This window comes from Paroedura picta, chromosome 4, assembly GCF_049243985.1.
Source record: "Paroedura picta isolate Pp20150507F chromosome 4, Ppicta_v3.0, whole genome shotgun sequence".
Classification (NCBI taxonomy): Eukaryota; Metazoa; Chordata; class Lepidosauria; order Squamata; family Gekkonidae; genus Paroedura; species Paroedura picta.
The window spans coordinates 124,544,601-124,778,891 of NC_135372.1; the positions used below are offsets into that span (position 1 = coordinate 124,544,601).

General features: G+C 43.6%; 1 protein-coding gene across 6 annotated transcripts; it reads left to right on the forward strand.

Annotated features, from left to right (window-relative positions):
- The first annotated feature begins 66,367 nt into the window (after window positions 1-66,367).
- EYA2 (EYA transcriptional coactivator and phosphatase 2) lies at window positions 66,368-218,101 on the forward strand. Of its 6 annotated transcripts, none has more exons than XM_077335534.1 (17): window positions 66,808-67,030; window positions 89,443-89,491; window positions 121,520-121,638; window positions 132,004-132,052; window positions 133,853-133,995; window positions 140,013-140,129; window positions 159,309-159,376; window positions 163,494-163,671; window positions 168,746-168,870; window positions 170,681-170,764; window positions 186,499-186,588; window positions 202,518-202,576; window positions 203,657-203,817; window positions 206,752-206,866; window positions 207,436-207,557; window positions 209,023-209,123; window positions 217,232-218,101. In XM_077335534.1, the coding sequence occupies exons 3-17, from the start codon at window positions 121,530-121,532 to the stop codon at window positions 217,310-217,312; spliced, it is 1,602 nt and encodes a 533-aa protein (XP_077191649.1). In that variant the 5' UTR covers window positions 66,808-67,030; window positions 89,443-89,491; window positions 121,520-121,529; the 3' UTR covers window positions 217,313-218,101. The 6 variants fall into 6 exon arrangements, with proteins under 6 accessions (XP_077191652.1, XP_077191651.1, XP_077191649.1 ...); XM_077335533.1 differs by lacking the exons at window positions 66,808-67,030; window positions 89,443-89,491 and adding exons at window positions 106,216-106,305; window positions 107,559-107,666; XM_077335537.1 differs by lacking the exons at window positions 66,808-67,030; window positions 89,443-89,491 and adding an exon at window positions 66,368-66,501.
- Window positions 218,102-234,291: the final 16,190 nt, after the last annotated feature.

A 234,291-nucleotide genomic window follows, 5' to 3' on the forward strand; every position in this document is an offset into this window, starting at 1 on the left:
ATAATAATAATAATAATCTCTTTGTGGCCATTTGCCTCCTGATGAGGCAGCAGAGAAACAGGAAGTGTGGACAACCTGAAGTTTCCCCCCAGCTCCTCCGGTTTTCAATCAATGAAAGCCACCAATAGTTTGACAGCAGTTATTCTGCGGATTCAAACTTCCTCCCCCCACAAGTCATGAAATTAATGTTTAAAAAATACACTTCCATGTTGCTTTGGCATCATGCCACAACAATAACACATGCCACATCATGCCACAACAATAACACATGGCCGCGAGCCATTTGGGAGTGCCGGGAAATAAATCGAAATAATAATAATAATAATAATAATAATAATAATAATAATAATAATAATAATAATAATAATAATTTCCATAAATTTCCCCAAATCCCAGCCTCTCCAGGCTCTACTTCCAAATCTCCAGGTATTTCCTCACCCAGAGCGGGCAACCATAATATCAGCCATCTAAGGATAACTAAACCTTTGTATTTATTATTTTATTTATATCCTGCCACTCCCATAACATGGTGAGCTTCCTTTCACTGGTGGTCTTGAACCAGCAGCTGGACAGATCCTTCTCCTGGATGCTTTAGGCTGATCCTGCATTGAGCAGGGAGCTGGGTTAGGTGGCATGTATGGTTCCTTTCCAACTCAATTATTCTATGAAATCCCAGGCTACAAATTCCAAAGTAAGGCCAATGATGAATCAGTTTGGTGACATATACCATGGCTTGACTCAGGGATAGTCAAACTGCAGCCCTCCAGATGGCCATGGACTACAATGCTGGCAAGGGCTCCTGGGAATTGTAGTCCATGGACATCTGGAGGGCCGCAGTTTCACTACCCCTGGCTTGACTGAACATCTGCCAGTCAAATCCAGGTCTCACAAACTAACCATAGTTGAAGGAAGCCATGGTTTCATGTAATGTCTGAACTGAGCCACAATTGATGAGATAAAAAGCAACCCAGTGTAAACCCCAACATTCTAGTCTTTCCTTGCCTAGTACACCCAACCCAACAGCAAATAAACATTCCACTTGCAATTACTAGCTTATTTGCTTGGGCTCTAATTATATGATATGAACCTATTTCAAAGGCCCATCCATTCCTCACAGTATTTTGCCATGCAGAGACAACTTGCACTAGATACACATGTCGAGTGTTAGACAGTTGTGAAGACCGTGGACCCCTTGCTGTCTATGGATTATGCTGCGCCAATTGACGCTATGCGGGGTACTGGTTAAATTATGTTCTGGGAGACTCAAGTCTGAATGCCCAGTCTGCAAGAGAAGAATACTTGGGCTAGTCATTGTCTCAGACTAACACAGGATGTTTGTTGTGAAGATAAAATGGAGGAAAAGAATACAATATTGTAAGCTATCCTGTGTCCCCCACCTGGAAAGGAATAATTAAATAATTTAGCCAGTTTCCCCTGGAGGGACACCATGAAAATGTTTGACACAAATAACAAAGCAGCCTTGTTTAGCACACAAATTAATTATATTCGATCAGAGGATGTAGGGTCTAGATTGTTAGTTACCTGGCTCACAGAACGTGGATCTATGGGTGTGATCCTGCATAACTTGCTTAAATCCAGCTTTCAGTTCCTAAGTGTTTTGAGGGAAGTGAATTCCCCCTTTTCTAAAATATTCTGTGTTATAAATTACCTAAATATTAGCTTCCTTTCTGCCCTGTGCGGATGGCTTCTGTTTTTGTACTTTGAAGAATAAACCTCAGTTGGTAATTGGGGGGGATTTACAAAGCTCCCATTTCACCTTCCTGCCTTGGAGCTACAGGGTCTCTTTTGAGATCCCTGGCTACTCTGGTTTTCTTAGCCAAACAGGGAAAAAAAAGATTATATATTCCTATGAAGCAAGCCTGACCACTTGGGGAGGAAACAGGTCCATAAATATTTGTCTAAGACATCAATACACAAGACTCAAATACTCAACAGTCCTATCAGAGACCCTGGAGTGGAACTTCCTGATTTCCTCATTTCTGTTGATAAAGGCCAATGGGAAAGGTCAAGATTATCCCCCTAAAAGGTGCTAAAACTAAAGGCGGAAAGAATAAAACACTTATAAAAGCTAAGCTTCTCAGAGAAATCTGCCTCAGTTGATGTGGCACCAGATGGCAACGGATGTTTTGTGAGTAAAAGTTGGTGCTTTTGTATTAACTCACTTTTGGGAGTCCAGGGCGAGGGGAGGAACATCATAGGTTTACTTGAATGTTGTATTGATTTAGTCACACAACGAAGCCCAGAGAAGACAACTACAGTTAAGAGATCTTAAATACTTCCACCCAGGCTCAGCCTCTATTCTTATCATCTTTAACTTTTAAAAATCCTGCCCTTCTTCCAATGTTCTCCCCACCTCCACTTGATTCTCACAACAACCCTGCAAGGAATGTGAGACTGAGAGAGTAGTGGACTCTACATTACCCAGTGCCTTCCATGGTGAGTGGGGATTTGTCTCCCCTGATATAGCACACCCTTCTAACTAGGACGCCACACTGGTTCTCGGAACCATAAGCAGTACCCAGTTGGGAGGCAAGGGGAAAGGGGGAAATTCCCCTTGCAAGGAACTTCTTGCAGATAGATTCAGGAGGGCAGCTGTGTTGGTCTGAAGCAGCAGAACGCCTTTAAGACCCATGAAGTTTTATTCAAGTTGTGAGTCTGAGGTGTGGGTCTGAGGAAGTGTGTGTCCACACGAAAGCTCACACCTTGTATAAAGCTTTGTGGGTCTTAAAGGTGCCACTGGTCTCAAACTTCATTTCACAGTTTCTGACTTACATGTGCCATGTTTCGTTCTATGTTCCTTTTGGCTCCTGGACTAAGTGTTTGTTTCAGGGAAAGTTATTAAAACAAATCACACACAAAGAGAGACACATTCATGGGAATGTAGGCTCTGTTCCAAGGCATCAGCTACCCATGATCTTGTAGCATGCAAAATAAATTATGCAGGAAAGCCTATAGAAATAGCTACCTCTAGATGCTGAATGCCACAAAGTGTGCAGGTGGAAAGCCACTCACTATGGTGTCCTGTTTTCTCTCAGCCAATGCATGGACACTCTCTGGAGCTATCTACTGGTAAAGGGTGGGCTCGAATCACACAAAGTTTGAGTGTTGATCGCTGCTTTTTTTTTTTTAAAGCTCATCCTTGGAGTGGGTCCTTAAGCAGCTGTGCCATTCACAGCAGTGGTCATTTGTCTGAAGCAGTAGAAAAGAGTCCAGTAGTACTTTAAAGACTAACAAAATTTGTGGCAGGGTACGAGGTTTTGTGAGTCACTGCTCACTTCTTCATCTATCCTATAAGGTGACCAGATTCTCCCACTTTTGGAGGGACATCTGGGGGTACCTGGCAAATTGTACTTATGTTAAAATTAAAATATATATACTATAATACTATTTTTGTGTTCTATGAAACTTTTTGTTGCTCCATATAGACCAATTTTTAAATAAAGAACCCCCCTGGTCAATGGTGTCCCGCTTTAGCAATGTTAAAATCTGGTCACCTTATATATATAGGAATGTGGAGTGACTTCAGATGTCAAATGACATTAGCAGGTGTGATTGGATTTGGTGTGATATGCAGAGCACTAGTAGGCATGGAGAAATCAGCATTGGTAATGAAACAGGAAACCTAGATCTCTGTTCAGTCCAGACGGATTCATTGCCTCAAATTTTGATGGGCTTTCAAGTGCTCCTGGACTCTTGCTCTATTCAAAGCAATGGTTAGTGGGAGACTGGCTTAGTGGTTTGTTAGAAGGCCATAGCTAGCCTTCCTCATCAGGCTTCCATATTTCCAGGCTGGTTTCAAAGAATTTAATAGAGAATCAGTGAGTTCCTCTTTACTTTCTTTAAGCCTCTTCCCAAGTTCAAGTCTTTGCAAACTTTACTGACTAGGAATTATTAACATTAGAAATATGTTCAGATGGATGATGAAGAAGGAAGAGTTGGCTTTTAGACCCTGCTTTTTACTACCTAAAGGAGGCTTAAGGCTACTTGCAACCCCCTTCCCTTCCTCTCCCCTCAACAGACACTCTGTGAGGCAGGTGGGGGTAGGTAGGTCAGGCTGAGAGAGCTCTTATAGACCTGTTCTGTGAGAACAGCTCTAACAGGACTGTGACTAGCCCAAGACCACCCAGCTGGCTTCATGTGGCAGAACAGGAAATCAGATTAGAGGCCACTGCTCTTAATGCTTGTCTCTCTCTCTCTCTCTCTCTCTCTCTCTCTCTCTCTCTCTCTTTTTCATCAAAAGATTATTACGAATCTTTCTGCAATTAAAAAGGAAACAAAATACAAAAAAAGGAGAGGAAAGGGAGGAAAACAGAGCAGAGAGATGTCAACCTCATTGCATTGCTCTTTTAGGCCTCCAGCCAATCACTTCATAATCTACAATCTGTATTTCATACTTATTTTATAACTCTTCTTAAAAATTAAAATTCCACATTTCCTTTCTTTAACCACCAAAGCCACAAGTCATCCAATCATTTCTGTTCTCTTTCCTGCAAGAAGTCAACAAGAGGTTTCCAATTAATCCTAAAGGAAGCTGTTCTTCTCTCTGACCAGTGCCTGAGTTTAGCCATTTCAGCGAGTTCTAGCATCTTCTACGGCTAATCCTCTGTTGTAGGCAAGTTCGTAGTTTTCCAGTTCTGGGCATATAAAAGTCTTGCCGCCGCTGACCTATACAAAAACAAAGTTCCATGACTGTTTTCCAGTTTCTCATCGATCAAGCCTAGAAGAAATGCTTCTGGACTCCTTGGAAAGAACCTTTTGTGTCCCCAGGTACTTAAACACCTTCCTTGCTTAAACAACAACTCCCTAAAAATACACCCTGTGTGTGTATTCATTGTTCAGAATCACTTAAACAAAAGGAGAATAGAGGGCAGATCAGGCAAACGGTGTGTTGTGGGCAATGGCCACTGGCAGCCCCGGACTATCAAAACCAGAAATGTTGGTTTTCAAAAAAAAAGAGGCTTTTTTGTTCTTGAAACAAAGGGATAACCTGTTTCTTGAAAGTTTTAAAGCACAAGTGAACCAAGGGGAGGTTGTGCCAGCTCCATGCTGCTATAACCCCCTTCTCTCCAACACTAAAGGTAAAGTAAAGGTATCCCCTGTGCAAACACCGAGTCATGTCTGACCCTTGGGGTGACGCCCTCTAGCATTTTCATGGCAGACTCAATACAGGGTGGTTTGCCAGTGCCTTCCCCAGTCATTACCGTTTACCCCCCAGCAAGCTGGGTACTCATTTTACCAACCTCGTAAGGATGGAAGGCTGAGTCAACCTTGAGCCAGCTGCTGGGATCAAACTCCCAGCCTCATGGGCAGAGCTTCAGACAGCATGTCGGCTGCCTTACCACCTTGCTCCACAAGAGACCCTTACCCTCTCCAACACTACAGGTCATCTAATTCCTAGGATCTGAGATTGTCTAAGGTTGCCAATTCCTGGAGACTTAAGAGGTGGAACCCGGGAAGGGGAGAGAACTCAGCAAAGATGTGATGCTATAAAGTCCACCCACCAAAACAGCCGTTTGCTCCGGGTCCAGGGGAACTGATCCTTGTAGTTTCAAGATCAGTTGTAATTACAGGAGATCTCCAGATGAAATCAACAGACACCATTAGACATGGGAGGGTGCCGCCAAAGACGATAGGGAGAGCAGGGATCAAAGGTTGATTTTGCAGAAGCTTCTCCTGCCGGAGAAGGCCTCTTCTGTGTCACGCTGTTGAGTACCAGTAAAAGAGCCTGGAAATGAGACAAAGCATTGTTTGACACCTTAATTACAGAGACGAAAGCAAATGTAAAAGGAAATTCGCCCTTCCCCCATCACATGCTCTCTCTTTCTCACTTCCCCCACCCCCACCCCCCCAGCATTCCCAGGTCACTGTCTAGACAGAAATCTCTCGGGGCAAACTAAGAAGGGAATACGCAAGAAAAATAGAAAAATTATGAAACTCAAGCCAGCAATGGTCAGATATGTGATAATGCTAAATACTATAATGACAATCCAGGCTATTCAGGAAACCGTTTCATACTGGCTGATCTTGGCAGATGTCTGGGGACGGGGGAGCAAGCTGCAGTTTTATTAAAGCAACTAACATTTCCAGGTTTGCTGGAGCGGTGATTTCCTCTCTTGATGTTCCATGGAGTTTTGCTGTGATTGTTTAAGCAAAATAGCTTTTGTTCCTTCCCCAGCAGGTGCCCTTCTCGTTGCTCGGTCCTTATAATTACAGAGCAAGAAAGGGTACTCAAGGGCAGGCCCAGCTTCGTAACTCTGTCTTTTGAAGGGGTCTGTTAAACTAAGCGGTGTTTTCAGGTGTTGTGTGACAAAGGAGCAACAAAAGCTCTGCTTGGTGTTGCGATGATCTCATGCATTCATCAGTAGGAACCGTTCAGCATTCTGTTAGGCATGGCATGATGGAAGCTCAGTGGCGTTTGCGGGACTAAAGCTCAAAGATGCCACTGTGCCTGTTCTGCTGCCCTCACTAAGCCTCCAGGCAAACTGACCTATAGCTTTTGAAAAAAATGCATGTACAATGCTATCGATGTACACAGATAGGTCCCTGACCTCAAGGAATTTACAACCTGAAACAGACGTAAAGCCCTTTCCGATATTACATCCATGGATTCTGAGACCATGGCAACTGCATGAATCAGGAGCACACTTACCAACAAATTTTAGGACCGCCGGTAGGGTCGTTAACCTCCAGGTGGAATCTGGAGATTTCCTGCTATTACCACTGATCTACAGAATATCAAGATCAGTTTCCCTGGAGAAAATGGCTCCTCTGTGGTTTTATAGCCGGCTGATGTTCCGTCCTCACCAAGCCCCACCCTTCCCAGGCACCACCCCCAAAATCTCCAGGCATTTCCCAACCCAACGCTGACAGCCCTAGTGTCAGCAAGGCCTCAGCGAATACTGGGAAATTTTGAAGGCCGTGCATGAGGAGGGTGGAGTCTGGGAAGGATGTGATGCAGGGAGAACTTCCACAGAAATGATACTAACTGCAAAAGTATTTGACCTGGCCTGAACATCACAGAGGCACCTAAAAGCAAACCCAAAGCAAACACTGGTAAAAGGGGAAATTATAGCCCCAGTGAGGATTGAAAGGACTGGAATAAATACATAACGTACGCCAGTTCTACTTCAGTCCAGACAATGTGACATAATTATTGAAGAATGTCATCCTTGATATTTACTAATGGAAGTGTTGTATAAAGAGGCAGCAAACTACTGGATATTAGAACTGGGAGGCCTTGGAATTCATACCCTCTTTGTCCGGGGCAACTGAGTAGCTGCTGTGTGTAACATTACACAGCACTAGATGGACCACCAGTCTGCTCCAGCAAGCTGTTATATTCCTATCCCGTATGAGTCTTTTTTCAAAAATGTATAGCCTGTTTTCCCCCTGAGCAACGGGACTCAAAACAACTTGGATCCTTAAAACTACAGCACAAATAATGAGAACAAGCCATTTACCTCAGGGGGCAGAGGGACCTGTCCTCCGCAACCCCTTGGTGGCAGGGGGAATGGATCAGGTCAGTGATCCCTTGGCTGGGGTTCCTTGGGCACAACCAGGTGCTTTGCCAGTCACCGATGGGGAAGTGGCCCTGGCTGACACCAGACTCACAGATGACGGAGCAGTTCCCTGAAAGTCTCTACCTGGATAAGTTGGGGAGAGGCACCATGTGTTGTGGTGGGACTTCCTGCACCTGCCAACAGTGCTAACAACCCATACCCTGGCACAGCTGAGGGGACTGAGCATCTTGCCTTTCATCTCTACTTAGCAGGGGATCTTGTTAGGGGCTGGGGCTGTGGTTGTGGACTACTGCTCACTCCCGCCTCTCCACCCCTTAGCAGCCCAGGTGCCATTCAGGGGGTGGAACTCCTGCAAGTGCAGCAGCTGTCACTGCCACAGCTCCAGCCTCTGCCCCCTCAACCACCTTGATCACCTCCAGTCCCAGCACTGTCACCTCAATCCAGTCCCTCCCCAGCCAGTTCCAGCCCCCTCTACAGTCATTAAGCCTGGAGATCCCCAGGACTCAACAAGAATATTGGTTTCTTATCTCACTACGTATGCTAACCTCATTGAACTCTTATATCCACATTCCTGACAATCCTCTCTTCTTGGGAAAGAGTCTGCCATTAATCACCAGCTTTTCCATTTTTATTTTCCCAGTGTTTTTGTGAACGACAATTGAACCCACAGGCTTTTGGCATTTCTAGCAAAGAATTATCATACTGCATATTTGGAATTATGATACTGCTTACTAATTTGCTACTAATTTAATTTCTCCTTATATCTGTACACTTATGATCCCTGTTCTATTGTCTGAGGAAGTGTGCACGCACACAAAAGCTCACGCCTATTTGTTGGTCTTACAGGTGCCATTGGATTTTAATTTTGTAGTATAGATCAGTGGTCCCCAACCTTTTTATCACCGGGGACCGGTCAGCGTTTGAAAATTTTACTGAGGCCCGGGGGGGGGGGAGTCTTTTGCCAAAGGACGTTGCCGCTGCCACCTGAGCCCCTGCTCCACTTGCTTTCCCACTGATGCCCCTGACTTCCCGCCACTCGCTGGGGGGTGCTGCCAGCAGCAGCTGCGCAGTGCCACACTGAGGGAGAGCCCCAGCCATGGTGGCCACTGGAGAGCACCAAAGGTGAGCTGGCGGCAGAGTGGCAGGGCAGCTCCTGAGGCAGCAGCCAGGGAGGAGGACGAAGAGGAGCCACAGCCGGGGGTTGGACTGGGGGTTGGGGACCACTGGTATAGACCACTGGTATAGACCACAGTCCCTAATAATTTATCAAGGTAACTTTGTGGATCATTTAGTACAGTGCAACATCTATTGTCTGCATAGGCAAGCCCCTTTGAATGCAAAGAAGCACAGGTGAATCCTGATTTTCATCACACCTTTTTTCTCAAACTTACCCCCATCTCCCAGCAATCTCGGCCCATTTGTGAAAATTCAAACATACCTTGAGCTACAATGTACCATCAGCCATTCTTCCCATCACACCTCACTTTTCATCCACTGGTGTAGAGTGAGCCATTTTTATCTGTTGATGTTTTTTTACTTTCAGAGCTCTGAGTTCTTGTGTAATTGATGGGCGACCCTCTACCTAGGGGTCAGCGGAGACCTTCTTTGTGTTTCCTTTTGCTCAGAAGAGGTTGCAGCAGCAGGCCTGACTTAAAGGCTGACTTTGATTGGAAAATAAACAACTATAAAGTACAATAAATCCCATTGAAGAGTCCCAGTCAAAACATCCCAAAGAACGGCTAATGCCCTCCTAATCAAGTCCAGATGTCACTAACTTGTCTGGCACTAATTGGTTAACTTGCCGAATAAGAAACAGTTTAACCTAAAGGAGAGCCCTGAATTTTGCAGAGGAACTTTGAGATGCCAAGGGGGTGCCAACAGAAAAACAAACAGAATTGCTTTTCTAGTTCCCTGCTGCACGAGTAAGGTTGTGATCCAATGTTTTGCTCAAAGGAATAGAGGATGAATGAGATGTAATTTTTGGAGAAGAGAAAACATCCATGAGTTAAGATGCTATTGTATCTGTGCTGCTGTATTGTTATTACTGTTATATTGTTACTATACTGTCATTACACTGTTATTACTGTTGTTTTATTCAATGTTATTACCAAATTTTACTGTATTTATTCCTTTCCTCCTATGTTCTATGTAAATTGCCCTGAGCTGCAAGGGAGGGTGGTATATCAAAGGAAGGAAGGAAGGAAGGAAGGAAGGAAGGAAGGAAGGAAGGAAGGAAGGAAGGAAGGAAGGAAGGAAGGAAGGAAGGAAATTGTTCCTAGTGTGCCAGGATCATCCTGTTGGCTTCCATGACTGCACACCTGCCACGTGTAACATTTTGTTGGTATGTGAATGCTTGTATGACACAACTAATTTTCTATCACACCATATATTTCTGGGGAAGGAGGGGAGAATACCGAGTTCAATTTAGCAAATGGGTTTTCACTGAGACATATGGAATTTAAAAAAATCATTGATTTACCAGACACTGGATGACCTGGCATCCTTTTAAAGAACCCATGCAGAAGGACACAGAGTGGTATTGTTTATTGCATATGTAGTGTATATTGAATTGTATATTATATACTACTGTATTGTATATCATTGTGGATCTGCAATATATGGCCCCATCAATGGCTTTTATAGATTGTTGTGTAAAGAGAGGTTTGCCCCATGCCCAAATGAGACTGTCATGATGGCTGTCCCTCTTGATTTAAAGTTTACTATTGTTAAGAACCTGAGCCTCTTGTGGTGCAGAGTGGTAAGGCAGCGACATGCTGTCTGAAGCTGTCTGCCCATGAGGTTGGGAGTTCGACCCCAGCAGCCAGCTCAAGGTCGACTCAGCCTTCTATCCTTCCGAGGTCGGTAAAATGAGTACCCAGCTTGCTGGGGGGTTAAACGGTAATGACTGGGGAAGGCACTGGCAAGGCCAGCCTGTATTGAGTCTGCCATGAAAACGCTGGAGGGCGTCACCCCAAGGGTCAGACATAACCCGGTGCTTGCACAGGGGATACCTTTACCTTTTATTGTTAAGAAGTGCCAGCATGAAACTGTGGTTCTTTGGACAAAGTACTCCTCGAATGCCATTTCACCCATCTTCTTCATCACCAAATCCCCTCCCCCCTTTACGTGTTCATTGTCGAAGGAGACTAGCATGGCCTTATGCCGCACATCTTAATACACGTGCTTTTCTTTCTTGCTAAGGTTTGCATACTCCTAGTGATGTGCTTGGCTTCGAGGTTAGGTGGCATCTTAACCTCTGATATTATAGGATGGCCAATGAGCAGTTACCTTGGTCTCCCCACTGACTCCTATGGGTGTGTCTCCACTTACAACAGCTGTCAGAACTTCAGAGAAAATGAGGCTGATCCATGAAGCAGGATAGAATTCCAGCTAAACTGGACACTCCTTCAGTCTTCGCCCAGGATTCCATCTCTGCCCCCTTTTTCTCCTTACACCATGGCATTGACAGTGGTATAGCACAGAACAGGAAAAGTCCACTAAATTCTACAATTTAAATCCTAACATGGCTAATAAACCTGTTATGATAGCCTAACTTGGAGTTGCACGGGTCTAGCAATTTTATCCTCTTCCAGCTGGAGTAACTCAAGAGTAGGACTACATCATTAGTTGCCTTTTACTCCCTACCACTTCAGGACACTAAATACGTTAAAAAATAAACTGAGTTTGACAGAAAAGTGGACTGTTAAAGGAAACAGTTAGGACTGAAATAAGTGGCATTCAGGAGAAACTGGAAAAGTAAACTCAAGGGTTAATGAAAGTAAATGAGAAAATCCCTTCTGATCCCCTATAATCCTCATGGCCTGACTGCATCTGTCAATCACTACTAGAAACCCCCTTTTTAAAAAAAGTATTCCCTAATGGGTAGATTATTTCAAACACATATATGTTTTCCAGCAAAAAATATCTTGGCAGGAAAATTTCCAATCTGAAGGGCGGAATATATGACTGCAAATGTGGTACATAAATTTGAAAAAAGATCAAGTTTCTTTGGGTAGTTAAAATCTATTTAATGTGTCTGTTTAAACTCATTTTCTTCTTTTCAAGTAGGCATAAGCAAGTCATATACATACATTGTAAAGGTAGAAAGGCCATTCCCATAAAATTTAAGACCATACAGTATAACACAGCTCACGAAATAAAGAGTGGGAGCTAATACACACACACCCTTTTCAGAAAGTTATCACTATACAAAATTCTTGTAATCAAGTAGGATTGGATGTGAGGCAGACAGGTATGGGCTTTAACCTAGAAATTCCATAAGTACAACGATAAAGAGTCTCTTGTGGCGCAGAGTGGTAAGGCAGCTGTCTGAAAGCTTTGCCCATGAGGCTGGGAGTTCGATCCCAGCAGCCGGCTCAAGGTTGACTCAGCCTTCCATCCTTCCGAGGTCGGTAAAATGAGTACCCAGCTTGCTGGGGGGTAAACGGTAATGACTGGGGAAGGCACTGGCAAACCACCCCGTATTGAGTCTGCCATGAAAACGCTAGAGGGCGTCACCCCAAGGGTCAGACATGACTCGGTGCTTGCACAGGGGATACCTTTACCTTACAACGATATAGGTTAGATATCAGGAAAAAAAATTTCACAGTCAGAGTAGTTCAGCAGTGGAATAGGCTGCCTAAGGAGGTGGTGAACTCCCCCTCACTGGCAGTCTTCAAGCAAAGGTTGGATGCACACTTTTCTTGGATGCTTTAGGACGCTTAGGGCTGATCCTGTGTAGAGCAGGGGGGTGGACTAGATGGCCTGTATGGCCCCTTCCAACTCTATGATTCTATGATTCTATAATGGGGCAGCCCTAAACCAAACCCTGAACTGAGCTGGAATTTCCACAAACTGAACCTGCCAGTTTGGATCCCCCTGCCTCCTGGCCATGGTTTGTCACCTGGGAAGCCATTTAACCCATCCATTTTGCCTCCTCCCACTTCAAAGAGAAACAGACGTGTTTAATGGCTGGCAGTCATTTCAACCTAAGAGTGGGGCAAGTGTACCTGTCAAGCTATTGGGCTGAAATGGCTGTGAGCCATTTCACTAGTCCTTTCTGGTCCTTTGGTAGCGAAATGAATGGGTTAAATAGCTCATAGGCACTTAAACCTAATAGCTGATATGCAGACCTGTCGAACGGCTGAACTGAACCAGACGAAAGTCCGGTAAAAGGTGCTTCCCCGAACATCAGTTTGGTGGCTACGAACTGGGCCACATTTGTGCCGAATTTTGGCTTGTGAACTGGTTTGCACCCATCTCTAAAGCAGACTAGAACTCCAGAAATACCAGTAATAATATGAGGAAGGACTTTGTCTGCCCAGTAATTCCTGCACTATGCATGGCCAGGCCAGGGTGAGAGATGATTGGTGACATCCTAAGCAGAATTACACCCTTGACTTAACTGAGTATAACGGTACATAGGATGTCATTGAGTATCAGGCCAGTTATTCATACTCTGGTCACATCTATGCTGGACAACTGGGCTGCCTTTGAAGTCTTCTGGAAACATCAGCTGGTTCAAAATCCAGTAGCAGATATTAATTAATCATATCCCATCAGGGGTTTTTGTTTTTTTAAAGAGCCCATTTATTTACACACATGATTCAAAGTGCTGACCATGACTTTGAAAACTGAAAAGTTCAGAACCAGAATACTTTTAAAAAACCACTTGCTTCCATATGACCCAATCCTAAAGAAGAAAAATGCATTGCCCCTGCTGTGTCTGACATTTGAAGGGGAAGATAACTATGGGAGACAGTCTACTAAACTACCAAAACAAAGTTTGAGTCCAGTGGCGCCCTTAAAACCAACAAAAGCTTTATTCAAGACATAAGCTTATGCGTGCAAGCACTCTTCTTCAGATATAATGGAACAGAATTTCTTCAGCCAAACATCTGGGTAGGAAAAGGGCAGGGTGGTATTGGTTTAGCAATTGCCAGGAAGGTTTAGCTAGAGTTTAGCTAGAGGTTTAGCTAGCATAATTAACTGGTTAAGATGCATAATTAACTGGTTATAGTTAAGATAGGACTGAGGCATCAGAATCTTGCAAATTATCATAAATTTTCCTCACTCCATTTTCCCGCTAGAAAATAATACCCCTACTAGCTGTTTTTACCCTTACTGGGGCAACCCTACTTGAACCCATTGGCTTCCACAGCAAGATCAAAGGAACCAGGCGGGGGGGGGGGAGAGAGAGAGAGAGAGAGAGAGAGAGAGAGAGCAATTTTCCACTGGAGAGGCAAGGGTTATTGATTGCTGCATTCTAGAAATTAAAAAGAAGAGTTGAAAAGATCCCCAAACCACACATATTGTGTTGTTCCAGCCTGAAATTAAGCAGATAAACTCTTGTACCATCGGGCCAGGAAAAGCTTCATATTTCTGTGTTATCAGGTACCACAGAAACATTTGTTTTTAGGTTCTCAAATCACAGCTAATTTATGGTAATCTTGTACAGTTTTCAAGGCATAAGATATTTAGGTTTGCCATTGCCTGCCTCCATGGCACAACCCTGGTATTCCTTGGTGGGCTCTCTTCCAAATACTGACCCAGACCAACCCTGCTTAGCTTCCAAGATCAGACAAAAACCAGGCTAGGCAATCCCATCTATCTAGGGTGATACAGCCAAAGACTTCTGCTAGCTGTTTTCAGTGTGTCTAAAAGACCAGCTAATATCATTACTATGATATCTATCACCACCTCCTGCTCTGCCACTGCATCTAGTGCAAGAAGAACTACATGGGCACCTGGGAAGAGGCTGTGCCATTTTCTCCCCTCTGGGGAACCTAAGCAAAATGAAAGCAGCCTATCTATTGGATGCACATTTCTCCTTTCTCTATGGAACTTAGTTTATGACTCTCCATTTTATCTCTACAGGACCCATGTATGGTAAGCTAGTCTGCGAGAAAAAGAGTGGTCCAAGGTAAACTGTGGAGAAAAGTAGGGATTTGAACCTTGGTCCCCAGAAGTCCTAATCTGACACTCTAAACATTACATAATTGGATATGATGAAGAGGAGTCCCTCCTCAATTTATAGCCCCCTCAATCTTAATCTGAGGCAGGACTACTCCTGTCTCTGTACTCATGGATATTCAGGTATTATTTTATGCTTGATTTTAGACTAGTTTGTTCAACAGACCCCTGGAGAGCCAGTTTGGTGTAGTGGTTAGGAGTGTGGTCTTCAAATCTGGCATGCCGGGTTCAATTCTGCACTCTCCCACATGCAACCAGCTGGGTGACCTTGGGCTCGCCACGGCACTGATAAAACTGTTCTGACCGGGCAGTGATATCAGGGCTCTCTCAGCCTCACCCACCCCACAGGGTGTCTGTTGTGGGGAGAGGAATGGGAAGGCGACTGTAAGCCGCTTTGAGCCTACTTCGGGTAGGGAAAAGTGGCATATAAGAACCAACTCTTCTTCTTCTTCTTATGCTTTTTTGTGTCAGGCTGCTATGAAAGACCATCCTTCCATATATAACTTCTAAAATTCACCTCATGAAACAGAGAGAGAGGTTTGATTTCCTCATTTTCACACACAAGTTGCCAGCACTAGTACTTTCTTACACTGATAAATATTTTAATTTTTTTACTCAAAAAATATAAGATTTCCATATCACCACCCCTAAATCTTTCCCATTCTTATAGAATTCCTGTATACATCAGGTGGAATCCATTTTTTGTCCCAGGCTCTTCTCTTCTCTGTGGCGTAGTAGCGTAGTGTCTTCTAGGTTCTAATCTGTAAGAACCAAATTTGAATCATGATCTGCCGTGAAGATTTGCTGGGTGACCTTCATCCAGTCTCTCTCTCCCAAAACTACCTCACAGGGTGGTGGTTGTGGCTATAAAATTGATGGGATGATAATGATATTGTCAATTGTTTTGGGGCCCCATTAAGGAGACAAGCAGGGTATAAATATCTAATTATTCATATTGGCCACCTAGAGGATTTGGTTTGCCATTCCCTAACTAGCAGAAGGACAGGTTTTTCATGCTATCATGAAGCTACAATCTTGGTAAACCCCCAACAATCTGTAAACATGCAATGCTGAATTTGTTCTCCCTTCAGCCTTCCCTTCTTACTGACTTTGGAAACAAATGCCTTGCTCTAGGCTTGAAAAGAGAAGCTGTTTGCCCACCCCTTGGCCTGCAGGCAAGATTAGCTTTGTGTCTATCAATCTGTCACTTAAACATTTACTAAACTACTGACCACTTCCATTCAAAGTCCATTAAACAGGGATTAGGCTTTTCCAGGGTTAAAATGCCAGGAATGTCACACCCAAGCCATTTCAGTTTATGTGCAGGAGGATAAAAAGTTCTGTGTTTATTGACTCCTCAGCTCTATCACTGTGTTTGCATTGTCAACTTTCAAACTTCCCAAAGTGAGATCCAATTACTTCTTATTCTTCATAGCTCCAGGCCAGGCCTACACAACTTGTGATCCAACAGGCTGAACACCATCTGCAAACTACATACTGTCGCCTGCCAGAGATCTGGTAAGCCTTTTGTTTGACAGTCCTTATTTACTTCCTCAAATATTTATTTCCCACTTTCCTCCCCAAAGGGAACTAAAGCAGCTTATAACTGCAGAAAGGAATATGATTAAATATAATAAAGACCTGATTCTGTTGGCTCCCAGGTGCAATGCTAGTGTAGGAAATAACCATGGGATCTACCTATCATGTAGTCTCTCTCTCTCTCTCTGTAAATGTTCCTATCTATCTATCTATCTATCTATCTATCTATCTATCTATCTATCTATCTATCTATCTATCTATCTATCTATCTATCTATTTATTTATTGATTTATATACCGCCCTCTCCAAAGGCTCAGGGCGGTTTACATAGGAACAAAGAACAATACATAAAACAGTCTATAAAAAAGTGAATACCTTACGATAATAATACTAATAGTTGTGACCATATAACAATATAGCGGTATAAACAATATAAACAATACAACAGTGCAACAATGCAAACAGGTCCAGAGCATTGGTGGAATTCTGAGGGGGGGCAGGGGGGGAGCAGGGGCCCTTCAATCGTTGTTGATTACGTCTGGTTTCGACCAATGCCTGGCGGAAGAGCTCATTTTTGCAGGCCCTGCGGAACTGTTTAAGCTCCTAGTGTTGCATGGCATATAACCAAAAGGTATACTAAAGGGGTGGGGATAAGCTACAAAATTTAGGGAGACATTAGAACCAGTTAGGCCATGTGATTTTTCCCCCCACCCACCAGAGATGCTTTTTTCATCTTGACAAAATAGATGTGTCTTTAACTATCCCTGAAAGAAGACCAGGAGTTTCAACTCTTTCTCCCCGCCCCCCCTTCTGCCAACACTCTTCACTTTGCTCTGAGGAGGGATATGGAAGACAGCCTGTAACAATTAGATCCATATCTGGATAGGACTACATGGAAAGATGCAGTTTTCTTAAGAGTATTAAGTCCATGGTTTTAGCAGACACAGACTTCTTTGAAAACACAGCTCTTTATTATCACCAACTTCAAGAAAATACTGAACAATAAACAGAAGAACTCATGGTACATACATACACTTGATCTGGTCCACCAAGGTACCTGATTGGCCCTTAAGGGAGCTAACTGATTGGTTCATAAACAAGTTCTGAGACAAGACTTTCATTGGCTTAATTTGCATCCTTCATTTGCATGCAGCTCTTCTGAGCAGAATGTCGACATACACAATAGGAAGTGAAGGGGCTTCAGCCTAGGAGTACATGCACGGTTCCCCAGCATGGCAAATAACATCCTGGGGCCATTGGGGGTCAGGGAAATTGCATGGGAGGGGGAAGTTCTTGTTCCAAATCATGAAGAAAAATTCCGACTTAGAGGACTGTCTTACTAGAATTTCTGCAGGGTCCTACAGCTACCCTTTTCACTTCCTGGTAGCTCTAGGAAACACCGTGAAGAGTATATTAAGAACTTCCAGGAGGCAGATGAGGACTTGTTTTTCTTTCAGTAATAGAAGCTAGGAGTGAAATATCCCCCTGCCACACAGATGCTAATCTTGCATCTGCCTGTTTCAGTCAAAATCAGGTCAGAGGAACCAAAGATACTCCATAGGGATGCCAGGCCCTCTGGCCACCAGCAGAGGTGGAGGGCAGGGTTGCCAGAACCAGGTTGGGAAACTCCTGGAGATTTGGGGATGGAGCCTGGGAAGGACTGGGAGTTCAGTGGGGTGTGTTGCCATAGGGTACGCCCTCCAGCGCAGCCATTTTCATAAGGGGAACTTATCTTTGTAGTCTGGAGATGAGCAGGGTTTGGGGAGGGGAGGAGCTTCAATGGGGTATAATGCCCTACAGCAGGGGTAGTCAACCTGTGGTCCTCTAGATGTCCATGGACTACAATTCCCATGAGCCCCTGCCAGCAATCACTGGCAGGGGCTCATGGGAATTGTAGTCCATGGACATCTGGAGGACCACAGGTTGAGTACCCCTGCCCTGCAGTCTACCTACTAAGCGGGCATTTTCTCCCGGGAAACTGATCTATGTTGCCTGAAGATTAGCTGTCATTCCAGGGGATCCCCATGCCTCAGTAGGAGGCTTGCATCATTGATACTCCAGGTTACAAAATATTTAACCCCAAGCCTAGCATACTATACCAGCTGCCTAACCCCCCATGCAAAATTCCAGCCTACAATTGGAAACATTCCCCATGCAGCATTTGCTGATCCAGACTGAATCTGGTGCACAGGAAAATACCAGATAATGGGGAGTGCTGTCTAAGTAGTACCAAAGAATGAATTACATGCATAAGCAAGTATAACTAATTTATACTCTTCTCCCATCTCTATTTCTATTATCGCCATGAAAATACAATTTTACTTCTAAGATGAGGAGGATTTCCAGTATTTATGGATATCAGAAAAGAGAGTCCAGTTTCATTTGATACTTTAAAGACCCTTTTTATTCTAAAATAAAATTGAAATGAGTCTTTGGCCTGATGAGTATTGGATTTGCTTTGATTTTGCAATCAATTTCTGAGATTAAATTTCAGGGAGGGGAACTATCATAGTTGCTCATGTTAAAAGGATGCTCAGCTTTGCCGTGTAGCTTCTGATGAGGCAATTGGAGGAAACTGTGCCCCTTGGCCTTACCATGCAGGATAGCTTGAACATGCCATGCCGGATACCAGAAAACAGTCGTTTAGACCTTGTAGCACAAGGACAGCCAGTCACTTAAGGAATTGCAGATGCTTTGAGCCGACAAGCCGGGACCTTTGGGTAGAACCACTTGGCAAGGAAGTCAGGTGATCAGGAGGAGCCAACCATTGGTTTCTTCATCGTATATAAGCCCAACAGCCTGCCATTGTTCTTCAGTATGACCAACTGGTTGCCCAGGATGGCTGCTTGGTTATACCTGCTAGGTTGCTCTCCTCTCCACTACCTCAGGGGCAACATCTGCATACCTGGAAAAATGGGGTGGGGGAAAGAGGCAGAAGCCCTTCTTCCTCCATACTGTAGTCGCAAACTGAATCAGGCTCCAGCAGGCTTTAAAAATGCCATCCCCCCCAATTGTTGTACAGCTGCAGGGAACATCTCCAAGTTAAAATGTATCACATAGTTTGGCCCTGAGGATGACAACTTGCCTGGTGTTGTAATGATGGGTTTCAGAGGAGGCAAAAATATTTAAAAAAAAAAACCTCTTATTTGGTTCTAATGAACAGTTAAGGTAATTTCGACAGAAACCTATTTGATTTTCTTATGGCTGGCTGGCTGGCTGATCAATAGTCTTGAAGATCCATCTGGATGCAATACATGCATCCATGCTCTGGCCTGTAAGTCACAGTGGGATTTTAACATTACCTTTTAAAGCAGAATTGCCCCCTTCTAAATCCATTGAAGTCAATGGGATCAAGAGGCTATAACTCTTTTTGGAATTGCTCTGCAAATGTGCTCTATATAATACAGAAGTAGATTTAAACTTGGGCAATGGATTGCCCGAGAGCCTCTTGTGGCACAGAGTGGTAAGCGGCAGAAATGCTGTCTGAAGCTGTCTGTCCATGAGGTTGGGAGTTCAATCCCAGCAGCTGGCTCAAGGTTGACTCAGCCTTCCACCCTTCCGAGGTCAGTAAAATGAGTACCCAGTTTGCTGCTGGGGGGTAAAACAGTAATGATTGGGGAAGGCACTGGCAAGGCCACCCTGTATTGAGTCTGCCATGAAAATGCTGGAGGGCATCACCCCAAGGGTCAGACATGACCCGGTGCTTGCACACCTTTACACACCTATGGATTCCCCAGGCTCAAACTTGTAACCTGTTTGGAAAGCTCATTCCAGGGACAATTGAACTTTATTAAGTGCTGTACATTTCCTGCACCACTGGGCAATCACAGGCTTCTTCAGTTAAGAGGCAGAGCTTCCAGAGATCAGGGGAAGGTAGAAGATACAACTTCTGTACAATCCATATATAGAAAGGAAGAAGTGCAGAGACCTACATCTCTATGTAGAAGTTCCTCTTTGTTTTAATGTGCTCTAGTGACCATGATACTGGGTTATGCAGAGGAAGATTGAGAAACTGAAGCCACTCAGGAGCAAACCGTGCGGAGCAGCATTGGAATTGCTCACCTGTCACTTCTCCCTGCTGACACAGGAGAAGGCACTGTGCAAGCCCCACCCCTGATGATGATGCTGGTTAGAACCATGTAGAGAAGTCTGTGGTTTGCAATGCTTGGTTCAGCTTGCTGTTAACTCTCTACAACCCAACTCTCAGTTACTAAAAAGCAAAATCTGAACCATATGTAAAGGCGAGGGGATGCCTGTTAACCCCAGGTACTTTGTTAACACCTCCATCAAATCTCACTCATGCTTAGCCATGACCCACTAGACCTGGAAGAAAAATTATTGCGTTCTGGGAAAGGAGAACCCCTGAGCCAATTTTAGCACCTAGATTATGCCCCTTGGCTCTGAATGACCATGATTTTGAACCCAACACCTCCTGTACATGCAAAGCAGGGACCATATTTTATTTAAGGCATTATATACAACCATTTCAGAAGTTAAATAGGGAGCTGGCAGGGACTTTGCCTATAAAGGAGGTAAGAAAATAATATCAAAAGCCAAAGTGCTATGCTTTGGTCTAAAGACTTTCTACCCACCTTAGCTTTCATTTTTTCTTTCACAGCCTGACCTGTAAAACTGTGAGGTAATTTCGAGTGAGACTATCATCATTATGAAAACATTGCTAGTTAACAATGCTGCCACACATTACAAAGAAAATCTGTTCTCAGATGTAGGGCTGGACTCTTTGAGAAGGTCACAATTCTGGTGTTTCAGAAGTGATTTCGCTCTGGAGGACAAACAGAGCCTGAGAAACTCTCTCACCTGGTGGCTCATCCATTCTCTCCCTTATAAGAACTTTAGAAGATCCCTGCTGATCGATCTAGTCCAGCATGCTGTCTCACACAGTGGCCAACCAGCTACTTTGAGGGGCCACCAACAGGGCATGGAGGCCAAAGCCTTTCCTGTTGTTGCTTCCTAGCAGTAGTATTCAGAGTTGTAGTGCAGGGCCCTCCAGATGTCCATGGACTACAATTCACCTTCATTCCCATCTTGAGCTAAATTCACTCCCATCTGACTGGATGAGGACACAACAGCCTGGGTGGTGTCTTAAGAGGCTAGCCTGCTAGTCCTGGTATACGAAGTCTTGGCTTTGCTTGTGTAGCCGAACGGAGGAGACTGATATACTGCTCATAAGCCCAGTGGAAGGCAAATAGAGGCAGAAGGCCTTTCTACCCAAGCTGGGCAGCCAGCTATCCGACTCACCTTGCAGGGGACAGAGACCAAGACTTGGTTTGCACACGCTAATCAATAGGCACAGCTGCAGAGCAGAATAGAGTGGAAGATGCTGGTTTTCAGTAGATGGTGAGGGAAAGAGGCTTTCTGATACTGATGCTGTTATGGACTGCACAGCTTAGAAGTGCTGGGTAAACAGATAAAGGATTATGAAGGGTTAGTTCTTCACAGAGCCAGAGAACCTTGAGTGACAGGCTGTTCCAAGAGATCTGATTGGCTAGCATCAGTTGAGTAAAACTGAATGTTGAGGAGGAGATTTTCATTCAGAATCCAGCTCTGACTGAAAGTAGTATAAGATAAGAGAACTGGTGAAAATTGGCAAGGATGAGTGGGCAGTTAGATGGAGACTCTCATTTAGGTCAAGGAATGGGGATATATCTTCTAGAGTGTGAAGAAAATTCCCTACCCAAACAGCTCTGAAGAGTGCAGAAATCCTGGTCTGGTGTGGTTAGGAGCTGCCGGTAGAAACCTTAAGAGTCAGCTAAAATCTCAGAAGGTGTTGTGTACTGGAAAGAGTATACCAGCTAACTGGAAACCAAAAGAGTCAGTAAATGCTAAATATAGTATGCTGGAGTGTTTGGACGACACTGGAACAAAAACCTCTCAACATAAACAAATAGCTTAAGAAACTCTTATTAGCCTGAAATATAAGAACTAAAGTCTGCATGTACTGGTTTTATCTAAGAGTTTATATTGAATTACCTCAGGAATTTTACCCCTGATTGCACCTGACTTTCCCCTTCTATGTTGAAGAAAATATTTTGTTAATTTGGAATATAAAAACTTCTTGAGTGCCATTTAATTTGTGTAGGTTAAAGGGGACTCCCATTCTTTCCCTCAGGATCCTGGGCTGAGCAAACATCCAAAATATTATACAGGATGGTGCAGCCAGAATTCTTCAAGAAAGGAGAAAACAGATCACTAGGGTGGCTCAGTCACAGAAGTGAAGGAAAAACGGAGGGAAAATCTTGCCTCTGAGGGAGGGAAGTGCATGGAGGCCATCATAGCTACTTTAACTGTAAGAGCTGCCAAGATGAAACCAAGCAGTACTGCAAATCTTTGTGGGAATACGGAAGGGCCAGATTACTAACAATATAATACTAGAGTGTAGGCAGGAACCAATACCTCTAAAAAGAGCTTTTGCACTAACTGTAACCGAGTGAGCTAAAGACAGATATATATTGTGGCCTGGCAATCAGTTGACAACCCTACCGTATTGGCGACCCCGGAGAGAAACTACAAGAGGGGAGGGAGTAACATGAATTACCATACAGAGGTAGAATTCTTCCATCTGCCATCTAAAGTAGCACATTTAGGTACTACAAGATCTGTATCACATGATTCTGAGGATTTTGTAGCCTGCCTTTCAGTCTGATTTCATACATAATGTGCATTGTTAGGAAATAGTAAAGCACAACAGTGCAGCTATTTAACAAAAGGAAACAGACATTACCTGAATAATTGACTGCAAGCAAGGTGCTGTGGCCCACTGGCAGAGCATCTGCTTGGCGTACAGAAGGTCCCAGGTTCAGTCCCCAGAATATCTAGTTACAAGGATGAGGTAAGAGGTGATGTGAAAGACCTCAGTCTGAGAGCCTGGTGAGCCACTGCCCGTCTGAGTGGACAATACTGATGACAATACTGATGAATAAAAAGGCACTTCTGCATTGCTATGCGGTCATGCCACAACACAGATGCATTTTTAATAAAAATCAATACTGCCACATTGCTGTGGAGAAATGCCAGAACGATACATCATCCCCCCCTTTTTTGGGGGGGCCAGGATTCGTGTTCTTTTGGACTTTACTTATGTCTGGATGGATTTCTGAGATCATGGTCCTTTTGTGTAAATGGTTGGCTTAAAAACAAAGGTCTCAGACCCCTCTAGGATTGGGAGAAGAATGCTTGATCAGCCCTGCCCCCCTTTCCCCAACTCATTTCCTACCTCCAGAAAACAACCAGGACTGTTTTTGCTTGCCTGAGTTGTGAGAAGGCTGGACATGGTCCCTGGAGGCTATAAAGACATTTTATGTCAATGGTTGGCTTAAAAACAAAGCTCTCAGACCCCTGTATGATCAGGAGAAGGCTGCTCGATCACTCCCCCCCCCCTTTCCCACCTCATTCCCCACCTCCAGAAAACGTAAAAAGGGCTATGTCTTGCCTTCCAGATCCCAAAAAGACTGTGGACACTTTACAGAAGACAATGTAGCTTTGCAAGGCACTACAATGTAGACCACGCCATTTTAAAAAAACAACTTGGAGCAGGAAATGGAGAGGGGAGGGCGGGTGTGAGGGCGAGACAATGCTACAGACACTATCACGCTTTCCCCCCTCCATACAGGCTTGCCCCTAGTTGCTCACCAATGGGACACGCGATTGAGGGTGGTAAATCCAGTTTTGCTAATTTCCCTTGTTGCAAGTTTAAAGAGGCCAGAGCTCGACCCAGCTCCTTGACAGCCTTGGGATGCAGGCGACGTCATATGGAGGGGGCTCTAAAAGCTACCAACATTTGAAGGCTCTCCAGGGGCAGATTCTTCGTGCAGAAATAGTTTTACTGTATAACCATAAACAGTGTTACACCCTTCAAAATCCATTGAGTGGTTCTTAAGGATGATACTCTGTTTAGGATTGCATTATTACTTGTTTAGATTTTGAGGCTAACTCAGGACTGTCAGCTACTCTACAAACTCAATGGCTTCTTCTAAGATATCCATTCTAGCTTGTGAAAACCATTATACATGTAAATTGGAATGGGGGGTAATAATCTAGCCGTAATTCAGCTATACTGTGTGCTTTAGATTCTGTGTTCTACATTGTTCATGCCGTGCCTTTTTTATTTTTGTGTCTGAAAAATCTCTTCATAGTTACACGACTGTGACTTCTTGTCATCATCAATACCATATTGTTCAATTTGTAGCAGTTTGTGCTTGTCCTCCCATTAATGCTGCTAAACAACGTGGTTCAGAAAGCTCAAGATTTATAATGATGGGGACCTGGCAACCTTATGCAGACTTTATTATACACCCTTGAGATTCTCCTAAAATTGAATGACTACAAATATTATACAGCTGCATGCATCTTTCTGCACAGAAATAAAAAAGACACTTAATGTATTCGCTTTAGAAATTAGGATTTTCTGGTCTTGCTATGCTTGTCATTTTAAGTGTTCCTTTCCTAATATTTTACAATTTGCATGCATCTGACCCTGTCTATTTTACCTTTAAAAATACTTAATGTGGGTGAACAGCTGGTCACTGACCCAGGAAATTCACAGTCAAACCTATAATTTCAAAATGCAGAGTTCTGTTCGTATGTGTTTGATCAAGCTATTATATCACCTAAAACTCTAAGAAAGATCCTGCTGAGAACCTTTGTCATCCAACAGCATAAAGCACCAACAGGAAAGGAACTCTTGTAATGAATTATCAACAGTTTGCCAAACTATTTCCAGTAATTACTGTTTCTGGGGGAAGAAACCCATAATTGTTCTGAAGTAGCAGATGACAAACGAAAATTTCTTTCACCTGTTATAAACTGGGATTGAGCCAAAATTCAGGAAGCATCCTTCCTGAAACACACAAACCCTATTTCAGCCCGAAAAAAATAGAGTGAAAATGTTTACTGATTGCTGTCACTCTGACTGGCTTGGTGTCATTATTACATAGGCAGAGTTGATTGAATTGGCTTCCTGATGACACCATGTAGCCTATTAGATTTGTGGCTCCATGAAAATATCAGGAGATCAAATCAAAACGAGGGCAATGCTTCCTGCCCTCACAGTGTTTTGCCTTTAGGATGTCATAAGGGAGTGAGATTTAATTGGCTGTGTGATCGTATGATGTCATTTCATTGTCTCTGTAAACCCTGAATGGCTAGAATCACCCCAAGGAATAACATCTTGTTTGTTTTTTAAATAGTGTTGACGTTACAGATGGAAGAGGAGAATCAGCTGAAAATAGGCAGGAAACGAAACAAAATTTTGCAAGGAAAGATTGGTGTATGTACCCACCACTGTCAAAATGTTCCTGTAAAAATGTTTGCTGATGAAAATTCAGTACAACCTTGCCATGCGCAAGAGAGGTCATCAGTGTTTATAAGCTGTGTTACAGTTTTAGCTCTCTTTGCTATCTTAGATGTGGTTTTATGCTTAGGATTATTCTTTAGCTACTAGCTTTGGTCCAAAAGATTTCTCAGGGGTTTTGCTTGTTTGTTTGTTTTGATGAAAGATGATACAAGGACAAATAAACCAAGTGTGTGCAATAGATAATGGGCAAATGAGAAGAAAGCTAGAATCCAGAAGAAAATAATTTAATAATGCATGCTAGGGTCACAATTCACACACATGCGAAAGAGCTTTATTGTGAACATACCATGTTTCTTTATTTACTTGACTGACAGTCCATCTTTCTCATTGATATTCAGGAATGATTACATAATTGAAACAATGTGTAATAACCTCCTACAAATACATTGATTTTATACCAATATGCATGCACCAAATCAGTATAATTTAGAACCAGGCTACACATTTGGGTTAACAAGAAGAAGAGTATGTTCTTATATGCCACTTTTCTCTACCCAAAGAAGTATCAAAATGGCTTACAATCACCTTCCCTTTCCTCTCCCCACAGCAGATACCCCATTAAGTAGGTGAGGCTGATAGAGCCCTGATATTACTGCTTGGTCAGAACAGCTTTATAAGTACTGTGGTGAGCAAATGATCACCCAGCTGGCTGCGTGTGGAGGAGGAGTGGGGAATCAAACCCAGCTTGCCATTTTAGAAGTCCATACTCCTAAGCAATACAGCAAGCTGGATTTCCCACAGTCACTCAGCAGGAGAGGAGAGAGGCTTTTAAAAATTAAAGGAGATTCCAAACATGGAATGCCATGGGGAGGGGGAGGGGTGCTCTTAACTTCCCTTCCAATCAACACACTGAGACAGAAAGTGAAACCACAAGCCTCAGCCAATCACCTCTGAGGCAGTTTGTGAGACCAAAAGTCTCAGCCAATAAGCACTGAGACAGGAAGTGAGACCACACCCCTCAGCCAATCAACACTGAGACAGGAAGTGAGACCACAAGCATCAGCCAATCAACTGAGACAGGAAGTGAGACCACAAGCATCAGCCAATGAACAGAGGAATCCTTTACCCCTTTACTGCAATGTTTCAATCCAATCCCAACTGGGTTTTCCTTTAATTTTTAAGAGCCAATTCCTGCAGTTGCTGCAGGGAACCCAACTTGGCTCTAGGAAATTCCAGTCATCAAAAACTCACATGGGTTGTTTGGCCCTCAGTTGCATGATTATGATGTAGTATTTTTGTTCCATTAGATTGATTTATTCATAAGAGATTTAATAGATTTTTTTAACTTTGTAATAGTTTAGTTGGCTTGCTTTTCTTGCTGGGACTTGAGGTGGATTGCAAAACTCCAGACAACTAATGCAATAAATGCAGTATAATGCATACAACAAGCTGTGCAATGAGTATGCCTGACTTTTCAGTAAGTTGCTCTTTTAAATTATTTGAATGGACAGATATGCCTTGTCCATTCTCTGTGAAAAACAGCCGCCTCGTTCCCTAATGCAATTCTCCCTCTCTTTCTCTTCAAATCATCAGCAGAAGGGCTTGCTACCTTACAGTTTCTTCTTCTTCTTTTTGTCCATCATTTAATTAAATAAGCCCATAATGAAATCTTTCCCTAATGAGTCAGCTCTGAATAATTTATTAGATATTGAAGCCATGCTTAGAGCCTCATCCATTATGCATGGCTACCGCACCAGGAATTCTCCATCTCTCTTTCCCTTCCACTTACCACCCGTTTCATTCAAAGCAACTTCTGAGGTTATAGTTTATTGTCCAGGGCTGGATGAGGAATGCAAAAAGACAAGAGCCTGCGGACAGACTCGGGATGTGTGCCTGTTTATAATGGGCAAGCTAAAATTATACAAGTTGTTTTATATGCAGCGGTCTGCGTTCAGGTAAGGGTAGCAATCAGTGTATGTCTGTGGTGCATCTTTGGGCCACTCCTGGGTGCACAAGTAGGCATTTATTTTTGTGGCGACAAAGATGGCTTGTGTGAATTACTCTCAGTCAGCAATCTGGCCAGTTTAAAACACTTCCAGTTGATATGTTCCTTTTTGCCAACACAGAGCGTTTTAAAAAATAACTGTTAGGGCCGTAGAACAGATACCCAAAATACTTTGAAAATGTTAGTCTGGTGCCTATTTTCAGCTTTGGCCAATAAGGTGGATCCTCTGTTGGTGGGCGGCAGGCCACCCACTGTCAGATACGGTCATCATGTTTTCCCTTCATAACAGTGTCTTCTTCAACTATACTACTTCAAGAAAGTAAAAGGTACTCTTTGGGGACAGTGTAACCAAGGTGGCCTGCTTTTGGTATCTCCTGTGTCCAAAGTAAGCATTAGTTCTTGCCTCATTTTCTGTTTTGGTCTCTGGTTGCATGGCCCATTTACTATGGTCTTTAGAACCACAGTAGAAGCCATTCAGAACCAGGCTCGGCCCATCTGCATCACCTTAACCTTCAAATTTTTCATGATCGTCATTGTCGTCATGAGTGTTGGGGGGGGGTCATATTTTTAAGCTGAACCATGATTCTCCTGGTTGATTTGGGCGCCGGACTGCTAAACTATTTGGCTTTCGATTTGGCAAGACTTGGGATACCCAAGTATTTATTTGGTTCTCCAGCAACCCATTTCTAGGCCTCTTGGACCCTCTTATCTGTTCACCATCTTGACTACTATTTAGCCCACCTGTCTGTTTTGCTCTTCCTCTGCCAGATCGCCAGCCCTGACTTTAACTTCCTTTAAGTGTTCGTCAGTGTAGAAGCCTAGTCGCCTGTCTTCATTGTCCTTTTGAGAGTGACGCTATTTTCAGTCACATCATGATGCCTTGCCATGCACCATGTGTTAAGGCTGTGATAGCATGCACAGAACACAGCATGGATCAGCCTTTCACAGACTGTTGGATGAGTACATTTTGAAGCAAAAAAAACCCCGTTCTGTATATACACATGACTACCTTGGCCAAAGAGCCTCTTGTGGCGCAGAGTGGTAAGGCAGCCGTCTGAAAGCTCTGCCCATGAGGCTGGGAGTTCGATCCCAGCAGCCGGCTCAAGATTGACTCAGCCTTCCATCCTTCCGAGGTCGGTAAAATGAGCACCCAGCTTGCTTGCTGGGGGGTAAACGGTAATGACTGGGGAAGGCACTGGCAAACCACCCCGTATTGAGTCTGCCATGAAAACGCTGGAGGGCGTCACCCCAAGGGTCAGACATGACTCGGTGCTTGCACAGGGGATACCTTTACCTTTACCTTACCTTGGCCAAGGACAGCAAAGTTAGAAATCAATATTGACTGCCTGGAAACGGCAGCTGCAGTTGTCACATACTAAAGCGGTCATGACAATAGAGTCTTAACTAATTTGCCGGAAGCGCTAAAGAAATCTCCTTGCTATTTTCACTAACTACAGTTAAGCACATATTGGGAATTTTAATATGTTAGGACATGGGTCATTTTAATGGCTATTTTGTATCTGTTGAAATGGAGATTCAATTCTATAAATAGTAAGATTCGAATGTAGCAGAGAGAGAGAGATCAGCCCTTAAAGTATTAATACACTACCCACAATTTGGTATGTCTGTGTGTTTTTAGCTTAGGAAGATGGCGATCAATCCGTCTGAAAGAGGACGCGACTGTCGGAAATGACCCCATCCATATGGGTGTTACCGGAGACTTTACATTGCTCATCAATATCTAACCCATGTCAATAAACTATTAACTATTCATTGAAAACTGGCCATCTGAGAACTTTACATCAACACTCTTGTTATTTTACACATTGCTCTTCGTCTTATTAAGTGACTTGCACATGTGGACAAGAGGAAAATCTTGCAAGTGATCCTGCATCAATAAAGGGAAAATATTCCACAGTATTAGTGGAATAGAGGACTGAGGGCGCCCCAAGAACATGTAGCAATTTAGGAAAATTTATTTACACTGAGAAGAAAGATAATCTGACATAGTCTAAAAGAATTTGATTATCTAAGAAAATGCATTGCACTATCTATGTCCTAGTGTTTTTGAAGTTGGATATCCATATATTCCTACTCTGAGAGGCACCAAATATATAAAGGCATGGGGACTGATTGCACATGAGTCTCAGGAACAGATATGTAAATAACAATGATAAATTACACATAATTAAAGCTGTGGCAGACAGGCCCTGTCCGACTCTGCCCTCTAAGTGTTTCTTGTTGATGTTGCCCATTTTCAGGATGGAGGCAGAGGGGAGAGAGCCATAGCCAATAAAATTCCTATATATGTCACCTTGAGCTTTGCAGGCAGGACAGAATTTAACAAAGACACATTAGAGATGTTTTGCTGTGTGCTAATCCAATTCTTTGTATGATGGATAGCTTGTTAAAACTGTGTTCCTACCGTGTTATCTTAAACAGCGTTAACTATTCCAACCCCATGATTGTCAGTGAAAAAGGCTGCAGTTCTACTTTGGATTATTCTGTTCCTGGCCTTGATAATAACAATGATCAGGAAACAGGTTCTGGGTAGGTGGAACTTTGAGGTTCAAAAACCGTGCCCTGAATTGTATCATGCATTGAACTGTACTGAAAGCCAATGCAAACCAGGGAGCACCCTATACTCCATTAAAAACACACACACACACAAGACACATTCTAGTGACAGCCGTACAGCAGCCATGTTTCCCCAGCAAACCGGAGAGAATAATGTTAAGTTGTTTTATGGCCGGTTGGGCTGATTCCCAGGAGGGAATATCTCATTAGCTCTAGTCTGAGACAGGTTAGCACCTGCTAATATCTATGTCTAATAAATTAGCTTATGTCAGCTGCTACTCAAAGTCAAGAGGCTGTCCCTTTGCGACTGTAGCTGCCCCTCCTTGCACAGCAATATGCAGATGGCTGCCTCGCAGCAGCTGTCCCCTGAATTAGTGGCCTGCCTGCAGAACAATGCCTGCTGTGTGCTAAGTCTATCAGGTTGTAGGGGGGGCTTATGCAGAGCCCTACACCTGTGCTGTGCAGATGGCTCAAGTGCTTTTAGCTCTCAGGGGCTATGAGCGTCTGGCAGTGGAGAGACGAGAGAGGGACTCCCTGGTAGATGGTGTTTATCAGAAGCATCCACATAAGAGCCTGTGAAGATCTAGGAGTTGAAAACAGTGACATGCCAGTGGCCCAAGGGGGATCTGCCAGCCCTAAAGGAGTCTCTTTGCCACCCACCTAATCTAAGTAGGGTTGCCAGGGCCACCCTGGTCACTGCCCCGGGGGTAAGGCTGCTAAATCCAGGTTGGGAAATTCCTGGAAATTTGGGGATGGAGCCTTGGGAGGACAGGGACCACAGTGGGGTACAATGCCGTAGAGTTCACCCTTCCAAGTTGTCATTGTCTTCACATAAACTTGGAGATGAGCTATAAATCCAGGAATCCCCAGGTCCCACCTGGAGACTGGCATCCCTTAAAAGAACTAGGGGCACTTATAGCAAGGCTTCTAAAGATGAGTGTAGTGGTAGGGTGGGTTCATAAGGGAGCAGGCAGACCTTCATGTATGTTGGTATATAGGGCATTAAAGGACACTCAAAATCATCACCTTGAATTCTACACAGAAACAAACTGGGAACTAGTATAGATGGGCCCAGATGGGAGTGATATTGGTCCCTAAAACCCACTCCAGAAAACATCTTGGCTACAGCATTCGGCACCAACTAAAGTTTCCAAACACTTCTCAAGAACATCCCCACGCTGAATGCATTTGCAGTTATTTAATCTAGATTCATGCACTACATAGATTCATGCACTACAGCGGCTGGATCTTTACGATCAGGGAAATTGGTAGAGAATACAGCATGGGAATTAGTATCAAATGTGGCGCAGCATGCAGGGAAAGCACAGAAATAATACCAAAATCTCCAATATTGCATTTTATATATGTTCCATTGTTTCACAAGGATTTGAGGATCAGTAATTATTTGTAAGACTGCAGCCTGCCCAATGACAAAAAAAAAAAAACATGCTAATTTTGCAGGCTGATTCATAAACCCAGACCTCAGAGTGGATGTCTCCTGCCTTATCTGACTCACCACAAAGAAGGAAAGATGGAACATTTTTTTCTTGACATAGGAAGACTCTGTCTACTGCACTTTAAGTGCTTTGAATCAATAAGGCATTTCACTGGAGTCTCCGAAAGTCATGGGATTAGAAGGAAATCTGATCTGTCATCTCAATGTGTTGCAACAAGCCTTTCACTGCACGGCAAACAAGGACAGAAGAGAGGACAGCTTATTGGGAAGAAAGAGCTAGGAGGCTGACGGTTATACAGACATTCACATCTGTGCTACAGAACATGCGTAGGAAAGGGGACACAGTTCCATTTATGGGGGCGTTGAAGGGAGCATCACATATGCATCACATATGCTTTAATAGCATTAAGTGGATTCTCTCAATTAGATCAGCAATGTTAATTTACTGTCTTAATTATTAGGATTTCTTAATTTTAAAAGCTTGCCCTTGTAGACGTTTCCAAGTGCGATCCTAAGCAGTTATACAATAGATGTATCAGGCTTAAAAATCTGTTTAAGATTACAAGTTCACATGATGTGTGACAATATTAATAAAAGAAGAGGAGACCTGCTGGATCCAACCTGATGGGTTGCCAGCTCCTGGTTGGGAAATACCTGGAGATTTGGGGGGGGGGATCCTCAGGAAGGTGAGGTTTGAGGCATGATGCCATGAGTCCAACTTCAGAAGTGGCCATTTCCCCAGGTGAATGGATCTTGGTCACCTGTGGATCAGCTGTAATGACAGGAGAGCTCTAGCCATCACCCCCTGAAGGTTGGCAATAGAATAAAACAGGAATCTAATATCTTCTTAAAGATGGATTTTTTTCAATATATTCCTGCACAACTTCTACTGCAACAAAGAGCTGCGTTACTTGTGGAAGCTTATGCTGGAATAAACTATGTTAGTTTTAAAGGTTTCACTGGACTCCTGTTTTGTTTTCCTGAAACAGGATAATACAGCTGCCCATCTGGAATTGACACACAAAAGAAACATTGACCATAAACCTTTTTTGTTGTTGCTGCTCATTAGTCACAGAGCAGGCATGAAGAACATTTTACCGCAGCAGTATAACCTTAAAATGAATGAAATTTCACCGACAATATGAAGATGTCAATGCCAAACACTAGAGTTAAAATAAGATGTTTAAACAGGAGAGTTGGTTGCTCCAAATCCGAACTGGTTGCTTCTTTGCAACGTGCCTTTCTCCCTGGGTGCACAGCCCTATCTTGTGGCCTTACAAATCTGTGATAATTTCCTTCAACTTTTACTTTTATAGCTGTGTCATTAAATTCACATTGGGTTCTTACAGCAAAAAATGTTTAAAACAGATGTGGCTGTTAAAGTTACATTATGAATTTTACAACCTGAGGTTTTATGATGCTGAAGCAAAACTTCCAAGCCACAAAGGCAAGACAGGGGGTGAAAGTAGAATATATTCTTGAGACCGATGTATTATCGTACTATCAGAAACATAAAAACATACTATATGAGATCATTCAAACTTATCTAGTAAACGTCCATAGATGGCCATAATCCAGACACTTACGAAGCAGTCCTATGCAGAGTTACTCCAGTCTAGTCCTATTGATTTCAGAGGGTTTAGTCTGAAGTAACGCTACATAGGACTGCTCTACTATGAGCCACCGAGGCAACATGAGACCCACTAAAGCTATATTTGGGGCCTTTGGGGGCAAACTAACACATTTATAATATTTGTAGCCCTGTCTGTTGTTACTTATGGATTGAATTTGTCTGGAGAGAGTTCCTAACTAGAGCCATATAATATAATTTAGATAATGATGTCACCATGGAGGTGTTATCATGTGGGGCAGAAAATGGATCCGCCATGTTTGTGATGGACACATTCATTACTTTCCCTTGGTCTCATTCCATTGACTGTCCTTCAGTGAAGAACCTAAAGAAAGGAAAATGTTACCTCATGCTAAAAGTAACTCTCGACTTAAGACTCTGTTTTCTTCAAGAGTGCCATGTTTTCAATGAACACAGACACATTTGGGAAAGAAGGGGAGTTCATCTGACTTCACTATAAATCAAATTCCATTCTTTCTAATTTCCTTTAATGAAATGTTCCATTAGAGCAAGTTTGATAGAAATATCTTGGCAGTGCCTTTCAAGTTAATAAAGAGCAGAGAAGGCATTGTTCCATTTTATCATGTACAACATGTTTCTTAAATTTCCTTTGCCTTAAAAATCCATACTCCAGCCTTTAGCTGGAGCTTAGTATACTTAGTTAATTTTATTTTATAGGCAGGTACATTCATAATAATATTATTTTATGGACCGATTGCTGAACACCCAAGATAATATTTTAGTTTCCATACAGTTCTGTACCATACTTGACACTCCCTTAAGGTCAATGTCATAAGACTTCCATTAGTTAACCAGCTTAGTGTCGTGTTTAGGAGTATGGACTTCTAATCTGGCAAGCCGGGTTTGATTCCCTGCTCCCCCACATGCAGCCACCTGGGTGACCTTGGGCTCGCTATAGCCCTGATAAAGCTGCTCTAACTGAGCAGTAATATCAGGGCTTTCTCAGCCTCACCCAGCTCACAGGATGTCTGATGTGGGGAAAGGAAAGGGAAGGCGACTGTAAGCTGCTTTGAGTCTCCTTCGGGTAGAGAAAAGTAGCACATAAGAACCAACTCTTCTTCTTCTAGTTAACATCCATAATTAGAATGATTAATACAGTATATTTTTGTACATGGCACCTTACAAAGTAGTTAAGCAAAGAAGTGGTCCCTGTAGTGCCAATAGATCTCTGTTATACAGTGAATTGTTTAAAGAAGTAAACGGATGCCATAATTACATGTTCTAAAGTAGTATACAAGCAAGGTATCCCAAATTAATATATCTGGAACTTTGGCTGGTAGGAAACTGGAGGTGGTTGGTTTCAGAGGGATGGTGGCAAACAGAAAAAGGATAAACACATCTTTGCTCTCCTTTGTATCTCATCTCTTCTTGACACTGCTTTGCTAGAAGAAACAGCAGCCAAGGTTTCCAAGTGGTTGAAGAAATGTAGTTCCATGCTGGCTATGCAATTAACATAAATCACATGGTCCAATTCTTACCAGATATTATTGCTTCAGTTCAAATGAAGAGGCTGGCATCTTGAACTGTTTAAAGGTAAAGGTAAAGGTATTCCCTGTGCAAGCACCGAGTCATGTCTGACCCTAGGGGTGACGCCCTCTAGCGTTTTCATGGCAGACTCAATACGGGGTGGTTTGCCAGTGCCTTCCCCAGTCATTACCGTTTACCCCCCAGCAAGCTGGGTGCTCATTTTACTGATCTCAGAAGATTGGAAGGCTGAGTCAACCTTGAGCCAGCTGCTGGGATTGAACTCCCAGCCTCATGGACAGAGCTTTCAGACTGCATGTCTGCTGCCTTACCACTCTGCGCCACAAGAGGCTCACAGATTTTAAAAATCTAAAACAAGATAAAAGACTGTAACCTTGCTTTGTCCCTCACATACTAGCCTCTTTTTAAAAAAATTATATGTAATCCCCCAATTTACAGTCTACATTATACATTATAGCAAAAAGTCTATCATTCAGTTCTGCTGATTCTGCGGCTTTGCACTATAAACTACATTTTGTGGCAAATAATTCATTCCCATAGTTTATTCTTTCCATCTTATTTTTCTGTATACACGGAAAGATGCTTTTATTGGCTGGTGTACAGTAGCTGAGGATTAAACTTAATACACAGGATTTTAACCTTGCAACCATTTTTTTAAAGTCTTTCATATGGAATAGATTTGTAGAGGTTACTTTTATGTGTTTAATTATCCAAAAATTTCTGTGACCAGCCTTGAGCCCTAGGATTAAAGAAGGTGAGAAATTCAAGGGAAAATTAAATAGATTGAACCATTTTGGCACAAACACATCGATTGGGCTAGGTTTTATGTATTAACTAACAAAGCACTGGAGTTTTCACACACAGAACGGACAGCTAAATTACATCTAACTAAAGTAATAAGAAAATGTCAACCAAACTTCTGATAAGTGCTAATAGCTACAAGAATCTGTGAAGTAATACCAGCAATATTGCCCACCACTGGGACAAATGCATACTCTTTGTTTTGACATTTTATCTTCTGGCTGCTTAGCCCCCTCTTCTCAAGATCAAGTCCAAAGAGTTGTTTTGCTTTCCTGTCCCGATAGCCTTATCTGTTAATTCTGGTTTACAAAATTCCTTGTAATCCAATCTATCATGTTTCCTCATTCATTCCGCTTCCTTTATTTCCATCTTTTCAATTTAGTTATGACCCGGATTCATATCACAGTTTTAACAAGCAGCTGCACAAAATATAGTTTACACCTCATGGACTTTTAATATTTGGATTTAGAACATGTCTAAAACTTTGGGATATCAGAGTGCTAAATCTCTAGGATAGTAGAGTTTTCTGAATGTGTTTCCTAATTTTATATATATATATATATATATATATCATTTAAAATGTTTTTTTTAATTATACCTAACATGCAATCCACTTCCTTTAAAAGATCTGGCAAAATAAATTAATCCAGTTTTATTTAATATGATGACTCACACATATTCTCTGCTCTCGGGCCTTTATGGAACCTATTTCATGTTTTTAATTGCCATTTTCCTTACTTCTCCCCAGAAGATAAAATTGAAAGGGTACAGAGGAGAGCGACGAAGATGATCTGGGGCCAAGGGACCAAGCCCTATGAAGATAGGTTGAGGGGCTTGGGAATGTTCAGCCTGGAGAAAAGGAGGTTGAGAGGGGACATGATAGCCCTCTTTAAGTATTTGAAAGGTTGTCACTTGGAGGAGGGCAGGATGCTGTTTCTGTTGGCTCCAGAGGAAAGGACCTGCAGTAATGGGTTTAAACTTCAAGTACAACGATATAGGCTAGATATCAGGAAAAAAAATTTCACAGTCAGAGTAGTTCAGCAGTGGAACAGGCTGCCTAAGGAGGTGGTGAGCTCCCCCTCACTGGCAGTCTTCAAGCAAAGGTTGGATACACACTTTTCTTGGATGCTTTAGGATGCTTTAGGCTGATCCTGCGTTGAGCAGGGGGTTGGACTAGATGGCCTGTATGGCCCCTTCCAACTCTATGATTCTATGAAGATAAAAGGTTCCTTTTGATATTAGCTCCATATTTGCTGACATTCTATACAGCAGAAGTGGCCAAACTGTGGCTCTCCAGATGTCCATGGACTACAATTATCATGAGTCCCTGCCAGCATGTTCTTGCAGTAATCTAGTCTGGAGAAGACTGTTGCGTGGATCATAGTGGCTAGGTTGGGTGTCAATAGAATACCCACTGACACTCCTGGTGTAGAAAACCTTGGCATGCCACATTTGTCACCTGGCATCCAAAGTCACATCCAGACTCTTGATGGGTTGCCAGAGTTGTTCATTGGATTCTATCAAGAGCCGGGAGTTTTAGCAACTCATCTAAGACATGCCAGCTCAACCAGAGGACTTCTGTCGTAGCTGGATTTAACTTCAGCCAGCTCTGCTTGAGCCAGTCAGCCACAACCTCCAAATATCTGGCCAAAGAGTCTGGGGGGATAGACAAATGGCTATCAATCAACAGATATATCTAGGTATCATGAACACATTGATAACACCCCCCAGCCCAAAATTCTGGATCATCCCACAAACTAGGATACACCTTGGGAGTTTCTCTTTCCTAGCATCATCCTCTATCCCTGACATTGGAGGAAATGTTGCAGCCATTTAAAAGCAACATCTTGAACCCCTACATCAGCTAGATGATAGACTAGAAGTCTATGTTGGACTGTGTTGAACACTATTATTAGTTCTATTAATAACAAACAACAAAAGGAGGGAACACAATCTGGAATAGAGATGGGAACCTTAAAAGGCTGAGAAAGCTGCACCTTTATATAATATAAATATATTTAATTTGAAAGCTTTTTCAACTTTTTTAGGTTCTCGGGTCTAATAATAACACCTGGCCGTTGGCTGATCTTATCAAAGATCCTATATTGTTTTACCTTAATGTCTCTTTCCTGGTGAAATAATCCTTCTGGCAGCTTCCTCCCATCCTTTAATCATTTACATATCAAAATCCCATTAGCAGAGAGTCCACCACACCTGGACTCCCCTTTCAGCTAAAATCCGAGATCAACACCCAGGACTCACCCAGAACATTTAACTAGCTCTGGAGGTTCCCTAATAAGCCCATTAAAATTTCTTTATCAAAGTCTGGTTCATTCATTAACAAACCCTTCATTCCTTTGACATTGCTCAATCAATCCAGTCAGACATTGTCTCAGGACATCCATGCTCTGCTTCTAGCTCCCAAGGTACAAAACTTGAGAGAGCAGAAAAGCCATCTACATTTTCATGTTTGGCTGTTCCTTACAAGAAACACAGCTTGCAGGCGGGCTGCTGCTCTTGGACCTTCTCTTCTTGTCGGATGATAATTATAAATTTTCTTTAACCCAAACTCAACCTCTGTCACACCCAATAATCTCTTTACTTTCATCTGTATGATTGTGTTTTGTTTAAATTGAATGTATGTTGTTGGTAGGAACCCTTTTTATTTGTTTTAATAGGAATCCTTTTGATTAATTTTAAGTACTGCCTCTGCCTAAACCTTTTGACCAGATGATCTCTTTGTATACACTGGTGGAGTATCTCACTTGTTGCCCCTTTTGCATTGCTTATTTATCTCCTGGAATTACTGTTCTCCAAATCATAGATACAGGAAACAGGTCTACTTCAGGTAGCAGTTTAGTGGTGGAGGATGTGACTAACATCACCTGATGAAGAGTTTCACAGTAGTTGCCCATTGTTTTATGTTATTTGGGGTAATTCTAATAAAAAACAGTGTTGTGCTTGGGGGGGGGGATATGGCGTGTGGGTGTCTTTTGCATCATATTAACACAGCTACCTGGAACCTCAGATTTCAAAGCAGACCTCAGTTTCCAGACGTGCAGCATCCTCATGTTTTATTTAGATGCATTATATATATTGTTAGATTGGATTATGAATTTGTCTTCCCCTCGAAACAGACTGATTCTTTGACCCTCTCCATTCATAGCGCTGGTCATTGTTGGTTCCCTGTTGGACTTTATTTGGATTCTACAATTTATTAGCTCACGAAAGGTTTGAAAAACAGTCTAAGTCCTCTTAACTGTGGTAGTTTTTTTTTTTAATGTCAGACCACCTATCTCATTATTTGCTTTGTTGTTATTTGTGTTTAAATCTGCCACAAAAATATCAATCAATAAATATATCTATGTGTAAATCCCTTCTTTGGGAGCTGTTTGCCCATTTATTTCACTAAGTGGTGCCTCTTTTACTGTATAATAGAAGACCCTTGGTTGTCACACAATAGGTTGGTGGTGTTCACAACCTCCCCTCCCTACCATGTCACCCAGCAGCACTGGTGGTTGTTGCCATGTACCCCATGAGGGCTGAGGCACCAGTCACTAGGCCTCACCTAGCACATGAGTCAGACTTGCTTCTCCCCTGCACACAGACACTGCTCACATAAAAACTCAGACATTTTAGCCAACGTAGAACAGCCATCTGGACGTTTCATGATATATGCCTTTGGCTACAGAGACTCCAGTCCCCCCTTCGTCCTCCAGCACTATTAACTCCTCCGGCTTTCATCAGTGGTTACATTACCTCACAACCTGAGGTGATCTCCCCCCTCCATCTCCTCTCCTCCCTCATGGGTGATCTAAAAACCTGGCCAGGTAAATTTCCATATTAGCAGTTAATCTTTTTGTTTCCTTCCAGTTGGGGTCAGTCATCATTTCCATGACTTATTCCCTCGAATATCCTTGGTAACGAAGGAGGGCTTTGGCATAAAGTTTTCAGACGTTTTATCCTTGTGGTTCTCTTATGTAATATTGTTCCTCAGCATGGAGGTCCATCACCATGGAAGCAGAGCGAGAGAGAGAGAGAGAGAGCAATTCCGAATGCTTGTTGCCCTTCCCAATAAAACTGTTATTATGTTTTTGTCCTCGCAGGAGAGTAAAGTCTCTCCTACCCCAATGCAAGGGACAAAATGAAAGTGATCTGTGTTTGCCAGCGAGGGAAGAAGAAGGACAAGGTTGAAGTTCAGAGTTGAGAAGTTCAATCAATTGCAATTCATACATGTTTCTAAACCCAAACAGAAACTTGAGAGGCTGTTTGTATCAGTAATGACTTAACTTTTGGCAGATGCAAACCCCTGCCCCCCTCTCTTTTCCTGTTCTTAGTGTCCTATTAAAGAACAGAAACTATTCAAAAGTCCTTTCTTTTGCTGCTGTATCCAGTTGCAGACATCTACTATTCTTTGCGCTCCCTTCAAGGTTTAACAAAAGCATCATCTATAGCAGTGGTTTTCAACCTTCCTAATTCCGCAACCCTTTAATATAGTTCCTCATGTTGTGGTGACCCCCAACCATAAAATTATGCAAGTGTTCTTTCACAGAAATTAAACCGAAACTGACCAGTAGCGTGAAGATCCATTGCTCATGATTGTATATACATAGTTTTTTCCCCCAGGGTTTCTCAGTTTCTCAGTTTCTCTACCTCTTGTCCCACCATGCCGATCTCGCTCTTTTCCCCTGCTCCAAACAGCCGAATGCTCTATCTCGATCTATCCCCCAAGGCTGTTGTGTAGATGGCGCCCCCGCCCAGCCGTCTGCCGCATCCCCCGTGAAAGGGTCGTTCGATCCCCAAAGGGGTCCCGACCCCCAGGTTGAGAACTGCTGATCTATACGATCAGACGTCTGAGAGGCTGCCGTGAATTGCATTTACACATCTCTAAATATTGCATATTCTCTAAATATTGCAATTATTATTATTATTATTATTATTATTATTATTATTATTATTATTATTATTATTATTATTTTCAATTTATTCTCCGCCACTCCCTGACCGGCTCGTGGCGGGTTACAGTGTCTCATAAAATCCCCATTAAAACACCCATTAAAAGACATCAAAGAAACCCAACATGGCGGCAAACCCAATCCTACCCCCCCACACACTACTAGAGGGGTGGAGAAGGAGGTCTAACGATGTACTACTCAGGCCAGGGGGAGGGGGGCGTTGATTTACCTTGCCAACCCCAGCCTCAACCATAGACCTGGCAGAAGAGCTCCGTCTTACAGGCCCTGCGGAACGGCAAATGAATGTTCTTGTGTGGAAAAGGCATTCTGATTGCAAATGACTGTGATAGCCTAATGACCGTACAATATAACGATGTCCAGATGCATCCCTGGTTATTAAATGCTCTTCTTCTTCTGAAATTTGTGCTGCTTGAGCCTTCCCCAAAGCAGAAGTATTTGGCAAATTCTTCCATTAAAAACACATGAAGCTGCCGTATACTGAATCAGATCCTTGATCCATGAAGGTCAGTATTGTCTACACAGACTGGCAGCAGCTCTCCAGGATCTTCAGCTGATATCTTTCACATCTGATTCTTTCAACTTGAGATGTCAGAGATTGAACCTGGGACCTTTTTGTATGCCAAGCAGATGCTCTGCCACTGAGCCACTGCCCTTCCCTCTTTGGAATGACTTAGAAATGCAACTAAGATCCTTCATGCAACTTTAGCTGGGGTGCTAGAAGCCAAACTGACACCTTAAGCAAGTTTAGGATGCCAGTCCCCAGGTGGGACCTGGGGGTCCCCTGGAATTATAACCTGCTGGTTTAAAGTCAGGCAACAGAGATCAGTTCCCCTGGAGAAAATGGCTGCTTGGGAGAGTGGACTCCATAGAATTATATGCCACTGAGGTGACTCCCCATCCCAAATCCCGCCGACTCCTGGCTCCACCTCCAAAGTCTCCAGGTATTTCCCAACCCAGAGCTGGCAACCCTAACCAGTGCTATTCCTTTTGGAAGTTTCCATCGCACTATAATTTGCTTGATTTTCAGTAGAAGGCAGTTATATTAGTGGAGTGGTGTGGGGATTGCTCTTTGCTGTGTTGCACAATAGCTGGCGCTGAGTCTTCCAGCAGCAAGCAGAAACACCCTAAGAAAAACATATCCTCAGCCATCATTTCCTGCCTTTCTTTCTGTTTCTTCTCCGTGGAGAAATGCATAACATTTCTTAAGACTTAGCAGTTTTCTTGACAGATATTAACAGAAGAGAGGCAGGAGGGAGGACGGGTTTGCCTGCAGTTTGTACCAGGATCCTTTATTTACCTTTTGTCTTTAAAAATTCTCTGAATATTTGATGGTCCTCGGAAGGGAGGAAAGTGTGTCTGTATACAAAAACGGGCAACCTCACAAAAGCCGCCTGCCACAAGCTCTGATGTGAAGAGGGCCACGGAGCAGAGCAGCCGCTGTCTGTCTTCGTGGGAGCTTCAGACGGATAAACACCCGGACAAGCAACACTTTCCTGGACGGTTGTCAACCTCGCAAGGAAGAACTGGGGAAGAGGGAAGGAATGGTGGTGCAGTGGCAAAGTTTCCCCAGCCAACCTCCAAAGAGCGCTGACAGCATCAAGCATCTCTAGTAGTGAGGCCGACAAGAATTCTCTGCCAGGAATGCTCACACTCACACACGTGCAGCAAGCTTTAGCTCTCTCTTTTTAAATGTACATCCACAGAAAGGCCCCTGGCTATGATTAACAGAGGGGTATCACTCCAGTCAGCTTAAGGCTGGGAGCGGCTTATAACCATTTCTATGAGGGCAAACAACATGGAATACTGAATAACCTGAGATCACTTTAAAAAAAATACTAGTGGGGCAGAATCCTAGAATCCCAGAGTTGGAAGGGGCCATACAGGCCATCCAGTTCAACCCCCTGCTCAGTGCAGGATCAGCTTAAAGCAGCCAGGATAAGTATCTGTCCAGTCGCTGCTAAAAGACCACCAGTGAGGGGGAGCTCACCTCCTCCTTAGGCAGCCTATCCCCCTGCTGGACTGCTCTTGGGCTGAGAGATAGTGATTGCCCAAAGGGAACAAGGCTTCTGTGACAGGCTGGGGATTCGAACTTGGGTCTCCCTGACCCTGCTGGTTTAAAGTCATTAATAATATAAGCATAGATGTGCACCAAAGGGTGTGCACTAGGAGCCAGTATCTTCTTGCTGTATACACTGCCTTCCATTTCCTTTAGGTTGGGAAAGGGGAGCCATCTGCCTGAGAACTGCCTAGTTCAGCAGTGGAATAGGCTGCCTAAGGAGGTGGTGAGCTCCCCCTCACTGGCAGTCTTCAAGCAAAGGTTGGATACACACTTTTCTTGGGTGCTTTAGGATGCTTTGGGCTGATCCTGCGTTGAGCAGGGGGTTGGACTAGATGGCCTGTATGGCCCCTTCCAACTCTATGATTCTAAGATTCTATGATTCTAACTAGATCATAGAATCATAGAGTAATATGTAGATATCTTCTCATCCTTTGCAGACAGGGTCTAAGAATTCAGGTTTGCTAACAAGCTCGGCTGACAGTTAAGTCTGTTTTCGGTGAACACGCATGGGGGCCAGGCATTACCCACGCTGCAAAATTTCTGAAAAGCAAACAGAACCGTGCTCATTGCAAGACAAAAACGGAACATTGTCGTGGCTAAATCAGACTGTTTTCAGCGCTTTCTCCTGCATGACTGGAGGTGTGGATTTTATGGGCAACCTCATAAAGAAAGCTTTCCAACTTCTCGAGCTGAAATGTACAAGCAGGTGATGGGTCACAGCAGGAGAAAAGGTGGAAATGTTTGTCGAAGGCATTAAACCGGGTGTGCGTATGAGAATTCCCCATCTGTTTCACACGGGGACTGTACATTCTCTGACAGCTTTAGTGAGCTCAGTACAATCTTTAAAGCATTCCTTGGAAGCGCAGTTTTCATATCCCAGCAGGACTTTTTCAGACCTTGGAAGGGATAAAATGTTTGAGAACATCTTGCACAGAATTAGCAATGTCTCCTGTTCTGTTCTTTTCCTTTATTGTTCTGGAATGGTGGTTGGTGTTGAGTTTCACTCCTCTCGGATTCTGGTTAACTAGCGGAATTATTAATGCTGGGGTGAATCCAGCCGTTTTCTAGGTAGCCTTAGAATCAAAGAATCATAGAATAATAGAGTTGGAAGGGACCTCATGGGTCATCTAGTCCAACCCCCTGCACTATGCAGGACACTCACATCCCAATCGCTCATCTTCAGGCTTTCCGTCAGATGCCTATCCAGCCCCACCACCTCCCGAGGAAGCCTGTTCCACTCAGGAACTTCTTCCGGATGTTTAGGTGAAATTTCTTTTGAATTAATTTCATCCCATTCGTTCTGGTCTGTCCCTCTGGGGCAAGAGAGAACAATTCTGCTCCATCCTCCATATAAAAGGTAAAGGTATCCCCTGTGCAAGCACTGGATCATGTCTGACCCTTGGGGTGATGCCCTCTAGCGTTCTCATGGCAGACTCGGGGTGGTTTGCCAGTGCCTTCCCCAGTCATTACCATTTACCCCCCCAGCAAGCTGGGTACTCATTTTACCGACCTCGGAAGGATGGAAGGCTCAGTCAACCTTGAGCCGGCTGCTGGGATTGAACTCCCAGCCTCCATATGGCACCCTTTTAAATACTTGAAGATGGTTATCAGATCCCCTCTCAGTTGTCTCCTCTCTAGGCTAAACAGACCAAGCTCCCCGAACCTTTCTTTATATTTCTTCCAACCTTAAGCTGGAGGAAGTCTCCTTAGACCAGAGGAAGATTTCACATTGAAGCCAAAAGGAAAGGTGGGATGTAAATAGGGTTGCCAACCTCCAGGTTGCAGCTGAAGATCTCCAGCTATTACAACTGATCTTCAGGAAACAGAGATCAGTTTACTTGGAAGAAATGGCTGCTTGGGAAGTTGGACTCTGTGGCAGTGTGCCCCATTGAAGTCCCTCCCCAAACCCTACTTTCCCCAAACCCCACCAGCATATTGTAGTGTGTAAGAGCAGCAGGCTCTAACCTGAATAATAGGGGCTCTTCCGCACATTCGGCATTGCAGCGTGAAGCCTGCTGTATTGCAAAGTGCAAGAATTAATTGCGACTCATCGGCATTCGATACATCTTGAGCTGTCTCGCATGTTTCTGGCCACTTTTCCTGCTTTAGTCTTGTTGTGCTTGGCCTGTCTACCAGTGTCAATCACGAAAATGCCATCATGCCTGGATTAAATTTGTTTGCTAGCTTTTCTTGGGCTGCAGAGAGGGAGTTGCATACCTATGCCTCCTTATTTTAAAAACATTTCTGCATGTGGAAAGCTAGCATCTTGTTGGGAGAAGCGTATCATAGTTTCCAGGTCTTGGTACAGAACTCCAGCTGATGTGTCTATATACACATGGCCACAACTGCATGTTTGCTTGTGTATCTATCTGCATGTATGTATATCAGTAAAGGTAGAAAGTATGGATGCATGCCCATAGGATTATCTCCAAGGGATGTGCACAGGAATCTTAAAATTCGCTATCTGCCTAAGCAAAAGGAAAATTTGAAACTGTACCACAGTACATAATTGCACAGTACATAATTGTAATTCCATGCACATCACATGCATCTCTATAACACACCTGTGTGAGTCCTTGTGGACTCAGAAGAAGAAGAAGTAGGGTTCTTATATGCCGCTTTTCCCTACCCGAAGGTGGTTCAAAGCGGCTTACAGTCGCCTTCCCATTCGTCTTCCAACAACAGACACTGTTGGGGTGGGTGAGGCCGAGAGAGCCCTGATATCACTGCCCGGTCAGAACAGTTTTATCAGTGCCGTGGCGAGCCCAAGGTCACCCAGCTGGTTGCATGTGGAGGAGTGCAGAATTGAACCCGGCATGCCAGATTAGAAGTCCACACTCCTAACCACTACACCAAACTGGCTCTCATACCCTTCTTTTGCTGGTGGCCTGCTGGTTGTCTGCTGGGGAAAAACACTTTTTAGGAGGGTAAATCCACTTTATGCAATTCCCCAACTAGTGCTTTAAAATGGCGGATGTAGCGAGCAGTTTGCTGACTAGATGCGGGAGGTTGGCGACATCATGCGGAGTGGCCGGAATATAGCATCTTTACAAGGTAAGCATTTCGCTATATTTATTGCGTGCAGAAAAGCCCTAGGATGCTTTGTTACTTAGAGTTAAATTCTATTATATTGACAGGGCAATCCTTCTAAGGCCATGGAAGTCACAAATAGGAGGAGAAAATCCTTTGGAAAGAGAATTTGACAGCACCACTTCAGAATGTTATATTCAAGCTAACATAACTTTTGCATGATTCAGATTTTTGAACCGTACAAATGTTCTTTGGAAGGGTACATTTTTTCCGGGAACTGCATATTTTGCGTGGCTGCACGTTTTTAAAATCCTAGGCTTTACCCTAAACATTGAGAGTTTTCTTCCCAGACTTCTGGAATTTAGAATACCTTGTAAATCATTGAGTAGAATGCCATTTACCTGGCGAGTTTTTAAAGACTTGCACAGGGCCTCCATGAAGATAGTTTCAGTAGGTGAGCTGTGTTAGTCTGCAATAGAAGAGTTAGGTCGGGGGTAGTCAAACTGCGGCCCTCCAGATGTCCATGGACTACAATTCCCAGGATCCCTTGCCAGCATTCGCTGGCGAATGCTGGCAAGGGCTCCTGGGAATTGTAGTCCATGGACATCTGGAGGGCTGCAGTTTGACTACCCCTGAGTTAGGTTGTTGGCCTGTAAGGTACTACTAGACTTACATTTGCACTTCCACCATCTATATAATGACTTTGTGTGTTTTGATGATAATGTTTCTTAGTTAATAATGATAAGTATTAAGCTGTACACTTGGAAAAGAGCTGTATTTGTGGAAATTTGTAGAAAATTCATGTATAATTAATTCATGTATCCCTGATAAGCTATTTTCCTGCGAGAGGAGAAAAAGAAGAGTTGTTTTTTTGTGCCCTGTTTTTCACTACCTGAAGGGAGTCCCAAAGTGGTTTACAAACACTTTCCCTTCTTCTCCCCACAACTGGCACCCTGTGAGGTAGGTGAGACTGAGAGAGCTTTGAGAGAACTGCTCTATAAGAACATTTCTAAGAGAAATGTGACTAGCCATGTGTATAGAGGCAGGCCCATTCCGCACAAGGACCTATGTTGCCAATTGGTTTCACAAAGCAATAACGCTATTTTAAATAGTGGAATCTCGGCATTCCGCATACCTTCATTTGTAGTGGAATCCAGTAGCGTTTCATTCGTTCTCCACAGGTTTCCAGTCTCATAGAATCATAGAATCATAGAGTTGGAAGGGGCCATACAGGCCATCTAGTCCAACCCCCTGCTCAACGCAGGATCAGCCCAAAGCATCCTAAAGCATCCAAGAAAAGTGTGCATCCAACCTTTGCTTGAAGACTGCCAGGAATCGCTAGAAAGGAAGCGATTTTTTTCTGTGCTTGTTCCTGCCCCTGGCCATCAATCAAACAAACGGCCAATGGGCGGTTGTTATCATGCTCCCGAAAAAACCCTTTCTCTTTAAGGTTTTTAAAAAAACACACACACATAAGTTTCAACGAATATGCCTTGATTCTTCCTAACGTAGAGACCCATCTAGCTGGCGTGTGAGCTGGCGAGTCATCGTTACCACTCTCCCCCGAGTGGAAAAAAAAATCCCCCCCCTCCCGCATGGACGTGATTTTTGGCCGAAATTAAAGGGAACTGGCAAACAGGGGGCTGTGTTGTGCTTGGGGACTTAGGGGAGCTTTAAAGCACTTCTGTGGAGGGACTGTAGCCGGAGAAGCCTCGCTGGGTGAATCAAGCCTCGCTGGTTCGTTGCTTTCCCCGCTCGCTCTGAGGAAATAAAAATGGTGATCGCTTCATTGGAAGTTCGGAGGAGAGAGCCAGGGGGAGGGACTTTGTTGAAACCGCTACATTGAGAACGCACAGATCTTTTTCGCAAGTGTTGCAGGTTGTTGGCAGGAGTGTAGCGATTTTCTGAGGGTGAATCCACTTTTCTGGATTCCCCGGAAATTGCTACAACTAAGCGATTTTCGCGCTAGTGTTGCAGGAGTGTTGCAGATTGCTCACGACATCATGCGGAACATAGTTTAATGGCGAAAACAAAATGCAAGACTAGTGCTATATTAAAGTCATGCGGAATGGACCGCAGTTTCAAACTTGAGATCTTCACAATGGTATAATGAAACAGTGCAGTACAGAAATGCTACTACCCAGCTTTGCTGAACATATAAAATGACTTAACCCAGTAAGAATTATAAATAGATTATAATGACACTTAAATTCTTGAGGTTCAGATACAATAGGCCACTGTGCACAAATATTTCTTTTAGGCTTCGGCTTGGACTTATGCAAATAGTTTTTTGCAAATCAAACACAAAGAGCTGGAATTCTCCCAGAATTATAACTGATTTTCAAAATACAGAGATCATTTCCCAAGGGGGAGCAAGTTGGAGCTCAGTGGTAAAACAACTGCTTGATATACAGAAGATCCCAGGTTCAAATCCCCATTCTGCCATGGGGTTTGCTTCGGTCAATGCTTCTTTCCCAATGTGACTAGTCTCACATGGTTGTTATTATGGAATAGAGGACAATAATGCTGTAGGCTGCTTTCGGTTTTCATAAGAGAGAAACAAAAGGATTAACCAAAACAGATTCTGGGACTAGTAAGAATCCCAAGGCTCCCAAAGAACTGTGTAAATACTCAAATCCTCTCATATAATGCAAGATGAAGTTCAGTATTTGGAAAAGTACAATAAATTATTTTACAAATTTATACCACACTTTTGCAGGTAACTTTGCTTTGGAATTATCCACAATTAAGATGATTTGGAATCCTTTGTTTGTTTACCCATACAATCATAGTCAAGTGGTTAGCTGGCTCAAAGTGGGGCTTATGCATGCTTTTTCTACTCCCTCCTGTGGCACATCCAGGAGTCTGTGTAAGGAGGCTCTCTATTGTGTCAAACACTCCGAAAAGTTCCTTACAGAATAAAATGAAAGTTTTCCCTAGGAGCAAAGGACGTACAGAAACTGGCTCATATATGACATGAAGAGCTTTCAAAATTTGTCCCTTAATCATTATGTCTTCATCATTCAGAAATCTGAAATAAATTCTGAGATAGAAACAGTAGCTTTCTAAATATTATGTCCAGCACTTGCGTAAGGAGGATGTATCTATGAAATTGAGTTCGAGATACTATGTAGTGATACAGAAAAAATAAAGGAAGAAGGAAAGCCACATAGAAACCTAAATGCTGCTCCTCAAAATAAAAATCTTTGCAATCTTCGCACTAACAAAGATGGTATTGTTTGGAGGATAGAATGTGCTTCCATTAACGTTCCAACATGGCCTCATTAAAACTGGATTTGTGCAGCCCACAAGAATTCCACAATAAGGTTAGCGCCTTCCCTTCATTTTTAAAGTTATTCTGTTTGTTATCAGTTCTGCCAAAAAGCACATTATTTATTGACTCGTGTGCTATACAGGCAGCATTTCTACAGAATCTCTCACAGAAACACCTTGAGAAACCTTTTTCACCTCTTCCAGAACAGGTTGTTAGCTAACTTTATCCCTTTTAATCAAATTGTTCTTGATTTAGATGTTAATTGTTTATAATGACAGACAGGGAGAAGAAAATAATAGCACTGCCTTCGTTATCAGCAGTGAGTGAATGAGATTAGCCACAACACTATTGTCTGCCTGCCTCATAGATCCAACATATGTTCCCTCTCAGCCTAGCCCTGGATTCCCACCTTGTAATTTTTAATAAAGACACAGACAGCCTGAGGGGATAAATTACTTGTCTGTATTCAACATGCTTTGGTGCTTTCAGATGACTAGACCGGAGGGGAGAAAATACACACACTGACAAGAACAGGGGGGAGGGGGGGGAGCTTTTCGAAAACAAAAGACAAAAGGTACCACAATGAGACCAAAGTAAATCATAAAAGCTATGGGAAAAAAGCATCTGAGGAAGTGGATTGTCTGGGGGGAAAGATCAGACTGACTTTGGGAATAGTGTTACGCAAAGAATCCCCCCTCCTTAAAAATCTTCAAATGCTGTAGCCTTTCAAAAAGGCAAAAACATCATAACAGCACCACCAGAAAGTGGTTTCTGCCCTGTGCATGAGTTTTCTGGTTAACTTACAGTCAGATGTGATGTTTATTCAGAAAAAAAGTTACACTGAATTCTGTGGACCTGACTCCCAAGGAAGTGTGCATAAAATTAAGCAAGTATTTGTGAATAAAAACAGGTAGGATAGGGTTTCCTGAAACACTGGGGTTTCTTGACAGCCCTGGGAGGGTTTCCCAAATAGGTGGCAGTAACTTATTTTTAATGTAGTTTTTAAATGTGTTAAACATTTTTTGGGTGATATGACCATACATCATATGTGTATGTCACATCAACCCACCCACCCCTCCCAAACTGGCCAATGCTGCTTTTCTTTTTTTTAAGCCCACAGCTTGCCATCTGCTTGATGTTCTCTTGCTCAAGGTGGCCCCTCTGGTGCTAATCAAAGCCTTGAGCTTTCTCTGTGGTTGCTCCCACTAGATCCTGTCTGCCAGGATCAGTTTAAAGTGAAACTGACCAATAGCGCACATTGGCAGGAAGATCTATTGTGTGGCTTTTCTTATACAAGATGGGCTTGGTTGTGGGTTTATTCAGTTCAGTTTTTGCCTCTTTGCACCATCATACTGGGGCCACAATGAGGAGCTGAAATGAACTCCCATTGTCCTGATCTATGAACCCATGGATCTATCACCTGATGGAAGAGAGCTACCTCAACAGAGTAAAGGTAAAGGTAAAGGTATCCCCTGTGCAAGCACCGAGTCATGTCTGACCCTTGGGGTGACGCCCTCTAGCGTTTTCATGGCAGACTCAATACGGGGTGGTTTGCCAGTGCCTTCCCCAGTCATGACCGTTTACCCAAGCTGGGTACTCATTTTACCGACCTCGGAAGGATGGAAGGCTGAGTCAACCTTGAGCCAGCTGCTGGGATTGAGCTCCCAGCCTCATGGGCAGATAGCTTCAGACAGCATTTCTGCTGCCTTACCACCCTGCGCCACAAGAGGCTCTTCCTCAACAGAATACAATGCCATAAAGCAGCCATTTCCTCCGGGGGAACTGGTTCCTGTTATCTGAAGATCAATTGTAATACTGGAATATCTCCAGGCCCTGCCTGGAGGTTGGCAGCCCCAGTTGTGCTGGAGAAATGGCTGGTTTAACAATTATTTAAATCAGATAGCCCAGAACTGGTAGTCAGCTTTCCTAAAACAATGGAAGTTTAATGAGAAACAGCATTCCACGAAAACTGCTTCTAGGATGCCTTCCCATTTACTGAAAAATACCGTGATCCGGTATTAAAGCTGCTGTAATATGAGCAGGAACAATGTCCAGCTGTTCAAAATCTATATTGTTTCCGAGGCAGAAGTTTCTAAAGCCTCTTCAGTCTCTTAGAATAATAAAAATGATGAATTGTCCTGAGGTCTCTGATCCAAAGGTTTTGAAGTGTAACCTGCTACTTGTAATGTACTCAATGGTTGTGACCTGTATTACACTAATTCTGGGCCACTGTCACCCCAGTGGAAAAGAAGGGGAGGGGGCAGTCATAAAAACAGCGGAAGACGCAATTGCCAAGGTGGCATATTTTCTCCCCCCAAATGCTCAGCCGGTAATAGCTTTTCCAGATCACTTTGTAAAGCACTTATTGAGTTATTGTGGTAGAATGGTTAAGAGCATCGGACTCATATCTGGGAGACCCAAGGTTTGAATCCCCACTCATGTTGTGGAAGCTTGCCGGATGATCTTTGGCCAGTCAGGCTATCTCAGCCTAACCTACCTCACAGGGTTGTTGTGTGGATAAAATGGAGGACAAGAGAATGATGTAAGCTGCTTTGAGTTCCCAATGGGGAGAGGTATGAGATGGCTGTGCTGAGAGAGGCAGTCCTATAAATCTAATAAATCAAAACAAACAAATGAACGTTAGGGTGATCTTACCATAGTCAAATATGGCTCAATGGCCATCCATTCGCTATTATAAGGGTGATTCCAGATGATATTGGTAACAATCTTCTGTTTTCTGGTTCTTTCCAGGAGGCGATGCTGATCACCACTTTGGGGTTGGGAGGCAAATTTCTTCCAGGCTCATGGTAATTGTTGTCCATGGACATCTGGACAGCTACAGTGTAGCCACCCCCCAGACTAGAATGTGGAAATAAAAGATATATAAGATGATCCACGTGAAATTACCTTGTTTCCCCTCCAGTATCCCCTTCCCAACAATATTTGTTCTTTCATTCCTCAGGCAGCCTCAATTGCCCTTTTCCCCTTTCTTCTCTCCCTGTCATCCACCAACTAACCTTTATCTGCCTCCCCCAATTTCAGCTTTTCTTCTTTCCTTCCCTAAGCAGTATATCCCCCTTTACTGCAACAACCCACTCACTGTCCAGGTGTTTCTTGTCCTTTAAAAGGAGCCACCGTTTCTCCAGGTATGAGAACTTACTACCACATTCACTTCTGCCTTTGCATCAAAGATGAAAAGATTCCCTGGAGAGGAGACAACTGAGAGGGGATTTGATAACCATCTTCAAGTATTTAAAAGGGTGCCATATGGAGGATGGAGCAGAGTTGTTATCTCTTGCCCCGGAGGGATGGACCAGAACCAATGGGACGAAATTAATTCAAAAGAAATTCCGTCTCAACATCTGGAAGAAGTTCCTGACAGAGCGGTTTCTCAGTGGAACAGGCTTCTTCGGGAGGTGGTGGGTTCTCCATCTTTGGAAAATTCTAAAGAGAGGCTGGATAGCCATCTGACAGAGCAGCTGATTCTGTGAAGGCTTAAGGGGGTGGTAGGTCACAGTGGATGAGCGATAGGGTTGTGAGCGTCCTGCATAGTGCAACGGGTTGAACTAGATGACCCATGGGGTCCCTTCCAACTCTATTATTCTATGATTCTTTGATTCCTCAGATCGTAATTCCTGCTTGCCTGTGGTTCCAGCTGTAAATCTTGAGTGACTGTACTTGTTGACAGCTCTGGTTGCAAACTTGGGGGAGGGTCTGCATCTGCTGACAATCCAGGCATTTCCTCAGTGAAGGTTGAGGCATTCCTCACCTGTTTCTGAGTTATCATCACAGTCACCCTTGGCTTGACCCGGCTGAGGCACTGGGGAGGCTGACCGAGCCATGACACTCTCTGACAAAGCTGCTCTATAGTTTCCTGAAGAACAGTGCCCTCTGACTTCCTTAAATATGTCATTCTATGCCATCATGGCTACAACTAAGGCTTTGGTGTTGGATGAAAATCTCCCTATTCTTGGACTAAGCTGGCTTTCTGACTAAGTGGTCCACATAGTCATTTAGAGCAGTGGTCCCCAACCTTTTTATCATCAGGGACCACTCAATGCCGGGGACCACTCACCGGGGACCACTCAACGCCTTTTACTGAGGCCCGGTGGGGGGGGTAGTTTACTCCTCTACTCTCAACCACTGTCCTAGCGCTCTCTGATCGCTATGGTAATGTTTAAACATCCCTTCAAAATAAGATACAGACACTCCACAACAATGAAGTGTGTTGTAAAGGGCCGGGGGGATGAAGTAAAGGGCCAAGGGGGGGGGGAGAAGGCGTCCTTTGGGGCCCACCTCCAATTAGTTGAAGGACCACATGTGGTCCGCGGCCCACAGGTTGGGGATCGCTAATTTAGACTATCAAATCAGCAAGGGAGGCACATGGCAATCCCATGGTACACCCACTGCCACGATCCCTGATCCTGCACCGCCTCCCTCAGCTATACAGTGTCCACTCTGATCGCATCCAAGCACCACACGCTTTGTCGACCTGGTTTTCTTTTTCAACTGACCAATCCTAACATAATTGCTTTCTCCATTGAGCCAGAGTCTCATGATTTTGCCTACCAGTGATAAATCAGACTTTATGTGCTGTATTGACTGCTCCTTAGAAAGCCAGATCCTGAAGATGAAACTCAAATACTTTGGCCACCTCATGAGAAGGAAGGACTCCCTGGAGAAGAGCCTAATGCTGGGAGCGATCGAGGGCAAAAGAAGAAGGGGACGACAGAGAATGAGGTGGCTGGATGGAGTCACTGAAGCAGTTGGTGCAAACTTAAATGGACTTTGAGGAATGGTAGAGGACAGGAAGGCCTGGAGGATCATTGCCCATGGGGTCGCAACATGACTTCGCACCTAACAACAACAAGTATTTGTTTGTGACTTTTGTGTCCATGAAACCCGCAGAAGCCTTCTCCAACAACAGAGTTCAGACAGATCGATTCTTGTCTAACTTTCACAGCCATAAATGGATATTGGAAATATAATAGATCGAACTAATTTACATTTGGTAATCTCACTTATGTCCTTGTTTTTCCATGTTCAGTTCAAACTTGTCATTGCTAAGTGACCCAGAGCAATTCAGTGTTTTATTTCCATACTGCAATTGCCACTCACATCAATTTGTGATTCAAAAAATGAATTCTTGTTCGAATTCAATCTCTTCACCATCAATTATTATTGTGATGTGTCTGTTTTTTGGAGTGATCATTATTTTGTCTTTTTAGTGTTTAAGAAACGGCCAAATATCTTACTTACTTCTTGACCTTTGGAGTCAGCTGTTCTAGGCCTTCCTTAGTTTTTGACAGGAGGGTAGTGTCATCAGCATACTGAAGATTATTTAAATCCCTTCCTCCAGTTTTAATTCCAGAGTTTGATTCTTTGAGTTCATTATCTCTCATAATGATCTCATCATGCATGCAAGTTAAACAGGAAGGGGGGAGGAATACAACCTTGGCGTAATCTTTTCTCTATTTTGGACCAGCCAGTGTCACCAAATGGTGTACGTACAATGGCTTCTTGGTTTGCATTGAGCAACTGCATCAATTTGATCAAATGCACTGGCACCCCCAAATTTTCCAGGGCTTCCCACAATATATTGTGATCTACACAATCAAAAGTTTTCTTGTAGTCAATAAAGCAGATGTAGACTTCCTTCTGATATTCCTGTGACTTTTCCAAAATCCAGTACAGGTTTGCTATGTGTTCGTGAGTGCCATGCCCCCTTCGAAAGCCAGCTTGAATATCTGGTAACTCTCTTTCAATGGTTGTTGCTATGCAATGTTATCATCTGCTATATAGCTGAGGCCAATGAATCTGTGATCCATGGAATTGCAGCTTGGTCTGGCCACACAATGGGTGTAGCTCTGAGGTGGTAATATGCATAGTCCCGATTCAGACTGCAAGAGAGGGATCCGATTTTTGAATACTTCCCTATGGAAAAGAATTTCTGCAAAGAAAAAAAAAAGTAGCACCATAGGAAAAGGGTCAGGCTAGAACCTCTCTCTTTCTGATAAGCTAATTTTTACTTGCAGGGAGCTATTTTTATGAAAAGGCCTTACAAAGTTGTATTCTTCACCAGCTGTGGAAGCAGTGCAGTATACTGAAACATATCAAGCTTCTACTCTCTGGATGGAGTGACACCCCTCTAAGCCCCTTGATAACAACGAAGTTACGTGGGTATAACTCTGCTTAAGACTGCACTGTTATTCACTAGCATTACTTGCTCATTGAATGCATTTTGTTATGTAAACCCCTGGAAAAATGATAATCAGATGGTAAAATTCCCTTTAGATTGTGTAGAACAATTGCCTACATCTGACTGCTACCTAATAACCACCATGCCACATACACACACCAACATGAAATTGGTCCTGGCCTGGTTTCATTTTGAGCTGACCCAGGGGCAATTGTGGCTGTGTGAAAGTACCCCCCAAAAAGAGACAGCATGTTTGATCTGTTAGCGATAAAAAAAAATGCAGACGTCCATCGGATGCAGGGTCTTATTTTTGTGCATTGTGTTAATGATTGGGAGCCATATGGTTTACGAACAGCATCAATAGTATCAGTAGCTACAGTTCTCCTCTCAGATTACGTTTTACTGCCTGCCTAATTTTGAGCTTTAATGGCTAACATGCATTTTGTTTATGAGTTACAAATGTTCCACATTGGACAACAGTAGAGCGGCAAAGCAACACAATATTTAGACTCTCCTCCTCGGCACTGAGGAATTGCTTTCCCGCCTGTGTGTAGGATTATATCGTTCTAATAACTAGCTCATGTTTTAGCTCACATAAATAACAAGTGTGGGACCTCCCAAAATTCATGGTAAAAATCCCAATCTAGATGGGAAATAGAAAAGAAATAAAATCTTAACCCACAGTGGCTAGCCACTTTAGGGCTGGAAGATGAGTGAGCCAATTGGGAGGGGGTTACACCAAAGAGTATACACCAGAGAGGAAACAAGGAGTCCAGTTTCAGTTTGTACCACAAGCCATTCTAGAAGGCAGGGCTGGGAACTTCACCTTATCATTTAAAAAAAAATAGAGGCTTACAGACTCTGCTAACAGCCAGCCTCCACCACAGTCCCCCACTCAAGGGTTGAGTTCTACGCTATCCTCTGCAGTTGGGTTTATTATGCACCAATTGCTGCCTGGAGCAGGTCAGGAGGAATGAGGCAAGAGAGTACTCTGGCCCCTTCCCATTTTTTCATAAAAGGGAAGAAGAATTCTTTGACCAACCTCCGCATTTGGGCTCCCATCAGGTCTGCACACTGGAGAAGAAACTTTAGAAGAATATATAATTAAAATAAGAAAAAAAAACCCAGTTATAATTTGTACAATGTTTTGAAGTGTTCAGCGCAAATAACAATTCTTACAAAAATATTGTACGATAGGTTGGCATAATTGCTATTTATTTACAACCAGCAGGTTAGATCCAGACTCAGCTGGCAGCTTCCACCACTTCCCTGTTATCATTGCAAACCCCCTTTGTGTTGTTCTTGGGGGGATCCCCAGTCCCCCATTAACAGGATTTCATGGAGGTCAGCTGACTGCATTGGAAATGGCGAAGTGGGAAAGTTCCATTCTGCTGATTAAAAAAATTTCCCATCTCCGCACAGTAAAGGACAAGGTGCGGGGGGGGGGGGGCAGGCAGTTGCTTTCCTATTCTTGCACTGATTGGCCACAATCCTTGGGCCAGGTCTAGTTAATAATGTCTCACTGCTTGAGTGCTAAAAAGGCCGTCACACCTGTAGGGTTACCATCTCCATCTTGGGAGCCTGGGAGGATAGCATTTGTGGAAGAGAAGCAGATTGGCAGGGATATGCTCTCCAAATTGGCCATTTTCTCCTGAGGAACAGGAGTCCGGAGATCACTTGTAATTTAGAAAGAATGTAAGTCCCCATAGGAAGATAGTCAACCTGACATTTCACACATCCCATGAGCTCCTGCCAGCAAACGCTGGCAGGAGCTCATGGGAATTGTAGTCCATGGACATATGGAGGACCACAGGTCGACTAACCCTGATCTAGATAAAGGGGGCTGAGCAGGCGTCTTGCGTGAAGTCACCTACTGAATTCATTGAACTAATGAGGTTTGATAGAAACAATGCTGCTAGTTTTGCTTGAACACAATAAACAACATACAGTGTATCTCACAGGCACTATGCTACATTCAATGAAAAAAGTTTCTCTTGCTATGTAATGTCAACGTGTTTTATTCTTGAACACCATTATTTGACTCCAATGGTACGAGACCATTTTGAAACCATAATAAGCACAATGCCATTATTTTTACTTTCTTTTAAAAGAAGAGAATAGCTTCATACTCTAGAAAATGAAAGAGTCTTGTTAACTGAATGTCGTGAACATCGAATCAAGTGGGTAGCTGTGTTGGTCTGAAGCAGCAGAACAAATTTAGAGAACAGGGGCATCTTTAAGACCAATACATTTTTATTCAATCAGTATTGAATAAAAATAATATTGAATAATAATTATTCAAACATAAATATTGAATAAAAATTATTGGTCTTAAAGGTGCCACTAGAATCTAAATTTGTTGTCATGAACATTGTGAGAAATAATAAATTGTCATCCCTGTCCAGTCATTTTGTATTTTGTACAGAATCGTCAGAATCCAGCCATGTGTACAGTGGTACATTGGAATAATCTGGTTTTCTACGTGGTTCGCACAACAAATATTTTAATAGAACTGTACATTTAATGTATTTGTCTCTTGAGAAACCTATATGCAAGTCAAGAAGCAACTGTGAGAACCGGGCATGGAATCACTGATTGGTTCAAAATTGAGAAAGGAGTTCGGCAAGGCTGTATACTGTCACCTTGCCTATTTAACTTGTATGCGGAGCACATCATGAGAAAGGCAGGGTTAGATGAGTCACAAATTGGGATCAAGATTGCAGGGAGAAATATCAACAACCAGATATGCAGATGATACCACTCTAATTGCAGAAAGTGAAGAGGAACTAAAGAGCCTGTTGATGCGGGTGAAGGAGGAGAGTGCAAAAGTTGGCTTGAAACTCAACATCAAGAAAACGAAGATCATGGCATCCGGCCCTCTCAATTCCTGGCAGATGGGGAAGAAATGGAGGTAGTGACAGATTTTATTTTCCTGGGCTCCAAGATCACTGCAGATGGGGACTGCAGCAAAGAAATTAAAAGACGCTTGCTCCTGGGGAGGAAAGCTATGGCAAATCTAGACACCATCCTAAAAAGCAGAGACATCGCCCTGCCAGCAAAAGTGCGTTTAGTCAAGACTATGATATTCCCTGTTGCAATGTATGGCTGTGAAAGTTGGACCATAAGGAAGGCCGAGTGTCAAAGGATTGAGGCTTTTGAACTCTGGTGCTGGAGAAGACTCTTGAGAGTCCCTTGGACTGCAAGGCGAACAAACTGGTCAGTCCTAGAGGAGATCAGCCCTGACTGCTCCTTAGAAGGCCAGATCTTGAAGATGAAACTCAAATACTTTGGCCACCTCATGAGAAGGAAGGACTCCCTGGAGAAAAGCCTAATGCTGGGAGCGATTGAGGGCAAAAGAAGAAGGGGACGACAGAGAATGAGGTGGCTGGATGGAGTCACTGAAGCAGTAGGTATAAACTTAAATGGACTCGAAGGAATGGTAGAGGACAAGAAGGCCTGGAGGATCATTGTCCATGGGGTCACAATGGGTTGGACATGACTTCGCACCTAACAACAACAACAACAATGAATGTGTGGTTGCTACATGATGCACCATCAGTTCCGTATCCTCATTGATATTGTAGGACTTTGGGAACCTAATCCATGTGAATTTCTCTACCTGGCATCTAGAATGTCCTTTAGAGTATTCTTCAGAATGGAGAGCAAACTTCCACCAGGGACTTTTTCTCAGGGAGTGAATAATACAGCACAGTGGATGTATGACTGATCCCGGATATTGTTATAGCAGTATATAGATCTGGCTGGTTTTGAATGCTTTCACACATGTATACCTTGCGCACATCTTACATTTGATGTTTAATAGGAGGCAGCAGAGTCTACGGAAATGAGCATAGCAGGGTCGGAAGGCTGAGGAATGCAAATCTAATTCTGATGCTTTGTCGTCTTTCTTCAGTTCTCTTTCTCCCTGTGTTTTGATTTCCACTCACAGCATGGGACAGACTTCAGGGAGGAAGGAAAAGAAAGAAAACCTCCATTATGACCTTTGCAGTATGCCTCGGTTCGGGGCCCAGCCGCACATGATGCTGCAGTTTTGTAACTGGAACGACGAATGTGTAATTTGGACCTACAAACACCTTAGAGCCGGGTTAGTCAACCTGTGGTCCTCCAGATGTTCATGGACTACAATTCCCATGAGCCCCTGCCCCTGACTAACCCTGCCTTAGAGGAGACAGGTAGATCTGGGTTAGGACGGCAGTGCTGGGTAAGCAAGGGCTAATGTTCTTTTCCCCTACATTTTCCTCAATTGATGATAGGCACCTTGGGTATCAGGGTGGGATGGGAGAAGACAGGCAGCCTATTATAAGATTTCTATGTGGTTTTCCCTATCAAAGCAGCCAGGTATTGGCATCTTCAATTGAGGGAAGCAGCACAGTAGTGAAGAGTCAACTCTCCCCTTCCCAAGCACTGTTGCCACAATCCACCTCTCTTTCCAGTGGCTAGTTTGGTGTAGTGGTTAGGAATGTGGACTTCTAATATGGCATGCTGGGTTTGATTCTGCACTCCCCTACATTCAGCCAGCTGGGTGACCTTGGGCTCCCCACAGCACTGATAAAGCTGTTCTGACCGAGCAGTGATAACAGTGTTCTCTCAGCCTCACCCACCCCACAGGGTGTCTGTTGTGGGGAGAGGAAAGGAAAAAGGACTGTAAGCCGCTTTGAGACTCCTTCAGATAGAGAAAAGCGGCATATAAGAACCAACTCCTTCTACTTCTTCTAGTTTTTAATTCCGTATTAAACATCTGCAGCATCACATAGTTTGATCGGAAGATGCCCAGCAGTGGTGAGGGGGAAGAACCCCCCCATTTCTTTCCAGAAGCTCTTCAAATTGTCCAAACAATATCAAGATAAAATCAGACTAGTAGAAAAGCAAGCAGCCAATGCTGTTCTCCACCTGTACGTTTAGCATGGATTTGTAATTTCTTCATGCACTTCAGTCACCTTTAATGAAGGTGGTTCATGACGGCCATATCAGGCTCTTTTAAAATTCATCCAAATGTTTGTCAAAGTATTGCCACTTCACAAGTGTTAGCAAGGTGAAAAGGCAGAACAAACAATTCTGTGACTGATATGACTGCCAACTTCCAGGTGATGGCTAGAGATCTCCTGGGATTACAACTGATCTCCAAGCAACAGAGATCACTTCACCTGGAGCAAATGGCTCCTTTGGTGGATGGGCTCTATGGCATTAAACCACATTGAAGTTCTCCTCTTCCTAAATCCTCAGGTTCCACCCTCAAAATCTCCAGGTATATCCCAACCTGGAGCTGGCAACCCTTCTGACTGAAGATACAAGCAATACTGTATGTCAGGGGTGGCCAGACTGGCTCTCCAGATGTCCATGGATTACAATTCCCATAAGCCCCTGCCAGCTGGCAGGGGCTCATGGGAACTAGTCCATGGACATCTGGAGAACCACAGTCTGGCCACTGCTGCTGTGTGGTGATTATTGTAATCCTACCCCTTTGCTGTGGCCTGCTGGATCAGGAAGAACTCCATCCCATTTCGACCACTTCCTCTGAGGCATCCTCTAAGGGTGGAAGTGCCTCAAAGGAGGTCTCATGTCCACTTTTCCTGTTTTGCAGGCTTTGCTCCCCAGGCCCCACTCTTTCCACTGAGCATCACTCACATCTGCCTTACTCATGTCATTTTGATAGGAAAATAAGAGACCCAGAGTAGCTTCCCTGTATCCTCCCACCCAGGAAAAGCCAGTCCAAGACCTATTATGCACGGGGGTTTTAGCGCACATTCGGGGTGGAATGGCGGCGACTAAAATCACTGATAACGCACTGTGCCGGCCGCAACTGGCTGCAGATTCGATGCACGCCGCCGAAAAAGGCACGTTAGCGGAACACGGAAGAAAGCGCAGCTTCCGGGTGACCGGGGCGCAACCAGAAGCGGCGCCGGGATCGCCGCGTGCATAATCGGTTACTCTGGGTTTTGCCGCCATTGCATCCCGTCCCGGGCATAACTGGTTTGCTTCGCTTCTTCCCCCTCCACGTTTTCCATGTGACCCGAAATCGCCGTTTCGGCGGCCGTGCATAATGGGCCCAAGGAAGAAAAGGGGACCATTCTTGCATTGCAGTAAAATAAACGTAACATTAACCTATAAAATTAATCTAGCCCAAATGCCTGAAAGAATGAAACTACAGTTACCATTTTCTAAAAGACTGAACCTGGCAGGCTTCCTGTGGGAGGCAGTTCCACAAGAGCCGAGTCACCACAGAAATGGGTTTGTTAGGCATCATCATTATGCCTACAGGTAAACAAAGTAAGCCGTAGCATGGAATTGCCCAAACCATTAAGATGATGGAGCTAAACCTGACTTTCTCCCAGTCATGCTGAACCCAAGTCAGACGATAATGCAGAATTAAAACAATGAAAATACAATTGAAATCCTTGAAACAGAAGTTAACGATGGAGTTTGAGCCCAGCCTATAAATTGAAAAATAAAAATAACATAAATAGTATAATTTGCCATCTAAAAATCCATGCTTTTGCTACTGCATAAGGCTCAGCTTTATACTGTCTTCTGAAAGCCATCAGCAGGAGGAATTTCTGATATGTTCCATAAAAAGTTTAATAAAATGGGCTGTTTCCACTGTTCCATAAAACGGGCTACAACCCCAAACGCCCATGACTTAGCCCTACCGACTGCACTGCATCCCAGAGACACCACTGAGGGGATGGCTGACAGAGATATAACGTCTTCTTAAACAGCCATTAATTTTTGCCTGTGCCAACCTATTGAAATGCGTGCAAATTTAAAATTAGCCATCGCTTGGAATTAAAGCTGAACATCCATACAAGTGGCCTATTTTGACTGAGATTTCGGGTGAGATTGTGGTTGCTATGTCTTCTTTGGCCACTGTTCATTTGTATATGCTAATCGTTTAAACATATAGTGTTTTTAATTTGCCTACTGCCCAGAATTAAAGCTGAGCTTTTGAAAATCTTAAAGCAGCCAAGTGTCAAGAAAATAGAAGCAGATGTCTGAAATCCAGCTGCAAATCAACCCAAGATTGAGTGGATTAGTACTAAAATACTAAAAAAAAAAAATCTCTTAGGAAAACAGTAATGGACGGTGGGTTTGGCATTAACAGTCAGCAACCAAACTGATCTCCATATTTGGTATTGGAAAGAAACTTTTCCATCAGGTGATCTAATATGAGAACCCCCAAGACTTTCTGCTTATTTTTTGTAGTCCTATAGTCTATGTACCTCTGACCCTTGTACCTCGGAGCCCTCCTTTTAGTCTAAAATTGTTATGGGCCACAGCCTTGCTCTTCTGTTGAACAATGGAGTCCTTCCATCTGGACTGTTCTTGTCAACCATGAGGGACCAACTCATGAAGGATCATGAACAGTTACCGCATCTTTATTGACCACTACTGGTACACTGTACAATATATTTACAAATCTTCTATGTCTCTTCCTCATAGACCAACTCAAGATGCCACTCAAAGTAAAAAACAAACAAACAATCCAGTCATAAGTATTGTCAATATTAACAAAGACATGTAAAACAAGCCCAGGAATTAAAATGATATAGAATCATAGAACTGGAAGGTCCTCCAAGGTCATCTTGTCCAACCCCCTGCACAATACAGGAAACAGGTGTGCAGCACTACATTACTTCTGGCAAAAAAATCAAACAGAAGTGACATAGGGTAACTCTAGGAATCACTAGAAAGTCTATGGTTCTATCATTTCCCCCTGAAGATTCCTAGAGCTACCTATGCCGCTTCCTGTTTTTCCACTGCAGCTAACGTCACAGTTCTTCCCTATATCTCTGCCCACAAGGCTCCTGCCCATTGCCAGTGCCTGGCAATCCTATATCCAGAAGACTTCAGGGGAATGTTGATGGTAAAAGGAATCTTATTTCTGTGCCTGGTTCTACAGTAAGGCTGAAGAGATTAACTTCTCTTTGGACAGACTTAAGCCAGCTGATTTAACTCCATATCCCCATAGCAGAACAAGGTGCTTGTGGGGCCCATTTTGTTGTGCAAACTACCTAAAAATTAAGCTATTGAGTGTATAAGAAGGGCAACTGAGCTATATAGAATTTCCCTCTGGGAAAATCATGACCTTGATGTAGTGGTTAAGAGCTGTGGTCTCTATTCTGGACAACTGGGTAGGATTCCCCACTCTTTCGCATGCAGCCAGGTAGGTGACCTTAAGCTGGTCACAGTTCTTTCTCAGCCTCACCTACTTCACAGGGTGTCTGTTATGGGGAGAGGAAGGGTAGGTGATTGTAGGCTGCTTTGAGAATCCTTCGGATAGTAAAACGCAAGGTACAAAACCCCAATTCCTCTTCTTCTCTTCTTGACCAGGACTGTGTCAGGAAATATTTCTTTAAAACTGTTGGCCAACTCTTAACTGACACTGGTTGCTTTGTCTTCTGTTGGACACACTTGGCATTCAAATTGTTCTGAAAAATACAAAATTGATAGTAAAACCAGCTGTCCACTTACACTATACTTTGGACTTTATTGTTGGTGGTTGGAAGAAAACTCTTGAATTCTAATACTTTGCTCCCTTCCTCAAGACAGCTTTTTATACCATTCCATAGGACGAATATATCCTAAAGAAAAAGGTATTTTGTTCTCTTATTAATAAATCCTGGTATGGTTCACTGTAACAAATTGTGAAGCATACCTATCACTGAACCTCACATAATCCAAACAACAGTATAGCAAAAGATAGCAACATATATAGGACTAAATGATGGGATACTGTTTAATGTTGGGGTCCTGAACAGGCCAATGTCCTCTCTGACTCAATTTTTATTGCCATCTTCTTTAACTGAAGGTCAACTGCCCACAACAGCCCATGTTGAAGGCAATGAGCATGCCCAGTCCCAATCAGCCATTTTGCATGGTGGATTTTGCTCCATCATCTTAATTTACAAATGAATGTCTTTATGTATAGCTGAACAGCCCAAGTATATAGTAAAGTTCTTGAAATCAAGGCCTGAGGGAGGTACACTGAGACTTGCCCTCGACCAGGGCCTTTTCAGTCCTAGCCGCGACCTGGTAGAATGAGCTCCTGGGAGAACTGAGGGCCCTGTTGGAACTTTCTGAGTTCCGCAGGACCTACAAGATGGAGCTCTTCTGCCAGGTTTTTGGTTGAGGCCAGGGCAATTAAGATCTGGGGCCCCTCCTGAAAGGGCTAGAACAACTGTTCCCCCAAGGCTGTATGTGGTTATCAGTTATCAGTAGTCCATCGAGCGTGGGGTGGTGGTGGAGTTTTTTGCCACCAGGGAGGGATAACTGTTTTATGTGTTCTATTGTGGGTTTTTTTACGATGTTGCCCACCATAAGCCAGAGTTCTGGGAGTAGTGGGCTATAAATTAAATAAATAAATAAATCATCCGCAGACAGCTTTTTTGTTTACTGCCGTGATAAGCATTGGACTACTAAGTTGGAAGGAGAGGTAAAGACTCACATGACCAACACCAAGGCAGAAGAGGCAATAGCTGAGCATCGTTCCATTATATTTAAATGAAGACCTCACAGACTGTCTCTTCCCTGAGCATCTTTTTAAAGTTATATCTTAATTTATATTCATTTTCCATTTTTTTGTTTTACAAGCCAACGTTTGCTTTAAAAGTGGGGAACATACAAATAAGCAAATAAACCCATGCATGCAAATAAAATCTTGGAAGTTAAAATTTATTGCTTATCTCTAGAGAATACTTTCATTTCCCAGCTGAGAATACACAAACTGATAGCATAAATGATTGATAGTCTATGCTGCAAAGAAAAGAAAGTCCATAATATAACCAGAGTTCTCACCCCCTTTTTAACCTACTTACAGATCCATAGGGCTTTTAAACAAAACTTGCCCCATTTATTTATTTGAGGGCTGCTGCATCCATTAACAGCATAGAATACGTGATTAAAATGTTTTGATTAGTTAAAGTTACTCCTGATTAATTATGAAGACTTCTAAAAATGGATTGTTTTTATGACAAGTACGGCAGGTGTGCAGTCTCAGATGAGGCATCTCCCGTGTTTGTATGCACATATAGGAAGGAATACGTTTTCAAAGAGGGTGGGTCATGTAAAATAAAAGCAAAGATACTTAAAAAAATTAACTTTATTCAGTTGCAAAAGTGTGAATTCATTGATGGACAGTAGAACTTTATGCACATTTTTCTTCAGTCTAAGCCTAGTTTCAAATCCAATTTCAATGGATTTAGATAGGAACAAATCTGTATAGAATTTAGGCTTGCCAGCTGGTCTGGGGAAAGCGTCTTGTCCCTGTAACAGAGGCTTGCTATGTGGAAATAGACAGGTGAAGTTTTCCTAGCTTAACATCCCCCTGATTAATAACATCCCATTAAACGTTCATAACAGAGCAGGGTACATTTTCTCCAAGCCAGTTGGTAAATCTAATATATTGCAATCTAAAATCCATACAAAGGATTCTTTAAATAGTTAAACACCCCTCCCCGCTTATCCATTTGTTTAAAATCTCTGTGCTCAGTAGAATAGTAAAAACACAATAATTAAAATTCGTTGAATTGAAAATCACACACATACAGTTACAATACCTGAACTACTTCACCCACGGTGAATATCCTGCCTCCTACAGCAAAATAAATCACAGCGTAATGAAAAGGGTTAGTTAACAAGCGTCACTGGGAAGATAGGTCAGTGTCCTGTTTTTATGTCAAGAATTGCCTTTTTATAAAGGAGATATAAAGGAGACTTTTTAAAATATCGCCTACTGGAGAAAGAAAGATTAAACCGCTGTTGGGAGAAGAATAAACTTATAACTGCAAATCAAGACCCATCTTTTCTATTATGGGATGTGGACCCATCTGCTACTAGGTCACTGGCGTGCTCTCTCTTGGTAACCCAACTTAACATTGAAATTAATAAACTTTTATGACTTCCCCATGTGATAAGATGTAACAGCTTAAGGCTTTAAAAAAACCCAAAGAGCATTAAAAGGAAAGGAAAGGAATATGTCCTCCCAAACGCTCCTCCAAAAACAAGCTTCATCCTGTACGAATAAATGAAGACACAGCGAAAGGACTGATTCTATGAACCTAAAATCTGTCCCAGGCTACAGAAGAAAACCCCCTCGCACCGAGTGGAAGATGTTAAGGAAGTCCATACGTCGAGGAGGTCGCGTCGCGCTGCTAGGGAGAATTCAAGTTCCGCAGAAGTACATGGGGTAGGGGGTCCAATCCACGGGGCAAATTAAGGAGGGGGGGGGACCGGAAAGTGACTTGAGTGTGTCCGCCCCCCCTCCTCCTTCCCCCTTTTTTGCAATCCTCGAGGGTTTCGCGCCGCTCGCTCCATGCCGCGGGCTCGCTGGGCTCCCTCGTGCATCCTTAGGTAGGGCTGCCGTATTACGAGAAGGACTGCATCCCCGACGGGCGCCTTCAAAAGCAGCGACCGCTCTGGCAAATCTCATTTCAAACACCCCCACCCACCCACCCACCCTTGCAATTTAAACCGTGCTAACCGCGACTAAAGGAGGAAGACCCCTAACCGCCCAAAGAGAACGCGCTCCTCGGCCCCAAAGGGGACGGGCACCCAGAAGAGGCGACGCGTCCTCCAGAAAGAGGACATCTGGTAAAACCTCACTAAGGTAACCAGAGATGCTCTGTTGGCCAGCAACTTCCTCCAGGGTCGCCCTGATCTTCAAACAGCAGAAACAAAACACAGCCTCCCTCCTCCTCCTCCTCCTCCTCCTCCTCCTCCTGCCCCCAAATCCCTGATTAGAATATTACTAATGACTAATGTCCCCAACCTCTCCCCCCTTCCCCTCCCTGTCCGCGCCGCGTCTCCCCCCCTCCTCCTCCTCCCCCCCCAAGGCTGCCAGGCGCGCGCGCCTTCCTCGCGGGCTGTGCTTCCCTGCAAAGCGGCTGAACTTTAGGTAAAGGGCAAGGTAAGGGCACCGCGGCAGCATCCTCGCCGTGAATGGGCATGTGCAGAGCTGGCGCGCACATGCTCACTGGCGGCGCGCGAGGAGTTTCGGAGGACGCGCTGCTGCGGGAGAGCGGCTCGTGCGCTTAGCGGACGCGGACTTTCCCAGGCGGAGCGGCAGCTGCCGTCGTGCGCAGGCGGCTGCGGGGACAGGGAGCCCGGCGGCGCCAGAGCCTCTGCAGGAGCCCGCGGTGAGTGGACGGGGCTCTCCGTCGCCGCCGCCTCCCATCCCGCCCGCCTGCATTGGGCAAAGGGGGCGCCGGGGGCGGGGGAGCGGGCGATGCTCTGCGCACTTGTCCCAGTGGCCGCGGCTTCCGTGGGCACTGGCCGTCCCAGTGGGGCGCTTCTGGAGGCAGCCTGGGCAACAGGGGGAGAGGCGGAGGCTGTGCCCGTTGCTGGAAGCGCCCTCTGCCCCCAAAGCGATTGCGGGGACCCTTCCCCCGTTTGGAGGGTCCGCGGAGAAGTGGAAGGCGCCCTTTTTCATCCATCTCCCCCAGCAGTTTTCAACCTCCCAAGTATTTCCCCTTCGGTTGGAGGGCTGCTGCTCCCCCCACTCCCCACCGGGGTCCTGTGCGTGAGAGTTTGTCTCTTGATATGCTTGCCCTGTCAGCAATAGCAGTCTAGAGATCGGAGTGAATGGGACATTGCCCTCCCCCCCCCCCAGACTTTTAGTACTTAACAATTGGGCACTGTTAATTTTCATGCATATTCAGTTCGGATGTTAAGGGATGAGTAGCATCCAGCGTTGGTTTTGGGAATATTTTGCAAAGTCAAATCGTTTTCTGGATAATTTTTCAGTGGAAACTCTCCCCACCCCCTCCCCCGTTGCATTGTTTGGTGAAGATTGGCTAAATCTTGCATATTACCTTGAGTAGGTACCTATTGAATCTTTTCCCCAATTAATGGTCGTATTAATACCTGTAGTTGTCGTTCCTGAAGTATAGTCTTGAAAGGAAAAAAGTTTCAGTGGCATGCAGTAATTGTGTATAGGTACAGCATTTAACTCAGGAAAGGAATATACTGGTGAAGGGGGGGGGAATAATCTGTTTATCATTAATTTCTCTTCCTATCTCTAGAAATATCAACATCTATAATATGTTCATTATTTATTGTTGCCCGCTACTTTCTGTTTTCTGGGTGATGTGCTTTGCGCGCTCAGGATTGCATCTATAAACTGAGGCTTTAGTAATACATTTTTAATATTAAAAGACTGTATTATTAAATTTGTGTAATGCAATATCTAGAACAGTTTAATATCTGTTTCAAGTTTGCCAGTGTGTGCAGGATTTGACACTGATTACACAGGGCGCACCAGACAAGGATGGGGTCTCTAATTAAAGAGGGGGCGGGACGCCACCTGAAAAACAAACAAAATAAATCACATGAAATTATTTTTAAAAAACATAATCTTTGATGGAATCTTTCATTCTGGGCTCCAAAATCGTAATCTGTTCTAATGGAGCAGCAAGTTTTGCTCAATGCGTTTATCAGGTTTTCTGTATTCTGTCATCATTTTAATTTCACTGTGCAAGGTGCGTGTAAGAGTGCCCGTAAAAAAGATTTTTAGTGAAACTTTATTACAAAACTTCCTAGTGATTTAATATCAAAAAGAGAAAAAGTTAGGATGATTTATTTAATGAATACTATGCATGCTTTTGGGTATGAAATTAAATACTTGAGCTCAGAAAAGTGACCCTGAAGGAAATTGTTATGGGTTTATAGCTTGCTGTGTTTCTCAACTAATCTCTATTTAGATTGATATACTCTTCTTGGATGAAATGTTAAACTTTTACATGATGAACCATTTAACTGTTTTACTGTTCTGTGTTATTTTTGTCTGAGGCAGTATCAAGGGTACAATAATTTTAAAGCAACAGAGCACATCGCGGTTGTGGTGGGTGTAGAGTTTACAGAGAACTAGGAATATTTTGAAAACTAGGAATATTTTGAAATAGAGTAACTTCTAGTTGCAGCTTTCCCAAATGTTTTCACCTGGTAGTGGTACAAGTTTGGGATGAGTATGAATCCAGAAAATAATACATTTTTTAAAAATTGGGGTATAGTTTTAGGGGGCTGAGCGCTTCCCGATATTGTTTTACCCTACCAAACTCCTTGCCATTAAGGTGGGCTGCAAGGGTGTGCGTTCCATCTATGTGTTAAATATATAAGCTCTTTCTCTTGTATAGCTAGCTATAGCTATAAAACAGGACACATAGTCCTCAAGGACAAGCTGTACTTGAAAGAGATTACCTATAGCCCAACAGTGGTTTTTGACATCACCTTGATGTTCACTTGATGTGAGATTTTTGAAACGAGTAACAAACAGTGGCATTAGAGGTATTGCTGCAGACCATCCAAAGCAGAGTGCCGTGAAACACTGGAAGTTGTCTTAAATCAACACTGCACGAACCAAAGGGGAAAGGTAACATTTTTCTTTCATTTTTAGCATTTCCCTGCTCTAGTTTGGAGCTCTGAAGGGTGGGCCTGATTGTACAAATGTAATGTCACAGCTGAATGAAATCCCAAAGATCCCTTGCTATAGCAAAGACCAGGGCCATTTTACTGAAAGCTGAGAAGTTGATAAGTATCCAGTAAGCAAGTATTTATGTGGAAATTTACATTAAGATGTCACATTTCCATCTGAGCACAGAGTACTTGCCACATGGCTCTTTTAAGGGAATGACTAGCCAAAGTGGAAGTTGTTCGTTTAGTATGGGCAGAGCTATTAGTCAGGTATTTTTACCTTTTTGCAATTAAATACCTCAGAATGATTTAAAATTAATGGATATTACAGAATATAACTAGTTGGGTTAGTAATCTTTTACCTACATTAAGGTTTTACTACTTAGTTGATAAATTGGCCATCCAGCTTACTTTCATTAAGGGATAGTTATTTGGTAATAAAGAATTTTTCTCATGTACTATCATTCCCCCTCACCCCAAAAAAGACTTTCAAACAATATTGATAAATGTTTCCTCATGCAGGTAACGCTCATTTCTAAAAATGGAACTGAAATTTGGGCATTGACGTGAGGAAAAAAACTCTAGGAATATTATGTTTAATAACCATACCCTTCCCCAGTGCTCACCCTGAGAAACTACGTACTGTAATTAAGGATAAATAATTACATGAAGTTGCAAAGATAAAAATTCTGGACGAAGTCCAGCCAATGTAATTCACTTGCATGTTTCGTTCAATTAAATGGGACAGTTAGCACATTCTTAACCTCCAGTCGGTTCAAATTGATGGGACGTGAAAGTGTTCAGCTTTGCTTGAATCATGCCTTTTATGTTAATGTATATGCACTATGAAGTTTAATTAGGTATAAATCTTTCTTAGAACCCAAACAGAGCTTTACCCTTGAGGTAATTTAGTGGGTTGCAAAGAATGCTGTAAATTCCACTTTCCACTACATTATGTGGATATACCACAAAACAAAAAGGAAAAAAAATCTAACCCACAACAACCCAGGGTGGCTCTTTTTTTCGTTTGTTTGATCATTTCACAACTTTTAACAAAGATATTTGCTTTGGTGTGAGAAAGAAAACAGTACAGATCTTGACTTGTACATTCCCTCCCCAAAGCCACACAAAAAATCCTAGCATGTGTAAACTCTTTGAATTGTTCCTGCTCTTCCATTTAGCAGCTGAAGCTGTTGTGATACTGTTCTGGAGGTATCGCAGATGGTTCTACCAAAACTTGGTTGGACGAATAACCATTTGTTATTGTCTACACAACAATTTGGTCTTTAAAAATACATGTTATGGCTCTCACTTACCACTCATTGAATAAATTACCGCTCAACTCTTCTCATAGCACCCACCTTATCAAGGATGAAGCTTAAAGCTAAACAAGCATGAAAAGAGATTGTCTTTTCAGTGTCTTCCCTTCTCTCTTTTGTAAGTGTTGTATAAAAATTGTCCCAAGTGAGTCTGAAGGGGTTTTTAGTTTGTTTGTTTGGTGCATTTATTAGCTCAAAAGGTCCTTTAGGGAAAAATGATAGGAAAGTGGCCACGAAATTGGAGGGGACAATATTTTGTTTTTATTTATAAATGATGATGATGTTTAACAAACACTGTGCCTTAAATCAGGGGTAGTCAACCTGTGGTCCTCCAGATGTCCATGGATTACAATTCCCATGAGCCCCTGCCAGCAAAAGCTGGCAGGGGCTCATGGGAATTGTAATCCATGGACATCTGGAGGACCACAGGTTGACTACCCCTGCCTTAAATCATGCGAAGTCCAGCCTCACAATTAAGAGACAACCACAGTTTCATCTCAAGGACGGTACCTTGGATCTGATTAGAAAGGTTGGGTGGTGTTCCTCTGATTGGGAATGTGGGGAAAAACTCTGCATGGAATTATTCTGGCTTTTTTTTTAAAGGTGATTGTTCATATATTGACAGAGAATGTATAAGATATAGGAAAAATTAACTTCTGCCAGTAGAGTAGAAGTATGTAGCTTTTTTCCTACCACAGTATGTTGTCATGATGTTATCGAAACTTCACTTGTAATGCTACACAGTGCAATCCTAAAATCATTTTCCTATGAGTAAACCCCATTGAATAGACTTGAGTAGGATGATGAGTAGGCCTGCTTAAGGTTACTTCCCGAAATATCTAGTGAAGTGTAATAAGGGAGAAAATGGCCCTTGAAATTTGTAATGGGTTTGGGGCAAAGGATCCCACCTGGTATCATATGAATATGTCATGTGATGGTCGAACAAACTCTTTTGCCACCCACCAAAATTACAAAGAGTTGTAGTTTTTGTCCCCTGCTGAACCCCCACTGTCTTTTTGTCCCCCATTGTCCTTATCTGTTGCTTTACCAGCTTGCAAGAATGGAACCTATTTTTTAGAATTACTGCAGAAGATCCCCCCTGTAATTTTAGAAATATTCAAAGCCACCTTGAGCAAGTTCCCAAAGAGATGGTCTATAAATCTTCTAAATAAATTGAACTGAGTTGATCTGCTGTAGAAGAGCAAAGTTTGAGTCCAGGAGCACCTTAAAGACAAACTAGATTTCCAGGGCACAAGCCTTTGACAGTCAAAACTCCAGGGATATTTGACTCTCAAAAGCTTATACAGTAGACACCTTGATGATCTTTAAGGTGCTCCTGAATCTGAAGGTTGGTATCCTAAATAGATAAATATCTGAAACCTTAAAGGTAACCTTGAAAGGAAAAGTCAATGTTTTGCCTGTTTTTATCCACTTAACACAAGCCAACCGCAGTTAAGGACTTACAAGTTTCATTGTGTCTGACAAAGTATGCCGTGCACACGAAAGCTTACTTACACCGTGAATAAAACTTGGTTGGTCTTAAAAGTTCATTGGACTCCCAACTTTGTTTTGCAACTTCAGGCCAACACGGCTACTCACTTGAGAGTTTCTTTGATTGACAGCATAGGAGGCAAAAGCACTCGCTCAATAGTTCCAGTTCAACCAACTCTCCCAGTATGTGTCTATTGATGGCACCGATCCTCTGATCATGGCCGATCCCTCTTTGCAAGATGGTGAAATGTGCCACAACTCTGTGTTTATCCTTTTCAGTAGTGACCCTGCACCTTGAGGTACAGCCTCCCTGAGTGTGTCTGGGAGGCACAGACTTAAGTTTTAGGAAACAGTTTAAAGCAGAACTACTAAAGAGAATGTATAGTTACTAGCTCTGTTGTATATGTTATGGCACTTCTGAGTGCTCTGTTTATTAAACTGGTGTGTATTTGTATGCTGTGTGAGCTGTCAACAGCCCCCCTCGAGTCCCGTGGAGGCTAAATATCTTTTAAAATGCTTAATTTGGAACCAGTATGTGCAGATTATCTCATGCCCTGTATGGTATATATACTTGAAATGTTTTAAGCTTGTGGGTCTTGGATGTGTTTAACTGTGCACTGGATTGTAGCCTGTTTTGTCCTTTTTAAGCTTCTGCTCAAGAGGAGGCTTATTGGTATAGAGAGGCCAGGTATTGACAAGCCAGGTGAGTCCAGAGTGCTTCCTATGTGCTTTATTTGTGAGAGGGTAATCTATTGAATTGCCCCTTTGGATAAAATTGTTACCTGTGGTTTGCAGTTATAACTCTTTGCACATATGAATATGTTTAATATCAGTGAGTTCTACTGTTTCATACTGTACATGTTTGGCCTGGGGGCACATAATTGGCCAGCTTGATTTAGCAGTATGTACAGAGTGCCAGGGGCTATAAGACCAGCCTCTGTTTACTGCTTCTGGCGCATTAACTTTACAAGTAGGTTGAGCTAAATGAGATCCTCTCCTATGTTTGTGCTCTGCGAAAACACTTAAAGGATGGATTTTGGTTTTTGCTAGGGAGGGGACCCCGTACCCCCCTACTCTCAGTGTGTTTACCCTTGCCAATCAAATGCAGCTAAAACAGTTCAACATGTGCTGTTGTATTGCTAATTTTATAAAGACATTCTTGTTAGTCTCACCAGTTCTATCCAATTTTCCAGGCAGATATGAAAAGTTTTATATATCCCTTTTGCTTTCAGATCACTTCAATGAAATCACCTTTAAGGTGGCCAGATTTTGTACTTTGCCTTGTTTAATAAAGAAGCATGTGGTTAAATCTTTTTATGAACTACGCACATAATGCAGAAATTAGTTTATAACAAGGTTTGGGGTTGTTTGGGTTTTTTTTTACTGCATATAGGTTCCTTTATGTGCTGTTGATCTGATTATGTTATTTCTGGCTGATCTATGATCATAATAAAATTAGTAAGAAAGTGAAGGGGCCCAATCCTTCCAGAAAGATGACTTCCAGTTAGTTAGCTGTGTCTTGTTTGGGGGAAGATCCAGATGGCTATATTTGCTAGTCTGTCTGTAGCAGTAGAAAAGAGCAAGAGCCCAGGAGCACTTTAAAAACTATCACAATTTGAGGCAGGACATGAGCTTTTGTGAGTCCCTATTCTTCAGATGGAAGTATGTGGTTAAATCTTTTTATGAACTATGCACATATTATGGAAATTAGTTTCTAACAATGTTTGGGGCTGTTGTTTTTTAACTGAAGAAGTTAAGCAGTGACTCACAAAAGCTCATACCCCACCATGCATTTTGTTAGTCTTTAATGTGCTACTGGACTTTTACCCTTTTCTAGTGTAAGAGAAAGTTCCATGGTGGATTGAGTCCTCTGGGAAAACACTTTTTTTTAAAGAGTTCTTATCCCAGGAGGCTTGGGGTCATAGGCAGCACTTTAAAACCTGAAAAGGTGAACCCATCTCTTAAATTAATATTTGATTATCTGTACAATGCAAAGTAACATCCAGTCCTAATGACATGTGTTTCTTAAAATCTGAGCCATCAGGTGAAGCCGTATTGGGCAGATCTGCATAAGCCTTGCATAAACATTGCTGCATCCTTTAAAATTATTACTTGGCAGTGGGAATGTTGAGACCGAGGCCTGTTAAGGTGTGTATTTTCATGTTTCTCAGGTAGTTCATAATGCCTGAATGGGTTCAGGAAAGGTGATTCAATAAGGAAATGAAATGACACAGGATGACTCAGGTAACAAGCCAGTAAATCAAAGCATGTCTTGCTGTGAAGTCATAGTATAAGGCAGAAAAATAAGGCAGGTATAAATATTTGTAAGTGTAGCTGGATATTCAGCATAGACTAGCACAGATTCCACTTGCACGTTTTCTCTCCCTTCTCCTTCTTCCGTTTTTTATAGTGTAGTTTGATGATTTCTGCAGAACTGTTTACAAATGAGGTACCTGTAAAAGAAAAAAAAAACTCCTTACCTTAAAAAAGAAAATCCTTAATGAATTCTTTTTAAAATTTATTTTATGGTCATTTAGACCAAAATTGCGAATTTTTTAGAAATGAAAGTTTTCTTTAAAAATCCAGCTACAGTATAAAACACAGAAACTTGTGACCCACAATGCAGTACAGCATGCATCTGAGTCTCAATGCAGCCTTGAAACATATACATTTGAAGTTCTGCTTCCCCCACATGCACGCTACCATGGCCTAGTGGGGTAATGAAGCATAATTTTATTTATTAAATAAATAAAGTCATAAACATTTTAAAAACAGAAACATTTTCTATTTTTTTTAAACAATGTCTTCAATATAGATAGAAGGGGGGGGTGTCATGATTTCCAGTGAGGCCTTTTGAAATAGTTTTCTTGTCTCCGGTAATTTAATTAGACTTTTTTTCTCTTTTCTCTCTTGATTCTTTCAAAGAGAAAAGGAGCTTTTATTCATTTCTATTCTTTCATTTTTCCCTTCCTAAAGGTAGTAAAATTGTGTACATTGCTGAACTAAAGCATATGTGAACTAGAAATCACAACCATGAGGATTTTTATAAAACCAATATTATGTTACATGCTGTACAATGCGTGGATTTTAAAATCTTCAGAATAACAACATACCCCATGCTTGTAGAATCTTCCCCTTGGCAACCTAAAGATATTAATGCACAGAAACTGCATTAACTCTGCTCCTATTTTCCTTTTTGCTTGATTTAACTGAAAGGTATAAATATTAAGAGATAAACACCTGAAATCAATTTTATAGTGAAATGTACCAAAGCTCAACTTCAGAAAAAGGAGGGAAGGTCTTGTGGAGGATGTTTAATTTGGAATAGAAGAATTTTTGAGATGTGGATTGTGAATTGGTATTTTTATGATGAGGTTATTTTTGTAGTTCTTTGATAAAAAATAAAGCTGCATATATTTTTAAGCAAGTTCAGGGCTTATTCCTGGAGCTGGAGAATTTTGTGTTAATCTTGTGCTCTTGAAATTTGTTCTTCTATTGAATGGGACAGGATCTGATATGAGCAGTTACATGGTAAATGAAAAAATAATGTAACTGGATAAATCCTTCCTAAGGAATGAGGGGCTTTTAAATGTCAGTGAACACTGCCTTTACCTGAGCAAAAATCTTAAAAGTAAAACTGGCTGTAATAATATAAAGGACTAATTTATTAAAAGACTGTAAATCATAGCAATATTTAAGTGCGTGTTTTCTTGAAAATTCATCCTACAAACTGAAGTTTCAAATGACATTATTGCTAGTTTGTAGCACAACAGGAACAATTTACAACTGGAAAATCAAGACCCTAGAAGGAATCAAAGTATATCGCTGGAAAATTATTGGGAGTTTAAAAGAACATTTTAAAATTAAACATGACATGAACTGTCTTAGTTTAAAAAAAAAAAACATTGAAGGATGAACTGGTAATTCAAAGAATATTGGGTTGTATATATATAGAATGATAGGGAAAATAGGGGCTAAAACCACTAGGCAATACTTTCCCATGCTTCAGTTGCCTACGCAGAATGACCTCAGGCACTGTGAAATCCAGGACTATTTGGCTTTGTGCGTATTTGCAAAAGTTAGGCTGAATTAAACCAGGGGCAAACGGAATGATTACAAACCAGGAAGAGAAAATGATGTAATTAAATTACTGAAGGTTCAGTGGCCCAAACCTAATAATGAGCACTATGCTATCAGATTCAATGACAGAAGCAGACTATGGGTGCTTCCATGCCCACTGAATAGTGTACTTTGCAGCTGGTTTTTACTCTGTGAAATGCCAAAACCCACCTGCAAACAATTGAAGAAGAATAAGAAGAGTTGGTTTTTATATGCCACTTTTCCCTACCCGAAGGAGTCTCAAAGCGGCTTACAGTCGCCTTCCCATTCCTCTCCCCACAACAGACACCCTGTGAGGTGGGTGAGGCCAAGAGAGCCCTGATATCACTGCTCGGTCAGAGCAGTTTTATCAGTGCTGTGACTAGCCCAAGGTCACCCAGCTGGCTGCATGTGGGGGAGGGCAGAATCGAACCCAGCATGCCAGATTAGAAATCCACACTCCTGACCACTACACCAAACTGGCTCTAAAGAGGATTGCACCAAATTGCTAAAAAGGATTGTATGAAAGTACTCTTTAAGTCTATCTAGTCCCAACAGTGTCCGGTTGCTGTGTTGCCCTCTTTCCTGCTTGACCAGAGGTACTGGTCTCCAGACTGATGATGGAGCCTCTTATGCGACTGCAACAGGCATCAGGATTGCATGGGCAGGCCCAGTACCCGTGTTGCTCAATAACACCATGAGAGAGTTCCTTACAGCAGGCCATACTCACTTGGTTCCTGTTCACTTACATGCCCATTACTTTTCTCCAATCTGTGGGAAAACAGCTACATGTGGTTTTTTTGCATGCCATTGTAGACAGAAAATGTGGTGGAAGCAGAACTGTTTCCACCCCACATCTGGTACTCCCATCAGGTGGAAGGAGATTAGTGCTTTGGGGGGGAGGGATGAGCATGTTGGTTTCTTGGAATTAGGGCAGAAGTCATTAGATTTCCTGCATTTGTTAGTCACATGAAGTTGGTGGAGCTGCGGCACAGTAAAGTTACTCTATATGTGTGTGTCACTGTATCTGTGGTAAACACAGGGTATACATGTAGGGTTGCCATCTTTTGAAGTGTGGACAATCGTTGTTTGATTGAGAGAATCTTCAAATGATTTATCTACCACAATGAAACATGGAGCTCCGTCCTTTTGTGGCTGAGCGTTAGCACCCACCTACCCATATATGCCTTTTGGTACTGTCCATGACCGTTTATGCACTGGGAACTTTACTGCCCTACCCACCTATCAGGAGGACAGATAGGGGGTGGATGAGGTGCACCAGGCCAAATGCTCCCCCATGTGGGTGCAGGAAGAGGTGAGGCAACCTGCCACGACTAAAACTCCAGCCTGCAGCCCAGCATGAAACCTCCAGTGCATAAACGGTCCATAAAAAGCAGAGACATCACTCTGCCAACAAAAGTCAAGTCTAGTCAAGGCTATGGTCTTCCCAGTTGCAATGTATGGGTGCGAAAGTTGGACCATAAGGAAGGCCGAGCGTCAAAGAATTGAGGCTTTTGAACTCTGGAGCTGGAGAAGACTCTTGCGAATCCCTTGGACTGCAAGGTGAACAAACCGGTCAGTCCTAGAGGAGATCAGCTCTGACTGCTCCTTAGAAGGCCAGATCCTGAAGATGAAACTCTAATACTTTGGCAACCTCATGAGAAGGAAGGACTCCCTGGAGAAGAGCCTAATGCTGGGAGCGATTGAGGGCAAAAGAAAAAGGGGACGACAGAGAATGAGGTGGCTGGATGGAGTCACTGAAGAATCGGTGCAAGCTTAAATGGACTCCGGGGAATGATAGAGGACAGGAAGGCCTGGAGGATCATTGTCCATGGGGTCGCGATGGGTCGGACACGACTTGGCAGCTAACAACAACACCCATTTATGCAGAATGCTGTAGTCTTTGTAGTTAGCTGGTGGCTGCAAAGAACAGTGTTTTCTTGCTGCTAGCCTCTGTGCTTGGAAGGTTTTCCCTAACAGAGGCCCATTGATGGCTTTTAGAAAGGTGATCACAATGGTAGTGGAAAGTGCCATCATATCACAGCCAATATGGTGAGATTGTTGGGTTTTCAAGGCAAGAGACATTCAGAGGTGGACTCCCATTCAAATACTAACCAGGATCGACCCTGCTTAGTTTCTGAGAATTGACAAGATAAAAATTAAAAAAAGAATCTTTGTGTGAGCTGAGGTTGCAGGGCAGCTTTATTGTTGCTAGTGTACACATTTTATGATTTGGGGAGGGCTTATGTAAGAACTCCTGCTTTGCATCCAGACAGTCCCAAAGTCAATCCTTGCCGTTACCAGCAAAAAGTATATTTGGTAGCACAGCTGAGAAAACACCTTTACCTGTATCCTTCTCCTAGCCATAATAAATACTGAGCTGGATAGAATAAAAGAGTCAGCCCCAAGCACCTTTGCTTTGTCTTCACTGTTCACATCTATATTTTGATCCTCTTTTGGCTTTGATTTGTGATGTGCCTTGAAGCCCTGGTATAGCAAGCTGTACATATATCAGGCAGACCTTTCATTAGGCAGAAGAGCATGGCTAGACAGCTGCCAGTTTGGATGTATGAAACTGCCCTGCAAAGCATTTGCTGAGAAGCATTGCAAGTCGGTGTTCAAATATAATAAGGTAAGAAGTTTGCATATCCAGCAAAGCACTGCAGAAAATTAAGGGAAAGACTCCTGTTTCTTGTGCACCATAAGAACTGGAGCCAGTGAGGAATACATGGTTGGATACTTTGGGTAGGTTGGAGAATGGAGCTTCTTATTTCTAATGTTGGTTTGGAACAATAAAAATGTTTTTGCAAAGCTTTGGACACTCATGCCTGCATTTTGGTCAGTTACGTTTTTATGGTTTATGTTTCCACTTGGAGAATGACAACCTTGCCTGGTTGAAGCATCTTTGAAACTTGCTTGCATCTGATAGAATTTAGATTAAATCAGGATGAATTGCTAACAAAGAGATGCATATGTATAAACATGCATCCTTTCTTTGTTTTTGCATCGTTCAGTTTCATTGTAGGAGACTGCAGGTGACTTTTACCATCATGATGGTACACTTCTGCATACATCAAAAAGACATGGTATTTAGAGGTCATGGTACTTAGAATTTCCTAAATATATACTGAAGTGATGAGAAGTGAAAGAGAGCCCCTGCAACCTCAGAAGATTATTGTTGTGCGGAGAGATAGGTAATGTGATTGTAAGCTGGTTTGAGACCCGTTAAAAGAGAGTAAAACAGGGTATAAAAACCAACTCTTCTTCAACAACAACAGCATGCAGAAGGTTCCAAGTTCAGTCCCCGTCATCTCTAGCTCAGGTGGCAGACAATGTTAAAACACTTTCATCTGAAATCTGGGAGACTGGTGCCAGTCAGAATATTGACATTGATAAACCAGTGGCTTGAATCAGAAAGGTAACTTCACTGGGCAGAACATTGCATGGCTGAGGGAGGCAGTGTGGGATCGGGGATCATGGCGACAGCTGTGCCATGCGATTGCCAAGAGTCGGGCACAACTGAATGGCTGACAGCAACAACAACAACTTTATGACTGCTGTGTGGGAGTGGGGGAGCATTATAGGGTTGGAGAAAGAACAAAACATGCCGTATGTGGAAAGCAATAACAAAGATGTGCAGGAGAGTTGCAGTCCATAAACTTGGGTGATAGATGAGCCCACACCAATACTTCTTGGAACTCTGGGAATCCAAGCTTTAATTTTCAGAGGACATTTTTGGCCCTCGTGGTGTCAAAGTTCATTGGAAAACATGATAGCAAAGTTGTCGAAAGGTCAAAAGAGAAGGTGGTATGCAAAAGGAAGCCCCAGTTTAGTATGGCTGATGACTTCTAAATCAAGAGTGCCATCTCATGTTCTTCTGGAGGTGGATACTGCGTGCTAATCTAACCTGGGCACCAACTGCAGATTGGCGCCTACCACATTCATGAAAACAATATTCAAGTTAATTACAAGCGCTTAAGATGCAGCTCTTTGGTTCATGGTACATATCTAATGTATTCTGTGCAAAATCCTCCCCCCAGTTTAAGGCAAACTGCATAAATATGGTTCCCTATTAAACAAAGTTCTTTGCTATTTCGGCAGAACGTCCCATGCCTGCAAGTACTTCAGGCGCTGATGCCTTGTGAAAGCAATCGTCTCCCTATATGGTGATCAGCTGGTCTCTCTGTTGGTATTGGTGCCTCATCAGTCTTCCACCCACATTGGGGTGACATTGACACCTGCTCCTTCATGACAGAAATGTGTTCTTCCTTCCTTCGCTTGACATCTCCTGTTGCAAAAATTGGTCCAAAGCCCAGTCGAGGGTTCCCAGCCGTCTAGGCAAGAGAGTCCTGTTAAAACGCCATATATCCACTGCAGTCTACGGTTGCACAACCTTTAGTCGCTGAGCTGGTTTTCAAAGAAGGGGTAGTGACAGGGGGTTATGCAAAAATACCTATGACAGAATATAATAAACTAGGGGAGGGTAACGTTTGTACAAAATCTGCCTCATGTCTCTTTTCAAAATTGACATTCAAGGTCTTGAGTGTAGGCAGATGTTTTAGTTACAGGTTTTTTTCTCTGGACAGGTGCTCTTAACCCTCTTCTGGGATTTGAATTGTGATAATAAAAGTTGCCTGCCCTCACTCTCCACTGCTGCAGTGCAAGACTCTCCTCTAACCCCCCCCCCACCCTTTTCACTTATGAAGGAAAAGCATCGCGCAGGCAAAATTTGACTTTTGGTATTGGATCAGGAAAATCGTAAAAAAGGAAAAATGTAAAGTCTTGGTAGTCCGAAAGTGCCCTCAACAGATTGGTTATGTCGTTAACATAATAAGTTACTGGGGATGTTTGTTTTTCAGTGATATAACATTGATATATTGTAAGCCAGGAATTGGGAGGGAAGACAGCATGGTGTAGCCTGATCTTGTGAAATCTCGGAAAGTAAGCAGGGCTGGTCCTTGGAAAGGAGACTGCCAAGGAGGACCATTCAGAGGAAGGCAACGGCAAACCACCTCTGCTTAATGTCTTGCCTTGAAAGCCCCTTGCTGGGTCGCCATAAGTTGGCTGCAACTTGATGTCCTTTTCACATCCATAGATGAACCATTCACTCTTCAGTTGGAGACTTGTAATCGCTAGGTTCTTTATTTGCCAGCTCTAGTATGACAGATGTTTCTCAGGCACACCTTTGACAGTCCAATATGGATCAAACCCACTGCATATATGGGACATAAACTGCTCCAGTTGTTACATCTCCTCTCCAACCAAATGCCAGAGTTTCATGGCAGAAAAATGTATGACACAATATTGTGTCATTCCCCCCCTTCCCCCATGATACATAGGTTGAAAAATAAGCATGCATATATTGACTTCCCTCATCTACAGATCTACTGGAAAAAATAACACCACCTTGGCCAGCATGGTATAGCTTTTCTGGTTTAACTGCCTGTTAAAACCCGCTGGCAGGGAATCGTGGTAATTGTAGCCCATGGACATCTGGAGAGCCACAGTTTGGTTACCTTGGTATAGACTCTAAGACCAAGATGAGATGGTATAACTTTTAGAGTGTTGGACTAAGATCTGGAAGATAATGGCTCAAATTCCCCATCTGCTATGGAAGCTTGTTGCATGATCTTGAGCCAGTTACTCTTTCTGTCAATGTAATCTACTTTACAAGGTTGTTGTGAAGATAAAGTGGAGGAATGAATACTGTGAACCATTTTACTGCCTCAACTGCTGTTAGAAAACTGTTTTAAATGATTTTCCAACACCCATTTGTCTGTCACATACAAAAATGAAGAGAAGGGGAATGAAATTCCCAATTCACTGTGTCATATTTCTAGATCATTGGATAGCCAGATTATTTATATATTTATTTCTTTTTATTTGATTTCTATACCGCCCTTCTATATGGCTCAGGGCGGTTTACATACAACATCATAGGGGGATACATGGAACGAGTCAACATACAACATTGTCAATATACAACAGTAACAATCCAACAGTGGTTTTAAACAAAACAACTTCAGTGATCCCAACAATAACAACATAACAAGCTAAACCCCCTAGGGAGGTCAGGCTGCTTCAGGCCATGGAGGGGATGTCCGAGGGGGGACCTGTGATCGGTCTCAGGCAAATGCCTGGTGGAGGAGCTGCTGTTTGCAGGCCCAGCAGAACTGTGGGAGTTCGGGCAGGGCCCTGATCTCTTCAGGGAGCTCGTTCCACCAGAGGTCTGGTTTCAAGGTGACATGGAAAAGACATGGCTGGTATTCTGTTTAAATTGGGTGTTGTCTTCTATGCATGCTGCATCAGGAATTTATACAAGACGTGCAGGTCTTGCTACATCTCATCCTAGCATTCCTAGATTGCCATCCTAAGGAGGGTTACTGCAGTCTAAGCCCATTTATTTCAATGGAATCACACTGCTCTTGTGCTAATACTACAAGTGTGGGTGCCAGCAAACCCCTGTATCACTGAGTTCCCTGCGGCCAATAAAATGACACCAGCTGCATGTAACCCTGCATGGTCAAGGATTCTGTTGACCTAAAATTGCTGTTGACCTCAAATTATGTCTGATTCAATGGCTATATTCCGATATTACAAACTTCAATTTAGTTGTTATGAGAAAAAGGGAGGGAATGTTTGAGCTTGTGCACAGAGCAGAAATGGAAAATATTGTGATCGGAAAGAAATCAGGATGCTTTTGTTATGGCAGCCAATCACTTTGACAACAGTATGGTTGTTTCTTGTGTCAAAGCCATTGTTTGGAGGCAAGGAACAAACTGCAAACTTGTTTGAGGGCCCCACTATAGATAGGGTTGCCAGCACCAGGTACCTAGAGATCTGGGGAGTGGAGACTGATGAGGGCAGGGGAAACTGATATCTGTTGCCTGAAGATCAATTGTAATCTGATCTCAAGTCCTCACCTGGAAGTTGGCAGCCCTAAATACAGATGTTGCAGCAAGCTGCAGAGTTGCCCTCCCCCTTTTCTAAATCAGGAACTCTTCAAAGGTATTCTGATAACAAAGGGAAGGTTGAGGAGAACCATGAACACAAGGTGTTCCTGGCATGTTCCCCTCAAGTATTCACATTTTGTGAAATGAATACAGTTGGTAGGATTGGATTTTTTTTAAGGAGAGGTAATATGTGTGTCAGATTTCCAAAATAAGGTATCATCAGAGGGTTCAGAGTTGGGTTCCTTGTTGAAGACCAGCATTTTGGTCCCTCTGAGCACCAGTATTGTCCATCCTTTGTTGGATCCTTCTCTTAAAACTGTAGGTTCACGATATGAAAGGGGGGGTCTTTCAAAATCTGGAGAGTTTATTTAGTAGAGTTTACTGTTAGCATATTGCTACAAGAAACACTCTCTCTCCAATGTTGCATTTTGGCTTTTGCTTACAAAACCCTCCCTCGGTCTTCATAGTTTGCTGCCAACTGCCCTAGAAAGGCTGAATAATCGTGATAAATGAAACTTGTGTGGCAAGAAAGATGGAATAAACTTGTTTCGGCTGAACTGTGCAAAGAGTTGGAATAGATCGAGCTGGCTGTTGAAGGAGCACTTCAGCGAAACACTTTCTCTCTCATTGACAATTTGTCGACAATAAGCTAAAATAGGAAAGGAGAATATCACCTTTTGGGAAATCCAGACTTTCAGCAATTGTTTAGATGTCTTATCAAGCTATAGTTATGCAGGAAGCCTATTTGCAATTAAGGCAATGCTTCCTACCTTTACTCTGACTTGGCTTCAAGAGTTTTGTTGTTGTTCTTAGGTGCGAAGTCATGTCCGACCCATCGCGACCCCATGAACAATGATCCTCCAGGCCTTCCTGTCCTCTACCATTCCCCGGAGTCCATTTAAATTTGCACCTACTGCTTCAGTGACTCCATCCAGCCACCTCATTCTCTGTCGTCCCCTTCTTCTTTTGCCCTCGATTGCTCCCAGCATTAGGCTCTTCTCCAGGGAGTCCTTCCTTCTGATGAGGTGGCCAAAGTATTAGAGTTTCATCTTCAGGATCTGGCCTTCTAAGGAGCAGTCAGGGCTGATCTCCTTTAGGACTGACCAGTTTGTTCGCCTTGCAGTCCAAGGGACTCGCAAGTGTCTTCTGCAGCACCAGAGTTCAAAAGCCTCAATTCTTTGACGCTCGGCCTTCCTTATGGTCCAACTTTCACAACCATACATTGCAACTGGGAAGTCTAGCCTTGACTAGACGCACTACTGTTCGCAGGGTGATGTCTCTGCTTTTTAGGATGCTGTCTAGATTTGACATAGCTTTCCTCCCCAAGAGCAAGCGTCTTTTAATTTCTTTGCTGCAGTCCCCATCTGCAGTGATCTTGGAGTCCAGAAAAATAAAATCTGTCAGTACCTCCATTTCTTCCCCATCTATTTGCCAGGACTCTCATCATTATGAAGGGGTAAAAAATTGCTTTTAGTACCTGGCAGCTAAAACGTTCTGGAGGTTCAGGTCTGGCTCTTCGGCTTGCTGAGGTTGACATTGTTAGGGTTCCTATCAAATATACCCTTCCCCCTTGAGCTCTATTAGCTAACTTAGACTGGCCTGTGTTCCTTGCTTTGTTTGAGAATTGATCTAATATGTCAATGCAGACATGCCGTTCAGACATCTAAGCACTCTGCATTCCTTCAACATGAGTTTATGCAGCCTGATTAGACCGATGATGCCCTTCTGAGAGCCAGTGCGGTATAGTAATTATGAGGGGCAGGCTACCTTTTTGACCTATGCCTTCATGGATAGCAAGGCATCCAAGGTCACTCCCAAGTTCCTGGCCTGGGGGGCGGTGACCAGTTGCGTCCCAGCCAGGATGGGCAAGCACATTTCTTGATCTGCCCCCTCCTACCCAGCCATAGGACCTCCGTCTTGGGGGGGATTGAGTTTCAGGCGACTCTGCTCAAGCCATCCAGCAATGGCTTCCAAACATCTGGCAAATGGATCCAGGGGGGGAGTCCGGGCAGCGGTCCATGAGGAGATAGAGCTGGGTGTCATCGCCATATTGATGACATCAGCATACTGATGACACCCCAGCCCAAAGCTCCAGATCAGCTCGGCCAGAGGGCGCATGAAGATGTTAAAGAGTGTGGGGGAGAGCACCGTACCCAGAGGGAGCTGAAAGGGACGTGATAGCTCTTCCCCCACTGCCACCCTCTTGGGCCGATTATGGAGGAAGGAACATAACCAGCTCAAAGCTGTATCCCCATCACGGTGAGGCAGTTGGCAGCCATTTCAGCTTAACAGTGGGGTGGGGCCCCTCATGAGCAGTTGGGTTGAAATGTCTGGTAGCCATTTCACTGGTCAGTTTCATGTCTGGTCACTTAGAAGTGGGGGGGAGGGGGAGTAAAACTGACCAGTGAAATGATTAGCAGCCATTTAACCCTAACAGTGTTCTCATCTGCTGTTAGGCTGAGATGACTGAGAGCCATTTCACAGGTTTGTTTTGCTTCCCCTCACTTGGAAGTGACGGGAGGGGGCCAGAACTGATGTGTTTAATTGCTTGTAGCCATTTAAACCTAACAGCTGACCCACCCTTCTGTTAAGTTTAAATGACTGGCAGCCATTTCACTGGATAGTTTTCATTTCGCCGCTTCACAGCCATTTAAACCCAACAGGTCAGATGCAGACCCACAGCTGTTTAAATGACCCAAACAGCCAAGCCAAACTGGACAAAGTCTGGTAGTTTGTGGGCTGCAAACCAGGTCAAATTTGTGCTGAATTTTAGCCCATGGACTGGAGTGAAAAGAATCTTTGTGTGTGTGTGTGTTTTAATTAAGAGCCAAACAATTATTTGTTTCTTTAAAAACATCTCTTTTTTTGCCCAATGTGCAGCACATATATGAGTTGGAGAGATGGAAAAAGCATGAGTCAAGGTAATAGGGAAAAGGAGCTATAGAGTTGAGACAGGAAATTTCATTCCTCTAGCGATCAAAAGTCAGTCCCGTTTTCTCTGTTTTCTGAAATTTCATTAGATTTTGCTTTCCCACATCCATACTTCTCCCCAAGACCATTTTCCTTTGCCAAGACATCTCTGCTGAAAGCAGTGTTAAACTACTTGCTGGATTATATATGTCCATGTGGCTTGCACCCAGCCCTTCTCTTTTAAAATAATTGCTTTCTACCCATGCCGATAGGCTAACATGAAAGACTAAACTGTGAATAGGTACAAATAGCTTCAGGCAAGAGGGTGATTTTTCAGAAGAGATAAGGGTAGACTAAATGACAGCTGAATAAATGGCCTTTCTCTGTTCTGAACCGGAAGGGTAATTATTGGCCATATTACTAATTAATACTATTGAAATAGTGCCCAGAGACTTTGCCTCAGTGTCATAATGAAGACAGTAATTGCTCCTGAAGGTAGTAATCAATGGAGGGTCTTGGAGACAATAGTGGATGCCAACAGACAGGAGAGCATTATATAACTTTGTGAGGAAGATAATGGGGTAAGTGTCTCTGAGTTTGTCTTGCAGGCAGACTTGAATGCAAAGTTCATTGGCCTTACAGAGGAAATATTGGCTTAGGATTCTAGTTCTGTTTCAGTTCTGTTTCAGGGGCCTGCAGATCTGCATATGGTGATCCCTTTTAGTACAGCTAGACTGGTACTAGAGCAGCTTTGTGTACACGCATAAGATGTACAGCACAGATGTACATCCCTAAAATGCACAACTGATGGGGTTCCTTTAATGGGGTTTGATGGGGTTCACATGTACCAAACAGGCTCCTGCCTTTTGCATTTAATAAATATAATAACGTGCCCTGAAGAATCCCTTTGGAAACTAGGCCTAGTGGGGCTTTACCATAGCACACATTCTTTCTTATATTATTTTTGGAATGCTTTTGCATTCATGAGTCCTTTTGGTTCCCATCCATGTCTAACTGTTTTAGTCTCCTAGTCTGCCTCTGCCAGTACTAAGGAGCATGACTGTTATTTATTAATTACATTTTTATACCACCCTTCCCAAGGACCCAAGACAGTTTTCATCGTACGGAACAATCGTACGAATTACAATAATATGTGTATAGTCTTCAAAGTGGAGAAAGCAAGCAAAATATGTTCATGAAAGTTTGTCGAGCCTTTTTTTTTTGTCTTGCCAAGAATATTCTAAGAAGGGAATTCCTTTAAGCGGAGGAATTATCAAAAGAAGGCAGCAGACGTCTTTGGGAAGAAGTGGCTGTGATGTGACTGTATAGAATATAATTTGGCTGGAAACCTGCAGAGAGAATGAATTGCAAATGAGTGAGTAAAAATAAATTCCCAGTCATATAATATTTACTCACAGTGAGAGTGGAAAGATCCCTTTCCTGATACTTGAGCTGCACTGTCCATAGTGGTTTTGTTTTTTATATGCACAATGGGAATTACAGACTTTTTAATCAAGCTGCTGTAGAAAAATGTTGTCTTTCTATTCACTGGGGAGCCCCATAATAAATTAAAACAGCTTCCATTAGCCCCCTCAGTACTTAGCTCAGCCACTTAAAATTACTTTGGACTCTGCCCTTGTGTGACCTCCATTTCAGCTCAGATGTTCCTCCTTCCCAAAACACAGCAGCCACTGGTCAGGGTTTGAAGAGTGGGGTTTGTTTTGCGAATGAAGTCACAATTCAGCTCAGGGAATCAGGGAAGGGTAGCTTGGGTGCATTGTCATTGAGAAAATAGAGCAACTTCTGAGTGCAAAAGTAGGAGTCCTATGTAGAAAGGCTGTGTGACAAAACCATGTCATCGGGCAGCTCCACCCATGAGGTACCTGGAACCTTTTGTTAAGGCCTTTCCTTCCCACCAGACTTTTGATTTGACTGAGGCTGGCTCCATTTAGGAGTCTGATTTGACAACTTTTAACCAGTTCTGCTTTTTCTGTTTAGACTTGGTTTTGCTGCTTCCCCATCTGCTGAACAGTTCCCCCCTCCGCTTTCTTAGTTTTTTGTTGTTGATTGTATGTTGTGCTTCAGTTGCTGTATGTCAAAGGGTAAGGTATGCAGAATTTGAATTTGTAAAGAGGAGCAATGCATCAGGCTGCTTAATTGAGTTAATTTAGAAGAGAAACAACTTTGTACTTAAGGGGAGAGAGAAAGAGAGAGAGATTCCTGTCGACTGCCTTGTTCTGTTTTTCATTCTGTCTGCTGTTCAGGAGGCAAACTGGGAGAAAGTGTGCTCAACAGAGCAGGACGTCTCCATTTGAGCCAATCAGGATACTGAAGGAGATTACTTGAAAATAGACAGAAGTTCCCAGTCTATATTAAATATGCATCTCCTCTGATGTCCCCAGCAGGACATCCTTATTCTCCATATTCTGTTCAATCATCTTCAGGTCTTGCATATTCCAACAGGGTGGGGCATTGATCACCCATAGGGTTGTCCATACATTCAGGGGAATTTGGTTTTGAGTCAGCTCTTGGCCTGCTTTTTAATCCAAGAGGGAACTGAGGTTTACAAATCTTGGCCTGCCCTTGGTAGACAGCTGCTATGTGTCATAGCCCTCTCTCCCTCCCCCCAGTATTTTAATAGACTTATGGAGGACTTGCAAAGATTAAAGCTCAGCCTCTTTGTCTAAGCTGGAATATCCCCATTTCAGAGATTCTCTGTTCTAAAGAACACTGTGACATGATTGACTGGCCCTCCTGTTTCCCCAGTTTGAGCTGCATCATTTTGTGATGAGGAAAAAACATGTCCTATGCAGGCCTAGATTCATCCTTCCCAGCCACTCACTGGTACAGAAGGAGTTGTAATTGCATAGTGTATTTTGTACATCCTCCAAAGTCCTGTTTTATTGCTACTACATGCATTTCTCTAACGTGCCCTCATATTAAGCACTAATTTGGGGCAATTCTCTGTTTTACGGTTCTCCCAAAGTGTAAGACGGGAACCATGACATGACCTGCAGGGGTTGGTAACAAAACAAGATTGTAAACCACTTTGTACACAATTAACGCCGAGGCTGTGAAAAGTGAGCTTTCTCAGTGGCTTACTTTTAGGAGTTGTGGCCAGGTAGAAGCGAAAGAAAAACAGCTTGGACACTGGCATGCAGTCGGTGAAAGCGATGCGAATTTGAGTTTTGCATCCTGCAAGCGACAAAGAACATAAGATGGTTCAGAGGGTCTGTTGTAGAACTGGTGCTGCTTTGGCGACAAGCACAGTGTGAGTCCCTGCCTGCTTCTCCAGGCTTCATTTTACTTAGGTTGAGTAATAAGAGGATGTAAGAAATGCCTTGAGTATTTGATATTCTGTCTTTACAGGGAACTGGCATCAAGCTGCTTCTGGAACTTCCAGCTGCTTAGGCTAGAGGTGAGTGAGAGAGCAAGACGTTATTAATCAGTTGTATAGCTCTTTAACTATTGCTCTGATGGGGACTTTGCAGAAAATCCTTTATTGCTAACTTCTGCCCAGGTGGGCTGAAGGTCTGTGGAGAGTTGCAGAGTACTGGCAGGACTGCTTATATGAATGGTCGGGTTCTGTGCCATTAATAGTCTGAGCCCGTTTAAAATATGCTAGCCCCCTGGAACTATGGGGGAAGCTTGGGGTTTGGGCAGAGAACACGGCCTCTATTGTTCCGAGTTTCCCTCTAAGATGTTCAGTCTCGCTCTCTCACACTTGTTTTAAATATATTAGGACAACATGCCAAACTGAGCAGTTGCCCCAATTTTTGTAGATATTCCAAGACAAACTCTCTGGATTGTATACATAAGTCTAAAAGAGTTCAGAACCCCCCCCCTTTTTGTGTGTGTTTAACCTGCAGTTCATTAAGTAAGACTGAACTGGCTATAAAATTTGGGGAGGGGGCTGTTGAGTCCCCCCACCCCGTCCCGGCCTGGTTTTCTAACCAGGAACAGTGCAACAACCAGAGCATGCTGTTCCTTACGGTCGCTCATAGAACAAGTGCCAAAAAAGCTTACAAAGTTGAGGCCTGGTGAAAGAGCTATAACTGACATTTCATAAATCATGACACAAGTAGTAACATGCTGTTACAGACAAACATCTTTAGTCTGGTAATTGTTTTCCAGATTCTACTCCTGTAATTACTTCACTGTGTTTTGGCTCATGAGCCAGATATTTCCTTGGCTGTCATGCTCCATGCATTCGTGGCAGGGGAGAGCTAGGAGCAAGGACGAAACCTTCTTTCCCAGTTATCTTCAGCATCGGGGCCCCGATGACAGCCTTTTTAATCACGAGGATCACCGTAGCTATAATTGGAGCCACTTTTCAAAAGAGCGTTTGGAGAGAATGTTACAGAAAACATTTTACAGGCTTCTCTGACTGTTGGCTGTCTGCAGCCATGGATGGAAACTCAGCAGCTCACAACCTCGCTCACACGCTTGCACCGAGAAACAATACAGTGCTTTGGAAATAGAGGGAGTGCGAGATATCAGCTGGAGTTTTTTAGACCCAATCCCCAAAGGGCAGACAAAACAACAACATGCTGTTTTAGAAGAAAGAGCAGCCACGGCATGCTTGCATGATAATGTTGGAGCGTTTTCAGCACTACTTCGGTCTTCATGGCAAACAATAGCCATGTATGCCTATTAAATCTGCCTTTGATCTCATCATAGAATCATAGAGTGGGAAGGGGCCAGAACGGCCATCTAGTCCAACCCCCTGCTCAACGCAGGATCAGCCCAAAGCATCCTAAAGCATCCAAGAAAAGTGTGTATCCAACCTTTGCTTGAAGACTGCCAGTGAGGGGGAGCTCACCACCTCCTTAGGCAGCCTATTCCACTGGTTTTGTACCACCTTGTCAGCCTCCCTTCCCTTTGCCCACGTGGAATTTGATTTCAGCTTCAGTTCAAGAAACCACTTTTATAGATGCTTTCATGGGCCTGCCTCTCCTGGAAGTGGGAGATGAGTGCTTCCATTGGATCCTGCTTTTCCTTTACCAACTGTGCTTTCCGGTAGACTATACTAGCGGTCCCCAACCTTCTTGTAGTCGGGGACCGCCTCCGAGGGTGGAAGAGAGCCGGTGGCCCGGCCGCCGTAGCTGCACGTAAACGCGCATGCGCAGTTGTCGCGCATGTGCGTTTTCGCCACTAGGTGGCGATAACGCGCATGCGCGGCAGCTCTGTGCGTGCGCGTTTGCGTCGCTGGCGTGCCGGCGGCCGTGCCTGCCTCTTCCCCCCCTCTCACTGCGGGGGGGGGGAGGCAGGCGCGGCCGCTGGCCCGGTACCATGGCCTTTGCGGCCTGGTACCAGGCCGCAGACCGGGGGTTGAGGACCCCTGGACTATACAACAGTAAGGTTGCCAACCTTCAGGTGATGGCTGGAGATCATCTGCTATTACAACTTCTCTCCAGGCAAAAGAGATCAGTTCACCTGGAACAAATTACCTTTTTGGAAGTTGGACTTTATGGCTATATGCCCCAAGCTCCATCCCTTGAGGCTTCACCCCCAAAGTATCCAGATATTTCCCAACCTGGAGCTGGAAACCCCATACATCAGCCTTCACCCTGTTGGTCTATTCAGCCTATATTGGGAATATAAGAGATTCACTGGAGAAGATTGGGTCCTAGTTCCATCATAACTATATTGTACTTTGGGCTGACATTTATTGCAAAAAGTATATTTCAGCACTTAACTAAGCAGTCTTTTAACCTGTTACTTTAAGCTTCTGAAGTGTTTACTTCCTTAATACATTAAATCTATTTCTACATGAGAATTTCACTGTCATTTCTTTTCCCATACATTTGCCTTTCTTGTTATTAGACCAGTAATAAAAGAACAAAGCTCTTTAGAAAGGCTTATGCATCTTTTGGTATATGAGGGAAACGTTGGTAGATTAGGTTTTCCAAATTTAAGTGCCACAGTAGTTACCCCTTCAGTCTTCTTCTGTCTTTCACAAGTTTATTCACCATCTCCGGCAAGGGAACCTTGCACTACGTAGCTGCTCTTGGAGGACAGGTAGACCCCAGGAACAGGAAGTAGAAGAAGAGTTGGGTTTTATATGCAGCTTTTCTCTACCAGGAGGGGTCTCAAAGCGGCTTACAATCAGCTATCCTTTTCTCTCCCCACAACAGACACCCTGTGAGGGAGGTGAAGCTGAGAGAGCCCTGATATTATCATTCAGTCAGAACAGATTTATCAGTGCTTTGTTGAGACCAAGGTCACCCAGCTGGCTGCATGTGGGGGAGGGCAGAATCAAACCCGGCTCTCCATATTAGAAGTCCGCACCCCTAACCACTACATCAAGCTGGCTCTTGAGAGATTGTTAAAGGGGGGAGGAAATCAGCAGCCCCCATTAACTACTTTATTTTTGTTGTTGTTGGCTTTAATCAATTAGCTGCATAACTTAGAACTGAATAAATTCATAATTGCAGAGTAAGCTCATGAAAGACTCCAGTTGATTAGGAAATTTCATCCCCAAATTGAAATCTGAGCTGAGCAGAATGGGGTTACAACAAAGCAGTTTTAAGCATTGCTAATGTGGCTTCTCTCCTGTAATCTAACATACTTGACACTTGGACAACAGCCAGGAACAGAGTTTAGATTGGGGGGGGGGGAGAGACCAAAGAAAGGGAAACTGATTAAGACAACTTCTGGGGATGAGGATTTTTTTAATCCATTAAAATGCACTCTCCCTTCCCCCAATTTTCATCTTGGACCTCAACATATCATCCTAGGATTCCCATATGGGTACCAGCACTGACCAGGCACCCGTCCACTGAATTCAGCAAACTAGCTGAGCTTTGTGCCTCTAGAGCAGGGGTGGGCAAACTGTGGCCCTCTAGATGTCCGTGGACTACAATTCCCATAAGCCACTGCCAATGCTGACAGTGGCTCAGGGAATTGTAGTCTATGGACATCTGGAGGGCCACACTTTGCCCACCCCTGCTCTAGTGGAAGAGAAATTAGCTCAGGAGTATGAAAAACGAACATGTGCCAATGTGATTTTTTTTTCAAAAAAGGAAATTGGAGTGTGGGAAATCTTGGAAATGGCTTTTAGCTTGGAGATTATTAGTGAAACACTGGATGCCGCTGGTCAGGTCTGGAGCAATGACAACGTGAATTCATTCTTGATGGACAGCATCCCTTTCTAGTGGTTAGCCGTGTTGGTTTGAAGCAGCAGAACAAATTTAGAGAACAGGGGCACCTTTGGTCTTAAACGTGCCAATTTGTTCAGCATACCTTTCTGTCTTCACCCTGCCCCCCCTCCAAAGGATACTGTGTTTAACTTCCTGTGTTTTAATAGAGAAGTTTTTCTGTGCTATATGTTAAGTCATTGCTGCTTCGCTGTAGAAATCAGCTGATTTAAAACACAGAAAACTTAATACTAGTTACCTGGCACAGTGGGAGAATGCACCTGATTCACTGGCTTGTGTATATGAGAGAAAGAACAGTTACTACTTATTAATCCATGATCCACAGAAGTGGCAGAGGAAGAAGAGGAGAATGGCATTGGTGTGAAAGGTGCTGTTGAGTTGCATCTGACTCAGGGCAAGCCCATAAAGTTCAACTCATGGGGTTTTCATGGCAAGAGATGAGCAGAGGTGGTTGGCTGTTTCCTTTCCCTTGGTGATCTCCATCTAAATACTGATCCTGCTTAGCTTCTGGGCTCTGAGGAGATCTGGCTAGACCGGGCTATTAGGGCAGCTGATGCTGGGTGTACCTCTTTTAAATTGCCAGCTTTGGGTTGGGAAAATTCCTGGAATATGTAGGTGGAGAAGGTCAAGTTTGAGGAGGACTTCAGTAGGATGTATTGCAGAGTCTACCTTCCAAAGCAACCATTTTCTCTGTAGCCTGGAGATTAGTTTTAATTCTGGGAAGTTTCCAGGCCACACCAGCCAAGAAGTTTGGAGTATTTGGAAAAAAAAGAAGAGTTGGTTATTATATGTTGCTTTTCTCTACCCGAAGGAGTCACAAAGTGGCTTACCATTGCCTTCCCTTTCCTCTCCCCACAACAGACACCCTGTGAGGTGGTCTAGGTGGAGAGAGCCCTGATATCACTGAAGAAGAAGAAGAGTTGGTTCTTATACGCTGCTTTTCTCTACCAGAAGGGGTCTCAAAGTGGCTTACAGTCGCCTTCCCTTTCCTCTCCCTACAACAGACACCCTGTGAGGCAGGTGAGGCGGAGAGAGCCCTGATATCACTGAAGAAGAAGAAGAGTTGGTTCTTATACGCTGCTTTTCTCTACCCGAAGGAGTCTCAAAGTGGTTTACAGTCACCTTCCCTTTCCTCTCCCCACAACAGACACCCTGTAAGGTGGGTGGGGCTGAGAGAGCCCTGATATTACTGCTTAGTCAGAACAGCTTGATCAGTGCTGTAGCGAACCCAAGGTCACCCAGCTGGCTGCATGTGGGGGAGGAGTAGGGAATCAAACCTAGAAGTCCATGCTCCTGACCACTACACCAAGCTGGCTCTCATTTAGGCACATATTTAAACCATGAAGCTGGGTAGTCAGAGCATTCTTTTTTTCAAGGTCAGGATTGTCTTCTTTGACTGGTAGCAGCTTTCCAGGGCCGGAGGCCTTTCACATCACCTCCTTCCTGTTCCTTTTAACTGTGAATAACAGGGATTGAACATGGGACCTTCTGCATATAATGCAGATGCTCTTCTTCCAAAGTTTAGAAGCTGTGATTTAATCAGAACCTTTGAGTACTTGATATGACTGATGGTTGGTCCCTTTGTGGAAGGGCATGCTTAGCATTGTAGAGAGATCCGGTCTAGAATACTTAAAATTCTTTTTATGAAGGCCAACCCAAATAATATAAACAGTGTTCAAACTTTTGAGTTCCCTGGAAACTTTCATCCCTCTTGAGCTTGAAGAATTTGAAAGCTTGCCTGCTGTTTTGTGTTATTTTGGTTGGTCGTAATCTAAGGGACTAGATGGCTTTCATTTTTTAAATTTTGCTTTGGGCCAACAAGTCTACCTGGAACTTTGAATATTTTGGCGATAGACACCATGGGAAGGCTTCTTCCCCCTAAACAAAACATTATTTTGTGGTACCTTACATTAATTTTCTCATTATATTTTTCACTGTGTTTCAACACAGTAATTTTAATGTTTTATTTTCAGATTGACACACTAGAATTGTTGAGCCTATAATCGATGAGAGCAGAAAGGGGGAGCAAGATTCATGGAAATTTTTCTGTGTTTATGGCGGCACCAAGACTGGGAAAAACCTCATTCCAAGGCAAGGGCATAGTTTCACAGCCAGGAGTGAAAACATGGGATCTCTTTGATATGCTAGTGCCTCATTATTGGCTGAGAAGGTTCTGGCCGGCTGTTGCTGCCAGAACCAGAGAATCTGGTTATGCACATGCAGGGGAGAGAGACCTGAAAAGGAGCTGTCCCTTCTGCACGTCTGTGTGGCGGGGTGTGTATGTGTGTGACAGCACAATCCTTATGCATATACTTGTTAGACTTTTCCAATGGGGATAGGAGATCAAATGCTCAGAATCTGTAAGGTCCAAGTAAATTAGCAATCTTTTCACTCTTTCATTTCTTACACTAGTCTGTGCTGTGGTCCTGTAAACCAGTGGTCCCCAACCTTTCCGAGGCTGGGGACCGGCAGGGTAACTGCCCCGGCCACGCATCGCGCATGCGCCGCCGGGCCGAAATTGCGCATGCGCGGCACTTTCGCGCATGTGCAAAAGCGCCACGCATGTGCGATGCGCGGGCGCGGCCCTGATTCCCTCTCCCCGCCCTCCCTCAGTAAGAAGCTTCCCGGGCCGCAAGCTTGCGGCCTGGGAAGTTTTTTACTGCGGGGGGGGCGGGGTGAGGGAGCCGCGGCCCGACACCATGGCCTTCGTGGCCCAGCACTGGGCCGCAGCCCGCAGGTTGGGGACCACTGCTGTAAACCATTTGCTCTACCAGTAGAATAATACTCTAGAGCAGTGGCTCTTTTTATCACCGGGGACCACTCAATGCCTTTTACTGAGGGGGGGGGGTAGTTTACTCCTCTACTCTCAACCACTGCCCTAACGCTCTCTGATCGCTATGGTAATGTTTAAACATCCCTTCAAAATAAGATACAGACACGCCACAACAATGAAGTGTGTTGTAAAGGGCTGGGGAGGATGAAGTAAAGGGCCGGGGGGGGGGGGAGAAGGCATCCTTCGGGGCCCACTTCCAATTAGTCGAAGGACCACATGTGGTCCGCGGCCCACAGGTTGGGGATCGCTACTCTAGAGAGAAAGATTGCCTTGATTCCTAACTGTGTGTCTCCTGTTGCGAAAGCAGCCTCTTCCCCTGATGTGTAAGGGGGCAGGAATCAGGTGGTGATGATTGTCTACCGAAAAAGACAGTTTAAAGCGGGGAAGTGGCGAGGAATTTGAGTGGGTTCCATCACCAAAATGGCTTTTTCTCCATCTCCAGCGGCAGAGTGGCAGGGCAGCCCCCGAGGCAGCAGCCAGGGAGGAGGACGAGGAGGAGCCACGGCCCGGTACTGATTAATCCACGGACCGGGACCAGTCCCCGGACCGGGGGTTGGGGACCACTGGCCTAACGTATCTGCTCACTGACCTTGATGGTCTAGGCTAGTTGGCTCTTATAAGTTCTCGACAGCAAAGCAAGGTGGGTCCTGGTTAGGTGGGAGACCACCAAGGAAGTCCAGGGTAGTTATGCAGAGGCAGGCAATGGCAAACCGTCTCAGAAGTCTCTTGCCTTTAAAACCTGATGTGACTTGTCTACATTTTCCACCTGTATGAGCATTCTGAGCACTCCATGTGTATCACTTCATATCTTACTAGAACCAAGTAAAAACAAATTATCCTCATTCTCATGTCACTGGTGAGATTCCATGGCAAAGAGATTGGTCTAAGAATGGCTGCCTACTTAATTCTCTGCTGACATGAGATTTGTACCAGAAGGCACCCTAGTTCTCAACTCCACAACCACATTCTTAGCTGCTCTGCTACTGGTTGCTGAGGAAGAAGAACCAGTCAAAGTCTGGTTCTTTTTTTAAGTTCCCGGCCCAGTTCACCAGCCCAGATGGGCTGGTTTAAACTCGTGGAAATCAAATTATTTTGAGTAGCTTTCTTAAACCAAATTGCTTTTCTGATTTGACAGCCAAAAACAGATCAGAAACTAGGGAGTATTTCAGAGCTGCTTTGTATTTCTTTCAGACCACCAGGGTTCATTTTATGTTCTGGCAAAAAGTTGGATAACTCTATAAACCCATGGTATAAATCCACCCTGCTTGAAGCCAGCTGTTAAATTTTTTAGTCTAATTCCTTTTTTCTATATGCCAATGAATGCCAGTGACTTCTACACCTAATGTTTTATGTACCACTGGCCAGGTTTTTGTAGAGGAGAGTTGGAAATCAGTGCTAGTCATGCGTCATATACTTAAACATCTTTTTTTTTTTAAATGACTCAGCTTCTCTTTATCCTGGAAAAGTTTTATTTTTCCACACCCTCAGTATTCAAGATATTTGTAGATAAATGGTTGGTTTGAATTCCTGCCATCTCCAAAATTCCAGCTGCAGATTAAATTATATGCATTTTAAATTATATGGGGATGGCAGAAAAGAGTAAAATGTGGCAGGGAGAAGGAGCTGGTATTATGTTCTTCTGCCTTTTGGAAAAAATTCAATTGAAGATATGTGTTAAGACTACATGATGGGCTTGAGTTTCATAAAATAATAATTCCTACTACCTCAGGTCTTTCCAAAACTGAAAGTCTGATTTTTGTATTATTTGTCACCCTCGCCACCAGAAAAATAAGGTCCAAACTGCATGATTAGGTTGGAGATTTAACTATTATGATTTGCTATAATGCAGGGGTAGTCAAACTGCAGCCCTCCAGATGTCCATGGACTACAATTCCCAGGAGCCCCCTGCCAGCGAATGCTGGCAGGGGGCTCCTGGGAATTGTAGTTCATGGACATCTGGAGGGCCGCAGTTTGACTACCCCTGCTATAATGTATTTATGTTATCATGGAGGAATGTATTCAATAAAGTTTACACCTTTTCCCTCCCTATGATTCCATGTGTTTTACTTGTGTGCATTTTATATTTGATTGAAATGGCCTGTGGCCTATCAATAAACTGAATATTTAATACTAAAATGAGCAAAAAGAAAATGTGTGTGTGTGTGGGGGGGTTGCATTTGGTATGTAGTTGTCTCCTTGTCGGGGACTATAGGTCCCGCTTCTCTAGAGGAAAGGGAGAAACCCGAAGACCGTTGTGGGATCCGGGAAAAACCCCTCGATACTAACTGGGTGAAGAGATTGGGCTAGGTGACTATCAGCCCGAGCAAAGAGACGCGCCGTGGCCCGCAGGGGACAGAGCCACAGGCCTGGAGAGCCGACATGAGTCGGGGAAAGACGTGGGTGTAGTCTTTGGTGCGGCGTCTGGAAGTGGGCATCGAGCCCAGCTGCACACCAACCAGGCATTTGGGCTCAGGGGTGGGCACTGGGAACAGGGAAGAGTAATTTAGGAGGACAGCGTGCGTGAAGGAGGAGGCGGGGCCTGCACGGAAGTGATAGTAACTAAGGTGGGGCTAGGGTAATGGGGCACGATAGAGCTACCAAACAGCCATTCTGAAACCCTGATTACTCCAAGGAAGTTCCTTGGAGACAAATCCATGCTGACTTCCTTGGATCACCAAATTATCCTCCAGATGTTTGCAGATCGCTCCCTTTAATATCTGCTCCATTATATTCCCCACAACAGAGGTCAGACTCACTGGTCTGTAGTTTCCCGGGTCATCCTTCCTCCCTTTTTTGAAGATCGGAATAACGTTTGCTCTCTTCCAGTCCTCCGGGACATCTCCAGTCCTTAAAGAGGTTCCGAAAATGATGGACAAGGGTTGTGCAAGTTCTCCGGAAAGTTCTTTGAGCACTCTCGGGTGCATTTAATCCAGCCCAGGGGATTTGAACTCATCCAGTGCAGCTAAATGCCTCTCGACAACCTCTCTGTCCATGTCAACCTGACACCCAGACACTATCCCTTGGCTACTGCCATCTCTAGATGTGCCTAATCCCTTTGACCTGTGGGGAAAAACAGATGTAAAATAGGCGCTGAGCCTTTCTGCTTTCTCTGCATCCTCCGTTAGAGTTTGTGTGGGCCAACAGTGGGCCTATTGCCTCCTTTACTTTACGTTTGCTCCTCACATAACTGAAAAATCTTTTCTTGTTACAGTGGGCTTCCCTGGCCAATCTTAGCTCACTGAAGTTCTCTGTTTATCCAAATAGGCTTCTTAGAGCTCCTGCAGTGTTTTTGTCTTTCTGGCATAGTCATGGATGGAGCGAGCATGCAATAGCTCTTGTTTGAGTAGCACCCACCCTTCACATGCTCCCTTCCCTTCCAGCATTCTCGTCCATGGTATGACACTCATCATGTCTCTGAGTTTATTAAAGTTTGCCCTACGAAAATCCAACATCCGCGTCTGGCTACAAGCTTCCTTGGCTCCCCATCTCAAAAGGAATTCTATGAGGAAATGGTCACTTCCCCCTAGGGTCCCCACCTCCTTCACCTCATCCACCAACTCTTGCCTGTTGGTCAGTATTAAGTCCAGTATGGCTGAACCTCTTGTGGGTTCATCTACCATTTGATAAATGAAATTGTCAGCCAGGCAGGTCAGAAACTTGCATGACTGAGGACGCTTCGCAGAGTTTGTTTCCCAGCACACATCTGGGAAATTGAAGTCACCCATGATGACAAGGTCCTGCCGTTTGGATATTTTCTCAAGCTTGTATTCACATTCTTCACAATCCTCTCTTCTCTTTAATTCATTTTATTTGGGACAATGCAACTGTAATGTAATGTTAGTAATATGTAACGTAATTTGGAATTTAACTCTCTCGTCTCAGGACAAGATAGTTGCCAGCACAGCTTGTCACTTGCAGGGATACTTCCACGCTTGGGTGGAGATGGTTGGGGCCAGCAACTAATCTCTTTTAATTATTTCTTTTTACACCTGGGAAAGTATCTGCCATTAATTACTGACATATACAGTTTTATTTCTCCAATGTTTTTGTGAACTACAACTGAATTCAAAAGGACTCATTAGCTACAAAGAATCATCATATGGCATCATATGGTTTAATTTGGATATTATGACACAGTTTCCTAATTTGCCGTTTTGCTTTTACCTATATCTACAAAGTTATGGAGCCTCTTGTGGCGCAGACTGGTAAGGCAGCTGTCTGAAAGCTTTGCCCATGAGGCTGGGAGTTCAATCCCAGCAGCCGGCTCAAGGTTGACTCAGCCTTCCATCCTTCCGAGGTCGGTAAAATGAGTACCCAGCTTGCTGGGGGGTAAACGGTAATGACTGGGGAAGGCACTGGCAAACCACCCCGTATTGAGTCTGCCATGAAAACGCTGGAGGGCGTCACCCCAAGGGTCAGACATGACTCGGTGCTTGCACAGGGGATACCTTTACCTTTACCTTTTACAAAGTTATGATTGTAGTTCATTAATCTAAGGAAGAGTGCATGCACTCGAAAGCTCACGTCTTAAATACATTTTTGTTGGTCTTAAAGGTGCTATTGGACTCTTATTTTGTTGTGCTATTCAGACCAGCACAGCTACCCACTTGAATATGATGATGATGACGATGATGATGATGATTCTTTTTAATGTAACAGATTATTTGGATTGTTGCATGGGAGGAACTAGCAGAAATCACAAAACTCCTTGAACACACCTGAGCACAGTTTTATTTTGAAAACAGCATGTTGAATACAAACTAAAGAATGACTCCCCTCAACCTGATTTTGTGCATAAGAAAAATTATATAAATTTAATTGCTAATATTAATCATTTAAACTTTCCTTAATTGGATAACCTTACTTTTCTGATAGAGCCTCTTGTGGCACAGAGTGGTAAGGCAGCAGACATGCAGTCTGAAAACTCTGCCCATGAGGTTGGGAGTTTGATCCCAGCAGCCGGCTCAAGGTTGACTCAGCCTTCCATCCTTCCGAGGTCGGTAAAATGAGTACCCATCCTTCTGCTGGGGGGTAAACAGTAATGACTGGGGAAGGCACTGGCAAACCACCCCGCATTGAGTCTGCCATGAAAACGCTAGAGGGCGGCACCCCAAGTGTCACCCCCTGTGCTTACACAGGGGATACCTTTACCTTTACCTTACTTTTCTGATGTCATTCTATACCAGGAATAGAGAAACTTTTAGAAAAATTCCCTGGGAGTCTCCTTCCAGGACATGTGGCTGCCTGAGACCTAACCAAAGGAATTCGTTCCCAACATGGAACAAGCTTATCCCCCAGGAGAATCCATCACTCTGCATGTTGTTCTATCTTCAGGCTACGGAAAAAGCTTCAGATTCCACTGCAGCCATAAATATGCTCCATTGGCAGTTAACGGTGTGCATAGAAACCAAGCAGTTTGGTTTAGGAAAGCTTTAAAACAAACCCGCAGAAAGAGAATCCCTTAAGAAGGATGAAACTATTAATAGATGATGATGATGAGTAATCAGCAAAGCCAGGAGCTTGCAGCCTCTGCCGCTTGATTCCTCCTGCACTTAATGGACTCCCACAGATTTTTCACATTAAGATTTGATGGATGATTGCATACATTTCAGACTCTCAAGCTGAGTAAATACTGGATAGTGACTGGAGGCATAATGTTGTAACCTCCAGAGGTCCTGCAGAAGAACGTAGCTGCATCTTGTCTCCATATTCCAGATATTCTGTTACCCTGTTGCAAAATACTTCATTGCTGGATCCAAGTCTTAGTCTTGCCTTGTGCAACAAAGGTTTGGCTTGGTTTCTTCTACACAGGAAGTACCTTGGGTAGTTTGATCATATGGCTAAAGCAGGCTTTCTCAACCAGTGTTTTGTGAAACCCGGGGTTTCTTGATGGCCCTGGAAGGGCTTCCTGAATGGGTGGGAGTTAATTATTTTTAAAACAATTTTAAATTTTTAAAACTTTCATTTGTATTATGACCATATATGGTAATGTCAACCTGCCCTCCCTCCCAAGATGGTCCTAGGGGGTGGGTGGGAAGGGGAGGGGCTCAGGTGACCATGTACACAGCTGTGCTCCCCAACCATATTTTGCATGATCGTGCCACTTCTAGGGTTTCTCGAAGCCTGAAAAATGTTTCAGGGGTTTCTCAGTACTAAAAAAGTTGAGAAAGGCTGGGCTAGAGATAAGAAGATCGGGAACAGTTAAGTGATGAATGACAGACCTACTATACAAATGTCACTTTATACCAGGATTAGATAAACTTATTTTTAAAGAAACAAAGAGTCTCCTTCCAGGACATATGACTGAGGGAGCAACTAAGGGAGGGCAACTAAGGGGGAGCAACATGAGTGTTTTCCAAAGGTGATATATAACACCCTACTGCCCTCTCTCAAAGGCAATATTTTCCCTCAATTTCTCTTTCCTTTTACTGATTGAGCTGCCCTAGTAATGTGATTTCTTCTTTGCTTAAGAACAGTGGCTGTCCCACCCTGTCACATTACGATATTTTGACACAGCTGAGTTGGCACAGCTGAGGAACCCCAGGGAAGGATCAAGAGTCCCCTTTAATTTAAACTAAGGTGACCAAATTGTCCCACTTTTGGAGGGACATCTGGGGGCACCTGGCAAATTGTACTTATGTTGAAATTAAAAATATATATATATTACAATATTTTTGTGTTCTGTGAAAATTTTTGTTGCTCCATATAGACCAAATTTTAAATCAAGGACCCCCCCCCCCCCGGTCAGTGGTGTCCCGCTTTAGCAATGCTAAAATCTGGTCACCTTAATTTAACCAAATGACACTCAAGGCATTTTGAAATTAATATAGAATAATTTGTTATTTAACATAAAGGGAATAGATCAGGTGAAATCGGGGGTTGCAAACTTCTCACATTAATATAGATAATTCTGAGATAAAATCAGTACATGAACTTTAGTTCTTATGTTTCAGGCTAATGATTTTTCAGCTATTCACAGTTACTTAAATCTTTACATTGAGTGGGGATTTTCTTCTTCTTTCTCTCAAATACCTATCTCTTTTCCTTGGCCTGAATGGGAGTCTTTGCCTACTTCCCAAACTTCCTTGCCAACTTTCCCACAGTTCTCCATCTGTGTTAAACTGCTTTTAGCTAAGGATGAAATCACACACTACACATTCAAGGCAGAAATCTAACCGGCTCCCTCCAGTGTGGTGTAGTGGTTAAGAGCGGCAGCCTCTTATCCAAAGAGCTGGATTTGATTCTCTGTTCCTCCACATGCAGCCAACTGGGTGACCTTGGGGCTAGTCACAGTCCTGTTAAAGCTGTTCTCACATAGCAGTTTCTCCCAGAGCTCTCTTAGCCTCACCTACCTCACAGAATGTCTTTTGTGGAGAGAGGAAGGGAAGGTGATTGTAAGCTGTTTTGAGACTTCTTTGGGTAGGGAAATGTCAGGTATAAAAACCAACTCTTCTTCCTCAGTATCCAGTTCAACTGATCTCTGCTCAACTGATACTAAGCAATTAGTTTTCTTGGAGCAACTTGTCTCTGTTTCTGTGAAGAATTATCCCTTCATAGTCCTTTATCTGCAGACCATCATCTATGATGTTTTAACAGGGGACGGGTGGACAAGGGATCTGGTAAAATTTTCTTTTGAAATGCATTAAAAACATTTTAAGACAAGGCTTTATTCACTTAAAATGTACAGCATGAATATCTTTATATAAGATGTTCTACAGTATTAGATAATATACTAATATTCTATCGACATATACAACACATTGCATTTTCAAATATAATTGTTTTAAATGTTAATAATTCTGGCTACAGTATACTGTAATACATTATTAAAGAGCTTGGTGTTTTCACTGTTTTAGAGAACAATCTTATGGAGGTCTATTCAATGGATCATTCTCCCAGAAAATTGTCTTTAGGATTGCATCATTAGAGTTTTAACTTGGTATGCATGTATGCTGGTAGTCCCACCATGACTGAAATGGAACCTGTCCAAATAATACCACTTTGTTCATTGCATTGTTGTTTTTATATAACATCAAGTTTTATTTTTATTTTTTCCTGATGATCTGTCAGATGACAAAAATTAAGGCATGTGCTAAACTAGCATAGGGTACTGCAGTTCAAAATTATTTGTCAAACATTGGGTATATTTGCGGTTTTGCTTCTAGAAAACGAAGGGATTTATACTCATAATTTCATAAATATGCCAAATGGTACAATTTTATATGCTAAGTTATAAACTCTGCATTTTGTGGTGTTAAAGCTATAAATTAAGCTTAGGTATGATAAGAAAGTAACTACTGCATATATTTTCATTTCCCCGCAATTTCTATTTTTTTCACAAAATAACTGCAAGGGAAATGCGTTTTTCCATGGTTTAAAAAGTTCCAGACATTTTATATTTCTCTTTGTGGCTAGAGAAAGAATAAATACTAGTATTTTCCTCCCAGTAATTTTGTTGTTGTTGATTATGACAATGTGTTTTGTGTTGACTGCCAGTAGAATCTGCAACAAAACTGTTGGGAAACTTTGGGGAATTTAATAAAAAGGTGTCTTTACAGCAGTTCATGCACAGGACTTCATGGAACCCTGTTCCTAGGCAACTTCCATTGACCCGAAAGTCAATGACCCAGTGGAGAAAAGGGTATTGGGAGGAAGGCGCATGGTATAGCCTGATCTCATCAGATCTTGGAAGGCAAGGAGAGTCAGTACTTGAAAGGGAGCCCACCAAGGAGGACTCTGCAGAGGATGGCAATGGCAAATCACCTCTGCTTCTCAGTGGCTTTGAAAGCCCTTTCCTAGGGTTGCCATAAGTCAGCAGTGCCTTGAAATCACTTTCTGCACACAATTGCTAGCCCTTTTCACGTTTTTATGTTGATGCAGAAGAAGCAAACAATTTCCCTATCTTGAAAAGTTGGGGGATGTTTGGTCAGTACTTGCTGTGTTCCGTTAAACATTCATTGTGATTTTGTAGAATGCCCTGCACAAAATATTGGATATCTGTGAGAATATAGCTTGGAGCATCAATACAGAATTGCTACGTTTTATTATGAAACCCCAAGTAATGGGAAATTACTCTTGCTAATGCTGACCTAAGATTTAAAAATGTTCCCTTTAAACAAAAGGTAACCTAATGAATCTGCAACTGTGATATAACTCACGCAAATTTTGGAGAATTAGATTGAGTTCTGACCTTCCTGCCCAATCGTAGAGCCCTTTCTGCACTTACTTGAAAAACAGGAAACTGAATGAATAGTTAAGCATGCAAATATTAAAGCAGCCCTTCAACATTATTTGTTTTAAAAGGAAAGAAATGAAAGACCTGGGCCTATTCTGCACACAATAGATAATGCACTTTCAATGCACTTTAGAAGAATCATTTCTGTTCCGCACAGGAAAATCCAGTTGCCAAAGCACATTGAAAGTGCATTCTCCTACGTGTGCGGAATGGGCCCTAGCCTCCCTATTTTGTGGTGTCCATCACGAGAAGTGTGCAGAAACAGCCCAGTGTGCCTTGTGAGCTGACAGTTGTTACTCAGGCAATGGCTGGCATCATGTTTTATTGGAAACTACATATGTTCAAACCCACAACAATCATAAGTAATTTATCTGAAGAGGTCAGCATCATTCCCCACAACCAGACCTCCCTCCCCAGAGTAAAAATATTTCAGCATCAAGCTTCCTGGAAAATGTTTTACTTTGGCATTTGTTCTGGCTAATGGGCCTAATTCACTGAGTTACGCATTCTTCTTTTCTCTTGGTGCTAAGAAACCTTCCAGTCCCCCTCCTCCTGTAGAGGAATGCTAAAAGGAATAAATAGAGACCCACTGCTGTTGCTGAGTTTACAAGCATTCAGTCCGAAACACCTGGATGGAATACACAGCTGGAAAGAGATGATATTGGCATGACCTGTAATATATATAGTTAATAAAATTGTACTTAAACACTTTTATAAAATGTTTTTTTTATAAAAACATTTATAACTGCTTGGACTTTCTACAGCCTACCTCTAAGGTCTTTTGTGGCTAGTTAGTTGTTTGTTTACCCACCCTACCTTCGGTCATCAGAAATCCCTACTTGCAAAGTGCTGGACTCCAGGAAAAAGAACATAAAGTATATCCTTTTATTTTGTGTCTCTGCAGCAGCGTAGATACAAGGAGAGAGATCAGAAGAATGGAAGGATACAGGAATTAAACTTTTGGAGGTAGCTCAATGGTAACTGAGTGGGTACAGAATATTATTGTGAGTATAGTCAAGCCCCGGGTGGAACATGGTTTTCATTGAGAATGTGAACTTTCTGACATTCAGTTTCTGTAATGCGGTAGCCGTCTCTGAATTTATTTAGAATTAATGGGATATATGCTAAACCTACCCTACCCTGCATAGCACAGGCTAGGCTGATATCAGAAGCTATACAGGGTCAGCCCTGGCTAGTATTTGGATGGGAGACCTCCAAGGAATAAAAGGGATACAATGACAAACCACCTCAGAACAACTCCTATCTCGAAAACCCTATGGGTTCATCATAAGTTAGTTGTGATTTGATAGCAACTCTCCCCAGACCTAAATATGAAACCCCCAAGCCATCTGAAAGTAGGACGTGAATAGCTGATCCAAATAACGATCCTTTGTATAACTGAGTCACACATTGCCTTGTTCTAGTTACACATTTTGTAGGAAGCTTAGCTAAGTCCCATGCATGATTCCTTGAAGAGGTCTCATCTTCATTGAAGTCCCTGGATTAGACTGGTTCCCTAATGCAGTGGTCCCCAACCTTTCTGAGGCTGGGGACCAGCAGGGCAGCGGGCCGCGCATGCGCAAATGCGCAATGCGTGGCCAAAATTGCGCATGTGTGGCACTTTCTCACATGTGCACATGTGCAAAGTGCCGCGCACGCGCGATTTTGGCCGTGCATGCACGGCCCGCAGCGCGGCCCTGATTCCCTCTCCCCGCCCTCCCGCAGTAAGAAGCTTCCCGGGCCGCAAGCTTGCGGCCTGGGAATTTTTTTACTGCGGGGGGGGGCGGGGAGAGGGAGCCGCGGCCCGGCGCCATGGCCTTCGCGGCCTGGCACCGGGCCACGGCCCGCAGGTTGGGGACCACGGCCCTAATGCTAGCAGAGAGGGAGGGGAAGGAAGTGGAGAAAAAAGGAAGACTGATTCTGCAGGCATTTGTCTGGTTCTTGTACATATGGAGCTGTTGCATGTTAAAATACAAGGGGCCTTGCGTTCTAAAGTCGCCATGTGCCAGCTTGTCTAAGAGTGGTGGAGTAAAAATCTAATGAATGAATGAATGAATGAATGAATGAATGAAAGTGGACCAGAAAGTGAGTGCTCATATAGTCTCTTTGGTTGTTGGCAGAGTTTGAATATGCAAAGAAGACTGTGTAACACCAAGTTGCTTTTAAAAAATAAAATAATTTTATTAAGAAGAGAAACAAACCTTATCTAGAAAGAGGTGAGAGAGTCATGACTAAGTGTTTAATTGTTGTTCTGTAGTCATTCAGTCTGTTGTGGAGGCAAGCAGGGAGGAAGTGTGCTCAAAGAAGCAGGAAGTCTCCAAATGAACCAATCAGGACACAGGAGGAGATTGTTTGAAAAATACCGGTAAGTTCTTGAACTACTTATCTCCCTCAATGCGCCCTGTAAGATATTCTTCATATCTATTTGAATCATGCACGCTACAGATTTTGCATATGCCATGTTGTTCTTAATATATACATTAAGGAATTCTTGTGGTTGTTTGTTTCTATACCACCCTCGCTTTCGACTCAGGGCAGTTTACATAGAACATAGGAATAAGTAGAGCATAATTCACAATATCGAGTTAAAACAATAGTAACAGTGGTTTCAACACAAAATGTGCTCTTAAAAAAAGAGGCTCAGACAAGTTTTCAGGATTCTGTCTTGATAACAAACCTGGCATTTGTACAGTGTAATGGAAGCAGTGAATAAACAGGAACTTTTGTGTCTAATTCCAAAGTTATTTGCTAGTCTTGGAGTGCTGGGGTGTGGGGTTAATGCACAAGTTTAGGGCTGCTTATTTGGCTTTGAGTTCCAGTGAGAAGGATGCGTAATATGTTTTTGGAAAATGTATTCTGCACATTGGTTGCTTTGAGAGTTCAGTTCTGGATCAAAAAACAAGATATAGAAATGTTCATTATTTATGTTGTAAAAAGTGTCAGCATGAAATTCCAAAAGGAGGCCTCAGTGAAGAATGTGTGGTTGCCATAGCAAAAATTTGAAAGCTGTGGCTTTGGTGGTAGAAATTTTTGTTCATTTTCTTGCAAAAACAAGTCTAGTGTGTTTTGGACAGCGTTGTGATTTTACCCTTTAAAAGGGAGGGGGGAGGCATCAGCTCCCTTCCGGAATGGTGAATTGTATTCAGACATTGCTGAAAATGGTTCTCTCAAATGATAACCATCCTAGAAGAATTAATGGCACAATTACTTGGATGAACTTCCATTACAAAGAGATTTGGGTACTGGGGTCAAATTAAATCATTCTTGATATTATAGTCATCATGCATATTTTTGTCTCTAACTCCAAAATCAGCCTGATTACAACCATGCAGACCTGTCTTAAAGACGTCATGTTGTTGTTAGGTGCGAAGTCGTGTCCGACCCATCGCGACCCCATGGACAATGATCCTCCAGGCCTTCCTGTCCTCTACCATTCCCCGGAGTCCATTTAAGTTTGCACCTACTGCTTCAGTGACTCCATCCAGCCACCTCATTCTCTGTCGTCCCCTTCTTCTTTCATAGAGCTCTTTAATTCAAAAGTGGAAATGGAGATAGGACCAAGCGGGGAGAGGGGAAAGGAAGTGTCCATGAGGAACACGACTGCCTTCTATTCTGATTTCCTGTAAAGCTACAGGATTGCTATATGTCTTCCAGAATGATGTTGCAGCACTGAACAGCATGAAGGTGGGAAGGTGGAAATATTTCATTTGGAATAAGGTTTAGGCCTAAGGTTGCCCAGCTTTGGCTTGGGCAAAGCCCTGGAGATTTGCAGGCGGTGCCTAGGAAGGGTGGAGAGGAAAGGGAAGGCAATTGTAAGCCGCTTTGAGACTCCTTCTGGTAGACAAAAGTAGCATATAAGAACCAACTCTTCTTCTTCTGGAGTTTGGGGAGGAAGTTCCACAGGGATGTGATGCCATAGTTTCCACCCTCTGAAACTGCCGTTTCCTCCACGAAAATGGATCTCGGCAGTATTGGAGAGTATGAAGGAGCGTTGCGATTCTAAGAGAACACCAGCTTTGCAACCCTAGTTCTGGCATGAATGGGAGCCTGCTCATATCAGGAACAGGACACGTTTGGAAACTGGAATTAGGGGGAACAAATCTACTTGCAAATTGAATTAAGGGAGGAGGTTGCACCTATCCTGTGTATGCCAGTGGATGGAGATAATTGGCCATTTAACATGGTTTATGTGTTTCTTGTGGCTGTCTCTTTCTTGCCCACCTCCACTAAGAAAACTAGCTGAATAATTTGATTTGCTCCTTGGAACCAAGTGAAGGATATAAAACCTCGTGTCTGGGCCAGTTTGGCATTCCGTTTTGTTGCTTAGCAAATTCACAAGTAGCTGCATGGTGCAGGAGTTAAGAGTGACGGACTCTAATCTGGAGAACTGGGTTGGATTCCTCAGTCCTCCTCCTCATGAAGCCTGCTAGGGTGTCTTTGGGCTAGTCACGGTTCTTCCAGAACCTTCTCAGCCCCACCTGCCTCAGAATGTGACTGTCCTGGGGAGAGGTAGGTAATGTGATTGTAAGCTGCTTTGAGTCTCCTTAAGGTAGGAAAACGTGAGGATGTCTAAGAACCTCACGTCATCTTTGTCTCCTATGTATAGTGCAGAATGTTTAGGTCACAGTTTGCTCTGAGTAACAGAGTTGTGATTTCACTTTGGGTGTCTGTTTTCCCTCTCTCTTGAACATGATAACTGGTAGAAAATTCACCCAGACGTTCAGCATGCCGTTTCTTGTAGAGTCTGAACTGAAGACAATGCTGGGACCGAAGAATGGGGAGGGGGGGGGCGTCACCAGCCAAATGTTCTGTTTGCCATTGAATTTGTATCTTACTTATCAAGCTTAAAAAGAAAAAAAAGTAAAAGGCCAGATTTTAAATAAACATATAGAAGAAAAAAAAGGTTGTTTGTCCTATGCCTTAGTTACTAATTGCAGTTTTTTTTTTTTTAAAGAAACTATCACATTTTCTTCTTGTAGTGGTCGGATCTTTTAGAATTGTCAAAGACGTATCATTTATCTCTTTCCTAGCAATATAGTGAAAATTTATTCCATCTGGAATGGACTTTCGAGCACTATAATTAGCAGTAATGTAAGAATATTTTATTTCCTCTCTGTCTTCCAACATCATTTATTCTTTCTTCTCAATTCAGTTGCTGTTGCAGGAGCAATAATAAAGATGATCTCTTTTATGGTTGTTGCAGTTATTGCCTTATCTGTATTTAAGTATTATACCCCAATTTTTGCTTGCTAGGCTTGAGAGAGAGTGACTCACCTAAGGTCGCCCAGTGAGCTTCCATGGTAGAATGGGTCTCCCAGATCTAGCCCCACACTGTAGCCCAGGGGTTCCCAATTGGATCCCCCAAGGTGTGCTATTGCATGGGGGTGGGGATTTATTTTTATTATTATTTTAATTTTTTAAATTAAGACTTCCCCCTTATATGGGCAGGTTGACCCACCTTCTCTCAGAGTGGCCAATGTTATGCTTGAAGAGGGTGGGTAGGGGATGGGACCTGGCCATTCATACCTTTGCTGGCTGAGGTTCCTCTCACTGCCAGGGCCATTCCGCACCGGGATCCATGTAGCAAATTGTTTGCTGAACGAAAAATCGCCATTTTAAATAGTGGAATTCATCGTTATGCATACCTGCCTTTGTAGTGGAATCCAGTTGCGTTTCTATCGTTTCCCACAGGGTTCCGGTCTCGGCAAAAATCGCTAGAAAGGAAGCGCTATTGCTGAGCTGTGTCCCGCCCCTGGCCGTCAACCAGCCAATGGGCGGCCGTTATCATGCTCCCAAACAGCCCCTTTCCCTTTAAGGAAGGTTAAAAAAAAAAAAAGAAACACCCGTTGCAACGAATGTGTTGATTCGTTGCAACGGAGAGACCCATCCAGCTAGCAGGTGATGTTTGAGCTGCCGTTTCATCGTTCTCATGCTCCCCCCCCGAGTGAAAAAAAAAATCCCTCCCCCTCACGGGCGCGATTTTCAGCCGAAAACTGTGTGAAAAATAAAGTGAAAATAAACCAGCAAACGGGCCTCTGTGTTGCTTGTGCTTGGTGACTTTAAACAGAGGGACTGCAGACGGGGAAGCCTCACTGGGTAAACGAAGGCTTGCCGGTGCGTTGATCTCCGCTCGCTTGGAGAAAAAAAATGGCGATCGCTTCGCCGGAAGATCAGAGGAGAGAGCCAGGGGGAGGGACTTTGCAGAAACCGCAACAATGGTAACGCACAGAACTTTCCCGCTAGTGTTGCAGATTGGTTGCAGGAGTGTAGCGCTTTCTGGAGGGTGAATCCACTTTTTGGGATTTCCCTGAAAGTGCTACAACGAAGCGCTTTTTGCGGATCGGTTTCAGGAGTGTTGCAGATTGTAAACGACGTTGTGCATATCGGCAAAACTGTAGTGAATTCAATTAGTAACCATTGTGCTGTTTTGGACGAATGCGGAACGGCCCCCAGTCTTCACTGGCAGTCTTCAAGCAAAGGTTGGATACACACTTTTCTTGGTTGCTTTAGGATGCTTTGGGCTGATCCTGCGTTGAGCAGGGGGGTTGGACTTGATGGCCTGTATGGCCCCTTCCAACTCTATGATTCTATGATTCTTTGACTTCGGAATACGGTGCAACTCAAGTTAACTATGCATGTGTGAGTTTCTACATATCAGGTTGTTCCTGATTGGTCTCTGATCTCTCATGTTCCTTCTCTTTGGGAGGCTTTTAGAACTTTATACATAACAGTTCTATATATATAACAATATAACATAGTGTAACATATCAACCAGAATAATTTATTAACAGGAACAGTAACATTGACAAAATCTTTGGGTAGGTCAGATTGTACAGACATGGAAGGGGGTGTCTGAGGGGGGACCAGCAGGTGTTTTGGGGTCAGTCAGCCTCAATCCCTGTATTCATAGTCCCTGGATAGATCCAGTGATTAGTCTAATCTTGACTGACCCAGTGCTATAATCTAAAATAGTCAGATTTCCCTATCACTCCTTTTTACCATGGTTATCTGCCTTGGATCATTTTCAAGTCTTAAGTAACATTCAGTAGTATATTTTGTGGGTGGAAACACTGCACAAGAATTCCATGCTGAGCTGGCACAGTCTTATGTTTTGTTTTCTTCTTGCTTATTGAGTGGCCACTTCAAAGGATAACAGCCATGGAAGAACAGAGCTGGCTTTGTGTGTTTGATCTTTCTGGATCACTTCAGACCAAATGTTGCAACTGCTTAGAATAAGAACTTCTTTGGTATGAAGCAATTAATTTTCACCATGCAACCCCTTCCAGTTTGTGAGCGTAGGGAGACAGAACTCAAGAGATGTGTAATTGAAAACAGGTTTATGCTTAAAACAGCAAGGCAAAAACAAAACAGTTTTTAAACAATCGGTCTATGAACTCTGCCTCTAAATTGCCCTGGCTGAACCAAAGAATAGAAATTGGCAGACAGGTGGTGAATCGGCTTGAACTAGGTTTAGGCGTTTCGGCTGCTTTGGCGGCCATTAAAGCCCAAGGCAGCACTGGCCATCTTGGGCTTGAATGGCCGTCGAAGTGCGCTGAAGTGCACAAGTCAAACTTGAACACTGTTTGGCCTCATATTTCTCAGCCCAGTTACCCTGCAAAGGCAAAATGGCTTCAGAAAGCATGGAAATTTGCCTCCAACCAGCAATCACCTAAGACTTTAAATCAGGGGTAGTCAAACTGCGGCCCTCCAGATGTCCATGGACTACAATTCCCAGAAGCTTCTGGGAATTGTAGTTCATGGACATCTGGAGGGCCGCAGTTTGACTACCCCTGCTTTAGATGGTTCAGTCAGTAGATCAAGCATTCAAATCTAGTATTTGGGCCTGCAGCCTGTGAAATGTCTCTGAAGTATGCAGTTTTTGATTGGCATTGATTTGGGTTTTCCAGAAAGAATTGAACTGGCAATTTTTTTGCTGGAAGTGTTTTTTTTTTGTTGCTACCCTGAGTATGATTTGATTTAACATGTTTATTTAGACTTGTATTTAAATGAGCAGAAATGTTAAAGTACTGCATGTTAATTTTATGTCTCAGTGGCAACAAACGCAGACTGAAAAATCGATTAGGCAAAAATGGGCAATCAAATGCAAACCTTTACGTGGATCCTTTTATTGAAATGATGCCTGGTAAAAGGTCACAACAATATGACAGGTGGTGTCCCTTATGTTGGTTAAGGAAAACCCAAGGTACTGAAAAATGTTGACACGCTAATCTTAGCACATCTAAAGAATGGTGCATGATATTCAATGGGTATGGTTGTGTACTCTGTTTCAATGGAATTCATAACATGACTTTAAAATTTATTTTATTATAGGTATTTGTGGCTTTATTACTCACCCCCTTTACAAAACAATGAGGCATACATGTATTCTCTCACACAATTCCTAGGAGGATATTGTACTGGCCATGACTTCCACTCATGGTTTAATTTTATGAAACAACTAACCTTTAGGAATGGATAATTTTCCACAGAAAAATAAAACAACGGCAAAAGTTTCCATTTTGGAAAGTATTCTGCCCCAGATCCTGGCAAAGAAACTAATATACAGGAAAGACTGAGAATTGAGGTTTTAAAAAATGCTTAAATTGGTTGCTTTTACATCAGAATGACTAAAAATATGTTTAGAAAGGAACCCTGTTCCTAGTTTGAGGTGCCCTGGTCTCCCACTGGTATTGGAACATCTATGTCAACATAGAAGCTTGAATGGAAAAAGTGGTCCAGAATTTGTTTATTGACTTTTTATTGGCTTGAGGTTTTTAATAGCAAAAGCTTTCCACATTGTCAATCAAATAATTGGGTTAGTCTTAATAACTGAAGCGTCCAACAGTATTTTACTATTGTGTGCTGTTCAACAGAAAATCTCAGTGCTTACGGCTTTAATCTTTTAGTGTTTAGCCTAGGCGTAGACCACAGATTTAAACATGGCTGACGATACCCCGAGAGAAGCATTCTTTCCCATGGTGCTCATGGATACATCTTCGGTCCCACTGGTGTATTTTTGTCAAGACTTTTTTCGATTTAGGAGCAGAACACAGTCCAGCAAATACCAGAAGCACCATTGATATCCATGTATGGCAGCAACCTTCCCTTTGGAAAGCCTTCAGCTCCCCTTATCCTGCACAGTGGGGCTAAATGTTACCCACCCTGATCCTCACAGGAAGGGCGGGACACAAGAATAATATTATCATTATCATAAACTAAACAAGGCAGAGCCTAGGGGCCAAACTGAATGAGATGTCATTCCCAGGTTCACCTGGACATCTGTTTTGTAGGGTGCGTTATTGCTGGAGAAGTCCTTTCAATAACACCATGGGGCCTAATTCTGGTTGGGATCACCGTAGTATGAGGGGAGAAGTTGCTTCTGCCTCCTCATGCACACTGTTTTTTCAACCCAAAACACAGCTCAAGCAAATTCTGGCAAAAAACAGTGCCATTCTGGGTTGAAAAATGGCACAGGGGAAGGCAGGAGCCCTCCCTCTCTCCATGTTTTGGAGGACCTGACCAGAACTGAACCCTGCTGGACTATTGAAAGTCTTTCCCCAGCATCAGCTCACTCTACAAAATGGATAAACTCGAGAATGCAATCTGATCTAGCTTGGCCCTAGAATACAGGATGTTGTGGGCATTGAGGTTAACTGCACAGACCCTTCTCCTGTTTGTGTGATGCTGTAGCCCACCAAATGGAGCTAATGCCTTTCCCTATATGACAATGGTCCTTGGGCTCACTTTTTAATCTCATGTGGTGGAACAAAGTAAATCACATTGTAGGAATAGGAAGAGCCATTTTCAAAGCTCCACTGCATTGTTAGTTCCCTGTAAGTAGAAAACGAGCACAGAACTTTCTCCTGCAATATGTTGTTATGTACTGGCAGAGAACTTTTAGATTATGGCCTAATAAAGATGTGGTATTCCTTTAACCACCACCATATGTACCTTCTGTCTGAAACAGTACAACCCATTCTTTTCACCTCAACACTGTACCACCTCTTTTTGATGTGGACTAGGCGTGTTACAATGCCATGTGCCAAAGTTAAGGTGGTGTATGTGTGGTGGGAAGTGCCATCAAGTTGCAACTGGTGGAAAGTGGTGGAAAGTCTCATCAAGTTGCATCTGATTTTGTGGTGACCCCATAGGGTTTTTAAGGCAAGAGATGCCTGCTTCTGTGTAGCAACCTTGGTCTTCCTTGGTGGTCTCCCATCCAAGAACTAACCAGAGTGAACTCTGCTTAAAATCCAAGATTTGATGAGATTGGGCTAGGGAGTGATAAATGAGTAACACCCCATACGTTAGATCTGGTTGCTGCATATCAAAGAACTTTGAGTGAATGGAATGCACCTCCAGTTTACTGTTATATGACCTCCGATGAAACAATGGTATGGCCTGTATCCTACCACATAGCTGAGCAAAGTTTGAAGCCACCTTCAGCTTGAACAGCTCTTCTGCTGGTGGAAGAGCCACTTAAATTGGAGAAGGTCTGCTGAGGTTGGAGGACAGTCTCAAGTTTTGCTGAATGGAATGGTACGATGCAGGCCAGTAGTTTTTATTAGCCCTTCAAAGTTTGCTATTATGCCATATTGAATGAAAAATGTTTGTACGAGGGGACATGAAGTTGGGGCTCTAGGGTTTAATTTTCCAGCTCTGCTCTTAACATGCTATGTGACCTGGGACCAGTTACCTCAATACATAATTCTAGAGCCAGAGGCTAATGACTTTGTACTTGCATATAAATTATATAGCTTTGTGAATCTAAATGAAACTAGATATCAGAGTGCATCTGAATTCAATTAGTTGCAGACATATAATTGTTTGCAATGGGATGTGCTCTTACCTACCCCTTTAAGTTTATATACCTGTTCTCTGCTCCATGTTAACAAATCTCTGAAGTTCATTCCCGGTCTGACTTTCCCAGTCACAGCATTTAATGGGTGTTTCTGTTTTGGCCTTCTGCTAATGGATCTCTGATTTCACGTTGCAATCTATCATTTCAGAGCACTCAACAGCCACCTCCGTTTCTTTCTCTTTTCCTTCCTTATGTTTCCTGCTGTGACCACATGCAGCCGTATGCCTAGGGCTTTGAAGGAAATCCCCAAGAAATTTACCTGGAGGCTGAGGCCTTGATCCTACCAACTTTTCTGCTGTCAAAAGAGAGGGGGCTGGCCCCGTTTGACCCCAGAAGAGGTATTTCTGTGGGATCACTGGACAAAAAGCGTGCTTAACAGAGCAAAGATGGGAATATCATACAAAATGAGCAGAAAAGTGTTTGGGGTTTTTCACTAGTGCTTCATTTACTTATTCCAAATATCTATAAATTGCTTCACAAACCAAGTTTTACAATGGAGGCTCATAATAAAATATTGCATAGTATGTTAAGTTGTTTGAAAAACATCAGCAGTGTTCCTTAAAGTGATAACCAGACACTAAAGCAGGAGTAGTCAAACTGCGGCCCTCCAGATGTCCATTGACTACAATTCCCATGAGCCCCTGCCAGTGTTCACTCATGGGAATTGTAGTCCATGGACATCTGGAGGGCCGCAGTTTGACTACCCCTGGCTTAGCTGAAAGCAGTGAGATGCCTTCATTCCAGCAAGCCTCACTCTCATCAGGATATGAAAATCGGGGGTCTGTGGAGTGAGCTGTTGTGGGATGTTGATGGTGTTGCCTTCAAGAAGCAGTAGACAATTCCTAGCTTCCATCACCTTTTCCTGTGCCCATCTGTGGTGAAGCACTATAGCTTTCCAGAACCTTTCCCAGGAAACAGGAAGGTCGGGAACGGGTTCAGTCAAGTGGCTTTCATATGGCACATCATCTTAAGAATCAGTTCTCCCCCCCCCCCCAAAATCTTATCAAGGAAGCAAACCCACAAGCTTCCAATATATCTAGTCAAAATATCCCTCAATATATTTGGGGGGGGGGTATCTGGACATGGCATTGGGAATCACTGTGGGTGGGGAGGTAGTTGTGAATTTCCCGCAATCTGCAAGGGGTTGGACTAGATGACCCTGGAGGTCCCTTCCAACTCTATGATTCTAAGTCCATTTCAGTACAGTGCAGTTCTCTTCCATGTACCTATATAAAGTACCCTTGTCTAGGAATGCTTTTGGCTTCAGTGATTATTTATTTATTTTATCTGTACTTCTATTTCGAGGCTGCCCCTGCCCACAAGTGGTCTCAGGGGGGCTCACACCATACGTTCATTTTGAAACATCATTAAACAATTTAACATTTCCACTGTTTTGCGGTCCCCATTGTCTCTCAAGTCATTATGTCTTATACCATGATGGGGTGGACTCCACAGATGTGTGGGGAAACTGGAGGGGGGGGGGAAGGCATGAGGAGAAGAGGAAGTGGGAGGTCCATAATTGTACCTCAGTTACCCTGACCTCAATCATAGGTAGAAGAGTGCTGTTTTACAGGACCTGTGAAACTTTGTTAGTTCCATCAGGACCTGGATCTGTATTGGCAACTTGCTCCACCAGGTGGGGGACAAAGCTGAGAAGGCCCTGGCTCTAGGTGAGGCCAGATGGATTTCTCTGGGGCCAGGGATCACCAACAGGTTAGTATTCACTGAGTGTAAAGCTCTTCCGGGAACATAATGGGAGAGGCGGTCCTGTAGATATGTAATTTAATGGTTTTTGTGTTTGTGCTGACATTCTAAGGGGAGAGGTTCTTTATGCTACTCATACAAGTTTTGGAGGGGACTAATTAAGTATCTTAGAAACAGAGACAAAATTTCTGGATTTTGTTTTAGTATATATTTTTATTTTTATATATACAGGAATGAACAGAACAGGAAAAGAATAAACATACTTGCATGGTTAAATACATAATTTCCCCTGTAGCCCCAATCTCCCCCCCCCCCCGATCCATTTTCACTCCATATCTAGGTTCTGTTTAGCGAGATAATCTGTATAAAAATGCCATTGTTCTTGTTCTGATGGTAAGTTTGGCCATTTTTGAAAGTTCAACCATTTTATCAAACCAAAGCGATAGAGGTGGAATATCCAGTAGTTTCTAGCTTTTGGCTAACACCAATCTCACTGCCGTCGTTGCATGAAAAAAGAAGTTTCTTGCAATTTCTGGAAATTTTGAAGCCACGGTGTGTGTGTGTGCATGCTTGGGAGCGAATCACACAGCCCCAAGGGAAATGTTGGCAAAAACTGAAATAACTCCCCAAGTCCTTCACAAAGGCTAAACTTCTTTTGCTGCTTAACAGTACAGTGCACATAATATTTCTTTATTTGACAGAGGACTGTATTGTCAAGCTCCCTAAATTTTCCAGTTTTTCGATCAAGAGAAACTGGCGGGAACGTCTTCAAGGATTTCCCCCCTCCCCTTTTCTTTTTCCTGGGCCTACTAGAGGGTTTTTGGACGAGAGTCTAAATAGCAAGCATGAAGACATAGTGGACTTTCGGAACTGCAAAATATGAGTTGTCCTCTCCCCTCCCTTACAAACATAATCCTGAGAACTGGCGTGCGGGAAGGGTCTCCCCATCCTCTGTGCCATCTGTTAACTTTTTGGCTCCCAAATGCCAGATCTTTATCTCTGAGGAGGTAGTTGTCTGCAGCCTAGGTAGCTGAACAAAAGCATGTCGGGGTAAACAGAAAGGTGAGCTGGTTCAAGCCCTGACTTGGAACCTTCCATATGCTTTTAATCCGTCTGGCAGCGGTGGGGGCCTTTTGAAGTCTCTCTCCTCCCCACTCCAGCTTCCCCTGTTGCCCAGCTGTCATCTCCTAAGATCTGCTCCCTGACACTGCTGCAGAGCACTCCTCTAAAAGCACAGTCATGTTTTGCCTTAATGTTTGTAGCCTCCGGGGACGCGGAGTGACGACAGGAGTAACAAATGGTGCAATCTGCTCTATACAGCTGTGAGGAGGGGCGAGGGGGTGGTGTAGGATGGGGAGACTGATGATACACGTAGATTTTTTTTGCCTTCTTGTATAGCTTGCATTGGGTCCAGCTCTATCGCTGTATAGCAGAGGTAGTCGAACTGCGGCCCTCCAGATGTCCATGGACTACAATTCCCATGAGCCCCTGCCAGCGACTCATGGGTATTGTAGTCCATGGACATCTGGAGGGCCGCAGTTTGACTACCCCTGCTGTATAGGATATTTGACAATTCAGGAGTATTTAGTATGTCTGTTGGTAGTTGTGTAGACACTACTCTTTGGTGTGCTAGGTTTCAGCCATTCAGTCTACTACCAGTAGTAGACCTGTGCCTGGAGAAGGTAGAGTAATAACCAAACAGAACAATTGCTGTTCACCGCAATTAACCGCAACCCTGAGGTATACGTTAAAGATCAGGGGTAGAATATCTAGGTTGGAGAACATGCCCTTGAGGCAACTCTGCTCCCTTATTAATGCACATTGGTTGCTAAATATTAGTTCACCCTCCTGTTTCCGTGAACATACATTCAGCCTGCATGTACATGAGTCAACCGGTGAGTAAGGAGAGGCCAATGCATATTCTCTTTATGAATGAAACTGGGTTTGGATAATATGCTCTTACAATCACACGTTGGCTTGTCCATTTCTTCAGTGTAACAGGAGAATCACTCAGCATATGTCTAAAGAAAAGGCAAGTATAGGCTGTATATGGATTGTATGTGGATTCACTGTGTCTTGTGAACAAGGCTACCATTTCTATTTAAAAAATACTCTTGGACACCCTAGCAGCCAATGCTTGTGAAGTCACTACATTTAGCAGGCTGGCAGTCTTTCTCATGCAGTAGAGGAATAGGCTTGTACCTGTCCCAACCCTACAGTGGAGCATGAACAGGTGTTCAGTGGTACATAACACCAACAAAACAGTACAGATAGCAAACTATGGAGGGCCACAGAATGCTAAGGAAATCAGGAATTCACCTACAGCTATTGGTGTTCGGAGGTTTGTTCCAGCCAGGTTAAAGAACAAGGGTGGTGTAATAGGGAAAGCATTGGATGGGAAAGGCATGATGGGAGAAGCAACGGATTGGTAGAGCTACAGATACAATTAAATGCATGATTCTATCAGAGTTCACTGAATGAGTTGATGTTGCAGTTAATTTCAAGACATTTATGTGGCCATATTTATTTTATCCAGTTTCTGAATTTGGCTAGAGTATTCTTGCAGGGACTTTGTTTGATGCTTCTGGCATCTGTGTGCATCAGATCCTAATCCTTTCTCTTGTATTAAAAAAACTGAATGCTGTTTCTTACAGCAGCCGGATTCCCAGTTCTCATCTTCAGTGAAAACAATCAGTGGCCACCATAACCTGTTGTACTCTCAAAACATAGAGCAATGAATAGTAAGGGTAGCTTTTAGAACTGGTGTGATCATGGGGAAGTTACTAACACTGACTGCTAAAGGGCTGGGAAGGTTATGATTAGCAAAGAGTAGGTAACTTGAGAAGTGTCTTCGGTGTAGCCTGATCACAGAAAAGTGGGTCTTCAGACATAGCCCATAATGTGTTCAGCGGCAATCCTGAAATTAAGAGCAGAATTGCAGCCATGAGGAATAAGTTAAAAATAATACAAGCCTTGACCTGACGAGTCCAGACTAGCCCTGTCTCATCAGATCCCGGAAGCTAAGCAGGGTCATCCCTGGTTAATACTTAGATGGAAGACCACCAAAGAGGTCCAGGGTTGCTAAGCAACAACGGGCAATGGTAAACCACCTCTGAACGTCTTTTGCTTTGAAAACCCAATAGTGGTTAGAAATTGGCTGTGACTTGATATACCCTCCCCCCAAAAAAAATCTATGTAAAGGTTTTTAATGTACCACCATTCAGTGTCACCTAGAACCTTTGACTTCCATTTATGTTCCAAGCGTTTCGGTAACACTGGCTTTTTTAATGCCCTCATGCACATTGGAGGAATGCAATCCTAATTTGTGGTGCTTGCTATTGATGGCATTTAAGAGATACATAAATATAATCTTCTAGTGGCAAAATCCAGGGAGGGGGGGGGGATTTAATCAGGAGGGTATAATCTCCAAGGAAAGTGAAGTACTTGATTTTTAATTCTGTATTTTCCCTTTGACAAAAAACTTTTACCGCAAATGTTGTTTATGTGGAATTTATATGAAGCCTGGGTTTAGGTAATCAGCTTTAATATTTATACTCCTAGGGAGAAAAAAGTGGAATCATTAGCGAGGGTGCATAATTAATGAATAAATTAACTGGGTTTCTTTCTTTTTTTTCCTTTCTTTCTTTTTCCTCCAGGTAAAAGGAAATGCTAGATCTCGTGACGTCACCCAGCGTGACTGTAAATAGAGAACAACCTGATAGTCTGAAGCTTAACCTTTCCAATACTTATGCCGCAGTTCCAGATGACATAGAAGGTAAGCTTGGCGGCTTTTGATCAGAGCCGGTTAACTTCAGGTGCCTTTCTGGGGGCGGGTGTTTGTGTGTCTAGTTTGGAAAGGAAGGCAAGGCCCAAGTTAGTAAGAATTGGATTGTTGAGGTGTGTGTTTGTTTTCTTAACACATCCAGTAAATCTAATCATTTCCTGGTGATTGTTTTCCTAGTGATTGTTTTCAGTGATTTTGGGGGGGATTTTTTTTTTTGGGGGGTTGCTATAGGTTACTGATTAAAATGCATACTTTGAAGGTAAGACTCCCTGGGTATACTTCTCTTTCCCGTGGTTTACTCCCCCCCCCCATCCTGATAGCATTTCCTTTTGAAAGGAATATCTGATAGTAAATTGAGGGGATGGAGGATTCTGCCCAAATTAGGTTGCTGGATTTCCTCTGGATCCAACATTTCTTGTAAAAGTAGCCAAGGTTTTGTCGGTTATTTTGAGTGGCAACTTATCTTTTATGGAAACTGCAATTGACTCTTTGTCTGTTGATTCGGTTGATGCCAATAAAGGTTCTTTGAATTCTGAATTCTACTTGCATTGGCTCTTAGGTTCCTTGATATCTTATATCTAAACATAGAAAGGAAATGCATACCTCAAATGCTTCTTGTTCACTTGTGTCCTTATAGAGCCCAAGGGTTCACTAATATATGTGATCCAGTTGACTCATTTGCCTTGGGGCAATACTTATTCTTATGGAACATGCCCCTGGTGATTTATGTATTCATTTATACTCCCAAGTTTTCTCCCCAATCAGCTTGTGTCATCTCCTAATTTTATCCTCGCAATCTTGTGAGCTAAATTAGGCTGAGAGAGAGTGCCTGTCCCAAGATCAACCAGCAAGATTCTCTGTCAGAGTAAGTACTCAAACCAAGGTCTCCCAGATCTTAGTCTGATGCTTTAACCTAGACTTTTTCAACCTTTTGACCATGGAGGAACCCCTGAAATAAATGTTCAGGCTTTGAGGACCCCCTAGCATGACCTGGAAGTGACATAACCACCTGCACCTTTTACCCTCCTTTCACTTCCTTCCCCTGCCTTTATTACTACTATGGTGGCTCTGCCTCATGTAGGCCAGAAAGAAGGACAGGTGCTGGGAAGACAGCCCAGACCCCCCTACCATGCCACAGCCAACTTCCCTGCCTTTGATTTTTGTCCCCATGGTCGATCCTTTGAGCCCTCTGGGCAGAGGCAACCAGTTCTCTAGCTTGTGGTCAAGTCCATTAAGGCAGGAGGGGAAAGGTCAAGGACTCTCTTTGGAGTTCTCACGAACCCCCCGGGTCCACGGACCCTTGGTTGATTCCTGCTCTAACTCCTATCCCACACTGTCCTCAATTTACTTTTGGAGAAAATGGTAACAATACATTTAAAAACCTGGTAGCATGTATACACACTAAGTGTACTTTCTTCCAGTAAAAATTAAAGAGTCTGAGTTGGGGCTGGATGCATCCATGTGTCATTAAAGCCATGCATGTAATCATAAAATGCTGTTGCTGCCGCCGTCGCCATCCATATCCGCCTTTCTGGGTTTTAAAGATTGCTGAATGTGTTGGAATTGTAATAAAGACAGGCTGGTCCAGTGTGAGTCTAACATTCCATTCCTGTTCTTACATTTTGCGAAAAAAGAAAAGTAACAATCAGTAGAAGACCCTGAGTTTAATGCCTAGGATAGTGAACTGAGGACAGAGTATTAAGGACATTTCTGTTTGCATCTGTTAAATATTGCATGATTGTGCTGCTAATGCAACTACTTATTTACGAGTTCTTCCACACACCCATTAAACAACACACTTTCGATCCACTTTGCAACTGGATTTTACTGTGCGGAATGGCAGGATCCACTTGCAAGCTGTCACTGAAGTGGATGGAAGCGGCCTCGTTTAGCATGTTAGCGCCCTGATAGCGTTTAGCATGATAGCGCCCTGTGTGTTGGGAGTGGGATTCTGTGCCTTTAAAAAAGCACGCACCAGAAAACAGATGCTGAGGCTGTTGCAGTCATTGCTGAACATTTGTTTCACACACTCACTCTCGCTCTTCTGAGGTCTGAAGTTTCATACTTGGCAGGTACTAAGGACGCATTCTTTTGGCGGTTGAGGTTAGGGGATGGAAACTTATCTGCCTTTCCCCCCATTCCCATCTTCTCTCTCCCACCCCCAGTCTTTTTTCATACAGTCCAAATGAAAAGGGAACGTTTTGAATCTGTTTTTAAAATTATTGGCAAATAATGCAGCTTAACTCGTTTTTTGCTAGTGCAGTTCCAGTTACTCTCTGCTGAGGTTAGGAACCCACAACCTCCATGTTGGAGAAGAAGCAGCACCAACTTATTAACTAAACAGCAATCTCTTTGGCACCTTTAATGCCAACAAAGTATGTTTCTGGGTATACATGTTCGTTGCATGCACACTTCTTTGGATATGCACATTGGTGTCTTTATGAGGCATTTACAGTGTACAGTACAGGCATGACCTGTTCTGGGGCTTTTAAAACTCAACAGTATTGAGCCTGCAGGATGGGAAATGCATCTTTCCATTAGTAAGTAGGTGGGAAGGCTGTAAAGGTAAAGGTAAAGGTATCCCCTGTGCAAGCACCGAGTCATGTCTGACCCTTGGGGTGACGCCCTCTAGCGTTTTCATGGCAGACTCAATACGGGGTGGTTTGCCAGTGCCTTCCCCAGTCATTACCGTTTACCCCCCAGCAAGCTGGGTACTCATTTTACCGACCTCGGAAGGATGGAAGGCTGAGTCGACCTTGAGCCGGCTGCTGGGATCGAACTCCCAGCCTCATGGGCAAAGCTGTCAGACGGCTGCCTTACCACTCTGCGCCACAAGAGGCTCATGGGAAGGCTGTACGCACTAGTAAATTAGGGTTCTGAAATAATCTGTTGTTGTATCTGTCCTGTTCTATATCCCTCTTTCATGTTACTGTGAGCCGTACATTGGTGGCACTGGGTTATGGAAATGATTGTGGAATAGTTTATTCATCACATGCATGAAAGGATAGAGACTGTTGCTGGAAAACCAGTTCCCTTTTGTCTTGGCTTTCCCGTGCATGGGTAGTCAAATCTCACAGAGCAAGTTAGTCTACAGCTCTCAGAAGCGATATACCAAGGTTAGTCTAAACTGATCCCTTAGCACAGCTATATCCTTAGTGGTGACTTAGTGGAGCTTCCATGTTGAGTTAACTGGTTGATTATTCATAGGGCAACCATTTCATACCGTTTTTGTACAATATTTTATTGTTAGTATTTGGATGTCTTTAAGTCCACAAATACAAGGAATAAATAAAATGAGAGAATCCTGTGTGTAGGCTGTTTCACAACAAACAATGATTCTTCAAGGTATCAAGCCAAGGTCTTTCCTGGTCTTGCAGGATGGTACCCTCTTCTTCACTTTAGAGATGCTGGCATTTGAACCTGGGTTCTTGTGCTTGTCAGGAATGTACATAGTTCAATCCTGAGCACATCTGCTTTAAGGACTTCTGAACCACCACCAATTAGACTAGATACTGTTGGACTGGAAGAATCCATATTCTGGCTACATACAAGATTAAAGTGTCATTTTCATTTGTTGATAATACCTTGGATTCCTTGAAGAGAGAGTGGGATACAAATGTGGTAATTAAATTGTGTGTTTTCTCCAGTTCTACCTTACTGAAATAAAACTGATCTTGCTAGCAATGAGCCTTTAATCCTACCTGTGTGCCAGGGGGGGGGGTGTAGTGGTTCGAGTGTCAGGCTAGGATCTGAGAGTCCCAAGTTCAAATCCCTTTTCTGCCATGAAAACTCACTGGGTGACCTTGGGCCTGTAACACATTCTCAGCCTAATCTCCCTCACAGGGTTGTTGTGAGGATTAAATGTAGGAGAGGAGAATGATGTAAACTGCTTTGTGTCCTCACTGGGGAGAAAGGCGATATATAAATTAATAAATGCACAAGAAAGGTGGGTGCCTTCAGCATAGTGCAACTGAACTTCAAGATTTCCTGTTGCATTTATATATGCCAGGGGTGGCCTGACTGTGGCTCCCCAGATGTCCATGCAATCTATCTTACCTTTTGTTATAATATTTGTACACTGCCTTCCCTTCACCCCAGAGCAGCTATTGGAGAGAAGCTTGGGCTTGTTGTTTTGGCCATAGGCTCACTTTTGGTGTTTCCTGAGCGTTTCCAGACCGCTGCTACAGGCCTCCTAAACAGTCTTTAAAAATCACTCATCTCAAAGAAGCATCGACACCATAATATTCAGGTGTTGGTGATCTCGTGAAAACATGGACTCCAGCAGTCTAAACAATTAGTCATGGGTTGCAACTAATGTGTCTCGTTTACTTAAGCATCCATGATTTTTGTCTGCTCTGGCCAAGATCTTCAGTTTCATCCAGTCAAGGCCCATTATTTTCAATGGGAGAGATTTAAGCACATGCCAAGATCTTCCATGGAAATTGAAGTCTGTTGTATTATGACTGGATTGTGCCCTTCTGTTTAAAAAAGAAAAACCCTGAAGTTTGACAGTGTCCTTTTTATAAGAACTCCATAGTCATAAATAAGTGTCTTTTGAAATACCTAGTATACATTATTCTACAAATTTAAGGTGGCACCAGGAAGGTACGTATGCAATTGCCAGGATTTTGCTGAGAGATCTGTTTGTAGAACAACCGCAAGCTGTAGTGATAGAAAGAAGATTCTTTCTAAAGGTATCTAGGGAGACTGTGCCATCATAACAGTTCTTTCCTCCAAAAGACGTAAAGCTTCAACGTTTAAAAAATTCTCCAAGGACATTACAGTAAATTTGATTGTAACAAAATTGCATTTGGATCAGGTAGGTCCCTTGTGTGGTTTTCAGGAGTCTGTTTCCCACTTTGCAGCAGTTGTTACCAGAGATTCATAACACGGAAAGTAGATAGTAGAAATTTGGATCCTGACAGCATGAGTGTGTGTGCATGGGTGGGTGACACACACACATGCACACACAGAGGAAACTAACCAGAAGGTGGTACCTCTAAATTTTTAACTTCCCCAGTAGTTTTCCGCTACCTGATTCTAAATGTATTTACTTACAAGTTAAAGGTAAAGGTACCCCCCTGTGCAAGCACCGAGTCATGTCTGACCCTCGGGGTGACGCCCTCTAGCGTTTTCTTGGCAGACTCAATACAGGGTGGTTTGCCAGTGCCTTCCCCAGTCATTACTGTTTACCCTCTCCCCCCAAGCAAGCTGGGTACTCATTTTACCAACCTCGGAAGGATGGAAGGCTGAGTCAACCTTGACCCGGCTGCTGGGATCAAACTCCCAGCCTCGTGGTCAGTGTTTGAGACAGCATCTCGGCTGCCTTACCACCCTGCGCCACAAGAGGCTCTTCACTTACAAGTTATGTAGACTAAAAGGTATTCTGCTTCCTAACAAATAGGCTGAGATTTTTCAGGCATAATAATGGTGTCTGATGAAGAGAGTGACTCAAGGATATAACCTGGAAACCTTTTTAGTCTTTAAACTGCTGTTGGACTCAAATCTATCTCTCAGGCATGATCGTGGTATCTAATGTTTGCGTCTTGAGAAAATATAGGGTTTGACTGCCAGGGGAGGGGCCATTACATAGTGGGTAGAGCAGCTCCTTGGCACACCAAGGGTCCCAAGTTCAATCCCTGGCATCTCCAGTTAAAATATCTGGCGGTAGGTGATGTGAAAGACCCCTGCCTGAAACCCTGGCAAGCTAATGCCAGCCTGAAGAGACAACACCGACTTGATGGACATTTAAATATTTGATAGACTGTCAGCTTAACCAAATCCCCTGTCTTAATCAAACAATTTATTTTCTTTAGCTGGCTTTTTCAGTACTTCACAAACATGAACCTATCTGCAGATATCAGATTTCACTTCCTGAAGTTCCTTTGGGTTCATTGCAACATAATTTGGCAGAAAACTTACTGATTTCTAAGGAAGACTACTGTTTAACATTTTCCAGTACAGTATTCATTACCATCTTCCAGAACTTCTGTGCTTTAGTTCACTTCCTCTCAAACAACTTCTGCTAGAAGAATATTTTAATAAATCTATATATATATCTAATTTCCAAGTATGCACCTTCATCTTTGGATACTAATATCCATGGATTAAGGCCGCACTTTTACAGAGCAGATGTTTCTGCAAACTTGGGGAAACACTAAGTTTGCAGAAAAATCTGTCTGCACCCTAAACGGGGAAGTGAGAAGTGGGGTATAAAAGCCAACTCTTCTTCAATAGCTTGTATTCTAAGCCTTGGTTCTGTTTGAAACCCCTCTTGGTCCATCGCTGTGCAGCAATTCTCCCCAATGTTAGATGTTTTTCAACCCATTGAAATATGTTGGTTTTTTGTGACTGGAAACTGCTAGTAATCAAAGCTTTTTATCACCTCTTTTTGTGCCTTCTTAGCTGGCCATTCGAAAAAGCTCAAAATACAGACTATCTTCACTTAGCACACAAATTTCATCAAAGAAAGTTATTACGGTTCCCTCTAACATTCTAATCCAGATTTCTTCCTGTCCATGAAAGCTACCTAATTTTTTCCTCTCTAGCCTTCACTCCAGTCGAAATAGCATTGACCTGCCAGAAACCTAGTTTCATTGCCTTGCAGAAAAAAAGAGAAAAGTATGAAGAAATATGAAAAAGTACTCCTGACATTCAGAGAGATCAGGATTGTAAAGGCTGGTATAGCTCTGGGAAAGAGAGCCCCTGTTCATATATATTAATTTCTTTCAGGCAGAATCTTTCAGGCAGAACTACATGATTGATACAGGACTCAGATCACAGGTGCATTACCAAACTCACTGTCAGATGTATATTAGGGGAGCTCACCTTATAAAGTGCATGTTCACTGAGCACTGTAAGGGGGGGGGAGAAGGAGTTTCTGGTTTCCCTCCCATCCCACTTTCACCACCAGAAAGAGCTGCAGGTGGACTTTTAAAGTGAGCAACTTCATTTTGAATGGAAGAAATAAATGTTTTTAGTGTTGTCGTTTTTTATTTAAGCCTTGCAAATTGCAGCAGTGGCAGGTACTTTGAGGTTGGTGAAGAGGCTATGAATTGGATTTGAACTTGCATGTTTCGTTATAGAACACATTGATTAGAACAATCATGTTGAAAAACCAATCGGTTGGATCCAGGCTAAAAGGGGCAGAGTAGTTTCCGCTAATTCCCTCTTCCTGCTGCACATTTCAACCCACTATTCTTGAACTAGGAAACAAAAAATTAAAATGGTGCATGTCATAACCATATTGGAACAAGTGGGTTGAGGAGGAGGAGGAGGAGCTGTTTTTTTATATGCCACTTTTCTCTACCAGGAGTCTCAAATCAGCTTATAATCACTTTTCCTCTCCCCACAACAGACACCCTGTGGGGTGGGTGAGGCTGAGAGAGCCCTGATATCACTGCTTGGTCAGAACAGCCTTATCAGTGCTGAGGCGCAAGCCCAAGATCACCCAGCTGGCTGCGTGTGGGGGAGCAGGGAATCAAACCCAGCTCACCAGATTAGAGGCCACCACTCTTAACCACTACACCAAGCTGGCTGAGGGTGGGATCCTGTTTTCCCTCACACACAGTGGCTGCACTTTTCAAAGGTGGGGGCCTATGTAGCTCAGTGCCTACTTGCATAGAGCAAGTATGATAAAGACCAGTGAATTTAAAGCATATGTGGGATCTTGAGAAGTGGCAGTTCCAGGCAGGGGAGAAGCAGAGATGGCAACAGGAGGGTGGATCTTTGCAGCTTGTCTTCACATCCAGGTGTGAGATAGGTAGCTTCCAAGAGAGACCCAGCAGTAAATACAGAAATCTTCTGTAGTGATATGCATTGGATATTTTTAAAAATATTCTCACAGGGCTGTATACAATACCAGTATTTAATGAGCCCATAGGACCGTTCCCTTTATATTTAGGTTTTCTGTGCATTTGCATATTTCATTAAATAAAAACATGTTGGAGATGTTTAATTCACTACCTTATGAATAGCTGAATAAAAGGAAGCGGTCTCATTTTCAGTGACTTTCTAATGAGGATGAACTTCTTGCTCTGATGCGATGCATCCTTACAGAAAATAGGGATCACCCCCCATGAACGTTTCCTGCTCAGGAGCTGTAGAATGAAAAGCAAATAAAAGTTAGCAGCAACAGGGGGTTGTTTCTCCCTGTACAGGCTGGAGCTCTCATCTTTTCTGTTTGGACAAGTGTTAAATTGAATACCACAGAGCAAGAGTCTGAGATGCCCCTTCTGAATATAAATACGGGTGCTTTGGCCCTTGCACAACCCTAGAATTGGCTCTCTGGTAATAGAAACATCACTTTAAGTGGCCTTAGAATCATAGAATTGGAAGGGTCCATACAGGCCATCTAGTCCAACCCCCTGCTCAACACAGGATCAGCCCTAAGCATCCAAGAAAAGTGTGTATCCAACCTTTGCTTGAAGACTGCCAATGAGGGGGAGCTCACCACCTCCTTAGCAGCCTATTCCACTGCTGAACTACTCTGGCCTTTGGTATGACTTTATATGAATGCTATATCTGGAATGGTAACCTAAGCTGCTATTACTTTGGTGTATCATATGATGGTCAAGGTGGAAGTATCTGTTTGCGCCCCTGAGGCTTTTATAGTAAAACAAGCTCTGCCTTCCAGTTACCAGTGTTTACACACTTGATCTTAGCCAAAAGGCCAAACTGCAGGTGGGGCCTGGAGATCTCCTGGAATTACAACTAACCTCCAGATGACTGGAGATCATTTCCCCTGGAGAAAATGGCTGCTTTGGAGGGTGGACTCTATAGCATTATAACTGCTGGGGTCCCTCCTCTCTCCAAACCTAGCTCTCCCCAGACTCCACCCCCCTCCTCAAAAAGACTCCATTAGTTTCTAAAACTAGAGTTAGCAACCCTTCAAGTGCCTGCGGAATTTGGTGTACCACAATGACTGAGATGTGAGAAGTTACTGTTTCCCCTCTCATCTCTACTTCAAACTGGCTAATTAGCCTCAGGTGCCCATTCCGCACTCACAGGATAATGCACTTTCAGTGTGCTTTGGCAGCTGAATTTTCCTGTGCAGAACAGGAAAATCTACTTCTAAACTGCACTGAAAGTGCATTATCTATTGTGTGCAGAATAGGCCCTGGTCTCTGCTTCTGCTCCCTTTCTGCAAGGTGTATCCAGTAACGTGCAAGCAGAGACATAAATGGGTTTCCACTCATGCAGCACCTGGTGCTTTCCTCCCTATATTCCAGAAATTAATTTCCGATATTTATACATTCCAAGTTTATCCAGCCCCTCTGCTGAGCGAAGTTTAAAGCCTTCCTCTGGTTGAAGGAGCCTTTTTACCTTTCAAGTGACTCTTCTTCCCACAGAAGAGCCACTTAAGTTAGCGGAAGAGCCAGCGTGGTATAGCAGTTAAGAACAGTAAGAATTAAAGGAAACCACAGCAGTAAATCATAAATCAGAATAGCCTTAGTAAATTTTTGTAAAGCTATATCATGGAATGGGGAAAAGAACCATAATAAACTGTTTATCAAACAAGTGTCCAATACAGTGTATTGACAAAAGGGAAAAGATAAAGATATTACTTTTGTAATAAGTATTACAAAAAACTTTCATCACGCTATCCAAGCAAACTGCTCTGTTCCAAAGTGCACATCTTTGCATCTTACATATCCAAGATAGTTATATCTCTACACTTCTGCCTTCGAACTTACAAGACAGCAAGATCCAGAGTCTTGAAAGAGTTCCTTCAAGGACTTTCCATGTATTCTACTCAGGCTTTTCACTTTTGTCAATACAGCGTTTTGGACACTTGTTAAATAAACATTGTTTGATGTTTGTTCTTTCCCCCCCACTCCATTATATAGCTTTACAGCAATTCTGGTAGCAGTTAAGAGCAGCAGATTCTAATCTTGAGAGCAGGGGTTGTGATTCCACACCCCTTCCCATGAAGCCAGCTGGGTGTCCTTGAGCCAGTTACAATTCTCTCAGAGATGTATTAGCCTCACCTCCCTCACAAGGTTCCTGCTGTCGGGGGAGGAAGGGAAGGCAATTGTAATCCACTTTGAGACTTCTTATCTGAAGGCAAAGAAAAGTGTGGCCTAAAAACCAACTCTTCTTATTCTGCAGATCTTGCCGACTGGCTGAATACATCCCAGTCTAAGTTCCTTTGTTCCATTGACTCACATTGCATTCAGTCAATGATCCACTGAAATCACAAGACTTCAAGATAACCCATGCCATTATAAGACCTGCTTGAGCTGTCAAGTTTAGGGTTGATGCCCAAATTAGCAATGATCTTGGTGAACAGTTAACAGATAGCGAGCACGTTTACTGCAGCTGGTGTTAGTTAAGCGTGCTTCTTTTGTTTTGTAGGGAATACCAAGACTGTACCCCAGTGTCCTCTCCATCTCTGCTCTACAAAGTAAGTATGCGTGACTGAGTCTTCATTTGTGGAAAGCATTAAATATTTTTTGGCAATGTCATGGCTGAAGAATTCAATCTAAGAAGTGGCATCAATTTGCATATAAATACTTCCAAAGAATAAGCAAACTTTTTGAGAACAGTTAAAGAGTCAATTTTTTTGCTAATGCCTGAGTGTATCCCAGCAGGTACTTCTTGTGGCTTCTTTTTTTCCCATCAGGAGAGGGAATGCCTGCAAAATTATACTTGCCATCCACTGTTTGTGGAAATAGCTTATACATTTTCCCCCTAAATCTGCTACAAATTAACGAGTCACATCTTTTGAAAGGATTTAATTGACCTTGACCTATTGATGCAAACGTTGTCCAAACTATGAGTGCTTGAAGTCCTGCTTTGGATGGAAAGCAATCTGATTTGGACTGCATTCTGATATGTGCAAAACAAACCCTCAGCTGAAATGTAGACACGAGCTCATGGGCTAGGGCCTCTTAGAGTGGTCTTGGAATTTGCAAATGGTGGTTTGCCATCAGCTGGCAAGTTTCAGGCAGAAACAATGGCTGCATCCAGGCTTCACAAATAAATTTTCAGTTTGTTTCTGAATGAGCCAAGGTCATCAAACTCACATGCTCCCTCCGTTGGACTGACATCCAACACAGAACTTGCAAGCTAAGAAGAGTTCAACAAACCACAATTTTTTGTGATGTCCAATTGGAAGCTTTAACAAATTCGTTTTGTGATAGCATGTCAGGATGATGACAGTCAGATACACTGATGTAGTAGTCTTTTAGCTATCTACCTTTGTTTTCAGGGGGCCCATGAGTTGCAGAAATCAATTTAACTGAATCTTTGTCTGACATTTTTTTAAAGTTGAAAGACTGGGGGAAGAAGGTGATTGCACAGATCCTACCCAAGCAGAGCTATGCACAGAATGTGCTGCAAAGTGGCAGAAATTGTATTCCCTCCATAGTTCTTTGATAAGCAATTCCGCCAGGTTTATGGTTGAGGCCGGGGCTGATAATAGATCTATGCCCCCCCGGGGGACTCGGGTTCCGGACCCGAAGCAAAACATCATCAGGACCTCCTCTCCACCCGCTAGTAGTGAGAGGGAGGGAGGGAGGGAGGGGAAGTTGAGCTGCCGTTCTTACCATGCAATGTTATTATTGTTTTTATGGGGTTTTAATGGGGATTTGTGATATTGTTACCCGCCACGAGCCGCAAGGGAGTGGCGGGATATAAATATAATAATAATAATAATAATAATAATAATAATAATAATAATAATTTGTGTGAGCAAACCACAGTGAGTGCACTTCTATAGTTCATACAACATGCATTTCTCTGAATTCATATATGAGGAAGCATGTTGTGATTTTTTACTGTTTCTTTTTCTCACTATAGGTATTGCCAGAAGTCTTCCTAATGTGTTTATTGTGTGTTTAGCAAATATGCATCGCATGACCTTGTTGCTGTACTAAATCAGTCTAGGGGAAATTACGACTGGGTCGAACTCTGGCTAATTTACAGCGCTTCAATGCCACAGCTGGGATGCTTTCACAATTCCTTTGAATGTTTAAGAGTAGTAATTTAGAACAATGGTTTCAAAGCGTGACTTGGCAGAATACTAGACATGGTAGCTTGAGTCAAATGGAAATTGTTAAAATCATCTGTTTATCTTAGACTTCTCTGTGTGTTTCTTAAGTCCCCCGAGAAGCTGGGGAGCAGGACTAGATCGCCCTTTGTGGTCGCTTTCTGCTTGGTGTGATTCCGATTCAAGATGGTTTTCTTTCCTTTTTCTTTTTAGACACTATCCCCATATAGTAACAGTTCCATCCTTCCCAACGATGGCCGCATACGGACAAACTCAATATAGTGCGGGAATCCAACAAGCTGCTACTTACACAGCATATCCGCCACCTGCACAGCCTTACGGGCTACCTTCCTACAGTGAGTAATGTGCTAGTTACATGACTTTGAACATTTTATTATATATTATTATATATGCTTCTCAAAGTGTACAATTGCGCACATTGTTCATCCATTCTAAAATGCTGGCAAACAATACTGATGGTGTTCAGTTTTTGTTGCTGGGTGGTATGCAGAGAGCCAAGAACTCTCCCTGCTGCAAAACTCTGGGTAGACGGTACCACTTACATTTTACATGTATACTCAGGAAGCCTTTTTTTCAGGCATCCATGGGAGCAAAGTTAATACAGAGCAGATGTTTGTTTTGAGACTCAGCAATACTATTCTCAGCAGCCGAAATCCCTGTAAGCGTTCAACATAGAGCAGTCATGTTTTGTCCGGTATAAGTAGATATTGTGTTAGACATATTTGGAAGCGGGGCAGCTTCCCTTCTCAGTAGAAGCTTCTAGTTCATGGACGTGTGATGTGGATGTTTTCTTGGCATGTAGAGAACAGGGGCATTCATGTGCAACAGAAGGAATGGATCCAAAAGGTAGAACATTCAGCACCTTCCACACTACTGGAAGCATTCCATCCTTGCAATAGTGATGGGAAACAGCACCAAGGAATGGTGAAAGGGCAACCTCCAACTTTATCCTGCTTTTCTCTCCAATGGGGACTCAAAGTGGCTTATGTCATTCACATAATGTTTCCTCCATTTTTATCTTAACAACCAGCATGTGAGTTAGTTTACAGTCCAAGGGTGGCCAAACTGGCTCGCCAGATGTTCATAAACTACAATTCCCATGAGCCCCAGCCAGCATGGGGCCTTGTGGGAATTGTAGTCCATGAACATCTGGAGAGCCACAGTTTGGCCACCCCTGGCTTATACTGAGGCTGTATGATTGGCCCAATTATCATCCATGACAGAGTGGGAATTTGAACCTGGGTCTTCTAGATCCTAGTCCAACACTCTAAACACTACACCACACTGGCTCTCAATGTCACTTTAAAATGCCTAACTTCAAAAACTTCTGGAGCATGCCCATCTGATTAATTGACCGTTGCTTGATTAGGTCAACAAATACATCTATTTAGTGGCTTTCCATAAAATCATTTTATGAATCTTTCTCTATGCTCAGTCTCTGGCAAAGGCCTACTTTTCCAGCACTAATCTCTATCAGCACAAGAAGAGAAATGTTTAAATTTTGGGGTTTTGGAGGAATTTTGTGTGCGCAAACAGCTGGCCCTTTGCCAAGAAAAACGCTGAACAGTTGTCTTCGTTAGCGGTAGGGAAGAGCCCGACTATCGGCTACTGGCTGGAGTCTTTTAGGGCTTGGACAAGCCAGGCCCATGTGCTGCTTATAAATCCTGTGGATTTACCTATTTCCTTTTTGAAAAAATGGTCTCCCTCACCCCCTCAGTAATGCGCGTGATACTGCCCATTCTGAAAAATCTCACCTGGCAGGCAACCAAGACAAATGAAGTATTTTTCCCCCTCTGGCACAAACAGATAAAACTATCCTCAATTCCTAGACAAAACGGAGAGCTGTGTGGAAATTGATTTGGTGCCAAGTTATTTCGCTGTCTGACAACGGGCTTCTAGAAAGAGCTTGTCGCTGAAGATTAATCGTGGTCAAGGCTGCAACGGTTGGAGCGTTTGCATGCGTGTTGCCGATCGTAATCAAAACACCAGTGTCATGTTAGGAAAAGCAGCTTCTCTTAGTCATGCGCCCACAGAAGTCCAACCCCAAGGGGCGACAAGGGATTCTGGCGTAAGAGCCCATAAACACTCATTGTTGTCTAAACAAACTGGTTTGCCAGTGGAATGGGACCTTATCCTTTGGGTAATCTGCCCTTGAGCATTTTGGCTCGCTTCTCTTTCTGCTTTTTAAATGGTTGTGAAAAGCCAAACTCTTCTCTGCTCCCATCACTCCTGTGGAAAGCCAGCTTTGGGGGCAATCCCCAGTGGAATCCATCTATCCTGTATCTAAGCCGAAAAAGAGGCCTGCGTTCGGTGTGCATATTGCAATAACACCTGGGGAGGTCTGGTGCTCTGGGCAAATGTCCAGTTCACACAGTCTTTCCTAGGCAGGAAGAGGAGGTGAACCTGCTTGCACAATTAGCTCCCCTCTCAAGTTTGGAGGGTGTGTTTATCCTGGCCAGTTCCTTGCAAGTTCTCCTCTTGACAACTAAACTGTGGTGGGAGAAAACAGTACCATAAAACTGCTAGAAAACAAACACTCTAAAATTGCCAGAAATTTGTTTTTAGACCTTCCTATCACTACCTCTAAATCCCAATCATAACTATTTTTGATCGGGTGTATCCCATTGATTCCAGTGATATTTACTTCCCATTGAGTGTGCAGTTACCACAGCCAAGTAAGCCCCCCCAAAAAGTGTATGGAACTGATGAAATCAAGCTGGTTAACTGAATTTCATGAATAACTTTGATGCTGTTTTGCTTGGCCTCAGTGAAGTCTAAAGATGTCTGTCTCACTGTGGTTATTGTAACTGTTGTTCAGTTTTCATGCTGTATTAAGAGCCAGCTTGGTGTAGTGGTTAGGAGTGCGGACTTGTAATCTGGCGAGCCTGGTTTGAATCTGCATTCCCCCACATGCAACCAGCTGGGTGACCTTGGGCTCGCCACAGCACTGATAAAGCTGTTCTGACCAAGCAGTGATAATCGGGGCTCTCTCAGCCTCACCCACCTCACAGGGTGTCTGTTGTGGGGAGAGGAAAGGGAAGGCGACTGTAAGCCTCCTTTGGGTAGAGAAAAGCGGCATATAAGAACCAACTCTTCTTCTATTTCTATCATCTGTACACTGAGCATTGTCTGCTGTGTCTGGACAGGCCTGACTGATATCCACAGAGCTAGTGCGTTTCACTATGGTGGGATATTGTGCTGTTGTAATCTTTCACCTCCTGGGTTTTTTAGTTCAGGTATGAAAAATCCAGGAAGTGAATGATTACAATGGAGCAGTATCCCATGAGCATTGGATCCAGGCTGTTTCTCCTTTTTTGTTTTTGTTTCTGGAGCATGGGGTCTCTCAGTTCTCTGCTCTCACTAAAGAATTCCTGCAGTTCATCCCATTCTGGGTTCATTCCCTCTCTGCTCATGGGATTTGGCTGAACATCTTCTGTTGAAGTTCACAAAGTTCAACAGAACAGAGCTAAGACACAGTGATCTTGTCTTGCCTCCCTCTCTCTTTCCTACCCATTCATTTCCCATAAACCACAATTAAGGCTTAAGACTCTGGAGGGGGGGATACTCCAATCAAGGCGCTTCAGATCAGGGGTCCCCAACCTGAGGCACATGGGCCTCATGCGGCCCCTGACCACTTTCTGTGCAGCCCTCCAACCTGCTTGCCTGCTGCTATTACCCTCAGGCATTTTCCTTCAGACCCATACTGTTCTTCCTGTCTCAAGAGGCACCATCTACTGCTGTTCATCCTGTCCTTTTCTTGCAAAAGAGATAATAGCAACATTGTTTGTTTTGGTCTCCATGGTTCCTTCCATCAGCCCCCTCTTGTTCTTATCCTCCATAATAGCATTTTGGCCATTCTAGGTGTTTTGCTAGCCAGCAAAGCTCAGGCACCCATACCACTCAGCTTTTTTAACTCCCTCTCTCCATGAATTACCATCTTGAAGCTATGTATGTATATAAGGAAGGCAAAGTCACTGTGTGAATAGGATCAGGAGATGTCAGGTCTGCTTTTGCAAAGAAAGGCAGAAAAAGGACAGTATTTTTGCAAAAAAGAGCAAATAAAGTGTTTTGCATTCTAAACATTTTTAGAGGATCCACCATCAGAGCAAGTGGCTTCCAAAGTTACCGGTGAGGTTGCTGCTGCAAGCAAAAGCATTCTTCCTTCCACAACAAGAGCTTGTTGCTCTGATTTCTGGCTTTGCTTGCTTCTGCTCTCCTTCATTCCACACTCCAGCTAGGAGTCTTCTTATAGATCTGTGATTGCAGAAGCCAGTGAGTGGCCCCTTGAGTACTCTCTTAGCAGGGAAGTCTATGACATTCCCCTTCTCACATCTTCTTCCAGCTAAGTTCCCATCCCTCTGGGTGCCATGTTACTTCTCATGATTGAGGCTTGGCTGGCAAGCAGTGATGTATATGTGCACCCTGCACATAATTTGAAGCCCGCTTAATGGCATACCCTCTGTTCCAGGGGGAAGGCTACCTTCGTTCACTCTTTCTGTCTACTTGCCCTTTTTTGGAGGGCCCCCAATTTTTAATGCCTTAAAATTAAAAGGTATTACCAGGTGTATATTTAAACTTCAAGGGACTGTATTTATTAAGAAATAAATCTCATAGTATTCAATATACTTAGGATTGCAACTCTTACCATCTGCTAGGCCAGCTTCACAATCCATTTGTAAAACTGTTCCTAGCCTGCGTATATAGCTCAGTGCTTCTGAGGACTGTAGTGGATGGAGGGTGGCAGGAGTCTCTTCTCTTCTTTACCATGGTTGAATTGAATGTTTACTTTTGATCAAAATAAGTAGGATAACAATTTTGTTACATTTTGGTTTAAGATGGGGCCCTTTTTAGGCACTGGGCATGCTAACGCAGCCCCCATGTGCCAAAAGGCTGGGGACCCCTGTTCTAGATCAGGGGTAGTCAACCTGTGGTCCTCCAGATGTCCATGGACTACAATTCCCATGAGCCAAAAGGTTAGGGACCCCTGTTCTAGATCAGGGGTAGTCAACCTGTGGTCCTCCAGATGTCCATGGACTACAATTCCCATGAGCCCCTGCCAGCTGCTGGCAGGGGCTCATGGGAATTGTAGTCCATGGACATCTGGAGGACCACAGGTTGACTACCCCTGTTCTAGATGACTGGATCAAGTACGCAAAGCCCAAAGTATGCATCCGTAAGTTCTTGCGAACGACACAGTCCCTTAAAGAGCTATTCCAAATGCCTGGCTTTTAACTTGGTCACACCACTGTTCAAATATTTCTTGGAGAGAGATTTGATCCAGTGAGCAGATCAAGGAAGTGAGGAAGCTGTTTTGATTGTGACAACACACATTAGACTGGATTTCATAATCGCCCTTCAGCAGAGGGAAGTTCCAACACAAAGCTGAAACTCATGCACAGATTTGACCCAAACAATTTGATCTCAATAGAGACTCGGAGCAATTTTCTCAGGGAAGGAAGTACTTGTATTCTGTTTATTTTACTTTGTCATCACCAGTTAGTAGTGTTCTATACATTTCGTGGAAATATGCATGCAAGTGGATAGAGAATCACACCCTCAACGTTTGTGCCCATGTAATGTCGTGCAGAGGGTCTGGCTTCAAATTACCACGCATCCATGAAACCCAATGGGGCCTCCCCCCCCCACTTTCATCCCTAACCTACCTCACAAAGTTGTAAGTCTACAGTGGATGTGCTGGGATTGCTTCCTAAATGACCAGTCCAGTAACAAAGAATTCTAAAACACCAAAAAATGATGTAGTCTAAAATGTTTACACATAAATGGAGTCCTGATTTCCTTTAAGAAAGGACAGGATACTTGAACGGAACTTGAACAGTTCCGCAGGGCCTGCAAAAGGGAGCTCTTCCGCCAGGCATTTGGTTGAGGTCGACCTGAACCAATCACCTTCCATTGCCCCCCCCCAAGCCTCCCTCCCAAGAAAACCACCGCCGATTCGTCCGACCCATGGGGCCGTCAGTATGCTGTTGTTGAATTAATGTTCTCACCATTGTTCTACTGTTCTATTATATTGTTTTATCTGTTATCACTGTATTGTTATTGTTTATAACTACTGAGTTATCTGTATTGTTCCCTGTTTTATATAAACTGCCCTGAGCCATGGGAGAATGAATGAATGAATGAATGAATGAATGAATGAATGAATGAATGAATGAATGAATGAATGAATGAATGAATGAATGAATGAATGAATGAATGAATGAATGGGCAAGCATGGTTTTCTTTCAACAATACAGACCAACGTGTATAGAAAAATGGCATTAATAGGTATACTATACATTATTAGCAATTTCTCCTGACAACGTATGTGTGTTTTTCTCACTTTTCTCCAAAGGCATTAAAACAGAAGACAGCCTGAATCATTCACCAGGGCAAAGTGGGTTCCTTAGCTACGGATCTAGTTTCAGCACAGCAACGTCCGCGCAGGCGCCGTACACCTATCAAATGCATGGTAAGTACTATTGCCTATCACTATGAATGTTTTTTTCTGAAATTCCATCATTACGGTTTTGGTTATTTGCATGGAAAAATATAGATGCACCTGCCATATCATGTATGTTTCCAGGGAGAGTTTGCTAAAACTGTTTTCCAAGTTGTTTTCTGGCATTAGAATTCAATGCACTGTTCTATCTTCATAGTTGGAAAAATAACCCCCCCTACCCAAGTTGGACTTTTGCCATAATGTTCAGAACTCCTATTTGCAGCTCTGGTTTATAGGCCTGGGGACTTCTTGACTTTTGAAGCCTTCGCTGAAGGTGCCATAACGAATCATATCTTTAACCATTAGCTGCATCTAATATTTCAGTAATGCCCTCCTGGGCGGGGCCTCCTGGCCACGCCGTGATTGGCCCGCCCCAATTGAGCTCGCCCCCAATGAGCCCGGCCATAACCATTCTGTCGCCCTCAGCGCCCGTATGCCTCCGGGCACTGAAGGGAACACAAGTCAGTGGGGCTAATGACAGCAGAGGACAATGGCCTTCCCTCAGAGTCCTCCTCCCTCCGCATCTCACCCTGCCACCCCGACCAGGCTTGCACAGCCCTGCTGTGCCCTCCACAAGCCTTTGTGCTATGGCGGGGAGAGCCGCAGACTGACCGCTGCCTCTCCCTCTGCAAGCCCTGACATACCCTACACCCCCTCCCTGACCCTTTCCTCTGCACCATGCCATGCCCCGGAGTGTCTGCCGCTGCTCCACCTCACCCTGAGCCTTGTGCGTGACCTTGGGCTAGTCACAGTTCTCTTAGAGCTCTCTCAGCCTCACCTAATAAACAGGGTGTCTGTTGTGGGAGAGGAAGCGATTGATTGTAATTTGCCTTGAGACTCCTTCAGGTGGTGAAAAGTAAGGTATAAACCCCAAATCTTCTTTTTCTTCTTCCTCTAAAAGTACCCTTGTTTTTAGCTATAGCCAACTTTTTATAGACTTTTATACACAGCCTCCGTTTGACTCAAGCAGTGTCTGGATTTCCAATCATTTTGAAAAGCTGCACCCATCCATACATTTTGTTTACACATTGCTGCCTTCTCTAACCTTGATTGTAAATCCCGCCCCCCTGAGAGTTTGGGGATGAGGTATATGCTTTTGTGTATTTTAAACAATTTAGGCATGCCCTTGAACAAAGTTTGAGTCCAGTGAGTATTTTAAGACCAACAAAGTTTTATTCAAGTGAACGGATATGGAGAAGGGAAATTCTTTGAACAATGGAAGTGGTTCCTAGATTACCAAGCCAAGTAATAAGGTACAAATAATGACAATTAAGATATAAGACTTTGACAATCACAGATACACACATTCAGCATGTTTGTGTAAGTCTATAATATATTTTGCAAAACTTAGTTACTTTGATCAAAGTCAGGGTTAGAAGGAAGAGTGGTTGTAAACAAGAATTTTTATTGTAGCTTATTTAGATTCAGGTGAAATAGTAAGCAATTTATATTGAAAGTAGAGATAAGTAATTTTATGTTGAATGTAATACACGAGGAGGACCTTTATGAATATTGGTTTGGACTTGTTTTCACAATTTATACAAATAAATACTTTACAAATGAAAAAAAAAATTTATTCAAGACATAAGTTTGAGTTTCATTGTCTCTGAGGAAGTGTGCACGCACACGAAAGTAGGGTTGTGCGCGGCGGCTTCCGAACCAGCCTGGAACGGCCACACACAACCCTACACGAAAGCTTATGCCTTGAATAAAAGTTTGTTGGTCTTAAAGGTTCCACGGGACTCAAAACTCTGTCTTCTTGTTTCAGACCAACACCTGAATCTGCTGCTACTGTTAGCAATCCGAAAAGGATTGCTCAGCAATACCTTAAAACAGCCCAAGTTTTGTGTGAGATGTATTTGAAAGAGCTGTCCATCTACAAGTAGCTTTTCATGTCGGTTTTGTTTCTCCCAAAGAGATTATGACCCCTTGTTGAATGTTGTTTCACTGGTCCTTACGGCTGAGGCAGCCTCTTTTAAGCTGAGAACACTACTTAGAGATGCACAGCTCTTTGTCCGATCAAAAACAAGTTTCCTTTATCCATTGAAGAAAGAAAAGGGGGGGAGGGGATTCTTTAAAAAAAAAAAAAACAGCCCTTCATCTGTGGGGTTTATTTACCTTTCCAAAGTGCTGGTGAAAGCTCTGGACAGGATGATCTGGCCCTTCCTCCCTTAGTTGCCTCTGAGGAATGCACTCGGAACTTTCCCACACTTAGCGCACCTGAGAGGGTAGGCAGGGATTCTTTTTTTAAAGAGCAAAGTTGGCTTAGGCTTTAATAACCCACTTGAAAGAAATACCTTTTCCCACGTAGGGCTTCAGCAGTGCTTTGTAAGGCAGGGTTGCCCTATCCCAATCAGTATTTTTGACCACCCAGCCAAAAATTTGGATGTGACAGACCAGAGCATCTGTGTAAACTGAAGCATTTTGCCATGACCACCAATTCCCACAATCCATTTGGCATGTACTTCAACCTTTTGTGTTCGCTTGCCTGAGCCGCCGATAAAAAATGCACATAGCCTTGGTTTTTGTGACTTGCCCTGTAGCTTGGGGTATGACTTGCTTACTTGAGTCACCTGGGCTCATTTGATGCGTTGACATCTTACTGGTTTCCTGGTTACATCCTGCTGTGCTGAAGATTGTCTGGTGATTTGGGTTGAGGCTATGTCTGAAAGTGGGATTATGTTTTGTGGTTTCTTTCAGCATCATGACTTTACAATTGTTCCCTTTGAAAGGGGAATTTTCAGGGAGGTGACACACAAAATTGAATAGTGGATACTAGAAGGTTGGGAGAGACTAGAATGCCAGTCTCCAGGTGAGACTTGGGGATCGCTCAGAATTACAATTCATCTCCAAACTACAGGGATTAGTTCCCCTGGAGAAAATGGATGCTTTGGAGGATAGACTATATAGTATTGTACACCAATGAAGCCCCTGGCTCCACCCCCAAAATTCCAGGTGTTCCCCAACCTTGAGCTGGCAACCCCATCACCACCCCACCCCCTGCCATCAGCTAGGGAGGCCACCTGGCAACCCTAAATGAGATTCATGTTCGTCCTTTCTCAGCCATGAAACCTACTTGGGTAACCATGAACTAGTCTCCCCCGCCCATCCTAATTTACCTCACAGAATTGTTGTGGTGAAAAATGGAATGGGAGAGAATGAAGGGCAGTACCTATGATTCTTGGATTAAAAAATGATTTTAAAAAAATGTGCCAGCAGGTCTAAAATTGTGCCCCTGCTAATTTCATTGACAATCAGGCGATAACCTATGTCAGGCGTAGTCAACCTGTGGTCCTCCAGATTTTCATGGACTACAATTCCCATGAGCCCCTGCCAGCGTTTGCTGGCAGGGGCTCATGGGAATTGTAGTCCATGAACATCTGGAGGACCACAGGTTGACTACGCCTGACCTATGTAACTTACCATACTTGGGGCGTTATCTGGTCAAGGCAGTCTTGAAAAGGTCTTTGCTAACTTCGAAGTGAAGGCCTCTTTCAGTTTTTCTCGCAAGTTTAACAGACATGATGTCAGGTGGGTGCCTAGAGGTTTGGCATTGGTCCGAGCAAACGAAATAACAACCTAGGAATACCCATCCGCCAAAATGGGTGTCGTATGACCAGTGTGCCCTGCTTTGACAAATTGACTTGTACATGCTGAACAATGTACAGCTATAATACATGAGTGACACATTAGCGAGGATGACTGGATGGTTCTCCGGCATATATTTAGCGTACTTGCATGTATCCCCTTGAGAGTTTTGCCTCTGAAACTTGTTTTATGTGCTTTGGTGGCATGATTTCAACTCTTTCTCAAGTAACGTACACATGATGCCGTGCATTATAAACATTCATATGTCTAATGCCTTGGGAAGTGAGGGAGAGTCTGTGTTTGGCAAATTGTCACTCAGAGACGCTTTGGCGTCAGAAAACTAAAAACCCCATAGAAAATTTAGTTGTCCCCCTTTTCCCGGAGCTTCTCCTACACAGCTGGTTTGCATTAGTCGCAGTCTTAGGTTGTGGCGACAGAGCACAGTGAATTTCGGGGCAGGAGAGGCCTCCCCTCAGGACGGATCAGGCCGTAGTTTTTAGCAATATAAATAACAATTCCTCTTAAATGGCAGCAAGGTTCTCCTTTCCTCCCCCCTTACCTTCAAGGACACTGAAGGCGACATGTAATTTTGTTTCAAAATCCATTTATATGAACAATTGAGGGGAGAGGGTAATATTAAATATCAAGAGAAAAGTAAGTCCACAAGATCTTCATATGATGTTCAAGGAAGAAGAAGAGGCACTTAGGCCTAGTTAATGTGTACGGAAGCAGGACAGGACAGAGATCTGAGGTGCTAGAATTGACTGTAATTTCAGACTTCTAATGGAGGTTTGCTTTTTGAAGATCTTCTCTGTTAAAAAAACTCCCTATGAATAAAATAGAAAAATTTAAGCAAAGAAAAGGGAGTAGACTCTTATGGGCATGGGTTTCTCGAAAGGCGTGGGAATCTACCACCAGCAGGTCGAAGAAGTACAGTCCATTATATCACCTCAGTTCAATTCCACATCATTCTAGTGCGTGTGTGAACCAGTCCTTGGATATTGTTCAAAGCTGTAGTAATAGTTTGGGTACTGCTGTGAAACTTCCTTCATCATAAGAGGGTATTGCATGAGTGTACACACTGGAATATATGTGTTAGGATGTTGGACTAGAATCTGGAATTCTTACTTGGCTGGTGACCGTGGGCCAGTCACACACTGATCTACCTGACAGGGTTGCTGTGAGGATAAAACAAAAAGGGGAACAATATAAACCATCAAGGAGAAAGGCAGAAACTTAATGAAATAGGTAAAATCATATTCGAATATACGTTGGGGATCATTCTGAGGCTGACTAGGCATTAACTAGGAAGTTCACACCAACCCAGACTAACAGCAACCTGGATCCTACCACTCCTATAAATGGTTTGAAACTTTCCAGCAACCTATAGATCAGGGATTCCCAATCAGGGTCCATGACCTTTCCCCTCCTGCCTTAATGAACTTGGCCACAAGTTCGGGAACTGGCCATTTCTGTTGCTTCCCCCCCCCCCTCGCGGGAATGAGTGAGTTCTCTCCTGATTTCTGTACTGGGGAGATAATGGAGCTGACATCTCCATGGCTCCTTCAAGCCTGAAAAATTATTTCAGGGGCTTCTCCGTGGTCACAAGTTTGGAAAAGGCTGTTATAGAGCATTCTTCCACTTTCAGGGACTCTTCTGCTGGAGGAAGAAGTTGAGAAACAGATTAAGGTTTCTTAGGCTGAACTTTCTCCTGGATAAAGTAGCATGTTTAAAATTTGTCTTAAGATGTGAACAAAATATAAACCTGCTTCAGAGACCAACATTTTGGTCATTGTTGTTGTTATTAGATTTTAATGCTGCCTTTTCCCCCATAAAACAGTTTAATTTGTTTAAGATTAAAATTAAGATTTTTAAAAGCAGCCTAACTAAAAACTGAACTGTTGTTAGTTCCCCCCATCCATCATTTGTCTTTCTTGCCCGTTGACTATGGCAAGGTTGCATCTGTCAGTGGCACAGAAAAAGAGGAAGGAAGGAACCTGAGAGGGGCAGAGGGAGGCCCTTATTCATTAAATTGCTCTGGTTTGGTTGAAGAGTGCTGTCTTACAGGCCCTGTGGAACTGTGATTGCTCCGTCAGGGCCCTGGTCTCATCTGGCATTCTGTTCCACCTGGCTCTGGTCAAGGCCAGGTGGATGTTTTGGGGGCCAGGGACTGCCAACAAATGTGTACCAGATGAACAAAGTGCTCTACAGGGAACATATTGTTAACTGTGTTTGCTTTTAAAGTTGTCATTGGTTTAAGAGCTAGGTTCCTATTGTCAAAGAGATGACTGGATCTTTCAAAGGAAGCTGTGAACTTAAACCCATTTCCCACTTTCTTACTATGTCTGCTTTATTTCTCGTACCTGACTGCCTCCCCTTATGATCAGTAGCGTGCTTTATCTTCCTATGAGACCTGTGAGTTTTCTTCTGTATATTCCTCTTGTGTTCTTTTCCATCTCTCTCTTGCTGAGCCAATGCTGGCTTCCTTCCTGTATGGGCTCTTCTTTTTGGACCCAGTTCAGCATCCTGGTCCTCATGCTGTCTTCTCATTGCAACTACTTCAGTACCTTCTTCTTTGCATCAGCACACAGGCCTCAGGTGTTTTCCCGGGGAGACAGGGGATCCTCAGGAAACCTACGAGTTGGAAGGGGAGTTCGTTAGCTGGACTTTAAACATTTCTGGTTGTAAGCAAAAGCTTTCATCGCACCCACGTACACTTTCATCTTGGTGAATTGACTTGTTACACTACAACAAGAGAACTACAACAAGCAGTAGCTGTAGTGCCTTCCATTTGTGGTTCAGGAATCCTCATATTTTTGGCTGTAGCAAGCAGCTGTCTCTTGTTCGCACATATGGCCATACTAAAGTGAGCTGGAAACCTGATAGTCCAGAGAAAGATACATGCATGAAACTTCTCACACGTGAAATTCATATTTTGCTTTAAACAAGAACTTTGAGTCAATCCATTATGGGAAACTAATTTCCATTAGCAGAATTGAATTACCCAGAAGGGCTCCCAAATGGGCAGCTGCAGCCAGAAACATAACGACTTGAATATATAAATATCACTAAAATAGACATTTCATTTTTTTAAAGCTTTTTTGGATACATTGCTTTTCACTACCTGCAGGAGTCCCAAACGGCTTACAAACACCTTTCCCTTCCGCTCCCCATAACAGACACCCTGTGAGGTAGGTGAGATTAAGAGAATTCTGTGAGAACAGTTCTAAGAGAATTGTGACTCACCCAAAGTTACCCCGTTACCTGCATTTGGAAGAGTGGGGAATCAAACCTGGTTCTTTAGATTAGAGTCCACCAGTACACCAGTGGTTCTCAACCTGGGAGTTGTGACTCCTTTGGGGGGGTCAAACGACCCTTTCACAGGGGTTGCGGCAGGGCAAGCAGCTTGGCTAGGGGGGCTCCATCTACACAATAGCCTTGAGGGGTAGATCGAGATAGAACGTTTGTCTGTCTGGAGCAGCGGAAAAGAGTGAGATCAGCACGGTGGGACAAGAGGCAGAACTGAAATGAGAAACACCGGGAAAGAACCAATTTATATACAATCCTGAACAATGGAACTTCACACCATTGGTCAGTTTCGGTTTAATTTCTGTGAAAGAACACTTGCATAATTTTATGGTTGGGGGTCACCACAACATGAGGAACTCTATTAAAGGGTCGCGGCATTAGGAAGGTTGAGAACAACTGCTTTACACCATGCCGGCTCTCAATTCTTAATTCAATGCTTGTGTTGTTGTTGTTGTTTAACAGTAGCATTTATTTAGAAAGGATGCCAAGTTTCCACTCAGGAACCTTCAGTTGTAAATTATGGCTGCAGTGCATTAGAACTGGTCCTGAGGTTACCTACAGGAAGTGTCCTATGCAGAATGTTTTATGGTGAAAAAGATCACTGTCGTTGCAAACAGCTCTGGCTTAAGAGCAATGCCCTGGTTCTTATTCACATGAGATACAGTCAGGGCAGGTGGACATGTGCGTTTGTATGCAGGATCATGGCATCACACTTATAATGGATCCTGCACTGAAGCTTTGAAAGAGCTGACTCTGTTAACACAAAGCATGAAGAAAACAGTATCAATGCAATCGTTCCCGGCCCCAGAGAAGCACACCTGGCCTCGACCAGGGCCAGGGCCTTCTTGGTCCTGGCCCCGACCTGGTGGAATGAGCTCCCGGAGGAGCTGAGAGCCCTGCAGGAGCTTTCAGTTTTCTGCAGGGCCTGCAAAACGGAGCTGTTCCGCCGGGGTGTTCCGCCAGGATGAGGCTGGGCCACAAGGAACATCTGTCCCCCCTTTTCAGCAGCAGTAACGAAAACCAACCTCTGTCTCCCCCCCTACAGTCCAGGATGGATTATTGAGGTGTAGCATAGATAAGGCTTAAGGGTTTTTTTGCCACATCTTGTTTTATTGTGTTTATTAATCGTATTTTATGGGTCTTATTGTATGCTTTTATTGAGGGTTTTATATGTTGTAACTCGCCTCGAGCCTCTGGGGAGAGGCGAGTAACAAATGTTAATAATAATAATAATAATAATAATAATAATAATAATAATAATAAATTTCCCTCCCCACCCACCCCCGTTCTACTAACGTGTCTTAACTGCTATATGCAATAAGCACCTCTTGAGGATTAACAGAAGAAGGGCTACATGATTTTTGCGGAGGATTTTTCAAGTTAGTAATTATAATATATCGTGGCTTTTTGATATATGCTGGCAAAAAAAAATGAGAAATGAACTTCTTTTTACAATGGTGTCAATTTTTCTCCATTCTTCTAAACTTTCTACGAGAATAAAAAGGAACAGTGCAACTCAGTAGGAAGCCGTTTCTTAAATAAGACATTGAGCAGGTAAATAGGCTGAACTCAGAAGTATGCCAGGTAACCTAATAGCTGCATTAGCAAGACTCAGTTTGGTTTGATGTTGCCTCTTGGCCGTGTGTTGCCTGCCTTGACAGAGGTTAATAGCCCACACAACTAATTCCATTAAGGAAAGTACAGCCGTGTTATGGGCTTCTCTTTGCAACTCTGTTTGAGTTGCCTTTTCAGATTTGCAGCAGATCCTGCAGAACTGACAAAACTGTCCCTGTGGATACACACATCAGGCTTAAATTTAAAAAAATGAGACAACAAATTAAAAGAAACAAAAAAATGTTTCAGCTCGTGCCTAAAGAGTTGTAGGGGAGAAATTACCAAGCAATGGAGGAGAAACTCAGTAGTTTAATTGTAACTGAGCACACAAGGAACCAGAAATTTTAAAATAAGAAAAAACAACTCTGGAGAGGTATTTACTCAACAGCGCTATTACATTTTCAGTGGTGAAAATTCTGCTTAATGGAGGGCAAGTTTTTTAAATGCAGGTTTCAATAGACATTAATGCACACTAATTTTGTACAAGTGTTGTTCCTTTGTGTTATAGCTCTGTGCCGCTGCAAGCATATTGATACCTTCTAGGATTCTTTTTAAAATCAGATGCTCTTTACAGCAGTTTTCAAACACTTCCAGGCAAGAATACATGCCAAGCTTGTTGGAAAGGAACTTTATGCCAAAGGGCAGACAGTTAAGCAGTATGACAGGGTCTGCATATGGATTCAGTTATCTTCTGGTTTTGCAGGTCTGTTACTCAATTTGAAGTATGCCCCAATGACAACCATGTAACATTTTATGTTCTTCCTTGTTTGATATATGCAGGGTCAATGCTGCAAGCTTTTGAACATGACAAAGCCACTGGAGTACTGTGGGTGGGAGATAATTCTGCAGAGCCCTTAACCTCTTGCTTTCAAAGTAGCAGCTTGGAGAAGACAGTGAAGGCCAACAGCAGTTGTTTGTCAGGCATTTAGATGCCACGAAGACCCTTTAGAATTTGCACCTGTATTGATGATTGTATTATGGTGTTCAATTACAAGAGTCTGGACACTTCTGGATGCTGTTCTTTAAAAAGAAAAAAGCTGGAAGAGACCTCAAGGGTGATCCTCTGAAACCCCTGCATGATACAGAAAATTTGCAACTACCTCCCCCTCCACTCCCCCGGTGACCCCTGCCTTGTGCCCAGCAGAAGGCAAGAGCCCCCCAGTTCTCTAAGCTGGAGGAAAGTTCCTGTAGAGATCAGCATTACCCTGGGCATATAAGAAAGTGTGAACCCAAGAAGCATACTTTAGAGCATGACTTGTTGGCAGAATACATGCTTTGCTTGGAGAAAGGTTCCAGGCTCTGTCTTTGACACCTCCCATTAAAGGGATCTCTGGTAGAAAAGCAGGGAGAGACCTCTGAAGAGCCTCATTGGTGGGCCAGTGGTTTCTTTGCCTTAAATATCTTCATGTACTTAACTTTCAGGAAAGCATAGTGTGAGGCTCTTCCATCAAGGGGAAGCAGTTCCCAGATTCATGTTCCCCATTCATTGGCTATAGCATCAAGTGACTTTTTCCATAGCTGCTGGGGCCAACTGGAAACACTAGTGCTTTTCATTGCTCACACACTCAGCTGCGTGTGATCATGTAACAAGAAACATGTTGTGTACGAGCGCATGTTTGAACTTCCTCCGTTGCGTATAGAAAAGACTTGTTGTAGTCAGTGAGGTTTGCAGGTGAGTGCTACAAAGTAAGACTGTTTTAAGCAATCACATGAGATTGTGTAGGAGTTCAAAACTTTCCATGGAGAAGAAGCAGACTACTTGCGGGCAGAAGGCAATGGGCAAATGGGGCTTTGTTGCAGATCACAAGGCTCCAGGTCCTGTAGCTTTATGAAGGAAATGAGATGTGAGATCTCCTCATCAGCTCACACCAGACAGCGGGAAGCAAAGGATCTGTCAACGATCATGGGAACAAGGGGTGAGACCCCCTCTTCTCTCTCGTAAAGGTAAAGGTATCCCCTGTGCAAGCACTGGGTCATTTCTGACCCTCGGGGTGATGCCCTCTAGCGTTTTCATGGCAGACTCAATACGGGGTGGTTTGCCAGTGCCTTCCCCAGCCATTACCGTTTACCCCCCAGCAAGCTGGGTACTCATTTTACTGACCTTGGAAGGATGGGAGTCTACCTTGAGCCGGCTGCTGAGATTGAACTCCCAGCCTCATGGGCAGAGCTTTCAGACAACATTTCTGCTGCCTTACCACTCTGTACCACAAGACGGTCTCGTACCCACAGCCAAGACTATCCAGGCAATCTTGTCAGAATAACTCTAGCTCATTAAATTTGATGCACTTGTGTGTGTGTGTCTGTGCGTATGTAAGATGCTGTCAAGCTGCAGCCGATTTACGGCAATCCCAAAGGGCTTTTGAGGCAAGTGAGAAGCAGAGGTGGTTTGCCATCGCCTTCCTCTGCGGAGTCTTCCTTGGGGGTCCCCGATCTAAGTGCCAACCTGGTTTAGTTTCTCAGATCTGATGAGATTGGGCTATATCATGCCACTTTCCCACCCAATCAATGCAGCTAGACCAGTGGTTCTCAACCTGGGGGTTGGGACCCCTTTGGGGGTCGAATTACCCTTTCACAGGGGCAAGCAGCTTGGCCGGGGGATGCCATCCACACAATAGCCTTGTGGGGTAGATTGTGAGAGAGTGTTCGTCTGTCTGGAACAGCGGAAAAGAGCAAGATCAGCATGGTGGGACAAGAGGCAGAACTTAACTGAGAAACCTCAGGAAAAAAAACAATTTATATACAATCATGAACAATGGATCTTCACGCCATTAGTCAGTTTCGGTTTAATTTCTGTGAAAGAACACTTGCCTAATTTTATGGTTGGGAGTCACCACAACACGAGGAACTGTATTAAAGGGTCGCGGCATTAGGAAGGTTGAGAACCACTGAGCTTGACTGTAGCAACTTTTTAAGGGTTGTCCGCCATGTATATTCTGTCAATTTCTTCACATCCAAAATGTTGCTGCTGAATTTAGCATACACTATTTGGTCAACTCTGGTTTCTGAATCGAATTCGTTGCCTTTACGCATGCAATGGTAGGTGGGCAGACGGAGCCTGGATTTCTCCCAGAATTACATCTGATCTTCAGATCAGTTTGCCTGGAGAAAATGGCCACTTTGGAAGGTAGTCTCTATTTCTTTATACCCGCCAAAGGTCCTCCCCTCCCCAAGCCCTGTTTTCGCCAGGTTTCACTCCCAAATCCTCAGGAATTCTCCAACCGGGAGTTGGCATTCCAATGTACGGAAATGCCTGTATTATCGCCAGTCATCAAAGAGAGATGGGACTCTAGGTGACACATGGGCACTGGGTCCATGCCTTCTGGCCTGGCCACATGACTGCCTACAGACAGCCCTGACCCTTATGCATAAGCCTGCATCCAGTCCATGCCATTGGAAAAGCAGTTCCTGATTACCTGGATGAAGCCTACATATTTATACTCATGCTGGCCTTGTGGTAGAATCATAGAATCATAGAGTTGGAAGGGGCCATACAGGCCATCTAGTCCAACCCCCTGCTCTACGCAGGATCAGCCCAAAGCATTCTAAAGGTGCAGTGAGACCGAATACATGGAGTTAGTGGATGTGATCCTGTTCTCTGTATATACACACCAAGTCCCCGTGAGCCGAGCGGAAAGGTGGGGTATAAATGTTTCAATTAATAAATGCACAGAGGGTTTCTATTTTTCCCTTGTGACTCGCAGAAGTTTAATCTGTGGTCTATTGTAAATTGAAGTGGAAACCTTCCTACATTGTGCAGTGCATAGGCCACATTTCTTTGACACAGGATTTGAATTTCAGTTTTTATTGTAATGTATACAATCCCAATCTATTTGCCTGGGCAAAAAGTTGTTATGTGATTTAGCCACCATAAATTGCTCAGACTTCTAAATAGCTGTCACCAAGTATTTTAAGAGAGTGATAACTATGACAAACGCTCTTATATTGTTTCAGGCTTAGTCAATAAAAGGCCCTACACATTTTGCAAATACTTGCTTATTCCACTGTATGCTGGTCCTGAAAAGTAAAGCATTGACTTTGGAACAGCCTCCGGTGGGTTGTGTATCCAGCAGTTTGCCTGTGTAGCAACCAGACTTGCTAGTTGGAAAAATGTTTTCATTATTGGCAATTGCTCAAACTCTACTGGCACCCATATAATTTTTTAGCTTGTAACATACACACAAAATACTGAGACAAATTTTTTAAAAATTAAACTTGCCTCAGCATGCTCGGTTTTCCAAGGTCTAATTCTCCAACTGCAGCTTTGGCACAGTTACTCTTTCACAAGGTGACTTTGCTACTTTATTTTTATGCTCTCAGCAATACGGGCTTTCTTGAAAAGGAGTGATACTGCCAGCGTTTTCTTTTTCTTTTCTTTTTTAAATTGAACTTGGCTTTATTGAGTTGAAAATTCCTTTCCAGTGGGATTTCATGGGAATGAAGCCTGAATTAGGGCAGAGAGGAAATCCAGCCCAATGATTTATGGACATCGCCCATGATGTAGTCAAAAAGAAAATTGATTGAAATCTTAATTTGTTCTTAACATTCCTAGTACTCACATGTGTAGAAGCATGTCAACCAGGGTTTCATGACACCTTGGGGTTTCTTGATGGCCCTGGAAGGGTTCCTGATGGCTTAATTAAGTTTTTATAATTTGTTAACATTGGTTGGATGATATGACTACATGTGGTCATGTGAACCCACCCACCCCTTCCCAAATGGCCACTGTTGGGCCTGGAGGTGGTGGGAAGGGGAGGGTCCTCAGGTGGGTGTGTGCACAGCTAAGCTTCCCAACCATATTCTGCACAATCACACAAGCTGCCGCGCATGTGCGTTTTCACCACCAGGGGGCGCTAACTCGCATGCGCAGCAGGTCCGCGCATGCGCTTTTGTGTCCACCAGCATGCCGGCGGCCGAGCTTACCTCTTCCCCACCCTCTCGCAGCAAAAAGCTAGCCGGACCGCGAGTGAAGCGGCCTGGTGAGCTTCTCACTACGGGGGGGGGGGGAGAGGCAGCCGCAGACCGTGGGTTGACGGTCCCCACTTTAGAGCATCTGAACCCTACAAGCAAAAAGACTAAGAGATGTCAGACTCAGTAGTGCAAGGTGATGTGGTTTACAACATGCATGTCACCAAATCCAGCTGTTCCCTTCAACATTCTTTTTCAGGTTGGAAAATTCCTGGAGATTTGGGGGTGGAGCCTGGTCTCAGTGGGATGTCATGCCATAGGGCCCACCCCGCAAAGCAGCCATTTCTTCCAGGGGAAGAAATCTATAGATCTCCTGATCTGTGCAATCAGGAGATTGGTGGTGATTCTGGGAGATAACCAGGCCCTACCTGGAAGCTGGCAACCCTGGGCCAGCCCTGCTCAGCAGACAAAATACAGTGGATTTCCCCAATCGGAGTAAGAACCATGAGCCACGTGTTGTTACCTTGTTCCCCATCCTCATACTTTGCATCCGTGCCCTATCTTGAATCTTAAAGCCTGTGAGAATACTGGAACCTACTCCTTAGGAGTTCTGATCCAGATAGCCCAGGCAAGCCCGATCCTGTCGGATCTCAGATGCTAAGCCATATTTGGATGGGAGACCTCTGAGGATTTGTATGGAGTTGCTTAAAGGAACAGTAGTAGTTATGACACAGAAGTGGAAAGTGGCAACCCACCTCTGAACATCCCTTCCCTGGCTGCCAGCCAAGCCTCAGATCTCCTGGCTACACGACATATGTCATAGCTTTGTGATCCTTGGGGTTCTGAGCAGCAATTAAGCAGAAAGTCTTGATGTATCTGCAACTTAAGTGGTCACCTTAACTTTGGCTTTCAAAGAGATATTATGACATGGGTGGAATACAGTGGGGGTAATGGGTCTATAGAAAGTATTTGGGGGAAAGATATGAATCTTTTGGCTCGTGATTTTAAAAAATGATTTATGTTAGGTTACATAGAACTGTAATAGACGTTTAGATAGCTAAAGATTTGCGGAGAGCTAATAACGGTGCTTGATAATTGTTAAATTGCTTGTTCATCATAGACGTGTCTTAATTAAATGGGTTTTCTTAACTCTGTGATTTTTTTAAAGGAAAAAAAATGCCCCCTAGAAGCTTACCAATATAGAACTCTATGGCTGACAAGAGAACTTCATTTTTATGTGCTGCTGTTACTGATTTTTGTAACCTTTATTCATCCATGTGTGAGTATCGCAAGCTGATGAATATTAAAGGTCAGCCAAGCCTGCGGACCACCAAGGTTGAGGCATGCCACATCTATGGCTCAGACATATGCAAGTGCACTAAAGTGTGTCTCATTTTTTTAAAAGGAACATTAAAGGAATGGCAAGTGGAATCAGTTTGTCATGAAAAGGACAGGCTGTCGAATTCACTAATGGCTTCATTTTGGGCATTGCCCTTATATGCTCAAATATCTCATTTCACAATCCATCACTGGAAAAGCCCATGGCATGAGGTCAATTTAGACTCCCCCCCCCCCCCCAACCAAGTACTTTCCAATACTCTGTATCTGACGGGCTGTTCTCTAATACCCAGGTTGTTTTATTACTGGCTAAATGTTCTCTGTGTTACCTGTGAATGAAGGCATTGTGACATTTTCAGCCGCAGACTTGATTGAACACAGATGTGAACTCTGCTCCACGTGGAGAAGATCCAAAAGGAAAAGATCTTGCGTTGCCTTCCTGCTTTGAAAGGAGTGCACTTGATTGGGCGAAAGCTCCATGATGCAAACCCTCCGCTGGCTTAGGTGAATAGCCATGCGATTGGTGGCAGAGTTATACCTTTCAAAGTGCATTGAAGTCGACAGATTTAGTACGATAAAGCTCTGATTAGTAAGGCACCGTGAGTGTGTTTTTTGTTCATGTACCTGTCTAGTAGCCAACGGCAGACACTTTGAACATTAAAAAGAAAAGATTGGGAAGAGTTTCATGCATTACTTACTGGCTAAACTTCACCATTCAGAACCTTGAACTACTGGCATGAGTAGTTCAAGGCTGATTACCTTCTTCGTGGATAATGCACTCTTCAGTGCGCTATTGCACTCACCTTGGAGGTCCCTTCCAATTCTCTGTTTCTGTGATTTGCAACTGGAAGAAGAAAATCCGGTTGCAAATGATCAATGTAGTGATTTGAAAGTGCATTATTCAAGGTGTTCCAAAGCAACAGAGATACGGCCTGTACATAGAATCATAGAATCACAGAGTTGGAAGGGACCTCCTGCGTCATCTAGTAGTCCAACCCCCTGCACTATGCAGGACACTCACAACCCTATTGTTCATCCACTGTATCCTGCCACTCCCTTGAGCCTTCACAGAATCTTCTCCAGCACCAGAGTTCAGAAGCCTCAATTCTTTGACGCTCGGCCTTCCTTATGGTCCAACTTTCACAGCCATACATTGCAACTGGGAATACCATAGCCTTGACTAAACGCACTTTGGTTGGCAGGGTGATGTCTCTGCTTTTTAGGATACTGTCTAGATTTGCCATAGCATTCCTCCCCAGGAGCAAGCGTCTTTTAATTTCTTTTCTGCAGTCCCCATCTGCAGTGATCTTGGAGCCCAGGAAAATAAAATCTGTCACTATCTCCATTTCTTCCCCATCTATTTGCCAAGAATTGAGAGGGCTGGATGCCATGATCTTCATTTTCTTGATGTTGAGTTTCAAGCCAACTTTTGCACTCTCCTCCTTCACCCGCATCAACAGGCTCTTTAGTTCCTCTTCACTTTCTGCCATTAGAGTGGTATTAGATAATGATATCTCTATATGCACTAGTTTAATTTCTCTCTCTTTGCCCCTATATTACAGCAATACCTCTCTGAAGTGAGTGAGACTATGTGACTGTCTCAAAGTCATCCGATCACTTTCTGTAACAGAGTAGGAATTTGAGCTTGGGCTTCCCAGACCCTAGTGCAAAACTCAGCTGTCCGTCATGCTGTCTGTAGCCTCTTGGCAAGACTAAGGGCAAAGTGAAAATCTGCATAATGCTAAGTGAAAGGAAATCATTTTGGAGAGAACCAAGAAGAAGGCTTTGGCACATGATAAGTTCACATCAGATGGATCTATCATGGTTTATTAGGATTGCTAAAGTTGCATGGACATTGATACTACTTTTCTGGAGTAAAGCCTGTCAAGAGAAAGAGGTGGTACTCAAATGGCAGAATGGGCTGCATTCCTTGAGTCCGTAGATTCCAGCTCTGAATTTCCCTTGTCATAAAAATATTCCATCCAGTAGAAAATTAGGAAAACTTCAAATCCCTCTTCTGCTGGATCTCTTAAGTGTACAGAATATTTTCAACATGAGGAAACAAGTCTACAGTCTGAAGTACTCCAGATCCAAAGATGGTTTTATTTCCCCCAGTGCCAGGTGAACCACTGCCTTCTTCAGATTGCAGAATAGATGGACCACTGGTCTCATCTAGCCGGACTCTTCTCCGCAGCACCATATGGGCTGCATCAGATACACGGGCATATTTCCGGAGGGGTACTTCTTGCAATTCTGATGTTTTGGCCTTGACATCTTTGAGCCTTGGTCTGCAGACACATTTGGGTTTTAAGTGCTGAATTCCTGCCTTGAGAGGCAATTGGTGGGGCAGGGGGCTTGGAAATGCAAAGCTGTTGACATGTAGGTAGGTACTTTTTAAGATTTACCTCCTGTGGGGTGGAATCTATGCAACTAATGCAGTGGCCAAGGTTGGCATCTCAAGGCAGGCTCCATGGTGGGAGATAATAAGCCCTTGACCTCTCTGCACTTCAATGTTTCCCCCCTCCTCTTTCTAAAATGCTTTTCAAGGCCAGATGTGGTGGCAAATTAGTTCTGGAAACAGATTCTCCTTCTAGGGTGGTTCCCTCCTCTCTCTCCCCCCCCCTCACACTTTTGGCATGAGATTTATTTCTCCCTGCATGTGCTTTTGTGACTGACTGCACTTGGCAGGCTGCAGTTTGTTCAGCTGTCCGTTCCCCTGCTTAATCTTGGGTCTTAAAATGAAAACAAACAAGCGGATATTCAGAGAAGGGACACAGCATGGAGACACTGAGAAGCATTTGTTCCTGGGCTCTGGCTGAATCTGCTCCCCGCTTGGTCCCATGCACTGGCTCTCCAGCACAGTTGAAGAATCTGGCAATTCAGAGGAGGCGAACCTGATATTGCAGCTTTATGCAGAGTTGCTCCAACCTAAGCCCAATTGAAATTAATTATTTCAGGCTGGAGTAACTCAGCATAGAATTGCGCTGTGAGTCTGGCGTTCGATTCTTCGGGTACTTTTTTTTTTCCAAGAAAGGGGGAGGGGGTCTTAAGCAAATTCCTGCTCCATGCCGGGTCATTTCAGCAGCTTGGCAGGGGCACGAATAACACATTAGCAGATGGTAGGTACATTTGCCTTTACGTGAAATCCAGGAGTGGTTGCTGTGACCTCTTCTGTCTGCATGATTTCTTCAGGTTTGTGCACAGCGTGCTACTTTTCAAGAGGATCACAGGTGACACACGCTCCCCAACACACACATGGTCACAGTGCCTAAAGAGTACTTTGTCTAAAATGCAGGCTGGCAAATAGGCTTCACAAGCCTTGGACACAATAATGAGGTTACAGAATTGAAGTCTACAGCTGTATAGTATCAAACCTTACTAAAATATTTTGGTCGTACGAAGGAAAATACACTACAGTCTTTGTAGTTCCATTGTTAATTCGTTCTTGCTTGGCTTGGGGGACAAAAGGAAGTTGCTGAGGTATGTTGGTACTCTTAATGGGGTTATTACTGACTACAGGAAGGGTTGCCCTGACCTGGATAGTCCGGGCTAGGCTGATCTCATCAGATTGGGGAAGGTAAGGAGGGTCTACTCTGTCTAGGACCGTTTACGCACTGGAGGTTTCATGCTGGGCTGCAGGCTGGAGTTTTAGTCATGGCAGGTTGCCCCAACTCTTCCTGCACCCACATGGGGGAGCATTTGGCCTGGTGCACCTCATCTGCCCCCAATTTCTGCTCCTGCACGGGAGCTGGGGCACTGAAGTTCCCAGTGCATAAATGGTCTAGTTCTTGGATGGGAACCTTCTAAAGAAGTCCAGGGTTGCTATGCAGAGGCAGCCAGTGTCACCATAAGCTCAAGCGCCAGTTCATCCTGTGGCTGCACATTTTACTACCCAATGTATCCACATTGTGAACATATGAAGGTATCTGTTTACTCAGAGCAGCAGGAGCTCCCCAGGCAGGGAGAGATCGTTCCCATATCCCAACACCAATTATAACAAAAACTTTAACTGGAGATGCTGGGGTGAAGGGGGGGGGGACCTGGGACCACCTATCTATCAAGCATGTGGTCTTTCACTGAGCAGCAGTGCCTACTGTAATTGCAAATCTTTTTTCCCCCACTTTGGTAGAGTGATATATAAGACCAAACTGTACCTGGGTAATATAGGGCAGGGGTAGTCAACCTGTGGTCCTCGAGATGTTCATGGACTACAATTCCCATGAGCCCCTGCCAGCATTTGCTGGCAGGGGTTCATGGGAATTGTAGTCCATGAACATCTCGAGGACCACAGGTTGACTACCCCTGATATAGGGGTTCTTGGCTTATATGTATGGCTTACTTGTTTTGTGAATTCGGTTATGTCTATTTTCTCTTTGTTTTTTTCTCTTTTCTTAGGTACCTCAGGGATATACCAGGGACCCAATGGTCTGACAGGTTCTGCTGGGTTCAGCACAGTGCATCAGGTACAACTTGAACCTTCTGCATAGATGCCAGCTAACTTCATTGATACTTGTCCCTGATGGTCATACATTGCTATGGAGGGGGGGTGTCTTTTATACTAAATTGTGAAGTGGGTAATCAGTTCCCCAGCTATATATTTTCTTCTGATGGAAGGCCAAGTTTTCACCTGTAAAGGCCAAAGAGCCAAATCACTATGTCAACAAATTAGAAGATATGGCCCACACGCCTCTGATCCATAGCTGGGAATATTAAGTGGTTTTTGGTGGGAAATGGAGAATATAAGCCTTCAGTTCTCATTGCCTCAAACAAGGGGGGGGGGTTCTTCCTTTGGCAGCCCCAGAAATAGCAATACCCAACCGCTTTTGTTCCGTCTTGGAAGCTGATACAGACCTGTCTCTCAGGTCACAAGGAGGAGGGATGATCAGAATATGAGTTAACTCACACTAGCATTATTTTAACTCTAACCAGACTTTCTATGCTTCTCTTGCTGTAAAATATTTCCTACCTATCTGTGCGTTCTGTTTAAATTAGACTCATCCAAACCAAAGGGCTTAAATTCTAGGAATGTGGGACTGCTTTGCAAAAAATACTCAAACCCGGGGTCCCTGGGGTGGTGTCTGTGGGTTTATAGCATCCACCAATACCTCTCCAGGTCCCCCCCTCCAAGTGCTTTAAGAAAGTGGGTAAGCCTTTTGCCCAACAAAGCTTCTGATTGGCCAATGGAGATTTCATTGGCTGTGCAGATTTTCAAAAATGTTGCTTTGGCAGCAGCTGTATCACAAAGTGCCATTTTGTGACAGCCATTTAGTGGCTGCACCATCCACACTGTGTCAGAATTCCAAAGGTTAAGGACCCCTGCTCTAACCTCCCGTTAGCCCAAGGATCAGTTCAAAAACATGCAAAGGCATTGACGCTTTTGAGGATTAGTTCTGTCTCTAGTTGAGAGGGAGAAAAGCCCAGAAAAGAGGGGCAATGAGAAACGGGGAAGACTTAGCTCAGCTCCTCTTCCTCATGCTCTCCTACCATAGGTGCACCGAAGATCAACTTATACAGGGAAATTAACCCTAGGAATTTCTCAGGTGTTGGTGGTGCTACTAGGGTGCTGATCTAGCTGGTGTACAAGGAGAATCCAGCATGAATCCTGTCCTTCTAGGGCACAACTAGATATGGGGTCCCTGGAGACAGCTTTGTCACCCAAAGAGTAATTAACACATGGCATTCACTGCAGCAGGAAGTGAAGGCAGCTGCAAGAATAGACATCTCCAGGAGGGGTTTAAGTAAACATATGGAGCAGGGGTCTATCAGTGGCATTAGCAACAACGTATCGATGGAACGCTTTGTCTGGGGCATTGGTACTTTGTATTCTTGATGCTTGTGGGGGGCAACAGTGGGAGGGTTTCTGGAGTTCTGGCCTCACTGGTGGACCTCCTGATGGAACCTGGGTTTAGGCCACTTTGTGACACAGTGTTGGACTGGATGGGCCCTTGGCCTGATCCAACATGGCTTCTCTTATGTTCTTATGCTACAGGGGCCCATTCCTGCTGAGGACCACCACACAGGGGGAGGAGACATCTCCGTGGTCACAAGTAGGATTGCCCCCCTGAAGCATTTTTAAAGGAAGATAGTTCCTGCTGTAATATGGGTGCGGTGTCCGCTGGAACGCCAAATCGTCTAGTTGTGCCCTTCACGCCTTAGTTCAAGTGCCAAATTCAACAGCAGCAGGTGAAAAAGAATGAGCTGCATGCCTGAGGGGGCAAGATCCAGAAAATGCTTAACATCTGATTTTTTAAAATTACCTTTATCTAAAGCCATTCACAGAGCTTAGCAGCTTGGCAGGGGGGATTAGCAGCCAAATACTTTCAAAAATGATTTTGCTTCCCCCCCCCCCCCACGAACTTAGCCCTGGCTCAGATCTTGGGTTGTATCTCTGAAAACATTTCAGATTCCCTATGGGGACCTCACTGTATCACATGAGTGGCTTTATATTCCCCCCCCCAAAAAAAAAACTCTAGCTGTTGACATTATCTTGCAGAGAACTCCCTCTTCCAGTCTTAACTTTAGCTAAGAAATATTGAATATACCGTCTGAAATGTCACATGGGGACCCGGAACTGAATATGGAACTGTCAGAGTGTGCTTGTTCTCTTCCTTCTTTGCATGTATAAGTGTTTGTGAACATCATGTTTCGCTTATATGAGCACCATATATGTTTGTGGATACATAACATGCAGAAATACTATATGAGAATGTTTGCCGGTAAAAGTTGCTGTTGACCAACTATGAAGGGGGTCTCTCCATTTTTTCCCCCAAATAGAAATACTGAAACGGACCCTCAGACCAATATGATTCTAGGGGACATAAGAAGCTACAAAAATGCTCCCTGAATTCTGTTTCCAATAGGTTTAGGTGGCCACTTTTCATCTGGGTGTTAGAATGGGGAATGGCTATAGCTTAGTGATGTTCTTTGCCAATTGCCATGCATCCAGCGAAAGGATCGAAGATCTGGAAAAGTAGTGGAAAAGAGCAAGAGCCCAGAAGCACCTTAAAGAAAAACAAAATTTGTGCCAGGGCACGGGCTGTGACTTGTGAAAGCTCATAGCCTACCACAAATCTTGTTCTTTTCTGCTGCTACAGATAGGCTAACACAGCTACCCATCTTGATCCAGTCCTGGAAAATGTATGTAGACTTTAAGCAGGCTGCTGTTAAATGCAAATTATAGTTTGAAGTGGGTTTGCAAAACAGTGACTCTGTTCAGATGTCCGCAGACAGTGTTGCAATGCTCTATGTCCCTCTAAGTTGCAGTGAATTATGTAGTACTAGGGGCCAAGCCCATTGCATTCAAGAATACAACGGGTGCTAGATTAGGGGGGTGGAGTGGAAGAACTCAGCAGATGGCCTCCCATCAGGACCTGGAAAGGCTGCAGGCAGCTCTTACGAAACTCACTGGCAGGGGCAGCTCTCACACAGGGATCTGCAGCCTCTAAGCCTCAGAGGGAAGTGGAAGGAGGAGGGGAGGTCAGGGGTTAAGGACGGAAGGTGATTGGCTGGCCACTGGACAGACAGGCAAGCCGGTTGGAGGAGGAGGCACTCCAGGGCGGGACAGCCACTCTGAGTGGGTGTTAAGTGCTGATTGGCGCTTAAGCCATGAGACGTGCTCCTCCTCCAAGGCCTTACCAGAAATAAAGTGGAACAGATTTTGTGACTTTTGTAAACCATTCTACACAAGGGCCCAATTCAGTAGAAAAGTGCAAGAGTCCAATAGCACCTTAAAGACTAAAAACATTTTTTGGGAGAATATGAGCTTTCATGAGTCACCGCTCACTTCTTCAGAATCCCGATTGTGTGTCTAGACAAGCCGTTAGACATAGGATCTGAGTGGGAAGGATGAAATTGCTGGTGACTTCTTATCGGAGCGTATTGCAGCTTTAATGCACTTAATATGTACACACCATTTCTACAGTGGTACAGCAGGGCAGTGCTTTAGGACAGCGGTAGTCAACCTGTGGTCCTCCAGATGTCCATGGACTACAATTCCCATGAGCCCCTGCCAGCAAATACTGGCAGGGGCTCATGGGAATTGTAGTCCATGGACATTTGGAGGACTACAGGTTGACTGCCCCTGCTTTAGGAGAAACAAATGCAGGGTGCTTTGCATATGGCCCTTGAGTTCACCAAATGGGTCTCACTAGATCACTGAACCAATTCTTGTTTTGCTCTTCCATTTTCCAGTCCTTGGCCTCGTAAGCAGAATGAACCCCACAGTCGTGAAAGACCTAGGATTGGGTCCTAGGAATGACTTCCTTGTGCTCTCGACAGTGTGCTTCCCCTTCTGCTAAATTTCCATTTGCACACCGGTCCACTGAAAACCATTGATCTCGCAGAAGAGGAGGTGCACTTTGCAGCAGAACCTATATCCCGTGCATGGGACTCGTTCATAGGATCCCAGCCATTAGTTGGAGCGTGGAATCTGAGCACAGTAGTACAAAATATTAATAAGCCAGGCACGTGCCAATAACGCCTTGTTGCATTGCTGTCTGTTATACTTTCTGCTTAAGTGTTGGGTATGGCAAGGCCTTGGCTTCTTCGGAGCAATGAGAGTTGCTGTCTCTTCTTTCGAAGGAATACTCTTCGTATCCGGGCTTCACCCAGAGCCAGTATTCGCAGTATTACAGCTCCTCCTACAACTCTTCGTACATGTCTGCAAACAGCATCAGTCCGTCAGCCGTCCCGACATCTGCTTATTCACTCCAAGAGTCGCCACACAACATCAACAGTCAGAGCACTGAATCGCTTTCTGGTAGGTGACTCAAGTGATTTGCTAGATTCAGGTGGGTAGCCCTGTTGGCCTGAAGCAGCACGGCAAAAGTAGCGTCCAAGAGCACGTTGAAGACCAACCAAGATTTATTCAAGGCGTGAGCTTTCGAGTGCATGCACTCGAAAGCTCACACCTTGAATAAATCTTGGTTGCTCTTCAACGTGCTCTTGGACGCTACTTTTGTCAAGTAATTGCTGACATTCCTTTTCTCCATGTGGCAACTGCAGTTCTGGGCAAGGGTTTGATTCAGTTGCCCATCATATTTTCAGTGCCAGTCTGGAACTAGTAAAACATTAACCTAGAACCTGGTATACAGTATGTTGGTCTTATTGCTCACTGCCTCCAGCCAGATCCTGCATATTTAGGATAATGTGGTAGATATTCCAGGTCAGAGCCCCCAATTTTCAGTAGATTTCAGCTGTGGCTCCTTCCCCCTGTCCCCTAGGAACTAGTCACTGGCATTACAGATTTAAATAAGACAACACTGTTGTCTGCCTCTTGTATGCATAATGTATCCTGTCACTAGGATAATATCTAAGTCTCACATATCACCTTGAGCTTTGCATCTTCTGGATGTACCCTCACTGAAGCTGAGCCACCTGCTGGTGTCAAGAGCCTGTGTCTTCTTTGGGGTAACTTCAAATGTATGGATCAGGCTCCCTGTGTAGATGATTTTAATGTAATATAGAATGTAATGTAATTTGGTCCAGTAGTCTGGAATGTATTTTTCTGGTCTGGGCACAGAGGAGATGTAATACTACACAACCACTCACTCCACCTTAAAGAAGAAGATACTGTTAGTTACCTCCATGTTTGAGAGGAGACAGATGTAACAACAGGGTCTCTGTTAATTACTCTCAGCATTCCACAATTTAAAAAAAATTCACTTCATCAGTCTCCAATTTTAATAATTTATTTGCTTCACTGTATTTCCCCCTCAAATTAAACCCAAACAAACAGTGGCCATAAAAACTAAGCTTGTTATTTCAGTTTGGTCTTTGTGTCTGTTAAACTCCTGTTATGATGCTTAATAATGCTAATTGGCTGCTCTACTTACATGTATAGACTGGTAACTTCAATTTCAGTGTGTCTGAAGAAGTTTGTATGTGACTGGATTGAAATTTTGCTCTATTGGTTCATACCCACCTGAATCTGTTCTGGTTTTGTTCTGAAATCAGGGTACCTCTGTGCCTCAAAACACCTCATCTCAGTGAAAATAATAAAAGCTATAGCCCCACTAATACTTAACCACAGAGATATTTTTAACTTATGCCTGTCTAAGTTTAAGGGCACAAAATATAAACTTGACTACAGATGAAGTAACTCGCTTACCATTATCAGCCTAAAGATATGACAGATGAAAGTCATGTGAAGGGATGGGTCTAAGGTTGCTAAGCAGAGACAGGTAATGGCAAATCACCTCTGAATGTCTCTTGCCTTGAAAACTTTACAGGGTTACTTGTGGAGAGGGGCAGTATAAAATATAATCCTAACCCCGCCCGCGGCACCGAGGGGGCCGCGGACTAAATAAAGCCGTAAGGGCTTGGGGGGAGGAGTTAGAGCGGGCTCTGTCCGGGATGAGGAAGGGTGCCAATTGGCTCCTTCCTCCGGAAGGACCATTGGCCTCTCTGATTCCCGCCCTGCCAACAAGGGAGCAACGCGCGGCTCGCAGTTGCTCCCTTGCCGGCGGCCTGACGCGGCGAGAGGCGCAACACGCCTCTTGGCATGTCAGGCCATTGGGCAGGGAGCCCCCGCCAGGGAGGGCTGGCCCACATGGAGGCTTTTGTGACCCACTTTTGGAGCAGAGGAAGAGGAAGAAGATGAAGATGACGACAACAGACACCCAGTGAGGGTGAGAGAGCCCTGATATCACTGCTCGGTCAGAACAGCTTTATCAGTTTCCTGGCAAGGCCAAGGTCACCCAGCTGGCTGCATGTGGGGGGAGTGCAGAATCGAACCTGGCATGCCAGATTAGAAGTCTGCACTCCTACTCTAAGGATAGGCAGGCACTTGCTTTTCTCCTAGAATCATAGAACCATAAAATAATGGAAGGGACCTCATGAGTCATCTAGTCCAACCCCCTGCACTATGTAGGATACTCCCATCTCTATTGCACTGGAACCTGCCACCCCTTTGTGCCTTGTCCATCTCTACTTAATATCTGTGACAGAGGTGAACCAAACAGCATTGTAACACCAAGTTGTATATAGCTGAGGGTTTGCTCCCTGATGACAACTTTCCCATGCAACATGAGAGACAGTGTTGCATATGTTAGCCCCTCCCTGCTTTCAGCATGTGAAAGCTGGGTCATTATGAATACCTGTTTTGGGCTTCATACCCTAAGGGTGTGCTCCATTTTGTAGGGGCCCACTGCTGCCCCCTTTGTGTGCACATGAGCTACCAGTGTTGCTGATGTGGAAACTGGGAAGCAATTAGAGCTTTCAGACACAAGATCATGAGGCGAGAAGCCAGTACTAAGTGCAGAGGTGAGAGAAATTACGCCAATCTCAGTCTTAGAAGAATTGGAGGAGGAAAATCAAATCTAGCATAAGGAGCAGGAGGCCTAGGCAAAACTGAAGTTGCAGAATTAAAAACACAAATGTTGAGTTAAAGAGCAAAACAAGCTGAGAGTTAGCACTGGTATTGAATTCTCCCACTTTTGTTTTAGAGATGACAGCTATTTACAAAAATCTAGTCCTAGGATTACAAACCGGTCAGTCCTAGAGGAGATCAGCCCCGACTGCTCCTTAGAGGGCCAGATCCTGAAGATGAAACTCAAATACTTTGGCCACCTCATGAGAAGGAAGGACTCCCTAGAGAAGAGCCTAATGCTGGGAGTGATCGATGGCAAAAGAAGAAGGAGATGACAGAGAATGAGGTGGCTGGATGGAGTCACTGAAGCAGTCAGTGCGAACTTAAATGGACTCCGGGGAATGGTAGAGGACAGGAAGGCCTGGAGGATCATTGTCCATGGGGTCGCGATGGGTCAGACACGACTTTGCACCTAACAACAACAACAAGACCTAGGATAAATTTAAGAAGAATTCAAACAAATTGAGAAATTTTGCTAAAGCCACTGAATTAATCACTGAAAACAAGCTCCCTTTTTAAAAAAGAGAAACTATCAATACTTTTCCAGTGCGATTTGGGATTTCTTAGAGTGCATTGCTTTTAAACTCGGGGATATCAAGTAACGTTATCTTTGTATATCCTGTTGGAATACAGTCCTTTGTATCACTTCCCCAGCGATGTTCATTGGCAGCCACTGTCATTTATGTAAAATACCATCTCTTTTGCGGATGATCACTGTATGTAGCGCCACAGTGGGGTCTGCTTTCTTATGGAAGAAACCTGGCCATCTGCTGTTACTCAAAAAGAAAAATAAACTAATATTGTCTTTTGAAAAGGGGGGGAAAAGGCTCAGAGGATTTTCTGCCTTCGATGTTATCTCAGTCTGAGATTTTGAACAGTTTTTCCCATGAAGGAACAGGGCAGATTTCTCTTTAACCCGCTGAGCTACTGGAGAGGTTGGGAGGGCACTTACAAAATTGAGGTCAATGGCTAGCTAAAGAGATTTATGAAAATGAATCCTGCCCTTGTTAGTCTTATCCACAACTTGCTATTTGTGATTTCCCTCCCCCAATCTCATATTTCACTGTCCACTCTCCCAACAGGGACCCGAAGCAGGTAGCAAATGTTTCGCATGCTTCCAAAAGTTTCAAAATGGTTAAACCTTCTCTCTGTTCAACGGTTCAGCTAAATTGCAACCTCAGTTCTAAGCATTTGGAAATGAGCACTGTTGATTTCAGTGGGAACTGAATGCTAAGTGAAAGTACTTAAGGCAATAACGTACATTTTCTAGGGACTATGTTATAGGTTGTTAAAATTCCATATGATTTTTTAATTAAATTTCCGAGATCAAAATGTCATCCAATATTTAAAACATCTCAGTTTTCATTGGTTGAAGGGGGGGAGGGGGTAGAAGAGCAACAAGCCTTTTAATGTTTCTGGGGCAAAATTTAAAAGGGAATACGACAGAATGTTAAAAGAGCTAGATAAACTATGCCCTGAGGGTGTTGTAAACACACAATAATAATCTGTGTGCGCACATGCACATGCATGTGTGTTTTAAGCAGCTCTGAATATAATTCTACTGAAAGATTTAAAAACCATTTGGTTTTTAAAAAGTTACTTTTAAATGTAATTAGAACACTTTCATTTAGGGTTGGATCCAGTGATCCACTTGCAGGATTGCAGCTCTTCTGTGCTTTCTCCACCTGCCAGCAGGCCCTTCCAGTCCTGGTAAAATTAATTCCTGGGGTAGTGGGATTGATGTGAGTTGGTGGACTGCGCTGAGAGGGAAGGTGCAGAAACCAGTCCTTCATCCCTTTCCCATTACTATTGTTCTGCTGATAAAAGAGGCAGGGGTAGTGATCCCCCCCCCATTTTTTCACTGCAGTCGGCTGACCCATTTGGGAATTGCAATCCCAGGAATCAATTTTCAAGAGTTAAAAGGGACTGCTGCAGGTAGGGGAAAGCCAGCGAGGTCTATAGCTATCAGCATCTTCTGCTTACAGATTGCCGAACTCAACCCATAGTATCCTAGATTAGCCTTGTGGTTATTCATCCTTTTCCACTGACTCAGTTGGGAGCCTTGTCATACACTACTGATTGGGTCTAGCAAGCAGTGGCCTTGGATGAGTGTTGTCATTCCATCTGTAACGAAAGGCATAACTAACCCATTCAACAGGGCCCAGATGGGCATCATGCCATAGATGCCCATAGATATTCATTGGCTACATCTCATCTTAGTGGAGTCAACACTTAGCGGACACTTCCAAAGTAATGAACACAGAATTAGTTTAACTCTTATCAACAGGCGTTCAGGTGAAGGGGGAACTGGGAACTATAATAAAGGGTGCTGTAGTTATCGTTCCTCCCAAATGAGGCAAAGCTGCTTTGATAACACGAACAACCCAACATTGTTTTTGAGTGAGCTTGAGATCCATAAGGAAGGGCCTAAGTTCCCAACAGGATTCATTTTCTCCCATCATAGGCGAATACACGACACCCGTAAAAGACGCAGAAGCAGACAGACAGCACAAAGGGAGTGATGGGAAGCTACGAGGACGCTCAAAAAGAAGTAATGAGCCCTCCCCAACAGCTGACACTGAAATCGAGGTAAGAGACCAAGAGTGTATGTGCTTTTCCCTCTTTTATGCTTTGTGTTGGAATAAATCCAAGGCAAGAATGCCTTTAGGAGGTGTGGGAAATTGCTCCCGTAGCAGAAGGGAAGCATCGGAACCAACCTAATATATATACCAACCTAACAGGTCATCTGTTTCCTTTCCAGTTCAAGATCTGTCTTTCCAATCCAACTTTTTCCTTAACTTGTGATTAGAATGTGTGAGCCAGGGGGATGTAGTGGTCAAGAGTGCTGGACTAGTATCCGGGACAACTAGGGTCCAAGGCCTAGTTCACAGAAATTCACCAGGCCCGTCATAGTCCCTCAGCCTCACCTCCTGACAAACCACTTTGGATCTCCATTGGGGAGAAAAGCAGGACATAAAATGCATAAATAAAATCTTTTTTACTTTTGTTGATTTTCTGAATATTGGAAGCTGCCTTATACTGAATCAAGCTCTTTGGTCCATCAAGATCAGTATTGTCTACTCAGGCTGGCAGTGGCTCTCCAGTTTCACAATCTAGAGGCCTGTCACATGCCCTGAGCCTTAACTTGGAATTTAACCTTGAAGTTTTGCATGCCAAGAAGACATTCTGCCACTGAGCCACAGCGCCCCCTGGATTTGTTTGCTTTGTTTTCCCTTTGTATGATGTGTCCCTAGGAGCTTTATGAATGATAACAACTTCTTTATATTGTTCTCTTTGCATAATACGTGAGCCTTCCTTGCACCAACTATAGTTGTCCAATCAAGCATTCCACTTGATTGCATTGTAACTAATCCAGTTACAGAAATTTATTAATTGATTCTTCTGAGAGTTGCTCATGGAGTAAAGCAGCATAAAACCATTAAAATTAGCACACCACTATAATCCCAGGCAGACCACAGAAAAGCCATACAATATTTAAATTTCTGTTTGCTATGTATGGTTGTGAAAGTCGGACAATGGAGAAAGCTCACAGGGGGGAAAAAAGTTGATTTGTGTGAAATATGTTATTGGAGGAGGGTTTGACGGATGCTGTGGACCACCAAAAATCAAAGAAGTGGGTTCTAAATCAAATCAAGCCTGAACTCTCCCTAGAAGCCAAAATGACTAAACTGAGGCTATTGTACTTTCATCAAATTGTGAGAAAACTAGAGTCACAGGAAAAGACAATAATGCGAGGAAAAGTTGAAGGCAGCAGGGAAAGACGGAGAGCCAAGATGAGATGGATTGACTCGGTCAAAGAAGCCACAGGCCTCAGTTTGCAAGACCTGAGCAAGGCTGTTAACAATAGGATGCTTGGGAGGTCACTAATTCATCGAGTTGCCTGAAGTCAGAACCGACTTGACAGCACTTACCACACACATACACATCCTCACAACCCAGGCCTCAGACTAGAAGCAAACATCAAACCCATTAGCTAAAAGTTGGCGTAAAAGGATACATGAAAGAGAGTAGGGTGTAGATGCCTGGTAAGTCTCTCAAGGGGAGGGCATTCCACAGGTGAGTTGTCACTGCTGAAATACCCCATCCTTGTCTGTAATCTGCCTCACCTCTGCAAACAGGGCAAGGGAGAATAGGGTGTATGCGGTGTATAGGCTGGACATTATGGGAGGAGGCAGTCCTTCAAGGGGGGAAAGGAGTCATTTTAACTGTGCCTGGACTTGTTTGTTTGTTCATTTGTTTGCTCTATTGCAGTTTTTATACCGCCCCTCTCAGCCATTTAAATTTTTTAAATTTAAGAATGTATTCAGTTCTATATTCCCAAAAGAATAAATCTTTGCAAGCAATGGTTGTGATTTGTCTCTTCTTTCCTCCTCTACAGCGTGTGTTTGTGTGGGACTTGGACGAGACGATAATTATTTTTCACTCCTTACTCACAGGCACCTTTGCCTCTAGATACGGGAAGGTAGGTCAAATTTGTTTGGGTTTTTCTTCCTCCACAATAATGTTCATCCACCCAGAATGCATCGGGGATTGTACAGGCAGCTGATACAGCTAATGCAGCAGATTTTCACACAGATGTTGCTCATTTCTCAAGAATATGTTTAATATAGTCCAGTGGCACTTCACTCAGACATGTGAAAATCTAATTACCATCTCATCATTGCCTGTAGCCGAAGTTCCTCAGAGAAGTGTATTGTTTAACATCTGCTAGTCAGGACAGTGGACTGTTTTTCTTGTTGACACTTTTGCCTGGGAAAAAGGGAACAAGCTCATTAGCAGACATGGCGCAAGAACCTCCAGCCTCAGTGGAAGTTCCACATTTTAAAACTGAGATGCTGCGTTTTTGTTCTGCGTATTTTCTGTGAAACAATAAAAAAACATATTAAACATAATAATTTTAAAACATATTTTAAAAATTTAAAAACTCATTCAGGAAACTTTTTTAGGGCCATCAAGAAACCCCAGAGTTTCATGAAACCCTGGTTGAGAAGGTCTGCCATACAACAACAGCCCTGTGGGGCAGGTTGGGCTTTGGAACTGTGACTGAGCCAAGGTGGCCAAGCAAGTTTCTGTGGCAGAGAGAGGATTTGAACCTCTTCTCACCGTTTGGCTGAAGATTTTCACAGGCTGAAGCCCTGACTTGAGCAAGAGGCTCTAATCCTCGTAGCCACTCTGAGGATCTGCTGCTGTGTGCTGCTATATTCTGGACTCTCTGTATCTGCAGAGTGACAGCAGAACTGGGTGGGCCATCTGCCCCTTAACCTGGAAAGGATAATTGAAGAATATGTGTGCACAAAATCATGGTTTGCATGGAGATCAAACCATTAACTGATGTGATGATCTCCACGGCAAGCTTATATAGTCATATATTGGACAGAATCCATTACATCACGTAACATTAGCTTTTAGTAATTTAATAATTTTAAAATATATGTTTTTATTGGTGTTATTACAATGCATTTTCTCATAATGTTGTGCACCAGCCCAAGATGACGGGCTCAAGAGGGGTGACGTATAAATCTAAATAAACAAACAAGTAAATGTGCCCTTGCCTGCAGTTCTTAACATTTTGTTGGTGGTTTCCCCATTCCAGTCCGCCAGGCTCTATTTTTTTCCTTCCTGGCAACGATGTTTCTCAGCAGAGGCATGCACCTGCTTCCTTCTAGCAGATGAGCAGGAACATTGATGCCATATGACTAAAACTACGACAGCAGTATTCCCTCTGTCTTCTTTGCCCTTCCCCAGCGCTATTACCATCCTACAGCTGCTAACCTTAAATACACTAACCAGTGTTAGCCATGGATCGTGTCAATCAAGGTTTTGCTCAGATTGATGTAAGGCAGTCCTCCCATGCATTCTCCCACCTAAGAATCCCACTGGGCCAGACTTGCTTTCTGCACTGGAAATATATGAATACTTGAAACTGCCCCGTGCAGCTATCAAGGTCTGGATTGTCTATTCTGACTGGTCAGAGGTTTCCTGTGGAAGGAATTGGATGTCCCAAAGAGCTGTGGATAGAATAGAAGGAGCAAATCATTAATGATTTGGAGTTGGATATAATGGAAGGATGGGGCGCCCTCTTTGGGAGCCCCTAGATGTGGACCTCTTGGCCCAATAGGAGGGGAGTCAGGGAAGAGCTACCCTAAATGTTTGGAGGGGAGTCAGGAAGAGCTTCCTGGAGCTACCCACCCCCCAAGGCCCCAGGAAAGGTGGGAATGCCAACATTCTCATTATAGTCTATGGCGCCATTGACTTCCTTGGGCGCCGAAGCAGGCCCTTCATGAACAAACCTAGTTGGGAGCAAGCAGTGAAGTGGCTAATTGAAATATAAATTGTGAGGTATAGTCACGAGAAATTTTTACCATCCAAGAATAACATTGAAAGGGCATAATGTGGTGGATTCCCCCACATACATGTGCTCACTTGGCCAATTATTACCTTGGAGTAATACTAGTTGCTTTAGCTGTGATCTATTTTGTAGTTGGTAGGTTTCCCAGGCACATCTTGCGATATAATCCTTCATTAATCACTCAAGACAGGCATTAATTCCACACTTGAAAAACCTGTATAGATTAGAACCAAATCTCTGGACAACTGAGGTCAGTGGAAGCCTTGCGGGCACTAGATATACCTTGATGTTATTGCTTTAGGGTTTCTCCCCTCTCTCCCTTTCTTTTACAGCTTTCAGGTGTGATAAAGCATGGAATGGCAGGTGGAGAGATGGCACAAGTCCACAACAGGAGCAAAGTTGTGCTTTAAATTTAGGGATGATGCCAGGCAGAAAAATTGCCTTCTTATGCCCATGGAAGAGTGTTATATAACAGTTCAGTTCCTTATAAATTCTTAGATTGACCTGGTAGATTGAAGGTCTGTGGTGTTCTTAGAGACTACCAAGTTTTTTTTGGTCAAGAGTCCATCTTTGGAAATTTTTAAACAGAGGGTAGATAGCCATCTGATGGAGAGGCTGATTCTGTGAAGGCTCAAGGGGGTGGCAGGTTACATTGGATGAGCGATAGGGTTGTGAGTGTCCTGCATAGTGCAGGGGGTTGGACTAGATGACCCAGGAGGTCCCTTCCAAGGCTATGATTCTAAGTCAAAGCCCCCTTTGTCAGATACTTGGACTCTTTCCAAGAGCAGAACCCAGAGCAAATCTAGGGGGCGGAGCTTAGGCTCAGGCTTGTGCTTTGGGGAAGGGTCAGTGCACTCTTCGCAGACTAGCTAAAGAATAAGTGAGCCAGCTAGCTGGCCTGATCTGTTCTGGAGCTGTTTAATTCTATTTATTTATACTTATAGGTTGTATTATCCAAGTTTTAATGCTATTTTTCTATGTGCTTGAGTCCTTTTCTATCTACCTTGTGCTTGAGTCCTACCTATGTGCTTGAGTCCTTTTCTATCTACCTTGAGTCCTCTGTTAGGGGTGGGTGTGTGTGTGTGTGTATATATATATATATATATATACACGTATATATATATACGTATATATATATATGTATATATATACACACACACGCACGCACACACCAGCAATGGGGGAAATTGACATTTTCTTTTGGGGATTAGTTAAAATACTTTATAAGAAAGGGAAGAAACAGATGTTATATTCTTATTCTACTTCAGTGTGGGAAGTCATCCAAGGTGGTTAGGTCACACCTCTCCTCGCTGAGGTAGGGCTATTTAAATTAAAATGAATTGGGTGGCCTTACTGCATGACCAAGAGCCTCTTGTGGCGCAGAGTGGTAAGGCAGCCTTCTGAAAGCTTTGCCCATGAGGCTGGGAGTTCAATCCCAGCAGCCGGCTCAAGGTTGACTCAGCCTTCCATCCTTCCGAGGTCGGTAAAATGAGTACCCAGCTTGCTGGGGGGTAAACGGTGATGACTGGGGAAGGCACTGGCAAACCACCCCGTATTGAGTCTGCCATGAAAACGCTAGAGGGCGTCACCCCAAGGGTCAGACATGACTCGGTGCTTGCACAGGGGATACCTTTACCTTTACCTTTTTACTGCATGACCAAGGACTAGACTATCCCCAGTTTTGGATAGCCACTCCTCTCAGGTTGTTAGGCTCATGGCTAGGTCCATTCATTTGCCACTTCCTTACCTTCACTTCAGAGGTTATTTCTCAATGGAAGGAAGATTCACGGGGCTGCTTGTGCTGACCGCTCTGGCCCTGCAGCCCCAAGGCACAATAAAAAGGACACCTAGGATAAGGTGACCAGATTTTTACATTGGTAAAGTGGGACACCGTTGACCGGGGGGGGGGGTTCTTGATTAAAAATTTGGTCTATATGGAGCAACAAAAATGTTCATAGAACGCATAGAACGCAAAAATAGCTTGCTGGGGGGTAAACGGTCATGACTGGGGAAGGCACTGGCAAACCACCCCGTATTGAGTCTGCCATGAAAACGCTAGAAGGCGTCACCCCAAGGGTCAGACATGACTCAGTGCTTGCACAGGGGATACCTTTACCTTTACCTTATATTTAATTTTAATTTCAACATACGTACAATTTGCCAGGTGCCCCCAGATGTCCCTCCAAAAGTGGGACAATCTGGTCACCTTAACCTAGGATGGCTCTGCGTCCGTGCGTAAGGCTTCCAGGTTGGGGACTCAGAACAGGACAGACTCCAAGGAGTGCTCTGAGTCCCTTCCGGGAAGCTGCTGTTATATTGTTCTTCTGCTTGTCGGCCAAACTTGGCTTCCAAAGCAGCTCACAGGAAACAGAAACGCATGCAAATGGCTATTAAATGTCAATACTAATAGGGAGGGATTTCTCAGCTGAACTATAACCAGAAATAGCATGATGGAGGACTGTCTGGCTGCCTCCTGCCCTCCCTCTGATGGTACATGTAAGTACATTGTATGAATTAATCAGTTGAAAACAGCTGACCAGTTGAAAGTATTTAACTGGCTGGCAGCCTTGCCTTTGTGAAAAAGTGAGTGAGCTAACACTCCCAACAGAATGCAGCCAAAAAGTTGGCAGAAGCAGCAGAGATAGTCTTTCCACCTGGACTGAATCTCAGCGGGGAGCCTTCACAGACAATTGCAAAACAGAGTTTATGGCCCCATCCAATAAGCCGTGAATATTGTTCTCAGTGGAGTTTAAATGCCTGTGCAGTTTAATGGGTTTTGGTGTATGATATTTAATGTTCCTTCTCATGGTCTGTAGTTCTCAGCTGTGTTCAGTCCCATTGTACAGTAGAAAGGTTAGCAGAAAAACTGGTGTCCATAACCAAATACACTTGGTAGTCATTGGGGGGGGGTTACCACCCCCCCCAATGACTACCAAGGGTATTTGGTTATGGACACCAGTTTTTCTGCTAACCTTTCTTATTTTCAAAGATGCCTTGAAAATGTCACCATTTCCTTTTCAGCATCCACATGCTTCTGCATTTAGCGAGCATTTAGTGATACAGGTTCTATCACTATAGGAGAACCGTCTCCATATGAAAATGGAGATGGACAGGTTAGATTCCGCCTCTTCCTATGAGCGACCAGTGAGAGCTGATTGAATGATGGAGTGAGACAAATGAAAAACAGCAGTTGAGAGAGCCATTGAGAGTTGACAGTTAGGGAATTGAGAGGGAAAACAGTAGTTATGATAGAAGAAGGGGGAGGGGGAGGAGTTGGTTCTTATATGCCACTTTTCCCTACCCAAAGGAGTCTCAAAGCGGCTTACAGTCGCCTTCCCTTTCCTCTCCCCACAACAGACACCCTGTGGGGTGGGTGAGGCTGAGAGAGCCTTGATACTATTGCTGGTCAGAACAGTTTTATCAGTGCTGTGGGGAGCCCCAGGTCACCCAGCTGGCTGCATGTGGGGGAGCGCAGAATCGAACCCGGCATGCCAGATTAGAAGTCCGCACTCCTAACCACTACACCAAACTGGCTTGAGTGAAGCTGAGGAGAAGATTGGCTTAAAGCAAAAGAAAAGTCATTTTGTAACAGATCCTAAATGCTGGAGAAAGGGATAAGTTTTCAATGGAAAAGAAACATTGTACCCTTTACCTTACTTTCTTCAGTATTGTGTTCAAACCATAAATAAAAGTTAACTCCTTTTTTGTTTAAGCTTGTAGGCTGTGTGTCACAGAGAAAGAAACACACATACGCACTCCATGAAGATCTCAGTCTGAGCTTTAGGGGAGGGTGGTATATAAATGTAATAAATGATATGTGTTTTAGAATATGAATGAATGGTGGCTGTGTGGGAATGGAACGGTGTTTAAGCCCCAACCCAAAAAGTCTGTGAAATGTTTGAGTGAAGGTAGTTATTAAAGGGGGTTGGTGTCTTTCTGATTGAGAGAGAGGACCTGAGAGGTGAAATGGTCATGGCTCTCTACAAATTTTAAAAGAGGCAAGAAGGGTATGATGGCCTGGCCTAGTTGTAATCTTGAAGGCGTAGGGAGTGGTAGGCACTCTGTGTGAGTGTAGAAGCAACAAGAAGCAACAAAACACTGTATAATTAGGCTGGAAAGTAAATATAATTTAATGGTTAAAGTGTTGGAGTAGAGTGGGAACCTATGTTTAAATCCTCACCATGAAGCTCTTTCTTGCTGGAAGAAAGAAATCTCCTGCCCCACAAGCAGGTTTTGCCTACTGGCATTCCAGCAAATAGCAGAAGAAAGAGACAAAATTTAAATTGCCAGTGACAATCTCATTACATAATTTCCAGGCAAATCCAGAAATAACATTATGGCTCTCTAGGAAACATTAGGACAAACCTCTGTGGTAAACCATAGATTCCTAGAGATGATTGATATCACTTCTGGGTTTTCATGGATGTGATGTCATACCACTGCCACTAATGATTTTAAAAAATCGTCTGCGAGCTGCTGGAGAGCTGGACTTCTTCTCTAGGAATATGATTTTACCATAGAGTTTCTGGTGATCCTACACAGCACCCAGAGATTCTTGGAGATAAGTCAGGGTAAAAATGCACTAGATAGGTGATAAGTGTGTGGGACACACACACACACGCTAAATATTGGTTTTTCCATAAGGACCTTGGTCATATGTTTGTAATAATCATTTTGCCCTTTACATTCGTAGCTTATTTGATGTGGCACAGAAATGCCGTTCTGACAGAGATTCATGCTTTTAGTGACGAGGTCTGCCTTTTCCAAATCTCATCATTGTTGTTGTTGTTAGTTGCAAAGTCGTGTCTGATCCATCATGACCCCATGATGATCCTCCAGGCCTTCCTGTCCTCTTACCATTGCAGGACAATGATTCTCCAGGCCTTCCTGTCCTCTACCATTCCCCAGTGTCCATCATTACGAAGGGGTAAAAAATTGCTTTTAGTACCTGGCAGCTAAAAACAAGTTCTGGAGGTTCAGGTCGGCCTGTTTGGCTTGCTGAGGTTCACATTGTTGGGGTTCCAATCAAATATACCCTTCCCAATTGAGCTCTATTAGCTAACGCAGAGTGGCCTGTGTTCCTTGGTTTGTTTGAAAATTGACCTAATATGTATATATGTCCAGCGCTGCCGTTCAGACATCTAAGCGTTCCCCATTCCTTTGACAAACATAAGCCAAAGTGCTTAAGGACATCTGTTTATTTTATTTCTTTAATGAGAAAACCTTCCATCTTCTTCCTGATTCAGCTGTGTTTATTTACATTTTGTTACTCGTCTGTGCAGGGCAACCTGGGACATTGAAAAACCCTCCATGGCCTACTAGCAAGTAACCTGCTTAGGAAGAATGAGGAAAGGCAGAATAAGGCCCTTCCTAAGGAAAACATAGTCCTTTGGAATTCTATAAAATAGATTTTCAAAATAAATACAGCCTAATTCACTCAGTTGATGGCCAATTAAGTCAAGATGAATACAATTTAGGAAGGATTTTCTGAGGAAGTAGGGTTTTTTTAACCTACTCGAGGCTAAATATTGTATTCAGTGCCCTGTAGGTTAAATAATAAAAGCATTTAGTCATCATAGGCAATTTTAAAAGACTGCCATTTGTGAGATATCACTATATAATTTGTTAGTAGAGCTGTACAAGGAACCTGCTTTTTTTGTGCAGTATTTGTCTAACTTTTGAAACAAGAGGGACTGCGGCTCTTGTGACAGGACAAGGTTGTAGGACACAGAGACCTCCGTTGTCAGAAGGACTGCTAAGCCTGCATTGCTGACAGCAGACTAATTAGACTCTTTGGGGTGCTTAGGTCCCCTCCATGTTTTCCTGTCATGTTTCTGCTTTTTGTTGCTATTGATACTTATTTATTTCTTTTAAATACCACCTTTCTTCCATTATTAAAGACACGGGTGATTCCTATAAAGGAAATGCTTAGTTTTGGAAAGCTTGTTTGTATCTCCAACTATATCTTGATTTTCTCCACTTTTTCTTGCCCCACTCCCACCTGAGCAAGCATCCTCTTTGGCACCTTCAAAACCAACAAAGTTTAATTCTGGGTAGAAGCTTTTATGTGCATGCCCACAAATCTCTCTTTAACTCTGTAACCTCTATTTCAGGGGTAGTCAAACCGCGGCCCTCCAGATGTCCATAGACTCCAATTCCCATGAGCCCCTGCCAGCGTTTGCTATCAGGGGTTATGGGAATTTTAGTCCATGGGCATCTGGAGGGCCGCAGTTTGACTACTCCTGCTCTATTTAATCTCTTTAATTTTGAATCTCTAAGTATATATCTGTATTTAATTTTGTAACCTCCTGCAGTAGGATTCTGTGACTCAATGGAGTCCTGTCCCCATTTTGTAGTGAAGTCAGAGAGGGAAATGGAGCAAGCCTGATTTGGCTGTTTTATACATCAGAGGTCAAAGAGACCCAAATTCTCTCTTTTTAGACACTCCATACAAAGCAATGAGGCTCAAGTTTTCCATCTCCCTCAGCATAGTAGAGATAGGAGTGGTCTTTTGGCCAATGGCAAGCACCCTTTCTACCTCGCACACTGAAACCATTTGCTGTTTATCGCTTTCTGTCGCATATGGTTTTCATGACAAATTTTGCAATGTACCTAGGAAAACTGAATCATAGAAGAATCATAGAGTTGGAAGGGGCCATCTAGTCCAACCCCCTGCTCAACGCAGGATCAGCCCTAACCATCCTAAAGCATGAATGAGTAAGGCAGAACAATTCATGAAAAATCACTTTCCCCATTGTACTTACGGAGACCTTAAAATTGTTTTATCTATTTTGTTTGGTGTAGTGGTTAGGAGTGCGGACTTCTAATCTGGCATGCCGGGTTCGATTCTGCGCTCCCCCACATGCAACCAGCTGGGTGACCTTGGGCTCGCCACAGCGCTGATAAAACTGTTCTGACCGGGCAGTGATATCAGGGCTCTCTCAGCCTCACCCACCCCACAGGGTGTCTGTTGTGGGGAGAGGAATGGGAAGGCGACTGTAAGCCGCTTTGAGCCTCCTTCGGGTAGGGAAAAGCGGCATATAAGAACCAACTCTTCTTCTTCTTCTTCTTCTTACTATTAAAGCTCCAGTAAAGTTATGCTTGGCAAAGGTTGTCTGCACTGGGTGTTTATAGTTGCTAAATAAAGAAGTGGGCTTTTTATATTATGATTAATACGGCTGATCAGAAGGGATGTATAAAGAAAAGATCAGTTTTTGGGGTATGCAGTCACATAAAAATACTTAATTAAAAAAGAACAAAACACTCGGAGTCTGGTGCCATTTTGTCTTGCTGGTGTAGTAAAGTGTGTCTTTTAGACTGCCGATTAGAACTTCTCTTTGTCCAGACTTGTGGTTCTGCCTTCCCTTTATGACAGGACCCGGCTGCTTTTTTCTAGTTAATACAAGCAAACAAACTGGTCCCCATTTCCAGGCGTTTCCAAGTAATTAAACCAAATTAAAACCATTAAACTCTTTCTGTAGTGACAACTTCATTATTAACAGCTAACCACAAAGAGGTGATTTAACTTGGAAGGTTCTCAATTGAGTACTAATCTGCCTTTCACCTCTGGCTGACACTTCCAGAAGATAACCCCCCTCCCACCCCCTTCCCCAAGAATAGAAGTCTGACAAATATGCTTAATTAATGCTTTCTTCCTGGTGGAAAAGTCATTATTTGTTAACTGCATAAACAAGAACTTGGCAGGGGTGTAGAAAGTCTTGATTGTTTTAAGAAAATAATAGATGATGGGGGAGGATTTATAAAAAAAAAATTGCCATGTTCCACCCCCCCCCTTTTTTTTTAAGTAAAGCTAAGAGATGTACAAATATATTACGCAAACATTTAGAATGTCAGATGAGTTGGCGCAGGGGTAAAAATGGAAGGGTACTTCAGTCCTTCCTCTTCACTTAATGGCATACAAGTCTTAACAGTTTGCCAGCAAAGACATATGTCTGGAACTGTGAGTGATTTGGAACCAGAAAGGGAGGTAAGAAAGAGTGACTTGGACTTGAACGATTGCCAAAGATAAGTCAGACTCTCTAACTTCCTTTTACAATTTCTGCAAGAGCTACAAAGGAGGAGGTAACTGGATGCAAAAGCCCAGCCAACAAAAACTGAAGTAGCTGCAGGTGGTAAAGAAAACACATTGTGTGCCTTAGTGTACACTTTAAAACAAGTATAAGCAAATGTTTGTCTTTAAAGAGAAATAAACTTTTTAAAAAGCCATGGTTTCAGCAGCCCAACGATTGTGTTATTTTGGGAGAGCAAGCAGTGATCTTTACTGGTAGCCCTTCTTCCATGCTTCACATCCCTAGATATCCACGGGATAAATAAGCCCCTCTAAGGTCAAGCAGTGTGAACCACACACACTACACATGCTTGTATGTGGCAAGGAATAGAGAACCTGGGGTAGGGTGCTGGTTACCCCCATGGCCTGTGGTTTTCATGCACATGATCTTTGGACTGGTCTGAGCGGTGTGTAGAAGAAACACACAGGGGATCTTTCTGGGAACTCATGATGGCTCTGAGAGATTCATATGGGTAGTTAGTTCCTTGTTCCTGGGAGACAGTGTTCATAACTGCTACAAAACCGACATATAACTGCCCTCCAGTGCTGCATGCTTAGCAGAGTCTTAAGCAAGAGAGATTAATGGGCAAGTACTTCAACCTAATAAACAAGCATAGTTTTGTGTAGCAAAACGTTGCCATGCCTTGTGCTTTTAGCAAAATCTTTTCTGTCATTTCATACAATTTATTTATGAAGCATATAATTGATATGCTGACTTTCCACAGGGAGAATATACCAAGGTTAGTCCACAGGAATAAAAAACAGACAAAATACTATGTCAAATAATGTGTTATTCTAAAATGCTTATCCACAAAGACATGATTGACATGGACCTATCCAGAATAAAATCCTGACACCCGGCAATAAGATCTGTGCAGATTCTGCAATGACAGCATTTCAATGTAGGGTATGAATGGTTGCAAACATGGATGAAAAAGCATTTTATTTCTAATTCTGTGGTATGTCCAGTTTGTGATTCACCACATCCTATTGTGCTCCATGTTTCCAGGATTACTCCCAATGGACTATGTTACGCACTGAGCATATGCTGGAACGTTCATAAGGCTAGATTCTGTATACACAAGAATGTAAGAGCAGCTGTGCTGGATTGGACCAATCATGTTGTTGGCCCAGCACCCTGTTTCAGCAGGCCAGCAATATGCAGCTGATGGCCTCCAAGTCCACAGTGCTGGCCAAACTCTCACTTTGTTGTTGCTCCTCCTGCACTGGTATTCACAATGTTTCTGAATCTGAACATGGAGATTCCATGTAGTCATCATGGCTAATAGCCATTGGTAGACTTGACCACCAAGGATCAGTCCAATCGCCTTGTAAAGCCAACAGAGCTTGTTGGCTCCTATTTCTATAACTGAATGGGACAAACTAGACATTGTACTTAAATGCAAAGCTGCTGCCAAAAATTGCAGTCAGGTGTTTAGTTTCCCTTCTCTAATTCTGAGTGGAACTTAATGAATTCATTATGTTCTGCTCATTTCCTGGCTTGTTTTGGCAGAGGAGTGGCCATGGCTTAGTGGTAGAACCTTCAGTCCCCTGTACCTCCATTTAAAAGGGCCAAGCAGTAGCAGATGTGAATTACCTTCACCTGAAGAGCTGCTGCCAGTCAGAGCCGACAATACTGGTCTTGATAGGCCAGGCTTTCTCAACCAGGGTTTTGTGACAGCCTGGGAAGGGTTGGGTGACAGCCTGAAGAGGTGGGAGTTAATTAATTTTTAAATATATTTTAAACATTTGTTAAACTTTTATCATCAGATATGACCATATATGGACATGTCATCCTGTTTCCCCCCCTCCCAAAATGACCAATGATGGACCTGGAGGGGGTGGGATGGGGAGGGACCCCAAGTGGGCGTGTACACAACTTTACCAACCATATCCGGCATACATGTGCCATGTCTGGGGTTTCTCAACAACTGAAGAATGCGTCAGGGGTTTCTGAACAGTAAAAAGGTTGGGAAAGGCTGTGATGGACCAATGAGATGATCTGGTGTAAAGCTACTTCATGGGTTCATAGGACTTCATCATGGGGAAGTGGGGAGCATAGGGAAAGGGGTAAGCTCTGCTAACCATTACATAGGGGGGCGAGACAGAGACCATGTTTAGTGTTAGGTCTAATTTGGCTGTCAGATACAACAGCCAGAAAAGCCTATCTAGGTCACAGGGAAATGTCAGTAGAAAACAAATAGAATTCTAAACCAACCAAGGTATTTGCTTGGTTTTTGAAAGGGGTGGTTAGGGGTCCGGATATGGACACACGCAGCTCTGCCCAGGGGATAAGCTTGGGTTTTGATTGGCATTAAATGTTGAATTTTAATTCGAGTGACTAATTATGTATTACACTCCAGCTTCTCCCCCCTCAGTATGGCAGAATTCCCTTATAAATATATTTATTCCAACAGCAAAAGGTTACGCTACAAAATCAAACTAAATTCAATAGAGACGACTTAAAATAAATTTACAAGAACATTTTGATAGCTGTGCCTGCAGTGATATAATAAATTATAAAGAGCAGTGCCCTGGGAACCCAAGACTAACTGGAAAAGCAAAAGGAAATTAAAATAAAAAGCTCCCCAGAGCTGGTCCGGTATGAAGCTAATGGAAATGAAGCTTACTGAACTCACAGGCGATGTACTGATAGGAAGCTTTCCTTTTCATTTGGAAGCACTGGGAAGGTAGTTTCTCTTTGTCCAAGAAAGTTTGCAAGGAAACGGCAAATAATACTGGGCCGGAACGCAATGTTAGGAATGAACCGAATATGGAAGAGTCAGGATATCAGCCTTAATACAAAGTGCCAACTAGTCAATGCCGTTGTCTTCCCCATAACAACCTATGGATTCAAAAGCTGGACCATGAAGAAGGAAGACAGGAGGAGAATAGATGCCTTTAAATTATGGTGTTGGAGACGAATGCCAACATGATAGTTTTAGAGAGGAGCAAACTCGCTAGAAAAATCATTAATGCTCAGCATGGTCAGCAGCAAAAGCAAACGTGGTCGCCAAAGGATCCGCTGGCTTGACACGGTCAAAGCCGATACAGGGATGACCATGAACTAATTAAAAGAAGCAGTCAGAGACAGGCACATGGCAAAGACTTTCCTATAGAATTGCCGAAGGTCGGATGTGACTGAACGGATAACATCATCATCAGGCTTGCACTCTGAGGGAGAAACAACTCGTCTTTCTCAGGAATTCGAAGAAGGGCCAATTTGACCTCTTTCTTACTGGTACTCTGGACTGCCCTAATCTGGATAGCCCTGGATAGCCTTTTCTCATTAGATCTTGGAAGCTGAGTCAGCCCTGGCTAGTATTTAGATGGGAGACCCTGAGGAATAACAGTGTTGTGACGTGGAAGCACACAATGGCAAACCACCCCTGAACATCTCTTGCCTTGAAAATCATATCAGCTGTGATGTGAGGGCGCTTTCTACCACCACTGCCTACTATTCCAGGTCACTTTCACCCCTGTTTGCACCATATCTGAAAGGGGCTACAGTTAATGTCACTGGATCCCAATTTTCATTTATATAAAAAGGTTTAAGAACATAAGATGAGCCCTGCTGGATCAGAACAATGGTTCCATCGAGTCCAGCATCCTACCTCACACAATGACCAACCAGTTTCTCTCGAGGGCCAACAGCAAGACAGAGAGGCCGAGGCCCTGACCATTCGCTCCTGGCTCTGAGATTCAGAGTTTTAGTGCCTCTGAACATGGAGGTTTCCCTCAGTAACCATGGTTCGTAGCCAGTAATAGTCCTGGGCCTATTCTGCACATAATAGATAATGCACTTTCAATGCACTTTAGAAGTAGATTTTCCTGTTCTGCACAGGAAAATCCAGCTGCGAAAGCACATTGAAACTGCATTACCCTATGTGTGCAGATTGGGCCCTATTGTCCATGAATCTTTTAAAGCTATTTATTCCTGTGGCCATTACTATATCCTCTGGCAGGGGATTGCACATTTTAATCACTCTTTTAATCACTACATTCAGCTTGGTGTAATTGTTAAGAGGGGTGACTTCTAAACTGGAGAGCCTGGTTTGATTCCCCACTTCTCCACATGCAGCCAGTTAGGTGACCTTGGACTAGTCACAGTCCTGATAGAGTTGTTCTTATAGAGCAGCCCTGTCAGAAGCTCTCTCAGCCCCACCTACCCCACAGGGCATCTGTGGTGAGGAGAAGGGAAGGTATAAGCCGCTTTGAGACGCCTTCGGGTAGTGAAAATCAGGGTATAAAAACCAATTCTTCTTAAGCATTTCCTTTTGTCTAGCCCTCATGACTGTAGGGATAAGATTGTATTGGCAAAAAAAAAATACCTAAAGGAGTTGCGCATTAATTTGCTTTTTTGTCTTTAGTGCTCTGGAAAGGCTTGTTGGGGGAGGGAAAGTGAACAGTCAATTGGCAGCCATTTAGGCCCATTATGCACGGAGTGGAAAGTCTGCATTCGGGGTGGAATGGCGGCGGGTAAAATCACCAATTATGCACGCTGCAGGCGGCAACCGGGTGTAGAGTCAACTTATGCCGCCGAAAAAGCCTCATTAGCGAGATGCGGAAGAAAGTGGAGCTTCCTGAGACCAGGCCACAACCAGAAGCGGCTCCAGAGTATCTGTGTGCATAATCGGATACTCTGGGTTTTGCCGCCGTTGTGTTCCATCCCGTGCATAATCGGTTTCCTTACTTCTTCCTCCTCCTCGTTCTCCATGCCACCGTTTCAGCGGCCGTGCATAATAGGCCTTAGTGATACTGAAGAAGGATGGAAGTCGGCTGTGAGTGGATGGCTTTCTCAGGATGGCAGTTTTTGGGAGCTCTTGCTGCTTCATTTAAACACAGTTTGTCCACTGTGATGCCTTTTGTATGAATTGGGAAGAAAGAACTTGACTTGTTTTGTTTAGAGAAGATGCAGTGAGCTAGCACAGTTCCACAGGGCCTGCAAAATGGAGGTCTTCCACCAGGCATTTGGTTGAGATTGACTGAACCAGCAGCATCCACCGGGGCCCCCCAAACCCCTCCCCACTAACTGAACTGGCCAGCCTATGGGATCATAGTTGACAGGTTAATAGTGTTACCACCAGTGATTGGAAAGTTGTTGAAACCACTGTTGTTACTGCTGTTTTGTTCAACGTTGTTGCTGAATTGTATTGTACTTACTCCTCTGTTCTGCCATGTTCTATGTAAACCACCCTGAGCCCCAAGGGAGAGTGGTATATAAATAAATACAAATAAATAAGAAAGACATCTGTGAGTGCCATGGATGGGGAGATGCATCATTTGTATTCATATATATATACTATTTCACATAAGCATAAAGAAATGGATATTATGGGTCTGAGTTGGCACTTGGGAAAGGGAAATGGAAATGTATGAGACTGAATCCTATCAAAAAGTACAAGCTGTGAGAACCTCTTGCATTTAATTGGGCAAAACACTTGAGAACTAAAAGTGGACCACAGAGCTTTCAAAAAACCATGTTTAGATCTGAAAGCCAAACAATTAGGAAGTCGGTTTTGATATGCATATGACTGATATGGTCAGGGATTTGGACTTGTGACTTTTCTCCCGCAGTACACTTAATTAATGAAATTAATTACTCAAGATGATATGAGGAAAGGTGTCTGATTATGAATGATGCGTTTTTTTTCTGGAGACAGGAATAGGAAATGAATTGTAGCCAATATTATAATGTTTTACAAAACCTCATCTGAACAGCTAATAATTATGGACAGAAAAAAATGTTTAAACTGCTGGTATGTTTTCTTTGAAACAGGACACTACTACATCTGTCAGGATAGGCCTCATGATGGAAGAAATGATTTTTAACCTTGCAGATACGTACTTGTTCTTTAATGACCTGGAGGTAAGTGATGAAGTACTTCATTCTATATCTTTCCTTTCATCTACCTGTGTCCATTTGGGAAGCACGTTTTCCCATTTTTGTTGGTTGCTGTGGCCAGTGAGTAAAACGACAGTGTAACCCTAAAGAGAATTATACTGAAGAGTACGAATTCTGTTCAGGACTACACTGTAGCTGTGTGAGATTGTTTTCAAATCACAATCAAAGGCGTCTTGCATGTTTCTTTATGCTGTGAGTATTATTTGACAGTGAAGGACAAGTTGCAGTACGAGTTTTGAATTTATGAAGTTTAATAACCGTTAGTCCTATTTCTCCTTGGATTTGCAACTTGATTTTTATTGCGATTTATTTTTCTATCCTACCTCCCCATAGGGTCAATATGTTCTACACCCAAATACACTCAAGATTTTTAAAAAACACAATAACTTTTTTAAACATTGCAGTCTTTTAAAACTTCACTCAAACACGCATGTAAGGAACGTGATAATACGGCTTTTGGGGTTATGGGCGTTGAACCTAATCTGTACCAACTAAACTGTGTCCTATTTTAGTGATTTAAAAAAGATTTCAGAAGCTTTGCAGAGCCAGTATTACATTTAAACATATACTATAGAAGCAACTAATATTTTGTCAGTTTTGTGAAGCTAGTTTGACCCAGGTTTGCACTTAGCTTCAGCCCATGTAGAATCAGTTTCCAGGAAACCACAGTTCTGCTTGGATGACTCTTTAGTCCAGGGGTAGTCAAACTGCAGCCCTCCAGATGTCCATGGACTACAGTTCCCATGAGCCCCTGCCAGCATTTGCTGGCAGGGGCTCATGGGAATTGTAGTCCATGAACATCTGGACAGCCGCAGTTTGACTACCCCTACATTAGTCCCTGCAGAAACAGTAAAACATTCCTTCTGAGCAGTCAGTGTAGTTCTTAAAGCCTGAACTGAGGGAAGCTACCAAAGTTCAAGCCTGGTTGGAAGAGAAGCGAGAGCTATCATAGAGTTGGAAGTGGCCATGCAGGCCATCTAGTCCAGGGGTAGTCAACCTGTGGTCCTCCAGATGTTCATGGACTACAATTCCCACGAGCCCCTGCCAGCAAATGCTGGCAGGGGCTCGTGGGAATTGTAGTCCATGGACAACTGGAGGACCACAGGTTGACTACCCCTGTTCTAGTCCAACTGCCTGCTCAATGCAGGATCAGCCTAAAGCATCAAGGATAAGGATCTGTCCAGGATAAGTATAACTCTCTGGTATGGAATCTTTTCTGCAAGGCTGCCTCTGATGAATCACTGGAAAGGGGAAGCATACTGTATATGCTCAGCATTTACTTCTTGACTGTTCCAAATATTTCAGAACTTGAGCCCTGACACAAGCCCCAGGGCTGAGCCCTGCTACAAATCAAGTCTGTATTTGTACATCAGCTTTCCCTTCATCCAGTAGATATTATCATTCTACAGACCTTAAGGGCTGTGTAGAACATCGTTCTCTGTTTAACCGCCTCCTGTTTTGTACTCTCAATTTATTGGGGCCTTTTTGGATTAAGAAGAGCCCAGGAAAATAAAATCTGTCACTACCGAGAGTAGGAATATTTATTCATAAAATATGTCAATCATCTAAGACCTTTCATTCTACTTAATTGATACCAAGCATACCGCAATAGTACCCTTACTTACTATTCCTTCTGCCCACCATAAACAGGTGAATTTTTACATTTAGATTCATGATGGAAAATGTTTCGCTGTGTGAAAATTTCAGATCTGGTTATGGCCTGTGGTTAATAATAACTTCATGTATTGTGGTTAACCCTTTAGTATGCTAACAGCAGTTTTTTTACCATACTGCCCTTGAACAGCTGTTATCAACTTTTAACTCAGAATATCAGGATTTTGGGGGGGTGGGGTATACCACTTTTTGTTGGTTTTGCCCAGGCAGATCTTTCGGCTCTACTGTGGAGGGCCCCCACCTCAGAACCTATAATCAATATCAATCAACAGACTCCTATAAGCAACATATAGTTCTTGTTTCTCAGTGGAACAGGCTTCCTCGGGAGGTGATAGGTTCTCCATCTTTGGAAATTTTTCAACAGAAGCTAGATAGCCAACTGACAGAGAGGCTGATTCTGCGAAGGCAAAGGGGTGGCAGGTTACAGTGGATGAGCGATAGGGTTGTGAGTGTCCTGCATAGTGTAGTGGGTTGGACTAGATGACCCATGAGATCCCTTCCAACTCTCTTATTCTATGATTGTGTAGTAGCTAAGGTCTTAAACTAAGATTAGGGATACCCAGAATCAAGAAACCACTCAGGATAAACCGAAGGAGAGTAGAATGATGTAACCTGCTCCTTGGGCACCTTGCGATCAGGGGCAAAGATAAAAAATGTAATAAATAAATACCTTAATATGGTGAAAGGAATGACAGGCACAAAGTCTTCAATTCTGTCACAGAGCTGTATAATGGCTAAACTCAGTTATGAAATCCGCTAACTGAAAATAATTAAATGAGATTACTACTTGTGAAACTGGGAAAATTGTAATTGATTTGAATTTGCCTTATTAGCTTATAGTACTGGATTTTATACTTATATCTTACACCCATATGATGGAAAGTGACTTATGGTGACCCTCTTTGATTTTCAATGCAAGAGGTGAGCAGAGGTAATTTGCCATTGCCTACTTCTGCATGGGGATCCAGGACTTGCTTGGTTGTCTCCCATCTAAATACTAAGGAGGTTTGTCCCTTCTAGGCTTCCAAAAGCAGATGATATTAAGCTAGACTGGGCTATCTAGGTTGGGGCCACACTCATCTATGCATTTAATCATTCTAATCAGAAGGCACTAAAAAAGCAATGAAGGTTTTGTTTCTGGGCTCTGAATCCCCCACCACCTTTTGCTCCTTTTACTCATTTCTTCTAAGAGTGCATCCCTTGCAAGAAACATGACCAGAAGGTGAACGTTTCTACTTCCTTACTTTCCAGCTTAGATTTCTGTGCAAATGTCAAATGTCTTGATTGCCTAACATGGGTGAACAGAATCCTCTGTACTGATACCAAGTAGAATTCACTGCCTCGTTAATCCAGGAGTTTCACTCTGGAAAATTTCAGACTCTTATGTTACAGCCAAACCCAGGCGTTAAAAGGTTGCTTGTGGGGGAAGTGGGAAATCCCATGGATAGGAAATCCTGGAGAAGTGCTCTTGTGTACTGCAAAATAAATCATTATTATTAAAAAACACACCTTCAAAATATGCCTTGGTTTTCGTGAAAATTTAAAATGAAAGAGTAAGCTTTTCAGCATGCAAAGGACTAAATTTGAAGGGATCTCTATAGTGGGATGTTTCTGTGATCAGTATCACATTGCTAAACTCCTATGTTCCAACTATTGCTTTGCATGCTGAAAAATCAGTGCTTCACATGCCGAAAAATTGTTTGTCAGCTCAGTGCCCTTGAAGGGATTTCGTTCTAATTGTTTTGAACTCTCTGACAGCATTCTTCCTGGAATCCCTGAAAGAGTACATTTGCCCCTGTGTATGTGGCCTATTCAGAGCCTCTTGTGGCGCAGAGTGGTAAGGCAGCCGCCTGAAAGCTTTGCTCATGAGGTTGGGAGTTCGATCCCAGCAGCCGGCTCAAGGTTGACTCAGCCTTCCATCCTTCCGAGGTCGGTAAAATGAGTACCCAGCTTGCTGGGGGGGTAAACGGTGATGACTGGGGAAGGCACTGGCAAACCACCCCGTATTGAGTCTGCCATGAAAACGCTAGAGAGCGTCACCCCAAGGGTCAGACATGACTCGGTGCTTGCACAGGGGATACCTTTACCTTTACCTTTATGTGGCCTATTCAGACACTTGGGAACAACTGAAAGCTCCAAAAATGGTGAATCCCTCTTAAATTGCTTATCAGATCTCCCATAGATCAGGTTTCAGTGTGAAGAGCATTCTAATGAAGGAGGACTAAGTTTCAATTGCAAAGTACTTGGATTGTGCAGACATCCATCCAAAAGCAAAATCACTGTATCTGAAGGAGCAAAAATATGCTAGTTTATTATATTGTGTAAACATTTTATTTCATTAAGTCCATCCTATTTCATCTGGGAAAAACCAATTCTGTGCATCGTTAGCAGAACAGGTGACATTTTATGACTCATGCTATGTTGCAAAAACTGTATAATGCCTTTTATTGGAACCAACAAAAATGATACAAAACAAGTGAGCAAGACTGGATGTTTAAAGGAGGAGAGAGAAAAAATTATGTTTCAGGTCATGATCTATCTTGGTCCTGTACAGAATGCCAAGCAGATTTGAGTAGATAAAATTGGGGCCGGGTTAGACTAGTATCAGATTGCAGCTTTTGACTGACTGTGAAGAAGAAGACAGTGCTTTCACTTGATAATACATAAGCAGTTGATTGAGTGGAATAGAAGGGTCTCTTAAAAGACTAGAGGTGGGGGAAATCATAGTAGCTCTTACAGTGATTATTTTTTTCACTTCTGCATTCAACTCTGCATCACAAGCTGATGTCTGTTCAAAAAATTCTTCTGTATTGATTTTCCACTCTTCAGTGTTCAGCATGCTTTCAGTTCATATTTTTCCCAGTTTTTAAGAGTGCTATTGCCACACTTTTTCCAATCTTTTTATCCCCAGGATAGTTATTCCAAAGCAGAAAACAGATTTTTGGCCTTCACCCATCTTCTGCCTATGGGAGGTGTGCCTCCCACTTCTGCTCTACCCTTAGTGATTTGGGTCCAACCACTTTGAAGTTGCCAGTGAGAGCCAGTTTGTACCTGTGAGAGTCAGTTTGGTATAGTGGTTAAGAGCTGTGGCCTCATTGATTCCCCACTCCTCCTTCACATGCAGCCAGCTGGGTGACCTTGGGCCAGTCACAGTTCTCTCAGAGCTCTCTCAGCCTCACCTGCCTCACAGGGTGTCTGTTGCTGGGGAGAGGAATGGTAAGTGATTGTAAGCCACTTTGAGACTCCTTCGGGTAGGGAAAAGCAGGATACAAAACAAAAAAACCCAGCTTTTCTTCTTCTACCTTCTTCAAACTGCTTTTAGTTTCCGCTAGCCATCATGTCTTTCATGAGAGGATAAGCTCCATTTGAACTGAATCAGCATGAACAATTTAGAAAAAGAAATAAAAAAAAAAACCTTTAGGTTTGGCCAATTCTGTGAAGGCGAAAAATGGAACCAGCAACCTCCTTATTTTCAGCCACACATCTTCCCAACTGAGCTTTTGACTGTATTGGAAACCAGGGCAGAAAAACACCATATAAAGCCTTTACCTCAGTAGACATTCAATTTCTTAAAAGAAAGGAAATTGACAATATATGAGGGGAAGCGGGAGAAGGAAGAGGACAGCCTGAAGCCGTTATGATCTCCCAGCGTTTCTCAGGCACTGCTCTGAGGCAAATGTTGGGAGGAACATTGTGGGGAGGGGAAGGAGAAGGCCGCCTGCAGTCCTTGTGTCTTTCTCAGCCTCCACTTTGTGAGCCATTGTCAGAAGAAGTGTGAAGTCATTAAATGGACTGTTTGTATGTGAGTTTGTTGGCAGAAATGGCTGCCTAGGAGTAAATACAACACACAGCTTGAGGAACCACCTTTGTCTTAACATCAGCACATCCAAGGTGACATTGACCAATTAGGAAGTTTATGCAAAACACAACGTCCAGCCCCCACATCAAACAAGATCCAATTCTTCTCATTTTCTGATTGGAATCCAGAACATATTCTCCACAAATTCAGGGAGAGAAATCAAAGAAAATAGATCTGTGCAGAGTGATCACACAAAAATCAAATTAATCCATGTCCCCTTGAGTAGTGTAAAATCAAGAGTAAGCTATGAGTACAGAAAGGGCCTAAGAGTGTTGGACTAAGATCTGAGATACCCAGGTTCAAGTCCCCACTTATGCTATGGAAGCTTGCTGGGTGACATTGGGCCAGTCACACACACTCACCTGAACCTATTTCACAGAGTTGTTTATACGGGGACAAAGTGGAGAGGAAGAAGTAGAGCTGGTTTTTTTGTATCTTGCTTTTTACTAATGGTTACTAATGATATGAATGTATACCTGCAAACCCTTCTACAGCAAATGCAGCCATCCTCATTAATGTAACTTGGGGACTAGAAACTTGCTTTGTTGAATTATGGTGGATGCACTAGATCAGGGGTAGTCAACCTGTGGTCCTCCAGATGTCCATGGATTACAATTTCCATGAGCCCCTGCCAGCGAATGCTGGCAGGGGCTCATGGGAATTGTAGTCCATGGACATCTGGAGGACCACAGGTTGACTATCCCAGCACTAAATAACCACTCTGACATCTAAATTCTGCTGTCTTCGAAGAGATGACAGCCACAAAGAAAACTAATAGCCCTGATGAAGGTAGCTGCCTGTACTCTCCACTCCATATCAAAGTCTGCAGTCGCAGAACTAAAAAGTGTTCCGTTTACTCTGCTGCTATAGGATCTTGCCCCAGCCTGGGCCTGCCATTTCCTTGTCTGCTCCTAGGAAGCTGAAGTAGAGGAAAGAGAAGTATTTTCTCTTCAGTCTCTTCTGGGGTGTTGTTTAATTTGCTTAAACAAACCCCAGATAATGATTAGAGTTAGATTTGCATGAATGTGTCAGATCTGGCATTTATGCAAAGTAAATACATATCCATCCAAGGAATGTTTAGACAGTTCTAGTTTGCCTGTGAATTATTGTCTTTTCCGGCTTGCTCTCCAAGAGTGTACTGGATTACTTACCCCTGTAGACTGCTTGGCAAATGTCAGACATCCTTAGTTCAAAGAACGGTACTGATTTTGACGTTTAAGGCCATCCATGGCTTGGGCCCGGCCTATCTGAGTGACCACTTGTCTGCTTATGCCCACTGCAGGGCACTCTGCCCTGTGGGTACTAATCTGTTAGTGGTCCCTGGCCCCAGAGAGATGTGCCTGGCCTTGACCTGGGACAGGACCTTTTCAATCCTGGCCCCAACCTGCTGGAATGAGCTCCTTGGAGAACTGAGGGCCCTGACGGAGCTGGCAAAGTTCTGCAGGGCCTGTAAAACAGAGCTGTTCTGTCAGGTCTATGGTTGAGGCCGAGTTAGCAAGATCAAAGGGCCCCCCTCAGGCTTTGCTATAATATCTCGCACACCCCTTGTTAGACAACTGTGGGAGGTAGGAGGGATCTTAGTAATTTTTGGATTAATGTTCTTTTAGGGTTGAGATTTATGTGGATATTTTTATATGAACCCACCTTGAGTCCCAGGAGGAAAGTAGGCTATAAATTTAATAAATATTAATAACTCTGAGACAGGGTTCCCTTTTAGCCCTTTGGTTCAGCAGACCTATATTGTGCTGTTTTGCTCCACTCTGCCTCTCAAACAGGAGCAGTTCTTTTAAAGCATCTATATGTCGTTGACCTCCATTTGGTCCCCTTCCAATGATTCCCCCGGTTTGTTCTGAGACTTCCCAAACCTGTTTTGCTCCAGTCTTTCTGAAAAAAAATCATAGATCACGTCTGCACACTAAGGCGACTGGAAGGTGCAGATTTCCAAACCTCTCTGCCACATCAGCGCCATTCTCCCTCAGTATCCCCTTATGAGTATCATTTCCCCCTTCCCTTATGGGCCTCTTGGACTGCTTTTAAAATTCAATCTGTAGTTATTGTATCACTATAAAAAAAATCTGGCCAAGAAATCCTGTGGTGGCACAAGCATAAGATTCCCGACACTGCTGCCGAAAGTACTGGGAAATTTTGGCAGTGGTGCCTGAGGAGGGGCAAACTTAGGGAGGATGTAATATCACTTCTCAGTGACACTGTATGCCTTCTTCCCATAGTCTACGGCAGGGGTAGTCAAACTGCGGCCCTCCAGATGTCCATGGACTACAATTCCCAGGAGCCCCCTGCCAGCGAATGCTGGCAGGGGGCTCCTGGGAATTGTAGTCCATGGACATCTGGAGGGCCGCAGTTTGACTACCCCTGGTCTTCACCACAGAGATTAGGTAAAATTCCTAGAGCGTCCCTATGTTTGAGCCTATTTTCTCCTGTGGGTGGGGGTGGGCTGACGAGACGCCTACACATAGCAGTGGCAAGCATGAAACAACCCCTGTGAGGACTGTGTTGCTACTGCCTGTAGCTCAACATTTGCAGAGGCAATGAGTGCACAACAGGAGTTGTTACCTGTGAAAATAGTGGAAATCTTGCTGAAGGGCTTGCTGCCTGAAAATCAAAGAGAAATAATGATTTAATGGGTTTTAATGGTATCTATTACTAGGAATCCAGGTTTCAGATAACACCCCCATCCCTCAGGAAGAGACAGAGGGACTAAGTGAGAGAATTGTTTGTTAGAACTTAGAGAAACTTCTAGAAAGCAGTGTCCATGGAAGCTGTATCCTTCTTCCCAACTTCCCACTCTTCCACTATTATGATTGCTCTTCAGATGAACCTGATCAATTCCCCTGGAGAATGTGGTTGCTTTGAAGGGTGGATTCCATGGTTTTATACTCCAGTGAAGTCCCTCCCCTCCCCAAACCCCGCCTTCCCCAAGCCCCACCCCCAAAATCTCCAGGCATTTCTTAACTGGTAGCCTCATCCTGACTGTGGTCCAGTATCTGCCTACCTACTTTCGCTGCTTCTTTCCTTTCTTACTAATGATATTTGCTTTGATTTAAAAGGAGGGGGTTGTTCATGCCTCTCACACACCTTATCATCCCAGAATAAATGCAGTGAAATAGATCAAGTGTCACTTAACAACTCTCCCACGGTTCCAGAGCAGACAAGGCATTTGAGATATGTGAGAAGACTTTCAAACTGGGAATTTCATTGGAGCAGTGAATGGTGGGGAGGAAGGGGTGTGTATTCCTTTCCCCCTGCAGTCTATTTTTTCTAATCACAGTGGTCCTTCTATTTGTTTTGCTTTCCCTCTCCTTTTTTCCCTGCAAGGAGAAATACAGCTGCAAAGATGATAAAAATGGTGCATCTGGGAATGCAAGGCACTTTTCAGCTATGCTCCAAACAAATATCCCCTCAACCACTGCAGCTGAACTTTAGGCATTTCAATGCAAAGATGGTGGGGTCATAGGCCTCCCCACGCCCCATATAGTTTGGCCCAAAGAAATGCAAAGGTATAGACTCCCTGGAACAGAGACAGGAAGAAAAAACAAGCAGACCGATAAGATCTATGGTGTTCAGTCAGCCGATGCTGAAGTATGCAGTAGCACCCCCAAGTGGTAATTGAAGGGATGATCAAATCTGTCATAGAATCATAGAATCATAGAGTTGGAAGGGGCCATCTAGTCCAACCCCCTGCTCTACGCAGGATCGGCCCTGTTCATGTAAGGTCAATTGTACTTTAAGGTGTACAGAATAAAAGTGAATGTGCTGTATGCAACAGTAGTGAGGAGAAACCAGGAAAAGCAGACAAGTGTGCTGTCTGCCCATATTGGGTCCAGGTGCCAGACAGCAATTTGTTGTAACCTACAGGGAAGTGGTAGATTCCACCAAGAATGGTGGCAATGCATATTCTGAATTTCTTTGCCCCCTGATTACATAATGGTGTTGGCTCTTTATACATCCAGATTTGTGAAGTGACAGCAGTGGAGCATTCTGCAAATCAAACCAGTTAACCATGTTGGAATCGGATTAGCGGTGAAACAGGAAGGTTATGTCGACATTGAATGCCAGAGAGGTGTAGTTAAGTTTGCCACCTCTACTGCCCACCACTGCACTAAGCAGCAGTGGGAGGAGTTTTTTAAAGTCAAGTTTTCCATAGAGTTTCTGGTGATTCCTAGAGTCACTCTTTGTCACTTCCAGGTTGTGACATAGTACTAATTCCATCCACGCCTATGTCCCAACCCTAAGCCCTCCTACCAGTTGTAAGGCTTGGTCTGGCAACTCTAAGACTGTTTACGCACTGGGAACTTCACTGCCTCAGCTCCCATGCAGGAGCACAAATCGGGGGCAGATAAGGCGTACCAGGCCAAATGCTCCCCCATGTGGGTGCAGGAAGAGGTGGGGCAACCTGCCACGGCTAAAACTCTAGCCTGCAGCACAGCATGAAACCTCGAGTGCGTAAATGGTCAAAGTGTAGTGGTTAGGTATTGGGCGAGATCTAGGTTCAAATTCCCACTAAATCATCCATTTCACTGGGTGCCTTTGGCCCATTCACACTCTCTCGGGGCTATTCTACCACAAAGAAGCATTGTGAGGATTGTGTAACTGGGAGAGTCTACCTCTGCTGCTCCTGTGGTTGCTTTAAGATTAAAGCAGCAAAAACCCTATACCTCTTTTAATTTTATTTATTTTTGCCTTTATACCCCCACCCTTCCCTGGATACTCAGGGAGCTTACTAGAGGATTAAAACACATAAAAATTAAAATGAAATATCAAGGTTTCAGAAATTTAAAAGAGTAATCAATATTAAATAACTAAAACCAGTTATTTTCATGCCACCCCCTTCCTCAAGTGAAAAAAGAGGGGGATGAATAATAAAATCAGTTCAGATGGAATTTAGCTGAATGGACTATGGACAGGGAGGCCAGCAAGCTACTTTCAACACAGCTGGCTGCCATTTTTTAACTCTAGGAATTTTTAACGTCAAAATACACTTTTATGTTCCCCCCTCTCCCACCAGAGAGTAAATAGTAACCTTTTGATGTGGCTTTTATCTTAAATTAATTGGACTGATCTTAAAGAGAATTTAATGTATCTTGTATGTATTTGGAATGTTGTAAACTGCTCTGAGCTCCAGGAAAGGGTGGCATATACATCTGAAATAAACAAAACAAGCTATGAAGTTGTTTGTAGGCCTCAACCATAGGCCTGGTGGAACAACTTTGCCCTGCAGGCCCTGAGGAGCTGTTTAAGGTCTCCCAGGGCCTTTATCTCATTTTGCAGAACATTCCACCAGGCCGGGGTCGGGACCAAAAAAAGCCTTGGCATGGTTGAGACCAGCTGAACTTCCATGGGGTTAAGGGAACTTCCTTTTTGTCATTCAGCTTCCATCTATACCAGGGGTAGTCAACCTGTGGTCCTCCAGCTGTCCATGGACTACATTTCCCATGAGCCCCTGCCAGCGAATGCTGGCAGGGGCTCATGGGAATTGTAGTCCATGAACATCTGGAGGACCACAGGTTGACTACCCCTGATCTATATGACCCCCCACAAACACACACTTACATTTTTGTTCATGCCGGTTCAATGATCCTTGATGTAGCCTTGGTTGGTTGTTAGAGACCCTCATCCCCTCTTGTTCACCAGTTTGATCCTTTAGAATAATAAAGATAGACTACATGTAAACAAAAATGCAAAAAAGTGACGCTTATGTCGGTTGTAGAACATGACTTTGTTAAATGTACACCAAAATGAAATATTGTGTATATACACATGTACATTCATGCGTGTGCATGCCCAGTGGGAGTTCACAAATGTAGTACTGCACCCGGAACACCCTGTTGACAGCTCGGTCCCAGATTGCAGCAGAATAGGTTACTCAATCCAGGATGTAAGAGTACACCATTGGGAACATGCCAGAAAACTGACCATTTTTCACAGTATTTGTTAGGAGTTCTGTCAAATGAAGGAACATAAAAGCCTTCAAGTTTCTACTTGTTTCTTAGTAACTTCAGAATCTTCCTTCCACATTCCGTGAAACCCAGAATTTTTCTGGAATAGAATCTGATTTATTTGGGTTTATTTGCACCAGTTTACCTTTGCTCATCGAAGCAGATAATTTCAGAGGGCAGCCATGTTGGTCTTCAGTAGAATAGCTAAATTTGATTCCAGTAGCATCTTAGAGACCAGCAAGATTTTCCAGGGATAAGCTTTCAAGAGTCCTTTATCTTGTATCTAGTGAAGAGAGCTTTGACTCTCAAAAGCTTATAGCCCGAAAATCTTGTTGGTGCTACCAGACGTGAATCCAGTCGAACAAATGGAGAAGTGATCTGAACATTACAGTACTATGGCAAAAGCTGTTGGAGAAGATGAGAAATGCTACAGGTGTCTTAATCAATCACACGACCAGAATGAGATGTGCTACTCACAGAGCCCTTTGAGGTGTCCGTGTATCACTTAAATCTAACAGATGTGGAGTGTGGCTTTTGCAAATGTCCTCATTACCAATTTTTAGTCAAGCAAAACTGGAGCTTCCTTCTCCAGCCACCCAGATGTTCACATCTTCCTTCCCCACTCTCCAAGGTCTCGAAAGCAAAATCTGCTAGAATGAAAAATTAGTCTGGTAACTAAGTACTGTAGTAAAATATGGTCTACATTCTTGCCTTGTCCGGCTTTTGAATGTTTTACCCAGTAATACGATAGTGTCGGTCGGCGGTGGACTATGAGGTAGCGTCTCGCTAAGTGTCATGGTATTTTATTAAGTTAGAAATGTGATCGCTACTGTTGTCAAACTTTAACATACAGAACAATTCATTCACAAATGAGAAAAGCAGATCCCCCCACAAATGCCTTTCCCCTGACATAATTGCGCAGCACAACACAACTGGAGGGGAGTGGGGCAGGACAATATCATTCCAGCGTGGCTCTCACAATCTGCGTGTACAATGGAGGGTTTATTTTTTTTTCCCCCCATCGTTTGAGAAAAGCATGGGAGCATGCGAGCAGCAATCTGCTTTTAATTCTGCTTTCTCAGGCCGTGTAGAGAAACTGAACGAGGAAGGAAGGAACTAAAGATATAACTATCAGTATGGAATTGGCCCTTCAGCTTCGTCTATGGGAAGCCTCCCTTATAACATACATAAATAAAGCAACATCTGCATCCCTAACAGGATTTCCCCCCATTTTTTTAGATAGTCTTTTTTTTAAGGACGCTGTAACAGACACACCTTTAAATAAACAGATCTCAAATCTTCTTACATTTTTAAATAGCAGCCATGCGTGAAGAGGCATTCTCTTCGGACCTCCCTGAGTGGGAAGGCAGAGGTTTAACCCTTTTCCCATTTTCTGGAGCTGAAAAGATCCCTTCTCCAAGTAGTTGGAGGAAAAACCGGCAGCATGCAAACAACCTGTATGATTCTCCCCAGTGGAACAAATATCAGTTTGGGGTGGGAAGGATGAGGACAGTTGATGTTAGGAAAAGGTCGTGAGGGAAAAGAGTTATCTCCTCCCAATCTTCACACCACACAGGCCATAATCTGAATCGGACCCTCTGCAGTTGTTTTTTGAGTAATAAAAATGCCCTAGAGATTCACAGAAATTTCTGGCATCTTGTCCAGCTTTTTACATTTTCTGTGATATAAATCCCACCTTCACTGTCATGTCAGATACTGAAAATGTATGTATCAGACTTCCCAATGAAGAATTTGGAGCTATGGCAGAGCACAGTAGCCCTGACACATTGACAGAAAATGTAGATTGGCACTTAAAGTTGTGTTCAGTCGGCAGTTACGTATGGCCTTACACAGTATCTGTCAGCTAGGTAAAGATTTTTCATAGCTGATTCTGCCTTCAACTAGTTAATTGATTAAATTTAAATAAATATATGCCACATTTAGAAATCTGAAGAAGCTCATTAGCTTCTGCCAGGCTTGGCTGGGTTTCTGCTAGGCAGCCTGGTTTAAGCTAGACACGGGTAATGGGGGGGGGGGTACATACATACCTCAAAACTGCTACGTTCCATTTGGCAAGACAGACATTCCTAGAACCCCTGAGGCACTGAGTGGGAAGGGTGGAGCAGGAAGGGAGGGGGTGAGGGTTTTATTCTGCCACCAGGTAATTTGGTTAATTTGGGGATTTACATTTTGTAATCTTCTGAATTTTATCTGTAGGGTTTTATTTTCTGACTGTAACTCACCACGAGATTATCTCCGATAGCTGCAGGATGTAAATCGAATGAATGAATGAATGAATGAATGAATGAATGAATGAATGAATGAATGAATGACACATTTAGAAAACTGAGGTAGCTCATTAGTTTCTTCTGCCAGGCTTGGCTGGGTTTCTGCCAAGCAGCCTGGTTTAACCTGGACTGCCCAACAGAGCCTGCCAAATGAATTCCAAGGACATTTAAAGGTCTCGCTGTCCCCTTAAACATCTTCTACAAGCAAGAAGTTCACCCAACAAGCATTTAAAGGGGCTGCCGTTTTGGATAGCCAGAATTCAGATCCAATGTATATCTAGCTGAAAGAAAAGCTGGAAAATATTGATAAAGTATATTTTGTCTAATTTTTTGGCTTGGATATACCAAATGCACACCACTAGTTGGGATCTCTTCCATTCAAACAATAAAGAGCTTGGAAGGTAAGGCATATTTCTTAGGAGCCAAGCTTCAAGCTGATATTCTATTATACTATCAAACTAAATTAAACTATAATTTCTTCATAACTGAGAGAGAGCGAGAGAGACAGCCCAAGAAATTGGGGATTTTTTTACAGCCATCTTTTCTGCTTTACTATGACAATCTAGGAGGCCATACCTAACAAGGCGAGATTATAATCCCCAAAGACATCTTGGAAGCCAAGAAAGCAGAAAAGAAATACTTCCTCTGTGATATTATCGCTACAAACCCACAGTGGCTAATGAAACAGCAGAAGCTTCAAGAAACAGAACAATACAGGTGCCCCGTAAATTAAAACCAATACAGATTTAAAGCACATATCTGAAAACCAGTAGACAGTTAAAAGAGCATTTGTTGTTAGGTGTGAAGTCGTGTCCAACCCATCACAACCCCATGGACAATGATCCTCCAGGCCTTCCTGTCCTCTACCATTCCCCGGAGTCCATTTAAGTTTGCACCTACTGCTTCAGTGACTCCATCCAGCCACCTCATTCTCTGTCTTCCCCTTCTTCTTTTGCCCTCAATCGCTCCCAGCATTAGGCTCTTCTCCAGGGAGTCCTTCCTTCTCATGAGGTGGCCAAAGTATTTGAGTTTCATCTTCAGGATCTGGCCTTCTAAGGAGCAGTCAGGGCTGATCTCCTCTAGGACTGACTGGTTTGTTCGCCTTGCAGTCCAAGGGACTCGCAAGAGTCTACTCCAGCACCAGAGTTCACCTTCCACCAAATGCACTCTGGAACAGGACACCCACTCCTGAATGTAGTAAGCAAAGGTGCCTGCAGTACCCACTCTAGGAGGCCATTCCAGAGGCCTATTGCAGAAAATGTGTAAAACAAACCATCTAAGTAAGGGTACCACCAGGAGAAGGCTACCTGAGAAACACAAGAAGTACACAGGTATATACTGGGAGATGCAGTTCAAGAGTTATGAAGGTCCTAAGCCATTGAGACTCAGTATGAACTGGGTCCAGAAGCAGATAGCCAACCAACCAATGCTGTTGAGCCAGTTAGAGAATAGAAATTGTACTTGAAGCAGTAATGCCAAGGATGCTGATTAGAAAGGATCTGTGCCACATGGCAAACTTCTCTTTATACTATGTTGGTACAAGACATTATACTTTTGTAATGTGTTATTGTAAAATAATTGCCGCTACCAAATTGTCCCCTCGCAATCCCGAGTTCAAATTTCTTCTGTTTTGAACTACCATTCATACGCAACAGCCAACGTTATGGTTGGCATCTCTGGATATTTGGCTATTACAATAAGTTAAGCTTTACTGTTAAAGTATGCAGTTGTGTGTGTTGGTTTTTCCTAGCAGTTCCTGCTCAGTAAAAAAGAAAGGCTGCAGGTTTGGGCTTATGAACTATTAACAAGAACAATGGTTTCCTGTTGAAAGACAACAGTGTTGCTTTCTGTGTTCCATGCGCTGCCTCCGATGAGTAAGAAACAATTTCCCCTTAGGTGGATAAAGAATTGTATGAGTGACCTCATTCGTTGTCTGTTTAAGCACATAATGTTCGTGTTCTGGGAATACAATATCTGAAATTTTGCTTGTAATCTGATTACTATAATTGCTGGGGAATCTTCCTTCGTCTTGGCTTCTGTTGCACGAAATCTCTCCGTTGTTGTTTTTACAAAGCAGTACTGACTTCCTGTCTGATTATTTCTGGAAATGTTTTTCAGGACTGTGACCAGATACACATAGATGACGTATCATCAGATGACAATGGGCAAGATTTAAGGTAAGGCACTTTCTGTTCTGCAGTGCCCAGTGCGAACAGATCATGTATATTAATATCTGGAAGTCTGCTAGCAAAATTCATTAATGTCTTACAAATTATGGCAATCATGGGACATTGTGATGTTCTAGCAGTGGCACAGTACTGTGTGTTTCATGTACAGAGTACATGACAGCGGTAGGTGAATCCTTGAGGCAGCCTTATACTGAGTCACACCACTGGTCTATCCAGGTCAGGGTTGTCTGCTCTGACTGGCAGCAATTCCCCAAGTTCTCAGGTGGAACTCTTTCATGTTACCTGCTATCTGGTTACATTAAACCTGAGATGCTGGGAATTGAACCTGGGACTTCTGCATGCAACTCTCCCATTTCCATTTTGGCTGCATTTAACCACAGAAAAATGTTAAGGGAATTCCCATCATATCCCAGAATGCTCTTGTTCTGTCCAACAAATGCTTATTTTTAAAATAAATCTCCTGATTCCAGGCTTCGATTCTGCATGCGTTATCTTTTGAATACTACCAAATTAGTTTGGTAACATGTTACCATGTTAAATTGGATTTCATGCATACGATATAAAATTGTTCAATTCTTCCCAGTGTGGGACCCAAAGTGGCTTACATAATTCTCCTCCATTTTGCCCTTACAACAACCCAGTGAGGCTAACCCAGTTAGGCTGAGAGGGTGTCTAGGCCAAGGACAGCCAGCAATCTGTGATTCAAACTTGAATCTCCCAGATCCTAATCAAACGCTCTAACCATTACACCACTTTGTCTCATTTCATCACCCCAATGATGACTGAGAGTATATGGCACTGATGCTACAGCTAATTGACATGTTGGCCACGGAGAGTGCTCTACAAGGCAAACTGAAGATGGTTCAGTATATGGTAACAATCCATCTGGAGGTTCTTCTGTACAGGCTTCATTGAAATTATGATAAATGAGTAGGGAAAACCTTTATTTTATTTCATTCTTGTCTCTCACAAGACTAGAATTCCTCTCCCCTCTTTCTGCTGCCTTCATCTTAATGGGAAGCATGGTTATAATTTCTCCTCTCCTTTCCCCTCCTTCCTTTGCCACAGCACATATAATTTCTCAGCAGATGGCTTTCACAGTTCAGCCGCTGGAGCAAACCTGTGTCTGGGCTCCGGAGTTCACGGGGGAGTTGACTGGATGAGGAAATTAGCATTCCGCTACCGGAGAGTGAAAGAGCTCTACAACACCTACAAAAACAATGTCGGCGGTAAGTGTCTCTCCAGCCCATCGGGGAACGTCCCTTCCGATCTTCCTAAAAAGCCTCGTCTTCCTGTTCCTCAGACCAGATGCAGAGAGCAGCCGTACGCACTGGAAAGTGGGAAGAAATGAGTGCACCAGAGAAGAGGAAGTGTTTTCAGTATTAATTTCCAGCTCTCATAGATGAACTGAGAAGCAACACAGACTGCTCAAAGCAGCTGTTTGAACCAAAGGCTGGCTGGTGGGAGCAAGATTGCTCTACCCTTGCTTGATTTCTTCTGACATGCTTCAGACGCCGGTGGAATGTTTTTTGCCTGAGCCACATTGCCAGCCTTAGATTGACCAATGTCCAGAATACCCACGATTATCCTCTATCACAGTCATGCACGGTCGTAACCTTCGTTTCATTCCTCCATCTGCACCATCACTTTGTTCGATGTTGTTAATGGGAAATGTTCCTTTAAGTCAGATTTGCCATTCGTTGTCAGTAGCCCCAGGAAGCAGATTTTGAATAGCTAGTTTATTAAGGCAACAAAAAGCCTTCTGACAACCTAAAAGACTAAGAAATGCACTGTGGCATACGTTTGTTAGTCTTTACTAGTTCTGCCAGCCCTGGCCTGGATAGCCCAGGCTACAGCCTGATTTTATCGGAATTTGAAATTGGATAGGAAATCACCAAGGAAGTCCAGAGCCACTATTCAGGGGAAGGCAATGGCAAACCTCCTCTGTAAGTCTCTTGCCTTGAAATCCCCACCGGCTCGCCATAACTCAGCTGCGACTTGACATCACATTACACGGGGACACACAAACACAATGTCCTGCCAAGGCCATTTGTGATGGTCATTCATAGATCAGGAAAAATCTCATTGGAGAAACTGTCATCGCAAGAGAGTGGGCATTAACATCCTTCACTGGAACCAAGTGCCTTTCCCAGTGCAAACAACCTGGAATTACATCATCACATCTGCCTCATAGCTGGAACCAGAGCAGCAGCAGAAAGAAAGAAAGAAAGACCTATAATGACAATTGCCCCTCCAGGTATTTTAAACATGTGCAATTCATGCCGTTATCCAGAGTAATGACATTCTTGTGTATAATGGGAATAACGACTCGGCACACAGCTTTTCGTGGGAATTGAAATAATAACTGGTTGGAACAATCTGGTCGTCTGTTTCATCTCATACCGTTAGCTCTTCTCAGGCAGTCACTAATCTGGAGGAAATAGTCTGCACCTTTAGGGTTATTGTTTAAGTTCTGTGCATGTTGTGTTGGATGTGTTTTAGCGGTTCACATGAGCAACTGATAAAGACACCTACCCCCCCCCCAAAAAAAAAAAGAATCCCAAGGTTCTCTCTGAACTAGTTTTTAACTTCACTGGCACAAATGCTTCCAATAGAGTTCAAAGCTCATTCAAAGACCATGTTCGGATCAAGCTACAGGAGCTGCTGGGAGATCTATAAATAGACATGCCTTGTTTTTTACAGGTCAATAGCATATATAGGGTGACCCAGTTTGGATAAGGCTGAGCTCCCATAATGTCTTTTTTAATATCCCAGTCCCAGGGCTGTTCATACATACATACAGTAAGATGAAAGGGAGAGAAGGCGTCGTGGTTTAGCCCAGTCTATCAGATCCCAGAATCTAAGCAGGATGGTTATTTGGGTGGAAAACTCTCAAGGAAGACTCTGCAGAGGAAGGCAGTGTCAAGCTATGTGTCTTGGATGCTTTAGGATGCTTTGGGCTGATCCTGCGTTGAGCAGGGGGTTGGACTAGATGGCCTGTATGGCCCCTTCCAACTCTATGATTCTATGTTTCTATGTTCTAAGCCACTTCTGCTTCTCAGTTCCCTTGGAAGTCCCTTGCTGGGGTCATCACAATTCAGTTGTGACTTGACGGCATTTATGGAGGTAAGATTAAAGCCCAATGGCACCTTGAAAGCTAACAAGGTTGATTGCAACAAAGAAGTCACAGCTCATTTCTTTAAGTATGTGAAAGGAGGGGTTATGCTAGAGTTGGACAAACTCCCCCAACAGAAATCATTCCAGGAATTCTACATAAAGGAAAGATTAATAGGGGGTGGGGTTAAGGCAGAGAGTGAATTCCGCTATAAATCTTTCAAGCTTAGATTTTGTGTGCTTGGGGAAAGACAGGAAGGTGTTAGGTGTGGATATCATAAAACTTCAAAGTGTGAACTCTCTGCGTGTCTGAAGCAGAATTAGCATTTACAAATAATGGCTCAAGAGAGGATACAAGATTACTAATTTCTTTCCCTCGTTGTCAGCTGCTGACCCATGCATGTTCATGAAAGGCTAAACTGGCATGGTACCCCATTCATTTATGAGTAATTTTCTCCCCTAAACCTGATTTTACAGGATAAGTGAAAACCTATTGAAAAGTAACCAAAAAGCTTCTCCATGGTTCCTCTATATATTTGTGAAACATTCTGGGGGGGGGGGGGGGGAACATGTCCGCCTGTCCAAGTTGGAATAGGGCCAATCAGGGCCTGATTGGCCCTGGCCCTGCCCCTGCAGCTCCCGCCCTCCGTCCCTGGACTCTAGCCTCTTTGCTCACCTGGCAACCCTCTAGGAACAAGGCTAGGGAAAGATGGAGATACTGACAAAGAGTACCAGTCAAGGTCTACAGGCAGAGCGCCATGTCTAATGTTGTAGGATCAGCTCATGAAGAGTCGAAATGGGCCAGGCCATGGACACTTATTTTCCCCGCAAGCAGCTTTCCCCAGTGCAGTTGCCGTGTCTCAGCTTTTGGCAAGCGGCCTTGGCATCACAAGTGGCTGTGTGTATGGCTGGTGGGTGGATGGTCCTGTCTAGATAGATTTCTGCTGCATTCCAACTCTATGATTCTATAGTATTGCAAAGCCATATGCAAGCGATTCAGCTCCTTCCCCTTGGAGCTGAACTACAAATGCTGCTTTCTCTATCTGCAGGTTTAATAGGAGCTCCTAAGAGGGAAACCTGGCTGCAGTTAAGAGCCGAACTGGAAGCGCTGACTGATCTCTGGCTAACACATGCTCTGAAAGCTCTGGATTTGATACATTCCCGGTGAGAATGGTTTAAGGAATTGTCTCCAGGCTGCACAGCTTCTACTTTCTTCTGCTATTCTCCAAACAAACCAAGGCCCATATATTTATAGGACACCTTTGGCCCAATTCACTGTAGCAGAGGGGCCATCTAGGCATGCTTTGCCTTAGGGAAGGGGGTAGACAGAAAATTTCTCTCCCAGCAGTATTGTTCGAGAAAAACAGGAAAATTTGGCTCCCAGCAATAACATTCAAGGAAAGCAGGAAAATAATAGACTTGGTAGTCCAGGGGGAGGTGGGGACAGTGAAAATGCTGTTGGAGTTTTACCCCACTTTGTGTCCCTGGTGTGGGATTACTAATGACGTACTTCACTTTCTGACTAGTAGGAGTTATAACAAATTATGCGGAAGAGAAAAAAACTGTTTAAAAGTCTAGCCACTGCTGGTTGTGTTAATGACTGCTTTCGGGAGACTAGCTGCCAGCAAAGAGAACGTCTCACTTCCAGTTCAAACTAATAGAGCCAAGAAACAAAGATTCTGGTTCAGGAGAGTTGGAGGTTCCCCTGCTGACTTCTGTCTTCTGTCTTGCAGGCCGAACTGCGTCAATGTTCTGGTCACTACTACCCAGCTCATTCCCGCACTTGCAAAAGTGCTCTTGTATGGACTAGGCGTGGTCTTCCCCATCGAAAATATTTATAGCGCAACAAAGACAGGTAAGAACAGTGGCTTGGATCTGGCAGAGCATTTCTATGTGGGGGAGAATTTCCACCCGGAAAGCATGACTTTCTCTTCCTCCCACCACCACCACAGCCTCACCTTTGCCGTGCTATTCTCAGGGTTCCAGAAACAATTTATGACGGAAATAAAAACGCAAGTAAAAAGCAGAATGCTGCTGAAACACCGTAACAAATTTTAAAACACCCCAAAATAAAAGCAATAATTCCTGAGTGATTCCACGTTGCCTGATGGAAAATTATAGCCTCCACCATCCTCTAAAAAGAGCCTGGGGAAACCATGCACACATGAAACACGTTAGGAGCGTGCATTGCATGCTTCTGAAGCTTATACAGAAAAGTGAAGGTATCAACAGCAGATTCTACTGTCCCGCTTGTGATAGTAAATCCCTATATTTTTATTTTTATGAGTTTTGTTAATGATTATTTTTAATTACACAGAGAGAGAGAGAGCCGCTTTATGCTGAATTAAACCCTTAGTTCATCAAAGTCAGTACCGTCTGCTTTGACTGGCAACAGTTCTCCAGGGTCTCAGACCTTTCACATCAGCTACCACTTGTTCCTTTTCTGTGGAGATGCCAGGGACTGAACCTGGGACCATCTGCACACAAAGCAGATGGCCTCCTGCTTAGCTGTTCAAGGTTGTTTTAATGTTTTCATTGTTCACTGAGTAGAAAGGCAGTATAAAAATAGTTTTAATTAAACGCATAAAATTGTAATGGTTCTATAACACTCTTTAATATAAGTTGACAAAAGATCATTCATTAGATCTGCACTGTTCTAAGCCGAGTTACACCCTTCTAAACCACCTACTTCAGGGGACATAGAGGGGTAAAGCTCTGCTTAGCATTGTGCTGTCTCAGTACAGAAGGTACAATTTAGCATGAGATTAAGAATTTCAATGCATCACTTAAATGCAGCAAGAACTGGCTAACATACTGTGCTTTATTTGTCTAACACAATATTTTGCATGAATTCAGTGAAGACTAAAAGACACACATACGGACACCCCAAGCGAAAGAGAGAGACGTCAGTCTTTAAGGACATGCACCAGGTCTCTTGAGTCAACAAATAATAAAAAGGGAATACATTGTTCATGTAATTATTTATGTAAGAGCCTTTAATTTATGCAGCTACATGGTCCGCTGTTAAAATTTCCCATATCAAATACGTGAAGTATTTATGACAGGTCTGTACATTTGACGTTTTAGTGGCTCCCAACTAAAATATGTTCTGCTCCGATCTCTTTGTATCTCATTACAGACAGATGAGGAAATCCTCTTTGTCTCAAGTCAGGGAATGTCTAGTTGAGTCTACCCCTAAGACATCGTGTAAAGAACAAACTGAAAATGCAAGCATAGACTTTAAAATTCAGGTCTCTTCTAACCCTCAGCCCTTCTGCTTAACCTGAACAGAAAATGTATGCCTCTTTTTCATTATGCAGGGAAAGAGAGCTGTTTTGAAAGGATAATGCAGAGGTTTGGACGGAAAGCCGTGTACATTGTAATAGGAGATGGCGTTGAAGAGGAACAGGGGGCAAAAAAGGTAAAATGCCAATCAATTTATCGACCCCCCTCATCCCTCTCTACCTGCAACACAAAACAGAAATTCCTTCCCTTTCTGTGTTCCTGCCCCTTCTAAGATTAGGCCGTTTTTCCTGTTTGGAAATCCATAAAGCATTGTGAGCAATTTCCTCCCGTAAATCCCCCCTCCATCCCCATGGCACCTTTTCCAGCAGTCTCTTGTTTGCTGCAAAAACTGTTCTTGATTAACCGCAGAGTTGCTAGATACATAAATAAGGAGTGGGATCGGATCAGTGAATGTGGCCGAGATCTGCCGTTTCTCATTTCTACGGTGTGGTTTTTTGCTTCCCAAACGCTAGCGGGAAAGGAAGGATTGAACGCAGTTCCGTGAGGTGGCTGCTTTGCACAGTTAGCTAGTAACAAGTGACTGCTCTTTGCTCTCTTCCTTTCTCCCCACCACCACCTCTTTTCATAAATGAATGATTTGTTGCAGCTGAAAGGAAACAGGAACAGGGACTTCTGGCACTCGGAACAATAGAACTGTAAAGATCTTAAAGCACCGAGGGCCAATTCTCACATCTATGAATGCAAACTTAAAGGTGGCTTGAGCTTGTGCCATCTGAGCTAGGCCAAAAGAGTTGCAATGATTGCCATCCTGGTTTATTCAGAGCCGAGTCTGGTGTGCAGACCTTTTACAGTTCCACCTGTGGAAATGTCTTAGTTGATCTGCACGATAATGTGGTGGTGTTGGGGGGCTCTTAAAACAGCGGCTTTCCCATGCAACAAAGGGAGCACAAGGAGGCCTGTGCCACGCGAGTAGTTCTGACATTTGCGGTTCTTGTCTGTTCCGATTTCGTCTCTCCTGGAAACTGTGATGATGCTAACACAAGGAGGCCCTGCTGGGTGGGTTTATGTTGCCTCTGTGCAACAGCTCCCACACAGTAAACTCACGGAATTTGAAGTAACAGATCACAGAGAGGATTAAATGACATTAGGATTAAATGGTCGTTCCCAGCCCTAGAGAAACGCGCCCAGACTCAACCAGGGCCAGAGCTTTTTCGGTCCTGGCCCCCACCTGGTGGAATGAGCTCCCGGGTGAGCTGCGGGCCCTGCGGGATTTGTCAGCTTTCCGCAGGGCCTGTAAAACGGAGCTCTTCCGCCAGGTCTATGGTTGAGGCTGGGGTCTGCGAGGTAGAGCGTTGCCCCCCCTGGGGGGTCTGAAGTATACATCATCTCCCCCAATTCTCTATCGCCTTGGTAGGTGAGAGTAGATTGTGATTGGCTGCCGCCATGTTATGTAATGAAGAAGAAGAAGAGTTGGTTCTTATATGCCGCTTTTCCCTACACAAAGGAGGCTACCCGAAGCGGCTTACAGTCGCCTTCCCATTCCTCTCCCCACAACAGACACCCCGTGGGGTGGGTGAGGCTGAGAGAGCGCTGATATCACTGCCCGGTCAGAACAGTTTTATCAATGCCATGGTGAGCCCAAGATCACCCAGCTGGTTGCATGTGGGGGAGCGCAGAATCGAACCTGGCATGCCAGATTAGAAGTCCGCACTCCTAACCACGACACCAAACTGGCTCTCTTTTTTAATGTCTTTTAATGGGGTTTTAATTGGGGTTTTTAAGACAACTGTTACCCACCACGAGCCTACCCAGGGAGTGGCAGGAAATAAATCAAATATAATAATAATAATTCCCCTACGCACACAGAGGCATGTGTTAATGGCAAGTTATATGGACTAGACAGAATCATAGAATAGAATAAAATAATCCTAGAGTTGGAAGGGGCCAAACAGGCCATCTAGTCCAACCCCCGGCTCAGTGCAGGATCAGCCTAAGCATCCAGGATAAGTATCTGTCTATCCGCTGCTTGAATACTACCAGTTGGGGAGAGCTCACCATCTCCTTAGAGTGCTGATTCTACTACTGTGATATTTTTTTCCCTGATATCTAGCTGATACTGGTTTACACCTAGTTTAAACCCATTACTGCGGGTCCTCTTTTGCTGCTAACAGGAACCTCTTCCTGCCCTCCTCTAAATCAGTGGTCCCCAACCTGCGGGCCGCGGCCCGGTGCCGGGCCGTGAAGGCCATGGCGCCGGGCCGCGGCTCCCTCTCCCCGCCCCCCCCCCCCGCAGTAAAAAACTTCCCAGGCCCGCAAGCTTGCGGCCCGGGAAGCTTCTTACTGCGGGAGGGCGGGGAGAGGGAATCAGGGCCGGGCTGCGCATTGCAGGTGTGCCCCGTGCGGGCGCGGCCTGATGCGCGGCCCGCGGGCGTGGTCGCAGCCCGCGGTCGTGGTCCGCGCGGGCGCGGCCCGATGCCCTGCCGATCCCCAGCCTCAGAAAGGTTGGGGACCACTGCTCTAAATGAAAACTTTTCAAAGACAGCAATCATGTGTCCTCTCTGCCTCCTCTTCTCCAGGCTGAACCCCTATCCCCTTCTCATTTGGACTGGTCTCTTCATTCGTATGCAGGTTTGCACAGCTCCCATCAATGAAATCCTCTCCTTCCTTGATTTCATGCAGGGTTTTAATCCTCTCCTCCAGACCTCTAATTTTCTCCTCTAAAAGTCCTATCAATTCACACTTAAGAAAAGTGAAGTCCACCTTGTCTTCAGGGAGGAAAACAAACATGGAACACTCCTTGTGGGTGACTGGATATGGACTTTGAGTATTCATTATTGCCTTTCAAAATCTTTATCTTTAGGATAACATTGTAAGTTGATCCCCAGGCAAAGAGTCACAGGACAAGAGTCCTCTGGCGAGGAGGAGCATTCAAGCTCACAGGGTCACAGCCTAGGACAAGGCGGGGCTTGTAGTCTCTTGGCTACACACCACCCCCAGAACACACTTCCTCAATCACCCACAAACAAAAGCGCTTCACAGTACTTAACAGAAACTGCTATCTGGCAGGCTACAAAAGCACCCGCTCACACACACACACAGCAGCCTCAATTCTTCTTGTTGTTATGTGCAAAGTCGTGTCCGACCCATCGCGACCCCATGGACAATGATCCTCCAGGCCTTCCTGTCCTCTACCATTCCCCGGAGTCCATTTAAGTTTGCACCTACTGCTTCAGTGACTCCATCCAGCCACCTCATTCTCTGTCGTCCCCTTCTTCTTTTGCCCTCGATCGCTCCCAGCATTAGGCTCTTCTCCAGGGAGTCCTTCCTTCTCATGAGGTGGCCAAAGTATTTGAGTTTCATCTTCAGGATCTGGCCTTCTAAAGAGCAGTCAGGGTTGATCTCCTCTAGGACTGACCGGTTTGTTCGCCTTGCAGTCCAAGGGACTCGCAAGAGTCTTCTCCAGCACCAGAGTTCAAAAGCCTCAATTCTTTGACGCTCGGCCTTCCTTATGGTCCAACTTTCGCAGCCATACATTGCAACTGGGAATACCATAGCCTTGACTAAACGCACTTTTGTTGGCAGGGTGATGTCTCTGCTTTTTAGGATGCTGTCTAGATTTGCCATAGCTTTCCTCCCCAGGAGCAAGCGTCTTTTAATTTCTTTGCTGCAGTCCCCATCTGCAGTGATCTTGGAGCCCAGGAAAATAAAATCTGTCACTATCTCCATTTCTTCCCCATCTATTTGCCATGAATTGAGAGGGCCGGATGCCATAATCTTCGTTTTCTTGATGTTGAGTTTCAAGCCAACTTTTGCACTCTCCTCCTTCACCCGCATCAACAGGCTCTTTAGTTCCTCTTCACTTTCTGCCATTAGAGTGGTATCATCTGCATATCTGAGGTTGTTGATATTTCTCCCTGCAATCTTGATCCCAATTTGTGACTCCTCTAATCCCGCATTTCTCATGAAATGCCTCAATTAAAAGAGGCAAAAAAGAAGGAAAGACCCCTTACCTTGTCAGCAAGTTTCCACATAGAATCAGAGAGTTGGAAGGGACTTCCAAGGTTATCTAGTCCAACTCCCTGCTGAATGCAGGAAATGGCCACAAGAGCCAACACCTACACAATCTCTTCTATCCACCTACTTAACAATCTTATTGTGTTTTTATTCTTTGATTGTGTGAACCACTGTGAGCCCAATTTTGAACAGCGTATATAAATTTAAATAATAATAATAATTAAATAATAATCTGACTAAATTCACAGAATTAACATTTCTGTCAGATGGCTATCCAGCCTCTGCTTTAAAACTTCCAAAGAAAGAGAATCTACCACCTCCCAAGGAAGCCCATTCCATTCAGGAACCACTCTGTCAGAAACTTCTTCCAGATGTTTAGCCAAAAATTATTTTGAATTAATTTGTACCTATTGGTTTTGGTCCAACCCTCTGAGATAACAGAAAACAATTCTACTCCATCCTCTATGTGACAGCCCTTCAAGTACTTGAAGATGGATATCGTATCGCCTCTTAGTCATCTTCTCTCCAGGCTAAACAGACTAAGATCCCTCAACCTTTCCTCATACATCTTGTCTCCAAACCCCTCACCGTTTTCGTTGCCCTCCTTTGGACATGCTCCAGTTTGTCTATATCCTTCTTCAGTTGTGGGGCCCAAAGCTGAACACAGTACTCTGAGGTCTAATCAGAGCAGTGATCTGGACCACACGTGATCTGGACACTATACTCCTTTTGATACAGCTTTTTAGCCACCGAATCACACCACTGGCTGATGTTCAGTGCATGATCTACCAAGACCCCTAGATCCTTTTCACACATACTACTGCCAAGACAAGTCTCCCCCATCCTACATGATACATTTGATTTTTCCTACCTAAATGCAGAACTTTACCTTTATCACTATTGAAATTCATTTAATTCATTTTAGCCCAGTTTTTAGCCTGTCAAGATCATCCTGTATCCTGATTCTGTCTTCTGCTGTGTTTGCTACCCCTACCAGTTTAGTATCATCTGCAAATTTAATAAGCTCCATGCCTTCTCTCAAGCAGCTCCAGATAAGTCAGATAGGCGAGATTTTTTAAAATGGGGAAACATTCAAACTTTGTCTGATGAAGGAAGCTTTACCTTGGAATTCATGTTGGTCTCTAAGTTGCTATTGGACTCAGATCTGTTTTACTGTAGACCAACATGGCTGCCCTCTGAAAGATTCAACACCCTGATACACCTCCTACTGAAGTGGTTGTGTCCAGGTTTCCATAACCTCAGGGAGGACTTAAACAGAATGGGAGGGAGAAGTGGGCTTTCCATGTCCATGTTTCTCTCCTCACACCAGGTAGTTTCAGCTATGTTGGTTTACAGTAATAGAGGCCCAGTAGCACCTTAATGACCCACAAAATTTCCAGGGTATAGGTAAGGTTTGGAGAGTCAAAGCCCCCATGATGAAGAGAGCTTTAACTCTCCAGAGCATATACCCTAGAATAGCGATCCCCAATCTGTGGGCTGCGGACCACATGTGGTCCTTCGACTAATTGGAGGTGGGCCCCGAAGGACGCCTTCTCCCCCCAGCCCTTTACTTCATCCCCCCAGCCCTTTACAACACACTTCATTGTTGTGGCGTGTCTGTATTTTATTTTGAAGGGATGTTTAAACATTACCATAGCGATCAGAGAGCATTAGGGCAGTGGTTGAGAGTAGAGGAGTAAACTACCCCCCCCCCACCGGGCCTCAGTAAAAGGCGTTGAGTGGTCCCCGGTGAGTGGTCCCCGGCGTTGAGTGGTCCCCGGTGATAAAAAGGTTGGGGACCACTGCCCTAGAAATCTTTTTGGTCTTTCCAGTGCTACTGAACTCAAATCTAACTCTCATGACACTAATGCCAGGGCTGGGTGCACCATGCACAAAAAGGGGACAAATGGCTGGCAAAAGTAAGTGGTGAATATGCCTTCTGGCCTACACATTTTCTCTGGCAACTACTCTCCTAGCTGTTTTTTTTTTCTCTAGTGAGAGATGCAAGTTTACTTTATTTAGAACATTTTTGTGCTGCTTCCCAAGGAAACTTACTTCAGGCGGCTTATAAAGTAAAAAACATAAAGCAAAATAACAGTGATTAAAAATTCACAAGTGTCTTTGTTTTTAAAAAGCATTTCAAGCCCAGCATTACAAAATGAGGTCCAAATACCCTACAGAGACATTGGCAGGAGAGAATCTATAGGGAAAGCACTGTGGCGTGGCATTCTTTCCCTGCAGCCAGTCAGGCCCCCTCATGGTCACTCTCCCTCTCTCACAAATACACATGCCCTGCACTATCTTGGAAAACAAATATTAACAAGTACACTTTTCCCACAGTAATACCCTCTGGCTATTACAGTACCTCATTCCACATAATAGGTAGCAGTGGCCCTCAAGAGCTGACAGTGGGGGGCACCTTTGGTCAAAAAACACCCCCCCAAGAAGTTATACCCACTCCTACTCCCCTTCCCGTGAGCTGCTATAGATTTTTATAAGCCGAGTCCTTTCCTGTGCAAATTAAATGTTCTTCCTGGAGTTAAAGAGGAACATCAAATGCACAGAAAGAAAGAAAGTGAAGTGAAGATCGTATGGGGGCTTTAGACTAGGGCCCGGTGAACTTCAAAAGTAATGAGGGTCAGTGCCCATGAGTGGATCAAAGGCCGCCAGGCACCCTGACAGTAGGGTGAGCACAATCCCTTTTGCAAACGATGCCCCAAGAGGCCCCCTTTGCTGGTGTCTCCTGCTTTACGCCTCTTTCCCATTAATAGGCGCACATTCTTTGCTGGAGCTGTCAGTCCTTGTGATGGATGGTGATCATTAGCTCGGGTGACTACACACCTGAGCTTTATAAACCCACGGGGAGGCCGGGGCGCCTTTCCCTGCCTCGCCAGCAGCACTGATGATATCTCAGCCAGAGTGGGTCATTTCTCTTCACCTGTCGGAGGAGTGATAAATGGATGGGGGCTGAGCAGCAGGCGTGGCTGAGTTGCCAACATCCCCAACCCTTCAGAGAAAGAAAAACACAGCCATTAATGGAATCAGGGTGGTGTGGGAAAAGCAGATGAGGAATGGGTGGGGATGGGATTTTATTTCTTTCTCCTCCAAGGAGGAGCAGTTCACTATGGATAGTTATTAAATTATCACATACGTTAATGCATTTTGCCCTTTCTTCAAGGGGTGCCTATATGAGGTTATTGATTTAGCCTCGCAGCATCCTCGTGGAGTGGGTTAGGACAAGAGAAAGTGACTTGCCAAAGAAGCATCATGAGTTTTTGGCCCGTATTTCTGCAAACAAAGTTTAACCCTCCATCCACAATACTTGCCAGTACATGTGCATTTAGGACACAACTGAAGCCGGTCAAGCTTTGCACTCTGTGGCACTCGGACCAGGGAGACCAGCGTCACTTTTTCTCAGCCAAAGTTATCTCACGGAGTACTGCAGCGGAAGATTAAAAAACACAGAGGGAGCCAGGGAAAAAAGTCAGTAAAGCAGCCTGTAATGCAGTCTCCCTTGACCAAAGGGAATGAAATTTTGAATGTGCACGCACTAACCCTTTGGAATTTTAAAGATATGTGCCCATTTTCAAGGTTGGGGTGGAGAAGAGGAAAGATGCAAAACAGATTGTGATAGAATACCTGCACTGAGGACCCTCGTAGCAGTATAAAAGAGCCTGAAACTTTTTATCAAATTGTGAGAAATGGCTTGTCACGCATTGGTGATTAATATGGGCTTTTGGTGATTAATATGGACCATGCTAGACAAGCTACACTACCACCATATGCCTTTGGGGCCAGCAGAAAGCAGTTCTCACTCAAAGGGGACATTTTGTCCCTTTGGGCTTCGTCCAATGCTGTTCCAAACCCAGGCAACCGCCCAAAAGGAGGGGACACCACTTAAAAGCCAATGAGTGACAAGAGCGCCACCTGCCTGCATCACTTTGAATCAAGTCTCGGCTCACTCAAGGCAAGAGGTGAACAGCGTGGTTTAGCATTCACTGCTTCTGGGTAGCAAACATGGACTTCCTTGGTGGTCTCCAGTAGCTTAGCTTCTGAGATTGGACAAGATCAAGCTAGCCTGGGCCATCCAGGTCAGAGCTGTTCTAATAGATTCAAGTGTAGAGCTGTTCTAAGTGATTGTTTGCCTTGTGTCTGTAGCTGCCTTTTAGTTTCCCTGCATGTTCTAAATGTTTTTCAAAAGACTCTAGCTGCTTGGAGAATGATTTAGGAAATTTCTTCTGAAATATCTCTACACATTTATAATTCTAGCACAACATGCCTTTCTGGAGGATCTCCTGTCATGCTGATCTAGAGGCCCTGCGGCACGCATTGGAGTTGGAATACTTGTAGCACATCCAGACGTCTCAGTGGCGGTCTCTGCATCCTTCTTGAAGATACAGTCTTTTTTGTTGGCGTTTTAGGCTGTCATTGCATGAGCCTTGGTTGAGGTGGACCTCTTTTGTCCAAAAGTTTTTAGAAGAGTCTGCAGCAGGAATGCCACGTACGAAGATCCTTTTTTCTTTGGATGGAAGAGGAAAACGTTCAACAGCCTGATAACTGGATGCTTAGAGCTATAATGGAACTTTTGCCGTGTAAATGACTTCCAGGCATGCAGAAGACCAGTTCTGATTCAATCTGTTAGGGTGGGGGTTTTTTTTGTTTTGTTTTTCCTTTAATAAATGGGAATGGGGTGGGGAGATGTCATGTGGAATTTTTAGGCATATCTGCTGGACTGTTTATCGATTCAGATAATTTTCCGAGGAAGAGGCGGGGGAAAGATTGAAATAGATGATTGGGGGTTTTTTTGTATTTTTTTAATTTATGAACTAATCCTATTACTCTGATATTAAGCTCAGTACCTGTGTTTGTATCTGCTGGGTAGGATAGACTCAGCTCTTTCTAATTTAATAGCTTTTTTTTTTCTCCATGGTAAACTCTGGGGGAACAATCATTATCATGTCCATTTCAAATGAGCACATTTGGGAACCCTTGGTGCAAGAACTATAGCTGGTTTTTAAAAACTCTAGCACATGTGCTGCACACATGTCTACGTGGGCTGCCATCTTGTTTTCGCATGGTTGGGAAGAAAAATTACCTTGTGATAAGTGAATGGCAATAAATCTATGTTTACAGTTTTAAGGCTACTTTTGCTGTGCAGTAACCTTTGACATCTTTTCAGTCTGGAGTCAACCCAGAAGTTCTTGCCAACACGCCCAGTGGATAGTTGCAAACACAACTCCTATAGCCATAGAATCCCTGCAACCTTCAAGATTTCTACAAATGTTGCTGAAGGAGAATTCTCCTTAAGAATATCATCAGGTTGTTTCCTTGTCATTATCATAAAACTATAAAAATGGGAAAATCCAGCATATTTACACCTCCAGTTCAAAATTTTGAGACACAGGAACCAACCTTCTTAGGGTCCAAATCCAGCAAACCTACACATTATGCATTAGTACCAGCTTTACATTACTGGACCTCTTGCCTGTCCTTTTACTTGCTGCAAAGCTACCACTTGTAGAGTGGCACATAGAAGCAGGGAAAGAAAAGCATAGTACTACTGCTACTATGTATGGCTTGGGAGTTTTACTACGTTAAAGATGCTACAAGAATGTGAGGGGTCTGGGAGTAATACATTTTTGCAAACTTTCGCTCTAAAGATTTGGGAGGTTGGGCTTTTTTAAAGTGCTGATGTATCAGAAAGAAGCAAATCCCCTACTCATCTATGGATGTGCTCATTCTCAGCCTCTTTAAGACAACAATCTGTGGGCCCAAGGCTGAGCAAAGGAAGCCAGATTGGATAGAACATGCTCTTCTGGCTTGAGATTTGGCCGCCGACTGATTGTCAGCAACGGAAATAAATTTGGCTACAAGGCCAGGACAGGAAACCAAAGAGAGAGAAAAGGAAGCAGGAGGGAGGAATGCTGTCAGGCTTCCAAGAGATGGACAAATTGAGTTAAGCAAGGTGGTGGGGGAGATGCTTGACTGGCTGAGAGCCAAACAGTTGACAGGCAGCAAAGCTAAATCTTTGAGCAGCTGCCAATCAAGAAGTTGTTGCATTTTGCCTGTAACACTGAGGTAACTCTATTAGTTTGCAACGCTCTACTCAATAACATGCTCTCTTGTGTAGGAATTAAATGATGTACACAAGAATCCCAAGGCATGTATTGAAATAAGTTATTTTTTTGCCTCTCCTCTGGCTAGGTTTTTAAAGCAAAGTCTGTTTTAAGATTCTCCTCACCTCAATCAGTGTTACTTGTCCATGATTCTCTGACTGTAGAACTTTAGCTTGATAATGTAGTGCTGGGAGATTTCCTTTATTTGAAAGGACCTTTTATTGTGTACCAGAAGCAAATGAAGATAGGATTCTTTCAACACGTGAACTGCCAATGTATACAACTTGTGGAGAACTCAGGATCTCAGAGCCAAAGCCAAAAGGCATAGCCAGGTATAAACTATAAACACTGCAGCTGAGGAGATGATGGAAAGCTTGTGGGTTTCTCTCGACCTTGTTAACCTTTACAAGGAGGTACGATTGCTTATATTGATTAATTCTGTTTTCCTCATAATGCCCAGGAGTTCCATGACACCTGTAATGGGTTTCCTGGTGCACTTTGCTTCTTTCCCCAAAAAGGACAGTTCATTCTAGCTCCATAGAATAAGAGGTGCTTCAGGAAGAACCCAGGAGTAGTTTTGTGTCTACAGGGAGTGCGCACACGCATTCAGAAAGATCAGTTTCTCTCGTAAGATGCTTGTTTTGCAGCCTGACTGGCCCCCATGGCAGCCATTTTAGGATTGGCCCTACCACTTATGGCAGTAATTTTGTGGTGCCCCCTATTCTAAGATGACCAGATTGTCCCACTTTTGGAGGGACATCTGGGGGCATCTGGCAAATTGTACTTATGTTGAAATCAAAAATATATAAATTACAATACTATTTTTGCGTTCTATGCGTTCTATGAAATTTTTTGTTGCACCATATAGACCAAATTTTAATCAAGAACCCCCCCCCCCCGGTCAATGCTGTCCCTCTTTACCAATGTTAAAATCTGGTCACCTTACCCTATTCCCCATTCCGTAAAGTTCCAAAGGTGCCCGAAAGCTTTATAAGATTGGGGGCCCTATTGCCTCTCCTGTGGTCCACAGTCATTTAGTGGGACAGCAAACACTTAAGGAAGAATAGGCTGCAATAAAAAAATTGAAAACTGAAGCAAATTGAGAAAAGGAGCCAAAACCAGGGGAGGCCAAACTGTGGCTCTCCAGATGTCCATGGACTACAATTCCCATGAGCCCCTGCCCGTGGGAATTGTAGTCCATAGACATCTGGAGAGCCACAGTTTGGCCACTCCTGCATTATTATATACCAATTTAAAACACCCAACATGCAGATCGCTGTGTAAAGTGAGGGAAGTTCCTCTGCTGAAATTATCTTGAATACTTCAAAGTGCACAAGCCCTGCCCTCCATTACCTCTCATCACTTTAGTTGTCGGTGTAGTTTCGGCTGCAGACTGATTGTTCACTCTAATATGTGAACGATACAAAAGGATACATTTAACTTGAACGGAGCAAATTTTACTAGTCTCCTAATAGAGATGTGAAAATTTACCTTCTCAAAGGTCAGACCTCCTCTAGTATGTAGCTAGCCTCAATCATGTTCTATTATTTCTGAGTGATTATTTAAAAGCGGTTTGAAAAGTGGTAGGGCAGGGGTAGACAGACCTGTTATCTTTTTCAAAAATGTGCAGCAGCAGTTCCTCACATCCTAACGCTATGTCAGAAAGGACTTGGAAGTGGCCTCAAATAGAGAGTTACCAACCTCCAAAATCTCCTGCTATTATCATTAATCTACAGGCAATGAAGATCAGCTTGCCTGGAGAAGACGGCTGCTTTGGAGGGTGGGCTGTGTGGCAATTGGACCCTGCTGAAGTCCCTCTTCTCGCCAAATCCCACCCACCCTCCCTCAGCTCCATCTCCCACCCAGAGTAGGGGGAATTGTCTTAATCTAAGAACAGAACCTTATATCGGTCCATCAAATTGCTATTTATGCGGCTAAATGGTCAGTCGCCCCGCTCAAACAGCCACACTGACAACTACGAAGCGGACTAGTTTGCATTTTTTCTAACTGGGTTAAAAAAAAGACATCAAACATCTCAGCACCCCCAGTTGCCGTCTATAATGAACTCCTGGGGAACTATCAATATGTGTGTGCTGCTGGACTCAGTTGTTGTTATATGGCTCCAGGCACCTCAATGTTTTAGGCCGTGGTCCTGAAGACCACTGTTGGTGTGGCTAATGTGAGGTTTTTGCTGGTCCGATCTGTCTGCATGGGCCTTGTGCCAGGCCAGTCTTGGTTCCTGAAAGGAAAGTAAAAATATTATCTTGTGTGGGAGACCAACATTATGCTCCCCTGAGAGATCTGAATGGAAGTCGCTCAGCTGGCAGGTGAACAGGGGCATAGAAACAAGACTCTGGTTTGAAGCCATCCAGGCCAGACCAGGGAAATCCAATTATCTGCTTTTAATATGGCTTCCTGTCCAACTTCTTTGATCTAACGGGGTGGAAAATTTCAACCATTGTTTACTTTGATAATTTTTTGCTTGCACTGCCAATATCTGTGAACTTCAAGTCACTCGAAAAGGATTTCCAAGCAGCACAGATTCACTTCTGTATCATGGCGCAGCCGTTGCTGTTGCTTCAAGTCCTGGAGCATCAAAGATCAAAATAACTTTGCCCTTCGTGCTCGGAGCATCATTCCAGGATCAGCATAGGCAACATCTGGGTTTGATTCCATAGCGTTTTATTCAAGGTTATTCATATTTTTGTCTTCTCTCATTCCTCCCATCCCACTAGCTCTTCTTTTCGAGAGAAATGCAAAAGGGCATTGCACCTATGGCCTAGAGCAGGGGTAGTCAACCTGTGGTCCTCCAGATGTTCATGGACTACAATTCCCATGAGCCTCTGCCAGCATTTGCTAGCAGGGGCTCATGGGAATTGTAGTTCATGAACATCTGGAGGACCACAGGTTGACTACCCCTGGCCTAGAGAACATCCCAAGGCTAGTAGGTGGTCTGACTGGGTACTGGACTGCGGGTTGGGAGGGAGCAGATGGGACTGTGCTGCCAATATAATATCATTTTATAATGTTTTATGGGTTTTTCATCTGTAAACCGCCTTGAGCCGGCATGGCCAGGAGTGATGGTGAATAAATTTAAATATAAACAAACTATATTGCAATGACAGATCTTTAAAGGTGGCCCTCATACAGTTTAAAAACAATTTGATATTTTGACTTAGTTTGAAATACCAATTTTGAAATACTAAACTAATTTTGATTTAGTTTGAAATCAATCCTAAATTCCCCCTAAAAGTTAAATTGAGGTTATCATTTTGTGTATCAGTTTGGCTTGGAGTGTGGTTAGGAGTGCGAACTTCTAATCTGGCATGCCGCGTTCGATTCTGCATTCCCCCACATGCAGCCAGCTGGGTGACCTTGGGCTCGCCACGGCACTGATAAAATTGTTATGACCGAGCAGTGATATCAGGGCTCTCTCAGCCTCACCCACCTCACAGGGTGTCTGTTGTGGGGAGAGGAATGGGAAGGTGACTGTAAGCCGCTTTGAGTCTCCTTCAGGTAGAGAAAAGCGGCATATAAGAACCAACTCTTCTTCTTCTTCTTTATCTTCTTCTTCTTCTTCTTCTTCTTCTTCTTCTTCTTCTTCTTCTTGATCACATTTTGGCAGTTCAAGAATAGGAATGAGCATAAAATGGGAAAGCTCCATTTGTAGTTTGGGATGTGCTCAGTTTGCCAACCATGAACTGTCACAAACCTTTAGGGACTAAACAAAACAATTTGGTTTGTGTGGTTTGTGAGATGGTGGAATACCCTCTCCAGTGTTCTAGAGACACCAAACTGATGGGGGATTTCCAGATGACTCTCCTCTACCTGCCCTCTAAATTTGGCGAAGATTGGATTTACGGGGTCCAAGAATATGCCTCCAGGAAAGTACTTTCAAGGGGCACCTTCTTTGGGCACCATAACTCGGACCTTGTAAATCCAATCCTCACCAAACCTGAAGGGCAGGTGAAGGAGAGTCAGTCAGAGATCCCCTGTGAGTTTGGTGTCTTTAGCTTGCACAGGATCTGTTCTATATTCCCCTTAACCTTCTGAACAGGGATAAACATGGACCAGGTGATGGACTGAAATTCATCACAAATGTTGCCTGGTTCATGATTTGAAAATTGATGTTAATGAACTGAAAAAGTGCCATCATTTTCCACAAATTTTACACAGTCAATGGTGTTTCTGCTCTTCGCAAAAAATAACTGGGGAGTAGGAAGCTCCCCACCATTCATCTGTTTGAAAATGCCTGCTTTCTGTTCCCCATGAAAAGCTTCAGTGAGCAGAAAGCAGGGTTTAAAGTTTAAACTTTAAATTACTTACAAACCAAAATGGCATATCAGTTTAACTACAAACCAAACCACAAAAATGTGGTTCATGCTCATCACTATGTCCTGATACTGTATCTGCTAGGCTCTGTTTCAGGAGTGTATGGAATGGATCTTGTGCAAGCTAGAGACAATGAAGTCACAGGGGACCTCTCCCAGATCCTCTGCTACATGCCCTCCAAGCTCTTCCCCTGTTTGCTTGAAGTTTTGTAAACATTTAGATTGAGCAGAGACAGTCTGTCTGGAAATGTATCAGTTCACAAACTGGCATGAACTTCTATGAACAGCTTGAAAATTCATGGAAAGTTTGTGCCGGTTGACCTGCCATGAACTTCATGTCAAAACCGCAAACTGGCCAAAATTCATTACAAACTTTAGTTCATGCCTATCCCTACATAAGAGTCACTGGAAAAACAAGGCAGAAGGAAAAGGGGAGCCAACATGAGATGGATTGACTCAGCTAAGCAAACCACAGCCCTGACCTGAGCAAGGCTATTAATGATAGGATATTTGGAGGATGTTAATTCCTAGGGTCTCACTAAGTCAGAAGCAACTTGACTGCACTTAAGACACACAATTTGTGAAACCAGGATTAAGCTTGCACGTGATCATTGAAAACTTGCTTGCTTGAAATACTGGCTTGCCTTGACAACTTGTTTCTTACCTTTGCTGCTTCCCCTGACAGGACTGGACTGGTATCTTGCACTACAATGGGAAAAGGACAGACCCAGGGAAAAAGTCAAGATACTGTGTTTGTATGGCACCTGAAATCAGTTAGGACTGTGATTAATAAGCCAGCATTGAACCATGATTTCGGACAGTGACTTGGATCCCATCGAGGATTTAGCAGATGGGGTGATTTTCACGTCCATCCCCACACTGCAGTCCTCCAACTCCACTCCTGGAGTTCCTTGTGGGTCACCTTTCTTCAAGGAACAACATGGGGAAGGGCTGCAGCAAGAGTGGAGAGAGAAGAAAGTTGCAATCTGTGGATAGAAATCTTTCCATCACTTGCTGAGAGCCAGTTTGGTGTAGTGGTTAGGAATGCGGACTTGTAATCTGGCATGCCAGGTTCGATTCTGCGCTCCCCCACATGCAACCAGCTGGGTGACCTTGGGCTCGCCACGGCACTGATAAAACTGTTCTGACCGGGCAGTGATATCAGTGCTCTCTCAGCCTCACCCACCCCACAGGGTGTCTGTTGTGGGGGGAGGAATGGGAAGGCGACTGTAAGCCGCTTTGAGCCTCCTTCGGGTAGGGAAAAGCGGCATATAAGAACCAACTCTTCTTCTTCTTCTTCTGGAAACACACTGGGGGATCCAATCTTAAGGCTACAGGAACTTAACGATAACCAGTGTGGGTGTACTACTTGGGCTCGCATGAGCCCTTTGTTGCTAGCAATTGCTAAGTGATTCAGACAAAGCAAAACATCAGGCTATATTTCTCAAAGCATTCTGCATAAAGAAAAATCTTATGAACTTGTACAGGCTTGCCTGTTTGGGCTTTTGCTCTAAGAGCTATAATTCATTTGTTAGATGTGTTGGGTGACAGAGATGGTCAATGTTGATTTATTGCAGAAGGCGTGGTTCTGTCCTGACTCCCCCATTTGCTGCATCATTATAGGTGCCAAAGGGGACTGCAGCAGAAACACTGTAATTACAGGGAGAGAAATTGCTCTGGACAAGACACAGCTTGTCATGCTGAGAAACGGGCAGTTTCCAGGGGAGAGATCTGGCAAATGGTGTTGTCTTCTGCTCCAGTGGAGCGTCCTACCCTAGCCCTTTTCTGCCATTCTGGATTGACAAAGGCTTTGTAACTCTTGTATTGTTCCTTGTTTCTGCAATTTTGCCTCAAGCAAACCCACCCCCCATGCAAGTAAACAAACACAGATACAGCAGTTTTGCCAGCAAAAAATATGATCCAATCACAATTGAACATGTCCCAATGGGAGAATTTTAAACAGTGTGTGACTTGCCTGTTAAATTCCATGGCACATACACATTTGACTATAACTCAACAGGACGTTATTTTCACCTGGAATGTTCCCAATGTGTATTTTTAAGAGAGTAGTGGGTTTATGTAGTTCTTCCAAGCATGTACCATTCCTGCACACTTTGGCACAGTCTTACAAACCAGTCCTCTGGTTTAGTTGGCCCTTTCCATTGTATGGTTATGAATTCTAACCCATCTTTTCCTCAGTAAATGTATTGGGAAGCCAAAGGTAAAGGATAACAATAATATAATAATTATGAATAAAATTAAGCCAACATGCATATCTCAAACAGTGAACATCCTTGATATATCTTATCTTAGTAGACCATACATTGAACATGAGTCAGCAGTGTGACTCAGTGGCTAAAAAGGCAAACAGGATTTTGGGCTGTATTAAAAGCAGTCCCTTGGACTGCAAGGCGAACAAACCGGTCAGTCCTAGAGGAGATCAGCCCTGATTGCTCTTTAGAAGGCCACATCCTTCTAAGATGAAACTCAAGTGCTTTGGCCACCTCATGAGAAGGAATGACTCCCTGGAGAAGAGCCTAATGCTGGGAGCAATTGAGGGCAAAAGAAGAAGGGGACGACAGAGAATGAGGTGGCTGGATGGAGTCACTGAAGCAGTCGGTGCAAACTTAAATGGACTCCGGAGAATGGTAGAGGACAGGAAGGCCTGGAGGATCATTGTCCATGGGGTCACGATGGGTCGGGCACGACTTCGCAACTAACAACAACAGCAAAAGCAGTATAGTGTCCAGATCACATGAGCTGATGTTACCGCTTTACTCTGCTCTGGTTAGACCTCACTTGGAATACTGTGTTCAGTTTTGGGCACCACAACTGAAGAAACATGTAGACAAACTGGAGCATGTCCAGAGGAGGGCTACGAAGAGGATGAGGGGTTTGGAGACCAAGTCGTATGGGGAAAGGTTGAGGGAACTTGGTCTGTTTAGCCTAGAAAGAAGACGACTAAGAGGTGATATGATAACCATCTTCAAATACTTGAAGGGCTGTCATATCGAAGACGGCGCAGAGCTGTTGGACAGGGAGGTACCTCAGTGGGGTATAATGCCATAGATTCCTATGAAATAAAAATTGTTTGGAGTTTTTTTAGAGCCTAGATCACTTTCTTCCCCCTGAAGTCTTTTCTTGGGTCTTCTGGGCGATGTCACAACCTATTTTGGCATGCAGAAGGTCTCAGGTTCAATCTCTGGCATCTCCAGTTGAAAGAATCAGGCAGGAGGTGATGTGAAAGTCCTCTGACTGAGACCCTGGAGATTTGCTGCTATTCTTAGACAATACTGACCTTCAGGGTAAGGCAGCTTCATGGTTAATAGCCATTAATAGCCATAAACCCCTCATAGATCTGCCTAGTCCTCTTTTAAAACCATGTAATTTAGTGACCATCAGGACAATGTGCTGGAACTTAATTCCACTGACACCATGGTTTATATCTTGCTAAAACAGTGAAACTGTACAATAAAATCAGAGTCCAGTAGCACCTTTAAGACCAACAAAGATTTATTCAAGGCGTGAGCTTTCGAGTGCAAGCACCCTTCGTCAGGCTATGATCTTCTTACATGACAGGGAATATAATTGTAGTTACTGTTTTCTGATGCAGTCCATGTTCAATTCCCAAAATTAGCCACATGATGGCAGCAAACTTTCACTGTTTGCTTCAACATGAGTCAAACCCAATTTCCACTTCTATATAGCAGCAATATTAAATAGTATTTGTATACACTGCTCATATTACATCATGTCCAATGTGTGAACCTCTTTCCATACCCAAGGCAATTTGGACTTACCAGTTAGTTTTTTAATCTGTCGTTAGGCTGATGCATGCAGCTAACAATGGATCCAGTAGTACACTGGGCTTAAATTGATTGACGAGAACCTGTTTCCAGAGGAATAGCTTCTTTTTCATAATCTCTTTTCATCCAATTTGAAAAGCACATAACATTGTGCTATGTAAACTGTTCAGTAACTGCGGCTAGTCTCAAACCCATTAGGGCTGGCTTTTGGTGCAGAGACAGCTTGGTGTAGTGGTTAGGAGTGTGGACTTCTAATCTGGCATGCTGGGTTCGATTCTGCACTCCCCCACATGCAGCCAGCTGGGTGACCTTGGGCTCGCCACGGCACTGATAAAACTGTTCTGACCGGGCAGTGATATCAGGGCTCTCTCAGCCTCACCCACCTCACAGGGTGTCTGTTGTAGGGAGAGGAAAGGGAAGGCGACTTTAAGCAGCTTTGAGCCTCCTTCGGGTAGGGAAAAGCGGCATATAAGAACCAACTCTTCTTCTTCTTCTTCTTCTTTTTCAACCAGAGTTTCCTGAAACCCAGGGGTTTTTTGACAGCCCTGGAAGGGTTTCCTGAATGGGAAGGAGTGAATTAATATATATAATTTTAAATGTGTTAAACATTTATCCAATGATGGGCCAGCCCAACATTTATCCAATGATGGGATGAGGAGGGGCCCTGGGTGGGCGTGTACATGGCTATGCTTCCCAACCATATTCTGCACGATCATACCACTTCTGGGGTTTCTCAAAGCCTGAAGAATGTTTTGGGGGTTTCTCAATGGTAAAAAAATTCAGAAAGGCTGCGCTAGGACGAATGTTACACTCCACAGCCTTCCCAATATAACCAGTTTACATTAACTGAATTCCAGCTGCGGAGACGGAGAAAGTACAAAAGAAAATAGCTATCAATGACTGATAATTGAGACTCCACCAACATAGAAAGGTACTTCATTAACTTATAGGCAGGTGGATGAAGATTCTGTGATATATTAGGCCCACCTCTCCTGTCAGAGAACCTAGTCAGAAGAGGATGTCTTTCAGCAAATCCAGTAAATCAAAATGGCTGATATCAAAAAGTAACACTGTTCCGCTTAGAGAGGCCAAGCTTGGTCACCTGTGAAAAGGAAGGGGAGGGCTCCAGCTTGGCAGTCGATCAAAGCCAAGGTTTTGAGCAAGGCAGAATTTCTCCTCTCCATATAACTTTGCATGCATACATACCAAATACAGTATTTCAAAAGTATGCTCATATTTGATAGCATATCCAGTCTTCCCTTTCCTCCTTCTTCATCATTCTCCATTGTTTTTTCAGCTACCTGGGTTTTTGGGAGTAAACAAAAGTTGCAAAGATTTCTTCACAATACGGTAGCCTGAACCCCCTTAACTACTGGTGAGGAATGGAGGGTAGGGCTGCCAGATCCAGGCTGGGAAGCTCCTAAAGATCTGAAGGCAGAGCCTGGGGAGAACAGGGACCTCAGTGGGGTACACGGCCACACAGTCCACCCTCCAAAGCAGCCATTTTCTCCAAGTGAAGTAATCTCTGTATTCTGGAGATAAACTGTAATTCCAGGGCATCCCCAGGTCCTATCTGAAAGCTGACATCCCTACTTCACAATTTAAAACAAACAACACTTTACACTCCCAAGCGTGTACAATGGAATGGCAAACCGTAGCCTATGAGCAAGAGCCTCTTGTGGCGCAGAGTGGTAAGGCAGCAGACATGTGGTCTGAAGCTCTGCCCATGAGTTCAATCCCAGCAGCCGGCTCAAGGTTGACTCAGCCTTCCATCCTTCCGAGGTCGGTAAAATGAGTACCCAGCTTGCTGGAGGGTAAAACGGTAATGACTGGGGAAGGCACTGGCAAACCACCCCGTATTGAGTCTGCCATGAAAATGCTAGAGGGCGTCACCCCAAGGGTCAGAGATGACTTGGTGCTTGCACAGGGGATACCTTTACCTTTAGCCTATGAGCAGACGGCTGTCTCCCTCCCTAGTTCTTGGCTGCTTGGCCTGGGGCTGGGGTCCTGGACAGCCCCTGAGCTTGGATCACCAGCTGCTTGGGACTCCCTGTTAGATTTCTTGTTCCTGCATCCTCACACTCTCGGATACTGAAGTGATGCAGGATGGGAGAATTCCGTTTCTGTTAGCTTTGACAGCTGGTGACTGTTTGGATATATGAGTCAGGGAGAGCTAAAGAGAATCTCTCCGCTCAGGTTTATCAGTCCACCAGAAAATGTAGAATAATCCCTGCTTCTGTGTTGTGAATGTCAAAAAGGAAACTGTGTAACAGAACCAAATTGTAACCTGATGTAAAGCGGTGGCGAAGGGGGGGGGTAATCTCTGAAGACCAGTTTTACCTCAGAAGAAAGTTCCTGATAAAGCTTTATGTCCAAACGTTTTACTAGTATGTAAGTAAACATTTGCTCTTACTAAAGAAAACTATATAGTTTATTTTCAGATAAGAACTTAAGAAGAGTTGTTGCCACTTGGCAGTTATGATACGCAATTTTCTCATTTCGCTGAATAAACTCTGACTGGGAGGTTAGTGCAAATTAACTAATTTCATAAAGATTTCGTCATATTTTTACACGTCACATGTTGATAGGGATGTGAGTGTCCTGCGTAGTGCAGGCGGTTGGACTAGATCAGGGGTAGTCAACCTGTGGTCCTCCAGATGTCCATGGACTACAATTCCCATGAGCCCCTGCCAGCATTTGCTGGCAGGGGCTCATGGGAATTGTAGTCCATGAACATCTGGAGGACCACAGGTTGACTACCCCTTGACTAGATGATCCATGATGAGGTCCCTTCCAACTCTATTGTTCTATGATTCTATGATAGAAATCAAAATCCCAGAACCACCCTCAATTTTTTTACCACTCCCCAGGCTTTGCTTCCTCAGCAGCTTGGAGGCAGTTAGGCCTTGGCACCACAACACCCCCAAAGGCAGGAAAGAGATGCAGACACCACACAATGTGCCAATCAGGGGAAAGGTTACTATACATTAACAAACGACAAACTCATTGGATGTTGCATCACTAAAGGCACGGGGGAAACTGTTCCCACATTGCCCTAGTCGTGCAAACCAATCCAATTCACTGACCCACCCCAGAAATTTGGGCTAGATTGTATAAACAAAGAATAAGATAGAAATATGTCTTGTGATCAGGGTTGTTTCCCACTGGCATCACTATTTTCTGTCCCCTGCCTTTTTTACTCAGTTCATTCATTGCATCATTGCTCTACAACCAACATGAGAAGGGCTCTAGTTTATGTTTTGTTTTGCTTTGTTACCTGTTAAGGCGAAGGAATTCATTTGGCAGCACTGAACTTGCAGCCAATTTTAATTTAAGCCTCTCTGTTGTTCGAAAACAGCTTCTCTAAACACTGAAGCTGCCTTGGGCTGCTTTTTCTGCTTCCAGTTTCCTCCCAAAACCTCTTCAGCCAGGGGAGGGAGGATGGATTGTGAGAAATGCATGTAGCCAGGGAGATCTGTTTCTCTTAGATTAAATAGTATTTTCCAATGGCTATGTCTTGTTACAATAATGATCATTTAATTTCTTTACTGTCCCTCCTCATATGGGCTCCGGGCAGTTCTCCTCGTCACTGTGTCTTTTATTCATGTGCTCTTTCTAACTCTGTGAAAACATGGCCACTGCCCCCTGACTTCACTGGGCCAGGTTTGTGTATTCTAAGAGTTGGCAGCTCTTCCTGTGGTAGTTTCAGGGAAGTAGCTGTGCTGATCAGCAGCAGAAGACTGGAGTCCCCAGTAGCACCTTAAAGTAAGATGACCGGATTGTCCCTCTTTTGGAGGGACATCTGGGGGCACCTGGCAAATTGTACTTATGTTGAAATTTTAAAATACATATATTACAATACTATTTTTGCGTTCTATGCATTCTATGAAACTTTTTTGTTGCTCCATATAGACTGAATTTTTAATCAAGAACCCCCCTGGTCAACGGTGTCTCGCTTTACCAATGTTATTCCTGCAGTATAAGCTTTCAGGAATCAAAGCCTATATCCTGTAATTCTTGTTGTCCTTAAAAGAGCTATTGGACTCTAATCTTGCTCTTCCTTTGGTAGTTCATCAGGCTTCTGACTTTACACTAGCTGGTGCAGTAATGACACTCCATTTCCCGACTTTACTACAGACAAGTGTCAGGCTTTCAGACACTGCAAGCTCCAGGAAGATGAGTCCCAGTTCTGTTTGTTAGAGCTGGGCCAGCTATAGATTGCTTGATCAATTAAACTTACATTCCTGTGAATGTGACTGAAGCCAAATATCTTTGTTTTTAGGTTATGCACACCTACATTGTTGATGTCGAAGAGGCATTCTTTTCCATGTGGCTGAGAAAGACTCCCTCTTCGAAGACAGTGCTAGCAATCTGTTGGTGTGCCTGAATTTTTGTTTAAGTGGATTGCTTTCAAAAGCACCCTTTTCATCCAATTTTAATCAAATAAACATTGCAGCTATATTTGTTATCCCCTTCCCCCAGCCTTCCCTAAGCTAAGTGATTGAAGTTAGCATGTCAAGGGAATATAACTTAAGCAAAATTTATGAACACATGTAAGTATATACTGGTCTCCAGTACCAAAAGGAGCATCCTCCTCCATTCTTCACCTCATCAAAGAGCATGGCTGCCCTCATGTACGTAACCCTATACCCAGCTTAATATAAAAGCTGGGGGGTAAACGGTAAATGGTAACGGGGGTAATTAAGAACTCCCCCCAAAAAAAAAAACTGTAGCACAGCAAATGCACAATTTTCTCACCCTTGTTTGCTTTACAGAAGCTGAACCATTGAAGGCAGAGTCCCTCTGGGGCAATAATTCTTGAAAGGCCTGCCTTTCCTCCACGGAAGCTTCCTTATGATCAAGGCCTCAGGACATCCAAGTGACTATCAGCCCATCTGAGCCCATGGAACTCCACTAGATGGGAGGAGGTGAGTCAGCCTCAGCTTAAGAAAGGCAAATAAACCTTTAAAAATGGATGAAGATGTCATGGCTGGAAAAGTCAGCTTAGCCAGACTTTTATTTGGCTTCTTAGTTAGGGTTTGGAGGTCAGTTTAGGGAAGAAAGCTTGTTCTAGGCTACAAATAAGCATCCCATCATTCCTACCTGGTGTATCTCCTACCTGTGAAAAGGTGCTTTGTGAGATAAAGGAGCAGTCTTGAGGTACTATGTCCAGAGAAAGGGGGAATCAAATCTCCCTTTTGGGACTATTTACTTTGAGATCTACCTTTAATTTATATATTTAATTTTACCCACACATTATATTACTTTATTTTCTGGTAAATAAATCTTTGTTTGTTCCCATGTCTTCTGTCAAAAGTCTTAAGAACCAGCAGCCTCTATTACCTCACATGTAATTACAGCCATAGTCCTGGCATTTACAAAGAAGAGATCTTTAGGGATCATATGTGGTCCCCAACCTTTTTATCACCAGAGACCACTCACCGGGGACCACTCAATGCCTTTTACTGAGGCCCGGTGGGGGGGGGGGTAGTTTACTCCTCTACTCTCAACCACTGCTCTAACACTCTCTGATCGCTATGGTAATGTTTAAACATCCCTTCAAAATAAGATACAGACACGCCACAACAATGAACATAAGGAACATTTTATTTTCATGGAAATTTCAACTCATGACAATGACAAATCAATGGGAACCCTGAGCTTGTTTCTTTGCAACGAGATAGTCCCATCTGGGAGTGATGGGAGACGATGTCACCCAAAGTGTGTTGTAAAGGGCCGGGGGGGGGGGGGAGAAGGCGTCCTTCGTGGCCCACCTCCAATTAGTCGATGGACCACGTGGTCCACGGCCCACAGGTTGGGGATCACTAATATAGCATACATGCTACCCATCTTTGTTTTAAAGATTATGTCTGGGTCTAATTAGATTGTGGCAGTAGGGGGGTCTAAAGAATCAACAGAAGAGACTGGTGGGGGAGGGGAGGATTGGATATTCTTCAATCCAGAAAGCAGTTGCCTTAGAGCCCCCCCCACACACACACACACCCTCCCCTTTCCAAACCCAGACCATGTATCTAGCACAACATGCCAAGCTACGTAGGACTAAGACTAGCCCCATAGAATGAGGACCTGTGCTCTCATCACATGACTCCAGTGTGTCCAGGTTACATACCCTTTTAAAAAATGTATTTTACAGGAGGGAGAAAATATTGGAAGAGCAGAGAGCTCCTCTTTTGGGGTTCACTGTGGTATAGTCAACTGCTGCATTTGAAAAGTATTTCTGCATATCATACAATGGAGGGCTGCTTATGTCTCAAAGGCATTTTGCACTACGTGAACCGGTGAAGTGTCAATCATGGTGCATTTAGAAGTACATTTTGGCATGAACCTGCATACAGCTTTCTTCCCATGGTTGGGCTTAGGGATAACTTGTTTGGCTGCTTTGAGCAGCAGTCATTGTTGCATCATGTTAACAAAAACAAATCCCCCATCCCCTTTGCAGAACAGAGTTTAAAATGTAACCAAAAGATGCCTTTCTTATTTTTATTTGAATTATCAGGAAGTGATAAACCTGAAACTTGGGCCCGGCCCTATTCAAATCAATAGGATTTTCCAGCCAATCCCTGAATACCCACATTCTTGAGACCCTCAGGCAGGGGTGCTTGGTAGTCTAAAAGTAAGGCAAGCACACTTTGACAGTTCAGCCCTGGAACTTGAGATAATCTGCTGTAGCATCTACTTACCTGTTTTTAGGCTTCAAGAAAGAAGTTATTGAATGTGGTCTGTGATACCACAGAGCTGGTCCAGGCTGTATTAGTATTGTAGAGTTTAGAATGCCGTATGTTGTTTTAAAGCTTTGGTCTTGGATCAAGACTCCCCACAGTATTCAATTTCTGCTGGTTCTTCCACCATCATCACACTGGATTACATGGCAGGGGGGAGCGGGTGTTTCTCCCTGATTTCAGGAGAGTTTTTTCAGAAGTGGAAGGGATGGGAGTGAAAAAGGGCCATGGGAAAGGCTTATTGCGTGAGCTGACATCTGGCTCCAAGCCATTGCTTGGTTATTAATTTCAATAACCCACCTTGAATCAGAATTGGGGAAGGGTGATAAATTTGAA

Bases quoted from the DNA above. Each gene is read 5' to 3' on its own strand.
- EYA2 (XM_077335537.1), top strand. From the start codon at position 121,530: ATGCTAGATCTCGTGACGTCACCCAGCGTGACTGTAAATAGAGAACAA. The intron at 132,053-133,852 runs GTAAGTATGCGT...TTTTCTTTTTAG, and splicing joins CTCCATCTCTGCTCTACAAA to ACACTATCCCCATATAGTAA. The intron at 209,124-217,231 runs GTAAAATGCCAA...TTATAATTCTAG, and splicing joins AGGAACAGGGGGCAAAAAAG to CACAACATGCCTTTCTGGAG.